The sequence below is a fragment of the Mesoplodon mirus genome (assembly GCF_964341445.2).
Source record: "Mesoplodon mirus genome assembly, chromosome: 5".
Taxonomy (NCBI): Eukaryota; Metazoa; Chordata; class Mammalia; order Artiodactyla; family Ziphiidae; genus Mesoplodon; species Mesoplodon mirus.
This window is the reverse complement of record NC_138980.1, coordinates 22,143,276-22,431,633: the sequence shown is the minus strand read 5'-3', so window position 1 is coordinate 22,431,633 and position 288,358 is coordinate 22,143,276. Positions and strand designations below refer to the sequence as shown.

At 37.7% G+C, this 288,358-nt stretch overlaps 2 protein-coding genes, 1 long non-coding RNA gene and 1 pseudogene across 5 annotated transcripts; all 4 read left to right on the top strand.

Moving 5' to 3' along the window:
• Positions 1-82,997: 82,997 nt before the first annotated feature.
• On the top strand, positions 82,998-89,409 carry LOC309804474 (zinc finger protein 354A-like). Of its 2 annotated transcripts, none has more exons than XM_082621793.1 (4): positions 82,998-83,146; positions 84,201-84,288; positions 88,175-88,301; positions 89,239-89,409. In XM_082621793.1, the coding sequence occupies exons 2-4, from the start codon at positions 84,256-84,258 to the stop codon at positions 89,376-89,378; spliced, it is 300 nt and encodes a 99-aa protein (XP_082477919.1). In that variant the 5' UTR covers positions 82,998-83,146; positions 84,201-84,255; the 3' UTR covers positions 89,379-89,409. The 2 variants fall into 2 exon arrangements, with proteins under 2 accessions (XP_082477919.1, XP_082477920.1); XM_082621794.1 differs by lacking the exon at positions 89,239-89,409 and adding an exon at positions 88,470-88,718.
• A 12,064-nt stretch (positions 89,410-101,473) lies between these two features.
• LOC309805253 (uncharacterized protein) lies at positions 101,474-226,615 on the top strand (the record flags this gene model as incomplete). Its single annotated transcript, XM_082623186.1, has 2 exons — positions 101,474-103,011; positions 226,588-226,615. Exons 1-2 carry the CDS (start codon positions 101,678-101,680, stop codon positions 226,613-226,615), a joined length of 1,362 nt encoding a protein of 453 aa, XP_082479312.1. The 5' UTR covers positions 101,474-101,677.
• On the top strand, positions 159,794-177,856 carry LOC309805101 (dual specificity protein kinase CLK4-like; annotated as a pseudogene). Its single transcript has 14 exons — positions 159,794-159,954; positions 163,313-163,421; positions 164,780-164,866; positions 165,314-165,449; positions 166,500-166,590; positions 166,987-167,053; positions 170,005-170,121; positions 170,214-170,380; positions 170,587-170,681; positions 170,932-171,061; positions 173,835-173,917; positions 176,728-176,807; positions 177,530-177,620; positions 177,706-177,856. The product of its transcript is annotated as a dual specificity protein kinase CLK4-like (transcript).
• Positions 226,616-273,432: 46,817 nt separating the features above from the next.
• Positions 273,433-285,195, top strand: LOC309804620. The gene is made up of 3 exons (XR_014294145.1): positions 273,433-274,736; positions 276,388-276,555; positions 285,030-285,195. It is a non-coding gene; the product is annotated as an uncharacterized lncRNA (long non-coding RNA).
• Positions 285,196-288,358: the final 3,163 nt, after the last annotated feature.

Sequence of the window (288,358 nt, the reverse complement as noted above, 5' to 3'; positions counted from 1 at the left end):
GGGTTAAGATAACGAAGAACCTCCCACCCATCCCGCACAATAAACCTCACATTAAGTAACATGCAATAGTGGCCTCCAGCTGCAGACATGTAGCAGCTTGGAGAAAGAGCCCTCTCGGTGGTGCAGGCGTTCAGGGCCTCAAGCAGAGTGGAACAGAAACACTGAGAAACCCGTCCAGCACACGAAGTCCCACACTAAGCACAGGAGAGCAGCAGCCCACCACCACTGCCTGAAGAAATAGACTGTTTCCCTTCCCTTTACACCCTACCACACACACACTAACAGCCCAGTCGAACAAGTGTGCCCAGCTCCAGGCATCACTGCTACTTACCTCAGTCTCTAGTTATGCTCGGCATTGAAAAAATATGAGAAAAAAATATGAGACTCACAAAAATGTAAGAGAAAACAACACGTTATTGAGATTAAGCAGTTCATGATCAAGACTTTGAAACCATCCAAATGTTGGGTTAGGGACTTTAAAATAACTGTAATTAATATTTGAAGGATCTAAAAGTTGTATGGTATAACACAATACAAATATAATTTAAATCAAGGTTTTAAAAATGAAAAATATATATTTGGATTAATAAATGGATGGATTAATTTGTCAAAAATGGTTCTTTTTAAACTGTCATCCAAATTCCTCTTAGGGAGACAACGTGTTATTTTGGAAATGATTTCATTAAGGTAATTGCAATTGGGTAAAAATGTAATGTCTTGAGTTAACAGGAGCAAAAATATCAAAATATAGGTAAATGGTTCTTTGTTTAAAACAATCAGGCATTTAGGCATGGGAAATACCTAAAAGGAAAGAGAAACAAAGGAATATCCAGAAACGTGGCAGTATCTGCCGAATGAGTGTCTAGTACTTACCTCTAAGGTAAAAATCATTCTGTTACCATGTGATGCTCTCTCCTCAGTCTCCTTGCAAACTTCTAGTATAGTTGACTCAAACACAACAGCTTTGTGTGATGTTGGAATGACATAGAGGAGAAACAAAGAAATAGTAGAAAGAGGCATACTTGATAAAAAGATAAATTTAGCAGAATCAGGAAAAAGTCTTTAGCAATATCCAAGGGAATTCACAGAATTCTGGAGTATGGCTTTGTACAGTCTACAGAGCATGGAATGGAGGTCCAGGTCAGTCTTTTGGATATTAAGTCAGAGAGACCCCTAACTAATGTCTAAGTTGCATGACTTTGCATGGAAAAAATAAATATTCATCCATGAGCAATATATATTTGCATTGTGTTATTTAAAAATATACATTGAAAGAATTTTTACTAATTCCATAATTATCAGTTTTTTACACTCATGGAAAGAAAGAAAGCATTACCACAAAGCGCCACTACGGAGCTGTCCTTGGCACTCCTCTGGCACATGGCTGCTCAGGATGGTATCACGAAGGCTCAGGAAAGAGAGTGAGTGAGTGTGGGAGAGAGTAGTGGTGAGGGGTTCCATGTCTCCATTTTCTGTGCATTTTTAGGGCTGAGGAGAATATAACTTTAGGATGGATTTCACTGGAGAAAAAAACGATAATGTTTTATCCAGAATATATTGTTATAGAAAGAGTACTTTCTTTTAATGGCTTTTACCACATGCTCTCTTTTTGTGAAAGGAATCAAGGGTATTAATCAAGGGTTAATCAAGGGTATGATATGTGTTTATGTTAAGCTCTTACACTACTGGTTATCTTGAGTGAGTATGAAACTTTCCTTTTTTACTTGTGGTTTCCTATTACTTTTATTGTTACAATAAAAAATGTATTACTTTCATATTCAGAAGTCATAGAAAATAATAATTTTTTAAACATCATATTGGAGTGTAAATCCCTTACAATGGTGTGTTAGTTTCTGCTGTATAACAAATTGAATCAGCTGTACATATACATATATCCCAATATCCCCTCCCTCTTGCGTCTCCCTCCCACCCTCCTATCCCACCCCTCTAGGTGGTTACAAAGCACGAGCTGATCTCCCTGTGCTGTGCAGCTGCTTCCCACTAGCTATCTGTCTTACATTTGGTAGTGTTTATATGTGAAATAGACATTTTTAGTCTTATTACAAATTAAGTTTTTGTACTGTTAATGTTTTTATCTTTTCCCAAACAATTCTTATCAGTACTTGATTTTCTTTTATTTAGGTTATAAAATAATTATCATTTTATGACATAAACAATTTTGTATTCTTCTACTTTTCATATGTCTATGCAATATAAGTTTTTCTGTAGGTTGTTACATGCTCTTCATAGATATGATGTTTAGTAACTTCAAAATATTTTGATTAGCAAATGCACTATATATAACTATTCTATTGTTAGGCCATTAAGAGTTTTTTTTTTTTTCCTTCTACTTTTTCTCTGTAATGAACAATGTATTCTTAGTTAATCTATTCTTGTTGTATGGAACAGAAACCAAATTGACTTAGCTTATGCAAAGGGAAAAAGGAAAAAAATAAAAAGGTATGTACCCCTGGCAATTTAAGGAAAAGCTGAACAAAGTTTTCAGTTGAGTCTGAGACTGGGACAGTTAGGAGGGTCACCATAGGAAATGGTTTTTATGTTCTCTCTTCCACTCAGTTACTGACATAAATTCTTCTCCCAACATTCAACCTCCATGTCCTTCAGTTCAAATTTCAAGAGGGGAAAAATCTTGTTGCCTTGATTTGTGCCAGGTGTCTCCCTAACTCTAATCAGCAATATACAAACATGGCAGCCAGCAAAAGATGCCCCCTTGTGAAATTGGGCCAGTAGTTCTAAGAAAAGGACTGTACAGATATCCCAATGACTGTCTCTAAGAATGTGATGAACATTATGGACATAGACCTTTTTTTTGATTTAGGATTATTTCCTTTAAGTAAATTTCCAGATATAGATTTTCTCTGTAAAAGGATATAAATCTTTGATGATTCTTTTAAAGATTGATATCTTTGTTTCCCTTTCTATTGCTCTCTCTCTAAACAACTTCCTCTGCTGATCTCATCTCAGCCAATGCCTTCAACTACCACTTATAAGTAAATAATTTTTCAACCAATATCTAGATCTCCAATCCTACTTGGGAGCTCCAGCCTCATATATCCATCTGTTTACTTAAAATCTTGCAGAGAAAGTCTCATTGCCACTTCCAAACCACCAGAACTTCAATTAAACTCATAATGCTTCAGTCCAAACCTAATTCTTTTTCTCTATTACCTGCATTAAAATGATAATTAAAATCTTCAATGGTTCTCCAGAATGTTAAGATAAATTCTTTCTCCTGCCTAGGTTCAGGTCCCAAAGTCTGTTTTTCTCATAAAATTATATGTTATCCTCCCTCCTACCACCACCACATACATGTGTGTCTTCCTGTGCTCCAGCCATGAAAGGTCAAGCTTTCATTTCTCTTTTGTTCTCTCTACAATGCCATTCTTTATCTCTTTGACTAAACAACTTCAAGTCATCTTAAGTGCTAACCCCTCAAAAATTTTTCCTAACTCATTAGTTTATTGTTCCACTCTCTGCTCCTGTAGTGCCTGTGTATAATATTATCATGGTGTTTGTTGAATGAAACAACAATTGTTGGTATACATGGATCTATTTCCATATAGTGATCTCTACTGGGATAGAGAGTACTTGGTACTATACTGTATATAGTACAAAATCTGCTGCAAGAGACCAGAGTTTGAACCAGAGACTAAGCAATATAGATAATCCAACACTGTTTAACCAGTACAAAGATATTACCCTAGAATTTAAAGAAGAAAGACAGAAACAGGTTATGAGAAATTGGCTGAAACGCCATCCTGCCAGGGTGTAGTGCCAGTGAAAAAGGAAACTTTTACATTGGCATTAATTACAATTATTTGAAATATCAATATAGTTTTTCCCCACTTTGAGAATTTAAGGGAGACTACCTTCACCCCATAAGTAAACTCCGTCTTCTGATATTACTTTACTTATAGTAAAGAGACTGGCCAAATGTATCAGATCTAAACAATTCCCGAGGCAAGTCAATATGGATCCTAACCTAAGCCTCACCATTTTTGTTAAGCTTGTAAATCAATCTGCAGTGTTGGCAGCCAACAATAAAAATGGACTCTGGCTAAACTAAACAAAAGAAATAGGGGAAAAAAGAAGAGAGAATACTTCGGACTCAGAAAAATTGTAGGAGGCAAATGTTCACATTTGAGTATCACTAATATTTCAGGGAGCTCTAGAAGGTTACTAAACAGAAAAAAAGCAGCTACCGAGTACTCTGTTAGATAAGATCCAGATATTCTAGGATAAAAAGATACAAACTATACAATGATTTTCCAGCCCAGCAGAAATCTTAGAAGGTACATCAATGGGAACAGGCAGGATCCCATTTCACCTAAATCGAGTGTGAATTTAGGAAAAAAAAATCCTGTCACTGGTCAACTAGTAAAATCTATACACAATACACGTAGAGTGGAACCAATGAATTTCTTTTAAATTAATAATCGAAGACCCTGTAAGGTTTATAGTTTCTATATTGCTCTGATCATTAAGTGATTGTATATACAACCAGAGAGAGAGAGAGTTTTGTGGTAGCTCAGGGTCATGAAAAATAAGTTACTAATTCTACTTACAAGAGGGAGAAGTCAAAGAAGCCTTCACTTTTAAGGTTGTGGCTTGTGCTTTGAAGAAGGAATCAGACTTTCCAACAAGGTGGGTTTGGGAAAGGCCATTCAGGGCAGTGATAACAGCTCATACAAAAGCATGTGGACACCTAAGCTCCAATCATGCTAAAGACCCTGAAGGTTACATTTTGTCTCCATTGAATAGATTGCATCAGGAAGAACTAGTCCCAGCTCAGGACAGAAAACCAGTAGGGCAGCCTGTGAAAGCTATGAGTGTTAAAGAATTAGACTTGACCCTGTAGGTTGTTGTTAAAAGCTTACAAGGAAATGAGTTAGAAGATCACATTTGCAATTCAGAAAGGTCACTCTGGCATCAATGAAGCCAACGGGGACAAGGAGTGGATAATGGGATGGAGTTGAGATGAGGGTAACTGTCAGCCAAGATATCTTGGAAAAACAACTGAAAATAATTTTAAATGTTGTAATGTAGAAAGTACTAGAATGCAAGCATGACATAAAACATGGAAGCTGAGTGGAATTGTCCTTTTAAAATATTTATTAATCAGCCTGTAAATAATTTCAGGTAGACCTTCTTTTTTTAAATGTCATGTCCTTTACTAAAACATTTTAAAAATTTCAAGCAAACAACTATATGAAGCATTCTTAACTCATGCTTAATTTATGCTTGCTCAGAGTGTATTCATAACATAATAACTCTTAATTTCTTTTTAGAGATTAAACCAATTCTTCTTCTGTATTGGAGTAATAATCTAGATATTATTAATATCATAACAAGCCTAGGGCTAGTCAGTTTTCCATTTAACAGAATACCCAGGGTCAAATTTTAATAAACACAATATTTTAAGGTAATAAAGAACTATAAACATTTCATTTTCTTCAGCAAGTATAAGTTCCCATAATTAATATGTTACACTATAACTCTACAATGTATATTATATCTCAGGAACTGCTGTTTTGGTTCGTATGCTACCTCTTTCATCAGAAAGGCCAACTGTAGGCATTTGATGTGAAAACCTGATATCTAAATGCTGAGTTTGTCTAACATCTATCAAATGCAAGATCATTCCTACAATTGATGCTAATGATGTAACAATGTTAGTGCTTCCAAAATTACAGAATAAGGCTTTACTATTTTTCTCAAATGGACTGCTAAACTGTTATTTGGTCTCATGAAGCCAGTACAACAATTTAATCTTTAATAATTTTGGAAAATCCAAAAACACTTGATTTTTCTCTATCTCTCAACCAGCGCTGGCTGTGTATTTTAACAGTTAAGTCTTCTTTTACATCATATCCTCCTCTTCATTGATACTGAAATAGTACACTGTTTTGTCTTCCTTTTCTTTCTTACATATACAAAAAATACGGTTTTTCCTCACTTATTGAAAAACTGGATATGGTAGTCACAAGGACAGTTACTAGGACTGACAATTGTGCAGCTTCCTCAGTACGACTGTACTCATATTGTGCCTAGAAATATACCATGAAGCTATAATCCCCTCTTCCTGAAGTCCAACAAGAAAGATAAATAAATGTTTTATTGTGATCAACACATCCAATGAAACAGCAACTATGTGTTTACTATCTATTCCAAGTCTAGAACTTATAGTTTGTCCAGAAATCTTTAGTTAAGAGACTACAAAGGCATAATACCTATTCCTGTGGAGGTTACAAAATGGATGAGCAGGGAACACACACACACACACACACACACAAATGTAGCTAAAATTTATAATGAATCTTAAAGTGAGTACAACTATTATAAATACCATAAGAATTTGAAGAAGCCAGATATTATAAACAATGTGGAATAAATTATTCAAAGAATGGCATGTGAATACTCAGAAAAATAATATCAAAATATAACTAGTATAAAATTTAGTATTAATACATTTTAAGTATGAGATACTGGATGAGAATATCAGGCCATGTGGAAGAACTGGCATATGTGGAAATGTAATTTCAGCCCAGTATTTAACTTTTCTTCATTATATACTGGTGGGAAATTTGGGGAGGATGAGGGCATAAATAGACCTAGTACCTAGCTAAACAAAATATCCATAAGATGCTTATGATGATTTAACGGCAACATAGAAGGTTTCTAGTGATTTACCATGGGTATTATTTGACTTGCCTGTGTCACCATTTTTCATTAATGTAATTGATGAATATTCAGAGGGCATTTTCACCAAGTTTGTAACTGACACATATATCAAAGGGATGTCATAACCAGGATTCAAAAACAAATCATAGCAGCCTCTATTTTTTTTACAAGCCCCTAATTTTGTTATTATATTCAACTAACACAAAATTGCATATGAATGAGGCATTATATACATGTCAAATTGTTTTAAAAGGTTTTTAAACACATGTTCTTAATTTTTGTATTTATCTTGTGGTAAATTAGCACATTGTTTTAGGGAATTATATTTCTGTTTATATTTTCTATGAGTAATAAAGCACCCTATGGACCTTAGTAGGTTATTAATTCTTAATTACTGTATGTGGTACCAAGGCCTTGTTTTGTTTGTATTTTTTTCCAGCCTGTATTTTATAAGGTGAAATTGAACAGGAGTGAATCAGTACCCTACAAAGGTAGCCTAAAGTCAATTATACAAGTACATGATGAAAGAAACATCATAGCAGCTTCTGTAAAAATTATGAGGATTGACATTATAATAAGATTAACATGCCATGTGAGTCAGTAAGAAATCAATAATCAAATAGAAGTTTGAAAATTTCCTTGTAAAATTTTCACTGTAGTATTCTGTTTGGTTCTGTGTACTTTAAAGAGAAAGAAACAAAGTCCCATTGAGGGGAAAAAATCTGGACTATTACAGAATTGAAAAGAGTTCCTGAATCTTGTATTGATAGAATAAAATACATGCATGGATCTAGGGTAAAAGTGAGGCTAGAGATTAGAAGCCAGATCGTAGTTGTAAAGTCAGAAGAAGCCAACAAATAATTTAACCTAAAAGAATATCATGATTCATTTTAAATTATTTTAGAACAATTACTCATGCAGCAGTGGGCAGAAAGCTTACAAGTAGTGGAACCAGCCTGCAGTCTGTGGGAGATGATGGAGAAAATGACAATGGGGAAGGACAGGAGGAGACAAATCTGAGTAAGAAAAAAGCAAAGCTTATAGAACTTGAGGACTAATTAGATATCGAGTGAGAGTTACACTGAATTTTCTCTTTCTCCCAGGAAGAAAAACAGAAAAAGATGTTAATGGACAACTCCCTGAGGAGGCAATACAATAGCTATTCATTGAACTTATTTATTATTTTTAACCTGATTCTTATAAATAAGATGTGAAAATTAAAATAAGAGACCAATTTTGTCAGCTATGAGAGTTCAAGTACTGGATTCTGATCAAACCTTAAGTTGCAGGTGAAAGTATAAATCCAAGAAATGGGAAATGTCTGGGCTGATCAACGAACATGACTGCTTTACATTACTTATAAAAGGTATACAACAACACTGATTATATCTACCACCAAAGATTTGTTTAGCACATGTTAAGCTTAACTGCAATGCTGGAGAGCCAGCCTCATCTAGATACAAACTGAATTGAAAGTATAATGTTATTGAACAGGGAAAAAAATAATAATAAATAAATAATACACTGGATCATTTGAAGCATCTGGGGAAAACTTCAAACTTATCTTCTAATGGACTTCAGATGAACAATTTCGGACCTGGGTACATGTTATATTACTCCCGAGGACAGACAGCTTTCAGTGGTAGAGTATCTCTAGCCTCAGATTCAGGAAACTTTTACAGATGCTGACTCTTTGACCCCATTTCCTAAAAATGATAATCATAGATGCCAAGCAGGTGTGGGGAGATGAGCATTCATGTCCATGAAGTATGAAAAATTGGTTACAATGATTAAAATAGAAGAATGATTACAATAAAATACTATGCACCTAAAATGTATACAAAAGCAAATTGCCAGAGTATATATAAATATACATTTATTTTTAAATATTTGAATATAATATATTGAGGTATTAACAATGTTTATCCCTAGGCAGTAGGATTATAGATGTTTCAATTTTTAAATTTTTAAATTTTTCATAACAATAAGAATTCATTCTTTTTATAATTGAGAAAAAAATAACATTTTAAAATTCCAGATGGATCAAGCTTTATTATCTTAGATCATAATTCCCTGTTTAACCAAATAAGTTTACCCTTTCCAATTTTTAAAGTTTGTTTCTGAATAGAGAAGACAGACACAAAAGGATTTGATAAGTTTAGTATTAATTTGTCATTTGTTAATATTGCAGAATCAGCCCACAGTAATAAGTTCCCTCTCTTAGTAACTGCCGTGATGGCTAGTGAAAAAGAGAAAAACCGCTGGAGAAAACTCATCCTGATTTTGTATCATTTGCTGATTTCCATGCTATAAATGCTCCCATTATAGCTGATATCAAACTGACATCAAACTGCCAATATTTTATCATCCATCTTGCAAATTATATGATACTTAACAATTGGCCCTCCCCAGGCAGCACAAGCTCACTCCAACTCTTCATGAACAGATGCCCAGACAAGTTTGTTGAGCTAAATGGGTAAGGTTTTTGTTGCCATCTTTCTGTCAAAATATTTGTTCCTATGGACTTAGTTTTCCTTATGCAAACATTACTATTTTATGTCATTTTCTAAGATTTTTTTCTGTTATGTACCCTCTCTTTCAACCTTTTGGACATATATGTTTATTCTTACCCATTTAAGTTAGATTCTTTAAGGAGATGACACCTCTTTATTTTTCCACAGGTTTATTTATGGATATACTTTCAAAATCAATTTTTAGCCTCCTATCATTCTCTCCTTTTAAAATCATTGGTTTTAAGATTATGCTTAACTATTTTATAATTTAAAAAATCTATTTAGCTAAAATTTAAGATACACTAAAGTACATTCTACCTGTTCCAGTATTGATTTATTACTTTTATTAAAAATTATCTCTTTTATTTGGGGCTATTTTATACTCTATGTTGAGTGGTTACATTCTCCAGGTTACTTCTTTGCCATCAAGTGTTTTTTTTTTTTTTCTTTTTGGTCAGTTTTACACCAGAGGAATATTCCACTTGTCCTTTGAATTTTTCACCTTCATTTTGAATGTTTTCCACTGAATACACTTATCCTTTCTAATCATTTGATGCCTATTACTTTCTTCATGATTATTTAAAAGACTCTGGTTCATTAAGTACACTCATCATTCCTTAGTGCTCATGGAATCAAGTCTTGTAAAGCTGCTTAATATAAATGATTTTTAAAATCTCCCATACCTGCTCCCAAGGAAAAGAACAATTGCATTTTTTACATTTTTTACATTCTTCATTATTTCTCAATTGTTTACATTTCTTTTCTTCATTTTTTTTTCTGTTGAAGTCTGTTGAAAGGAAGGAATTCAATAACTCAAGTGTGTTATAGCACCATTAATTTTATTCCTCTACTTATAGAGGATCTATTTTTCTCTATTCTATTTGCCTTTCATTGTATATATTTGTAAAAACCATTTCATTTTAATTAACTTCTTTAGCTATAATTATCTCATTTATTTATTTTTGGTTGTCATCTTTTCAATCTTCATCCTGTGAGGATTAACTGAAAAATTACTGTTTTTCCTCTTCACTTCAAAACATAATCTTCTTACTATTAGTTTTAAAAGGCAATCACTCCAGCTATATTGAAATTGGCATGTTATAAAAGTAATTATTTTAAAGAATAACCAAGAAGTAATAGCCCATGTTATCTGTGCTCAAAGTTACATGTAAAGTGTTTTTTATTGTCTGTATAAAGGGAACAGAGGATAAAAGTGGGGGAGAGTTGAGCTTGCTTAGAATTTCAGGTTCTTCACTTCTTGTCTTGAGCAGAAATTGCCCTTGAATACTTCTCCCTGCAAGAATATGAGCTTTGAATTTATTTTCAGAAAGATTGCCAATCCTTTAAAATTACAACTTACTCAAATTTACAAAAATAATCTCTACATCCAATGGTTAAAAGTGATATGTCCCTTGAAGAAATCTTCCATTTTCCATGTCACTGGGAGAGAGTTCTCAGTAGGTATCTCCTTTTTCTACATATCTTGCAAACACAAGCACAGATAGCCCTTTGTTCTGGACTGTCTTTTCAAGGCTGTTTATATAAAGAAAAGCTTTATATGCTAGAGATAGTATCTTCTTCTGGAACAAAGGAAGGGAAGGCATACTACTGTCCCTTATAAAATATTTGGGTTCTCCATGATTAATATTTTTCTCCTGTAATGAAACCCACTGCATGTGCCATAATACTGGTCCATCTTTGCATCACAAAAATGCTGTTAATCGTATTACTTCTATTGCAGTGAATATTGAAAGGTCTTGTGTCTCTGACCTAGAAATCTTGTGTTTTTCACCAGCATCCATGAAACTATAACAAATTAACTTTGTAACTCACAAGTAGGGTAAAATACCAGACCCTTTACAATTCGTCACACAAATAGTAAACCGTCATTGGCTTTGGAATCAAAGAGTTATATCAAAAGTTCTAAGCTTCCTAAAATCATCTGATTACTTCCTGATCACCTGTTTCTATTCTGTGAATAACCCAGGTTTTAACTATAAAGAGTAAAGAAAAATATGTATTAAAAACTAACTGCAGTATGCATTGTTGCTAAACAGCAGCAAGGTGATCAGGTAAATGCTGGCCTGAGAACCACAGAAATAAATGATTGAAAAGTCTCAGCTGTGTAACTCTAGGAATTAAAATGGATATGAATAAACCCATAGCAATTCATAAATCAAAAATGAGGTGACTCCTTTTACCTAAGATGCAGAGCTGTTTACAAGGCTAAGAAATATTACTATACATCTATGGATGGGAAGGATACTGTGATAAGAACTGAGACAAGATAGAGCTTTTGTGTGAATTTAAAAAGTGCTGCCCACCTGGGCCCAGGCAGCACACTAGTTTGGAGAGCTGATAATGCCTTTCTGAAGGGCCAGAGCGGTGTTCTAGGGCTCAAGATTTGTGAGCTTTGTGAGTGGAACTTGGTGATTTCAGAATTTAATAAAATCCCCCAGCAGAACATTTTAGGGAAGATCACAAAAACCCATCATCTCAAGCAGCAGCGATGTATTTCATTTTATGTGTACATGTGATTTATTAATAAGAAGAATAGCTACTATTTATTTAATGTATTCTGTGAGCCAGGTAGTGTGCTAAATACTTGAAATGAATTATCTAATGTTATTCTCAAAAGAACTATATGAAACAATTGTTGTTATTAACTTCATATTGCAAATGAAGGAAATAAGCTTTAAAATAATGATTTAGAGTGTAACAAAGACAGGACTCAAAACTCAGGCCTGAGTCCAAAACCATACATTTAACCATTAGAGTCTGTTGCTTTAGTATCTTTATCTTTGTACTTGAAAGAAAAAGATGATATCCAGACTAGCTTTTTCACTTTTCTTTCTTTCCCTATCTCCCACTCATAAGCTTCTCTTCAATTAATTAATACTCATAATGTAGTTCTTCACGTTGCAATGTGATAATTTAGAAATCAAATGTCAAGAGTTTAACTTCCTTGTTAATCCTTTTGTATCATGCTGTTTACTTTGTGATGCCTTTATTCTCCTGGGAAAAGAAACAAAAAACCAAAAAGACAAAAACTTGGCTGTTTCTGAAATGTAACAGGCTTAACATTTTTCATACTTTCATTTGATATGCTATAGCCACCTAGTATTTTGGAAATAAATTTTCTCTACATAAATTCTAATATTCTTAACTTTATGGTGTATTTCATCATTTTTTTTTCTATGTAAAGCATTCCTGACTTTTTATAAGCAAACCAAATTGTCTTAATCAAGTCTTTCGATTTTCTATTCTTCTGTCTGGAGCAACATATCTTTCTGAATTATCTTCCTTCCAGGATTCAGTAAAAGCTCATTAAGTTTTTGGTCTCTCGAATAAAGAATTAATAATAACTTGTAAATTGATTAGGCTCAAATGATTTATATTTTAAAGTTCTGGCACATGTCATGGGTACAACTTGGTTCTCCTAAATCCATTGAGTTTTTCTTTATTCTTTCTATTTACATCCACTTTCTCCTGTGAAAGAGAATGAGGACATCTTTTGAGGGAGTTTGCCCAAAGTAGCTCCTTCTGCAGCTAAGGAGAATTCAGCTTCTGAAGAACAAACCAAGCCTAGATAGATACAAGGGATGAAGCTCTGCCTTGGGAGTCTCAAGGCACGCATCTTTTTATATTTGTCAACAGTCAACCTTGTTCTTTTCTTTGTAAAAAGAATCAGCTTTTCTTTTGGCATTACGTTTTGTCAGCTCCAAAAGAAAAACAATGTGCCTAAATTATTAGGACATTGTGATTAATGAACTTCACTTAAAAATGCATCTGAAAAAACTTTAGAATAATGAGCTCCTGGCTGAAACTTGTGTATCTCTAGTGACTGATTCATATTCCAAATAATACATTTTTCATTCTTCTAATTAATTTTTGGATCATTGCTAATTATGGACTGCGGGAAAATTCAGGAATAAAATTCTATGGGCAAATTTTTAATCAAACAAAAAAAATCAGGCTTCCCTGGTGATGCAGTGGTTGAGAGTCCATCTGCCGATGCAGAGAACACGGGTTCGTGCCCCGGTCTGGGAAGATCCCACATGCCGCGGAGTGGCTGGGCCCGTGAGCCATGGCCACTGAGCCTGCGTGTCCGGAGCCTGTGCTGTGCAAGGGGAGAGGCCACAACAGTGAGAGGCCCACGTACCGCAAAAAGAAAAAAAAAATCACGCACTTATATCTATTGCTGTCATAGCATAAAATGTGATGGTAAAATAAGCCATGATTTTTATTGCATGCATTTACATTCTTGTTATCCTTGAAAGTTTAAGTTTTACTTATAATGATGGCTTTCAATACTGTTTCATCAGATTCTTAGTATGTTCTCATTCAGTGCAACTTGCTATGATATATAAAAATAAGACATTATATAAACACTAGTAAAATATGAAATTCTAATAATAACATTGCAATTAAGTAATCATACTCAAGGTATTTACTATTGCATCAAATTCCATTGCCTAAATATCTTAATAAAATTACCCTGTTTTATGAGAAAGATGTACAGAAAGTGTCTCAAAAGATTTTCATGTGTAAAGGATGCCAAAATTTGATTCACATTTCTTAATTTTAAGAGGCATAATGATCTCTAATGGTACAAGAAACCAAAAATACACATTATTGCCATGGAGTTAAAGAATCTTCCACTTGTGACAGCAACCGACTTAACGAGCCAATTCTAGCAATAATTGAGTTTCTGTGCTTTTCTTTTAATTTCACTACCTGATGATACCTGAGAGTTGTAGGCTTTATTTCAGAATCCCATTAGGAACCATTATGAGATCCTATTTCCTGGGGTTTTAAAATCTAATTGTCAGTCAATGTGTTACAGTAAGCCTAGCTTTCTGTTTGATTCTCATGGCTGTACGTGGTGGGGAAAAAAACAAAAGAAGTATGTTTCATCATCCTGTCAAGGAGGTTTCTTAACAAATTACCTTTCCCCTCAAAAGAAAACACAGAGAGACTTTTTTGCTGCTTTAACAATTCTCATAGTTCATATCTTCTTTTCTAAGCTATTAAAGGGAACAAAAACTGAAAACCCATAGAGCACAGACATCCTGACAACTGATGTCCTTAAGATTTATGAAGAAAGTTAAGTATTTAATAACTATATAAGATTAAGCTGTGTTTCTTAAGGATATTTTAGATCTGTTCATAAACCTCTACCTTGTCTAAGAATAAAAGTACCCCACAGAGATTCCATTTGACCTGCAAGAACATTTGACTTAAAGTTTGAAAATTGATGATTTCCTTTTCCTTTAGCAATTTTGTCATGAAAGATGTTCTCTGCATCAATTATTTTCATAAGATTTCATAACTGTTTTCTAGTTCTAACATATTGCTGGATTTTTTAAAACATTTTTTGAACCTCACATCTTCAACACAGTCAAATTAATGTTGTGTATTCATAAGTCTCACCAGTGTTATAACTCCAGAGTGAACAATCTAAAGCTAGGGGAAGATTAAATTGCATATTAAATTAGCTGAATTTTTGGTAAACCCTGGGGGGATTCACTTAGACTAGAATTACTTCACATCAAAATCATTTTGACAAAAACAAAAATGTATCTACAGCACAGTTCAAGTTGTAGATTTGTTACTGCTTTTCCATTCTATAGAGGAATACTCCTCCAATTGTTTTAAATAAAAGCCCTTCAGAGTTCACAGAAAGAACAAACTGCTGCTTGAACATTAAGACAGCATGATTTCTTATATTTCTTATTGGTCTAAGGAAGAAGACCGAAGGCACATCTGTCTTCCTTCGAAATTGTAAAGATCTTGGTCATTTGCTTCTACCTTGAATTGGGGAAAGTAGTTTACAAATGGTCTCAAGTTGATCTGTAAAAACACCCTGAAGTGGCCCTGTTCCAGATCAAGGACTTAGTGTGCATGTCTGTCCTGCCTTCCATGTATGCAGCAGCCTTGCTGTGATTTTGCAGGTTTCACTAAATGCATTCGATTATGTAAATGTGAGCTCAACATCCAGATCCCCCTTAGTCTGTCACAGACCATCCTGATCTACAGTTCCATTGTTCCCCTCTAGCAGCAGTAGCAGAGCAGCACATAAAAACAAGATAGCATGTGCATTCTGGTCAAGAGCTGGTCGTAACAGAGGACCTTCAGCCCCTCCCTTGCTGCATTTCCCATTTATCTACAGACTTCTAAAACCATTAAACAGTTCGGACCAGTTAAGTTTTTCCTAGCGAAAGTCAAAATAAGTGCAAAAAAAAGTTATGTCATCAATAAAGCAGCCCTTTGGAGAGGGGAAATCTAGAGTGAAAACATTGCCAGAGAAACTGAAAATAAATCTGCAAACTCCAATAACTCTTCGGAATTAGGGATGAGATTTAGTCATTGAAAAAAGTGTTAATTTATAACAATCACATCATTTCTCAACAATGAGTTGTGCTAAACACTGTATTTAGTATTATACATTTTTTCCCATTAACTGTTAATACATAAAATAGTCAAAGAAGAGGACATGAACTTCTCTGATTTACAAATTAAAAGCAACATTGCCAGAGATTTTCAAGGTCACCTAGTTAGTAAGAAACAAAGATAGCTTTTAAACTCAGATCTTCATGACTAAAGTCTACTTGCTATACTCCATAGCCCATTAAAACCCATAGTCTTAAGTCAGTGAGAAACATATAAGTTCTTGAGAAGGAAAATCAGAAGTTTAGGTTACATTATGTGGTTTTCTTCTGATTTTAATGCATCTCTGCTTACAGCTTTTCACTGGCTTCTTTGACTCCAAAGGCATTGATAAATGCTTAACCACAAGTGTTTTATTCTGTATACTTTGCTGAACTCACTCTACTTTGGGCTGATGCCTTTGAAATATAAATAAAGTATAAATAGAATCGAAATATGCCATGAGTTTCTGCTACACAAACAAAGATTTAGAGCATCAGCATATCACATTATAAGAAAAACCAAACATGAATATCAGATCAGATACTGTCCTTTAGAAGGCAGAAGGCAAATAGATGTTTAGCCACCATTTTTCTTCAGTTATTAGGCCAAATAGAAGAACTCACAATAAGATGATACATTTACATTAACACTTGTCAGCTATGTCTGCAAATGTAATCCATTTTGAGGTAATAGTACACACATAACTTTATCCAGGGTTAGTTTTGTCATTCAGCAGTTATTTATTAATATGTTGACCAGGGACTTCCCTAGCAGTTCAGTGGTTAAGGCTCCATGCTTCCACTGCAGGGGGCATGGGTTCAAACACTGGTTGGGGAACTGAGACCTGCATGCTGCATGGTGAAGCCAAAAAAAAAAAAAAAAAAAAAAAAAGTGTTGACCAGATAATTCATTATCCAAGCTGGGATACTTTAAGAATGAGTAGGGCTGTTAATGATATTCTGAATATAAAAGATATAAATGAGAATATGCCAGGAAAATTGTGGTATGTAGTCATTCTGTTTATGAAATGCCTACTTTACATTTAAGATTGTTTCAGACACTATGGAATGACATAATGAAATTAGCAGATAACCTCAAAAGTTAGTAGTATGGTTAGAGAAATAAAATTTACCTATGGTACCTCTAGAAGATAATACAAAATAATATGTCATTAACTGCTAAATATAAGGTACTTGCTAATAGTGCTATAGTAATTTCAGTAAAGGAAAGTTTCTTGTGGGAAGGCTTCAAGCAGAAAAAATGAACTTTACAGAGTTTAGGAATCAGGACTATTATACAAAAAGCTAAAATCTAAATAGCATTGATTACCAACTTTCAACCTCTTTTCTACCTGCATTGCTCTATTAATAATTCCTCTGGTAAACAAAAAGATGATGAATAGATAAAAAAGGTGAAGATTATAGAAGAATCTTGGATTATTATCCACGCATGAAACTACCTTGTACCTAAATTAGAGAACAGGTTAATATCTTTCAACATTATGTCATGACTCTAAATAAATTTATTAAAATGTTTCTTTTTGTATTTAGTAAATTTGCCCTTCTGTAGAAGAATTGCATCAAAAACCTATTGCTACAACATGGTGCTAACAAATTACCCGAAAACTTAGTTCTTGCAACAAGAATAGGCTCCCACTGGCACAAGTCTCTTGGTGGACAATGGTTCAGCTGATCTAGATCTGACTTGGCTGTGCAGCTCTGCTCCAGACTGCATATTGACGAGACTTGGATCCAGGCAGTGGTTCAGTGCACTTTTATTCCATTTTGCTTGTTCTGGAATCCAAGCAAAAGGAGCAGCAGCTGCCATAGGCATATTACTTTTAAAGCAAAGTCTTACAGCACAAGCATAAACAGAACCATGTGGGCATATTTAAGGCCTCTACATGTGTTACATCCACTAAAACTACACTGGCAAAAGCGAGTTGTTTTGTCATGCCCAGCATCACTGGGGTGGGGAAATATGTTCCACCTACAACTTTAAACAGTTTTTATATTTGGAGGAAAATAAAAAAACAATGCATATTATCTTCATTAATTAGAGATCGAAGTCAATATCTGCAGGAACAAATTTATGTTTAAATAAATAGTTATAATTTATTTATTCATTGAAAAATTTTTCTTTGAAGATCTCTTCTATGATAGACATGTTACTAGCCCAGAGTATAAGAACAAAGACATAAAGCTTCCTTTGGAGCAGCCTAGAGTCTATATCAGAGGACAGTGTATGAGCAAATACAAACTTGTGATACAAGTTTAACTTAGCTATAGTGATATTGATAATATTATGCACAACTGCAGAACTACAGAGGGATTACTGGGGGACTTGATGCTTTCTAGAACTAAAGTGAAGCAGTTAATGGTGACTTTGGGTACAGGTTAATATAAAGCAGGCTCCAGGACAATATCTAAAGACGCTCTTTCCTAGTACAGTGTTGGAACCATATGAGAACTGCTTAATTGTTCAACATTGCAATTTGGAGAGTTACTTTTTAAATATGTCTTTATTATTCTGAATAAATAATTTGCCCAGTATCCAACAGTTATTTAGGATAGGAATTATAGATTTCATATAAATACTTTTACATAAAGTGGCTGAGTAATTTAGGACACTGGTTGTCAAAGTTGAGTGTGCTTAAAAATCACCGAGGGTAGCTTGTTAAAGAAAAGTTCCAGGCCTACATTCCAAATATTCTGATAGAGTATTATAGGATGAGGGCTGTGAAATTACACTGTTAAAAATCAGCCTCTCTGTCTCCAATACCCAGGTAATTCTGAGGGGAAAATAATGTGTTTATGATGTGAATACAGTGGGACCTCTGTATCCACAGGTTTCCCATCCACAGATATGGAAGGCTGACTGTACTACAGCATTTTATATAAAGGACTTGATCATCTGCAGATTTTGGTGTATGCAGGGTCCTGGAACCAATCCTGAACAGATACCAAGCGACAGCTGTGCATTACTTTATTCTAAGTTATCAGTGTGGATAACTGCAGTGGATTTACTTGGCAAAATTCTGATTTTTTGTTATCTTAATGATTTACAATCAGATATTCAGTTTTGTTAATAGAGATACAGTTACACAGGGACCAGGAAGTCCCATTAAATGTTAAGTGAAAGGAAAAAAAAAATGGCTAAATGACTTTGCCCAGAGCAGGGAATCACCTTGACTGTTGAGAGTTAAAGAGAAGTCACAGCATATGTGTAACTTCTGCTCATTTTTAAATATATATGAGTAATTAAAAGAAATACAATTAAAATACATAAGCACGAACTAAGAAAATTTGAGAAAATAAATTTTAAATATAAAATATTTAAAAGAGTAAAAGTAGTAAAAGTAGTGTACATTTTATATAAGATAAAATAGTTAAGAATAAGAGACTATGAAACAACAAAAAATAAAACTAGACACCACAAGATAAGTCTTAAATTGGTAAAAATTTTAGGAAGGTAATTAGGTAAAAGTTATATGTAAACCTAAGGCTAAAGAAAGAAAAGACAAAAGAAAGAATATAGTACCTAGAAAAGACATAGTAAATTCAGAAGTTTTAGATATAGTGAAATTGATAAAACAATTATATTTTTAAAAAATAGTCTATTTTGTCTTATATAGGTATTGCTATTCCAGCTTTCCTTTGATTTCCATTTGCATGGAATACCTTTTTCCATCCCCTCACTTTCAGTCTGTATGTGTCTCTAGATCTGAAATGGGTCTCCTGTCAACAGCATCTATACAGGTCTTGTTTTTGTCTTTTGGTTGGAGCTTTTACTCCATTTAAATTTAAGGTGATTATTGATATGTATGTTCTTCTTGCCATTTTGTTAATTTTTTTGGATTTGTTGTTGTAGGTCTTGTTTTCCCTTTCTTCTTTTGTTCTCTTCTCTTGTGATTGATAACTATCTTTAGTGTTATCTTTGGATTCCTTTTTCTTTTTTGTGTGTATATCTATTAAAGATTTTTGGTTCGCAGTTACTGTAAGGTTTGAGTATAGGAGTCTATATATATATATATATATATATATAAATGATTGTTTTATGTTGCTGATCTCTTAACTTCAAAAGAATTTTAAATACGCTATATTTGTACTCTCCTCCCCTCACTAGTTTTGATATCATATTTTATATCTAATTGTTTTACATATCCCTTAACTGTTTATTGTGTATACAGATGATTTTACTACTTTTGTCTTTTAACTTCCCTACACAGTGGAATATTACTCAGCCACAAAAAATAATGAAATAATGCTGTATGCAGCAACATGGATGGACCTAGAGCTTATCATATTAAGTGAAGTCAGAGAAAGACAAATATCATATGATAATGCTATAGGTGTAATCTTAAACATGATAAAATGAACTTATTTACAAAATAGAAATAGATCCACAGACATAGAAAACAAACTCATGGTTACTAAAGGAGAAGTGGGGGGAGGGATAAATTAGGAGTTTGGGATTAAAATATGCACACTATTATATATAAAATAGATAACCAAGAAGGATCTACTGTATAGTACAGGCAAGTATGCTTAATATCTTGTAATAACCTATAATGGAAAATAATCTAAAAAGGAATATATAACTACACGCACACACACACACACTGAATCACATTGCTGTACACCCGAAACTAACACAACATTGTACATCAAATATATTTCAATAAAAATTGAAAAAGAAACAGAATTACAAAGAGATTAAAAGAACATAATGGTAAAAGTAGCTAAAATAATAAAAGAAAATAAGGAAAAAAATGAATGCAAAAGAAAAAAAAAACAGTAAGGGGAAAAAGTAAAAGCTAAAGAGGGTACTAATAATAAGTATGACATAACATTTGTACAAAGCCAAAATTGCCTTATGTACCAGCTGCAGAAGCTTGAAAACTTAGTCAGTTTTAGGACCAATGTTTGGAGTCAGGGTCAGGAGTCAGAAAGAAAAACTCTAGGCTTTTTTCTCTTCTCTCACACTCCTGATAACTAGCCTACTAAATTATCTGTACGGAAAGGTCACAATCAAATACTTAACAGGTCACATTTTTTAACTTCTGCAGCAACACCTCACATGCCCTTCCACCAGTGAGAAGCATGACCATTTAAGAAAGTTGCTTTGCTTTATGTGCAAAACACCTCCACTTGTTGACAAGAGTGGGAGAATAGTCCTTTCCTCTGCTTCAGGGATAACTTACTTATACCTCACTTATTATGTAAGATTTATTTGCATCTAAAAAAAGCCTTTTGGATTATCAGGAAATAGTCATAAAATTTTGGGCAAAACCCCTAAATATTATTGATAATAAAATATTTATCTTTTTATGTGCCTATCGGCCATCTGCGTATCTTCTTTGGGAAAATGCCTACTCTGGCCTTTTGTGGGTCATTTTTTAAGTGGGTCATTTTTTTGATACTGAATTGTATGAGCTGTTTATATATTTTGGATATTAACCCCTTATCAGTAATATCATTTGCAAATATGTTCTCCCATTCAATATGTTGTTTTTTTTCATTTTTTCAGTGGTTTCCTTCACTGTGCAAGAGGTTTTAAGTTAAATTAGATCCCATTTGTTTATTTTTGCTCTGTTTCCTTTGCCTTAAAAGACAGATCAAAAAAAAAAAAAGAAATGTTGCTACAATTTATGTCAAAGAGTGTTCTGCTTATGTTTTCTTCTAGGAGTTATATGGTTTCCAATCTTATATTTAGGTCTTTAATCCATTTTGAATTTATTTTTGCATAAGGTGTTAGACACTGTTCTAATTTCATTTTGTTACATGTATCAATAGCTGTCCAGTTTCTCCAACACCACTTATTGAAGAGACTGTCTTTTCTCATTATGTTTTCTTGTCACCTTTGTCTTAGATTAATTGACCACAGGTGTATGAGTTTATTTCTGGACTCTTTATTCTGTTCGAGTGACCTTTGTGTCTGTTTTTGTGCCAGTACCATGCTGTTTTGATTATTGTAGGTTTGTAGTATAGCCTGAAGTCAGGAGTATGATACCTCCAGTTCTGTTCTTTTTTCTTCAGATTGCTTTGGCTATTTGAGGTCTTTAGTGGTTCCTTATAAATGTTAGGATTATTTCTTCTAGTTCTGTGAAAAATTCCATGGTAGTTTGATAGAGATTGCATTGAATCTGTAGATTGTTTTGGGCAGTATGGACATTTTAACAGTATTAATCCTTCCAAGAACACAGAATATCTTTCTATTTCTTGGTATCATCTTCAGTTTCTGTCATCAGTGTTTTATAGTTTTCTGAGTATAGGTTTTTCTGTTCCTTGGTTAAGTTTATTCCTAGGTATTTTAATTTTTTTGATGTTATGGTTTTTTTGGTTTTTTATTTTATTTATTTATTTTTGCGGTACGTGGGCCTCTCACCGTTGTGGTGTCTCCCGTTGCGAAGTACAGGCTCCAGACACGCAGGCTCAGCTGCCATGGCTCATGGGCCCAGCCGCTCCGTGGCATGTGGGATCTTCCCAGACCGGGGCACGAACACGTGTCCCCTGCATCAGCAGGCGGACTCTCAACCACTGCACCACCAGGGAAGCCCTTGATGTTATTTTAAGCAGGATAGTTTTCTTGTTTTTTCTTTCTGATGGTTCATTATTAGTGTATAGAAAAGCAGTGGATTTCTGTATATTAATATTGTATCCTGCAACTTTAGCAAATTCATTTATTAGTTCTGATAGTTTTTTGGTGGAGACTTTAGGGTTTTCTATATATAGTATCATGTCATCTGCAAATAGTGACAGTTTTATTTCTTTACTTCCAATTTGAATGCATTTTATTTATTTTCCTTGTCTGATAGCTGTGGTTAGAACTTCCAATACTACATTAAATAGAAGTAATGAGAGTGAACATACTTGTCTTATTCCTGGTTTTAGAGGAAAGGCTTTCAGCATTCACCATTGAGTATGATGTTATCTGTGGGTTTGTCATAAATGGCCTTTACTAAATTAACTTCTCTCTAAACCAATTTTGATGAGAGTTTTTATCATGAATGGATGTTGAAATTTGTCAAATGCTTACTTTGCATCTATTGCAATGATCATGTGATTTTTATCCTTCATTTTGTTAATGTGGTGCATCACATTGATTGATTTGCAGATATGAAACCATCCTGGCATCTTTGGAATAAATTCCACTTGATCATGGTGTATGAACTTTTCTTTTTAATATTGTTTAATTCTATTTGCTAGTATATTGTTGAGGATTTTTTGCATCTATATTCATCAGAGATATTGGTCTATAGTTTTCTTTTTTGCCTTGTAATTTTCTTTTTTTTGTAGTGTATTTTTCTGGTTTTGGTATTAGGGTAATGGTGGCCTCCTGGAATAAAGCTGTGAGTGTTTTCTCCTCTTCAACATTTTTTTTTTTTTTTTTTTTTTTTTGCGGTACATGGGCCTCTCACTGCTGTGGCCTCTCCTGCTGTGGAGCACAGGCTCCGGACACACCGGCCCAGTGGCCACGGCCCACGGGCCCAGCTGCATGTGGGGTCCTCCCAGAATGGGGCACGAACCCGTACCCTGTGCACCGGCAGGTGGACTCCCAACCACTGCACCACCAGGACAGCCACCTCTTCAACTTTTTGAAATAGTTTGAGAAGGCTAGGCATTAACTCTTCTTTATATGTTTTGTGGAATACATATAAGTTGTATTCCATAACTTATGAAGTTGTCTGGTCCTGGACTGTTGTTTTCTGGGAATTTTTTAAATTATAAATTCAATTTTACTACTCATGATCATTCTGTTCAGATTGTATATTTCTTCATGATTCAGTCTTGGAAGCTTTTATGTTTCTAGGAATTTGCCCATTTCTTCAGTTCGTCCAATTAGTTGGGCTATAACTGTTAATAATATTCTCTTATATTTCGGTGATTGGTTGTTATTTCTCCTCTTTCATATTTTATTGATTTGGGTCGTCTCTCTTTTTTTCTTGATGAGACTGGGTAAAGCTTCTCAACTTTTTTTAACTTTTTAAAAATCCAGCTCTTGGTTTCATTGATTTATTTATTGTTTCTTTTGTCTCTATTTTATTCATTTCCTTTCTGATCTTTTTATTTTAATTGAAGTATAGCTGATTTACAATATTAGTTTCAGATGTACAGCATAATGATTCAAAAATTTTGTAGATTATACTCCATTTAGAGTTATTAAAAATAATGGCTATATTTCCCTATGCTGTGTAATATATCCTTGTTGTTTATCTATTTTACACATAGTAGTTTGTTAGTCTTAATCCCATACACCTATCTTGTCCCTCCCATCTTCCCTCTTCCTACTGGTAACCACTAATTTGTTTTCTATATCTGTGAAGCTATTTCCATTTTGTTATATATATTTGTTTCATTTTTTTAGATTCCACTTATAAGTGATAGCATATATTATTTGTCTTCTTCTATCTGACTTATTTCATTTAGCATAATGCCCTCTAGTTTCATCTGTATTTTCACAAATGGCAAGATTTCCTACTTTACTATGGCTGAATGATATTCTATTCTATATATATATATATATATATATATATATATATATATATATATATATATATATTTATTTATTTATTTATCCATTCACCCATCCATAAACACTTAATTGCTTCCACATCTTGGCTATTACAAATGATGCTTCAGTGAACATGAGGTTGCATATATCTTTTAAGTTAGTGTTTTCATTTCCTTCAGATAAATATCCAGAAGTGGAATTGCTGGATCATATGTTAGTTCTATTTTTAGTTTTTTGAGGTACCTCCATACTCCTTTCCATAGTGGCTGTACCAATTTACATTGTCACCATCAGTGTACAGGAGTTCTCTTTTTTCTGCATCCCCGTCAACATTTGTTATTTGTAGAGTTTTTGATTTTAACCATTCTGACACTTGTGAGGTGATATCTCATTGTGGCATTGACTTTCATTTGCCTAATGATTAGTCATGTCAAGCTTCTTTTCATGTGCCTGTTAGCCATCCTTAGCCTTCTTTAAAAAATCTCTTTTCTGGTCTTTTGCCCATTGTCTCTGGTCTTTATTATTTCTTTCTTTCTGCTGACTTTGGACATTGTATTTTTCTTTTTATATTTCCTTTAGATAGAAGGTTAGGTTATTTATTGACATTTTTCTTGGTTCTTGAGGTAGGCCTGTATTGCTATATACTTCCCTCTTAGAACTGCTTTGGCTGTGTCCCATAGCTTTTGGAAAATTTTTTTCTTAATTTGCCTTATTTTCTGACTTCCTCTTTGATTTCTTCATTGACCCATTGGTTATTTTAGTAGCATGTTGTTTAGTTGCCACATGTTTGTGTTTTTTCCCATTTTTCTTCTTGTAATTGATTCCTAATTTCATATCATTGTTGTTGGAAAAAATATTTTATATAATTTACATCATCTTAAATTTGTTAGGACTTATTTTGTGGCCTAGCTTGTTATCCTAAAGAACATTCCATGTGTACTTGAAAAGAATGTGTATTCTGCTGTTTGGGGATGGAATGTCCTTTAGGAATCTATCAAGTCCAGCTGGTCTAATGTGCCATTTAAGACCACTGTTTCATTATTGATTTTCTGTCTAGATGATCTATTTTGTTTTCTTTTTTAACTGATTTGTTTTATTTATTTATTTTTGGCTGTGTTGGTTCTTTGTTGCTGTGCATGGACTTTCTCTAGTTGCGGTGAGTAGGGGCTACTCTTCGTTGCAGTGTGCGGGCTTCTCATTGTGCTGGCTTCTCTTGTTGAAGAGCATGGGCTCTAGATGCCCGGGATTCAGGAGTTGTGGCTCACGGGCTCTGGAACGTGGGCTCTGTAGTTGTGGCACACAGGCTTAGTTGCTCTGGGGCATGTGGGATCTTCCCAGGCCAGGTCTTGAACCGGAGTCCCCTGCATTGACAGGTGGATTCTTAACCACTGTTCCACCAGGAAAGCCCTGATCTGTTTATTGATGTACATTGGTTGTTAAATTCCCATACTATTTTTGTATTACTGTCAATTTCTCCCTTTATGTCTGTTAATATTTGCTTTATATATTTAGGTGCTCCTGTATTAGGTAAATATTTGCTAGTGAGTCTTTTATCCTCTCAGGTATTGATCTCTCTATTATTATATAATGCCCTTATTTGTCTTTTGTTATATACTTTGTTTTAGTCTATTGTTTTCTGATATGAGTATTGCTACCTCAGCTTTCTTATAATTTTCATTTGCATGAAATGTTTTTTCCATCCCCTCACTTTCAGTCTGTGTGTATTTTTAGCTATGAAGTGAGTCTCTTGTAAGCAACATATAAATGGGTCTTTTCTAGTGCAATCAGCCACCCTATGTCTTTTTATTGGAACATTTACTTCATTGACAATTTAAAGTGATAGTACGTATTTAGGTATGTATTTAATGCCATTTTGTTATTTGTTTTCTGGTTGTCTTTCTAGTTCTTTTCTGTTCTTTTTTTCTTTTTCAGTTTCTTCCCTTGTGTTTTAATAATTTTCTTTAGTAGTATGTTTGTGTTGTGTTGCTCTAGTTTTTGTGTATCTATTGTGGGTTCTTGATTTGTAGCTACCATAGGGTTTGTATATGTTGATCTATTACTATGTCTATATATTTTGAACTAGTAGTCACTTAAGTTCAAACATATTCTAATATATCTACATTTTGCTTTTTTACTCTCCTCCCTGTTTTGTGTTTTTGATATTACATTTTACATCTTCATGTTTATCCCTTACCTGTTTATTGTAGTTATAATTGATTTTACAATTTTATGTTTTTTAATCTTCCTGCCAGCTTATTTAAGTGATTGATCCACAGTCTTTACTATATATTTGCCTGTCCTAGTGTGCTTTTTAATTCCTGCAGATACTTGCTTCTTTTTTTACATTAAAAATATTTTTATCAAAATTAATGATTCCTATGCAACAATGGTCATCATAGACAAGCAACCTATATGAAGAGAGATTAGAAAAGCTATTTCTTTTTTTTTTAAGCTACTAATGGGTTTTTCTTTGTTTTTTGCTGTTTTTTTTAAACAGCAGGTTCTCATTAGTTATCTATTTTATACATAGTAGTGTATATATGTCAATCCCAATCTCCCAATTCATCCCACCCCCCCTTTCCCGCCTTGGTGTCCATACATTTGTTCCCTACATCTGTGTCTCTATTTCTGCTTTGCAAATAGTTTCATCTGTACCATTTTTCTAGATTTCACATATATGCATTAATATACAATATTTACTTTTCTCTTTCTGACTTACTTCACTCTGTATGACAGTCTTCACTCTGTATGACTTCACTCTGTATGACAGTCCATCTACATCTCTACAAATGACCCAATTTCATTCCTTTTAATGGCTGAGTAATATTCCATTGTATATGTGTATCACATCTTCTTTATCCATTCATCTGTCAATGGACACTTAGGTTGCTTCCATGTCCTGGCTATTGTAAATAGTGCTGCAGTGAACATTTGTGTGCATGTATCTTTTTGAATTATGGTTTTCTCAGGGTATATGCCCAGTAGTTGGATTGCTGGGTCATATGATAGTTCTATTTTTAGTTTTTTAAGGAATCCCCATACTGTTCTCCATAGAGGCTGTATCAATTTACATTCCCACCAACAGTACAAGGGGGTTCCCTTTTCTCCACACCCTCTCCAACATTTATTGTTTATAGATTTTTTGATGGTGGCCATTCTGATGGGTGTGAGGTGATACCTCATTGTAGTTTTGATTTGCATTTCTCTGATAATTAGTGATGTTTACCATCTTTTCATGTGCCTCTTGACCATCTGTATGTCTTTCTTGGAGAAATGTGTATTCAGGTCTTCTGCCCATTTTTCGACTGGGTCTTTTTTTTTTTTTTTTGATATTCAGCTGCATGAGCTGTTTCCACTTAGAGAAGACACTTTAACTTTTATTTTAGGGTCAGCTTAGTATTGATGAACTCTTATTTTTACTTGTCTGAGAAGTTCTTTATCTCTCCTATTCAAAATGACAGTCTTGCTGGGTAGAGTATCCTAGGTTTTAGGTTTTCTCCTTTTAGCATTTTAAGTATATCATGCTACTCCCTTTTGGCCTACAAAGTTTCTGCAGAAAATTCAGCTGATTGTCTTATGGGGGTTCCTTTGTATATAACTATTTTTCTATTGCTGTCTTTAGAATTCTCTCTTTAAATTTTTCCATTTTAATTATGATATATCTTAGGGTGGGTCTCTTCGAGTTCATCTTGTTTAGGACCCTCTTTTTTTCCTGTACGTGGATATCTGTTTCCTTCTTCAAATTCAGGAAGTTTTCACCATAATTTCATCAGATACATTTTTTTTTTACCCCTTTACCCCTTTCTGTCTTTCTTCTCCTTATGGGACCCCAGTATTGTGAATGTTGGTATGCATGTAAATAGTTGCTTGTGAGGTTCCTTAACCCGTTGTCATTTTTTAAATTAGTTTTTCTTTTTGCTGTTCTGATTGGGTGATTTGCATTTTTCTATCTTCCAGACCATGTATACGTTCTTCTGTATCACATAGTCTGCTCTTAATTCCTTCTAGTGTGTTTTTTATTTTACTTATTGTGCTCTTCAGTTCTGATTTTTTTTATATTTTCTAGAACCCTGTTGAAATTCTCACTGTATTCTTCTATTCTTTTCCCTAATTCAGTTAGCATTTTTATTGCTAATTCTCTCAAGTCATTCTGGTAAATTATCTCTGTTTAACTAATTGTTTCTTCAGTGTTTTTTTTTTCTTCTTTCATTTGAAATAACTTCCTCTGTCTTCTCATTTTGCTTAACTTCTGTCTCTGTGAAATTAGGTGAAACAGTTACCTATCCAGGTCTTGATGTTGTGTCATTATGTGGGAGTGTCCTTATGTGAGAGTGTCCCTATACAATCTGTGTCTGCCTAGTGGCTTTGGTGGGAGAGCTGTGTCTGATGTGAGCATGACTCATGTCTTCCCCTAGGATGTGCTGGCAGCTAACGCCTTGGTAGGAAGTGGGGCTGTAGGTGCAGTGGCTACAGCCAGAGCCAGGTGTGAGCCACAGAGCAAGAGGGGCTAGATCAGTGCTCAGCATGGGGTGGGTCATGTGTTGGGTGGTCTCAGCTCCAGAGTTCTGGACTGCTTTTGATCTGCTGTCCCCATGACTGCCAAACATCACTGACCTTACCTTGTTCAGATGCTGTGCTGGGTCTCAGCCAGCTCCTTCCACCACAGCCATGCATTTTCCTCAGCTGTGGCAGCCTTCACCCTAGTGTGGATCTGTGCCATGGAGCAAGTGGGCCTAAGTGGGTAGTCAGCTTGGGCTGGGGAGCACACTGGATCAGTCACAGGGAACTGGCTGGAGTCCCAGGCAGTTTCAATCTGCTCCCTTACTTTTTCTAAAGTAAGTAAGAGTGTGTGTGTTCTTCATGAGTGGAGTCTAGGTTTCTTACAGCTCTGCTGTCAGTCCCATTGGTTTTGAAACCAGCTAAGGGGGCTCATCCTCCCAGTGTCAGACCCCAGACTGGGGCACCCAATATGTGATTTGAACCACCCACCCTTCAGGGAGGATCTCCAGACCCATATGATCCCCTCTTATTCTGTATCCCCTTCCAAAAACACAGGGTCCGACATAATTCTTTTCCCTTCCTACCCAATCCTGTGTGGATGTTTACTATAGTCTTAATTATATGAGTATTTCTACCAGTCTCAAGTTTATTTTCAGTGAGGATTTCTCCACAGGTAGATGTATTTTTGATGTGTTTGTAGGGGGAGGTCATCTCTGTGTTCTCCTATTCCACCATCTTGATCTTGAGCTATCTACTACAGCTTTATAGAGATAAGTGACTTCTCTCTTATTTAATTATCAGTCCTTTGGAAATTTATATATATTTAAAATGTATTATAAATATAAATATATAAAACACGTATATATTATATACTTCTGGACTTTGAATTTTGAGAGTTTAGGTTTGAGTCTTAGTTCTTGGAGTTACTACTAATGAACATTATTGAACTGTTGCAAGATTTAATGAAATCACACTGGTAAAATGCAAATATTAATATAATGCTTGGAAGATGATCAATAAACATAGATAATGATTATCAATGTCATTAGTTATATAAATATGATACAATGTATAAACATATCTCATCAACATAAGAAAGTGAAATATACATAAAGAAAGTGAAATATACCTTATATATTTTGGATGTCATAATAGTCTAGTCCCAAAATTTAAAAAAAAATAAACTCCTGCACATTATGAACCAATTATCCTTTGAATACACATTTGTTTAAATATGTAGATTTCACTTTTTATATCTGAAATATAATTTGAAACATTGACTCAAAGTGCAATAGTTCATTTCATTATAATCCTTCTACTTATTATATTTTTATTTTAATATAATCTCAGTACTATAAAATGCTCTTCTCACAGTCTCCCAAACTAATCAGTGTTCAGAAAGATGCACCCACCATTATTAATCAACAAAAGATTCTGTCAATCTCAGCCCTCAAATGTTAAATTATATTCTCTCCATCAAGACACAAAGCCCTTTTTGGTATTAAAACATCTTTAATCTCATCATGGTCTATTGCACAGTCCACTCCTTTAAGTTAGTAATCTCATTATATAACCTCCCTTCCCAAGTCACTACTTTAAAAGGAGTTCCCTATTGCTATCATTGTAAAGACCAAAGGAAAAGAAGATAGCTCTTTCCAAAGCTCAAAGGGGAAGGAAGTGATCTATTCTTTATTATACTTTATTATGTCCTTTTAAAAATCTTATCATGTATTAGCAGTAATATTCATGACACTGGAGTACACTTACAATAGTCAGCTCTTATGATTATCAAAAAGCTTCACTTTAGCATTTAATCAACTCTAAAAGCCATTTATTGCTTTAGATATTCCCAGCACAATGAACATTATCCATAAGCATTTGTTTTTTCATAGGGAAGCAAGATGGCATAGAAATGGAACATAACTCTGGGAGGGACTTATTTGATTTTTAAAAGGGCATTTTAATTTCCATAATAGCTTCTCCAAAGGAGCCTGCTGAGCAGCCTTTAATCTATCAAGTTTAGGAAAATCTTAAAAGCATTGTCTTGCTTTCTGTTGTTAGGGCTCCTTTCAGGAAATGAGCAGATATCTTGGTGTAGACTCAAGTAAAAAAGCATGTGAAAGGCTGAGTTATGTAGTTGTAGTATAATTTTCTTCCTTGTATGGTGGATATTGGGACACAGAAAGGTCTCCAAAATCTAAAGTATCCCTTTCTGTGGTGATAATACCACTGTTCTTTCTAATGGAATAGCTTCTTAGAAGCATGTTCATTGAACCTGGATTAAGAGATTTGAATTTCTGAAAGAAGAGGAAACCCTTCTTCTACCTCATCCCACAAAACATTATGTCTGAGGGCCTTGAAGAGCGATTAAGCTTTTGCTATCTTCTCATTACTGTTACTATACTATTATTAGCCTGGCATAAGTAGGGGCTCAATCAATGTTTCTGATAAAATAAAACCTATTCGTCAGCCTGGAGCTAATAGCACTGAAGGAAAAAGATTCTCTGCTCTGCTCTCTAAGCAACTCAACCAAAAATCCAAAGGGTATTTTTGTTTTGTTTTGTTTTTTCTTTGCTTTGTTTTTTGTTTTGTTTTTGTATTTGTCATATGTGACAGCTAGGATGCATTTGACACTTGATTAAATCTGTTATCTCTTATTTTCTCTGTTCTCCTACATTTGTGATCACTCATTACCTACTTAGCTTATTATTTTTTGTCCTTCTGAAATCTGTTTTGTGGATGTATCATGCTCAGACCCTCAAAAACAACAACAAATCAAGAAAAATCCTTCTTTTCTTTCTCTATATTCTTCAACTAGTGCTTCTATGACTGAGCTTCAATCTGACATCTTACCATTATTTTGAACTTTATGCTGGAAATTCCTACAAAAGTACCCCATTAGCACTTCACACACAACATTAAACATGCTCATACGCAGCCATATTTTTGTATGTATGTCTCTTTGGTTATATCATATGGTCCTTGAGAGAAGGGACAATATCTCTTATTCCATTTATTCCACTACAGTTGCTCATTATTTTAACATCATAGATGCTGTATCAAGCTGTTGTATAAAGACTTGTGATGAGCTAACTCACTCATATCACTTCTGTGATTTGCTTTTTGTTTTACAGTGATCTCTGTCAATATCTTCTAAGAAGAACTAATGTTGAGAAATATATACATAGCTACCAAATAACCAAACTTCATTACAATATGCTTGGCAGCACGCTAAGTGATTTACATATATTATCTTATTAAGTACCACAACAGGGTGACAGCACAGTCACTCTGGTAATTTTTTATTACCTATATTAGAGCTGAAGAAGCTGAGACTTGGAACGATTAAGCAATTTGTTCAAGGTCACACAGCAAATGAGCAGTAGAGTCAAGGGTCAAATCCAGGTCTGGCTGACTCCAGAATTTTATGTCCCGGCAACTTCTCAAACAGAAAGCAAGGCTTCAGAGGAAAGAGAGTCAGTACCAAGGCCTGGTAAATGCATTGGTATCAGACCTGAAGGGAACATGCCAAATGGGAAAATAATCTTCAGGGAGCATGGACAATGTATTCATGAGAACGGATAAAAGATGAAGAGAGGGTTTTCCCCATATGTCAGCATTGATATGATCCAAGTGTCTTCCCTTCACTGGAAGATAGGTGCATCAGAAATGACCAAGGGTAAATTTCTCCAGCACCGTGGAGAGGATATTCAGAGTCAAAGTTAATATAATTTAGAAGAAATAAAGACATGCATTATTTTTACATATATGGTTAAATTTGGAAGGATGAAGTTTTTATTTTTCCCCCTTATTTATTTAAGCTTCATATTATAAAAAATGTTAATTTCATATAATGTCTAAATTTATAGAAAAGTAATGTAAAATTGTCATTTGTGTTACATTTTTCAATTTAAAATAAAAAAAAATTTACTAACTTTCTTTTTCATGTCTTATCATTTTATTGTTCTGGCACAGAGGGTGACAAGCAAATGTCAGAAGCTGTGATCTACAAAGAAGGTAGACATGCAAGCATTAACCTCATTTAAATTTCTGAGTGATTTGGTGGTTGAATTTCCCAACAGTAAAGTTGCACCTAAAATTGATCAACTTCAGTGTCATCAACAGATGTCCCTAAACCATTAGCAACTAATGGATTGTTTAAAGGACCTTAATAGCTCATTTGTCTAGTCAAAACCCCATCAATTCAACCTTTGAAAACCATATTTTCCTGTCATTAGAAAATTGAGTCCATTGTCCTTTAGTTTTGAAATGACATGTATTTCAAATCAATTAAGGCAAAAAGACCAATTATTTGGTGAATTTGTGACAACCAAAATGTTTTGAATAGCTGATAAAAATGATAGCTGCAGAACTGCAGGCTATGTACTGATGAATCAGGTAGAGGAAATAAAAAGGAGATGTATGTAATCTTAACATAAATATGTTAGCTCCCAAAAGGTTATTAAGTAAGACATGTGTGTCTTCTTACAACAGCTCCCAGTGGTTTTTAATAATGAAATCCTATATTTAAAGGCTTCTATCTTTTCTATACCTCTTGAAAGTGTTCTTGGCTTAAAGTTTCTCTGTTGTATCTTACTGTTAAACACTTTTATTTCTCCTTTTTCTTATCTTCCAATAGTCTTGGTTATAAGCTGCAATTTGTTCTATAATTGAAACATAACAACTTTTATTTATAAAATTTGTTTTTAGAAAAAATGAGAGGCATTTTCCCTTCATGTTTCTATATTATCTATAATGATATATCTGATCCAAATGATGGTTAGATAAATGCACAGAGCTATGCAAAATTTCAGTGTGAAATTTCTCAGAAGGCTACAGTCATGGGATGTTAATGCCTTTTGAATTGTCATACTGTCACTGAAAAGGTAATTATATACAGTCAGTTACTAAGAATGGCTTTACCATCACTCAAAAAGCAGTCACATGAATGCAACTATGTGGTGAGGAAGCATATTTGGACATGTAAAATACTTCAACTACATATTATATTCTTGCAGTTTTTACTCTATAATAAATATTCTTAATTTTATTCATACTGACTTCATTTAACATGTTTTGTTGGGGAAAAATAAAACCCACAAGCTTCTTACTTGGAAATAAATTTCTTTTCATAGAATAGAGGTAAGTGAAAGATGTTCTAGATTTGATTTAATACGGCCAAATTATTGAAATTTTAATTTAATTGCACTATTTTTTAGAGGAGACTAATTTAAATGGGGGTGTGTCTGAGAATGCCTTGTTAAATGAAAGGTTTTTCTCCCCATTAAAAAAAATTAAAGTACAATCTAGACACAGTAAAAGTAACCTTTTTGGTGTGCAGTTATACAAGTTTTGGCAAATGCGTATGGTTATGCAACATCATTAAGATAAAGATAGAGAACACCTTCATTAAATCAGAAATTTTTTTCTGGAGGCACTTTCTAAGTAACCCCTACCTTCATCCTCAGCCCCTAACAACACTGATCTGTTATCTTTGTCTACAGTGTAGCCTTTTTCAGATGGCATTATTAATGGAATTATTCAGTATGTAGCATTTGGAGTTTGACTACTTTGACATTGCATAATGCACTATGGAATCATCCATGTTGTGTATGCCAGCAGTTTTCTCCTCTTTATTGCCGAGTAGAGAATTTCATTTTATAGATATACCATGGGTCATTCAACCATTCCTCAGAAGAGGGACATTTGGGTTTCCAGGTTGGGGCAGTTATGAATAAAGCTGCTCTAAATATTTGCATAAAGATTTTTGTGAGAACATGTTTTAATTTTACTAGGGTAAATACCCACGTGTAGGATTATTGGGTTATGTGGTAAATGTATGTTTAATTTTGTAAGACATGGTTCAACTCTTTCCAAGGTAGTTGTAAAATTTGTCATTTTATACAAGTACTGTTTGAGAGTTCCAGTAGCTTTGCCTCTTTGCCAGCTCTTGGTATTGTCAGATTGGTCTGTTGTGGTATCTAGTTGTAGTTTTAATTTACATTTCTCAAATGGCTAGTGATGTTGGACATCTTTTCATGTGCTGATTTACAGTTTTTTTATGGAATAGTGTTTAAATATTTATCTATTTATTTTTTGGTTGTTAATTTTTGTATTGCATTTTGGAAGTTTTAAAATATATTCTAGATATACATATTTTATGTCATATGTGCTTGAAATTATTTCCTCTCAGTCTGCCACATTTAATTCTCTTAGTAGTGCCTTTCAAGGAGTAAATTCCTTAATTTTGATGAAATTCAATTTATTATTTTTTTTCTTTTATGGTTCAACCTTTTGGTGTTGTGTCTATATAATTTCACCTAACCCAATCTCATAAAGATTTTCTTCCAGATGTTTTGTAGTTTTAGTTACTGCATTTAGGTCTGTGATTGATTCTGAATTAATTTTTTATATGGTATGCAGGAGGAATACAATTCACTTTTTTGCCTATGAACGTTAACTTGTTTCATCATCATTTATTGAAAATACTATTCTTTTTCATTGAATTGTCATTATACCTTTGTCAAACATCAACTGACCATATATGTGTGGACTTATTTCTAAATTCTCAATTCTGTTTCATTGATCTATGTGTCCATCCTTTCTCCAATAACATACTGCCTTGATTTCTGCAGCTTTAAAATGAGTCCTGAATTCACATAGTGTGTATTCTCCAACTTTACTCTTCTTTTTGAGTTATTCTAGCTCCTATGCATTTTCGTAAATATTTTAGAATCAACTTGTTAATTTCTACACACACACACACCACTGCTTGAATTTGGGTTGGAATTTGATTTGGATTGGAATTGAATCTTTAGAAGAGTTTAAAGAGAATTATGTAATTTGAAGCTCTGTTTTTAGGTGCTTAACCATTTAGGATTGTTATCATGTCCTTGTAGAATGACACATTTATAACTATTCAATTTTCCTAAGTATAATTTGCAATATCCCTTATTCTGAAATCTACATTGTCTGATATCAATATAGCTACCCCAGCTATTTTGGAAAGTGTGTGTGTCTTTCTACTTTAAGTGTTTTGTTTTATTTTTTAGACAGCTTAGAGTTGGCTCTTGCCTTATTTTGTTATTCAGTTGAACAATCTGTCCTTTAAAATAAATGTGTGTTTAGACCATTTACATTTACTTTTGCTAATATGATTAAAGTCTATATTTTGATTTTTTCTATTTTTTTCATGTGCTTTTGCTTCTCTTTCACTCTTTTATTGCCATTTTTGGATTAATTATTATTTTTTACAAATCCATCTTATCTTACTTGTGACTCATTATATATACATATTTTTAAAAATGTGGTTGTTATCCTAGACTTCCCAATATGCCTCTCTAATCCCAGTTTATCTTCAAATAATACTGTACCACTTCATGTATAGTGAAACTATCTTACAACAGTTTCTCTCCCTCATCCATTTGCTATTTTATCATATATTTTACTCCTACATATGCTATAAACACATAGTACATTGCTACTATTTTTGTTTAAATCAGTCATTTATCTATTAGAGCAATTACAAGAAGAAAAAATAAAGTATATATTCATCTTTATTATTCCACTCTCAACATTATCAATTTCTTTGTGTAGATAAAGGTTTTTTTATAGAGTTTATTATATTTTTTATGACTGAACAGCTTCCTTTATAATTCATTGTATTTAGGTCTTCAAGTAAAGAGCTCTCTGCTTTTCTGTGTCTGAAGAAAAAAGAAGTCTTTATTGCTCCTTCATTTTTGATAGGTATCTTCCCTGAGTACAGAATTCTGGGTTGACTTTCTTAAGCATAATCAAGATTGCACTTAGTTGTATTCACTGACAAAATTTCGGATGCAAATTTTACCTTTGTTTACCTGTATGAAATATGTTATATTATCTGGCTGCATTCAAAATGTTCTCTTTGTCTTAGATTTTCAACAGATTGAATAACTTATGACTAGTTTGTTTTTGTTTTAATTGTCTTGCTTGATGTTCTCCAAGCTTCTTGAAACTGCCTTTTTAAATTTTTCATTAATTTTAAAAACATCTTATTCACTGTCATCTTTGAATACTTCTGCCCCATTTTTTTCACTTTTCTCCTCTTATAGATCTACTAGCATGTATGTTAGATTTATATTTTCCCACAGTCCTTGGCTTCACTATACTCTGTTCTGTTTTAAATTTAATCTTTTATTTTTTCATCTTTGCATTTCAGTTTGGGCAGTTTCTATTGATCTATCTTCAAGTCACTGATTCTTTCTTTATATGTATCATCTACTGGTGGGACCACTGAAAACATTCTTTACCAGTGTTAATGTGTATTTCATTTTGAGCATTTCCATTATGTTCTTTTTTTTTATATAGTTTACCATACGATCATGCATGTTGTCTGCCATTTCCACTACAGCCTTTGATGTATTAACCAAATTTGTTTTAAACTCCCTGTCTGATTTCCAACAGCTTTCTCATTTCTGAATCTGGTTTTGTTGATTGCTTTGTCTCTTCACCATGTGTTGTTTTTCTTGGTTCCTTGTGTGTCTTGTAATTTGGGGGTGAAATCCAGGTATCTTACATAGAATAGCAGAAAATTAGGTAAATAATATTCATGCTTGGAAATGTATACACCTTCTTTTTTCTGTTCTTAATTTCAAAGTTTGAGTCAGTTTAGTTAAGGGTTTAGCTAGATCTGATTTGTTGCTTGCCTGCCTTCAGTGTACCACAGGTTACAAATGCCTCTGAGTTACCTGTGTTTAGGTTGGGGTTGATCTTCCAGAGAGTTTTCCTATTGTTTGCTCCACCCTTAGTTTTAGGTCTTCCCATTACACCTATCTTTAGAGAAGATTTATCTCTCTTGATATTTCCCCAGGGTTAGACTGCTGTTACTCTTTACATAACCCTTCCTAGGTTCGTGGTGGTTGGTGGAGTGGAGAATCTCTTCTGCTGTGGTCCTATCTCAGTCTTAGGCAAGAGTTATGCCCCTGGTTCTCAGGGATGGGAGACTTCTCAATGATCCTATCTCTCTTCCAGCAGTAGAGGGACTCCTATGGTCTCAGCTCAGAATATATTCCTGCACCTACCTCAGAAGTAGGGACTGCTTTTTGCTGCTGTTCCTCCTCCATTAGCTGTAATGGGTTTTTATTTATGGCCTGAGGGTGACGGTGTTTGTTATGCTTTAGAATTTTGTTCTGTGGGACATATAAGGAAGAAGAATCCCAGTGAGGATTTGTGTCTTTTCCACAGTAACTAGTTTTTCTCATCCTCTAGGCTTGCATCATAAATAAGACTCTTGTCCTCTATCAGTCTTTCTTGAGAACATATAGTGAATCCTGTGGAAAAGAGCCTTTAAGTGGATGTCAGTTCCTCTTGTGTTTTAACATCCCAAGTTTCTATACATGTGAGATATCACACTCAACTTTTAGCCATTTATTTAAAATTTCAGCTGAATGTTTCCTCTAGCTTGTATGGCATTTGGCATCTGTTACAGGAAAGCCAGTAATCTCATTCACTTTTCCCTTGGAGATTCCTGTTTTTCAAAATTTAAGTTACTTGATTGTCAGGAAGTATCATGTACCTGATGTAGTCAATAAAATACAAGATCTTAAAAATAATTAACCAGTTGTTGGTGGTGGTATTCTGGTTAGTGTTATAGTGATAATGCCTAAAACAAAGCCAATAGTGACAATTTAATGAATCTGGTAATTACAAGTAATATCTGAGTTAGAAATATGAATGAAGTAACATAAGTATGTCAAGACAGTTAGAAAGATAGTGTTATTTTATTTGATTCGTTTATTTGGGGTTATGTTTTTAGTGTATATGTTTCTGTGTGCACATGTGAAAGAGTGCATGGGTATCTATGTGTGAAATACTGTGTATAATGTGGAAGTATTTGATGGAGTTATTAAATCAGAAAATGATGATATGCTTCTATTATAAAAGAGAGGCACCCCAATGACTCCCTTTCATCTGACCTAACAAGGTTCCTAGTTTACATACCAGGACAGTAATTTTTTATAGATATAAAAAAATGTGGTTTCAGTATATCAAACATTGAATATTTGTGGCTGGTGGAGTGGGGAATCTCTGCTGTTGTGGTCCTGAGACCATAAGAGTCCTTCTACTTCTAGAGGAGAGATAGATTACTGAGAAGTCTCCCATCCCTGACAACCAGGGGCATAACACCTACCTAAGACTGAGGTAGGTAGTCCATGGGAACATGAACTTATGTGAATTTTAAATAAATATCATTATGAAAATTCGAATCTCAATTTTTATAACACAGTATATATTGATATGTTTATGGTCTCTGTGTTTTGAATATTGTGGGTTTTTCCCCTCCTTCTTTCAAAAGAAAGTCCACTTGCTTGTTCAGAGAAATTCAGTATAAAATTTCTATTAGAGAAATATGCATAACATTTTCTAAGATGGGTCTTTGCTTTAAATATTTAATAATATTTTTAAAGCTTGCAAAATTGAATAAGTTAATGCATTTCTGTCATAAAAGTGAAAGATTATGTATTCTGAGTATGTTGAAAAGAGTGATGACAGGAATAATTTGGGGCACACATGTTGGGCCTGCTTTTTTGCCATGGGTGGTTCTAATAAAAATTACTTAAATCTGAAACTTCTGGTTTTTATTCCAGAAATGGAAATATCAGAATTAAATAGCTTGTACTCTCTCTCTCATGTTATATAATACAAGATGTGTATAATGCGGCACAGCTTGGATTGGAATTTTGTCTATTAATAAAAACAAAACCTTATTATTCAAAGAAAAATATATACAATAGCATAAAAGAGAAATATATTACACAATGAAAATTAGGTACCCCATGATGAAAAAAATAAATAAAACCTCTCCTTTTAAATTTGTAAAATATTTAAAAATTTTTTGTTGAAGTTTAATCCACATCCAAAAATGATCACATATCATGAGCATACAGCTTGATGGAATTTCTAGCTAAATAGCCTTGTCTAATTGCTCTGAGATAAAATCCTAAAACAAAACAAACAAAAAAATAACTCAGATCATTACCAATAATACTACAGAGGCTTCTGTTTCCTTCCAGTCACTATACCTATGGGAGTAGCCTCTACCCTGACTTCTAACAGCATAGATTAGTTTTGTATGTCTTTGTACTATATCTGAATGGCATCTTGGTGTGTATATTTTTCTTCCTGACTTATTTTGCTCAACATTATATGTTTGAAATTTATCCATGTTGTTCTGTGTAGTTGAGAATTATCCATTCTCATTGTAGAAGTATGGCGCTTCATTTTGTGAATATAGCACACTTTATCCAATGACAGAAATCTGGGTACTTGTCAGTTTGGTGGTTTATGATAAGTGCTGCATTGAACATTCTCATACATATCTTTGGCAAACATATGCACATTATATTAGGTAAATCTAGGAGTAAATCTAGAGTAGATTTGTTAAATCTAAGAGTAGATTTAATAAATCTAGGAGTAGAATTGTTAGGTCATCATGTGTGGAAATTTTTAGCTTTGGTAGATTCTGCCATGCAGACTTACAAATTGATTTTACTAATTGCTACTCCTGCCAGCAGGTTATGAGAGTTTCAGGTACCCCAAACACTTGCTAATACTTTATATTTTCCATCATTTTACTTTAATTATTATGGTGTATGTTTTATGGTATCACGTGATTTTAATCTGCATTTTCTGATACACAATCACAAAGCAGATGAATATCTTTACTTATATTTATTGGTAATTTGGATATCCTCTTTTGTGAAATGTCTCCATAAATCTTTTGTCCATCTATTGGATAAGTTCTGTTTTTCTTAATAATTTGTTAGATAACTTGATATGGTCTAGAAACTAGTCCTTTGCCAGTTATATTTATAGTGAAGATCTTCTCTTATTCTGTGACATTTTTCCATGTTCTAAAGGTGACTTCTGATAAACAGAAGTTCTTAAATTTAAGATCAGTTATCATTTTTTTTATTTTATGATTAGCACTTTTTGAGTTTTATTTGAGAATCTGTGCGTATTAGCCTCATAAAAATTTTATTCTGTTGATCTCCTTAAAAGCTTTATTACTCTACTTTTCACATTCAGATCTGCTATTGATCTTTTACTAATTTTTGGTTATGTAAGAGATAGAAATCCAGATACATTTTTCTCATATAATGTACCCAGCACCATTTATTGAAAAGATCATTCATATCTTAAAGCACCAGTGCCACCTTTGTTGCAAATCAGTTGAGCATTTATGTGTGGGTTTATTTTTTAACTCTTTATTCTATTTAAATGGTAAACTTGTCTATTGTTGCATCGGTATCACATTGTCTAAATCACAGTAATTTTATCTTAGATATTGATAAATGGAGTAAGTTTTTCATACTTCTTCAAGATTGCTTTGACTATTTTTAGCCCTTTTCATTTCCATATGGGTATGAGAACCTGGTTGTCCCTTTACACACACATGCATATGCACCCTTGCTGGCATTTTAATTGGAACTACACTAAATCTATAGATTAATTTGGGAAGAATTGACATTTTTATACTTTGAATTTCCAATCCACGTACAAGTATACCTACTCATTTATTTATCTCTTTTAAAAATTTCTCTCATACTGTTTTGGAGTTTTTAGTCTAGAAGTATTGCATATCATTTGTCAGATTTATTTAAGCATTTGACATATTTTGCTGTTACTGTAATTAACTTTATTTTTAAATTTCAATGTTACTTATATTGCTAATATGTAGAAATACAATTTATTTGTCTGTTGACTCTGCATGCGGTCTCCTTGTTAAAGCATTTATTAATTCTAAAATTTTTTTTGTAGATTCTTCTGAATTTTCCATGTAAACAATCATGCCTTCAGATAATACTAGTTTCATTCATTTTATCTAACCACTATACTGTTTCTGTCTCCTTTGTTCCTAGGCTTTATTGTACTGGATAGTTAGATAAAGTATACAATTTTGAATAGAAGTGAGGATACTTGCATCCTTGTCTCGTTCCCAATTCTAGGGAGAAAGTTCACAATAATAATTTGATGATTACATTTGTATTTTCTGTAATCTCCCTTTTTCTTAATATTTTTACTCAATCAGGGCACATTTAAATGTTTAGTGGATTTATTAGTTCAAAGGTGAAAAGAGGGAAGGAAGAGCAAATCAGGAGAAAATTGACAAAGGAATTATAGTGTTTTCTTTCACTAGTTCTTATTCTGCCTGTCTAGATAATAGAAATGTTTAAGGAAAACAAGGAAGCAGAAAAAAGGATTCAAAGATGAGAAGAATTCTGAGGCATCACTGATATCCTCTCAGAACTGTGGTGGTAGGGAGTGTAAAAAAAGACTTGATTCTGTGACTTCCCCACAGCTAAAACACTTTATTTTTGAAATGACATCAATGATTGTTATTAAAAATAACAATGAAGAAGTTTAAGGTACCACAAAGAAATGCCATCCTTTAATTCGTCTGTTATAGGGTGAGATCATTCTCTCAAACCAATATGAGGTTGCTTCAGTACATCATTAAGTTTAGGGAGTAGCAAAAATCCACAGGTGAAGATCAAGCACTAACTTAGGGTAAGATCTAAGAATAATACACGAATTTTGTCCCTGGGCACAGTTGCAAATTGTATTTTAGAGAACTCATCTCATGTAGTAGGAGGTAGTGTGGCAGACCTTACAGGAAAAGTTATATTAGACTTTAAGTAGTTAATACATTCTTGCCCATCTAGTCTTTATGGATTAGATGATATTAAGGATATTTGGGATGTAGAGTTTAGACCAATTTTCCTATTTTCATTATATTGACTTTATTTCATTTATTAATAAAACTCCTTTTGGCAGAATTTGGATACTGACTCTAACCTTTTAAACTGCAACAACTCTAAAGTATAACCTGGCCAAAGATTCTCCTGAAAACAGGTTTATAGTAAGAAATATTTGTGGCATAAGAGGGAAATGTTGAAACAAACAAAAACTACAGCTCTAGGTATACTATGTGTCAAACAGTATTACAGGCTTCAACGAAAACATAGAGAGGAAATCAGTTATGTTTTCTTCCTTCATGTTGTCCTCTGTGTGTGTGTGTATGTGTGTGTGTGTGTGTGTGTGTGTGTGTACACATATGCAATTGTCATAAAGTGCAATGCCAACTAGTGGAAAAATAGAGTAATAATGGAGATCATAACAGGGACAACTAACACAGTCAAGAGCTGGGCTATAGGAAAGAGTTATCTAGTTAATAACTTGATTCATTTTTCTTCTAATATGTATATTGTGGGACTAGTATATGCTAGGTAAAATGAAAAGAGTGGTGAAAAAAATTAAACATGGTTCTTGTGGTCACAAAACCTAGAATCTGGTCTTTTGGGTGAGGGAAAACTAGACAAGCAATCACAAAAATAAATACATACTTTCAAAATGTATAAAATTATAAAGGGAAGGTGGAAGGTGCTTTAGGAAAATGTAATAGGGGACCTTACTTAATCTTTGGGTCAGAAAAGGCTTTCCTAAGAAACTTTAAAGTTGAGATCAGAAGGATTTGTAAGAGTTAACTAAATAAAGAATAGTGGCAGGAGCATCCTCAGCATAGACATAGCAACTGAAGGTCCTAAAGGCAAAGAGGAACATGTTATTCAGAAGGTCACTGTGGTTGGAAGAAAGGAAGAGGGAAGCAGGAGATGAGGCTGCAAACTGGGCAAGGACAAGGTTAAGGTTCTGTAAGACATGTCAATAAACTTGAACTTTACACTACGAACTATGAGAAGGTCTTTAAGGGTTTGGCAAAGAAATAATCAGAATAAAATATTAATATATGTACCAGATTCCCAACATAACCTACTGATAACTGTAGGAAACTAAAGTTTTTCATATTAGTCCATAGCTGAATCTGCTTCATTGGAATTTTGTAGCTTGATCTTAAAGAAAAGCAGTGTACCCAGTTCTTCCATTTAGAATTTTTATGCTACTATTTGTGGTAAGCAAAACAAAACAAAACAAAAAACAGCAAAAATGAGGTATTTACCAGAAGTTCAATTATGTCTTCAAGGCCATATTGTGAGGACATTTTCTATCCTCCTCAATTTTTGTCCCTTGTGCTGGTTTTTCTCTCTCTAAAAGTGCATGACTGAGTAAAATAAGAATTAAGGTTGAAAATTTCATCACAACATTTTTGAGTCAAAATGGAAGTCTTAAGAGGAATTTGAATTTCGAGAAATTTTCTTGGCCCTATTAGGTGCTTCCTGTAAGCAGATGCATTCTGCCAGACAAATGAGGCATACCGTAGCATGAAACGGGAGGAAAGAACCTAAGTCTAATACTGATATTTATTGTTACTCACACTGGTATTGTTTGAATTCTTGAGCTCTATACTTTATAAAGTAGTTATTCATTCATTTGGTTATTCATTCAATATTTATTTAGTGCCTACTGTGTGAAGATGTTTGGGACACATCAGTAAACAAATCAGACAAATATCTCAGTCCTCATGAAATTTACATATAAGAAGAAGGAGATGGGTAATAAACAATAAACTTTATAAGTAAATGCAAGCACATTAAATAATGCTAAATAACATACACTATATAGTATGATGGAAATGGTAAGTGCTATGTAATAAAGAGGAAAAAAAAACAAAGTAAGTTTAACTGAGAGTATTAAGTGAGAGGGGTGGGGAAGGTAGACTAAAATAAGATAAAGTCAAAAGGTAATGAGGATCCAGCTTATGCAGGGCCCTCTAAGCAATTATAAGGACTTTGGGTTTTACTCTCAGTGAAATGAGAAGCCATTGGAGAGATTTTTATACAAAATACTGGCTGCAGTGTTGATAAAACCCTTTAGAAGATTAAGGGTAAAGACAAGGAGAACTCTACAGTCACCCAGGTAAAAGCTGATGATGTACTGCTCTCCCTCCCCCAACTAGCTACTACCACATTTATTTTCTCCTTGTTACAGGAAAACACTATATGATTTTAATACTGTTCCCAGAAACTCTCCTACTGTTATCTCCATCTCCACTTAAGTCTGGCTTTTACCCTGAAGCCGCTCTTGTTAACGTCAATAATGACACAACCTGTTAAATCCAAAGGTTAAATTTCAGTCATTTTCATTTTCCCACCAGCAATAGCTGACATAGTTGGTTACTCAATCCTTCTGAAATAGTTTATTTTAACTTTGATGGAGGAATACTGCACACTGTTGGTTTTCTAACTTCCTCTGTGGTCATTCCTAGAATGCCAACAAAGGAAAAAAAAAACACTGATTGTCTTGGATACCAATTGCAATGTTCAGATGGAACTTTTTTTTTTTTTTTTTTTTTTTTTTTTTTTTTTTTTTTGCGGCACACGGACCTCTCACTGCTGCGGCCTCTCCCGCTGCGGAGCACAGGCTCCAGACGCGCAGGCTCAGCGGCCATGGCTCACAGGTCCAGCCACTCCGCGGCATGCGGGGTCCTCCCGGACCGGGCACAAACCCGTGTCCTCTGCATCGGCAGGCGGACTCTCAACCACTGCGCCACCAGGGAAGCCCCCAAATGGAACTTTTATAAAGGCAGTTTGGAGAGTGTCTTATCTCCTAAAGACATAGGATCAAGCTCAGGGCCTAATCACAACCTAAGTAGAATTAAAGAGCAAATTAATTGTGCAATTCTACCATATCTCTATGCTAAGAAATTGTTATGGTTGAAAAGAGTGGGAGGTTGGGCTTTGGGATGGGCACATTATGGAAGAAAACAGGTAAAGGTGAGAAATTTGAATTCCCCAATACACCTGAAATTTCTTGTTAATAAAAGCAACTGCTGTCTACATAAGCTGGAGCAAGTTGTGTTTCAATGGAATGCCAATTTTCTCAGGCCTAACTCCCAATTCTTTTATGGCCTCCAGGTAGAGGATGATCTAGATGCCAACATAGTTTAAATGGAGAAGTGCAAATACTAATCTAGAAGGAAAGAGCTGTAGAATCCTGGGAATTTGTATCAGTAAAAGTCTGGAGAGCATGAATGGGAGGGACTCTAATGTTGTTAGGCCAAGCAGCATGAAATGCAAAATCAGTATGGGTTGAATTTACTGAAATGAATGCATTCACTCAGCATTTATGATTTGTGTTGATTTAAGCACTGTAAGTGAATATGAGTAGCATTCTAAGATGATGATTTAAAGGCAGGCCTATAGTCAATGAAATTGAGATGCTGGAATTTGTAGATCCTACTGAACAGGAAAGGTGTCCAAAGGTTCAGAGAATGCTGGAATGAATGTGCTATGTGGAATCTACTTAATCGATTCCTAGTTTCTACTCTAGGGCGTCATGGGGGACATACTTTTCCCCAAGTCCTCTTCAAAACTCTGTAAATATCCATTAGGAAGCTGGAGATAATGATGGGAGGTACTGTTATGAAACTGGACTCCCCAGTTTCCATGGCAGTAGTGGAATACTGATATGCCGAAGTAGTAGAGAGGCTTACCTGTTAGCAAAAAGTAGGGACAATTACTATAATAAACTTCAGAGAGAGATCATAATAAGAGCACTGTCCCAAGTAGAAATATAGATGGTTGATCATAGGATCTCTAGGAATAATTTAGGTGGAGAAGCTATTAAGATACATTTTGAAAATTATAAATGGGAAAATTCTAGGTTTAGTGAGCAGAAACCTGATTCAAATTGCTGTAGTGGGTTTATATTCTCTTACTCAAGTTCTAGATCTAAGACATTTCACAGAATCCAAGATATAGGTATCTCCCACTGTCTGAAAGTTTGCATTATACCACTTCATTTTTACAATAGACCTACATTGGAAAAGTAACAGATTTTTTATTAAAAGCAAAAATCTTTGGATTTCTTTCAGTTTGCAAAAAGAGATACTAATGTAGGTCTTTTAAAAAGTGAAGTGGCATCATGCAAACTTTCAGAAAGTGGGAAATACTTTTCCCTTTATGCCGTTTCAGCTCACAAAATGTTTCACAGAAATGCTCTACTTTAGGATAGCTGGGGAAACCAGTTTGTATTTATGGATAAAGCCAGCTCTCTTGGAGGAAACATTCTTCAATGCAGCCACATGGTAATCATCCCCACATTTTCTCCCAGAGAGACATGCAGCAATTCATGAAGGTGACTGTGCACTGGGCAAAGAATAGAACTCTGCCTTTAAGTTTTGTGGACACTGGCACCAGATTGATACTAACCTCTAATAACTTGAAATACACTGGACAGATTTGTGGTTTATAGAGGTCAGAAGACAAACAGAATCTTGGTTGAAGTAAAACTCATTGTGATTATTTTCCTAGTTCCAGAATAAATAGTAAAAATAGCTATATCTAATACATACCAAAATACCCACATTAGTTCCTCTGTTGGTGAAGTGTGCATTATAGTGTTGGAAATAGCACAGTGGAAGCTACTGGAATATCTCACTTCCCCCAAATATACTAAAAGCAATACTACTTTCCTAGGGAAATTTTGGAGATCAGTGACATCATCAGAATTTGAAAAAAACAGGAGTAATTATTCCTAATTCATTCACATCTGTCTCTCCTGTTTGGCTAACACAAAAGTCAGACAGATGGGTCTTGGAGTATGATTGGGTTTTTCAAATTTAAGAAGGAGTCATGCCAAAAGAGCTACAGTTCAGATGTTGTATCCAATCACTGGTGCTAATATACTGCTTTAGGTATAGCTTTTTTTTTTTTTTTCTTATTTTTACCAGCAAATATAATCAGAAGCCATTTACATCTACCTGGCAAGGAAAGCGATATACTTTTACTGTCTAACCTGAGGATTATTTCTGATCTGTTCTCTATCATAATAGACCAGAGAGACCTTGATTTTCTGGCCATCCTACAGACCATTACATTTGGCTATTATATTGAGGATGCTATACTAACTGGACATATCAGATAGGAAGTAGCATGAACCCTAATTACCTTAGTAAAGCATGCAATTGCTAGAGGATGGGAGATAAACTCCAAAAACTATCTGCCAAATCAGGTGTCAATTGTATCTCAGTGAAGCTGGGGAAAACACTAAGGTGCCAATTGACATTCTCAAAAAAAAAAAAAAAAAAAGAAAAGAAAGAAGAGACCTCTGAAAAGTGAGAGATAAGTTGCAGAGCCATTTACAGTCTACAAAGAAAGTGACATATGATGAAACTCTAAGTGTTGGAGATAATACACATCACATCTATTTGTGCAGCTTCAACTTTTTAGCTAAATAATTCAGAAGACAGTTTTAAATTGGGAACAAAGAAATAAAGGTTCTGTACTACCTCAAGGCTGTAGTACGAGCATCCCTGCACTTAGACCTCCTACCCAGCAAACTTAATCGTATAGAACATGTCTGTGGCAGTTGAAAATGCTGAGTGGAACTCCTGGCAAACTCCAATGGGAGATTCTATTATGGCAAAAGTTATTCTCCATTAGAAAAATAGATTTTAGATTTCTGCTAGGCTCTGATAGTGTCTAAACACTTGACCATGGGCAACATATAACTATCTGATTTGAAATCATAACTATTTCAAATCACAACTATATGATTTGAAATTCCCGTTTTGAAATGGTTGCTATTTAATCAAAAGAATCCAAAAAATGGATGTGCACTACAGCATCCTATGCTAAGTCAAGAATGTCTGAATAGTATAATTGCATGACTGACTGCTCAGACTCCCATGAGCCCATGAGCAGTGGGAGTCTATCAAGTGCCACAGCCTTTCTTTGGAGGGATCCTACCTAAAAGCAATGCTGAAGAAAAATTCTTCCCCTTGAGAAGTGACAGAACATTGTTTGTCCATGCCAAACTGAAGGAGACAAGTTCAAGGTACACTGAGTTATGTGCAATGGCTAATGTATTGGCTAGAAAAATGGAAGAATGATGACAAGGAGGTCTGAATCATGGATATGTGAATGAGCCTTTCTGAATGAGTGGAATGTGAAGATATTCTCATGGAAATATCCTCACGGAATGTCTACTGCAAAGCATCTTTGCAGTAATTTGATAGACAATATGGTCCTTCCTCTAGATGCCAGTCAGCTTTCTCCCCTTGCCATCTGGTGGAAGTGTGGAGACTTTCTCTCATGAAGGAGGCAGCCATTTGTCCTTATATAAATAGATATATTTTCACATGTCATACACTTTACCTTAACAGATTTTTTTCAATGCCACCTTATATGGTCTTAGAAAATGATTTTGCTATTGTCATGGTATTTACACATTGGAGATATGGGGATGTACGTATATGTATAGCTGATTCACTTTGTTATGAAGCAGAAACTAACACACCATTGTAAAGCAATTATACTCCAATAAGGATGTTAAAAAAAAAAGTCATTTTGTAGCAAGCTGCAGTACAGCAATGGCTCATGCCCACAAAATTTATGGGTTCTACCACGTGTCTTACTCCATATAGCATTTAGCTATGTAGAATATTGGAATGGCCTGCTGAAGTGTGGGTTAGAGTAGCAGTTGGGAGATAATGCCCTGCAAAGCTAGGGAGCTTTCCTATAGTGTATAGCATACATATGAAACAAGGGGCCAAGAGGTGGTGCCTTCTTTCTCATAGTCAGAATTCACTAGTCTAGGAATCAATGCATAGAGGCAAATGGGACTCATCTTGCTATTATACCTATGAACTATATTAAGGAGTGCTATGTACTGAATTGTGTGCCCCCCTTTCTCTCAAATTCATGTACTGAAATCCAAACCTTCAATATGACTGAATTTAGAGATAGGGCTTTTAGGAGGTAATTAAGGCTAAGTGAAATCATAATGGTGAGGTGCAAATATGATAGGATTGGTGGCCTTGCAAGAAGAGGAAGAAATCTTTCTCCCTCCTCCCTCCCTGTGCATGTACCATGGAAAGGCCATACAAGCACACAGCTAGAAGGCAGCCTTCTGCAAGCCAGGATGAGAACCCTCACTAGAACATGAGTGTGCTGGTAGCTTATGCTATGCAATCTCTGTGCCTATTTATGTTGTATATTCTGAAATTCCCTTCTCTCTTTTTTCTTAAAAAAAGCTTGTCATTCGGAATAGGTTCAAGTATAGCCTTTTCTAGGAAACCTTCCCTGACTCTCTAGGTCACTCTTGCTATTGTTCTTTTGTAGTTTAATTTTATTTGGTATATATCATTGTCATTGTCCTAAATATATTATATTGTAACCACCAGTCTATGAAGCTCTCTCTTTCCTGAGACTGGTGACCAAGTTTTATTCATATTTATATCCTAAGCCACAAACACAGTAGCTGACATTTGGTAGGTTCTCAATAATACTTGGGAAATCAAAGTGTCAATAAGTGAATAGAAGGGAAAGGATGAAGTATGAGTTTAGGAAGTACAGCTGTTGGAAGGCATGGGAAATTGAGACTCCTGGTCTCAAGGACTCTCAGTATATTGGGATGAGAGGTCTCAGAGTACTGATAAGTGCAAAGGCAGCTGTACAAAAAAGATGTTGAAAGCAAACCTCTCAAGTTCTGTTTTGTCTATACATACGTTCTAATGCAAAGGCTTTGCTGCAATGGACGATTCAATATATTCATTAGTAGAAAGTTAGCAGAACTAAGAGAATTGGACTATATCTTTAAGAAATAATATCCTAGAAATGCCAATATAGACTCAACACACGTTTCTCATCTCTACCTGTTCCAGGTATTTCTGAGCCAAAAGCAAAACTGTTTTTCAAGGCCTACTCACAGCTTTATGTGCCCTAGCTAAATGCTGAAGGAAGTTTAAAACTGAGCAATTAAGTACTCAAGAGAAATTCTCATAAACATTTTAAAGACACTTACTGGCTGAGTTGTACCTGTTTCCGTTAAACTCCTGATCTGATCTCTTTCCATGCAAAGTGGAGGGTAACTCTGACAGTTAACTACTTATTTTTTGGAAGGTAGATACAGTGAGTTATCTTGATTTATATTTATGGAACAAGTCAAATTCTGTCCTATAGACTTGTCTTCTGAAAAATTAAGAGAAAGAAATTTATAGGGAAGGTGTTTTTCCTCAAAAATGGTTTGACAATGATGATCTAATTTAAGAAAAACCTAAAATAGAATATAGAAAAAAATCTGAAATAGAACATATGCATTCTAAAAAAAAATGCATATCTTAAAACCTAGCATACAGGTGACATTTAATAAGTATTTGTTGACTGAGTAAATCCTGGATTAAATGAAGTAAAACTGAAAACTAATGGAAATATTGCTATTAACAGAAACCAGAGGCTTTCCTCTTACCCTGCTTTCTCAGCTATCCAGAGCACACATGATAATACTAATGTGCTACAGGTAAAAAGGCTGACAAGTCATTACTGTGATCAGCTATGAAAAGGTCATTTGCATATACCTCCAGTATTTTTATGCACTTCCTCTCTGGGTACTGTATTCAGGCCTGGTGTCTCTTTCAGCTGATGTGCTGAATTGACTTTGTTTTTGGATTGGCATCTTCTCGAGAATTTTTCCTACACTTTGCTTTGAAGTAAACATACTGTTGTGAGAAATACGGTGAGAAATATTCCTTGGCAAGCATTCATTTTCTACTTACCGTATTCCCAAGGATGATGAATCATTATTTGTCTTTAATTTTGGCAACCATCTATAATTGGGTGAGCAAAATTGTACCTGCAGACACCTCAGCTTGCATGTATAACATTTCTTTGAAAACAAACAGACCACCACAACAAAATTCCAGCAGATCAACCAAATTCTTACATTGGAAAAGTAATTGATCTGTTGTCAGCACTATACAGGGGCTATTCCAGCCTTACAGCTATTGGTGAAAGTTGTACAGTATGCAGATGCTTGAGATACCAGTTTACCTCCTTTTTTTCGGTTGGATGTTGGTTGTTTAATCCTCTGGGTTCTTTTCTTTTCTTTTCTTTTTTTCCTTCCTGAGAATTTCTGTTATTACTTCACATTGCAAAATTAAGAACTAGGGTAGTAGATTTTTTTTTGAAAGGTAGTAAAAGCACACTTTGATTTTTATGTTAGACAAAGCTGTTTAAAATACGTAATTGACATATGGGTCAGCAAAAGAAGATGTGCATTTTATTCACATTTTCACTGAATTCTTGAAAATCAGGATGCCAAGTAAAATGTTTTATTTCCATGTAAATAAGGTAGTTGTTACTCCTTTCTAACTTTTCCTCCACCAAAATCAGGCCTCAACAGGTCCGATGATGAAATGGAATGAACCAGCTGACAAGTGAAGTAGAATTTTAAACATGTCCCACATTTGTCTCTTTAACGTTCTCTTCTCTACAGTCTACTTTAGTGCAAATTTCAAAATAGTCATTTGAAACACTTTTTGAACTTTCAATTTCAAAAGTGTTTGTAAAATGCCTTGTAAATAAATATATTTATATACTTTTGTATATGTACAGGGAGCAAAAAGAATACAGAGGAAATAAAAGGAATAAGGAACAATATATTTGCTAACTATATGGAATGTTCAATTTTTGAATAGGAAAATGGCATTTTTTAAAACTTTTGTCAACCAGAAGAGGTGTGGACAATCCCTTAAATGCTCTGATCAAAATGTCATAATTGTTGAGTCTAAAATTATTTTATGTGCTATTAAAAACACTGCCGATTAAACTATGCTTTCTCATAGCTTATAACTTTTATTATTATTATGAAAGAGCTCTTTTAGACTTACATAGACAGAGATTTTTATCTATGTCAAAATAGTGTATACAGATGAAAAAATAAACAAAATAAATTGGTTAAGCTATTCCTAAAATTTCTTCAGATTTAGAATCTGACATTCCCAAATCACTTTTAGGTTCTTAGTCACAAATTTTTGTGTTTCCACATAAGACAGTCTTTTGTGCATTTCTTAAAAAATTTCTCCAGTATTATTAGGATTTTCTCCTAACCTGCTGATGACCATTCTGTAAGTTTTGAGGCACATACAGAAGTAAAGACAGCTACATCATGCCAGTTACCTGCTTTACAGCACTTGTTAGATACATCCTGATTTTACAGATGTTGAAAGGTGAAAAAAAGGAACTCATAATCAACTAGATTATAATAGAAACACAAGAGTATTTGATCTGTCCTGCAATATAAAATAACCAGTCATAGCAAGGTCAACTCAATTATCCCAACCATTCTAGAAATATATTCTCAAAATTTAGAGAAAGAGAAAAGCAATTCAAAGTAGAAAATGAAAGATTATATGACTGAAGGTAATTAATATCTGAAGTGGAAGTTTGGGAAAATAAAGTGAAATACTCAGCTCTTCTTTTAGCAGTCATGGATTAGACTTTTAAGAATTCTTTCCCATTGATTATTTCATGAGCGTTTGCATCCAATTTGTAATTCTATAGATGTCACTCTAAAAATCTCTACTTATCTTAATCAAAACACTAAATTGATCATGTTACAGCTAATTCATTACAGTTGCTTAATTAAATCACAACTCATAAATAATAATGTTTAAGAGAAGGAAAAATTGTATAAAATATTGTCATTGAAAATCTTTATAATAATCTGAAATCATGTTAAAGATCTTTTGTTTTAAATTTTATTTTTTAATCCTAAAACTTGGCTGCAACAGTTTTTCTAATAATCCAAAGCATATTCAATTGGATTTGGTTTTGTCTTACACCAAGAATTGCATATACTCTCATAAAGATAAGACATGACATGAGCATTCATCTTATTAAGTGGTTTGTGAGGATCTGAAAGAATATCTCTCCACAAAAAAGTTCCTATTATCATACTTAATGTTTAATACTTATATCTAAATTATGAGCAAGTATTCACTTTTTCAAATTTAAAAAAATCAATTTAATTGTATTAGAAGACATCCATCATACTGTGACACTATTATGTCTTCATTTGCTTTGTTTCCAAAATGTTTATTTAAAAACACAATCTGTATCACTCTGAATTAAATGACGACAGTTATACCATTGGTTTTCATTTTTCAGAGAAAATGCAAATGTAAAACATTTCTCTTTGCTATAGTCTATATTACATAAAATGTGATTATGCTTCAGACTTTGTTCAGAAAATAGCCTTCAAATGCAGAAAACTAAATAGGCAATAAGAAATTGCACAAAGAAAAGAGAGACATTGTTCACATAGATCTGAAGAAAAAGAGAAAAGGATAGGTAGATTCTGATTGATGTTCTAGAAACACCAGAAAATTTCATGCTTGAAAATTGGTTTTTAAAATGCCATTTGTCTGCCAACAATATGTGAAAACTAATGATACCTCTGCTGAGCATTTCTTGATCAGATATGGGGTTTCAGACTTGAACTTAACTGTGGGCCAAGGTTAGCTACTCTGTCCAAATTCTTAGTTTTTTCTTTAAGGAAGCAGCTTAAAATCTCTTAGATAAAATGAAAATCATGAAAGCATTTAAATTTAGAAATGTAAAAAAATGTCTTTATTGAATTCTATTTCCTTTCAAGAGTAGATTTTATAATGAAAGGATAAACAGTCTATACACAAAATTAATGCTTAGCCATCCTCATTTTCTTATGAAGAAAAACTGTGTTACTAAGGGAAGAAAAAGACTGTAATATTATGGAAAACACTCATCTGACAGCAGATTAACATCACAGTTATGGAGTTTTAAGGTTGTAAATCACTCTGAATTACATTTAGGCAATACACTAAATAGAAAGTTTAAAATTAATTTTTTCCAAAGAGACAACTCTGTCGGTTGTTTAAAGGTAGTTTAAAAAGAACATTTATTCCTTCAGCAACACTCAAATTAAGAATCTCATGGGACATTCAAACACTGGTTTATTCTATGGCTTAAACTATTTTTTATCAGCTTCAGAAAAAACAGAAAACATTTGGTCACCCTTCTCAGTATAAAAGAGGAAGAGTGAAATTCTCATTTGACAGAGTGACTACTATAAACTAAATATGTTTGATAGCAGGATCTCATTTAATCTACTAAGTGATACATGTCACACACACACACATATATACACAGACATATGTGTAGGGAATTAAGGTTGCAGATAGAATCAGGTTGCTAATCAGTAGACCTTAAAATAGGGACATTATTCTGGATTATGTAGCTGGACCCAGTGTAACTCCATGGACCCTTAAACATAGAAGAGGAAAGAAGAGTGGATCAGGGATGAAAGAACAAGGACGATCAAGTCAAAGCATGATAGAAGGACTCAACCCACTATTGCTGACTCTCATTAGAAAGGGAACCATAAGCCCAGAATTGCAGATGGCCTCTAGAAGCCAATTAAGGCCCTCAGCTGTGAGCCAGGAAGGAAAGGGGGATCTCAGTCCTACCATGGCAAAGAACTGAATTTTGCCAACAACTTGAATGACCAAAGAAATGGATCCTCCCCATGGAGACCCTGGAAAGAAACGCTACCCTGCCCATTTGGTAAATTAATATTAACGTATTAATATATGTTAATATCTATAAACATATTTTATACATATTTTATATAATTATATTTAATGCTGTTCTATAGATATTTATTTTAGATGTTTAGAATTAAATTAAGCAAATGTTAAGAAAACCTTAATATGTTACCTTGGTGCTGAAATCAACATTTGAAATGTTTCACAGCAAAGTGAAGGTGGTGGTTGTGGACACTGACACAGATAGCTACTGAGGATGAAGTAAAATCAGTAAATATATAGAAGAAACCTGGAAAATCATCACTATTTAAAAAAATATTAGACTAAACATATTTAAGAACATTTAAATGCATGAGATTTAGTGTGCTGTTTTTGTTCTTCTGAAAAATAACATAGAAGTGACTTTTCTTTAAAAAAGTGTAGTTAAAGTAAACTAGGTATAAATCTAAATATGAGATGAACATATAGCTTATAGGACAAATAGACAAAATGGAATTTATCAAACTGAAGCAAAAATCTGTATGTAGCAATTAGGGTTTTACAATAATATATTTAATCTTTACCAGCTTTATGGCTGTATAATTGACATACGTATAATAGTTTGTACATATACAAGTATACAGTTTGACAAGTTTTGGTGTAAGTACATACTCAGGAAACATTTAGAAAATTAGGATAAGATCCAAAAGTATCCTTGTACCTGTGTAATCCTTTCATTTCACTCTTCTCTCCATCCCACCACACCCCATCCCATCCCATCCCATCCCATCCCATCCCATCCCATCCCATCCCATCCCATCCCATCCCATCCCATTCCCAGGCAGCCACTTGTCTGCTTTCTGCCTCCACAGATTTGTCTGTACTTCCTAAAACTTCATATATATATGGAATCATAAAGTATGTACCCTTTTTGGGGGACTTCTTTCACTCAGTATAATTATAATTATTTTGACTCATCCATGTCCTAGTGTATATCATTCATTCATTTCTTTTTATTGCTGAGAGTACTCCATCACATAAAAATAGCACAATTATATTATAGAGATATCAATAGGAATGACTTCTGTTGATGGAAATTTTGGTTGTTTCCCATCTTTGTCTATTACAAGTAAAGCCATGATCCTTCATGTTTGTTATGTACATACACTTTCATTTCCCTTGGATAATTCCTGGAAGTGAAATGGCTGAATCATCTGATAGATGTAGGTTTACATGTTTAAGAAACTGCCAAACTCTTTTTCAAAGTGATTATACTTTACATTTGTACCAGCTTTCTGAGAGGTATAGTTCTTCCATATCCTCACCAATGTTTGGTATGACCAGTCTTTAATTTTAGTTGTTTGCCATCTGTTTATCTTTAGCGAAGAGTCTGTTCATATCTTTTGGCAATTTATATCTGGTTATTTTCTTGTTGAGCATCAAAAGTTCTTTTTATATTCTGGAGAGGAGTCCAGTGTCAAATACATGATTTGCAAATGTTTTCTCCCAGTCTGTGGCTTTTCTTTTCATTATCTTTAATATTGATTCTTGATAAAGTAATGTTTTCAACTTTGATGAACTCTAATTTATTATCTGTTTTCTTTTGTGAAATGTTCTTTCAATATCATATCTAAGAAATATTTGCCTATGTCTCCTATGATTTCTTTTAGAAGTTTTATGGTATTAAGTTTTGCATATAAGTCTATAATCCATTTTAAGTTTTTCATATGATGCAAGGTAGTGATCAAAATTATTTTCTTTTTTTTAAACTTTAGAACATCTACTTTTGAGAAGATTGTCCTTTCTCTACTGAACTGTCTTTGCATTTGTGTTCAAAATAAGTTTTCTATATATGTGTGGTCTCTTTTGCACACTCCATATATTCCATTGGTCTAACTTAAGCTAATACAATGTTGTTTTTTGTTTTGTTTTGTTTTGTTTTTTACCTTTATAATGAGTCTTGAAATCAGGTTATGTTAGTTTCCTTACTTTGTTCCTCTTTTCAAAGTTGTTTGGAGTTTTCTAGCTCATTTGAATTTACATATGAACTCCAGCATCAGCTTGTCAGGTTTAACAAAACAAAACACAAACTGCTGTGCTTTTCATTGGAATCACATTAAATTAAGTTCAGGAGAATTGACACCTTAATAATAGTGAGTCTTCTGACTCATAAAAACATCACTTATTTAGGCCTTCCTAATTTTTCTCAATAATGTTTGGAAAGTTTCAGATCTTGCACATATTTTGTCACATTTTTGCCTAAATATTTTGCATATTTTTGATGCTAATGCAAATGGTCCTTTTAAAAATTCATTTTGATCATTTCTAACATGTAGAAATACAACTGATTTTTATATGGATCTTGTATGCTGTAGCCCTGATAAACTCATTTATTATTTTTGTTAGCTTTTTGCAGATTCTGTTAAATTTTCTATATACATGAGTATGTTATCTTTTGTTAAGAAAATTTTTACTTCTTTTTCAGTCTGGATGCATTTTATTTTTCTTGCCATATTGCACAGAGTAAAACATCATGAGCGATACTGAATACAGGTGGTGAGACTAGGCATCCTTGTTTTATTCCTGATCATAGAGGGAAAGCATTTTATCTTTCACCATTAAGTATAGTGTTAACTGTAGGTTTTCTGTAGATACTTTTTATCAGGTTTAGGCAATTATCCTATATTCCTAGTTTACTGTGAGTTTTTATCAGGAATATATGTTAGATTTTGTTAGATGCTTTCTCTGCATCTATTGAGATGAACATATTGTTTAGAATTTTAGTTTGTTGGTAGGTGAGTAGTATTGATTTTTTAATGTTAAATGCATCTCGTATACCTGGGATAAATTCTACTTAGTTGTGATGGATTATCCCTTTTATGTGTTGTATTTACTTTGCTAATATTTTGTTTAGAATTTTTCCATTTTTGTTTATGCAATACAGTGTTATAGACTATTTTTTGAGAGGGAGCTGTTAAAATTTATGTCTTCCAAGGAATTTAGCCATTTCATTTAAGTTGTAAAATTTACTGGCATAAATATTTTTAAAATAATATTCTTTTAGTGGCCTTTTACTATCTATGTAATCTGTAGTGATAACATCTCTCTCAATCTAGACATTGGTAACTTGTGTCTTCCTTTTTTATTCTTGGTCAATCTCGTTGAAGATTTTTTTTTCTTTTTTTAATCTTTTTAAAAACCAGTTTGGTTTCATTTAGTTTTCTCTATTATTTTCTGTTTGTTTCTTTGATTTTTCTCTCTGATTTTTCTTTTTAATGTTTTCTTCTGTTTACTTTTATCTTAATTTGCTCTTAATTTCCTAGTTTTTATGATAGTAACTGAGGTAATTGACTTGACACATTTATTCTTTACTAATAGAACTGAATGCTGTAAATCCACTCCCCACAATGTAGTGCTTTATCAGCACCTTTCAAATTCTGATATCCACTATTTTCATTTTAATTCCATTTAAAATATTTTTTAATTTTTCTTTTAAATCCTTCTTTGACCCATGAGTTACATTCATTTATATAGATACACTTTTCTATCTGAGATAATTTTTCTTTTCCCTGAAGGACTTTATTCCATTTTTCTTGTAGTATTAATCTGATGGTGATGAATTACTTCAGTCTTTGTATGTTGAAAAAGTCATTATTTTGTCTTCATTTTTTGAAACATTTTTGCTTTGTATAAATTATAGGTTGAAATATTTTTCTTTTCATATTTTAAAGTTATTTCTGTACTGTTTCATCACATGAATTGTTTCAACAGGAAAAGAAATCTGCTCTCATCCTTATCTTTGTTCTTCTGTAGGTAATATATTCCCTCTCCCTCTCCATTTTTTTAAGATTTTCTCCTTAACACTGGATTTTACCAGTTGGACTACTGTATACCTTAGTGTCATTTTCTTCATGCCCTATGTATGTGTGTGTGTGTGTGTGTGTGTGTGTGTGTGTGTGTGTGTGTGTACTTGAGATTCATTGGGCTTCTTGGATCTGTGGGTTGACAATTTTTAAATCAATTTTGGAATACATTTAACTAGTATTTCTTCATCTTCCTCCTTTCACAGTTTCCAATTACACAAATATTAGGCTATTCAAGATCATTCCATAGCTGCTGACCCTCTTTTCATTTTTTTTAATAATTTATTTTTTCTATGGGTTCCATTTTGCATACTTTCTGTTCTAATATCTTCAAGCTTACTAATCTTTTTCTATGCAATGTTTAATCTGTCATTAGTTTCATCCAGTGTATTTTTCCTTTCAGATATTAAAATTTTTACATATGGAGTTTAATTTAGTACTTTAAAAATATATTCCATTTCTCTCCACTTATTTTCAACCTCTTCAACCTATATCAATGTATGAAATACAGTTAATCCTTGAAAACTATAGGGGTTAATCTGTATATAATTTATAGTCTGACCTCCATATCTACAGTTCCTCCACATCTTCAGATTCAACCAACCACCAACCCTGAGTATTTACTATTAAAAAATATTGACATATAAGTGCACCTGCACAGTTCAAACCTGCATTTTTCAAGGGTCATCTGTGTTTATAATGACTCTGTTCATTTCCTTGTCTACTAATTCTAAAAACTGTGTCTGTTCTGGATTATATTTGATGTTTTTCCCTCATGATAGGAGTGTCATATTTTCCTGCGTTGCATGACTGGTAATATTTCATTGGATCCTAGTCATAGTAAATTGTATCATTTTGGGTTTTGTATATTTTTGAATTTCTATATTCTTGAGTTTTGTTCTAGAATTTAGATAAATTAATTGGAAATTGACCCTTTTGGATCTTGCTACAAAGATTTCTTAGTTGGTATGAAACGTGCATTCCTAGAGCTAATTATGTCCACTACGGAATATTCTGTGCTCACATTACTGGGTACTCTGTACAATTCCCTATGAATTAGGGGGTTTTCCAGTGTGCCTAGTGGGGACAGGTATGACTCTTAATGGCCAGTGTGAGTGCCAGACTCTGCCTGAGGTTTTCCTCCTTGTGCAATGACCTGGAAATTCTCTCAAGGCAATAAACTGGGAAACTGTAGGACTCATTTCATTTTTCCCATTTCTCTGGGATCACTGTCTTGCATTGCCTGATAAACCATAGTTTTATATATTTTTTCTTGATTTGTGTTTCTTTCAGATGGGAGAGTACCTAATATTCTATCTTGACTAGAAAGAGATATCTGAATTTATTTTACAAACTCTACTGTTTGGATGATTTAATTCTACCTCATCATAGAATTCACCTATGTGCTGAATTTTTCACAAGGGAGAGAATTTTCATAGTTTTCACGTTTGTTTATATATAAGTCATCATATTGAAGATGGATTCCTTAAGGACCCATGACTTACTATTTTGGTTTTTTTAATCCCTAGAATCTAGCAAAATGCCTAGCGTATAGTAGATTTTGATTGTTGGGCCTATATGAATAGAGGACCGAATGAAAGAATGTAAAGGAGAAAATAAAGAGTTTCGTATTGAATTTCCATCTCTTCTGGACTGAATTGTTTATGTCCCACCAAAGTTCATATGTTGACGCCCCAAAGCCCTAGTGTGGCTGTATTTGGAGATGGAGTCACTACAGAATTAATGAAGGATAAAGGAGGTCATTTTAGGGTGGTGTACTAATCCAGTAGGATTAGTGTCCTTATAAGAAGAAACACCAGGCAGTTTGCTCTCTCTCCCTCTCCGCATGCACACACAAAAAGGCATGTGACCACACAGTGAGAATGTAGCCATCTACAAGCCAGAAAAAAAGCCTTCACCAGAGAGTGACCATACTAGCTCTTTGATCTCAGACTTCCAGCCTCCAGACTATGAGAAAATAAATTTCTGTTCTTTAAGCCACCCAATCTATGGTATTTTGTTATGGCAGCCTGAGAACACAAATATACCATCTAAACTTGGGAAATATAGAAAAAAATTGAGAAAAAATATGAATGGGAATCACTTAAATGATTGAGAGTCTTCATAAGTCCTCTTTAATGACTATAATTTATGAACACTCAATTCTCCAAAACAGAAGTTTTTTATATGTGCCTCTTTTAATAGTCACCTCTTCTTATTTTAATTAAATCATATTAGAGAAGAATATAGTCTGCTTTTTATTTAAAAGGAACTTTCCAAAAAATGACACAATCAGTCCCAGAATAGTAACTTTTTACATTAAACTCACTTCTAGTTGGCATTCCTGAATTTCTGGAACCATGCATCAGAAATGATGTGAAAGAACCTAATGCTGGATGATAATGAAGAGATGGAAATTTTTGCTGTTTTGACCCCAGGTGAAGATAGTTTGCTGTGTACTTCTGAATTATATTTTACATTTTTTATTTGAACATTAACAAGGACACATATCTTAAGAAAAAAAAGTCAGTTATTAAATTGATAATGTTTGAACCTGACTCTTGTTTTGATGCTTTTTTTTTTTTTAAGACCATCTAGGATCAGTTTTGTTTTAAATAGACCATAAGAAATGTGTGGACTCTCTGCTGGAGTTGCATTAGAGCTGTGGGATTGAAACAAACTTTAAGAAGTCCTCTGGCATATCCTACTATTAATATTTTAAAAATTAACTACTTTAAGAAAGAATTAGTATTAATACTACCCAACACCTTTGTGTGTATACTTCTTTTGAGTTTACAAAGCACTGAGAGTTTATAAAGCTCCATAAAATCAATCTTCACTGTAATTCTCAGATATATATGGCAACTAATGGCCTCATTTTACAAATGAGAGAACCGTAGCTGGAAGAGGATAAATGATCTATCTCTGGCCTCCCCATTAAAAAGTGGTAAGGTCAGGTTATAACTCAGACCGTGCTCAGATTTCTGCTCTGGTCTTAGGCCTATATCATGGACAGCTTAATTAATTAACAATTAATTAACAATTGTTGTACAGTACAGATAGGTTATACAGTAGCAAATCCAGATTCATAGCCTACTCTGAAAGAAACCTATCTACTACTTTCAATCTGACATTAACAACATCACCCAAATTAAATTTGATAATATTTAAAATATTATTTTTGAATCAGAAAGGCAGAATTTTTTTCTTAGAATATTATAACTGTGGTCTCACATCGATAGAGGATTGCCAGGAATAGTTCCTCATGACTGATGTGGTAAAGTTTCAAAAAGCTTTAAAATAACTTTTATAGTAATAAAAATTATAGTATTGTAAAGGAACTTTATTTCAGAAAGTTTTCTAAAAGAAATACCATTAGCAATGGACAAATATAACAAATGGTTAATGATCCAAATGGGAGAAGATGGAAGGAGTAATGAAGTATCCTAGAGGAATCTTCTTTTACTTATTAGTTTAAGGAGGATACAGGCTTCAAATTGGGTTCTTGGCAGGGAGGAAGAGAGTGAAATCCTCTTTAATTCCCATGATGCTATTGTGACACTGGATACTGTTTCTCAATTACAACAAAATGCAATATATCAAAGCAACATAGTATGTGGCTTAAAGTAGATGGAAGAATTGTCTAATTCAGAAATAATCTGCTTAAAAATTCTTGTCACTCTTTTCTCCCCTCCCCCATTATATCTTCACACAGTGAAGGTGCTGAGTTACATTATAATTTCATTTGAGTTCAGATTATCATTCTGGGGCACTAGTTACAAATAGCCATATTTTAGATGGCATGAGAAAAACACAGTGTGGCACCTTATCACTGTCAGCCCAAATGGAAATTTCCCATTTTTCCCTTGATCAGTACTGGTTGGAACACTGTCTGGCACTTGGCTAACACTGAACAACTGGTAGTGATTATTGTTATTACCCAATCTTCCTAAATGAGATTTTGTCAGTTCAGCACTTCACAAAATTTCTTTAACTAATCTGCAGTTCCTTGATTTTGTGAAACCTTCAACTTCATATACCCTGGAAAATACTCTTTTCAGAACTTGATCAAGACACATAGCTACTAGATAAACGTTGTCACTCTAGCAGCTAAGTAGAAAGATTTATAGCACAGTTGACTTGTAAAGCTTAGGGACAATTTACAGAAGACTTGCTAGCCTAGAAATGATTACTGGCCAAATCTTAAAGCTCTGTCCAACATTATTTCTCTGAACACTTTAGAGAGTTTATTTTTCAAACTTATTTACTATTTAGCACACGACTTCATATCACAAAGTTATAAAATATCTGAGACTCTACATTTTCTGACAAAAACATAATATTGTTTAAAATAATTCCTCTAAAAATAAGTTCTCTCTAATTCACGTAGTGTGCATACAGGAAATGAGGTATCTAGGCTCTCAATACATTATGTTTGATGGGATCTTAATTCAGCATTTCCCATATTGGCATGGATAGTATGAAAATGGTGTTCTGTGTTCAAATTAATTTGATAATGGCTTTTAAACAAGAAAAACAAGTTTCTTTACTCCAGAATTTCTTAAAACCTGGGCTGTATGAGTACATATTATAAATCTCCTAGAGGGAGCTAAGGAGTATGCAACATTTGCTGAACACATTTGCCTGTGGAATATACTCTTCAGGCACAATTAGTACCATGTCCTTAAGAAAAAACAGTTGAGGATCTACTGTTTTAGCAAGCAGTCATATTTTTGTGACCTTTCATAAGTGAATCATAGTTCAAATATGGAAACATACAATCTGTGAATCACTGTTAATAAGGATACAACTCAGAGGAAAATACATTTTATTATTTCTCAGTTATTAGATTATATTATTATACCTCAAATGATCTATAAAAACATAAATAGATTTATTAGGTTTTAGTTTTCCATGGAAAAGCCATAAAATTGCAAGTTAATATTTTACATTACCTAGTGTATTTAATAATTTACAAAATATAAACCACATTTTGTTTTTAAAATTATTAAATAAATAGGGTTTGATATATTTAATATATCTTTTAATTTGGGAAGAAAACCTGAATTATGGATGAGGTACAGAATGAAGATGCAGAATAAAGAAACTAAAATGATACATTATGATGGCAGAGTCAACATCCACCATGTTTCTTGCTCACCTGTAAAAGTTCTTAAAATAAACAATGAAGAATTTAATTGTCCAGCAAAAAAGGAAAAATAATATAAAATGAAGGAAGACCTTGTTGACTAATACTGAACTTGTATCAATATGAGCAGGGATTTTTTACATGCAGGGTGAAGTACAATCCTCATCATACGTTTACCACTGGAAAGATTAGAATTCAGGGACTGGCTTTGGGTAGATGTTTCAAAGTCTAAAAAGACATTAAGAGGTTGATGTTGAAGAATTAATAGATTAATTTTTTGAAAATAAGATCTCATAACGAAAGCTTGAGAAGTCAGAGTTAATTAACTTTGGGAAATTTGAATGACGGTAGACATAACTATTTTCAGAATGATTCTGACTCAATCATTCTAAATGATAAGGAACTAAGAATATAACCATCACTAACACTGGAAGAAAAATAAGAATATAGTTTGGGAACATTCTTGGTATTTTAGATAGAAAAGAGGAGCATGAACTATTTAATACAAACCTGTGATGTAGATGGTAATTATTTATTATTGAAATTCTATACTATCCTTTTTTGAAAAAAATGCATAAATATATATACACACATAAACATATGCATATATGCAATACATAAATATTGAATATATATATTCAATAGAAAGTTAAAATCTTCAGATGTTAGTTGCTACCTTAACATTAGTTAGGAGTCTGCACAAGTGAGAATAATTTAATTTATGGACAACTCAATCAACCCAAGGTTTTAATGATCAGTTTAACAGTGGAAAATTAGACAAAGCAGAGAAAGGGAAGAATTATGATAAAGAGTAACAACAGCAGCAATGACCAACTTTAAAGTGTGCTTTGCAGTACAGGGCAGTGAAATTGTATGAGTTTAGAATTAGGTTTGATTCATAATTCTACTTTATTCATTTATTAACTTATTAGTATTCATTTTAAAAGGACTAATAATCTCTATGAATAATTTCATATACAAAATGTGGAGAGTAATACATATATCCTTCATAGGATTATTAGAAGAATTAGATATCCTGTAGATAAAATATCTGGCTAATAATAATATCACTGTTTATTGATAATCTGCTATGTGTTTCAAAATTAATTTTGTGGAGAAGTTAATTGAGACTCAGAAAAATTGAGGTACAAATAACAAGAGAAGTGCCTGAGATCTGAATCCAGCTCTCCTGACTTCTAATTCAGTACCCTGTCTACTACACCAGAGCAACTTCTCTTTATCTTCTATAGTTCATCATAGTTTCACATTTCCTTTGTTGAGAATTTTTCATTTTTTAACCTTATTATATTTTTACGTATTATCTTTATTCATAAATTATAAGCTTTTAAAAGCTCATCCATATTTATCTCTCTCATTTTATTGCAAAGATGATTTAAATATCATAGATGTTCCAAAATGCCTATTGAATGAATAAAATAAGGAATTAGAAAAGAATGGCTACAATAATTAAATTCCCCTTCAATGGATCCAAGAACCCAACTAATTCTGAATTCTTCTTTAGTGAATGTTACACTGATGTGAGCTTGCAGAAATTAAAATCATTATAAATATCTCAACTTTACCTTTTGGCAAACACTACTTAGATATGTACTCATAATGCTAATTTGAACTTTACATTTAATGCTTCTTTATTCCCATTGACACTAGCACTAATTTTCCACAGTACTTGAAAGTTTAGAACTATTGTAATTGCAGAACAAAAATTAACAGAAAAAAAAAATTCAGTCCCACATTTTTAGCAGGCTCTCATGCAGTTAGTTAATAAAATGCTGAAAAATATACCAAGCAACATTTTGGAACAAATATCAAAAAAAAAATTCCTCTATGGACACATATTGCACATTTAAAATCTTAATTGAGATGTGTGAAGTTAATCATTAAATTGCAATAGGAAGACAGAGTCTTCTCTGGTTAACAAATAGATTACCTTTCTAAAGGAGTTATGTGTGTATGTGTATATATATATGAATATCATATATACAAAGGGTATTATAATGTGGTTGGTATTATGCTAGAAAAGATAGATTATAAATTTCAAATAATATTTTAAGAAACAAACATTAAAATCTTGGAGAGCTATTTTAAAGAAAGGAAAGAAAATGAGAAGTTTGCTTCTGATTTTGTCAAAGTTACAAAATCCGAGGAAAGGAATTGGGCTGAATCATTTCTCTAACCTACAATTGAAAGCTGATGGGAAACAGATGAGTGATGATTACTATGAAGAGATGACACCAAATGAAATGGAGACATCTGAAAGTACTCAAGCTCACACCGCTAAATGGTGGCATATGTAAATTCTATTGTAGTCTTTGAAAGCTTATGATTAAGTGCTCAAACAGCACAGTAGCAAATCTTTTCCTCTCCTACAGTCCATGTTGAAACCTTCATGCTAATTAGTATTAGGGGCAAATGTCACATATGGATTTAAGTGGAAATTTCTGAAGGATATAAAATACAGATTCTGTATTTGATTGAAAATTGTTGAAGAGAAGCACAAGGAAAAAAATCACCCTGTATGGAGATTGTTAAGACAAAATCAATAGCCCTTTGGGGGACCCTATTAATTTAATTTTATCCAGGCTCATGTATAACACCTAACATTTTTGTGAAACTGCAGTCCTAACAATACAGAGCCAGTCAGAATACAGAAATGAAATATCACACTAGGAGACCAGGGAATGTTAATATACGGTTATAGCCAATATCTAACTAAGGGAGCCGACCAATGTATAGATAATCAGTTTTTCCTTTAGCTGCCTTCATTATTCTTACATATTCCTATTTTCTTTTAAGTACAGAAAGTGTTTAGTAATTGTTCTGTTTTTAGCTAGTACTTTTGATTTTTGGCAGAAATATCAAGCCATAGGAGCTCATTCAAGGTATTGTCAAAAACCCATGACAATCAGAATAAATGAGATTATTTAATCTATATACAAGTGTTATTGTATATTCAATAAAACACTCTATATTAGGGATTGTGTGGATCTAAAAGAATTATAATATGAGATCTGTTACTGTAAAATGCTTGTAATTTAAGTGGATATATAAGATAAAATGAATCTTCCATCTATCAGCTGTAGCCAATAAGTACATAAGTAATCTTATGTATTCATTCCTCTCATTCAATCACAAAGTCCTCTTGGCATGACCTTTAAAATTTATTTCAAATCTTTCCATATCTTTGCCAGCACTACACTCTAAGTTTCCATTATTCTCTCCAGGAATAATGTCAGAGCTTTCTAAAAGATAACTATGTTGACTGTCCACCTCCCCCCCCCCTTTCTTACTTCCCTCTTCTAGTTAATTCATCCTATAAAAACAGGAAGAGTAACATTTTCAAGATAAATTATTTCCCTACTGGAACTCCATCCCTGATTTTCCACCAAACTTGGAATAAATCCAAACTCATAGCCATGGCCTTTATGGCTTTAAATGAATTCACCTCTCCCTATCTATTCAAACTTACTTCCTACCACTTTTACTTTCTCCCATTGTATGATCCATATAAACCTTCTTTCTGGTTCTGAATAAAGTGTATTTATAATTTCTCTAGGATCTTTACACTAGTTATGTGCTTTAACTAGAATGTCTCAGCTTAAACATTTTCTCCTTTTGTAAGCTGTATTATTTAAATAGTGCTGTATAACAAATTATACCATCAATTAATTACTTAAAACAAACATTTATTATACCACAGTTTCTATGGATCAGAAATGACTTAGAGTGGTTTAATTGAGTTACTCTGGCTTAGGGTCTCTCACAAGTTATGGCCAAGATATCAGCCAGAGCTACAGCTTGACTAGAGGAGGATTCACTTCCATGCTCCCTCCTGTGGCTGTTGGAAGGCCTCAGGTATTCACTTGTTATTGACCAGAGACAGTTTCTCATCAAATGGGTCTCTTCATAGGGCTTTGTAAAACATGGCAGCTAGTATCCCTCAGACTGAGCCAGCAAAAGGGGGAGAGCCCTCTCTTCCAGCTCAAGATGAGAGTCATAGTCTTCTTTTTAGCAAAATCTTGGAGAAATGACATTTTATCACTTTTACTTAATTCTATTTATTAGAATCTACTCAAAACTCTAACCCACACTCAAGGAGAAGGTTTTATGCAAGAGTGTAAACACCAACAAGTAAGGATCATTTGCGACAATCTGTCTACATCAGTCTGTCCTAAGACCCTCAATAATTCATGTTTTTCCCATATGCAAAATACACCACAACCCAAGGTTTCCAAAAGTCTATCACAAGAAGAGCTTAAAATTCAGAATCTCTTTGTTTAAGTCTGGTGTAGATGTGGATGAGGCTCCTCAAAAGTAGCTACTTAAATACAGCTATTTGAGTGTGGTTCCCCTTGATCTGTAGAATTATGAAACTAAAGAGACAATACATGCTCTCCCTCCACACACATTCAAAATACTGTGGTGAGACAGGCAAAGTATAGTTATTACAAACATCCATCTTCAAGAATGAGGCACAAAGAAGTCACTGGTCCATAGCAATTCTGAAATCCATTCAGGTAAATGCTGAAAGTTCCTTAATCAGTTTTCAAATCTTGAAAAATTGTTAGATGCTCAGCTCTACACTCTGAGGTCTTGGTTCTACTCTCTGATTATTCTTTCTTTTTCATGAAAGGCATCGTGTGCTTTCAGATTAGTAGCTTACTCAGCCTACTTCCTGCCAGTAGAATTGTGGGGGTCCAACTACCTCTTTCCTTTTATACTATTACTCTGTCTCCTTCACTCTATGGTAGTAGTACTTCTACTAATATAATTCTTTCAAAAACTTTGTGGGCCACCTATGAATCTCATTGGCATTTACTCAAAAGCTGCATCTACAGAACTCTCCTAGACACCCCTCCTTAACAAAGAGTTCTCCTCAGATGATTGCTGAACAATGCCTGTAAACTTTTTAAAGATCTTATTGCTTAACTGAGAGAATCTGTGAGACACATCTTTGATCTCTCTAGGGACTTTTTGTGTGATTGATTAGTACACTGAGACAAAACCTTTGGGCTTTTGTAGGTCTTAACAAAAGTTTCACAGTCACATCATCAGCTTCTTCTTTAGACCATGTTTTTCAAGCAGTATCCTGGATTTGATGTTTTCTCAGAGACATTTACTTATTTTTATCATCATTTGCTGTGTGGAGAGACTGAGAATCTTCAAAAGCATCAAGCCATGACTAGTTTTGTTTACCAGTCCTCCCTCTATTTAACTCTCTCATCTTGCATTTTACTTTAAGCAACAAAAAGAAACCACATGGCATTTTCAACACTTTGTTTTGAAATCCCCTTAGCTATAACACCTAGTTCTTTGGGAACTTTATCTATCACATTGTCAATTGGCCTTCTAGTAGATGACTTTGTTCTCGGCATTGACCTTTTGTCACTTGAATATTGAAAGCTGGCTATGTCTAACTTATGAACTCTGATTCCAAATGAATCTGGTTTTCTAGATTACCTTTTCATTTGTGAGCCACACAGAGGTACACAATGTATTGCCAAGCCCACCGTCAAAACAGGCCACCTTTTATTCATTCTAAACTTCAGGCATATCCTGTTGCTCGTCAAAAACTACTGGTTCAGGTTCATCATGATTTCTAAATGTGAGATACAACTGATATAAAGGCACAAACTTGCCCCTGTATTGTGGATGGATATATTTGCCAAGAAGGACGTGAGGTTATCTTTGTTGCATGAAAGTAGCTGCAGATGTCCCTTAAGAATTCAGACTTGATGATGCAGATCAAATCCCACAATACAAAGCCATGATTACAACACAAACTCCCTATAGAACCTAAAAAGACCAAAGAACTGCCTAGTGATCCAGTTATTTCAAGAAATTTCTATCGTAAACAAATTCAGCTTATATCCTTAAAAATTGTCAAAATGAAGCCAAAAGTAGTCTCAAGAAATCATATCTAATATAATATTTTGGTAAAGAAATCATTCAAAGCCAAATAGGTAAATAAATTACTCTGACTTTACTACATGAAGTGAGGAGGAGAGGATCAGGAAGGAGGGAACAGGGACATGATATAATATTGATGACATTTATATGGTCAGGCCACTCAAGATAGGGGTTCTCTTACTCTCTGAACATCCCCTGCTCAACCACTGCCTGCTTCACCTATACACTACTCACACGACTGAACTTCCTACATGCTTGCCCCAGGCCCAGGCTACTGATTGTCCTTATCAAAGGGGTAGTATAGGTCCTGGTGACTAATGCACCAAACTGATGTAATTCCCTCTATAACTGGCAATCTACAACCCCTACCATCCATTAAGCCACTGGTGTCTCTGTTGCTGACTCCAGGCTTCTTCTTTGGTCTTAAACTGGGCAAATGTAGGCCTTAGAGGCCTGCTGGGTGCAGCCCAACAGTTGGCAGAGCCAGCCAGGAGATCAAGGAAACTCTTGTGAGCACTGAGATGTTGGGAAACACAGGATGGGGAATGGAATGTTGCAGGGGTTGTCCACTAGCTTGTGGGGCATGAAAGTTGTGGGTTTTATCCCAGAGTGGCCGGCCATTCACACGTGGGGTCCAAAAGTTGAGGGGGTAATCCTGAAAGTTGCAGGGGTAGTACTGCAGTGGATGTCTACTAGTATGTGGGACCCTGTAGTGGCTGTGCATGATGAATGGGGGCTGCCAAGAGATCTGGAGAACAATGGCCCCTCATGGCTCTGCTATTGTATCAAAGTGAGCCTTCTGTAATTGGTTAAGCTAGCTCTCTGGAAGGAATTGGTATTTCTCTTCCTGTACCTTTGAGATGTATATGATCTACCTGGGTTCTCAGGAACTTTAATCTAATCATATGTGATCTCTAAGAGTAAATGAACAAAAAGGAGCAAGGATTTTAAAATTCTTTATGGGAATAATAATGTTTTGGGAATGTCTATCTAAAATAGTCTCTCAAGATTTTTGTAACTTGAAACTAAACTAAATTACATGAAGAGAATTCATTGACTAAGTCATTTCAAAAAAGGTAAAATATTGGAATATTAATTGCTGGGCAGGTCTAAGTTTATCTACTTTTGCCTGCTTAGGAGAATAAGACTAAAGCATTAAGCTTTCCAATCAGGAAATGCACAATTGTTTTTTGGTTTTGGTGAGAGATTGAGGTTTTTAAGGGTTAAGATTATAATCAGTCATAATTCTAGTTACTATAACCAAGTTTCTTTATCACTTACATTGTGATAATATGTTTAACTGTGACTTTTTAAGTCTTTTGTCTTTTGTAGACAGTTATTGTTGTACTCTGATGCTTTTGCAAAAGTGCTTCACCTTCCAGATTCATAGGAACGACCTTTTGACAATGACAGGTCTCTGATAAATTTCAGATTACACTTCAGAACTGGGTAAAAACTTAAATAATCCTAAAGGAAAACCTGATGGCTTCATAAAAAGTTAATGGAAGGATTGGTTACTGAGTGAACTGGTGAATATGGTTATAATATTTATGGGTTTTGTCTGGAAAGTTTTGATCTGTGTTTTCCAGATAGAGGGATGCCCTTCTCCTCAAGTTAGTTGTGACTTACAGCAATTGGGTAAACTACTCCTGAGGGTAGAATTGAAACATTTTTCTTTTCTCTCTACCCAGTCCCTCCAAAAACTGGGACTCTTGGTTTCTGAGCAGCCTTATCAGGTGAATGGGAAAGACTGTCTCCTGGCATGTGCACGAATCTTGATATTTGGGATACCTCTAGAAGACAGAAATCCACTGAGGTGGAGGCTTATGGCAGGCTTTTGTCTTGGCATTCCTGGCCTTGAGAGGCCTTTGGGGAATTCAGTCGGAGACTCCTGAGGACTTCTACCTCAGCCAGCTTGAAGGAGCTGATATGGTCAATTGCAAACAAACTAGTTTTGATTTGCTGTGTTTGGTGGAGATGAGGGTTATTTCAGAGAGAAAAAAGACTATCTTTTAGTGGATGTTAAATTCTAGTTCTGATAGTTAAGGTCTGTATTTATGACAGGTATTGTGTTAACCACGCTTTTTCCCTGATGTTCTGAATGGAAAGAAAATTATCTAGCGAAATTTTCACAGATTATAACTACTCATGAAATGTGACACTGCTTGCTTTAAGTCTGCTGCTAATAGCACATGTGCAATGCTTCTGTGACATTTGAGTGTAAGTGATAAAATGTATAGCCTATAAAGTGTTTCCCCATTAACATATCTCTGAGCCTGTTCATGAGATCAGCGTAGTTTTCCTCCAACGTGAGTGACTAGGTGAAAATAAAGGAGACGTAACAGCGAGGGTCATGATCTGAACCTGAGGTAAGAGCCAGCACCCCAGCATTAAGGGATGGATATTTTGAGCATCATTGCTTTCTAACAAGATTTGCAAACAAAAGGGGAAATGATGGAAAATATGCACATATTCAGGTATGTGGGAAGTCAGAGGGCTTATGCATGTATTAACTTAAATTTTACCACCCATTTATGATAAAAACCCTGCAGAAAGTAGGCATAGAGGGAATTTACCTCAACATAATAAAGGCCATATATGACAAACCCACAGCCAACATCGTCCTCAATGGTGAAAAACGGAAAGCATTTCCACTAAGATCAGGAAAAAGACAAGGTTGCCCACTCTCCCCACTATTATTCAACATAGTTTTGGAAGTTTTAGCCCCAACAATCAGATATGAAAAAGAAATAAAAGGAATCCAAATCGGAAAAGAAGAAGTAAAGCTGTCACTGTTTGCAGATGACATGATACTATACATAGAGAATCCTAAAGATGCTACCAGAAAACTACTAGAGCTAAACAATGAATTTGGTAAAGTAGCAGGATACAAAATTAATGTACAGAAATCTCTGGCATTCCTATACACTAATGATAAAAAATCTGAATGTGAAATTAAGAAAACACTCCCATTTACCATTGCAACAAAAAGAAAAAAAATATCTAGGAAGAAACCTACCTAAAGGAGACAAAAGACCTGTATGCAGAAAATTATAAGACACTGATGAAAGAAATTAAAGATGATACAAATAGATGGAGAGATATACCATGTTGTTGGATTGGAAGACTCAACATTGTGAAAATGACTCTACTACCCAAAGCAATCTACAGATTCAATGCAATCCCTATCAGACTACCACTGGCATTTTTCACAGAACTAGAACAAAAAATTTCACATTTTTTATGGAAACACAAAAGACCCCGAATAGCCAAATCAATCTTGAGAACGAAAAACGGAGTTGGAGGAATCAGGCTCCCTGACCTCATACTATACTACAAAGCTACAGTAATCAAGACAGTATGGTACTGGCCCAAAAACAGAAATATAGATCAACGGAACAGGGTAGAAAGCCCAGAGATAAACCCATGCACATATGGTCACCTTATCTTTGATAAAGGAGGCAGGAATGTACAGTGGAGAAAGGACAGCCTCTTGAATAATTGGTGCTGGGAAAACTGGACAGGTACATGTAAAAGTATGAGATTAGAACACTCCCTACCACCATACACAAAAATAAGCTCAAAATGGATTAAAGACCTAAATGTAAGGCCAGAAACTATCAAACTCTTAGAGGAAAACATAGGCAGAACACTCTAAGACATAAATCACAGCAAGATCCTTTTGGACCCACCTCCTATAGAAATGGAAATAAAAACAAAAATAAACAAATGGGACCTAATGAAACTTCAAAGCTTTGCACAGCAAAGGAAACCATAAAGAAGACCAAAAGACAACCCTCAGAATGGGAGAAAATATTTGCAAATGAAGCAACTTTGTCAGTTGGATTAATCTCCAAAATTTACAAACAAGTCATGCAGCTCAATAACAAAAAAGCCAACAACCAAATCCAAAAATGGGCAGAAGACCTGAATAGACATTTCTCCAGAGAAGACATACAGATTGCCAACAAACACATGAAAGAATGCTCAACATCATTAATCATTAGAGAAATGCAAATCAAAACTACAAAGAGGTATCATCTCACACCGGTCAAAATGTCCATCAGCAAAAAGTCTAGAAACAATAAATGATGGTGAGGGTGTGGAGAAAAGGGAACACTCTTGCACTACTGGTGGGAATGTAAATTGATACAGCCACTATGGAGAACAGTATGTAGGTTCCTTAAAAAACTAAAAATAAACTACCATATGACCCAGCAATCCCACTGCTGGACATATACCCTGAGAAACCCATAATTCAAATAGAGTCATGTACCAAAATGTTCATTGTAGCTCTATTTACAATAGCCAGGAGATGGAAACAACCTAAGTGTCCATCATCGGATGAATGGATAAAGAAGATGTGGCACATATATACAATGTAATATTACTCAGCCATAAAAGGAAACGAAATTGAGCTATTTGTAGTGAGGTGCATGGATCTAGAGTCTGTCATACAGAGTGACGTAAGTCAGAAAGAGAAAGACAAATACCATATGCTAACACATATATATGGAATCTAAGAAAAAAATGTCATGAAGAACGTAGGGGTAAGATGGGAATAAAGACACAGACCTAGTAGAGAATGGACTTGAGGATATGGGGAGGGGGAAGGGTAAGCTGTGACAAAGTGAGAGAGTGGCGTGGACATATATACACTACCAAATGTAAAATAGATAGTGGGAAGCAGCCGCATAGCACAAGGAGATCAGCTCGGTGCTTTGTGACCACCTGGAGGGGTGGGATAGGGAGGGTGGGAGGGAGGGAGATGCAAGAGGGAAGAGATATGGGAGCATATGCATATGTATAATTGATTCACTTTGTTATAAAGCAGAAACTATCACACCATTCTAAAGCAATTATACTCCAATAAAGATGTAAAAAAAAAAAAAACTAAACATAGAATTACCATATGACCCAGCAATCCCACTACTGGGCACATACCCTGAGAAAACCCTAGTGAAAAAGACACATGCACCGCACCCCAATGTTCAATACAGCACTATTTACAATAGCCAGGTCATGGAAGCAACCTAAATGCCCATCAACAGATGAATGGATAAAGAAGATGTGGTACATATATACAATGGAATATTACTCAGCCATAAAAAGGAACGCAATTGGTTCATTTGTTGAGACGTGGATGAATCTAGAGACTGTCATACAGAGTGAAGTAAGTCAGAAAGAGAAAAACAAATATCACATATTAATGCATGTATGTGGAACCTAGAAAAATGGTACAGATGGACTGGTTTGCAGGGCAGAAATTGAGACACAGATGTAGAGAACAGATATATGGACACTAGGGGAAGAAAGTGGTGGTGGGCAGGGGTGATGTGACGAATTGGGAGATTGGGATTGACATGTATACACTGATGTGTATAAAATGGATGACTAATAAGAACCTGCAGTATATAAAAAAAATATCGAGGGAAGCTGTGTATGTGGGTAAGGTAGGAGGTCTATGGGAGCTCTTCTGCTCAGTTTTGCTGTGAAGCTAACACTGATCTAAAAAAGTAAAATCTACTAAAAATGTTGGTAAAACTGGTTTGGGAGAGAAGATGAAACATCCAATTTAAAACATACTAAGTTTGAGATACCTAAAAGAGACACTTGCTGAGAGGGTGAAAGAGATACTGTTAACTCTGTCAAATAACACTGTTTGGTGTGTTAAATACTGTCATACTATTATTTGGTAGAAAATTTCCTATAAAAATACTATGGATACTAAAAAGTTATTTTGATCAAAAAAATCACCTAATTATTTAATAAATAAAGTGGTTGTTAATGGCCCATTTTACAATATAAGTCCTGGTGACCAGGGATATACTAACCTGTCTTCTTTTCTGTATTAAAAAAGCTAACAAGCACATTACTGTACTATAGTTTTGCAAGATGTTGCCACTGGGGAAACGGTAAAGTATACACAGGAGCCCTGTGTGTTATTTCTGACAACTGCATGCGAATCAGTAATGATCTCAAAATACAGTTTAATGAAAAAAAACAATTAACCAAAGAACAAGGGGATGGGTGATAGGTAATAAGATAAGGAAATCCTTTCTCTTTCTCTGTGAAAGAATTTGACCTTGGAATAGCATTTTAGCTCTGTTCCCCTGGTAACCACCCAAGAAAGTATGTCAACTGTGTTTCTGAACAATCTTATTTATGTTTCTGACTGCCTTGGTAACATGCTCAAAAGATTCATCAGCTGCATGATGAGGCAACATTGCTTAAGATAAAAATGACTCCTGATTGGTAAAGTGTATTTACACTGGGCAAGTCCCTTGCAGGAACCTTGGAAACTAAGCTATTCTCATAGGCTGTTACAAGATACATTAGATCTGATAGGGCCTAGGGCTTCAAAGCCATCATGAGTCTTGCTTCCTTGTACCTGAGCTATCATCTGAAACATCTGAGGAGACAGCTGCTGAATAGTTGTATGCACCTCTGAAAAGACCACTCCCACTGAAGGGAAATATCTGACAAAGACCAGCTGTCACACTGCACTCCTTGTATCTATTCAAAACATAAATGAAACAATAAAATGGTGTGAAGCCAGCTGAAATTATGGCTGCTGGGCCAGAAGATACTTCTGGATACTTGGAGGATGTGGAGGATAATGGCCCCAAAGTTACACCTATCTAATCTTAGCTATATATTCTTGGATAGAAGGTATAAGATCTAAATTTTTCTGTATGTTAAGATGCATGGGTACGTTTATTAATCATAATTTTTTACCTTTACCTCTTGGGACAGAAAATGCTCACTTCAACTTAAAGACTATTCTCAGATTTGTCCTTCTGTGTGGGCCATTGTTACCTGGTGTCTGGAGGCCTTGAGAACACACAGAATCACATGCCTTATGAGCATAGTGCTTTAGACACAGGAGGAAATCTGTAAGGGGTATCTTGAAATCTTTACAAAATATATTCTATGCTAGCAAGAGATTAATATGCCACAATTTGCTAAGTCACATTTCTTGGGCTGATGTATTGCTGAGCCAAGAAATGAAAGAAAGTATTAATGTAATGTCATAAATGATGTGAATGAGAATAGAATAAGTGTGGATTACTTGTTAGAACTGGATCAATTTTAAATGTTTCAAAATATGTGCTCCTTAAACCTAGCCAATGATTTGAGTCCTATAGGACAAGATTAGATTTGGGTTTCAATGTTATTAATTGGTATAGGTATAATGGTATGCAGTACTGATTACACATGCATGTTGTTATGTATTAGACAATTCATTAATTAAACCTCTTATGGGAAAAATTGTAAAGATGATGTAAGGACTGGAGCCATGGGGATGACGTGCAGTGTGACCCCTGAAGTCTACTGGTGGTAGAGCAAGCAGTGTGCTTCCAAGTGGGGTCATCTGAAGACACACAGCTGTGCCACAGCTCTGGTACACAGCTGAGCAACGATGAACATAGCATATAGCGAGAATGTAGAGTCTGTGCTCAGGATAAATTTCTTTTTCTTTATTAATTTATTTTATTTTATTTATTTTTGGCTGTGCTGGGTCTTCATTGCTGTGTGCGGGCTTTCTCTAGTTGGAGCGACTGGGGGCTACTCTTCGTGGCAGTGTGCTGGCTTCTCATTGTGGTGGTTTCTCTCATCGTGGAGCACAGGCTCTAGGCATGCGGGCTTCAGTAGTTGTGGCTTGTGGGCTCTAGAGTGCAGGCTCAGTAGTTGTGGCGCACAGATTTAGTTGCTCCGTGGCCTGTGGGATCTTCCCGGACCAGGGCTGGAACCCGTGTCCCTTGCATTGGCAGGCGGATTCTTAACCACTGTGCTAGCAGGGAAGCCCAGGATAAAAGTTCTTAACAGCATGAAATAACTGAACTGAGTTTTATATCAGTTTTGATATGAATTTTATCAATCTGAGTTTGATGAAATTCAGCCAGTCCTTTCAGAGGCATTCCCTATCTACAGAACCATTGTTTGGCACACCTAAATTCACCAAGGAATGTTTAGGAGCAGTTACTGTGGCCAAAAGGCTAAGGGATAGTTTAAAGCATCTAGAGGTTTAGTAAAATTTAATTTATGTTTGGGAGAATAAGAAAAATAGCTCTGATGGAGGACATCCCACATCACTGCAATTCCTGACACCCCTCAGTTCTGCTTGTATCCTTTGGTACCAAGTAAATCATATTTCACAGAGACCTTGAAAACTGTGATAGTGACTTGAAAGAGACTTGAGCTGATACTTCACAAAAGAACATATACAAGTGGCCCATGAGCACCTGAAAAGGGCCTCAAAATCATTAGTCTTCTGGGAAATACGAATTGAAAGTACAATGAGATGCCATTATACACTCAATAAAAGGCTAAAATGAAAGAGATGACAGTACCAAGTGTTAGTGAACATGTGGGAACTCTCCTATATTGCTCCTGGGAGTGTAAAATGATAAAACCAATTTGGAAAGCTATTTAATAGTTTGTTATAAAGTTAAACGTCACCTTCTGTTATGGACTGAATGTTTGTGTTCCTCCCAAAATGCACATGTTGAAGTCCTAACCCCCAGTGGATGGCATTTGAAAATGAGGCTTTTGGGAAGCAATCAGGGCTAGTTGAGGTCATGAGGGTGGGGCCCTCATGATGGGATTAGGGCCCTTATAAGAAGAGACACTAGGGAGCTTGCTCTCTCTCTCTTTCCTGCACTCACAAAGAGATCATGTGAGCACACAGCAAGATGGCAGCTGCCTACAAGCCAAGAGAAGAGGCCTCAGAATAAACCCTACCTTGCTGGTGCCTTAACCTTACACTTCTCAGATCAGACTTCCCAGGACTTTTTAGCCTCAAGAACAGTGAGAAATAAATTTCTGTTGTTTAAACCACCCAGTCTGTGTATTTTGTTATGGCAGCCCAAGCAGAGTAATACACCTACCCCACAACCAGTTGTTCTAGCCTTAGGTATTTATTCAAGAGAAATAAATCGATGCCCACCAAAAGACTTGTGCACCAATGTTCATGGCAGCTTTCTTCATAATAACTTAGAAACAATCCAAGCGTGCATCAACAGGTGAATGCATAAATACTGTGGTACATTTGTGCAATGAAATACTACACAGTGGGACTTCCCTGGTGGTCTAGTGGTTAAGAATCCACCTTACAATGCGGGAGATGTGGGTTTGATCCCTGGATGGAGAACTAAGATTCCACATTCAGCAGGGCAACTAAGCCCGTGCAGTGCAACTACTGAGCCTGCACGCCACAACTAAGAGAGCCTGCACACAGCAACTAGAGAGGAGCCCACATACCGCAATGAAGAGCCCACATGCCACAACTAAGACCCGATGAAGCAAAAAATAAAATTAATGAAATAAATATTTTTAAAAGAATGTAAATTCTATTGATATTGGGTATTTTTTAAAAAAGAAAAAATACTACACAGTAATGAAAAGAAGTATCGATACACAGACCATAATAAATTAATCTCATAAATAATATGTTGAGGGAGAGAAGTGAGACACAAAAAAGTACATACTATAAGATTCCATTTATATGAAGTTTTAGAACTGGCAAAACTAATATACAGCAAAAGGTATCAGAAGAGTGGTTGCTTCTGGGTGGGTGGTTTTGAGTGGGAAGTAGTTTGAGGGAACTTTCTGGGATAATGAGAATGTTCCATGTTTTATTTGGGGTCAAACAAATTTATCAAATTTGACGAAAATGTACACTTACAAATCTGCATTTAAAAAAGAGAATAAATGAAAAGACAAGAAGCTTCATTAACATGACTGTTTCAAGTTGTTGTTTTGGCCAGTTTGTGATATTGTGATTTATAATAAGAAATATATATATGATCTTCAACCAGTTTCTGGCACAGAGCTCCCAAAACCCTTGGGATTTCCTAAGTGGTAAGAGAGATAAATGTGTCTTTTGATATTCATAACAAGCTCTTGTCAACCACACCAGACCTTATGTTAATGAACTAATTTTTGGAAAACACCTAAAGATGGGGGCAGGTTGCCAGGGAACAACCCATGTTATTAGAGGGTTGAAGTAGCCCCATTTTACAGTGAACGCCCATATACCATCACCTAGATTCTACCAATAACATATTACTAAATTTGTTTTATCACGGTTCCTAAAAGATAAAACTTGGAGACAACACAAATGTCCATTGACAGTATAATAATTAAAGCTACCTGCAATAATGGGGATAAATCTGACAAAATGTTTGGAGAACAAAGCACACAAAAAATATGACTATATGACTCTATTTTATAAAGTTAAAAACAAGTAAAACTATTACGTAAGGATGTATGAGTAGGTAGTAAAACCATAAAGAAAAGCACAAAAAGGTCTATCTCAAAAGTCATGATAGTAGCTGATTAGTGATTAGGAAGAAGGTACTGAGTGTTAGTAAGGGGCTACCTCTCAAGTTGGATAGATGTTTACAGGGGTGATCTCTTTATAATCATGTGTTACACTGGATTATATGTTCTAATTGCCTTTCTGTATGTATATTTCACATTTTTAAAAGTAGGAGAAATATGATTCTATTTTTGTTTCATACTCACAAATGTGTATATGCACATACAACAGCATATATGAATAGCATATAAACATGTAACCAATGTTTCTGTTGGATTTATTTCTTTATTACATGTTTCTTCATTCCATATACTGTGTGTAAATTTTTTTAACAATGAATGCATTATTTTCATAGACAGGATAAACAACCAAGCACTTTTCTCTTTAAAAAATTGTGCATATACAGTATTTCAAAATGATACCAAAAGTTTTAACATTTCAATAGGAAATGGGCAAAGTACATATACAGGCAATTAATATATCTGAATGGTTCAATAAATATTATATTTAATTTCAAATTAAATATAAAAATTTTGCTCTATTAAATAAAAAAAGAACATTTTTTAAATCGTTAAAAAGAAAAAACCCAGAGTGGGCATGGGTGTCAGAAACTGCTTATGGAAATATAAATTGTAAAATCTTCCTGGAAGGCAACTAGTCAGTGTACTTAGAATTCTACCAGTCCTTGATCCAGCAATTCAACTTCAGGGAATTTAAACTAAAAAGTAATTTTCGGGCTTCCCTGGTGGCGCAGTGGTTGAGAGTCCGCCTGCTGATGCAGGGGACACGGGTTCATGCCCCGGTCTGGGAAGATCCCACATGCTGCAGAGTGGCTAGGCCCGTGAGCCATGGCCACTGAGCCTGCGCGTCCAGAGCCTGTGCTCCGCAACGGGAGAGGCCACAATAGTGAGAGGTCCGTGTACCGCAAAAAAAAAAAAAAAAGAAAAGAAAAGAATTTTCGAGCTTCCCTGGTGGAGCAGTAGTTGAGAATCTGCCTGCCAACGCAGGGGACACGGGTTCGAGCCCTGGTCTGGGAGGTTCCCACATGCCACGGAGTGACAGGGACCTTGAGCCACAACTACTGAGCCTGTGCGTCTGGAGCCTGTGCTCTGCAACAAGAGAGGCCGAGATAGTGAGAGGCCCGCGCACCGCAATGAAGAGTGGTCCCCACTCACCGCAAGTAGAGAAAGCCCTCGCACAGAAACAAAGACCCAACACAGCCAAAAATAAATAAATAAATAAATAAATAAATAAATAAATAAATAAATAATAATTTTAAAAGATATAGCTACAAGGATATTAATGGAGCAAAAAACTAGAAAAAATATAACTAACAGTAGGGGTAAAATATTAGGTAAATACATTTAAATAAATAAGTTTAAATATGTTTAACAAAAGAATTTATTTAAATGCAATGGTTTGTACTGAAGTCACTGAAAACACTACTGATGGATAATATTTATTGGCAAGTTCAAATATTCAAGGCATATTCTTAAGTGGGGAAAAAACCCACACATAAATGTAACCAACATAGGTTACAATTGCTATCTGCAATATTCCATTTTGTTAAAAACAGATTGGTGTTACTATCAGAGAGATTAATATGGAGTTCAAAGGGCTGCTAAAAGATGTTCACCAAAATGTTAACCATTTCTTTTTGTGTGGTGGCATCAAGTGCATCTTTCTTTATTTTATTTATCAAACCTTCTAAATGGGCCATGTGTTTCTTTACCCAAAAAAAAATTTGTTGGTTTCTCGGTGCCTGAAATGGCCCTCCTCTCCTGCACTGCCTCTGACTCTTCCCTCCATTCTCACTCTCTCAGTGAGGCCTGCGAGGAGCCACCCTACTCACTTTCCCAAATGAGCCCCAAATCCCCACCACACTGCTCTTCTTTCACTTTTTCCCATAACACTTATCTCCTAAAATGTTATATAATGATATTCATGGCTTATTGTCTGCTCTCTACCTCCTTCCCCCACCCCCACCTCCCAAAACTGTTCTCCAGAGCAACGATCTCTCTTTTGCCCACTGAGGTATTTCAAATCCTTTACAATGGGGCTTGGCACATAGCAGGTGATCCATACATTTTTTTCGAATATAAATTTCTTTCTTTATTTTTGGCTGCGTTGGGTCTTCGTTGCTGCTCACAGGCTTTCTCTAGTTGTGGTGTGAGGGGGGCTACTCTTCGTTGAGGTTCGTGGGCTTCTCATTGAGGTGGCTTCTCTTTCTTGCCGAGCATGGGCTCTAGGTGCACAGGCTTCAGTAGTTGTGGCACATGGGCTCAGTAGCTGTGGCTCACCGGCTCTAAAGCACAGGCTCAGTAGTTCTGGCACACAGGTTTAGTTGCTCCAAGGCATGTGGGGTCTTCTGGGACCAGGACTCGAACCCGTGCTCCTTGCATTGGCAGGCGGATTCTCAACCACTTAGTCACCAGGGAAGTCCTCCATACACTCTTGTTGAAAGACTTACGGGGAAATAGGTTTGTTCTTGGCGGTTGTCTACTTGCCTTGCTCTCATTTACGCACATGCAGAGCTACAAGTCACTGCCCTGTAGGAACCTCGGTTTCCTCCTGGAAGAACCGGGAACCCAGGAGCCAGCAACCCAAGGAGCTCGACCACGAACCCAGAATGGGGTCTGGACAAGTGATAGGCTCAGCCAGGGCTCTCCTCGCAGACAAGCTCGAAGAACTACATTTCCCAGAATCTTTTGTTCTCGCATGGACTACATTTCCCAGAGGGGCTCGCGACTGTCCCTGCCCCGCCCCTCCCGGAGCTACGTGGGGCGTCGGGCGTCGGGCGTTTGCCGTTGGCTTGAGCTAATTACTCGCCAGAGGTCCGCCAGGGCGGCACCGCGTGGAGTCCCCAGCGGAAGCTTCTGTCCGGCCGTGGCAGTTCCGGAGCCTCCAGCCTGCGGCCCGCGGAACCCCCGATGCCTGGGCGAGGTGAGCGGCGGGGGGTAGGCAGGATGCGGGAGGGAGCACCGGGCTTCGGGAGGATCCGTCGCCGGGGCATGGGGCACAGGCCCAAGAGACGCGAGCCGGGTCTTTGTGGGCGCCGGCGGGCCGAGAGCCGGGCACCCCTGGCTCTGTTCGCCTTCCGCCCCCAGCCATCCCACTGACGTGCCCCTGAACGAGACAGGTCGGACACATCGTCCCCATCGGCTGGACCCAGCCACCCTCCTGCTTCTTCCCGACCAGTTCCCAGCGCGCTACCTGCTCAGTGCCTGCCGGCATTTGAGTTTGTTTCAGGCTGGCAGTGAACGTGAGAAAATTATTTCCTCCCCTTACCATCACCCCTGCACTCCCGAGTGACAGGCTTGTTTTACGCGAGAAGTGAGTCGCCAGCTTCCCCCAGTGGCAGAGCCAGGACTGGACCCAGGTCTTTGGTTTAATGGGCCCTTTCCTCAAGACAGCAGCCCCTCCCCGCCATAGGAGAGCTGATGTTTTCCCTTTTCAAAGCAGCTTTCTCTAGAAATCTGGAAATTGTTTCCTTGACAGGAGGGGGAGGAATTGGGTGGGAATGCTTGAGGTGGAGAAAAGTTGTCACATGCACGCAGGGAGGTTAGAGCAGGTGCTCTGGAGCCCGCGGTGCCTGGAACCCTGGTGCCACCCTCCCTGGCTGTGTGGACTGGGACAAGTTGCTCCCACTCTGCCCTCAGTTTCCTGATCTATAAAATGGGGTGCTGACAATGCCAACTGTGCTGTGGGACTCGATGATGTATTGATAGGTAGTGCCTGGCACGTGGTGAGGCTCAGGGAGTTGCTGCTACTGCTGATAGAGTCCTAGGACTTTTCCTCTGAGCCAGGGAAAGAGCTGGGCCTGGACCAGGATGACCCAGCCCTTCTCTCTGGTCCTGTCTAACCCTCGTTCCTTCTGACTTCCTTCTCTGGGGGCACTTGGCATCATTTTCAAGTGGTATAAAGGTTTCAGAGCTGCTGATTCTGAGGGGTGGAAAGCAGAAGGGGCTTCCTCCTGGTTCCCTTTTTCTTCTCTCAGATCTGGCTTCTGGAGACTTCTCCCATCCTAAGGTGAAACTGCCCAGAAAGAGGACATGGCTACTGAACAGAGGGAAGCAAGGTCTCAGGTGAGTTCATTGCCATCTCAGGTCTTAGAGATAGATGGGTGTTTTTTTTTTTGTTATTTTACCCTCAAACTGAAGTTTTCTCCCCAATACAGTCTTCACCAGGATTTGGAGCCCATGTCCTTCTGCCTTGGAAGAGTTGGTCCACCCTGGTGGATGGTGGATTGCATAGGGAATGCTTGCCTCCAACCCCCCAATCCATGGCCTGTGTTTCTCTTTTTTTTTCTAATAGACACTCTTTTATTCATTAATCTCAATTCACTGTATGATTACTGAATTGATAGGTAAGATGCCACATGTCTTATACCACTTGGGGTCAGAACAAACAAACATGCACACTTGGCAGAGTTCCTTTCTGGCCTGTCTCCTTTGCTCAGTCGTGTCCCCCTCCCTACCCTTGGCCAGAATGCTTTTCTTTTTCTTTCCGCCCTGAGAAATCCTCGTGATACCTTCGCCAGGCTTTTCCCAGTCCATAGTTTTTAGTTTTTCTCCATCTTAACTTTCTGGATCATGTGCCTTGCTTCTGTCACTCTCTTGAAAACTGATGTTGACCTGCCATTTTCATCTTTATGTTGTGAGAATGAGGGTGGGACCCCATCCAGGTGAGCCACTGTGTGAACAAAGGATAGCCATGCTGGTGGGGACATAGATGGAGAGCTCTCTTGACTCCAAGAGCAGAGAGAAGACTCCTCAGGAAGCAGCAGTGAGAGTTTCATGGGATATTGGTAGTGGAGAGGCAGTGTATACAGTGATTCCTCAGTGGGGCTTTTGAGCCAGATGGCCAGGTTTGTGCCCATCTCCTCTGTTGCTGTTAATGGGTCTTGGGCAAAAAACTCCACCTCTCTGTGCCTCAGTTTCTTTCCTCTCTGTGCCTCAGTTTCTTCACCTGTAAAGTGAATACAACAACTGGGCCTACCTCAAAGGGTAGATGAGAGGATCCTGGGAGTTAGTGCATGGAAAGCATTCTTATCAGGGCCGGGCACATAGTAGATGTTCAATATGTGGTGGTTGTGGTAGCTAAACGATATTATTCTAGTTCATGATGTCTATCTATCCACTGTTGGTAGATAGAAATGACTATACAGTGTCCTTCCTTTACTCATCCTCATCTAATAGTAGTTAACGTTGCTGGGGAATATCCTGAGGGCTTCACCTTTGTTCTCACTCTCATAGCAAAGCAGAAGTTATCACCCCCATTTTACACTTGAAACTGAGGCTCAACGAAGTCAGGCAACCTGAAATCAAACCCAGGTATGTCTGGCCTCTAAGTTCATGTTAGTTATCATCCAGCCTTTCCTCTAGTACATCTTTCAGAACACAGGGCAGGCCTGGCTCCCAAATGACCAGAGTTCTCTGCAATGTGATGTTGTGTATCTTTTGGACCCATGAAATGTGGTAGTGGTTGATCTTCTGAGACTGTGGCTAGGACCTGCCTCTGCATATTTGGGCTACTTTTTTCTAAGCCCTTCCCATTCCATTCCAACAGAGCCAGGCTGCTCTCTTACCCAGAATCTTCTCCATCCCTGCTTGTGAGTCCTATGTGACATTTCTCCCTAACCTCACCTGCTGCCGATACATCAGTACTATGTGGAATTGTGTGTAAAACTCAGTGACAGGACGTTTAAGACCAGAGAGAGAATATACCCACCAAGTGCTGGGTTAAAAGAAAACTTCAGTTATCGTCTTGTCTCTGCCATTGGTAAAGTATGTGACCTGGTGTCTTAACTGCCCTGGACCTGGTGTTTCTCATCTCTAAAATGAGGATTGAACGAGGAAATAGTATATGGTCCTGTCCAGCGACACTTTTCTTGTTCAAATTGTTTCATGCGTTTTTCTTGTCTGCCAGTTGGATTGTAAATTCTTTTGAGGGCAAAGATCATTTCTTGTATTCCCTGCCATGTGCCAATAAATTATCTTATTATACATGCACTGCATGTTAATGTTAAAAATCTCAGAGAATAAAAACGTAAAATCACTCTTACCCCAACATGTTGAGATAATCATGGTCATACCTTTGGTATGCAGCCCTCAGAATAATTGTCTGTGTACCTTTCTTTATTTATTATTTATTGATGTACATGTGTACATATGTATGTATGTATATTTTTATTTTCTCATTTTAGCTTTTTATTTTGATAAAATACACATAAGATTAAACTCACCACTTTAATCATTTTTGAGTATATTGGCATTAAGTGCATTCACAGTGTTTTGCTACCATCACTGCTCTTTACCTCCATTGTATGGATTATCATTTATTACTTAAGCCTATGAGATAGGCGTTGAGAGGCAGTTCCTTGGATTGGAATTCTACCTCTACCACTGACCAGTGATATTGTGATTTATAATACGAAATATATATTTGGTCTTTGTCCCTGTTCCTGGCACATAATTTCCAAAACCCTTGTGATTTCCTAAGTGGTTAGTAATATATGCTTTTTATCCCTGAAATTACTTCAGAGCAATGAAGGCACAATGGGTGTGTTTTGTATCCACACCAGAGTTTATGTTAATGAGGTTACTTTTGTATCCCACCGAAGGATGCGGGCGAATTGCCAGGGGAACCAACCTTGATTAAAGTGTTGGAATTTTCAGTCCTGCCCCCCAATAACCCCTCTTATCCATCTGTCACCACCCTAGGAGATGAAAGTTGCATCAGTCGCCAATGGTCAGTGATTTAATCAATCGTGCCTATGTAATGAACCTCCATAAAAACCCAGAAGGGTTCAGAGTTCTTCCAGGTTGGTGAACATGTAGAGAGTCAGAGAGAATGGTGAATCCCGAGAGAGCATGGAAGCTGTGCACCCCTTCCCTGTGCCGCTCTTTCACCTGCCAGTTCCTATGTCTTCTTTTATAATAAACCAGTAATCTAGTAAGTAAATGTTTTCCTGAGTTCTGTGAGCCACTCTGGCAAATTAATCAAACCTGAGGAGAGGGTTGTAGAAACCTCCAATTTATAGCCAGTCAGTCAGCAGCACAGGTAACAACCTGGACTTGTGATTGACATTGAAAGGGGGCCAGTCTTGTGGGAATCTGACACTATCTTCAGGTGTCAGAATTGAGTTTAATTGTAGGACACCCAGCTGGTGTCCCACAATTGCTTGGTGTGTGGAAAACCCCCCACATCTGGTGTCAGAAGTGAAGTAGTGTTGTATTAAGAGTAGCGGAGACATGCAGGAGGAGTGAGTTTTCCCTTCATACCAGCTGTGTGACTTGGATAAATTTCTCTTTGTTTTCTCTTGTGTAAAATGGACACAATAATAGTACCTTCTTCATAGGGTTGTTGTGAAGATAAAATAAAGATATACACTAAAGGTTAATATAAAGCTCTAAGAATAGTACTTAGCCTGAAAAAAGCATTCAATAAATTATAGCTATTTTAATTTCCATTATTACTGTCCTCAAGCTTTAGGGAGCACAGAGTGCCTTCAGTTATTTAACCTAGTCTCTGTCGGTGATTATTGAGGTTGTTTCCATTTCTTTGCTGTTACTAACACCATGATAAATGTCCTTGCATGTGCATTTTTGTTCAGTGTTCATTATCAAACAAATATAGTAATTGGAGAGTTAAAGAGTATGCACATTTTAAAGCTTCTAATGTATGTTATCAAATTGCCAACAGGAAGATTATTCTAATTAACACTCCCACTAATGGCCTTAATACCTCCACCCATCTCTTGTAGCAGTTAACTCGGAGCCTGGTTCATACTTCCTGCTACTCAGTATCTATTTGTCATTGGTCAGTTGTTCATTAAGCAAATGACCTGGAACCTTCAGAACCTAGAATAATACAGAAGCATTTCATGGTAGCCCGTCTACTCCCCACTGCCGCCTTTTTCACCCTGTGTGATGGGTGGTCCTGGGTGAGCTGAGATGCTTGTCTCTACAGGTGTCAGTGACGTTTGAAGATGTGGCTGTGTTCTTTACACGGGATGAGTGGAGAAAGCTGGCTCCTTCTGAGAGAAACTTGTACCAAGATGTGATGCTGGAGAACTATAGTAACCTTGTCTCATTGGGTAAGGAAATTTTCCCTGTAGATACAGAGTTCAGAAATTGGGATACCTCAGCATCTGATTTCCTGGGTAAAAGCCCTGGGTCATTAAAAACTTTAGCTGAGTTTTGCCTTAGCACTGTGCAAACTGGATCTCCATAAATAAACCTGAAAACCTTTTTCTCCCTCGTAGGTATGGAATTGCCCCATGGATGGGACAGTCTACAGAGCTGCACATTAGAAATTCCCTCACTGCAGGCAACATTTTCCCACTATGACTGAACTATGATGTGTTTGCTCATCTCTTAACAGAGAGCATCCCTCAACCTTTTTCTTTGACCCAACACTGGCTTTTTTCAATTCTCTTTTACAGGGGTCAGCAAACTTTTTCTGTAAAGGGCCAGGGAGTAAATACTTTCAGCTTTGTGGGCCACATATAGTCTCTGTAACGTATTCCTTTTCTTGTTTTTTTTGAACCATTCTTTGCTCAAGGGCCATGCATAAACAGACAGTGGCCTAGATTTGGCCTATGACCCATAGTTTGCTGACTGCTGCCATCTTCCAAAGGGAGTCAGATAGTGTTTTCTCATTTTAAACAAGCTACTTGGTACATAATCCTTTCCACAGATACCTGTTACAAATATTAATTGAATCTGTACATTTAACATACATTTAACAGTATATACATATTCCCTCTTGTATAGAAAGCTATTAGCACCCTGTTAATCAAGTCTGCATGTTTATCATACTTCACTAACATACAACTAAATGTTACATTGCCCCTTGCTTTTACTCTAACACACCCCTCACATTGTGGGGGCACAACTGGAGCATCCCACAGAAGTTCTCTGTATCATCCTTTGAGTTTTCCGCTCAGATCTCAGATACCTCTTTGTGTCAAGGCAAAATCAAGTCTTTTTTTTTCTTTTTCTTTTTTTTTCTTCTTTTTGGTCTATGAGCAGGACTCCCATTTTCCAAACCTGAGGTGATCTCCCTGTTGCAGCAAGGAGAAGATCCCTGGAAGGTAGAGAAAGAAAGCCCTGGAGGCTCCTCTCTAGGTGAGTGGGTGCGGAATGTCTGCAGGCAGCAGTCTGGTAAGTGAGTGCATGTGCAACTCGGAGATGTTGGTCGGGGAATTTTCTGCAGGTTCTCAATCCTGAAGAAGTTTTGGAGAAGGGATGCTAAGGCCCCTAGTCACAAGCTTCCTCTTCTTCTCTGATAATTACTGCACAAGTGAATCTCTCAGGATCTTTTCTCTTGTGATTTCCTGTTGTTTCAGAGGAGGGCTACATTGTCATGCATTCATTCAGCAAACTTAGTGCATTTAAGGAACTGCAGATAATTCATTCAGACTGAAGCTCAGGGTATATGGGAAAAGAAAGAGATGAGGAAGGAAATGAGATTAGAGAGCCAGGTGGGGGCCACACTATGAAGTGCTTTGGTACAGTTCTTAGGGATGGGAACTGTCCATGGATGACTGGAAATAATTGAAGAGTTTCAAGCAGAAGAGTTGTATGGTTGTTGATATTTTAGAAAAAATAGTCTGAGTCTGAGATACTTTAAACGTCCTTCAGTAAAGGCTAAAGAAGCTGAGGTGGGTCCCTACACTGGCACACAGCACCACAGTCAGAAAGCAGCAGCCCTGGTGTGGGCAGAGCTCCAAGCTACGTGAAGGACTAAAGCAAGTTACGGTGCATTATTATGACATATCGCCATTTATGTGTAAAGAAAATTACGTGGGTGTTTGTCTATATGCATTATGTGCGTGTAAGTGCCAAGAGAAAGGTCGGGGGACACCTAAGCTGGTAACTAGTTACATTTGGATTGGGACTGAGAATGGGCATTGATGAAAGGGGACTTTAGTTACATGCAATGTTATTAAAATTTTCACAGAGAATATATTCATGAGTCCTTATTACACAGTTTCAATTAACTAAGAATGGTTACTTTGGAAACACTGTTGGTCCTAGATTTGAAGTGAGGAAAAACTAGAGGTGGGAACCTTCTGGAGATTATTGCCTAATGTAGGCAAGACATTACCTGGAGGAAGGCATGTGCAGTGAGTTCAGGAAAGAGGAGAGGTCCCTTTATTAAGGGTATAGGACAGGTTCGGTGTGGGATGGGTTTCATTTGAAATGTTAGTGAAATATGGGTAGAGGTCACCAGTGGACAGCTGTAGAAGGTAAACAGGGTCAGAACTCAACAGGGAGGTCAGGGAGCCATGAGTGCAAAGGTGGCATTTGAAGCCTTGAGCTGAGCAGATGAGGGACCGGAGGAGAGGACAGAGTCCCAGGAAACCTCAGTTTTATGAGGTGGGTTAAGAAGGAAGAATCTGTGGCTGAGCCTGAGAAGAAGTCACCAGAGGAGAAAACTGGCAGATTGGGCTGTCATGGAAGTTGAGGACTGAGAGCTGTTGACTTGGGGAGGCCAGGGCTCTGGGGGAGCCAGGTTCTAAGCCTCGCTCACTGCTTCCCTGTCCCGTGATAAACAGCAGTGCAACCTTGGACAGAAGGATGCAGGTCCTGCCCTGGCGGAGCTCAGTGGAGGTGGAGGCTAATCGCACACAGGGCTGTGGAATGACAGCCTCCGGTGAGGACCTCGGGGGAAGAGCCGCAGGTGCTGTGAGAACGGGGAACAGGAGGAGTGCTGTGGGCAAGGCTTCCCGAGGAAGGGCCGGATCCCACATTGTGAGAAGCGTTCAGGCACAGGAAGAGCACGTCCGAGAGTCCAGACAAAGGAAGCCGGTGTGTGGAGACGGGAGCAGGGAGAGGGGGCCGGGACCTGAGAGCCAGGCACAGCCTCTGAGGAGTTGAAGTACCCTGGCCACTGGCCCAGGTTTATATTGTGCAAGGATCAGCCTGCAACCAATGTGGAGCCACCTGCCATAGACGTAGTAGGACTTGTCTGAGGTTGCTGTCGGGTCCAGACGAGTCAGTGATGACCCCTCACAATGCGGGCCCAGCAGAAGGGCTGTGGGACAGGCTGTCTCGATCCCTAAAGCACCCACACCTTTAGTAGAGCTCGTTCTTCCCCGTATAATGTGAGATCTTTTGAGGTGGGAACCACACGTATCTCTCCTTTTATCTTTTAACTGTCACTTGGGAGAAATATTCTAATTTTGTGGGAACTGCTAGAGACCACCACAAAGTAAACAGAGAACACAGGCAGCAGGAAACCAGTGGAGAGTTTAGGAGGGGCGTCAGGTGTGGACTGAGTATGGCGTGGAAGATCAAAGGAAGAGATGGAAGAATTGTTCCCTTTCCATTTGCCTCGGGAGCCTCTGATCCATGAGGAGTCCCCCTTCCTGAGTGAAATGTTAGTTGGATTAAACTGAATAGAAAGTATGACTGGAGTCGAAAGCTGTCCAGAGAGACCCTGAAGACACCTAGTGGTGATGTCAAGTCCTTCTCAGAGTTGGGAAACTGTCCCCAAAGGAAAACTCTGAGTGGGTGTCTGGAGGAAGTAAGGCCATCAGAGCCAAGCAGTGTGTGCATTTCTCTTGATGGGATGAACCTCCTCTCTTTGGTCAAAGGAGACAGTGAGATGGGGCGTCCTGGGTGTGCTGGCGTGTGGTTGTGTCTCTCCTGCACCCCTGGCGAGTCTCCCATTTGCCTGGACTAAAGTGCCCTTGGAACAGTTTCCCTTCCAAGGGGAGCTCACTTCCCTGTGAGCTTAGGTGAGGGACCTGGATGTTCTTGGAAGTACCTTGATCATTAACGGTAGGCCAAAACCAAAAACCAACCCTTTGAACAACCGGTGACAGAAAAGCTTATGCTTCCAGGGTAGGACTCCTAGAACCTCTAATTGCCTCCAAGTGTGTTTTTAAAATATAATTTTCACTTCAAGACTCCTCACAAATAGGAAAAACAAGACAAAAAGGGAAAACAAACTGTCATCCCTGGATCTGTATGTTTCATGTTGAGAGATGGGAGGAAATGGCTCAAAGGGTACACGTCTCATCTGAGTCTCTTACTTAAGAAATGAGTCCAAAGTCTAATCACTATTCTGGCATATTACGTATATAAGTTATATATATATATATAAAATAAGCATAATGTGATTCAATCAACTTGAACGTCTCATGAGTTTGATTTACACCTAACATGAAAATATTCTTTTATTCAAAAAGTTTAAAATCCAGGGATGATCTAGGTAAACAGTTACCTCCAATGAAAAGGTGTTTTTCTTTCTTTGTCTTTTTCTCTTCCTTTGTTATATTTATGCAAGAATTCAGGGCAGACTGAACCTGGAAGGGTGGTCAGCTAAGGGGTTGCTTGTGGACTGCCTTCGACTCACTGAGACTTGCTGGGGCTTCATCTGCACAGAGAATAGGGGTCTTTTTCTAATTTGCAGAAAGGTGCTGTAGGGGTTATAGCGGCAACCTAATGAAATATCATGCAGTGATTTTAAGGAGTGAATTTCTTACAAGGTGAAAGTTGAGCCCAAATGCTCTGTAGCCCTGTTTACTATGTTTGATTTAGTCTTGTTCTCATCCCCTGCGCTCCTCTTCTGCCACCAACATCTACTGTCCTTGTAGCTGCCAGAATGGTCTATTTAAAAGATAGATCAGGTCATCTCACTCGCATGCTCAAAACCTCTAGTGGCTTCTATCACATAGAACACAATCCAAAGCCCGCAGCGTGGCCCTCAGAGGCCTTTGTGGTCTGGCCCCAGCTACCTCTTCGCCTTCACCTCCTTCCTCTCTGCCCTTCATTGGAGAACTCTAATCACCCTGGCCTCCTTGTAGTTCATCAGGAAGGCCAAGCAGGCTCCCACCTCAGGGCCTCTGCAGTTGCTTTTTCCTCTCCTGGACCATTCTTCCTGATGGCCAGGAGCCCACTTGACTCACTTCCTCACACTATACAGGTTTCTGCTCAGATGGCACTTTGTCAGTTAGACACAGCTCATCCTTTGTTCTTTGTCCTCCACAGGACACAGGTCCTTTGTCCTCCACATTCTTTATCCCCTCACCATGCTTCATTTTCTCTCAGAGTACTTATTACTGCCAAATAGTACATATTTATTTATTATCAGCTCTTCCTCTGGATTGTAAATTCCCTCATGCTGGGTTGTCTGTTTCATTTGTTCCCATGTCCCCAGTACCTAAAATAGTGTCTGGTCAGAGTCAGCTTCCAGTTAGTGAATGTATGAATGACTTGGTTAGGTAGTCGTGATGGAGACCGAAAAAAGGGAACCAGTTGCAGAGATATTTGGCAGATAAAAGCAACAGGACTTGGAGATGGTTTAGATATGGAAGATAGAGGAGATGGAGTTGTCAAGGATGCGTGCTTGGTTTGTGGTTTGTTCTGGGATGGACAGTGATATCCTTCACTGAGATAGTGGTGCTAGGAGATCAGATTTGGGGGATGGTATAAATATGGTTTTGGATGACTTAAATTGTCTTTGGTTGACCCAGTTATTCAAGTGGAGATGTCAAATAGCCTGTTTGATTTGGAGTTCCACCCCTTATAATATACCCTGGGCATTAAATGTAAATTTGGGAGACCCTGTCACTAAAGATAATTGAAAGAGTGGTTGAGTTTGAGTTAGCCTGTGGAGTGGATTCAGAGTACAGCAAGAGCAAGAAAGAGCCTAGGACTCAATCTTGAGGAACTCTGGCATTTCATGGCTAGGCAGAGAGAAATGAACCCATAGGGAAGACAAGGGTAAGGTGTACTATAGAAGGAAACACGGGAGTCTAGTGTCATTGAAGTCAAGTCTCATAAAGGATGGTATCAGTAGAGGTAGGGAAAAGTAGATGAACTTGAGACATATTTAGATGGCAGAATAAACAAGTCTTGGTAATTGATTAGCAGAGGGAGAGGTGTGAAGGATGCCTTTTAAAGTTTTGATTCAGAACTGGTGCCAATTACAGAGACAAAAAGGTTATACAGGTTGGGGGAGGAAATAATCATAAATTCAGTTGAGCTGTCTTTGAGACACTCAAGTTGCTGTTTTGAGCTGGGTTTTGTATAATTAGGTATGGAGAGTAGAGAAGTCTTGCCTAGAGTATGTTTATAGATGAAGCTGGCCTGTGGAAAGGGTACAGAGTGAAAAGAATCAGGGGCCTAGCACTCAAACCTACGGAACTCAGGTAGAGGAAAATGAGCACACAAAGGAGATTGAAGCTGGTGGAACATGAGAAGAATTTGAGGCAAGTTCAGGGTCACTGTAGCTTAGGTAGTGAGCATCTGAAGGAAAATGAGGGGTCACTATCAGATGCTGCTGAGAGGTAAGTTAGGTGGGGACTGAAGAGAGCATCTTGCCTTTGTCACATGAAGGTCATGGTTGCCTTAGAGTAGTGGTAAGGACAGAAGCCAGAATGGAGCCCATGAGGGGTGAGTGAGCAGGAGGAGATAAATATGTGTGGGATACGACAAGGTGAGATGTGACAAGGAGGCAGTAGCTGGAGAGCTCTTCTATGCAAATATAAACAAATATTTCTTGTTTTTCTCTGTCCACTCCAATTATATTATACAGCACACATTATTCTGCCCCTTTCTCTTGATATATATTGAAACTCTTTCCATGTCAGTACATAAAGAGCTTCCTCATTCTAAGGAGTAGTTCTACGGCCTTCAGCTAGCTCTCTTCTTGGCTGGCAGAAGAGGTGATTTTGGTTGTATGTGGCTTTGGATAATGTTAGCCCATTGGGTCCAGTTTGGGCTAGAATTTTATAAATGCTGTGGTTTCTAATTAGCAATATGGATATTGGTTTAAAGCTGTACCTTTATCGTGTACCCATATGATGTCCTGGTGTATTACAGTTAGAGTTAATCCAACTGTCCATCAAAGGAATCTGGTTGAATAAGCTGAGGGACATTCTCATGGTGGAATTCTCACTGTAAATAAGAATGAGGAAGAATTCTGTAAATTCCACTGTGGGGTGATAATATTACTAAGTAGGGGAAAGTGCAGAACAGAACAGTGAGAATAGGAGTTTTATCAAAGGAAGGAGGAGATACCAAAAAAGACAAAGTGTATATTTGCTTATATTAAAAAAAAATAGAGAAGCCAAAAAAAAAAAGGATAAAAGCAGATCTATAAAAATGGTTACCTATAAGGTGAAGGAAGAAAAAGAAAAAGGATTGAGAGAACAAGGATAGAATGTAGAATTTTTTTAAGGTACCTTGTTTTTATAATGTTGACTTTGGAACCATAAAAATGTTTATAGGGCTTCCCTGGCGGCGCAGTGGTTGAGAGTCCGCCTGCCGATGCAGGGGTTCGTGCCCCGGTCCGGGAAGATAACCACATGCCACAGAACGACTGGGCCGTGAGCCATGGCCACTGAGCCTGTGTGTCCAGAGCCTGTGCTCCACAGCGGGAGAGGCCAAAACAGTGAGAGGCCCAAGTACCGCAAAAAAAAAAAAAAAAAAAATTTAAATTATAAAACAAGATTAAACAAAAATGAAAAAGTGTTCCATAAATATTGAAAGCAAAATGAAACAAATGACCCTAATTGTGTTTCAGGTTGTTGGCTTAGTCACAGAGAAAAATTATCTCAAATGCTTTTAAATCACAGCAGCTTGAATAAAGATCCTTAGTGATTTTTATAAACATTGTGGTTTATAATAAGTAATATATATTTGGTACAGAGCTCCTAAAACCCTGGGAATTCCTAGGTGATGAGAGCCACAAAGGTGTCTTTGTTATGTTAATGAGGTTTCTTTTGGACCCTATCTTAAGATGGGGCCTGGTTGCCATAACCAATCATGTGATTAGAGGTTTGAAAGTTGACCTCCAGGGAGGGGAGGGGGACTGGAGGTTGAATTAGTTGCCAGTGGCCAATGATTTAATCAATCATGCCTGTATAATGGCGCCTCCATAAAAACCCAAAAGGACAGATTCAGAAAGCTTCTGGGTTGGTGAATATGTGGAGATCTGGGGAGTGTGGTGTACTTAGAGAGGGCTTAGAAATTCCATTCCCTTTCCCCATACATTGACCTGTGCATCTCTTCCATCTGGCTGTTCCCAAGTTATATCCTCTTACAATTAACTGGTGATCTAGTAAGCAGAATGTTTCTCTGAGTTCCATGAGCCACTGTAGCAAATTAACCAAACGTAAGAAGGGGGTCGTGGGAACCTCTGATTTATAGCCAGTTGGTCAGAAGTACAGATGATAACCTGGGTTTGTAACTGGTGTCTGAGGGAGGCAGGGGGCAGTCTTGTAGGACTGAACCCTTAACCTGTGGGATATGATGCTATCTCCAGGTAGATAATGTCAGAGTTGAGCTGAATTGAGGACACCCAGTTGGTATCCAAGTATTGCTTATTATTGATGTGGAAACCGCCCCCCCCCCACCACATTGGAATTGGGTGAAGAACATGTAATTAATACCTTACAGGCAAAAATAAGTTCAAACAATAATGTTGATTTTGGTGGTTATAATAAAAATATGTGTTTATGTTTACAAATAGAGTTCTTATCTTTGAGAAATGTGTTCTGAAGTATTATTGATGAAATGATATAATACAGAATTAGCGTACTTTAGCATATGCTAATGAAAGAGACGTAAGGGAGTTGTATTAATTTTCTCAGCCTGCTCCAACAAAGTGCCACAAACTGTGTGGCTTTAAACAACAGAAATTTATTGTCTCACAGTTTTGTGGGGCGATTCTCCCTCTGAAACTCCAGGTAGAATCCTTCCTTGCCTCTCCCTACCTTCTGGATGTGGCCAGTGGTCCTTGTTCCTTGGCTTGCAGCTGCATCACTCCAGTCTCTGCTTCTCTTGTCACTTGGTGTTCCCCTGGGGTATCTTGACATGGTCTTTCTGTGCTTGCCTGTGTCCAAATTTCCCTTTTATAAAGACACCAGTCATATTAGAACCTACCCTAATCACCTCATCTCAACTTGATTGAATCTGCAAAGTTACTTAACCTTACCAAATAAGGTTATATTCTGAGTTATTGGAAATTAGGACTTCAACATATCTTTTTTGGGTGATGCAATTCAACCCATAATAAGGTAATAGATGAAACAGCATTAGTGATTGTTGATGCTGGCTTGGCAATTCATTGTACAATTCACTCCACTTTTGTACATGCTGAACATCTTCCATAATAAAAAGCTGTAAAAATCAGAATTACCAACAACAGAATTTCTAAAACAGCATTTCTCTTTTTCACCAACACAGGCATTCTGGAATACATTTACAGATGTGTAGTTCTGCCCCCATCGTGGCGTTGTGTGTAATTCTCAGCATATAGCTCCCTCAATTCTCTGGCTCTAGAAAACCTTACGAGACTGCAAATGCATGTGACATTTTTATAGGAATAATTTTGAATCTGACCACCTGTAGGATAAGGTGGGAAGGATATAGGTCTGGAAAGTTGGCTTGGGTTCAAAGATTTTGATGCTGCCTTTAGCCCTCACACTATCCCTCCATCTAATCTATGGCTAATCCTTTAAAATCCCATTTTAGACATTTCTTCCCCCAAATTCTGGCCACCACTAGTACGCCTTCCCAGCTTGTACTTGGTACTATCTGAGGGTAGTTTGGATGTTGTTGTAAGCTCACATTTTCATCCATTTCTGTCTTGTGTTTTTGTTGTATAAATTACCACACTTCTCCTTTTTTGTCTCTAATGCCAAACTGGGAGCTCCTTAAAGAAGTTAACTGTTTCTTTTCATTACCAGATCTGGAATGTCTTGTGGATCACATGCCTAAGATAGAGCCTGACATGTTGTAGGTGCTTTTTAAGTATTTGATGAATGAATAAAATAAGGAGCAGTCAGTGCTTTTTGAAATAATAAGAGGAGTTCTATATAGTAAGAAGGTTAAGTTCAGTGGGAAGTAATACTAGAAAGGTGAGAAACAGGTCAGGGGATCACCTTGAAGGTCAATAGCAATAGTCACTATTGAGTAAGGAGATCCTGAACTTGGATGTATTAATGATGGTTGTTAGAGACATCTTAGTGAAGAGATTCAAGGGAATTTGATGACTGACTAGACTTGGAATGCAGGGGAGAGAAGCTTCTGAGATGAAACTAAGAATTGATGGCAAAGGAGCTGAAGAAGTTATGATATAATTCAGAACTTGGAAACACAAAAAGAGTTTGAAAGGAATGCACTGGATTCGGATTTGGACAAGCTGAATTTGAAGAAAAATCCTCAAATGAAGAGTCTAGCAGGCAGCTGGAAATACCTCTGTAAAGTGTTTTGAGGCTCAGGATAGTCATTCAGATAGGAGGTGTGGGAGTGGATGAAATCATCTAGGGAGAGAAGGTTGAAGAGAGACTCACAGAGTTTCATAAGCACCAAGGGAGGAGAAACTAGACCTAATGACAGGAACTAGTCAGGGTGGTGGTCATTGGCGAAATCACCTGTTCTCTAAACTTCTGACCTAAGTCATAACCTTGTTCATGAGTTAGCTCAGGCCCAGGCTTGATTCTGGGAGAGAGCAAAAGTTGAACTGCACTTCAGGAGACATATCTTAGACCTACAGAAAACTTTAAGCAGACCATAAAGAACAGTTAGGATGTCCATAATCCAGGACTGATGTCCCCTTCCTTGGGAAACATGACTGTTTTAAGTTATTAGTCCCATTCTGGACTAAGGCATTGGCACTTGAAGTAGAGTTGAGGTGAGTTTCCCAGTATTGGTATGGACCCTTGTAGCTATAATTACTTGCATTAAAAAATAAAAACTCCCCATGTCCTGTTTCTCTATTCTCCCTTAAACAGAACTTTTCAAAAGCATTTCTATACTTGATGTCTCCATGTTCTCACCTCCCATTGTTTCTTCTGTGCACTCCAGTAGGGCTTTCTTCCTTACTAGTCCATGAAAAGCAGTTATTAAATCCCAGACAGTCTCCATCTTGGCACAATCAGGGTTAAGTTTTTAATTCTTAAATTGTTTAACAAAGTTGATCATTGCCTCCTCACTGGAGTACTTTCTTCCTTTGGCTTCTGGACCACCATACTCTTCTGCTTTTCTTCCTTTTCTTGCCCTCTAGTATTACAATGCCTAAGTGATTTTTTCAGTTCTTCAGCTTCTTTTTCTTTTTTGGCTGTGTTGGGTCTTCATTGCTGCGCACGGGCTTTCTCTAGTTGCAGCAAGCGGGGGTTCTTTGTTGCGGTGCACGGACTTCTCATTGTGATGTCTTCCCTTGTTGCGGAGCACGGGCTCCAGGTGCACAGGCTCAGCAGTTGTGGATCATTACCTGGTCCATAGTACGCAGTTAATAAATATTTGTGAATGGAAAGGATGTCTCCAGCATATGCAAATATAACAAAATAAGAAAAAAAACATGTAGTGCTCCAGAAACTGCATGTAGTTCAGTATACATGGCAAGAAACCAGGGGAGGGAGATGAGTACCGAGGTGAATAAAGGTCAGATCATGAAACACCTTGTTGACCATGTTAAGTACTCTGGACCGTACTTATATACAAATCATTGAAGATAATTTGGAGGATCTTACAGAAGTTTGCAACATGGTAAGATGTGGATTTTAGAAAGATTACTGTGGCTACAGTGTGGAGACTGAATTGACAGCACGATTTGAGGTGGGGAGACTAGTTAGGAGTCTATGGTGGAAGAGTAAAGCATGAGAAACAGAGTACCATTTAGGTACCCGAGCCCAGTGCTCAGGGCTCTAGTAAAGTTGTTGGTTGTAAAACTGCAGTCCTTACATTCAGACCTAAGGCAGGGTCTCTAACTTTGCCTTATAAACTACAATCCAAAATTTTGGAATCTTGCTATTTTCTTGCCAGCTCGTGTAGTAACCTAGAACCAATGACTGATGTTCACAGGGAAAGTACTCCATTTTTACCACTGCCTCCCACACTTGTGCCCAAATAATGTTATTGAAATTTGGATCACTTAAGCAAGACTTAGATGGATAAGGAAATTGAAAGGTGTTGAACAGAAAATAAAAAAAAAAACTCCTCTTTCTGTTACAACAAATAGTAAAGATTAGAGAGCAGATAGGTTTTGTGATTGGCTAAGTGAAAAAGAGCTATTACCCAAAATGCACATTATGGTCTCTTCCAGAAGATGTGGTTCCTAATTTAATGAGTGATTTATTGATACTTACCTATATATGTATTTTAAAATGAGTGTTATTCTCACTTGCTCGGCTTGGCAAATATCAGTGCCTTAAAAAAATAGTAAAGATGGGTGCATTTAAAATTAGTCAGAGAGGGTGTGTAGAATGGGGGAAAAAATCCCAAACCCTAGGGAAAGCAGTTTTAAAGTGGAAATAGAAAGTTACCCATGAAGGAAACTGAGAAGTTAACACTGGTAGAAGAAAAGAGAAAAGCAGAATATATTATGTTCACCAAGCAGAGAGAATCTGTAAACAGGTGAGAAAGTGAATGTCAGATAGGAATCTCAAAATACAGTGAGTTGCAAAGGAGCCCTTTAAATGGTTACTCTAGCCCAGGAGAAAATGCCAAAATATATGTATACCTATTCCCCACCAGAATTTAATATTCAATGAATTGTGTCCTTACCCAACTTTAAAATTTATTGAATTTAATTCTGTTTTTTACCACCTTATCATGTTAGCCCTTTTTACCATTTTGTTTATTCCTGTCTTATTGATCTTTGACTCTTTTCTATGCTGCTTGCATAGCATCTCCTGCTTGATAAATGAGCAAGGCTGCTTTCTTATCTTGCAACTTTTGGCTTCATGCCTACCTGTTGGCACCTCTGTAGATTAATTCAGTAATTACTTCCTGTTTGAACTGGCTCTGAAACCCTCCCACTGCTTGTATAATGTACTGTCCTGGAAGGCAACTTCTCATGCAAGTCTTGAATCCTGTGTGTGTGTGTGTGTGTGTGTGTGTGTGTGTATGAAATTAATATATAAATAACTGAGATTATTTGACATTGTTCCAATTAGGTATATATAAGTTATTAAGGAAGGTTAACAAAACAAACATTTTGTGTATAATTCAGATGCCATTAGGAGGATCTGTAGGTGAATAGGGCATGCTAATCTGCTTGCAGAGAACATTAGGGTAGAAAAGGAAAGTGAAAATATTTAGATATAGATAAATATAATTACATATATAGAATATATAGATATATATTTTTAACACTGTGGTGAGTGCCTATAATAACAGGAATGCTCTGTGGAAACTCACAGTCAAGAAGGGACTCAGAGTTAACCTTTGGACTGAGTCTGAAGGATACAAAGGAATTTGGCATGAGGGAAAAGGGATGAAGACTTTCCAGATTAGGAATGATTGCACAAAGAAGAAAAATGTCATGAAGATAATTTAGGATTCTATCATAGGCTTTGGACTCTGATCCCAGGCTGCCTTTTCCAATTCATGGCTCCCCTTTGAATCCCTCTTCTCCATTTTCCATTAGCCAATTCTTCTGATCACTCTTACACTCACTCTCTTTAAATGGGTTTGTTTAATCTTTTCTCCACCCTGTTGTTCTCAACTCATGTTGATTGATTCTCTGTACTGCTTAAATCTCCTAAGTTTTTCTTCTTACTGTTTTTGGCCATATACCAAGACCTTATTTAAATACCATCAATATTCAGTCTATACATTTAGTCTCAGTAGCCAAATGCTGTATCACATGGAACATCTTCAGTTTTTTCTTTCCCTTCCAGGATGGAAGAACAGTTATAAAACCACAAAGTCAACTCAAACACAAGGTTCTTCATTTCAGGAGCTGATAATGAAAAGATCCAAAAGGAATGGACCCTGGGACTTCAAATTAGAAAACCCCTGCAAATATGAAGACAGATTAGAGAAAAAGCAGAAGAAAAAAGAAAGTGTTCAGGTAGTTTCAGTCGCTCACAAAAAAATCCTCACTGTAGAAAGAAAACATAAAAATACTGAATTTGGCCAAAACTTCAGCCCAAAGTCAGTCCTTGTTAGGCAACAGATGGTTCCCAGAGAAAACACCCCACCAAAATGTGAAATACAAGGAAACAGCTTCAAACAGAATTCCAATTTATTTAATCAACAAAAAATCAACACAGCCGGGAAACGTTATAAATGTAGTATGTGTGAGAAAACCTTCATTAATACTTCATCCCTTCATAAACATGAGATAAACCATAGTGGAGAGAAATTGTTTAAATGTAAAGACTGTTCGAAAGCCTTTAACGAAAGTTCAGCTCTTATTCAACATCAAATAACTCATACTGGAGAGAAACCGTATATATGTAAAGAATGTGGGAAAGCCTTCACTCTCAGTACATCCCTTTATAAACCCCTAAGAACACACACTGTGGAGAAATCCTATAGATGTAAAGAATGTGGTAAATCCTTCAGCAGAAGGTCAGGCCTTTTTATACATCAAAAAATCCATGCTGGAGAAAACCTCTATAAATATAATCCAGGTAGGAAGGCATCTAGTTGCAACACATCCCTTCCTGGATGTCAGAGAATGAATTCCAGAAAGAAGTCCTATTTATGTAATGAATGTGGCAATACCTTTAAGTCTAGTTCATCCCTTCGTTATCATCAGAGGATACACACAGGAGAGAAACCTTTTAAATGTAGTGAATGTGGGAGAGCCTTCAGTCAGAGTGCATCTCTTATTCAACATGAAAGAATTCACACTGGAGAAAAGCCTTATAGATGTAATGGATGTGGAAAAGGTTTCATTTCTATTTCACGACTTAACAGACACCGAATAATTCATACTGGTGAGAAGTTTTATAATTGTAATGAATGTGGTAAAGCCTTAAGTTCCCACTCAACACTTATTATTCATGAAAGAATTCATACTGGAGAGAAACCAAGTAAATGTAAAGTGTGTGGGTAAGCCTTCAGACAAAGTTCAGCTCTCATTCAACATCAGAGAATGCATACTGGAGAAAGACCCTATAAATGTAATGAGTGTGGAAAACATCCAGGTGTAACTCATCCCTTAGTAATCATCAGAGAATTCACACAGGAGAGAAACCATATCGATGTGAAGAATGTGGGATATCTTTTGGCCAAAGATCAGCTCTTATTCAACATCGAAGGATTCATACAGGAGAGAAACCCTTCAAATGTAATACATGTGGGAAAACTTTTAGACAAAGCTCATCACGTATTGCCCATCAGAGAATTCATACTGGAGAGAAACCCTATGAATGTAATACATGTGGGAAACTTTTCAATCACAGGTCATCTCTTACTAATCATCATAAAATTCATATTGAAGACAACCCCTAGAAAGTAGGTTTGCATGTGTGACATTCTGAAACCAAAGCTCATCAGAATACATGAAAGTGATGTAATAAATGTAATGGATATGAAAAGCCATTCTATGATTTAGTCATCAAATAATAAATTCCAAGGATAAACCTATGTAATAGATAATGAGAAAAGTGGAAATTGTTCAGTCCTATCAGACACTTTATAATAACCTAAAATGAAGAATTCTGGACTGGAGACATTGACTTTGGGCATTTGTAAAGTAATTGTTTTCTCTACAGCATCGCATGCTGCATATCATATGTTATTGTTGTAAACATCTGGGTGATGATGGGAAGTGTGCACTGGATTTCCTGTTAAACTGTAAACAATACTTTTTTAAAAATAACTGACATTGTAATAGTATATAAAAGATGTGGTCAAAGAAATTATACATTTTTAGAGAAAAGGACCAAATGAAAGTTAAAAATGAATTGTAAACTACCTCTGACTTTCTGGGGTTTGTCCTTTTCCTGACTTGATGTCAAACTTTGTGCCTGGATTTCATTTAAAAGTAGAAATAAAAGTCTGTTCTCTTCCTTTGTTCTTCTAGTAATTGCTGTGAATTGGAAATTTTCTACACAATTTTTAATTCTGTTCTCAGAAGTATTTTTTTTTCCTCTGAAGTCATTTATTATGAAATTATACATGCTATATACTGTGAGCTGTCATCTTAAGTATATTAAATGGAAAAATAAGCAATTTTCAAGTTTAAAGCTATTATATTTAATATATATTATACATATATATTTAATAACATATATTCTAAATTCACAGCAGAAGGGGCTGTCAAAAGTAGTTTAATGAATCTAGCATATGTGCCAAAATATTGGAAGGTACATCAATCACTTCATGAAATAAAGAGTATGTTTTTCCTACTTGGTGTTCTCTAGTGTCAAACAATTTTAAGAAAACAAAAGGAGTAATTTATAAGCAACTCAGTAGTTTGGTTGGTTGGTTGTTTGAGTCCCAGCTTTGGGACATGTACTATGCTGCACACTGGGAATTTTAAGAAAAAAGTCACAGGCCTTCAAGAAGCCATGAATGGAGGAAAGGGGATGGAGGACTATCAGATGAGTAAAGCAAATTATTATGTCACTGTATGTAAGTGTGGTTGTTTTAACAGGCAGATAGATAGGTTGTGACAATATGTTGCAGTGCAAGAAAGTTGTAGAGATGTGGACGTGATGAAGGAGAGATTGAATGTAACCAAGGAAACCTGGTGACATCAGAGAAAGCTTTCCAGAGGCAATGATGCCTGAGCCAGGTTTTGAAAGAATAATAAGAACTCTCCAGAGGATGAGATAAGCATTCCAAATAGGAGAGGTAGAGGTGAGTAATACCATGACACCTTTATGGAAACTCAAGTATAGAACTAATGAGCAGGAGAATGGCAGATGTTAAAGTCTGAGTAGAAGGCAGAGGCCAGAACACAAAGGGCCTATTTGCCATGAAAAGAAGTTTGCATTTTATCCTGAAATTGATGGAGTCAGTTAAAAATGTTAAGTAAGGAACATTGTTCTGGCAATGATGTATAGAGGGTGTGTTTCGTATGTATTAAAGCTGTATAGACTGATGCCTAGAAATCTGGGCTATGGTAATTCAAGTGATAGGTGAACGAGAGTCCAAACTCAAGCAGGGATAGCATATATGGAGAACAGGAGACAAGATAATGGATTAGAAACAAGACATGGTGTTCACAAGCAAACAGATGAGGTTGGTGAATGAGAAGGCTAAGCTGACTCGAAGGTAGGGTTGCCAGGTATCCTGTGTATACTGGATATGTCTCGTATTGAATGACTTCGAACTGCATCCTCTGTTGATTTTGTCAGGTCACCCTTATTGTAATAAGTTGTGCTTTTTCCCAGTAATGAAAATTGAGCAGTTGAAACTATTTTTCTGCTTCAGTAATTGGCACTTAAATGACTTAGGTGGCAATGCTAGCTGAAAATTGTATCTCCACAAAGACCGAAACAATCCCTTATAGTCTCTTTCGTATTTTTGGCGGAGGAAAGACCAAAGTTGGGGGGGGGCGGGGGGGGGTGTAGGAGAAGGTAAATAAGAATTGAGAGTCTTCTTTTCCATATTAAAGAAAGGAAAAGACTTCTTTTTGTCAAAGTCTCAAGTTTTAAGCAAGTAATCACCATTAATTAGAGATTACTTTGGATCAGTATACATGCTCTGAAAATCAACAGTGGCCATGCTTCTGACAGTTAGCAAGTTAAAGAGACTGCAGCTTCTGAAAGTCAGCCAATTTGTTACTATCCCATGCCTGTAGACAAGTCAGTCAGCAGATACCTCAGTCTAGTGACCATACTTCTGAAAGTTTGCCAGTCAATAACAGCCTTATTTCAGTGATCACACTAACATAATTGAAAGTCTGTCAATCAATACACACCCCTGCTTCTGAAAATCCACCAATCCTTGAACGAAGCTTCCCAAAACCTTGTATGAGATGAGCTGTGGCTTTCTTTGGGAAGGTTCTTCCTTGCGAATACAGCTCTCGCTTGCAGCCATACATGATGTCCACCTTTTCCGCATCACATATCAAAGTTCAATTTATTGTTAGTTGGTAACAACTTCTACAGTTCAACCCCAATTTACTGTTATAACTTTAGCCTCATGAGTGACAAACATAATCATGATGCCATGAGACTATCAAATTCAATATTTTCAATTTCTGTGGTGTTTGCTATCATCTAGTATTTGAATCCCAAATGCAAATGTAAATTCATGATTAATTTTCAGAACATTGGTTATGTATTAAATGAGGGAAAAAATCCTTTTGAAACCTTTTCCACAGCATGAAACTGTTCATTCAATATGAAAAAGTGATAGAAAGTCATTTATAAACCAGTATCTATTAACAGCTAAACCTAAGAGATATAGGATTATCTCAGCTATAAACAGATAAAATACATTTTCTAATTAAAACAAATTCGGATGAAAATAAAATAATCACAGCAGAAGTTGTAATGACTGTCCACCTTGTGTATCATCATTATCAATCTTTTCAGCACAAATGACTGATCAAACATACCAGGAGTATTTTCTGATTCTAAAATTGCAAAAAAATTTTAAGTGCCAGGATAAAATGCTGTAACAATAAAACAATGTAATAGCTCTATTTACTATTACAGAGATTATTAAAGATCTAAAATGCCTTGTCTTTTTACAACACAGCCCAAGTTGCAAGTAATCACAATACTGAAAAATAAATCCCTTTGCTTGTATGTTTTTCTCGTGAAAAAGGCTTGCTTAGAAGGCTGCTGCTCACTTATTGAGTTCATGAGAAGTGTACTGCTTTCCATAGAGATAATACAAATGCAAATTATGGTGGATGTGCAAAAGTGCAAACAATTTATTCAAAGTTGAATCAAAGTGCAATGGATTCTATGCAGGGTGTTGGCTATCTTGCCCATACTCAACATTTCTGCATAATTCTGCACAGACAACACCTGATATTCTTTCTGTTGACACTGGAGTACTTATTGTGAAGCTGTTGCATTACTTCAGCATTTAAACATTTGAGCAGTTAAAGAATTTTTGTGATTTTGTTTGCATTTCATAATCTTCAACTTTCTAGCATTCCAAAACTTGTTTGGAATTCCTGTTTCAGCTATGACATGTAAACAGCTTGCAAGTGATCGCTTGTATCCTTACAAGAAGAAAAATTTGGGCAGGCTGAAAATCAGTGACTTTTCTTTTATCTTCCTGAGAACTGAGGTTGGTGGGCACATTGCAACACTGAAATCTGGAGAGACAGGCATATCCAGAAAGATACATCCAAGATCTGCTTACCTGGAACAGAAATTACTGAAGCCATAAACTGGTAGAAAGATTTAAATGCTCATTTTGATAAATTGCTGAAGGTTGTGTGGACTGTCTTGAGAGTGAGAAACTCCTGGGGGGCCACAATCTTAAGAGTCCCCCACATTTCCATTGTCATTAGATCCAGAAACCCGGTTGGGTTTGCATGGTGGCAACCTGAGAAATATTCCCTCAGGGCTCTAGTGGAAGAAGAGTAACCATTGTAAAATACACCCAGAGTCTTCTCCACCAAAAATGCCTACTCTCCTGGGGAAAAGAGTTTCTAGAGTCTTATGGTAGCTGAGGTAAGGACACTCCTCCCACTTTAGCCCCCTTTAACCTTCCTGTCTCACTAAGGAGGAGAAAACAGTCAAATAGATGGGGTTGGGGGGGGGATTCAAGGAAAAAGATTGGGAATGCTCCAACTAGAGGAGGGAGTATAGGGCAAGGAACTTGGGAAAAAGCTATACCACCCGATAAACATTTGCCCTAGACATAGGCCTACTAAGACTGAGATTTAATTGGAAGATTATATAGAATCCTCCTCCCCCATCCCTACTCCCACCCTTACCCCACAGCTTGCCAACATACCAACAACACTGGATTACAGCAGAAAGAGAGATACAGACTCTCCTTGAGGAGGAGTGTTTAGGGAGTGTTTAGTGTTTTGTCAATAGTGGAGACAAAAACAAGGATACTAGAGGAATTTGAAGTCTCTGGCACGTATGGCTGCCTTACTCCTAGCCAAATTAACATAAATCTAGCGGGATAAAGCACCATGACCATGTGCGCTTTATCCCAGAAATTGAAGATGTGTACAGCATAAAAAAAGCAATCAATATAATACATTGCATTAGTAGAATGAGAGCAAAACACACACACACACACACACACACACACACAACCATCTTGATGCAGGAAAAACATTTCACAAAATGCAAAATCCAGTCATGTAAAATTACTGAACAATTCAGGAATAGAAGGGAATTTCCTTAACATGATAAAGTACAGTGAGGAAAAATCCACAGCTAACATCATGTTGAATAGTGAAACACTGACAGCTTTCCCCCTAAGATTAGGAGCAAGAGAAGGGTGCCTGATTTTGCCACTTCTATTCAACACTGTACTGGAAGTTGTAGTCCGAGCAGTTAGGCAAGGAAAAGAAATAAAAGGCATCCCAATTAGAAAGGAAGAATTTCTCAATTTGCAAATGACATGACTTTATATATAGAAAAGCTGAACAACTACCAAAATTCAATTAGAATTCATAAATGAGTTTAGCAGTATTTCAGGATATAAGGTCAACATGTAAAAATCAGTTTTATTTCTATATGCTAATAATAGAAAATTTAAAAGGAAATTAAAGCAATTTCATGTATAATAGCATCAAAAATGATAACATACTTAAGGAGAAATTTAACCAATTAGGTCCAAGACTTGCACACTGAAAACTACAAAGCACTGTTGAAATATATTAAAGAAGACCTAGACCTAGACCTAAATAAATGGAAAGATATTTGATATTCATGGATTGGAAGACATAGTTAAAATGACACTACTACCAAAATGATTTACAAATTCAATGCAAATCACTATCAAAATTCCAAAAGCGTTTTTGCAGAAGTGGAAAAGCAGATCCTAAAATTCATATGCAATTGCAAGGGATCCCACATAGTGGAAATAATTTAGAAGAAGAACACATTTGGAAGAAGAACACTTCCCAAGTTCAAAACTTACTACAAAGCTACACGAATCAAAACAATGTGGTATTGGCATATAGAAAAACGTATAGCTCAGTGAAATCAAGTTGAGAGCCTACGTATCTATGGTCAATTGATTTTTGACAAGACTAAAAAGACCATTCAATGGGGGAAAATATAGTCTCTTCAATGACTCGTGCTGAGACTACTGGATATCCACATGCAAAAGAATGAATCTGACCCATACCTCACAACACATACAAAAATTAACTCCAAATGAATCAAAACCTAAATGTAAGTGCTAAAACTATTTTAAAAACTATAAAATTCTTAGAAGGAAACATAGGTGAAACTCTGCATGACCTTGAATAGGGCAACATTTTCATAGATATGACACAAAACAGAAGCAAACAAATTCAATCAAAATTAAAACTTAAAAAGAAAAATTAAAATTTTGTGTATCAAAAGACACTATCAACAGAATTAAAAGACAACTCACAGAATGGAAAAAGATATTTGCAAATATTTTCTAAAAGCCTCATGTCTGAAATATTTTTTAACTCATAATTTGACACAATCCAAGTAAAAAACACAATCCAATTAAAAAGGGGCAAAGTAATTGAATAGACATTTTCCTAAGGAAGATATACAAATAGCTAATAACCAAATGAAAAGATGTCTGACATCATTAGTCATAATGCAAGAAATGCAAATCAAAACCACAACGAGATATCATATCACACCCATTAGGATGGCTATTTTTTTAATAACAAATATTGGTAAGGATGTGGAGAAATTGAACCCTTCGGCATTAATGGTGGGAATGTTAAATGGTGCAGCTGCTGTGGGAAACAGTTTGGTGGTGTTAAATACAGAATTACCATAGACCAAGAAATTCAACTCCTAGGTATATATCCAAGAGAATTGAAAACATTTGTTCCCATAAAAACCTGTTCACTACTGTTCATAGAAGCACTATTCACAATAGCCAAAGGATGGAAATAATGCAGTATCCATCACTCAATGAATGGATAAACAAAAGGTAGTATATCCATACAATGAAATATTATTCAGCAAGAAAAAGGAATAAAATGCTGATACATGCCACAACATGGATGAATCTTGTAAACATTATGCTAAGTGAAGGAAGCCAGACACAAGACCACGTATGATTCCATTTATGTGAAATATCCAGAATAGGCAAACCCAAGAGACAGTAGATTAATGGTTTCCAGTGCTGGGGAACAGATGAATGAGGAGTGATTGCTTCATTGGTACAGGGTTTTCTTTGGGGGATGATGAAAATGTTCTGGGGCTACATAGCGGTGAGGGTTGTGCAAAAGTGATTGTACTAAATGTCACCAAATTGTGTTGACTGAAAACAAATAGACTGCCAGATATTTCTCCAGAAAAAAAATAGGTTTATTCAGCAGAGAATTACAGTTCAGAGTCTGCAACCGTGGCAAGTCACATGCAAGTTCCCCAAATAGTGAGAGAAGTAGAACTCAGACATCATCTGCTTCAATTCTGGGAAATCTTTACTTTCAGGTCACCAGATGATGTACAGGTCCAGTCAGGGTGGGAATTTTAGAGTCTTCAGTAAGAGTGGGTTGTTATTTGGTCCAAACCAGAGCATTCTCTTGTTATCAAAAAAAAAATATTGAATTTCCAGTCTTGTTTTTCCTTTTTTCAGGCCAATTGTTGAAATTCTCTGGTCCAGTTTTCCTCAGTTATCATTTGGGGAACTATCCCTTTGGACCATGACAGAGGTTTGGCTGGTTTTGGTCCCTTTAATAGCAGCATTCCTTGTGGAAATGTCAGTAAGATAAATTTCCCTTAGCTTCTAGAGAGTCAAGTTTAGAATGTCCTGAAATCTTAATGGCTAAAGTGGCAGGTAAAAGTGTTGCATCCAATAACACCTAAACATAGGGGCCATTTTCAATTTTATTTCAGCTGGAAGTAAGGCAACCATGTTGCTTCTACCACATTCCAAAAGCATGAGCTACACCAAAAGCATATCTACTATCAGTGTAAGTATTGGCAGTTTTGCCCTTGGCTAAAGTACAGGCCTGGGTAAGAGCTCAAGCCTGTGTAGGCCTATTAGGCTGAATTACCCATAAGTAAAGATGCTGCCTCAACCACCTCAAAGGAAGTTGCAGTAGAATACCCAGCACGATATTTGCCACTGTCACCTTTTAAATAAGAACCATGGGTGAACCATGAGAAACCACTGTTACCCAAAGGAATTTCCTGCAAATCAAGTGAAGTCAAGAGGAGGTTCTTCAGGGCTTCCCTGGTGGTGCAGTAGTTAAGAGGCTGCCTGCCAATGCAGGCAACATGGGTTCGAGCCCTGGTCCAGGAAGATCCCACATGCCACAGAGCAGCTAAGCCTGTGTGCCACAACTACTGAGCCTGTGCTTTAGAGCCAGCGAGCCACAACTACTGAGCCCGTGTGCCACAACTACTGAAGCCCATGCTCCTAGAGCCTGTGCTTCACAAGACAAGCCAGCACAATGATAAGCCCGTGCACCGCATCAAAGAATAGCCCCCGCTCGCCGCAACTAGAGAAAGCCCTTTCACAACAACGAAGACCCAATGCAGCCAAAAATAAATAAATAAATAAAATAAATTTCTAAAACAAGAGAAAGAGGAGATCCTTCAGCGTTAAGCAGTTGTGAGGGACTTCATTGGTGATGGACGGGAAAAGAGTAGTAGTGCTAAGGTTATTACAACATAAAAGAGTTATATGAGGAGCAGTTAACAAAAGGACTTCATAGGAGGTGAGGTGGCTAACTGAGAAATGTTGAGTGTGATGAGAATTCAGGAGGGTTTCTACTGCATGAGGTACAAGGATGATTAAAGGGAATCCCACAATGATTTTCTTGGCGGCCTCAACCAAAAGGGCAGTGGCTGTAATGGCTCTAAGGTGTGCCACAGGGTCCACCTGCTGGCTATAATACCCTATGGGTCAGTGGTATCCCAAGGGCATTCCCTTCCTTTTCATATACAAAAAAGGAAAAGAGGATCTGATAACTGGGATTCCCAAGGGCAGGTGGGTTTCTCAAGCTCTCATTTAAGGCCTGAAAGTTTGTTTATGCTGTTTGGCTCTTCCCATAAAACTGGGTCAGAGTTGTTGTTGTTGAGTAAGACACACAGAGGTTTGGCTTTAAGAGAGAAATTTGACTACTAAGAACCTGCTGTATAAAATAAAGAATTTAATTTAATTTAAAAAATAGAGAAATTTGGAATAGACTTTCAGCAATAACTGACTAGCCTGAGAAAACCTTGCAGTTAATGCTTAGATTGGGGTTTTGGGAAACTCAGGACACCATGAAAGCTATCTGGAACTAGGTATAGCTTTTGTTCTGATATCAGATGCCCTAAATCTCAAACCTGGGTTTGGGCAAATGGCAATATTTCCTTGGCAACCTTGTGTCCCTTTAAGACTAAAAGCTTTAGGAAGTGGGTGCTGTCTTCCTGTGAAGCGGTCTGAGGAGAGCAAAGAAGCAAATCATCCACATGTTGCAACAAAATAGAACTTCTGGGAACTTTACATTATCCAGATCAGCCTTGAGAATTTTTGAGAAATAAGAGCTCAGTAAAACCCTGAGTCATTACTGTCACGGTGAATTGTTTTTCTTCCAAGTGAAGGCAAAAACGATAGACAATAGTCCATCTACATCAACTGGAATACTAAAGAATGTACTTCATAAATCAAATGACAATAAAAAATTTACATCCAGTGGGAATGGATGTTAGTGAAATATGAGGATTAGGAGCAACAGGGTGTGGAGGGATGACAATGTTGTTTATTGCTCTGAAGTCCTGAACAAACCTCCACCCTCGGCCCTTGGGTTTCTTCATTAGTAAAATAAGGGTATTGCAGGAACTCTTACAAGAAATAGAGTCTTTGAGACTTGTAATGTCCTATTATGGGTTTTATGCCATGAAAGGCTTCTTTACTTATAGCATGTTGATTAATTCTGGGAGAGGTTTTGAGGGATCTATTTGAATTGATGCACTGTGAATTTTGCCAATATCAGTTGGAGATTTTGCCTATAAGGGAGGTGGTTGTGGATTCAATAGGGACAAAGGATCAGTGTTCCCAGAATCAGCTCAGAGACAGAGCTGATAAAAGATGTCAGAGTCATTTAATTCATCTGGTTGGCTGCTTTGATAACTACTATCAAATTCCAAAATTATTTTCCCCTTTCAGGGGAGAGAAATTTTAGCATGATGCTTCGGTAAGAAGTCTCAGCCTAATATAAATGGATAGCGGCAGAGGAACTAAGGAGAAAAGAGTGTGCGTTTCTCAAAGGGCCTAAACGAAAGGGAATCAGTTCACAGGCAGGAACCTCTTGAGGTTCATTAAAGATGTAAATTCCTCAGCAAATCTGTGAGGATCTTTGGTTACTTTGGGACACTCTTTAACTATGGCTCACAGTTCAGTTTTAGCCCAAGGAATATTTAAAGTTAAGGGTTTAACCTCTGGATCCTCAGAAAGCTAAATTCTAAAGGGACAGGTTCTGATAGATTCAGAGGAAAATGGGGTGAGGAGATTTTCAGTGGGAAAGGGAAGTTCAGCGAGGGAGTTAGTGTGGAGGAACTGAGGGTACAGAGGAGGAATAGGCAGTATAAAGGGGAAGGAAAAAGATGGCCCTGAAGGCAGGGCCTGAGCACAAGGTCCCAGAGGAGGGAAACAAGATGGCGCTAAAGGCAGAGCCTGAGACAAAGAGGCTGCAGAAGAAGAACGTGAGGCTTCAGAAGCTATTTTTTCCTTCTTTAATCATTTGTTTGCCTCAATTAACCTTAAAATCTTATTTTGCAGAGAGGCAATTTTAGGCTCCTGCTAACATTTGGAAGCCTCAAAATACCAATAAAAATAAGTGTTTTGTTCAGTTTTAGAAGTTTTATAGGTAAGGTTGTTCAGTTGGGTTTTAAGAAAGGTAAGTTTGGGGATTTCAAAGGTTTCCCGTAATTGCCTTTGGTTAGGTTAGTCTAATTTCAGAGTGCAGTGAGCAGCAGCTGGAAGCAAGACCATGATTGAACCCTGATTGCAGCAGTGAGAGTGCCAGATCTTAAGCACTAGATCAGGAGGGCCAGCGGATAACTTCTGAGCCCCATTTCTTGTCTGCCTTGAAAAAAATTTTGACAAGGAGACAGAAGGTAGAGAGGAAAGTAGGCATATATTAGAAAAGCAGAGTACATGCCAACACAGGCAAGGTTGAGTTCAGAGAAAAGTCACGCCTCTGGGAAGTTTAAATCATTTGTAAGGGGGCAGTCTTCCAGGTCTTTGTTTTTCTCTAGCCAATCATCTTGCTTTGTCCTTTGACTCAGGGCCCACCCCTATGTGCACCCCTATGTGCACACGCATACTTTAGCCAAGATGGATTTTAGCACAAGGACCTTTGGGAAGTTAGTAAAACTTAGTATAGTCTGGTGTCCCCTCCCTTTTTTTTTTTTTTTTAAAACATCTTTTTAAATTAATTAATTATTATTATTATTATTTTTTTTGCTGTGTTGGGTCTTCGTTTCTGTGCGAGGGCTTTCTCTCGTTATGGCAAGTGGGGACCACTCTTCATCGCGGTGCACAGGCCTCTCACTGTCGCGGCCTCTCTTGTTGCGGAGCACAGGCTCCAGACGTGCAGGCTCAGCAGTTGTGGCTCACGGGCCCAGCTACTCCACGGCATGTGGGATCTTCCCAGACCAGGGCTCGAACCCGTGTCCCCTGCATTGGCAGGCAGATTCTCAACCACTGCGCCACCAGGGAAGCCCTCCGCTCCCTTTTTGACCCCCGAGGATCCTATCTGCGCATGTGCAGTCAAGATCTCCCTGACCCCAAGGATGAGAAATATGTGACCTCTTGATCTTTTGCCCAGGCAGTGCTTAGCCTATTCCTGTTGTTATTTCTATCTTGAAGTATAAACAGGAGGCTGGCTGTAAATGTCTAATCTGGAGCCCATCTCTACCCTGCCTCAAGAAATATGTACAGAAGGCTAGTTGTAAATGTGTGGCCTGGGGCCCATCTATCTCCTGCCTCAGGTCCACATAGAAATGCACATGAGGAAGGACCACAGATTTTAAACATAAAATCAGCCAGGGCCCCTGTGGTTGAGGGGTGGGGGGGAATGCTCCTTCAAAATGTTTAGATAACTGGGATCCTATTTCCCAGAGGTCTTTCTCTAGAATAGAAGGATAAATTACAAAAAACCCTAACAGCTCAAACAGCCTGTAGGCCTAACACCAGCCAGTTCCAAGGGCACGGCCTAGCTCTGAAAGACTCAGGCCAACTGCTTAACAGCACAGATCCAACAGAAGAGCCCCTGTTCCAATGGGAATCAGGCTGAAGGCAAGGGAATTCCAGTTGGAGCAGCCTGATTGCAAAAGAGCCGGGTCAATGTGCCAAATAAACAAGGCTTTAATCAGAGAGGACAAAGCCTTAATATAGATCCTGAATAAAACCTGGAGATCCTCAAAGTAAAGAGGGCAGAAGCTCAGATCCAGGAGAAAGACCTACCCTCAAACCCCAGGGTCCCAGCAGGCATCAATGAGGTTAGTGTTGGTATCACACTTGTTTGCTTGCCCACCTTCCAGTTGTCGGGGGTCTTCTCTGGGTCCCTGTGTGGGCCAAAATTGTTGACCTAAAATAGACTGCAAGTTATTTCTCCAGCAAAAATGGGTTTACTCATGATCATCAAAGAACTGCAATTTGGCGTCTGCAACCATGGCAAGTCACATGCAAGTCTTTCACATAAGGAAAGAGGGGGAAAGGAAGTTGGGAGGGTTTTAGTAAACAAAGAGTTCCTTAGAGGAATTGAGAATTCAGAGTCTAGTGGCTTCTCATTTACTGAATTGTGACAATCGTTCGTTGGCTGAGCTCTTGCCAGACAAGAGGAGGAAGTCTTCTTCCTTTGGGGTTCCACTATGGTTGTAGAGTGTGAGAGCTTCCCCTTCTGGCCTCCTGGCTCTATTTTAGTTGAGGTTTCTGTTTATTAATTTTTTTAAGATTTGTTTATTTTTGGCTACGTTGGGCCTTAGTTGCGGCACGTGGGATCTTTGCTTGGGGCACGCGGGATCTTTCGATGTGGTGTACGGGCTCTTCGTTGTGGTGCGCGGGTTTCTCTCTAGTTGTGGGGTGCGGGTTTTCTCTCTCTAGTTGGGCTCCAGGGAATGTGGGCTCTGTAGTTTGCAGCATGCTGGCTCTAGTTGAGGTGCACGAGCTCAGTAGTTGTGGCATGCGGGCTTAGTTGCCACGCAGTGTCTGGGATCCCAGTTCCTCAAGCAGGGATCAAACCTGTGTCCCCTTCATTGCAAGGGGGATTCTTTACCACTGGACCATTAGGGAATTCCCCTGTTTATTAATTTTTACAGGCATCATCATCCTTTGATTGAGCATTACTGGGCGTCCTGTCCCTCCTGGCAAAGTTGCAGCAGGTGCTTCTTCCTTCAGTTTCTTTGACCATCATAACATAGATATATGTTATTATCTCTGTGTCTCCTTCATTGCTTTCTGCACATGTCCTAGGAGATATTTGTCAAAAACAAAACACTTCTCCTCTGTGTCGATCCCACTTTCACAAGTCTTCCTCTTAAACAACTTTTACTGTCATTCACACACACACACACATGCACACACACAAACATGTCACTTGATTTTCACTTTCCTAACAATAAAGAATATAAGGCAAAAAATATATGAGAATTGTATCACTGGTCCAATATTGCTTTTCAGGGGGAGATTATGAGCTTTGTGAGAACTTCACTTGAATGTGTGGCCAACTATAGGGCTCCATTCACTAGTCCTGAAGGTGAAAAATCCTTCGAGGAGGTCGAGACTTTGGGCTTGTTTGGGAAATCCCAGGTGATTGCTGGGGCTCTGCCAGGTCCCTTGGGTGTGTACCAAGGACACGTTGATAGGCCACTTAGGAAGGTGTAGTCACTGGCATACCAGGATGTGGTTGTAGCACTCCAACCTGGGCTCAGTGGCCCTTCCCCATGGGACTAACTCTTGGTGCTGAAGGGAGCCATTGTGCCCTGAGGAAGATTCCCAAGAGCTCCAGATCCCCCAAGGATGCCAAGACCTTCAGTGGCTCTCCTCCAGAGAGCAGACAGAAGAAGCAGACCCAGGCTCACCAAGGGCTCTGGGGGCTGCCACTGGGGTTTTCATCTATGGGCAGGGAGCTTCCTGGGACGGAATGACCCTAACCCTCATCCCCCCTCTCCCTGTTCCCCATCTGCCACAGGATGCTAGCAACCACTTCACACTGTTTGAGGGCATGGAAGTCTCCAGGAGTCTCAGTGGAATACCATGATGCCCTGTTGGCATGATGACCCAGAAGCCAAGGGCACCTCTTACCCCACATTCCCCCAGAAACCAGTCAGGGGAGTCAAGATGCCCTAGATTCTAGGATGTGTCTCAGGAGCACCTGACTTATGCTCATAATTTCCTCTATCTTGTACAAAGGAAATAGTATATTTATAACTGATATATAAGGCTCTTGTCTAATTTGGTCATCAGTGTCTTCTCTGGATATGCTTCTATTGATTAATTTATTCTTGTTATTGTTGGAACTGAAGGATTTTATTTTTGAACTGGGACAAATGCTGTCGATTTTAATTATTTTTTAAAAATTCATGTATAATAGCTCAGAGGAAGAAGGTTGTCATCATGAACCTTTATATATGGTGAGCCCCCAAAACAACCATTGAACTTGGGGAAATAATTTATTTGTCCATCTTTTAACAGAATTCAGGGAAAAAATAAGACATAACTCTAATTTTTTTAAATCCTCATTGCCCTTTGCCTCTAGGTTTCTTTCTATACATTGAACAGATCATCTTCCTACCACTTCAGGACCTAGGCATCACCTGTCCTTGGAATGTTCTCCAACAAGAAACTTTTTTTTGTCAATTTGTTTGTTTTTTTTTAATTTTTTATTGGCGTATAGTTGATGTAAAATGTTGTGTTACTTTCTGCTGTACAGCAAAGTGAATCAGTTACACATATATCTGCTCTTTTTTAGATTCTTTTCCCATATAGGTCATAACAGAGTACTGAGTAGAGTTCTCTGTGCTATATAGTAGGCCCTTATTAGTTATCTATTTTATATATAGTACTATGTATGTGTCAATCCCAATTTCCCAATTTGTCCCCTCCCCCATTTCCCCCTGGTAACCATAAGTTTGTTTTCTACATCTGTGACTCTATTTCTGTTTTGTAAATGAGTTCCTTTGTACCATTTTTTAGATCCACATATAAGCACTATCATATGATATTTGTCTTTCTCTCTCTGACTTACTTCACTCAGTATGACAATCTCGAAGTCCATCCATGTTGCTGCAAAAGACATTATTTCATTCTTTTTCATGGCTGAGTAATATTCCATTGTGTATATATATATATATATATATATATATATATATATATATATATATATATATATATATATACCCTATCTTCTTATGCACTCCTCTGTCGATGGACATTTAGATTGCTTCCATGTCTTGGCTATTGTAAATAGTGCTACAATGAATATTGGGGTGCATGTAACATTTCAAATTATGGTTTTCTCCAGATATATGCCCAGGGGTGGGATTTCTGGATCATATGGTAGTTCTATATTTAGTTTTTTAAAGAACCTCCATACTGTTCTCCATAATGGTTGTACCACTTTACATTCCCACCAACAGTGTAGGAGGGTGCCCTTTTCTCCACAACCTTTCCAGCATTTGTTGTTTGTAGACTTTTTGATGATGGCCATTCTGACTGGTGTGAGAGGACACCCCATTGTAGCTTTCTTTTTCAATTGGGGTATAGTTGTTTTACAATGTTGTGTTAGTTTCTACTGTACACGGTAGAAGTGTAGAGTTCCCTGTGCTTTACTGCAGGTGCTCATTAGTTCCTCATTGTAGTTTTGACTTGCATTTCTCTTAGAATTAGTGACGTTGAACATCTTTTCATGTGGTTTTTGGCCACCTGTATGTCTTCTTTGGAGAAATGTCTATTTACGTCTTCTGCCTATTTTGTGATTGGGTTGTTTGTTTTTTTGACATAGACCTGCATGAGCTGTTTGTATATTTTGGAGATTAATCCCTTGACAGTCACTTCATTAGCAAATATTTTCTCCCATTCTGTGGGTTATCTTTTCATTTTGTTTATGGTTTCCTTTGCTGTGCTAAAGCTTTTCAGTTTAATTAGGTCCCCTTTGTTTATTTTTGTTTTTATTTTCACTACTCTAGGAGGTGGATCAAGAAAGATATTGCTGCAATTTATGTCAGAGAGTGTTCTGCCTATGTTTTCCTCTAAGAGTTTTATAGCCTTGAATTTAGGTCTCTAATCCATTTTGAGTTTATTTTTGTGTATGGTGTGAGAAAATGTTCTAATTCCATTCTTTTACATGTAGCTGTCCAGTTTCCTCAGCACCACTTATTGAAGAGGAGTCTTTTCTCCATTGTATATTGTTGACTCCTTTATCAAAGATAAGGTGACCATATGTGTGTGAGTTTATCTCTGGGCTTTCTATCCTGTTCCATTGATCTATATTTCTGTTTTTGTGCCAGTACCATACTGTCTTGATTACTGTAGCTTTGTAGTATAGTCTGAAGTCAGGGAGCCTGATTCCTCCAGCTCCGTTTTTCTTTCTCAAGATTGCTTTGGCTATTCAGGGTCTTTTGTGTTTCCATTAAAAATTGTAAAAGTTTTTGTTCTAATTCTGTAAAAAATGCCATTGATAATTTGATAGGTATTGCATTGAATCTGTAGATTGCGTTGGGTAGTGTAGTCATTTTCACAATGTTGATTCTTCCGACCCAAAAACATGGTATATCTCTCCATCTGTTTGTGTCATCTTTGATTCCTTTCATCTTATAGTTTTCTGAGTGCAGGTCATTTGCCTCCTGAGGTAAGTTTATTCCTAGGTATTTTATTCTTTTTGATGCAATGGTAAATAGGATTGTTTCTTTAATTTCTCTTTGTGATCTTTCATTGTTAGTGCATAAGAATGCAAGAGATTTCTGTATGTTAATTTTGTATCCTGCAACTTTACCGAATTCATTGATGAGCTCTAGTAGTTTTCTGCTGCCTTCTTTAGGATTTTCTATGTTTAGTATCATGTCATCTGCAAACAGTGACAGTTTGTCTTCTTCCTTTCCAGTTTGTATTCCTTTTATTTCTTTTTCTTCTCTGATTGCTGTGGCTAGGACTTCCAAAACTATGTTGAATAAAGCGGTGAGAGTGGACATCCTTGTCTTATTCCTGACCTTAGAGGAAATGCTTTCAGTTTTTCACCCTTGAGTAGTATGTTATATAATACATAATTTTTAAGTATGGCCTTTATTATGTTGAATTATATTCCCTCTATACCCACTTTGTGGGGAGTTTTTATAATACACAGATTTTGAATTTTGTCAAAAGCTATACCTGCATCTATTGAGATGATCATGAGTTCTTTATTCTTCAGCTTGTTAATGTGGTACATCACATTGATTTGTGGATGTTAAAAATCCTTGTATCCCTGGGATAAATCCCACTTGATTATGGTGTATGATCCATCTGATGTATTGTTGGATTTAGCTTGCTAATATTTTTTGAGTATTTTTGCATCTATGTTTATCAGTGATACTGGCCTCTAATTTTCTTTTTTTGTGTGTGATACCTTTTTCTGTTTTGGTATCAGGGTGATGCTGGCCTCATAGAATAGGTTTGGAAGAATTCCTTTCTCTGCAGGTTTTTGGAATAGTTTGAGAAGGATGGGTGCTAACTCTTCTCTAAATAGTTCATAGAATTCACCTGTGAAGCCGTCTGGTCCTAGAATTTGTTTGTCGGAAGTTTTTTTTAAAAAATAAATGTATTTATTTATTTATTTATTTATTTATTTATTTATTCTTAGTTGTGTTGGGTCTTCGTTGGTTCACGCGGGCTTTCTCTAGTTGTGACGAGCACGAGCTACTCTTCATTGCAGTGCATGGGCTTCTCATTGCAGTGGCTTCTCTTGTTGCAGAGCATGGGCTCTAGGCACGTGGGCTTCAGTAGTTGTGGTACGTGGGCTCAGTAGTTGTGGTTCCCAGGCTCTAGAGCATAAGCTCAGTAGTTGTGGCACACAGGTTTAGTTGCCCTGCGGCATGTGGGATCTTCCTGGACAAGGGCTCAAACCTGTGTCCCCTGCAATGGCAGGTGGATTCTTAACCACTGCACCACCAGGGAAGTCCCTGTTGGGAGTTTTTTTAATTTTTCTTTATTTTTTCAATTTCATTAATAGTAATTTGTCTGTTCACATTTTCTATTTCTTTCTGTTTCACATTGTACATTTTGGTAATTTGTCCCTTTCTTCTAGGTTTTCCGTTTTATTGGCATATAGTTTTTCATAGCAGTTAATTATGATCCTTCGTATTTCTGTGGTTTCAGTTTTAACTTCTTTTCTATTTCTGATTTTATTAATTTGAATCCTCTCTCTTTTTTTCTTGATGAGTCTGGCTAAAGGTTTATCAGTTTTGCTTATCTTTTTGAAGAACCAGCTCTCATTTCATTGATTTTTTGTTTTGTTTTGTTCTGGTTTTTTAGTCTCTATTTCATTTATTTCTGCTCTGATCTTTATAATATCTTTGTCTCTGATTACAGTCTTTGTTCTAAATTCTATTTTTATTATATAAGTATTGCTACAACAGCTTTCTTTTCATTTCCATTTGCAAGGAATACTCTTTTCCATCCTCTCACTTTTAGTCTATGTGTGACTTTAGATCTGAAGTGAATGTCTTGTAGGAAGCATATTTATGGGTCTTGTTTTTTATCCATTCAAGCCACTCTATGTCTTTTGATTGGAGCAAAAATTCATTTACATTTAAAGTAATTATTGATAGGTATATACTCATTGCCATTTTAATTGTTTGGGGGTTGTTTTGTAGTCCTTTTTCATTTATTTCTTCTTTCCCTCACTTCCCTTGTGATTTGATGACTATCTTTGGTGTTATGTTTGGATTCCTTTCTCTTTTGTGTGTGTGTATCTATTATAGATTCTTGGTTTGTGGTTACCATGAGGTTTATATGTAACAACCTATATACATATATATATATACATATATATATATATATATATATATATATATATATGATTATTTTAAGCTTAAAATCTCTTAAATTCTAACACATTTAACAATGCTGAATTTTTACTCCCCACATCCATATGTACTGTTTTCTGCATCATATTTTACATCATTTTGTTTTGTGTATCCCTTAACTACTTATTATAGGTATAGATGATTTTACTACTTTTGTCTTTTAACCTTTCTACTAGCTTTATAAGTGGTTGATCTACACCTTTACTGTATATTGCCTTTACCAATGAGGTTTTTCCTTTTATAATTTTAATATTTCTAGTTGTGATCTTTACTTTTCCACTTAGAGAAATCCCTTTAATAATTGTTATCAATCAGTTTAGTGGTGCTGAATTCTTTGAGCTTTTGCTCATCTGTAATATGCTTTATCTTTCCTTCAAATCTAAATGATAGCCTTGCCAAGTAGAGTATTCTTGGTTACAGGCTTTTTCCTTTCATCACCTTAAATATATCATGCCACTCCTTTCTGCCCTGCAAACTTTCTGCTGAAAAGTCAGCTTGTGGTCTTACAGGAGTTCCCTTGTAGCTATCTAGTTGCTTTTCTTGATTCTCTCTTCATCTCTAATTTTTGCCATGTTAATTACAGTGTCTTGGTGTGGCTCTCTTTGGGTTCATCTTGTTTGCAACTCTGTGCTTCCTGGACCTGGATGTCTGTTGTCTTTCCAAGGTTAGGGAAGTTTTCAACTATTTTGTCTTCAAATATGTTATCAGTCCCTTTCTCTCTCTCTTCTCCTTCTACGACCCCTATGATGTGAATGTTAGTATATGTGACATTGTTTCAGAGGTCTCTTAAACTATCCTTATTTCTTTTAATTCTTTTTTTCTGTTCAGCTTGGGTGATTTCCACTATTCTGACTTCCATTCACTGCTTCATTCTTCTGTATCATCTAATCTATTGTTGCTTCCTTCTAGTGTATTTTTTATTGATTGTTGTATTATTCAGCTCCATTTGGTTCTTTATATTTTCTAACTCTTTGTTAAATTCTCACTGTGTTCTTCCATTCTTCTCCCAAGTTCGTTGAGCATCTTTAGGATTATTTCCTTGAACTCTTTATTGGGTAGACGGCTTATCTCCACCTCACTTAGTTCTTCTTCTGCAGTTTAGCCTTGTTCCTTTGTTGACAACACATTCCTCTATCTCCTCATTTTGCTGAATTCTCTGTGTTTATTTCTGTGTATTAGGCAGTTCAGTTACGTTTCCCAATCTTGAAGAAGTGGCCTTATGTAGGAGATGTCCTATGGGGTCCAGCAGCACCCTCCCCTCTGGACATCAGCTCTGTATGCTCTAGGGGTGCCCCCTATGTGGGCTGCATGGGCCCTTCTATTGTAATGGGGCTGACAACTGTGGGCATGCTGGTAGGCAGGGCTAGCCCCTGGACTTACTTAGCTATTAGGCCCTGCTTTGTGTGTAGGTGCCAGCTTGCTGATGGGTGGCATCAGTTCACAGTGTGCCTGGCTGCATGGCCTAGGGGACCTAGAGTTGTGGTGACCCACTGGTGGAAGGGGCTGGGTCCCAGCAGCTGGCTGTGAGCCTTGGGGGACAAGGCCCAGGACTGGTGCTGGCCCACTGGTGAGCAGGGCTGTGTCCCTTATGGCTGAATTCTGAGCCTGGGGAGTCCTGGGACTGGTGCCAACCAGTTGGTGGACAGGTAAGCTCCCAGCACTATTAGGCCTGAGGGAGGACTCCAAATGGGGTTTGCCTGCACCAGTGTCCTCATGGTAGAACGAACTTCCATAAATGGCTCTCACCTGTGTCTGTGTCCCCCGAGGGAGTCCCAGTTGCCTCTTGCCTCTCCAGGAGGCTCTCAAAGATCAACAAGTGGATTTAACCCAATCTCCTTTCAAATTACTGCCTCCACACTTAGTCTTGAAGCATGTGAGATTTTTCATGCGCTGTATAAGAACAGAGTCTCTGTTTCCTACAGCTCTCCAACTCTTCCATACACAAGCCCCACTGGCCTTCCATGTCAGGCATTCTAGGGGCTCATCATCCTGGTGTAGGACCCCTAGGCTAAAGAGCCTAATGTGGGGCTTGGACCCCTCACTCCTTTGAGAGACCCTCTGCAATTATGATTATCCTCCAGTTTGTTGGTTGTGGATCTTGACCATACCTTGTCTCCACCCCTCCTACCCATCACATCATGGTTCCTTCTTTATATATTTTGTTATGGAATATCATTTTTGGCTAGTCTTTAGGTCATTCTCATCAATAGATTCTCTGTAAATAGTTGTAATTTGGCCTTTCTGGCAGAATATCTGTCTGGCAGAACATCTTCTGTCCATCTGTCCAAACATCCAGTCATGTGTCAGAACAGCCATCTGTTAGTATGTCTGTCCACCGTTTGGAACATTAATCTGCCTCAACATAGGTCTCTGTGTCTGAATACAAGCATACTGTGGAGATATTGTAGGTTCAGTTCCAGGCCACCACAATAAAGCAGACAATGCAGGAGAGTCACATGAAGTTTTTGGTTTTCCTGTGCATATAAAATGACATTCACATTGTACTGTAGTATATTAAATGTGTAATAGAATTATGTCTAAAAAATAATGTATATACCTTAATTTAAATGTACTTTCTTGCTAAAAATTGCTAACCATCATCTGAGCCTTCAGCAAGTTAGTTGTAATCTTTGTGCTGGTGGAGGGTCTTGCCTCACTGTTGATGGCTGCTGACTGATCAGCATGGTGGTTGCTGAAGGTGACTGGGGTGGCTGTGGCAATTTCTTAAAATAAGATAATAATGAAGTTTGTGGCATCGATTGACTTCCTTTCACGAATGATTTCTCTGTAACATACAATGCTCTTCGGTAGCATTTTACCAAGAGTAGAACTTCTTTCAAAATTGTAGTCAATCCTCTAAACCCTGCCACTGCTTTATCAACTAAGTTTATGAAATATTCTTAATCCTTTGTTTTCATGTCAACAATCTTCATAGCATCTTTACTAGGAGTAGATTCTATCTCAAGAAACCACTTTTCTTGCTCATCTGTATGAAACAACTCCTCGACTAAGTTTTATCATGAGATTGCAGCGATTCAATCACATTTTCAGGCTCCACTTCTAGTGCTAGTTTTCTTGCTATTTCCACCACATCCGCAGTTACTTCTTCCACTGAGGTCTTGAACCTCTCAAAAAGTCGTCCACGAGGGTTAGAATCAGCTTCTTCCAAATTCCTGTTAATGTTTATATTTTGACCTCTTCCCATGAATCACGAATGTCCTTAAATTTACTTTGCCAAGATCCATCAGAGGAATCACTACCAATGGCATCTATAGCCTAACAAAATGTGTTTCTTTCTTTCCTTTTTTTTTTTTTTTTTGCTGTGCTGCATGGCTTGTGGGATTTTAGTTCCCCAAAAAGGGACTGAACCCAGGCCCTTGGCAATGAGAGCATGGAGTCCTAACCACTGACCACCAGGGAATTCCCAAAATGTATTTCTTAAATAAGAAGACTTGAAAGTCAAAATTACTCCTTGGCCCAGAATGGATGCAGCCATGAAAACATTAATCTTGTTGTACATCTCCATCAGAGCTCTTGGGTAATCAGGTGCATTGTCAGTGAGCAGTAATATTTTGAAAGGAGTCTTTTTTTCTGAGTGAAAGATCTGAACAGTGGGCTTAGAATATTCAGTAAACCATTTGAAAACAGATGCGCTGTCATCCAGGCTTTGTTGTTTCATTTATAGAACACAGGCAGAGTAGATATAGCATAATTCCTAAGATCCCTAGGATTTTCAGAATCGTAAATAAGCATTGGCTTCAACTTCAAATCACCAGCTGCATTAACCCCTAATAAGAGAGTCAGCCTGTCATTTGAAGACTTAAAGCCAAGCATTGACTTCTTTCTAGTCCTAGATGACATCATCTTCCAGTATGAGGCTATATTAAAAATCTGTTGTTTGATATAGCCACCTTCATTAATTATCTTAGCTAGATGTCCTAGATTACTTGCTGTATCTTCTACATCAGCCCCTGCACTTTGATGTTGTAGAGACAGCTACTTTCCGTAAACTCATGAATCAACCTATGCTAGCTTCAAACTTTTCTTCTGTAGCTTCCTCACTACTCAAAGCCCTCATAGAATTGAAGAGAGTTAGGACCTTGCTCTGGACTAGGCTTTGGCTTAAGGCAAAGTTGTGGCTGGCTTAATCTTCTATCCAGACCACTAACACTCTTTTCATATCAGCAATAAGTTTGTTTCACTTTCTTATCATTCATGTGTTCAAAGGAGTAGCACTTTTACTTTCCTTCAAGAACGTTTCTTTGCATTCACTACTTGGCTAATTGTTTGGCATAAGAGGCCTAGATTTTGGCCTATTTGGGCTTTTGATATCCCTTCCTCCCTAAGTTTAATCATTTCTAGCTTTTGATTTAAAGTGAGACACATGTGATTCTTCCTTTCACTCGAATATTTAGAGGTCATTGTAGACCTCTAGATTGACCTAATTTAAATATTGTTGTGTCTTAAGGTAGAGAAAGGCCCAAGGAGAGGGAAAGAGATGGGGGAGCAGCCTGTCAGTGAATCAGTCAGAACACACACATTTATTAATTAAGTTCACCATCTTGTATGGGTGCCATTCTTGGCACCCCAAAACAATTACAATAGTAATATCAAAGATCACTGATGACAGATCACCATAACAAATTAAATGATAATGAAAAAGTTTGAAATATTGCAAGAATTAGCAAAATGTGATACAGAGACACCGAGTGAGCAACTGGTATTGGACAAAATGGCATAGATAGACTCACTTCATGCAGGGTTGCCACAAAACATCTGTCAGCACACCTGTCTGCTGAAATGTCTGTCAGAAGAATTGTTTGTCTGAACTTCCCTCTCTGTGAATAACTGTTCATCTGCCTAACTGTCCATTAGTGGGGACATCCATCCATCTGAACACTGGTCTGTCTGAACACCCATCTGTCCACATGCCCATCTGTCAGAAAGTCTGTCTGCCAGAAAGGTTCTCTGTCAGAATGTGTGTCCATGTGTTTGAATGTCCATCTGTAAAAATGTCTTTCTGAATATTAATCTGTCTAAATATGAATCTATCAGAATATCCATTTTTCAGAAAGTCCATCTCAGAACGTCTGTGTGTCAGAACACCCATCTCTTAGAATGCCCATCTGCCTGAATGTGTATCAATCTGTTCCAATGTCCATCTGTTTGTATGTCCATCTTTCTTAACTTATGTCCATCTGTCTGAACACCCACTGTCCGAACCTCAGTCTGTCTGTGCGAACATCCATCTGTCTGCATGCTTATCTGCAAAAATGGCTCTCTGTCTGAACATCTGTCCATCTGTCCAACCAACCATCTGTCTGAACATCTGTTCACTTTTCTGAATGTGAGTCTGTTTAAACGTCAGTCTGAACCCCTGTCCATGTGTCTGATAATCGTGTTTCTGAATGTCCGTGTGTCCAAAACTTGTGTGTCGGAACATCTGTCAATCTGTTGAAATCAGTCTGAACATCTGTCTGTCTGTTATACCAAGCAGGACTCTTTAGGACCCTCTCAGGTATACAAGCCCACCACCCCGTGCTCCGGCTCTCTTAAGTAAAAGGCTTTGCTTCAGGCTCCCCTGAGTCTCAAAAGCTGGCTCAAGAGTTAATGATTAGGAAAATGTGAACATGTAGAAACAAAGAATAGCTGTCAGGCAGGGAAACTGGTAAAAATTTAAACAATAGATCAGCCATATAGCAGAGCCACCAGACCTTCCATTTCTCACTGAAAGACATAGATAATAATGTCTGACGCACATTCCTAAGTTGTTTTTACAGAAACCAGATTCCCACCAGATGGAAACTGCTGACCACAAGTACACAGACTCTGAACTCATTGGGACCAGAGGTTGATGATTCAGATTCTTGAAACTTCACCCTGTTACCTCACCACCAACCAGTCAGAAGAGTGTCCATGAGCTGATCAGACACCCTGAAACCCACAACCCTAATGTTGCCTTTAAAAACACTTCCCTGAATGCCATTAGGGAGTTCTGGTCTTTTGAGCAAGAACTGTCCTTTGTCTTTGCTTGGTGCCTTGCAATAAGCACTTTACTTTCCTTCACTACAACCAGTGTCAGTAGATTGTCTTTGCTACATGAAGGGCATGTAGATCCAAGATTGCCAGTAACATCTGGACATCTGTGTGCCTGAACACCCATCTGTTGGCACACCCACCTGCCAGAAAGTCTGCCAAGGGAGGCATGCCTCATTGGAAGGCCATCTTTGGAGAAGAGCCTCCACACACCTTTATTAACCATTCTGGAGGCAGAATTGTGTGGTCTGCCATTTATTTGGGGCTGTGGACAACTTTCCTATTCTCATACATCAGGCCGCTCCAGGTTTTCAGTTTTTGCCTTAATTTGTAGTATGTGGCCTCATGGCCAAGAGATGGTACTCAAGTACCCTTTAGATTTAAGGTTGGTTTTACATTTCATGAATCATTACCGTTCTGATTTAAGGTTCTGTTTTACTGGATTCCTTATGCCACTTACAGAGGCTGGCCACTGACAAACAGTTCTGGTTGACAAATCAGCTGAAATATGTCATTACCAGAATTCAAAGCCATGCCTAATGCTGGTCTCTGTGGGCTAAAGTACAGAGATTAGTGCATGGGGAAGCCAACTTTGCTCAGAACCAAGGGTCCAGTTAAAATGCTCATGTGCTGTTCTCCTCAGATTTTTGCCAGCAGACACATAAGAGATTAGGAAAAACAGAAAAATATAGAAGACAACACAAGCAAAACATTCTCTGACATAAATCATAGCAATGTTTTCTTAGATCAGTCTCTCAAGACAATAAAAATAAAAGCAAAAATAAACAAAAGGAACCTGATCAAACTGAAAGCTTTTGCACAGCAAAGGAAACCATAAAACTGGGAGAAAATATTTGCCAGTGATGGGACCAACAAGGGTTTAATTTTCAAAATAGACAAACAGCTCATACAACTCAATAACAAAAAACCAAACAACCCAATCAAAAAATGGGCCTAAATAGACCTAAATAGACATTTCTCCAAAGAAGACATCCAGATGGCTAACAGGCACACAAAAAGATGCTCAATGTTGCTAATTATTAGAGAAATGCAAATCAAAGCATCAGTGAGGTATAACCTCACACCAGTCAGAATGGCCATTATTAAAAAGTCTACAAATAATAAATACTGGAGAGGACTTCCCTGGTGGTGCAGTGGTTAAGAATCTGCCTGCAAATGCATGGGACACAGGTTCAAGCCCTGGTCTGGGAAGATCCCACATGCCACAGAGCAATTAAGCCCACATGCCACAACTACTGAGCCTGTGCTCTAGAGCATGCGAGACACAACTACTGAGCCCACGTGCCACAACTACTGAATCCCGTGCACCTAGAACCCATGCTCTGCAACAAGAGAGGCCACTACAATGAGAAGCCTGTGCACCAAAACAAAGAGTAGCACCCACTCACCACAGCTCGAGAAAGCCCGCATGCAGCAACAAAGAACCAACGCAGCCAAAAGGTAAATAAATAAAACAATAAAATAAATCAAAAAAAATAATTAATTCTTTAAATAAACAAATAAATAAATACTAGAGAAGGTGTAGAGAAAAGCAAACCCTCCTACACTGTTGTTGGGAATGTAGATTGGTACAGCCACTATGGTAAACAGTATGGATGTTCCTTTAAAAACTAAAAATAGAGTTACCATATAGAGTTACCAGCTATCCCAGTCCTGGGCATATATCTGGAGAAAACTATAATTCAAAAAGATACATGCATCCCAATGTTCATAGCAGCACTATTTACAATAGCCAAGACAAAGAAGTAACCTAAATGTCCACCAACAGATGAATGGATAAAGAAGAAAAGAATATGTGATATATATATATATATATATATATATATATATATATATATATATATATATATATATATATATATATATATATATATATAATGTGGACTATTACTCAGCCATTAAAAAGAATGAAATATTGCCATTTGCAACAACATGGACGGACCTAGAGATGATCATACTAAGTGAAGTAAGTCAGTCAGAGAAAGACATATATCATATGATATCACTTATATGTGGAATCCAAAATATGATACAAAATGAACTTATTTACAAAACAGAAACAGAATCACAAACATAGAAAGCAAACTTGTGGTTACCAAAGGGGAAAGGGGAGGTGGGGGATAAATTAGGAGTCTGGGTTTAGCAGATACAAACTACTGTACATAAATTAGGTAAACAACAAGGTCCTACTGTATTGCACAGGGAATTATATTCAATATCTTATAATAAACCATAATGGAAAAGAATATATATATATATATACACACACACACACACACACACACACACACACACACACACACACACATATACAACTGAATCACTTTGCTCTACACCAGAAACTAACACAACATTATAAAGCAACTATACTTCAATTTTTTCAATTAAATTTTTAAAAAAGAAAAGAAAAAGAGTAGACTGGAAATGTAAGGCATTTTTGACTCTAAATTAGGGGATGTTCAAGGATTTATTGTATTTCTTATTGGTGCATATTTGAAGAAAGTTTGTTTTGCTTTTCTCCTAAACATTACTCCTATAATGACATAAAATTAGTATATATGTAAAGGTTTTCATCAAAACACTAAATGCTGCGGTACAGAGGCCCTTACAGTCAGCTCTTACTTTAATAGTATTAATGTTGATGATTTATGCACTTTCAGCTAATTCTTCTCTGTGTAAAGCTCACATTTTTGTATCAGTTGTTCCCCCAGGTTCATCACTGTTAGCAAACACGTTGATGTATTGTCATGAAAACAACCGTGCCAACGATAATAATACATACATAAGTGTAGGGTCCTGCGAATAAGAGCAGAGGATTTAGGAGACTGGAAAGTGATGAGACTTATGGCACATGTCAACAGACACAGAGAAGATGAACTTCATTTAGGAGATGAAAACCAAAGGAGACATTTACAGACAGCAGGAATTACATGTTCTGATGTCTCTAAAAGAGCTCTCATGAGTAACAGAGATTGGATGAAGCCAAGCAAGGGAGTGGGAATTCCGCCAGGCACAAGAAGCTTCCTTCATCTCTCATAAGGTTTTGATCTCCTTTCCCTAGCATCTCTCCTCCACACACAGACATTCATAACTGTTCTCAAGAATGACTATGTGTGTTCACCCTCTCAACAGATATAAGGAAATGGCACACTACTAAAACACCAGTTAATAAACAAAAGTTTGAACATATCCTGTCTTTAAGAAGAAAGGTACCATTGAGGGTGCCTGGGAGGGGATATATTGTCAAGCAACTGTGAGGACACATATACATATGCATATGTTTGTATGCATACATACAAGTCTGTTGCATGTGCATGTGTGCATTATTCCAGAGAAATAAATTTTTGTCAGAAATTTCATTACCAGAGTTGAGGAATACCCTCTAGAACCTTGCTATATACAGTGTGGTCCTTGAGCAAGCACCATCATCACCTGGGAGCCTTTTAGAAACTCTCAGGCTCTAACTCAGACCCACTGAATCAGAATCTGCATTAACAAGATCCCTTATGATTCATGTACAGATTAAATGTTGAAAATGCTGATCTACAATACTTTTTTCAAAGAGCCTAATAATCACTCATGAAATCAGTTTAGGCTGTTGGACCCAGCCCTTGAAAGAAAAATCAGGACAGGGGGATGGAAGAAGAGATGGCAGGAGACGGAAAGAGAAATGGAGAGAAAGCGAATGAAAACAAATAGGAGATATGAGAGCATATTGCAGTTAATATGGATAAGTATTATTTCATGAGCATGTGGTTTCCAAGGTCACCATAGCAGAGGAGCAGATATGGAGGCTGCACACTGGCTTTATACAGCCTAAACCAGAAATCTATGAATGCCCACAGTCCATTGGCCAGATTTAGTCACATGGTTCCAACCTCACTGCAAGGAATGCTGGGAAAAAGAGAGGAGCACATGAATATTCAGTGAACACTGTCTCCTCCACAACCCATGCACTGTTTTACCCCACAAACTTGAATGTGACTTCTATGAGAGATTTATCTGTTAGGCCTCCCTGCTGGATCCCCAGCCATGAGCTCTGTACCTGGCACAGAGTATGCCCTTGTTAAATGTGTAGAGAATGAATAAATGTGCCTTTACCATTAAGTTAACTAGATACTGAGATTACAAAAATAAATCTGATGCCGTTCCTCTTTTCAATGAGCTCCCAGGATTCTTCTCTCACATTTTGGAAAAAAAAAACAGGTTTCAGAAAGTTCACCTTGCCATCTCTATATCTCCTAAGAACTTCCTTTGGCCTTAACTACATCAATCATCACTTCTCTCCCTTGGTCACTACTCTTACTCTACACATACAGGATTCTCCTGCTGCTCTCCAAGTGGCCTCACATCGTCCCAAACCTAAAATAACCTTCTCTCAAAACTGCTTCCCCTACATGGCTCCACACCTCCCATTCACATGCCACAGTCTTCTATCCTCACCTATTTATACTCTATTTAAAATGCTTCCTCAAAAGCTATTGGTGACATCCTAATTTTTAAAGAAGATTTATTGATATATAGTTCACATACCATACAATTCACCAACTTAAAGCTCAAAATTCAGTCATTTTTAGCATATTCACAGATATGTGCACTCATCACCACTCAATTTTAGAGCATTTTCATCACCTCAAAAAGAAACCCCATACCCTTTAGCAATCACTCCACATCTTCCCACCATCCCCTACCAGCCCTGAGCCATCATTAATATACTTTCTGTCACTCTCTTTTCTTTCATATGAATGGAATCTTATAATATATGGCCTTTTGTGACTGGCTACTTTCCTTAGCATAATGTTTTCAAGGTTCACCCATGTTGCAGTGTGTATCAGTACTTCATTGCTTTGTTTTTTTTTTTTTGGTGTACATGGCCCTCTCACTGTTGTGGCCTCTCCCGTTGTGGAGCACAGGCTCTGGACCCGCAGGCTCAGCGGCCATGGCTCACGGGCCTAGCCGCTCCGCGGCATGTGGGATCTTCCCGGACCGGGGCACGAACCCATGTCCCCTGCATCGGCAGGCGGAGTCACAACCACTGTGCCACCAGGGATGCCCCCTTCAATGCTTTTTATTGCCAGATAATATTCCATTGTATGGATATGCCACATTTTGTTCATTATTCATCAGCTGATGGACATCTGGATTATTTCCACCTTCTGGGTATTATGAATAACACTGGTGAGAACATTCATGAACAAGTTCTTATGTGAACATGTGTTCATTTCTCTTGGATATATACCTAGAAGTAGAATTACTAGGTCATATGGTCATGTGGTAACTCCATATTTAACATTTAGATGCTATCAGACTGTACCATTTTAATTCTCTCAGCAGTGGACAAGGGTTCCAGTTTGTACATGTCTCACTAGACTAGTTATTCTCTAACTTTTTGATTTTAGCCATCCTAGGGGCTGTGATATCATACCTTATTATGGTTTTAATTTGCATTTCCTTGAAAATGAAAGACTTCCTAACTTTTTAATTCATTTTTTCCCCTCATTCTTTATCCAATGTGTCCTTTCTTTAGCTTTTAACACAATTCTTGACACAACTCAGTTCTCTCCCCTTATATGGTACCTGAGATCTGCTGCTCACCCCAGGTTCTGTTCCTGAATCTCTGGCCTCTTTTTCTCAGTCTCCTTCACTGTCTCTTACACCCACCCCATACACTCTGCTGCCCCCCAGGAATCCATCCTCACCCATGCCCATGTCCCTCCATTGTCCGTCCACTGACCCTGTCCCTGCCTGTGCCTCCAACCATCACCCAGATGGAACTTTGGAATGTATATACTTCCCAGGTCTTAATACCAAATTTACTTTTAAAGTAGTTTTAATAAGAAACCCAATTAAAAGTTCAATCAAATATTAATAAAACGTTCATGGCTAAGATGCACAGAAAATATTATAAACTATAATTAGTGATATGATCCCTTCATCAAGCTATCAGTTAAAAATAGGTACATAGATAACATTATATATTAAAAGAAATCCCCAGATAAAAGAACATTAAGTTGTATCGTACTGTTTTCTCAGTGTCTTTGTGGTCCAAGAAGGCAATTCATGCTCTAGCCCAGGAGTCAGTAAACTTTGCTTAAAGAGCCAGATATTCGATATTTTAGGCTTTGCTGGCTATATGGTCTCTGTCATAACTTATCACTCCATCTTTGTAATACAAAAGCAGTTATACACAATATGTAAGTAAATAAGCAAGGCTGATTTCCAATAAAACCTTGTTTCTAGAACAGCCAGCCAGCCCACGGGTTGTGGATTCCTGCTCTAGCGGATGTGATGACATCTGCATCACAGCCAGCAGGAGGAGGAAGGAGAATAGAAATGTATACCTTCAACATTTAGGAACATTTCTACTTACTTATCATTGCCTGAAATTTGTTCACAAGGCCTTAGCAATCTGCAACAGAGTTGGCAAAATAGAGTCTTTAGTCTGACTATCAGCTGCTAAATATTGGGGAGGAGAACTATTACTGAGGAAGTAGGAAAGAGTAGATTTAGGGACAATTAGCATTCCCTGCATCAGTAAGCTATTTTTATGGGAGAAAGACACGTACTATATGATCTCACATGTAGAATGTTGAAAAAAAAAACAACAGAGTTCATCGATACAGAGAACAGATTGGAGGTTGCCAGAGGTGAAGGCGGGGTGAGAGGTGGGGAGGGGGAAACACAGTGTGGGGGGAAGGCCAACATAGGTGAAGAAGTCAAAAGGCACAAACTTCCAATTATAAAATAGATAGGTCATGGAGATGTAACATACAGCATGGTGACTCTAGTTATTAATACTGTATTGCATATTTGAAAGTTGCTAAGAAAATAGATCTTAAAAGTTTTATGACACAAACACAAATGTGTAACAACATATGGTGATGGATGTTAACTAGACTTCTTGTGATCATTTTGCAATATATACAAATATCAAATCATTACATTGTGCACCTGAAACTAATATAATATTATATGTCAATTATACCTCAATAACTTAAAAAAATGAATATCAGGTAAAAGGGAAAATGAACCCCTACCATCAGAACATTCCACTATAGCTCCTGAAAATTAATATAATATTACTATTCCTAGGTTCATTTTACATTGGAATAAAATGAGAACATGTATCTTTAATAAAAAAAATATTATTCTTATGTTGATCTAATATTTCTGAAAAGTCTCTCTGGTAAACTTTCCCCAGCTTGGGATTGGCTTAAGAAAACAGAAGTTATGGAAACATATGGTCACTGAAGACAACTAATCCCAATCTACATGGCACATGAAGACATGAACAAAAGAATCAGCATTAACAGAATTCTTGGCCAAAAGCAGCCACATTTCTTATTTAAGAAAAATAATATGAAAGTGACATAATGCAACTTCACATTAAGGATGTTAACCAAGAATGGGACCCATCCCTTCACTAGATGCAGATATGGCTCCTAATATTCTAGTTGGGAAGCCTACACCTCATTCTTGCGGTTATATTTTGCAGTTCTGTCATCTATTTTTCTCCACAAAATACTCTCTACCCTATAAGAAAGAGAACAAAAATAAGGAAAAGTGAGCTGTTGGCTCAAAAAGGTAGCTTCAACCTGATTGAGACCAAGAAGACCTAAAGTTGTCACCAGCCAGCTCAAAAGCTTCTCTCAGGAGCTTCCATTCACTGAATTCCTTAACTCCCCGTCGGAAATATCCTATCCCTAAATCTCTCAGAATGCCACCGCTTCCATAGGTACCTAAGAGCCTGAGTTCCCTGTGATTCAGCTCAAAATATGACACTACCCTCACCCTCCTTCTCAGCTGTTTAAAAAGGCAATACTTATAACAAAGCAGGGAAGGGGGAAGAGGAGCAGGGAGAAAAAAAGAATATAGATCTACCACAGCAAAAAGGATGCAAAAAAAGGCCAGTTTTCCCATCACCCTTGTAAAATATCTTCATGCATTACCATGACATATCCCTCCCCCTTCATTAAACACACACACACACACACACACACACACACACACACACGGAGGAGGGGGCTGTAGCTACCACCTCTTTATCGTTCCCCAAAGAATCCACCCCTGTATTAGACACATAACCAGAATTGTGTGTTAGTGAATATGTTCATGCACAAACCTATTCAATCTTCTCATGTCTAGGTAAAGATCTCCAGTGACCCATCTGCTCTTTTACATGCCTACACTCCCATGTTAAAAAGGTATTATGCCCCCGAATGGTAAACACATATCACCTTTCCCTTGAACAAGTCACCTCTGGTAACTCTCCCCAGTGTTGCCCTATTCCCAAGGTCATGTCTCAGATACAGAAAAGAACTTTTCAGATCACTTTTGATGGCCCTCAGACAGCTATCTTGTGGTGCTCCTTGGACTGATGAATTAGCCTGCAACAATGTGAAAGGGGGTAAGACAGTGAGACAAGATTTATGAGTTCCAGGTTTCTCTAGTATAACTCAAGTAATTCCCAAGACCAAATTATAGGCTATTGTGTGATGTCTCCACCATGAAAGGCATTTGTAAATATTTAGGATGGTTTTATACAACAAAGAATTATTAACATGAAAGCATAATAATGGCATGTAATATATACATTCTCAGATTATGTAGATAACGGAAAGGTTTTTTTTTTCATTTTAAATTGTGAGATATAATGCATGCACAGAAAAGAATATATTGAAAAGTAGAAGCAAGGTTTTTGAAATATTTGGGGTTTTTAAGTTGTAACAGATATGTTCATTTTAAAGCAAGGTATATTTTTTTGCCTATTGACTTGGAAAACATAAAAAAATATCATCTTGTGATATAAAGTTTTTGGGCTATGTATCAGAAAGTCTTAAAAAATGTGTACACACTTCTACTGGAATTCCACTTCCAGGAAGTTATCCCAAGGAAATAATCTGACCAATGTATAATTATTTAGTTACAGGGATTATTGCTATGTTTTTAAAAAATCATATTCCCAAATTGGAAAAAAAATGTATCACAGAATCAATGAAATAAGTATAAAAGCAAATGTAAGATCTGGGAAGGAAAAAGAAAGAAATGTATAAGCAGGGTTGACAAACTTTTTCAGTATAGGGCTAGATAGTAACTATTTTAGTCTTTGTGGATCATTCAGCCTGTCACAGCTTTTCAACTCTGCTGTTATAGGGCAAAAGCCACTCTAGAAAATATGTAAGTGAACAAGCATGGCACTGTTCCAATAATACTTTATTTACAAAAAACAGGCTGGATTTGGCCACGCTGGCCATAGTTTGCCCATACCCAGGGTAAAGAAAACTCACAAGGCAAATACATAAGCAATCACTAAGTCCAGAAAGAGTGCATAGCCAACATTCACAGGACTTAATTATAAGAGTAGTAGAAATTCAGAGGTTGACTTCTCAACCCCAGTAAGTCTTCTATGCCGTGGTCAGGACCCTATATGGGAAGGGGTAGGACCTGACACTTGGAATAAGGCTATCTGAGTTGATGCACTCAAGTATCTTGAATTCTTAGAATGCTCTGAGCCTTCTGGGCATGCAGAAGTAGCCTACTCTTCCCTGTAAAAGGCCAGTGCTGCCCCCCATGCTTGAAGATACTGAGACTTCTGCTGCACAAGTCAGCATGCGCCTTACTCAGGGTCCTCCCACACCTCCCCTCAGGTGACCAACAACTAAGCTGGCCAGGGAAGTCCTAGGCCTGTTAAGTGAAGAAAGGGACTGTGGGAAAAATAAGCTCCAGGGCCTTGCCAACAAATACTGGTGAGAGCTGAAAGAGTATATATGGACCTGGATCCTCCAGGTACTAGATAAAGAGGCCAGGGTGAGCAGGTCGGTGAAACAGAAGCTTGGAAGCGGGAGAGTTTATCAATATGGGAGAACTCACCTGTGACACAGGATTTTAATATCCTGGCAAGGACCCTGAGAGACAAATCTAGTATGCTTCTAGAATTGCTCTTAGAAGCTTAGGAAAAGTGCCATTCACACTATGTAAAGTACAAATGCTGGAAATGCTGTGGAAAATGGTAGAGGAAGGAATCAAAAGACCCAGAAGTGGGCATGCTAGAGGGAACATATTCTATAAGACCAGAAAACTCATCAGCTGACTACGTGTTGTAGGAGGGCCTGGAGGATGCTGCATTTCCTAAAGCGATAAGAGAAGTGCTATTGAGAGGGTCACCAGCATCACCAAGAAGCTCAGTGGTGAATATCCTCCAGTGACAGCACTGCCATAGAAGAAGTTATTCAGAAATGGAGCTCAGAGCAGGAAATGGCTATGTAGTAGGTCTAGGCTTCGGTGTACACAGCCCTGCCACTTGGGCTATACAAGCTGGCTGACCTATTGGTATTAGAGGTATCTGTGGTGGGGAAAAATATGCTATGAGGGGAATTTGTGCTCTATTTCCCCACAACTCTATGCTCCGTTGTTCCAGAGGTCTTCATTCTCAGAGGGAGAGTGCTCCCACATGGACACAGAAAGAGTCCCATAAAACTTTAAGCTACGACTGCTGCCCATTCCCTTTGTGCTGCTTGTGCCAAGAGGGAAAGGAGTGAGTCAGAATACTGACCCCGACCATTAGGAGGAGGCAGGATTGCTGTTACACGATGGAGACAGGACGAACATGTTAGACACTGAGATGATCCACTTGGTGCTCCTGGGACTCTATTTTCCAGTCTTGACAGTAAATGGACAAGTATAGCAGCAATGACCTGAGAAGGACACAGTGACTAGGGGCTCAGACCACACAGGGTTGCAGGTCTGACTTACTTCACCAGGTGAGTCACCAAGATCAGTAAAGGAGCTAGCCAAAGATGAAGAGAATCTTTCTTTTCCCCTTGGTGAAATCTCTATTTTCCTACCTGGTATGTGAACAATGTGAACATGAGTCATAAAAGTCAGCTGCACTGAAACACTTCAGCCAGTTGTGGAAGAAGGAGAACATGGTTACCAGCTGTGACCTGGGAACCAGCTGTAGTGGAAGGTGCTATATATACTTCATCCCACTAGCCTACCTCTATTCCTCAGGAGAAGAGAACAACCAGAATCCTGGAAGAGTTGTTCTGGATGGAGTGGATTTATATGAAGGAGGTGGATCTGAGTAGTAGAAGAGGATAGAGTGCTACCCAGATCCCACCTCAGGACCAAGGCACTCGTTCCTCCAGCTGCTAGAAAGTCTGGGCTTTGCTGGCTTATAACTCATTCACTCTCCAGAAAACGCCTTCAGCCAAAAGAAGCTTCTTATCTGAAGTAACATGCTTTCCCTGGTGTCAGCCTACTTCTAATGGCTAGTCAATGTGTGAACATAAATATCTGGACTCAACTGGGACAACTGTGAAAGGTGACTTCAGAACTAGATTTCCTAAGAGGATCAGCTGGAGATCACCTCCACCCAACCCTGCTTCTCTTACATTTTTAGAGGTGTTATGCCCCAAAACATTCCTTAATAAACTTCTTGCCACAAATCTCAGAGTCTCAGGGTCTGTTTCCTGGGGGACCCAACGTATAGATTTCTGTTTCTGGGCTCTCTATTCTGTTCCATTGGTTTACCTACCTTTGTGCTAATACCATACTCTGTTAATGACTATAGACTTACTATAATATTAGAACATGTCCCGTACCTTATTCTTCTTCAAGTCACTTGGCTATTTGGGCCCTTTGTAGTTTCATAGATCTTTTAGAATCAGCTTGTCAGTGTACAAAAAAAGTCTCATTCTGATTTTGCTTGTGACTGCTTTGAACCTAATGGGTCAATGTTTAAAGAACTGGCAGTTTTTTAAAAAATATATTGAGTCCTACACCCAGTGAATTTGGTATATCTTTATTTAGGTCTTTCAAAGGTATCTTAGTAAAGTTTTTATCATTTTTGCCATAGAGGTTTTATGCATATTGTGTTAAGTTTACTCTCAGCTATCTGACTTTTTAAAAATATTTACTTATTTTATTTATTTAGGCTGCACCGGGTCTTGGTTGCGGCATGCAGGATCTTTAGTTGTGGCATTCAGACTTCTTAGTTGTGGCAGCATGCGACTCGTAGTTGCAGCATGCGGACTCAGTTGCGGCAGGCATGTGTAATCTAGTTCCCCAACCAGGGATCAAACCCGGGCCCCCTGCATTGGGAGCACGGGGTCTTACCCACTGGACCACCAGGAAGTCCCTCAGCTACCTGATTTTTTATGTTAATGAAAATGGCATCCTTCAAATTTAACTTTCCAACAATTTGTTACTTGCATATAGAAATATTTGATTTTTTTACATGATTTTACATCCATCAGACTTGTTCATAATTTATAGGTTATGTTGCATTTTCTACCTATATACACTAACATCCACAATTATGATAGTTTGTTTCTTCCTTTGAAATTCATTTATTTCTTTTTCTTGCTTTGATGTGCTAGGATCTCCAGAAAAATACTGAGTAGTGTTGAAAAAAGCTTAAGGCAATGGAGAATAGCATAAGATGCAGCCAGATTTTGTAAAGCCTTATAGGTCCTAGTAATGAATTTGGATTTGTTTTTAATTAAAATTTAAAATTATTGATAGCCTTATATAGAGTAATCAGTTTAATATTTTTCAAAGATTACTAGAACTTCTGTGTGGATAATGAATTAAAGGAGAGTAGAGAGAGACCCAATTTATTTCATGGACACAGATACAAAAATCCTTTTAAAAAAAGTTTGCAAACCACAACAATGACCAAAATGTATAGATATGAAAGTTTTATCAGAAATGCAAAGGTAGCTTAAGTTAGAGAATATCTAAATATAATTTTTATATTACTATAAAAAGCATATGACCATGTCAGAAGAAGCATAAAGAGCAAATTAAATGCCTACCAAGAATGTGTGTGTGTGTTTGTAAATTAAGCAAATTAGAAATAGAAGGCAACCACCTTAATCTAGTGAAAAGTTGCTACCAAAAACCTGTTATACATATCTATCTTAATGGCAAAATCTTAGAAATAGTTCCTGTAAAATCAGACAGGACAGTGTTGCCCACTATTACTGCTTCTATTTATAACTGTCTTAGACATCACAGGAACAGAAGAAAAATAAGTGGTGTAATGGTTGGAACAGGTGAAACAAGTCCATTATTATTTGCAGATGATATGGTCTTATATAGAGAAACTCTAAAAGAATCCAAAGACAGAAAATTAGACATAACAAGAGAGTTTAACAAAGTGACCAGACATAAGATTGATATTAAAAATCAATTGCTTTTCTCTACTCTAACAAATGTTAGAGCTGCATGCTCAGTATAGTAGCCCCTAGCCAATATGCTAAATTGTGACTAATCCAAATTAAGATGAGCTGTAAGTGTAAAATATATATCAGATTGCAAAGACAGTATTTTAAAAAATGTAATGTATTTTATTAATAATATTTATATAACCAAGTCAACATACAAAAACCAGTTGCATTTCTATACACTAGCAATAAACTAGCTAAAAATAATCAAATAAAACACTCCCATTTACAATAGCATCAAAAACAATAAAATATTGGGAATTCCCTGGTGGTCCAGTGGTTAGCACTCTGTGCTTTCACTGCCGAGGGTGCGAGTTCAATCCCTGGTTTGGGAGCTAAGATCCCACAAGCCACGAGGCACAGCCAAAATAAATAAATAAGTAAATAAGTAAATACTTAGAAATAAATTTAACCAAGGAGGTGAAAGATCTCTACACTGAAAACTATAAGACAGTGATGAAAGAAATTGAAGAGAACACAAATAAATGTAAGAATATCCCATGTTCATGGATCAGAAGAATTAATATTGTTAAAATGTCCATACTACCTAAAGCCATATAGATTTGATGCAATTTCTATCAAAATTTCAATAGCATTTTTCACAGAAATAGATAAAAACAATCCTAAAATTCATAGGGAACCACAAAAGACCCCAAATAGCGAAAGCAATCCTGAGAAAGAAGAACAAAGCTGGAGACATCACACTTCCTGATTTCAAACTATACTAATAAAGCTATAGTAATTATGACAGTATGGCACTGGCACAAAAACAGACACAGAGACTCATGGGAACAGAATCAAGAGCCCAGAAATAAACCCACATGTATATGATCAACTAATATTTGACAAGAGAGCCAAGAACACTCATGGGGAAAGGATAGTCTTCTCAATATATGGTGTTGTGAAAACTGGATATTCACATGCAAAAGAATAAAATCGGACCCCCCTCTTACACTTCTCACAAAAGTTAACACAGAATGAATTAGAGACTTAAGTGTAAGATCTGAAATCATAGGACTTCTAAACGAAATTACAGGAAAAATCTTCCTGGCATGGCTTGGCAATGAGTTTTTGTATTGGACACCAAAGCACCAAGCAACAGAAGCAAAAATAAACCCATAAGACTATATCAAGCTAAAAAGCTTCTGCACCAGACACACAAAAATTAACAAAATAAAAAGGCAACCTACTGAATGGTAGAAAATGTTTGAAGCCATATATCTGATGAGGGGTTAATGTCCAAAATGCATAAGAAGTCATACAATGCAATAGCAAAAAAAACCAAAAACAAATAATCCACTTTAAAAATTGGAAAAGGGCCTGAATAGACATTTTTTTTCCAAAGAAGATATACATGGTCAACAGGTACACGAAAAGGTACTCAACATCACTAATCATGGAAGTGCAAATCAAAACTACAATGAGATATCACCTTACACTTGTTAGAATGGTTGTTATCAAAACAAGAGAGAGTGAGAGAGATAAGTGTTGGCAAGGATATAGAGAAAAGGGAATCCTTGTGCCCTGTTGGTGGGAATGTAAGTTGGTGCAGCCACTATGGAAAACACTATGGATGTTCCTCAAAAAATTAAACACAGAATTACCATATAATCCAGAAATCCAACTTCTGTGTATACATCTGGAGAAAATGAATTCACTGTCTCAAAGAGATATCTGCACCTCCATGTTCATTGCAGCATTATTCAAAATAGCCAAGACATAGAAACAACCTAAGTGTCCTTCAAAATTTAAATGAATAAGGAAAATTTGATATATGTACAGTGGAATATTATTTGGCTGTAATAAAGGAGAAAATCCTGCCATTTACAACATGGATGAATCTTAAGGGCATTAACTAAGTAAAATAAGTCAGACAGAGAAAAACAAACACTATATGATCTCACTTATATGGACTGTACAAAAGCCAAATTCACAGAAAAACAAAAAGGTAGCTTGGTGGTTGCCAGGGGCTGGGAAGTAGGGGAAATGGGGAGATGTTTGTCAAATGGTACAAGCTTCTAGTTATAAGGTACATAAGTTCTCTGGACCTAATGTACAGCATGGTGACTGTAGTTAACAATACCATATTGTATACATGAAAGTTGCTAAGAGAGTAGATCTTAGATGTCCTCACTGCACAAAAAAATAATGGTAACTATATGAGGTGATGAAAGTGTTAACTAACTTTATTGTGGCAATCATTTCACAATATATACTTGTAGCAATCATCCCATTGTACAACGTAAACTTACATGATGTTATATGTCAATTATATCTCAATAAAGCTGGAAAAACTATATAAGTTACATGTTTAAATGATAATTTGATATATTGGATTAAATAAAACAATTTAATATTAATTTTACCTGTTCTTTTTATGTTTTAAACATAAATATTAGAAAAATTTTAATTATACTCATGAAGAGTTTCCAGAAGAACAGATAGAAGACCTTGACACATCTTTTCTCCAAAAGAAGCAACTAAAAAACTGATGAATTACTAGAAACAACCATTTCAGAACTCTGGAAATGAACTAAAGGTATACAAGTTGAGAAACATTTATTCAAGAAAAACTACTGAGCCTCGGTTAGAACAATAGGGTCTGTGACATTTTAACTTGGAACTTGTTCCATCCTCACTTTCCCCGACTCAGCAACATGGTATTATAGACCTTGCTGGTGCCAGAAGGGATTGATATGATTTGGAGTTCCAAGGAAAAGCCCCATGTCCACAGCTCTGTTAAAAACAATAGTGCTTGGTAGCAAACAGTCAAAGGCCAACACGGACGCTGCCTAAGGCTATAATAACAATAGGGGCAAGCAAGAGACCAGCCAAAAGTTTAAAATGAAGGGAATAAGACAGTTCAAACAAGGATATGAAAACTCTGACTTTTTCCTGCTGATTTGGAATGCTGTGCACACGGGTAGGCCTACATTCACACACAGGAAACACCAGAGAGGACCCCAGTCTACTGTTCATATCTGACTGACATTTAGACACTGTGCAAGCAAGAAGTGAAAGCCCAGTCAGACTTGTTAACTCCCTGAATTTTGAATGCATTCCCTAACCCATACATAGATCACCTTTGCACTGAATGGAAGCCTAACCAACTCAAAGTGATAGAGTAGGGTAATTAAATGGTTAATTTGAATATCCCACTGGAGGATTGAAGACAGAGAGAGAATTTTAAGGGAGTCTGCAAGACTGTTGTAAGCTAATGACCATGCAAGAAAAGAATCCAGTAACCTAGCAACAATCTACACTACTTGAAGGAAGACCAGGCACATTCAAGCACCAGGCACACTCAAGCCACAAGTCCTGATAATTAAAACGCAAGACAGTAGATATGGGTTCTGAATCTTGTTACATGAATTCAGGGAGTTAATGGTTCTTGAAGAGTAGCATTTCTGCATGTGGCCAAGGCAGGAATATAGGTGAAAGGGGAAAAAAAACTAGGTGAAAGGGGACATTATACTGAAACCTGATATGAAGTACCATATTTTAGTATATGTTACCACCCCTCTGCTAATATACGTATGTTTAACTAGTACCATGACAGTCCCATTTAGACCATATAGGGCCAAAGGAGGAACTAATGATGTAAGCCTTGATATCCACCACAAAATGAGGAAGAAGGTGGTCTTCTCCCCTCCCCACTTTTTCTTTGATTATAAAAACATAGCCTGCTTTGTTCTTGGGGCTGCTGTGCTCCCTTGCCTGCCCATTTGTATCTCTCACAAGCATCCTATGCTAATAAGCTCACTCTTTGCCAATCACTTTGCCTCACACTGAATTCTTTCTGCATTGAGAAAAAAGAACCTGAGCTTCAATAAGTCCTGACACCAGGTGAGCAGTTTCAATTAAAAGACAGTGGGTGTGAGTCGTCTCCTAAGTCAGGGATCATGGGTTCAAGTCCCAATCTGAGTTTTGGCTGAGTTCGAGTCACATTCAAGAAGGAGTGCGGTTTCAGCAGCATTCAATCTGACTGACTACTAAACTATGCTGACCCAAGGTAATCCCTAGGAAGCCAGAAATGACAACAACCCCAGGAGGTGGTATCAGAACAATATATTATCTAAAATGTCCAGTTTTCAACAACAACAAAAATAAGACGTGCAGATAAACTGGAAAGTGTGGCTATACACAGGATAAAAAGGCAGTCAATAGAAACTGTCCCTAAGGAAGCCCAGATATTGGGTGCAATTCATAGAGACATCAAATAGGTATTAGAAATATGTTTAAAGAACTAAGTGAACTAAGTGAAACCATATTTAAAGAGTTAAATGAAAGCTTGACAAAAATTCACACACACACACACACACACACAACCAAATAGAAATTCTGGAGTTGAGAAGTAAAATAACTGAAATGAAAATTTTACTAGAGGGTCTCAGCAGCACAATTGAGGCTGCAGAAGAAAGGATCAGCTGAATTTGGTGTAGATCAATGTAGATTATTCAGTCTAAAGAACAGAAAGTTAAGGGATGAAAAAAAAATAATGAATGGAGTCTCAGAGACTTGTAGGATACCATTCAGCATATCAACCAACGTGTAATGAAAGTCCCAGAGGAGAAGCAAGAGAAAAAAGGGCAGAAAAAATATTTGAAGAAATAATGGTTGAAATTTCTCAATCTGATGAAAAACATGAATCTACACACCCAAGAAGTCAATGAAATTCAAATAGGATATAATCAATGTTACAACACTTTGACACATCACAGTCAGACTGCCAAAGGACAAAGAGAGAATCTTGAAAGTATGTGGAGTATCTTTTGATGTGCTTCTCAGTCATTTGTATATCTTCCTCGGAAAAAATGTCTATTCAGATCCTTCACCCATTTTTAAATTGGGTTCTGTGCCTTTTTATTATTGAGTTGTAAGAGTTCTTTACATATTCTATATACAATGCCCTTATCAGATATATGATCTACCAATATTTTCTTCCATTCTGAGATTGCCTTTTCACTTGCTTGATAGTGTCCTTTGAAGCACAAATGCTTTTAGTTTTGAGGAAGCCCAATTTATTTTCTTTTATTGCTTATTCTTTTGATGTCATGTCTAAGGATATATTGCCAAATCTGAGATCCTGAAGCTATACCCCCATGTTTTCTTTTAAGAGTGTTATAGATTTAGCTCTTAGCGTTTAGGTCTTTGATACATTTTGTGTTAATTTTTGTATAAGTTATGAGGTAAAGGTCCAATTTTATTCTTTTACATGTGGTAATCTAGTTGTTCCAACATCACTTATTGAAAAAATTACTCTTTCTCTATTGAATGGCCTTGATGCCCTTGTCAAAAATCAGTTGAGTATGGACCTATGAGTGTCTGAATGCTCAGTTCTATTCTACTGTTTTAGATATCTACCTGTATGCCTTTACCCTTCCGCCATCTTCATTACCATTGCTTTGTAGTAAGCTTTTATATGGAGAAATATGGATCCTCCAACTTTTTTTTCAGGCTTGTTTTGACTATTCAAGGTCCCTTGCAATTCTACATGAATTATAGGATCAGCCTGTCAGTTTCTACAAAGAAGCCAGCTGGGATTTGGATGCGGATTCCATTGCATCATTAGATTAATTTGGAGAGTACTGTCATCTTAACAATACTGTTCATCTTCTGATGAACATGGGATATTTTTCCATTTATTTAGACCCTCTAATTTCTTTCAATGATATTTTGTTATTTTCAGCATAGAAGTCTTCCAATGTTTTTGTGAAAATTGCACCTAAGAATTTGATTCCTTTCAATGTTATCATAAATTGAATTGTTTTCTTATTTTCATTGTTAGATTATTCATTTAAAGTGCATAGAAATACAATTGATTTTTATGTATTGATCTTGTATCCTATGACCTTGCTGGACTCATTTATTAGTTTTAATAATGCTTTATTGGATTCCTTGAGATTTTCTGTACATAATTTCATGTCATCTGTGAATGGATATAGTCCTACTTCTTCTTATTCAATACAGATGCCTTTTATAACTTTTCCCTGTCTAAATTGCCCTGACTAGAACATTCAGTACAATGTTGAAGGAAAATGATGTGCACAGACATCCTTGTCTTGTTCCTGACATTAGGTAGAAATCATCCAGTCACTTACCATTCAGGACCATGTTAAACATGAATTTTCATAGGTTCTCTTTATCAGGCTGAGGATGCTTCCCTGTATTCATAGTTTCCTTCTATTTATTTATTTATTTATTTATTTATTTATTTATTTATTTATTTATTTATGGCTGCATTTGTTCTTCATTGCTGCTCACGGGCTTTCTCTAGTTGTGGCGAGTGGGGGCTACTCTTCATTGTGGTGTGCAGTCTTCGCATTGCGGTGGCTTCTCTTGTTGTGGAGCATGGGCTCTAGGCACATGACCTTCAGTAGTTGTGGCTCACGGGCTCTAGAGCGCTGGCTCAATAGTTACGGTGCATGGGCTTAGTTGCTCCACAGCATGTGGGATCTTCCTGGACCAGGACTGGAACCCATGTCTCCTGCATTGGCAGGCAGATTTTTAACCACTGCACCACAATGGAAGCCGTATTCATAGATTCTTGAGTGCTTTATCACATTGAATTTTGTCAAATGCCTGTGTCTACTGAAATGATTAAGTGGTTTTTATCCTTTATTCTATTGATATGATGCATACCCTTTTCTCCTCAAATAATTTTAAAAACAACTGCATAAAACAATAATTATAGTGCTCACTTCAGCAGCACGTATCCTGAAACAATTATAAAACATTGTTGGTCTCATAATGTTAAAGATATACTTTACAGTAAAATAGCACAAAGGAGGGGGTAGGAAGAGAAACATATTTGAACAGTTTCTGTGTAATATTGGAATTAAGTTAACATTAATCTGAAATTGTTTTTTAACTTAAAATGCATATTTTATTCCTCACTTGAAAATATCTGTTTAACACAAAAGAAGAAAGTAAAAGAGGATAGAGGCACCAAAAAAGATATGAGATATATCCAAAACAAATACCAGGAACACCCCACCCCCACCCCAGTCAAAGCCTCCGCCAAGCAGCACAGGTCCTGGTGGCCTGCGTGCTGCCCTCAACAAAGCCTCCTTTGGCCATGCAGGCCCCAGTGGGCTGTGCGCCATCCCCCTCCAAAGCCTCCTTTGGCCATGCAGGTCCCAGTGGTTTGTGCCATGCCCATGGAAGCCTGCACCCCAGATGGCTTACACTAGCACACATGCTCCAGGCCAGCTTCAGGAGCAGAAGCAGGTGAGAGGAACACACGCAGAGGTGGGTCCGACAAAGCAGGTCCAGAGACCTACCTAGAGGTCTTGCAGGGCCTCCTGGGGAGTCAGGGGTTGACTGTAGCTCTCTGTGGGTGCAAGGACAATAGCGGAGGCACCAGGGAAATTTTTACTTTTTAAATTTTTTTATCTTTTAATTTTATTTTTTACTTTTATTTTTAAAATATATTTATTTCTACTTTTTTGAACATAATCATATAATGCTTTTAATAAAGGCAAATAATATAACACAACAGGAGCAAGATAATTCAAAGTAACATCCAGGAACAAGCTTCACAATGTCCTTATTTGCCTGAAGACATGATTCATCATCTCTGAATGAAACTGCTGTTATTTGTGCTGATGTACATGCGCTGAAACTTGGTTTCAGGAGAGCTCAGGCAGAAGTTTCCTGTAGAGTCTAGTCACCTAGTGAAGATAGGATATCTAACTGATTACCTCAAGTGAAAATTATCAATAAACAAATTAGTCATACGTTCGACTAAGGAATTCTTTTTTTTTTACAACTTTATTGGAGTATAATTGCTTCACAATGGTGCATTAGTTTCTGCTTTATAACAAAGTGAATCCGTTATACATATACACATGTTCCCATATCGCTTCCCTCTTGCATCTACGTCCCTCACACCCTCCCTATCCCACCCCTCCAGGCGGTCACAAAGCACAGAGCTGATCTCCCTGTGCTATGTGGCTGCTTCCCACTATCTATCTACCTTACGTTTGGTAGTGTATATATGTCCATGCCACTCTCTCGCTTTGTCCCAGCTTACACTTCCCCCTCCCCATATCCTCAAGTCCATTCTCAAGTAGGTCTGTGTCTTTATTCCTGTCTTACCCCTAGGTTCTTCATGACATTTTTTTCCTTAAATTCCATATATGTGTGTTAGCATACGGTATTTGTCTTTCTCTTTCTGACTTACTTCACTCTGTATGACAGACTCTAGGTCTATCCACCTCATTACAAATAGCTCAATTTCGTTTCTTTTTATGGCTGAGTAATATTCCATTGTATATATGTGCCTCCTCTTCTTTATCCATTCATTGGATGATGGACACTTAGGTTGTTTCCATCTCTGGGCTACTGTAAATAGAGCTGCAATGAACATTTTGGTGCATGACTCTTTTTGAATTATGGTTTTCTCAGGGTATATGCCCAGTAGTGGGATTGCTGGGTCATATGGTAGTTCTATTTGTAGTTTTTTAAGGAACCTCCATACTGTTCTCCATAGTGGCTGTACCAATTCACATTCCCACCAGCAGTGCAAGAGTGTTCCCTCTTCTCCACACCCTCTCCAGCATTTATTGTTTCTAGATGTTTTGATGATGGCCATTCTGACTGGTGTGAGATGATATCTCATTGTAGTTTTGACTTGCATTTCTCTAATGATTAATGATGTTGAGCATTCTTTCATGTGTTTGTTGGCAATCTGTATATCTTCTTTGGAGAAATGTCTATTTAGGTCTTCTGCCCATTTTTGGATTGGGTTGTTTGTTTTTCTGTTATTGAGCTGCATGAGCTGCTTATAAATTTTGGAGATTAATCCTTTGTCAGTTGCTTCATTTGCAAATATTTTCTCCCTTTCTGAGGGTTGTCTTTTGGTCTAGTTTATGGTTTCCTTTGCTGTGCAAAAGCTTTGAAGTTCCATTAGGTCCCATTTGTTTATTTTTGTTTTTATTTCCATTTCTCTAGGAGGTGGGTCAAAAAGGATCTTGCTGTGATTTATGTCTTAGAGTGTTCTGCCTATGTTTTCCTCTAAGAGTTTGATAGTTTCTGGCCTTACATTTAGATCTTTAATCCATTTTGAGCTTACTTTTGTGTATGGTGTTAGAGAGTTAAGTGTCAAGACACTTTTTAAGAGGGACCTCATTAAAATGGAAAAGAATTTCTCATTTGACGTAGGTAATTTTTATGAAATTGCCAGGACTATCTTTTGAAATGGATTTTATTACTTGAAAAACTTTATTTTTTTTTACCTAGAGTTTGATGAAGAGATGCTAAGTAATACTGAAGAATGGAAAGATAGTATTATGCACTTCAACAAATCAAATTGGAAGGTCAATTCTCAGTTACCAATTTTATGCCAACACATGTTCAGTAGAGTGGGTCATAATGCTGATTATGAGAGTCTTTTTTCACTAAAGAATAGTAGTGGACAAAAGAATGAAATAAGGGACTTCCCTGGCCGTCCAGTGGTTAAGACTTCCCCTTGCAATTCAGGGGATGAAAGTTCAATCCTTGGTTGGGGAGCTATGATCCCACATGCCTTGCAGCCAAAAAAAACAAAAACAGAAGCAGTATTGTAACAAATTCAATAAAGACTTAAAAAATAGTCCACATTAAAAAAACTTAAAAAAAATGAAAATTTATCTACAGTTTAAATAGAACACAGATTATAACTGCATTAAATGTCTAAACAAATTCTACAAAACAAGGAACTGTTGAGATCCAAACCATCAAGGAAATATAATTAAAGAGATGTAATTTAGATATGTAGAGTTTGTTTCAGATAAATAATAAATTATTTTGTAGTAGAAGTATGTCCCATGTAATGTTTCTTTTATTTTAATATATGTAGTTGATTCTCGTTATTTGCAGGAATTAGGTTTTATAACGTTGCTGAAAACACTGAATTGGTGACTAGATACTCATCACTCCTAGGAGAAATAAGGTTGGGTTTCTGTGAGCCTCTGGTTCACAATACTTTCATCATCCAATCAGCCCATAATTTTTGAAATGTGGTTTTCTGTTTACAAATACCTCATCTAGGGCTTCCCTGGTGGCGCAGTGGTTGAGAGTCTGCCTGCCGATGATGGGGACACGGGTTCATGCCCTGGTCCAGGAGGATCCCACATGCTGCGGAGTGGCTTGACCCGTGAGCCGTGGCCGCTGGGTCTGCGCGTCCGGAGCCTGTGCTCCTCAACGGGAGAGGCCACAACAGTGAGAGGCTGGCGTACCGCAAAAACAAACAAACAAACAAACCTTACCTAATAAACCTTGTTGATTCATTAACATTCACCTCATGACCAAAAGCACTATTACTCATGTCTGAATGAAGCTTATCTAACATTCATATTTTCTCCATAAGGTGCATGATAACTTTCTTGCTTTTAGAAACACTACATAGCACTTCAGCACTACACTTAGGGGCCATTTTAAACAGGGAAGTCACCAAGAAAAAGCACAAAAATGTACTATTAAATAGACTGCGAAAAAGGCACTTCTTTTCAGTATGAGAACTGGAAAAGAAGGCCGAGCATTGCCTTGCTTGACTTCAGCTGGGAATGTACACATTGAGAAATGTTTTGCTGCTCTGCTCATGCCCATGAATAAGCATGAAGGCACTATGAGTATTGATTTGGGGGGTTACAGATAAATTTTAATGAGTAGCTGAATCCACCAATAATGAGGATTGGTTATATATAAGTATTAATTGGTATGGACCTATTTCCACAATACATTGAGAAGAAAAGTTACAACATGAAACTTAACTAAAACTTTAGAAGCATTCCCTTTACAAAGAGGAATAAGGCAAGGATGTCCCTTATTGTTGCTTCTAAGAGAGAAGGTGGTGAAACAGAATAAAGAACATAGCCCTTTGGGTCCAGGAAAAAACTCTCACTGGTGGTGAACTGGGATGAGGTTCAGATGGAGGTGAAACATCAGCTTATGCAATAGCTGGAGGCACTTGAATAGTATGGGGACAATTGCAGTTGTAAGAGTTATTGAGTTGTCTGCCTTTGGTCAGTTGTTTTAAAAGCTCTGAAAATGGAAACTGAGAAGATCAGGTCAGCCAGCTGTCAACTTAAGGCACACTATTGACTCAGCTGTCTCCTGTAGCCACAGGGAAGACTGTGTTGAAAATTAGACCCAGGGCAACAAAGCTACAAAGTAAACTGAGTGCATAGCCTAAATGGTCTCTAGGCTAAAGTTCAGAACTCTGAGAAGCACATCTCTAGTGTATTTAATATATTGTCTTTCCAATTCACTCTCTAACCTTTATTTAAATATATACGTATCCTCGAAAACATGTGGTATAGTTGCAGTTTTTAAATATCTGCCTAAATGATATTGTTTTATAAATCACATTTTCTTCTTCATTCAGCATTAACTTTTTAGGTCTATTTATATTGCTATATGTCAATTTAGCATAAATTTAGCAAAATTGTTCATTGCTTTTAACTAATGTGTAGTATATATCCATTTTACTTATATCCATTCCCCTAGTTGAGTCCTAAGGAGATGAAAGCCAGTAAGAAATTATGTGTGATAAGAAATGATTGGGACCTTCAGAATTGTGAATTCTGATACAAAATTTCAGTTCTTTTTGTTTCTGTGCTGTACCCACCCTCTGGTATTCTCAAAATTTTAAGCCTATTCCTCATAAAAGGTACCTAGTCTTTGGAGAATCAAGGAGAAGTCTGTGTCAATACTTGGTACAAAATGTTCTGAAGCAAAGACAGCAACTGCAGATGAGATGGTATAAGGGAATTGAGGGATAGAGCCAGGAATGGGAATTTAGAGTGAGAGGTGACAGGAAGCCACCAGAGAAGTTAACACCTCTATAGAAATCATCAGAATACTCTGAAGGATACTGTACTTCCTACAATTACATGAAATAGGAACTTGATATTTATACATTAAAATAAAAGGTAACCCCAGAAGATTTGGAGACAAATATATATTACATGTTTTCATATGCTTATGTAGGATTCTACAATATTCATAGGAAATTCAGAACTTAGGAATTTACTTAGGCAAATATATTTTCCCTTCAGTGGTTTCACTGGATGGTTGATAGTTGAGACTATTGGTAGCAGGTGTTGAGAAACTAATTGATTAACCTAGTTCCAAAGCCCTTTCATTAGAGGTAGTGAAAATTGACGAGGAGATTGGAAAGATCAGCTTATCCTATTCCCAAAAGAACCTCTGAATTAAATCACTCCTGGCACCCCTCCACTCCCCACCTTTGATACACTGCAAAGTGCACTGTGTATCAGGGAATGTTTCTGGCACTGTTTGATGATTGGATCCTGCTTCATGGTGTGCTGTATGAATCTCCTCACAACCAGTCTCAGGAACTATTGGAGAAACCTGGGATGTTATCCATCTTAGGCAGCATGGGATGCACGGGAGACCCTTTGTGACTTGCTGTTGAACAGTGAATAAGGCACCCTGGGACCTTTGATGACCTTGATGTGCTGGAGATAAACTGAGTCATTGTTTCATCATGAGGAGCCCTTGATGATATATCACCTTGAAAAGTGCTTTTTTTAAGACGAACTCCTTTGATCTTGCTGAAAGATGAACTCAGCCTGGTTTCCCTAATGACTAAGTAAAGTAAGTTGCTTTGTACTTTGCTGTATGAGTTGAAGCAGCCAGTAGAACGGGTTAAACACAAGAGCTTTGGAGCAAGTAAGTCCTGAGATTGAATCTCGGTTCTGGTACTTGATAACTTGACTGCAAGCAAGTAACCAATGATCACTTTACAGTGTTGTTTAGATTATTAAATGAGATCATGTATACAAAGTAGTTAGCACATAATGAGTATTTAATTGATAGCTAAAAACACAAAAAAATCTAATTAAATACAGATTGGTAATTATCAGTAATAGCAACATAGAAATTATAAACTCATAAAGGTTTATAGCTTTGTAAAGATTTCTCCATATAGCTGAAAATCTTCTGTTAAACGTAATTTACACAACAATTTAGACTTTTACTCTGGAACTCTGCTTTCAGAGATGACTGTTTCCTATATCTGAAGTTAAACTTGTAGAATGTCTGTGCTAGAATATATGATAAGAATATTCCTCTGGTTGCTCTTCAAAGCTAAGATTTTCTTTATATATGGTTTAACTTAAGGATTTCTTAGACATACTTGTTCTTGTGTTGAGACAAAGTTACCAGATTGGACAGATTTTCTGGTGTTAGTAGTAGATTCTGAGAAATTAGACAGACTTTTTATTAAGTCCTCTGACACAAGGTATTCATTTTCCAGGTAACTGACTTAATAGAAAGGGTTAAGGTGCCAGGTAAGATTATTAAGCCAACTGGCCCAGGGATTCTGGGAGTAAATTTCAACCTTTGATTTAATCCAACTTAACCCAACTGAGCAAAACAACCAAAAGCAGCTTCCATAAACAACCTACAAATATGTACTGGGTTGTAGCCACTGAGATACCAAAGATAATATAAATCAGGTCCTTGTCTCCAGTCAAAGCACATAAGCCACAGAGAGTAAATAGGAGCACCATACATGTCGACCTCCTCCTGATCATGACACACTTTCAAATATTAGACCTTAATATTTAAGTGGCAGACAAACTTGAATATTCAAAATGACACTAAAATAAGATAGCAGCAACTACAAAGCAGACTCCACTACTGGGTAACGTTGTTTTGTGATGTCTATAAATCCCTCTGTAGGGGGCCTTTCCACTTGGCTGTCTTTTAACTTTCTATTGTTGTTTGAGCAAAACTGTGCACTGTCCTGACCACATTCTCTTTTAGCCTCACAAGACAAAGATCCTTCATGTGCCAGGAAAAAAGGGGAACTTTTCTTTGCTGCCAGCTTAATTTATGCCTCTATATGCCTCAAGCTGAGTCCCACTTTACCTCGCAAGATGGCCCAGTCTACTCAGATAAACATTCCAACTGATAGATGTCCCTGAAATAGTAGGTGTAATCAATTGTAGAACCAATACATTTCACACTATGGGCAAAATTGGTCATCATATTTTGGTGGTTCCAGGCACACCAGTGTGCCTTGGCCAACTGATTAAGGACCTCATCTCTAACCAGAGTAGTCAAGAGCAGGGAGATGGGTGGGAACTCATGTAGTCAGAGATAGCATGTTAGAGATAGACCTCAAAGGATGGGTAAGATTTACAATTGTAGATGCATAAATGGTGGCTATTCCAGGTGAGGAGAATAACGTCTGTTTCGTTCTACAGCATAAAGAATTTTCACTTCCAATTTTCCAAGTATCTTTTCAACTTCACTTCTTCACTTCTTAACATGGGGTACAATCTCCATAACAATTCAATTTATCCAAAGTACGTGGCACACATTTTCTACACTATTAGATCATGAAATGACAGGGCCCTCCTTTCACCTAACAAGGTACAAGGTACAAACCCACATGTTATTGGATTTATGCCTGCAAGAGTCCAACCGTGCCCTCCCAAATCTGATTTCTGACTTTCTCTTTTATCCATCGAATGTTTGTCAGAGCACAAAATCCCCTTGACACTTTTCAGGACCAACCCTACCTGACTCCTTCCCAGCATTTGTCACTGTCAGCCTTTCCCTCATTTAAACCCTTCTCTCACTTACTCTGACACCAAACTCTTGGTTCTCCTCTCCTGCTGATCATTCCTTCTCAGGCTCTTTTCCTCTGTCCCTTAAGTGCTCTCCAGGGCTCAGATTTTGGCCCTCTTCTCTCTTCTCACTCTACACGCTCACAACAGGAAACTGTCTGGGGATCTTTAGAACTGCGAAATACCTTATTTGAGGTAAGCAAGCCCCTTAACGGGGCTCACTAGCTCTCAGACATTACTCTGCATTGGTTAACTAAAACTGACTCACAGGAATAAATAATGGGGAAAAGTTTGTTAGGGGAACTTCCAGCTACCGAATCTGCCCAGGAGGCAGGGATCACAACAGGAAAAATTTTGTAAGGAGTCTCAACTGAAACTTATTTTTTTTGTTCTTATCAGGAACACAGGCCTTAAAAAGATAAGCACCTCTGAGCTTGTTTCCTAAGACATCTTATTTATCAGAATCCATTTTTAGACAGGACGTTCCAAGCGGGCTGGACTACACAATCGCGTTCACTGAGCTAACCCCAGCACCAGCCTGGGCCTAGCACCGAGACGGTTTGGGGTTTGTCTATTGCACGGTGGCTCTGCCTGACAGTTCAGCCGTGCTGCGGCCCACTGGGGTGGGAGAGCAGGAAACGGAGCCAAGGTTGGCTCGGCTAAGAGGTGCTGCATTCAGCATAACTCCTCGAGTAGCAGCAGACACGTGCCACAGGCTTAAGTCGTCTCCTCCTGACTTCAGCCAGGTTCTCCCGCAATGAAAACAATCTAAGGAGTCGCCTCAACCACTGCACATCTCAGGGCCGGGACTGCTCCGGCCACGCAGCAGCGTGGTGGAGGGCCGGGCGCGGCCCTGACGTCACACTGGGCCCCGCCCCTTAGGGGCGGGGCGGGAGCGCGGGAGCTCTGTTACGCAGGCGCCTTCGTCCTATATAAGTGGCGCTAGAGGCCGACGGTGGGGTTTTGGGGAGATGGTTTTGCTGTCATTTTGTCGGGTGTTTGTCGCAGCGACAGGGATTGAAGACGGCGGTTTGGTGACAGTTATTGGCCAAAGGGCCTTTTGCTTTTGAGGAGGTAAGGTTTCGGATAGGGTGTTCTGGGCTGGGCGGTTTCCCAGTGTTTTAGCTCTCGAAAGCCAGGTGTCAGAAAAACGACGGGATTCGGGGCCTCGGCGACCGGGGTTGCTTCGGGACACAGCTCTGCTCGTGGCATTTGAAACCTAAAGTTGCCCCGGTGTCATGGTAGATTTAAAATCCTAGGGCGGAAAGGCCTCGGCTCTGCCGCTGACTCGTCTCAGAGAGGCCAGGCCACTCATATCACGGCTCCTTAGGCCCGTGACCCGTCCCGCCGATCAGAGTGAGACCCTGCGAGAGCCTCCTGGGGCAAGTGTTGTCCTAGATCAAGGCTTACTCTGGGTCCCTGGCCTCGGCCGTTTGTAGCATTCTGGGATTTTCCGAGGTCAGACTTCTGCCTCTGAGTGCGCCAAAGGCCCTGGCCAGGTGCCCTGGCGGAGAGGCGAGGGGTGGGGACTGGGCGTCCGAGGAACTGCTCGTTTGCGAGTCCAGGTGGTGGAATTTAGCTCGTGCTTGTGAGAGGTAAATACGGAGAGGCTCATCCTTTGTGCGAACTGTTTTTTTCCTAAAGTGGAGCATAGTATTGTTGCATCAGATGTGCATTTCTGATACTTTTGGATCACCCTGTCCTTGATTACTTAAGTAACCATGAAACGCTTATACTATTCTTAGGAAACAGCGCTCCAAACTGACCACGTCAACCACCTGGTCTTATTTTAGAGCTATCTTTGTATGATTGTGCTCCATACATACACCCACAGGCTTCTTGTTATCCATTCCATACAGTCCTCTTGGAGCCATCTAATCATAACTTTAACCTACATAGATATTTTTATATAGATAACATCAAATTGTCGGGTAATATAGGGTGTTAAAGGGCAGTAGAGAATCAGGTTTCTAAGATGGATATAAACATCTGATGTTTGTTGTATCTGATGTTTTTATTGAAGGATGTCCGATGATTCTAACATGTAGGATTCTTTGTTAATAAGAAATAGTGTGATAATTCTAGCTAGTTTTTCTCTTTTTTTGTATGCGAAGGAACCTAATCTGTATAACCTGGATCTGGGATTCTTCTCTTGGCCTCCTGAGAAAATATTTCTGAACAGTAGTGGTGGGGGGGGGACGGCTTCCTATCAGCTGAATTAAATTTAAAGTAATGAACTTGGCTAGAGAAATAAAAACCTTTGGCTCTCCCAAGATGCTTATTTTAATATTTGCATATTGATAACTGTGGTTATTTAAGAATTCTGCCTTGGTGAGCTAGTTATGGCCTACTGATAGTAGAAGGAAAAAACCAAAACTGAAGCAGACACACGTGTTTTGCAAAAAATGCATTATAATAATCATAGTAATAAACCTCAGTCATCAGATGTTGTAATTTTGCTTGCTATGATTTAAGAATGCTTAACTAAACAATTTTAAAGAGTTCCTATGTGGTTAAAATATAATTTGGGTAATTGAAGGGTTAGAAGAATTCCACTAGAAATATAATTTTTTTGATGGCTTTTCTGATGGTCTTTTGGCTCAGGTTAATTTGTAATGTCATTTATTTCCGTTTCCCATATTCAAATGACTATGTAAATCAGAATGCTCACTTATCAATTTCCAGTGAGAACCCTGACTCGAGTTTTAGGATTTTTGTTGGACCTAAGAATCAACAAGAGAAGTGAGTTAAAAGATCTAAATATTTGGTGGCTTCGGTCCCTGATGGCATGATACCTACATTTTCTTAGGGAATACCTCCCAGGAGATGCCTCATTTTAAAGTCTTTTAATTCATTTGAAATCTTTTAAATTTTTTACTTGAATTTGTCTGCTTGTTACTGAGTCATTTGGGCTAACTGAAGGAGGTTAACTAAGTTGGTTTTGCTCCATTTTACCTGTTTTCAGCTCCTTGCTGAGTTGTGAACCTCACCCTCTTCAACAGTTTGGACATCACTGTTAAAAACTTAACTGCTTTGTGAAAGAATTAAGATGGGAAGAGGCAGATAGGGATGGCATTGTTAGAACACAGATCGTGATCCTGAATGGAACCTGTGAGGATGTAGATGGAGTCAAGGAATTGTCACAATTATCTGATTTCAGTGTGACCCTATTCATCCTTATAGGTTCATTTCTTTAGTCACCCCAGATCTATAACAAATATGTTTAATTTTAAGAATGGTTGCAGGATGATCTGAAAATAAACAGTCATCTCCTATATTCTATCCCTAAGTGTTTCTCTGACTTCAGTTATTTGTATCACAGTATTTCAACAAAGCTGCATGACACGTGTGATATTTGTTTTAAATTAGTTCACATTTAAAGTTAACATCAATAACTTAATAATTTGATTATATCAATAACTTAAGAGATTAGTAATAGTTTACCATAGAAAGAAGGTAATGATAAAAATAAAACCAAAAAAGTTATTAATTTCTAGCTAGATATTGTTGTCTACTGAAGGCTGTAAGCCTGAATCCTGACTCCTTTTTAAAAAATGGCAGTTAGCAAGTGTTAGTTGAAGATATGCACCAAGCTGAGAATTTATCCAGAAGAATGGAAAGAAAATGCATTCAGGTCTCACAGTGTTATCGTTTAGTGCTAGGTGTGTATGCCACTTAGAATCATCTGACATACCAGTGGGACAGTGCCTCCATGCCTTGGGAACCATTACCTACGAAGATTTTAGAACCTGTAGGACCCCATGTGCTGGGTTTTTCTATTTAATTAATAGTAATGTGGAATATTTTATTTACTAAATATAACCATCTGTAAATTCCACAACTCACTTTTCATTTCCATTAACAGATGAGTCATTCCAACAGAACTCACTGCCCTGACTGGGATAACAGAGAAAGCCTGGGACATGAAAGCTACAGTGGAAGGTACAAACGGAAGAGGAGATCCCACAGTAGTACACAAGAGAACAGACATTGTAAACCACATCACCAGCTTAAAGAATCTTATTGGTAAATTACGCTTGAACTAGTACCATTTTAACACTAATAGTTGTAATGACTTGTCATTAGCTTATATAACTTTCATCTGTCAGATTGTTTTATAAATCAGTCAACAAATACTCATTCAGAAAATATTTACTGAGTGCCTATTATATGCTAGCCACTGCTGTGAATAGAACAGAGTTCCTGCTCTCACATATCTGTGTCCATTTGGGAGCTGTAGGAGACAGTTGATGGAGTCCCAGCTGCCAGTAATATAGTTGTGGGAAATGAGACACACGAAAGTTAAGTAAGTGATTAAAGGACCAGTGAGTGCCTTTAACTTGTATGTAGTAGGGAGAGCTGTACATTGGGGCACTTATTTAGGGTTCCACAAATGAGAGCTAATGAAGGGTGGGGAAGAGTTCATCCAGATGAGAAAAATAGCATGTGGTGTGTGAGAATGTTACAGTGTGTTGGGGATTAGTAGCCTATACTGTATTCTACAGGTTATATTTGTAGATAAGGCCAGTGGATATGTTTGGGATTTTTAGAAGCTTGGCTGTTGTAAGAAGGGCCTCAATAAAAATTTCCAATGGCATGTGTCCTGTTCTGTTGTATTCTTACCCGTGTAAAATTTGTAGGTACTACGTTTATATAGAATTGAAGGAATTTTTCAAGTTCCTAAATGATTAAACAAAGCCTAGGTGAATAGAGTTTCTTTCATTCTGTCCTCCATTAATTTCCCTTTCTCATTTGTTTTTGTTGGTTCTATGTTTTCTCCTTGTTTTGTGCAGATGTTCCACTGAGACTGTTTGCCAGGTTGCTTTCTAAATTAGCCAACTGGGGTTACTTTAAAAAACAGTATGCAATTTTTTTCCTTCTCCATGCCAAAACAGACTTGTTCTGTAGAACAGTGTGCTTGTTGTTAATCAGTGCAGACTAATCATTCTTCACACACTATCATATGGAGGGAAGAGGGAGAATCTATGCCAGGATTTCAATGACCTGAGCTAATTAATGTATTATACAAGAATATCTGTACCCTATATTAAGATAACTACAAAATACTCTGTAAGGCTTAACAAATAGTACTAACCATTCATGGATTTATTATGCATTGTATGTGTCGAAAGGAAGTGATATGAATGATGAACAGTTATTCATATTCATAATTAACCACAGAAAGATGATACTGAGTCAGTGCAATAACCACTAGGCCAATAGTTTCTTCTTTGATATTGGCACCAGAGATGTCTGGTGGTAATTGCTCTCCGTAATCTGGAGTAATCTAATAGTCATTTTCAAGATTCAAAACTTTATAAGAGTGTTTTTGTGTAAAATTATAGGAAAAAACTGAAAAATACAGAAGCATATAAAGAAGGTACTCTTGGTAGGATGCTAGTCCCCCATTTGGATGTAAAGTTATTTCTTCTGAAAACTATCTTTGTATACAAATCTTTGCCTCTGAATATTTCCTGAAAATAGGTTCTAAGAAGGGACAGTTTCAAGTGAAAGGGTGTGAACTCTTATAAGGCTCTTGCTACATATTCACATATTTTTCCACATATTTTTCTAGAAAGTTTGTACCAAGTTACACTCCCTACGACATGCTGTCACCAGTCTTGTCTATTTTGAAATGCCAAGAATAGTGTTTTCTTTTCATTTGAATGTTTAAATTTCTGCTGAATTTGTCCTCTGTCATGTGCTTATTGAACACTTGAATATTTTTTTAATTGAAGTCTAGTTGATTGTGAACATTATTTTTGTATTCTTAGCCTATTTTTTCTATTAAAGCATATTTTTCTTATGATTTATCAGCGCTTTTATTGTAGATGAATTATCTTACCTTTTTTCCTATATATTTCAGAGTGTCTTTTCTTTCTGATTTGTAAGTAGCCTGTGAATTGCTCCCTTCCTACAAGCTTAATCAATTAATTCTACACAGGAAGACTGATGTGGCTGTGAACACATTTTATATCCTTAAATGTCTTGTTGTAACATAGAGTATCAAGCCTTAAACCAGTGATTCTCAAACTTTAGTGTGAATAGAATCACTTTGGAGGTATGTTTAAAATGCATAGTACCAGATTATTCAGTGAGTCTGACCTGGGGTCCAGGGATCTTCATTTTTAAAAATTCAGTATTTCGATATTGTTAATAAACAGACCACCCTTTGAGAAACACTGTTTTAAGCCCTTTAGCCTGGCATGCAAGATTTTGGATGATCTGTTCCCAGCTTATTTATTTGCCTATGTTCCCCTATGTGAAAATTGCTCTTGCTGAAATTGTCTACTTACTAGTTCCTAAGTAACATGTAGACAAACTCATCTCTAAACCATTCTGGCTAAAAGTACTCTATAAATGTAAGATGGTAATATGCCATTTTTCTTTCCTGGCACTTCTTCTACTTCCTACTTTATCCAAATCCTGATGTCCCTATAAGATGCAACTCTTCCCTTCTTTTTCACGAAATCTTCCCTGACCATTTTAAGCATTATGAGTTTTTTCTCCTAAGCACTCATATCCAGGCTTTTGGCATTTCCTGCATGGTTGAGTTTTGTTTGATTTTTGTGTGAGTAATCTCAAATTGAACAGTTATTTGTTGGCAGGGATTTTGCCTCATATATTTTTTATCTTCCACAGGACCTGTGTGGAAATAAAAATGAATGCCCATAGCCTCATTAGTCTTGGCTGTTTTAAAGAACTACAGTGAAATATTCACTGGACATTCAGTGACTCTTTTTAGAAATTCAGTCAGTCTGTTCATCCTGTTCACTCTGTCCATATAGCCTTTATAATTCTGTAGACTTTGTTTATCTAATCTCTAAGGCTCGGTTGTTGTAGGCTGAAGAGGTCCTCATCTTTTTAGTTTATCCTCATAGTATTACTTCACTCCATGTTTGTTATTCTATAGATTATTTATGGATTATCAGCAGCTCTAATTTCATGCACTAGTCCAGCTAAGGATTATTAGTGTTAGAGTTTTCCGATACATTTTAGACTTTTATGGGAAGGATGCCTTACAGAATTAAACAGATGCCCTTTAGAGTATGGTAATTTCTAGTTTGACGTATTGTAGATCTCTCCCTTAACGGTTCCAAGCAACTGATCAGATCCCTGACTTAGACCCAGATTTAGACCCTAATATCCTGAGTTGTTTCTCCAATGGCTAGAACCTAAGGCTGACACTGGGGAAAGGGGGCTTCTGCATCTCCCCAGCCTGGATTTGATGCCAGCCCTGTTGAGTAGCAGTTTTAGAGATGCTTCTCCTTTATTTTTGCATAAACCAGCCTCCTGAGCAAAAAGAATGACAACATATTCTGGGAAAAAGAACGAGGTTAGTGAGGGCAGTCTAGTTAACATCTGTCACTCCATTGCTTGTCAGGATTATTTTAGCTGGTGTGTCTGACTGGGCAGGTGTCCCCTCTCTCCCTCAGTGCTCCACGTGCATCCCTCTTGAAGCTTCACACTGTTGAAAAGGATACTCATCCCAGGTAGAGAGGGGGACGGGAAACTGGGTCAGTTGGCTCTGTCTTTTTCTTTCCATCAAATCAAGGCTGCTTAACTGGAATCCATTGACTTCCTGAGGTCCATGATCTCTGAAATTCCTTGCCAAGATTTGTTTACGCATTTGTGCGTTTCTTAGGGGAGAGGGCCCATACCTCTCAATTAGATTTTCAAAGGGATCTGTAGATTCAGCAGTCAAGCACTATGGGGCTTACCTGGTGGTGCAGTGGTTGACAGTCCGCCTGCTGATGCAGGGGACACAGGTTCGTGTCCCGGTCCGGGAGGATCCCACATGCCACGGAGCGGCTAGGCCCATGAGCCATGGATGCTGGGCCTGCGCATCTGGAGCCTGTGCTCCACAACGGGAGAGGCCACAACAGTGAGAGGCCTGCGTACCGCAAAAAAAATAAAAAAATAAAAAAAGAAGGTAAGCACTATGGCACCAGATGATGCTGTTTTCCCTGAATTCTTGTTTATTTCACAAGCAGGAGTGACAGGAAATTCAAAATGCAAAGGCAAGTAGGGGGTTGGGAAATCCTAAGCAAGCAATTACAAGAACCTTTTCTCATTTGAGGGGCATATATTTTGGATATTTTTGGCACATGAAGCAGCGTTCAAAAACTGTGTTGACTATTTCTCAGAAAGATACAGGAAGCTCGAAATAGAGGAGAGGAGATGGAATAGGTGGTGTGTATAATAATACTGGCACATACAATAGGATTTAGAATGTGCTCTACAACCATGGCAAATCGTTTTCCTTCTAGGGATCTCAGTGTAGTCATCTGTAAAATGAAAGGCCTGAAATATATTTAAGATTCCTTTTAGCTCTAATACACCCTTCGTGCAAGAACTCTGTGTGCCAGAGATACCTAACTTACATTAAGAAGGAAAGGAATCCTGTTTTGCCTGCCTCATGTTGTGTGTGGCTCTGCAAAAAGGAAGAGAGCTTAGTTACAGATGCATATATCATAAGATTGATGAATTTCAGAAGAGCAGTTTTGTGATTTTTTGGTCTTAACTTTCACCAGAAGGTAAAGGGACACTTAATCAAGTAAACACTGAATATGTTGAATGATTTGACCCAAGGTTTGTTCCTTCATAGCAGTATATATTAATAGAGATATATGTACCCATTTGCTTGTTGGTTAAAGTAAAATTATTTAAGTTTTGTGAGTTAAGTATAAGTTCTAATTCATCAATTTGTATTTTTTTCTTTTATTGAGTTAGCTGTTGAAACCAGGAATTCTTGAGAGAATGTTTTATTTTAACCACGTTAAAATGTGGTTAAACGTTAAAGCGTTCTAGAATGAAGAGAGTAATTTTAAATCCTTTAATGTGTTTGCAGTCATTATTTAGAAGCAAGGTTCTTGAATGAGAGATATTATCAGTACCGGAGATACATTGCTGAATACAGAAATGACTACTGCAAAAGATATGTTCTTAACATTGATGAATACAGAAATGACTACGGCAAAAGATACGTTCCTAACATTGATGAATACAGAAATGACTACTGCAAAAGATATGTTCCTAACATTGAATACAGAAATGACTACTGCAAAAGATACGTTCCTAACATTGATGAATACAGAAATGACTACTGCAAAATATATGTTCTTAACATTGATGAATACAGAAATGACTACTGCAAAATATATGTACCTAACATTGATGAATACAGAAATGACTACTGCAAAATATACGTTCCTAACATTGATGAATACAGAAATGACTACTGCAAAAGATATGTTCCTAACATTGATGAATACAGAAATGACTACTGCAAAATATATGTTCCTAACATTGATGAATACAGAAATGACTACTGCAAAATATATGTTCCTAACATTGATGAATACAGAAATGATTACTGCAAAAGATGTGTTCCTAGACGTTATCACAGAGACGTTGAAAGCAGTTATCGAATCCACTGCAGTAAATCTTCAGTCCGAAGCTGGAGAAGCAGTCCTAAAAGGAAGCGTAATAGACAATGTTCAAGTAATCAGTCACGTTCGGTATGATTGATTTTGTTTTTATTTTGGGTGGATACTTATTTGTGTGTAAAAGCTCTTACTGAGCCAATAAGTTTGAAAAAGTTTATAATACTATATGAATATAATTGTGTTTATAGTACTTGAATCCTTAAAGGAAACTTCCAAATTCTTACAACTAATCTGCATTTATTAGTTAGTCCTCATTTGCCCACATTTACTCATTTTCTGCAGACCAGATCATGAGGTTCTTGATTTTAATGTTAAAAATATTTTTATCTTTTATAACATAATCATACGAAAAGATGAAGCACCCATCTTTTCTTTCATCTTAAACATTTTTTACTTTAAAAGAAACCCCTTTCCCAGTACTTGGAGACAAATGTAGAAAGTTGCACTGGTGGATACTTACCCTGTGTATCGCACAATCTGCAATTAGTTCCATTGGAGTTCTGAAAGTGGGTGCTGAAGGGGAAATTATTGTCCAGAAAGCCTGCCTTTTTTTTTACACTCATGAATCTTCACTTGTTTGCAGTAAACTATGAATTATTATTTTCCTCCCCAAGTTTTCTTCAGTAGAACTATCATTGATTAGATCAAATATTGACATTAGCCTTTATTTTCCCCTTTTATTTTAATAAGTATGTTTAAAAATATTGCTAAGTATCAATTTGAGCTAATCTTGACGTTTTAAAACATTTTCCTGACAAACTAGACATCTCAACTCACAGCATAGGCTATTTTATAACGAGATTAATAGATCATGACGTTGCATTCTTTAAATTTCAGACTTCAATTAAGTCAGTGTTTTAGAGACAATTGTGTTGTTTTTTCTATTGCCACTTTAAGTAACTTATCTGAAAATCTTGCCATGTTTTTCTTCTGTAACATAAACTGTGTCCTGTGAATCTCTGGGGACTGAATTTGAACTTGCTCCTGCCAACTCTTCGTGGCCTGGTTCTTATCTGAATGCCTGAATATCTCCCCGCTGAATGAATTGCGTATTCTGCCCTGAATTCACTCTGCTGTATTGATTGGCTGGACGATCTTGGTGCTGCCCACTTGCCGTTCCAGAAGAGCCACCAAAGGAAAAGATCCAGGAGTATAGAAGATGATGAAGAGGGTCACCTTATCTGTCAAAGTGGAGACGTTCTAAAAGCAAGATGTATAGAATATTTTTCAACACTTTTTAAACTTTGCAGACAGAATAATCTTTTTAAGAATAGTTTGTCAGCGGGGGGCTAAAGAACTCTTCATTGCTTTTTTGTTTTGTTTTTTGTGGGTTTGTTTGTTGTTCTTTTGTATTTCTTCTTTTCTATAGAGTTTAAATATTTCTACTCTAAAGTTCCAAAATAATCAGTGGAATTTGAGATTAGAGCAAGAAAGATAGCTATCTACATTATTTTTGTAGCATCTGAAAATCAAATAATTTGAGGGCTGGAACGTTAATTATGCTTTAATAGAGAGCATTTGAAAAAATTCCACACTTAAGCATTCATTATTTGAATAACTGATAATTTGTACTCAGGTACTTACACTTCTTTCTCCCCCCTCACTTTAGATGAAATCGTGAACACTTTGGGAGAAGGGACCTTTGGCAGAGTTGTAGAGTGCCTTGATCATGGCATGTAAGTTTGTTGTTTTTCTTTTTTGAACATTCTGATATTTTTGGTGGAGAAGGATCCATAATTTAGATGAAATGGAATTTAAGTGGTAGCTATGTGTTTTCCTGGGAGGTATAAGTATTCAGAAGTTCTTGAACTGTGTACGATTTATTTACCATAAGTATGGATTTTGACCAAGAATGCTGAAAATGTTTATCAGATGGAGTTCATGGAAATTAATGTCAGTGTTCAAGTGAAGACTTTCCCAGAACTTAGGTCCTTAGCTTTCTATAAGAGATTTGGAGTGCTTTACCCTACTTTTGAATTGCAGAGACAATAAATTAGCATGTCTAATCTTCTTGGTTCAAAAACTTTTATTTCCAAAGGATAATATTTGCACGTTAGGGTTAGCTTCTCAAACTATAAATAAATTATATTACTTGAAGCCTACAGAATAAAGTCCAGATTCTTTAATGAGTTATACTAAACTTTTTGTTCTTTGACCCTCTCTGCTTCGTTTTCATGTTTTCCTCTAGGATCTCTATTCTGCGGTTGCAAATTTTTTTGTAAGTGAACGTCTTACAACAGTTTATTGGAAACTGCACATTTCTAAATTGACATCTATACTTTTCATCATAAAATAGTTGAGGATGTAATTTCCAGCTTATTGTAAATGGTGATTTTTTAAAAAAAAACATATCTCTCTTTCTAAATATGTTTGGGGGAATCTAAATACAACAGCTTGATACCTCCTGTCATCCATGAACAAACTTTTCTTGAATACTTAGAAATGCTTTATCTTGAACTTAACTTTTACTTCACTTTTCATAAAGAATATTATCCTAAGTGTCTTTTATTATCACCCTTTCCTCTCTATGACAAAAATGTGAACATAAAGTAAAATTTTAAGATATTTTGAAATACTTTGACTTAGGAAAGTTGCTAAGAATTCCCATCTATTCTTCACCCAGATTCCACAAATGTTAACATTTTACAGTGTTTAGTCATTCTCTATATTTACATGTTATATGTATTTTCAAGTTTTGCCAGCTTATCTACAACCTGATTCACATTTCACTAGTTGTCCCATTGAGGTCTTTTAAAAATTTCTTGAGGTTCCAAGACTTGAGTATTTGAGATATTCCAATGAAGAGTATTCAATTGATCAAGTACAAATCTGTTACAAATTTTGATACTTATTAGACCTAAAACATACAATGTAATTGTAAATATATCTTTTATCGAGATGGTTGGGGCCTTTAAAAAAATGAGTTCATGTGTCCATAGATAAATCTTACTGTTTTAACATTAAGTTTCCATTTTTCTTTTTTTTTTAATTGACAAGTAATATGAAAGCTTATAAGTTTAAGGTGTATAACGTTGGTTTGAACATTTATATACTGCAATATGATTACTATAGTAGCATTAGCTAACACCATTATCCATTTTTCATTTTTATAGCTATTAGCACTGTTCATTTTTATAGCTTATTAGCAGTTAGAAAACTTGTCCATATGATGAAATAGATGAGACTAGAAGAAGTTTTGTCACAGCAGTTTTATAGTAATTCTTTTAAGTCTTGAGATATATGCTATACATCATAGGGAGATAAATCATTAAAAATTTAGTTTGATGATTATATATCAGCCCACAACTTCATTGGGACCTTGTCAAAAGAAATGAGTTCGGAATAGGTTTGCTATTCAGCCACTAGAAAAATTTTTGCCTCAAAGAATTTTTTTTTCTTTTTTATAAACAGCCTGGGGCACAAACCTTGCCATATTAATTTCACGTGCATGGGGTTCTCTTTTGTAATGTGGGAAGGCCATAGTGAAAAATGCAGGGTTGACTGCTGGCTTGTATTCAAGAAGATCAGGTTTAGAAAAGAGGACAGAAGGAAGCTGAAGATTTGGAAATCCTTTTCCTCAAAATCATTTATGGCTTTTTTTTTTTTTTTTGGCCGCACCACATGGCTTGCGGGATCTCAGCTCCTCGACCAGGGATTGAACCTGGGCCCACGGCAGTGAAAGCTCATGTCTTAAGCCACTGGACCACCAGGGAATTCCCTCTGTACTTTTTAGGAAGTACTACAGATGCCCCGGTCTAAAACACGCTGCCCTACATTGTTGCTATTTATACCTCTTCGCATCCGTGAATGCACTAAACATTTTTTTGGCTTGATGACTTATTGCTGGTGTCTCCTTTGCCAGAATTATCTAACAAACTGATAGTTGTCTTTCTTCTCTGAAGAAGTCTGAGCTCCCCTAACTCTGATGGTTAGGTTCTTTCTTCTCTCTATTCCTTATACCAGGCACTTCTAACCTAATGATAAGTTGTTCAAGTGTCTGTCTTTTCCATTAGACTGTGAGGTACATGGGACAAGCTCTTTTTAACAGTGATTCCAATGCAACATCTGGCACATTCGGTCTAGCCTGGCGAATGAGTGAATGTTTTCAGCAGTAGTATCTTCAAGGTTTATATTTTTATCCTTTTTAAAAAAAAAAACTACTTATAAAATCTAGGTCAATTTAAACTTTTGGAAACAAACATTAACGTTCTTAAGTATTAAGAGAAATCATCACTCTGTATAATGTATATTTTGTCAAAATGTTTTGAAAAAATGTTTATAGATCTGCTATAATATACCCTGAAAGATTATTTTAGGAAAATAGCATAGAGTGATTGGTACTTAACAAGATGATGCTTTAGAGCAGGGGTCCCCAACCCCTGGGCCGTGGACTGGTAGGAACTGGGCCTAACAGCAGGAGGTGAGCAGTGGGCAAGCGAGTGAAACTTCATCTGCTGCTCACCATAGCTTGCATTACCACCTGAACCATCACACCCTCCCCTCAACCATGGAAAACTTGTCTTCCATGAAACCGGTCCCTGGTGCCAAAAAGGTTGGTGACAGCTGCTTTAGAGGATACGTCTTCAACGCCCTTCTGTACATTTACCATTTTCATTTTGTTTTTAAGGGGTGGCATACATGTAGCAGTGAAAATCACAAAAAATGTGGGACCATATCGTGAAGCAGCTCATTCAGAAATCAAAGTATTGGAGCATTTAAATAGTACTGATCCCAATAATGTCTTGTAAGTAAGAAACTTGGAACTGTGATCCATTATGTTACATGAAATAATCAGAATTCTGTGAACTGAATTATTTTTATTCTGATCTGTTTCAGCCGATGTGTCCAGATGCTAGAATGGTTTGATCATCATGGTCATATTTGTATTGTGTTCGAACTCCTGGGACTTAGTACCTATGATTTCATGAAAGAAAATAGCTTTCTGCCATTTCAAATTGACCATATCAGGCAAATGGCATATCAGATCTGTCAGTCAGTAAATTGTAAGTATACTTGTTAAATTTTTAAATACCAGTCAATTAAAGGTTTTATTGGACAAGCAACATATCAAACCATTGTCACTAAAAATGCACGTTGCAAGTAAAGATGAAACCACTTTTGATCCCTACCTCTACTACTAATTCTCCTTTCCCCCGGTACAGATTACATTTGTAAGTGAAACTAATAATGTCTTTTTGTTCTTTTGTAGTTTTGCATCATAATAAATTAACCCATACAGATCTGAAGCCTGAAAATATTTTATTTGTGGAGTCTGACTATGTAGTCAAGTATAATTCAAAAATGGTAAGTTACACTTGTTTTAATTTTGGTAGTTGTCTTTAAAATGAATTTAGCTTGGTGATCCTTGGATGAGGAATTTTACCTTTGAGGCTTATTATATCCTGACGTTTAACCCCAAAAGGGTAATCCTTTGCCTTTCTCATGGGGTTATTTTGAAAATCAAAAAGAGAATTCATGTGCAAGCCTTTTGGATAGTGCTATAAAATATTTCATATCTTTATTGATCTTTGTGTTTACTTAACTGTATCTCTAGAAACGTGATGAACGCACACTGAAAAACACAGATGTCAAAATTGTTGACTTAGGAAGTGCAACATACGATGATGAACATCATAGCACTGTGGTATCTACACGGCATTACAGAGCTCCAGAGGTCATTTTGGGTTAGTAGATACCAGACTTCCTGATATTTTAATTGAAAAAGAGATTTTTTGTTCTCTATAGCTTTTATTGGGGGGCAGGTAGTTGGGGGATAGCTGTAATTTTCTTAGCAGTGTACAGAAAATGTTTTCTGTTTTCATAAAAGCTGTCTGGACATTGCTATAAATAATTTTCCTGAGTGGGAAAAATGTGATATCATCTGTAAAGATATTCCAGGTGGTGGTTCTTTTTGAACAAGTCAGTCTTACAAGATCATAAGAGAACAAGCTGTATTGGCTAAGTCCATGACAGCAGTGTGATTTTGAAGCGATGTGGGCACCTCTTTTCGTCTCATCACAAAGCATGGTGCTGGGGAAAATGCTAAAGATTTGGCTGGCAGACGTCTAGATGTAGGGTGGATGGAGGTTAAGAGGAGAAGAAAGAGGGGCTAGTCTAAGAGGAGAGCTTCTTTGATCATCTTTGACATGGGAAAGCATGGAAAGGAAAATTAGTTAAGGTGCAGGGTTTTTCAATATTAATAAAAGGGAACTCAGTGAGGGAGAGCACATCTTAGGCCTCAAAATTTAAAAGTTCGAGACCGAGTCATGTTGATAGAGCAAGGAAGTCAGGGATGGATTTGGGGGCTTGGAGACAGTGGGAAAAATTCAGATCAGGTGATATTGGGAGATAGTTAAATGGTATAAGCATATTACTTTGCCAAAAGTAAGTTTCAACCGAGGTTGGATAGTAAAACATCTTTGTGGAATCAGTCTTTTCCACTTTTTACCTTTTGTCGAAGAGGACTTGGTAGTTGAGAATATGAGTGTGAAAGCAAACTAATGATGTTTACCTAGAGTAAAGAATTAGTAAAAGGGACAGGAAATTAAGAATAGTTTGTAGTGCTGGCTAGTAGAACTTTCCATGATGATAGAAATGTTGTATATCTGCACTATCCAACATGGTAGCCATTAGTAGCCACACGTAGACTACTGTGTACTTTCAGTATAGCCAGTGTGACTGAGGAACTGAATTTTAAATTAATTAAACTTTTAGATTTAAATAACCACATGTGGCTAGTGGCTACCACATAGGATAGCACAGGTTTGGAGCTCATCTTTGAGATTGATGTTACTAGGATTTCTGCTTAGTATGGTCTGAAAGAAGCTGCTATGTTGCAGTAGTTTAGAAAGTGTATTCATGGTTGAGGACTGAAGCCTGCAATGAAGGTAAAAGAAAAGAGTGTGGGAGGAGATTGTGGACAGAGAGGTATTTTCAGAGCTTAAAAAGAGATAACTTGCTGTGTTTTATCAATTTTAAGAAGAAGATTTTTCTCCACATTTTAACATGTGAGGAAACATAAGACAAAACAGCATTTTTTCTTGGTTATTGGTTCATAAAACAGTGGTGTATCTTACAGTTAGTTAATGGCCTCCTCCTAGATTGCGTAAGATACAGTGATTCTTAGTAATAATACAGTCCCATGTGTGGCCAGGCTGGGGATAGTTGATATAAATCTGAAATTGGGGTTATTGGTGTTTAGGAAAAGAAATGAACAGATGGGAAGATTAGAAGGGTTCTTTGTGTGTTTGTGAAGTGTTACTCCTGAGGATTAAGGCAGAATTAGGTTGAAGAGGAAGATGTTGTCAGGTGCCACCACTGAGGAGGGCAGTTAGTCTCATGTCTTGGGTGTTGGTAGTAAACAGAAGTTGGTCAAAGTGAATGATGTGAAATTCCAAAGAGTATGAGAGCTGAGCCATAAGAGAATGAGGTAGTTTACAGTTACTTGGGAGAAAGCTGGACTGGGAGACAGGAGTGGCTGGAAAAGAAAACTTTCATCTTAGATCCAAGCTCTATCATTTGCAGATTTTGTATGTGTTACTGTAAGTAGAAACCATGCTCCATTATCCTTTTGTTCAAGTGATAAGTACCATGAGGGTTAACAAAAATGGCTAAATCATAGTCAAGTTCCTTGAATATATTGTTTCTTCCTTTGTCTTTAAATTCAGTAATGTTACTGAAAGTAATTGAAATGTCTTTTAAAGTAGGTTTTATTTGTACATTATTTTTTTATTAAAAACTTAATCTTTAAAAGGTTAAAACATCTGTATGGTTTAGGTTTACTCTTTTCCTTTCTAAATAGATAGAGACTTAAGGCTAGGTGTTTTTTTCTTTTCTGAATAATGTTACTATTGAGAATTCTGAAGGAGAAAATATATGATCATGTCTAGACAACCTGAAAGTACATATATAGATACCTCTCTATGTGAACTTTAAATATCTGTATAATTCTGCTTATGGGTGACACTGCTTATAATATCCATTATAATTCTTACATAATTTATGTGACACTACTATTTCTTTTCATGGAAGAAATAAACTCAGATATCAAGCTGATGGTAATTGATAAGGGGTTAGTAATTACACTCAGGATAATTATTGACCTATGTTTGCACTAATAAAATGTAAAATTTCATAGAACAACCGTTAAGTGGGTATAACAGTGCTCCTCATTGCACAAGCAATTCAGAGACTATGGACTATTTGCTCACCCCTCTTACTTTCCATAAAATGCCTCCTCCCCCAGGTTAAAATACTGTAAGTTGATACAAGGATATGGAGGACTCTGAAAGCATACTGAATCATGTTTGGTATAAAACTAAAAATGTAAACCCTGAATTTACTATCATATTCTCCTAAATGGGCTATATAAAGAGAGCACCCACATAGGAAAAGATATTGTGTATTGGCAATTAAAAATTGTTGCCTAATAAAATGTTTGGTTTTGTTTTTAAATAGCTTTAGGTTGGTCTCAGCCATGTGATGTTTGGAGCATAGGTTGCATTCTTATTGAATATTACCTTGGTTTCACAGTCTTTCAGGTATGTATTTAGTAAATGTTACTTACTGATTCATAATGAGCTTTAATGTTAAAGGCATGTTAAAGTTTTGGTTTCCATATTGGAAAGTTGCCATAGTGTCATTATTCTTAAGATGTAAACTTCCATGTGCAAAATAGTCATCCTTCTCTAAAACCACAGTTGAATGAACTACTCTCAGTGAATGGTCATAATTCATTCTGCATGTGGAGCTTTTAAACACATGGTTCATATTGACTTCATATGATCCATTTTATTGTGATGCTCCTTCATAAATTTACATTAGTGTTACTATGGTCAGTTTTAATTCAGCGCTGGTTATGTTGCACTTTTATTAAAAGAATTCAGAAACAGTAAGTTGTATTAAGCATGTATGACACCCTAGGCACATTTCTAAGCACTGTGTGTATAAAAATGAAAAGACAGCATCTCTCTCCTCAAGGAAGACATACACAGGATAGACATGGGAAAACGTACAGTACAATATGATACTTGCTATAATGGAACAATGTAGAAGGGAACCCAGAAAAGGTGAACAGTTAAGTTTCCTTCGAGAAGGCATCACTGAGGAATAGGGAGTTTAATCCAAGCTATAAGGAAGAGTAAGAGTTTGTCAGAAAACTAGAGTGTGTGATGGCCATATCAGGAAGAAATGGTATTCATAAATGCAAGAGGCATAAAGGAAGCTACTCTAGTTGAGGAAGGATGAATAGTGCTGCCGGAGTGTCTTGGATAAATAGGAAAATGGTGTCAGTAGGCAAGTACTGATTCATAGTGGACTTGTTTGCCATAGAAAGGTATTTGTTTTATCCTAGGAGTCAGTGGTTTCCAAATGTAGACCGGTCTAAAATGAAAATGATTTTGTAGGGTTGCCGTTCTGGCTTTCATTTAGAAATTATCTCTCCTGTTTTTTTTGGTATTAAAATGTTCTTTCTATGCAATGATAATAGTTATCATTTACTTGGCAGAACAAAAAGGAGAAAATGTTATTTAGGTCTCTACTTGTTTTCCTCATAATTTTGCTTATGTCGGAAAACTAAAAGTCTTGAAAGCTTCAAGTGGTGTAACCATTGGAGAACTTTAAGAGGGTTGTGATTTGATCAAGGTGTGTTGTTGGATGGGGTGAGGGTGGTTAGGAAGTTCCTGGCTAATACTGTCAAGGTTGCTTTGAGGTTATGGCAATGCAGGATGAGGAGGGAGGAAGCTGTGATGAATTATAAGTCACTTAGGTGGCTGTTGCAGAATATATGTGTTCGCCGCTATGGGGCGCCTCACCAAACTTCTGTCTACTCCGTAGAGATCTGTTAAAAGTACTCTGAGTTTGTAGACAAGTTTGATATCTAGAACATAGCTGTCGGACATTTCTAGGGGGTGGTGTCTGGTTTTGTGGTAGTAAGCTATAGGGTCAAGGAAAAAGTTGAGCACAGTGCATGCTTTCTTCATTCTGACACATATAAAATCCTTCAGATGGTTTTATGATTGTAAATTATTCTGAGACCTTAAGCGTCGATTATTAACTTTGGTTTGAGATGTGGTTTATATTTTAATTCCACCCTCCAAAATAGTCTTCAACTAAGGAACTTTTTGAAGATAATGGAGCTTGTATTATTTATTCCTGTCATGACTTAAGAACATTTTGAAAGCAGTGTGCTAGGCACAGTAGTTAATGGATTTAAAAAGCATTGCACATAGACTCTGCTCTTCAGAGCAAGGATTGGCAAACTATATCCTATCTGATGCCTGCTTTAAAAAATGAAAAAGAATATGTGGTGGAGACCATCTGTGACCATCCAAGCCTAAAATATTTACTATCTGGTCCTTTATAGAAGAAGCTTTCCAGCCTCTGCTTAGGAGTGTACCATTTAGTTTAACAATTTATTCGACTTTAGCCAAAGCTCTGTTACTGTGTAATTTAAGAATATGAGTTTTGACTTGGGTTCACAGCTCAGGTTTCCTCATTGATGAGCTATATGAGCTTGAGCTAGTATCTTAACCTCTTTGAAAGTTATGTTCCCACATTCCTAGCTCAAGGTTGTTGTAAGAATTATTGGGACTGTATTTTTATTGTCTAGGATTAGTGTTACAAAGTTGCTATCCATTGGGTAATGGAGGTTAGTTAAGCAACCGATAAAATGAGTAGCCAGGTTATTGGTAATCTTCCCAGTCATCCCTCAGTTAAACAGTGCAAGTAATACAAATAAGGAAAACTGTTCTGTTTTACATTAAACAAATTATTCGAACATTGTAAATCAACTGTACTTCAGTAAAATATACTTAAAAAGTTGTTTCTCAATCAGCTCTACAAACCTTACCAATTCATTTCAGAAATCAGACAATCAGTGTAGCTCATTCAGTTTTATTCCATCTTTGAAGTAGAGTGTAATATAAATTGTATAGCTGTCTAATCTAGTCCTTTTATGGAAACACTATTTTCTTTTTTTTTCTTAACATTTATTTATTTACTTTTTTGGGGGGGTTTCATTGGGTCTTCATTCCAGCACGTGGGCTTCTCTCTTGCTGCGGTACGTGGGTTTTCTCTCTCCACTTGTAGTGTGCGGGTTCCAGAGTGTGTGGGCTCTGTAGTTTGTGGCTCGCGGGCTCTCTTGTTGTGGTGGGCAGGCTTAGTTGCCCCGCAGCGTGTGGGATCTTAGTTCCCCGACCAGGGAGCGAACCCACGTCCCCCGCATTGGAAGGTGTATTCTCTACCACTGGACCACCAGGGAAGTCCCGGACACACTGTTTTCTTGTGTTATCCTTTTATGTGCGTGTAGGGAAATGGAAAGTGCTAAGTTTCTTTTTCCTATTTTTTTTAGACTAATGATAATAAAGAACACCTGGCAATGATGGAACGTATATTAGGACCCATACCAACACACATGATTCAGAAAACAAGGTATGCTTTTTAAGATTAAAGTCCTTATTGGGTACATGCAGTGGCCTATATTCAAACTATAGAAAACCCATCTTTGTTGTTATTGCTTATTCCAAAGACTGTAGATTTTGAATTCTTTTTCATGAAGTCAAGTTTTTGAAAAGTAATGCAATATTTACTTTGTGATCCAGTAAATAAAGTGGTGTTTTTATACTCAGGTTAACCTTTGCATAAATGTTTTCCTAGGTTGATTTAAAAATAATACATAGAGTAGTAAAAAGAGCTTGATTTTGGAGTCCTATCTAAATTTGAATTCCAGACTGTTGCAAACCACATGTACGTCTTTGGACAAGAATACTATAAGTGGTTTCAAAACATAGCTTCACCGCAGAAGTCATCCAGGGAATTGTTAACGATTTCTAGCCCCATTCCAGATCTAGTGAAATCAGAATTTACAGGAATGGATCTAGGAACCTCTGTTTTTGAAGCTGGCATTGTTTCACATATGGTACAACTTAGGTGGGATACTAAAACTTCAGAGGGTACAAGATTAGGAAAAATACCATATAAGGTATCCGATATAATTATTGCTGAGATTTTTAGAAATTGTATGTTTATGTATATATAGAGAGATGTCTATGGTTCCATCTTTTCCCCCAATCCCCTGTTTGGGGCAGGGTAAGAATGTGGGTTTGGGGTTTCTTTTTTTCTTAAAATTTAATCCAGACTTCTCTTTCCTATAGGAAACAGATGTATTTTCATCATAATCAGCTAGATTGGGAGGAACGTAGTTCTGCTGGTAGATATGTTACGGGACACTGCAAACCATTAAAGGTAAAACAAAAAAAAAAAACAAAAAAAAAACCTGTTTTAACTATTTTTTATTGTCTTTCTTAAACAAAGTCATTTTTCCCCTCAGGAATTTATGCTCTGTCATGATGAAGAACATGAGAAACTGTTTGACCTGATTCAAAGAATGTTAGAATATGATCCAGTGAAAAGAATTACCTTGGATGAAGCATTGCAGCATCCTTTCTTTGACTTATTAAAAAAGAAATAAAATGGAAATCAGTGGTCTTACTATACTTCTCTAGAAGAGATGATTTAAGACTGTGTCAGTCAACTCTAAACATTCTAATATTTTTATAAACCTTAAATTATTTTGTACAGTTAAGTGTAAATGCTGTATGTTTTGTATCAATCGCATAATTATCTTGTTAAGCAAATATGGTCTTGATAATGAATGAAATATAAAAGCTAAAATTAATTTTCCTTTTTTGAGATTAATTACCATTTTTAAAGACCTTTGGAATATCCTTTGTGTCCAGTGATTGATCTTGCCTTTTTGTACATGGAGGTTGACTCTTGGAAGTGATTTTTGTGTTTGGTTTTTTGTTTTTTTTTGAGTAAAAGGAAATCTTGACTATTTCATTCTTAAATGAATATTCTTTATTTACCTCAAACTTTCCTTAACTTTAAACGATTTTTCTGTAATTGTTGAACAGGTAATAAGTATTATTAACTTTAGGTAGGCAGGTATTAGAAACCAAAACCCATAGGAACTGTTTGCTGTTGGAATTTCATTAAATTGTAAGTATTGTGTTCTGTTTCATTGGTTGATGTCAGTGGTGGTAAGTAGCATTCATGGAAAGACATCCAACTTGTGCATTGAGGTAGATTAATAAAACCACATACACACTTCGTTTAAGATTAAAGTCTAACTGGAAAGTTAGCTTGGAAAGTCCTGTTTTCCAGTGGTTATTTATGTAGTTAGTCACAAACGTAGAAATAGGAATTCTGATGACTGAGGTTTTTGTTTTTAATGCCAAATCTTCAGGAGTCTAGAAATTGTCCAATATCTGTCTCCTTACCATATGAAGTATAAATACTTAAACCTCAGCCTATGAGACTTTATGGTTATTATTAAACAATTTGTATTTATGTTACTGTTTACTGGAAAACAAAAAAAAAGATGATTTGATCGGAGAACACTTGGGAAGAAAACTGCAGAAGTTTCCAGACCCTGATTGGTTAACATAATGAACTTTTTGTTTGTCTGTAGGTATTCTTTTCTGCTTACCTGTTTACACATGAAAAACTAAGTGGTAGGGGCTTCCCTAGTGGCACAGTGGTTGAGAGTCCGCCTGCCGATGCAGGGGACACGGGTTCGTGCGCCGGTCCAGGAAGATCCCACATGCCGCGGAGCGCCTAGGCCTGTGAGCCATGACCTCTGAGCCTGCGCGTCTGAAACCTGTGCTCCGCAACGGGAGAGGCCACAACAGTGAGAGGCCTGTGTACCACAAAAAAACAAAAAACAAACAAACAAAACAAATTTACATGGTAAATGTTAATTTAGTAAAAAAAACCCCAAAACTATTGATCAGTCTGCCAGGTAAAAATATTTTTTGTTGTAGAATTCATGATTGCTTATCCAGATAAAGATTTTTGTTAAAAGTATTCCCATTTCTGAAGTGCATTACCAAAGATTTGAGTTTCATCTGTATTCTGAACATAAGATGCATGTAATTTTTTGGTATGACAAATGGTGATACCAAGTGGGTTTCTCTACACGATCCGCTGGTAGCATTTGCACATAGAGTAAAGCTGTGTTCCTGACGTTGACTAGGAATTTAAGAGAGCTGAAAGAAGTTTTGCCATAGAATCACTGCCTAAGTTATTCTTAGGCCTCTGATGCAGTCCACATATAGTTCAACTATGTTATATGTTATAAGGTTTTTTTAAAGGAGCATTTGATGTAAAGAAAAGGTTTTTCCTTAACACAGCAATCTCGTTATAGAGATTCAGAAGTCAGCCATCCTTTATTTTCCTCTCCATTTCCATACTGCTAGAGCCACTGCACTACCGAAGCCTCCTGACCTTTCCCTACAAGTGCTCCAGGTTCCCAAATTAATGTTTACTTTCTCCCCCATCAGAAACTCATTCCTTTGGAGTAGCTGATCTCAGGATATAGGAGGAAAGAAAACTATCCACACTCTTTCTTACTAAGAAGGTAATGATTGCTAACCCCTTTCCCTGCTGAAAAGTATTTACATTCTTCACTAAGGGTATTTGCTAGTTCCCAGGCCTAATTCATGGAAGTTTAGGAATTAAAGTGAAACTTCAGTGAATTAGGTAGGATAGAAGAAAAGTTTAGTGGTGAGGATGGTACCTCTGGTATCATATGAGTGTCTCCTGCTAACCTTCCTTCCCATCTTCTGTGAACTCTCAGGTTCCTACTCTTACTTGCCTTTTTCCTTGTACTTCTGGACTCAATTTCTGAAAGCACCAGGTTTTTATTTGACAGTGTTGGGAGCTTCAGCACTAACAGGAAAGGTTTAGAATGGCCAGTGTATAAATATGGATCGTTTGTAACTGGGTATTTTCCCTCATGATTTGATGTCTCCTAGTTTACTATTTCTAGAAATTCCATTGACGTCAAACCTAGTTTTAAAAGTGCAGCTAAATAGGTTATTTCCAGTGTTTTCTGCTACTGCTTATTTGCTCAGGTGTTCTCATCCATGCATTCATCAAAATTTTTGGAGTAGACGAATAAAATTGACTTATGCAGTTGACAGTAGAAAAATACCCAGTGGAGTTTTGTAGTTCGTACAGCTGAAAACTATTCCTCTGAATAATCTTGAAGGGCTTGATGCTAGAGAAATTAGAAATGACTCAGCCACGACTCCTAATAATTGCGGCTGAATTGTGACTTAAACTCAGGTATCCTAGATTCTAGCATTGTGCCTTCTTGTGATAATACACCTTACTGAGTTAAAAACTTCAGTTTGATTCTTGTTCATGGTTCTGTGAAATGGGATGAAATGAATGTAATGGCTAAGAGTTTAATTACTTGGATTCCATTTTTCTCACGTTTTTCTTTAGTAGTTGATACATAGCTTCAACCATCAAAATGGTTAAAATGGTATGATAATTTGAAAATATACTCTGTTTTAAGTAGATAGGCAGATAACCTATATTTAAACTATCTTGACATCCTGGAATGAAGAAACACTTTGTCAGTTAGTGGCCTGGCTTTTTAACTCATTTCCAGTTTGAAATTTCTGATTCCCACAAAATTTGGTGCAAGTAAGGTATTTTAAATTTAAACATCCAGGGACTTCCAGGGTGGTGCAGTGGTTAAGAATCCACCTGCCAATGCAGATGACGCAGGTTTGAGCCCCGGTCCGCGAAGATCCCACATGGCGGAAGCACCTAACTTGGTGTGCCACAACTGCTGAGCCTGAGCTCTAGAGCCCGAGAGCCACAACTACTGAGCCCATGTGCTGCAAGTACTGAAGACCGCATGCCTAGAGCCTGTGCTCCTCAAGAGAAGCCACCGCAATGAGAAGCCTGCGCACCGCAACGAAGAGTAGCCCCCACTCACTGCAACTAGAGCAAGCCCACACACAGCAATGAAGACCCAACACAGACAAAAAGAAATAAGTTTTAAAAAATTTGTAAATTTGAACATCTAGTACTTCGTTTAACAAGCTGCATTTTCTGGGAATTCCCTAGTGGTCCAGTGGTTAGGACTCTGCTTCCACTGCAGGGGGCACTGGTTCAATCACTGGTCAGGGAACTAAGATCCCACATGCCAAGCAGCCAACAACAAAAAAAGGCAACCTTTTCAAATAGAACAGAAGAATTCATGAGTCATTAACAGTATTAATAGCGTCAGTAATTGTTGGCTTAGTAGATTGCACGTTTGCAAATAAATAGGTAGAAACAATTTTAATTCTTAAAAGAGTTGATCCAATTAGTTGGTTAATTGGTTTTATTTTTTCCATATTTTCATAGAGGGAAGGTAAAGTTTTAAGTCAGGTTGGCTTTACAACTCCTTGGCCAGTCTAGCTTTTGCGGACAGTTTTATGTTAGTGATTTTTTAAAATAACATGCAAAAGTTGAATAATGAACCTCTAAATATATATAGCCCAGCTTAAAAAATCAAAAGCATTTTGCAAATTTTGTTTCATCAGTTCCCCAACTTATTTTCCTGTTGCATTTAAGTACAAATGTCAGATACCATTTCATCCATATTTCTGTACTGTATATCTTTTACCATGAGTTTCTAATGCGAGTATCACACCTAACAAAATAATTCCTTATCTGGTAGGGTCTATAAAGTTTCCTGATTGTCTAAAGAGTTATTTTAAGTTAGTTTGAATCAGTACCGAGTCAGGGTCCACACATAGCTAATTTGTCTCAGATCTCTTAATCACTATGTGCCTTTTTCTCCTCTTTTTATTTCTTTGCTAATTGAAACTTGGTCATTTGTCTTTAGAGAGTTTCCCATATTCAATATTTCATTGGAGTGGTGTCCTTTCCTCTAGTCCCCACTTATCCTGTAAACTGAGAGTTAGTGAAGTTTTTTTTATAGTATTCCTTCTGATAAATACAGAAGGGATGTTAGAAATACACTGTGTTGCTACTCTTTATGAAATACTATATTTGGGCACCAATCATCAGTGGATGCTAAAACCATGAGGGGAAAACTGATGGAGAACTTTAAAATGAAGGGATCAGGCTGAACCTCAGGTTGGCAACCAGATAGATGTGTTGATATGCATCTGAGGTGATGCAATAGGAAATACACAGCACCTGTGGGGTATCACTGCCTTTAAAACAAAAACATTGAATTTGGATCTAATCAAGCCTGTAGATTGAAATTGAAATATAAAGAAGCATCCCGACCCTTTTTGTTCATTTCTTACCTGTCTGTTAATTCTTTGGGGTAGCAGTTCAATGAATTAAAAGAGCTCAGACTTCTTACTAGCATGGTTTCACCTTTAGTCCTAGGTCTTCTCTGTGTTTGGAGGAGTAAGTTACTTTAAAGTAACTGTACTTCCTTACTTGGAATTACTGAGGGATAATATCTGTTATCTAATAGCCAATGCAGGGGACACAGTTTCAATCCCTGGTCCGGGAATATCCCACATGCCACGGAGCAACTAAGCCCGTGCGCCACAACTACTAAGCCTAACTACACTGCAAATACTGAAGCCCATGCACCTAGAGCCCGTGCTCTGCAACAAGAGAAGCCACAACAGTGAGAAGACCGTGCACCACAACTAGAGAAAGCCCGCACTCAGCAACAAAGACCCAACACAGCCAAAAATTTATTTTTTTTTAATCTAGCAGATTACCTGGCTTTTAGTTGACCCACTAGTAAATAGCAGTTACTTTGTTTTCTATAAATGCTTTAACCCCTAGTAAATAGCAGTTACTTTGCTTTCTATAAATGCTTTAACCCAGGTGACTTCATGTTTTTTAAATTTTCCCAGTAATGTTGGTTGTTCCTCTTTAGGGCACCAGGAATTACAAAACTATCAAGAATTCTACTTTTTTTTTTTTTTTTTTTTTTTTTTTTGCGGTACGTGGGACTCTCACTGTTGTGGCCTTTCCCGTTGCAGAGCACAGGCTCCGGACGCACAGGCTCAGTGGCCATGGCTCACGGGACTAGCTGCTCCACGGCATGTGGCATCTTCCCGGACTGGGGCACAAACCCGCGTCCCGTGCATCGACAGGCAGACTCTCAACTACTGCACCACCAGGGAAGCCCAAGAATTCTAGTTTTGACTCCCTATCATAGCAGTTTTTATTGTGACATTTCACTGAAACTGGAAGGGGGAATAGAATTTTCAAAGAATTTTCAAAGAATTTTTCCTTTTTTAACCAATCAAGAATGGTCAACTATTCAGATATATTTTCTTATATTCACTCCTTTCCTGGTTTTAGTTTGTTTTTAAACGTTGCAATTCTGGGGAGAAGTTATATATAATTAAAAGACTTTAGCATAGATTTAATTGTAAAGGGACAATTTGTGGTCCCTTTGGGATATTTAATCCTAAATCCTAAATATCCCAAAGGAGCAGACACCTCATAGGTCTAGTTCTTTAGATACTATCAACAGCAGTTACATGTAATGAGATTAAAGATTAATTGTAGATTTGGAGGAGTTCCCATGCACCCCCTCCTCCCAGTGACTTAAAATGTTTCCCATTACAAATATAAATGAAAATTAAGGTTTTTTTAACTTAAAAAAAAAAACAGTGCTCCTTTTTTTTATCATGAGCTTTGAATTTTATTTTTATTGAAGTATTAGTTTCAGGTATACAGCAAAGTGATTCAGTAATATATATACATATATATGTGTGTATATATATATATATATTCCTTTTCAGATTCTTTTCCATTATAGGTTACTACAAGATATTGAATATAGTTCGCAGTGCTATACAGTAGGTCTTTGTCATTTATTTTATATATAGTAGTGTGTATCTGTTAATCCCAAACTCCTAATTTATCCCTACCCCACTTCCCCTTTGGTAACCATTTATTTTCTATGTCTGTGAGTCTATTTCTGTTTTGTACATAAGTTCATTTGTATCATCTTTTTAGATTCCACATATAAGTGATATCAAGATATTTTTCTTTGACTTATTCACTGAGTATGATAACCTCTAGGTCCATCCATGTTGCTGCAAATGCCATTTTTCATTCCTTTTTCATGGCTGAGTAATATTCTAGTGTGTGTGTGTGTGTGTGTGTGTGTGTGTATCCACTCATCTGTCGATGGACACTTTGGTTGCTTCCATGTCTTGGCTATTGTAAATAGTGATGCTATGAACATTGGGGTGCATGTATCCTTTCCAATTAGAATTCCTTTTCATCTTTTCTGGGTATATGCCCAGGAGTGGGATTGCTGGATCATATGGTAGTTCTAGTTTAGTTTTTTGAGAAACCTCCATGCTGATTTCCATAGTGGTTGCACCAAATTATGTTCCCACCAACAGTGTAGAAGGGTTCCCTTTTCTCCACACCCTCTCCAGCATTTATTTTTTGTAAACTTTTTGATGATGGCAATTCTGACTGGTGGAGGTGATACCTCAGTAGTTTTGATTTGCGTTTCTCTAATAATTAGCAATGCTGAGCATCTTTTTGTGTGCCTGTTGGCCATCTGGATGTCTTCTTTGGAGAAATGTCTATGTAGGTCCATTTTTTGATTGGGTAGTTGGGTTTTTTGTTATTGAGTTGTACGAGCTGTTTGTATATTTTGAAAATTAAGCCCTTGTTGGTCACATCATTTGCAAATATTTTCTCCTAGTCCATAGGTTGTAGTTTTGTTTTGTTTATGGTTTCCTTTGCTGTGCAAAAGCTTATAAGTTTGATTAGGTCCCATTTGTTTATTTTTGCTTTTATTTCTTTTGCCTTGGGAGGCTGTCCTAAGAAAACATTGCTATGATTTATGTCAGAGAATGTTTTGCCTATGTTCTCTTGTAGGAGTTTTATGGTGTCATGTCTTATATTTAAGTCTTTAAGCTATTTTGAGTTTATTTTTTTGTATAGTGTGAGGGAGTGTTCTAACTTCATTGATTTACATGCAGCTGACTGTCTAGCTTTCCCAACACCACTTGCTGAAGAGACTGCCTTTTCTCCATTGTATATTCTTGCCTCCTTTGTCGAAGATTAATTGACCATAAGTGGGTGGGTTTATTTCTGGGCTCTGTATTCTGTTCCATTGATCCATGTCTTTTTTTGTGCCCATACCACACTGTTTGGATTACTGTAGCTTTTGTAGTATTGTCTGAATTCTGGGAGGGTTATGCCTCCAGCTTTGTTCTTTTTCCTCAGGATTGCTTTGGCAAATCTGGGTCTTCTGTGGTTCTGTATATATTGTAGGATTATTTATTCTAATTCTGTGAAAAATGTCATGGGTAATTTGACAGGGCTCGCATTAAATCTGTAGATTGGTTTGGGTAGTATGGACATTTGAACAATATTAATTCTTCCACTTTGAGAACATGGGATAGCTTTCCATTTCGTTGAGTCATCTTCAGTTTCTTTTATCAATGTTTCACAGTTCTCAGCAAATACGTTTTTCACCTCCTTGGTCAGGTTTATTCCTAGGTTTTTTGTTTTTTGTTTTTGATGTGATTATAAAATGAATTGGTTTTTTACTTACTCTTTCTGATATGTCATTATTACTGTAAAGAATTGCAACAGGTTTCTGTATGTTAATCTTATATCCTGCTACCTTGCTGAATTCATTTATCAGTTCTAATAGCATTTGTGTGGAGTCTTTATGGTTTTCTATATAGAGTATCATTGTCATCTGCATATAATGACAGTTTTCCCTCTTCCCTTCCAATTTAGATACCTTTTTAAAAAGAACCCAGTGCTTTTAAACACTGCTGGATTTACTCTTAACTAAAGGCAACATGGGTAGGTACAGTTTTGAGAATGATTGATAATAACCAGCCTAAATGATTAGAGCATGTCATTAATAGAGGAGTTTAATTTTTAAAGATCTTGCTATTATTTTTTTAATATTTTCCCATTATTTTTAGGAACATTTAAGTTATGTTGTGTGTCCTCACAATAATTGCACACGTGAGAACAATATGACTTGTGTGACAATGCTTGCCTGCAGAGTCAGATTGAATTTAGACCCTGGGATTCCCTGTATAGGTAGACAAATTAGGTATTCTCTGTAGTCTCATCTATGAGTTGAAATACTAATACCTAACTTCCCAAGAGTGGTTGTGAGGATTAAATAAGGGAATTTATATAAAGTAGCTGTTATTTTCACCATTTCTTGATGTATACCCTATATTCTTGATTTATACAGTATTCTATAGTCTATAAATGATTTTCCTATCCTTTTGGTTTTAGTCCTGTAGGAACCATATGAAATGAGCACAAATAGATACTATTTCCATTTGTATGTTACCATGGTACATCTTTTTTCCATCCATTTATTTATTTATTTATCTATGAAGTGTTTTATGTAGGAAGTATATATTTGGGTCTTGCATTTTTATCTAATCTGACAATCTTTTTTTAAAAACATCTTTATTGGAGTAGAATTGCTTTACAATGGTGTGTTAGTTTCTGCTGTATAACAAAGTGAATCAGTTATACATATACATACATCCCCATATCTCTTCCCTCTTGCGTCTCCCTCCCTCCCATCCTCCCTATCCCACCCCTCTAGGTGGTCACAAAGCACTGATCTGATCTCCCTGTGCTATGTGGCTGCTTCCCACTAGCTATCTATTTTACATTTTGTAGTGTATATATGTCCATGCCACTCTCTCACTCTGTCCCAGCTTACCCTTCCCCCTCCCCATATCCTCAAGTCCATTCTCTAGTAGGTCTGCATCTTTATTCCCATCTTGCCCATAGGTTCTTCATGACCATTTTTTATTTTTTTTAGATTCCATATATATGTGTTAGCATATGGTATTTGTTTTCTCCTTCTGACTTACTTCACTCTGTATGACAGACTCTAGGTCCATCCACCTCACTACAAATAACTCAATGTCATTTCTTTTTATGGCTAAGTAATATTCCATTGTATATATGTGCCACAATCTTTGCCTGTTAGTTGTGTTTAGACCATTTATATTTAATGGGATTTTTGATATTTGGGGGTTTAGATTACCATCTTCCTATTTTTTTTATTTTTCGATTTCTTCCCATTTTCCTTTTTCTGCTTTATTTTGAACTGAGTATTTTTCATAATTCTACTTTATTAGCTGGTTTATTAGCTAAACCGTGTGTATGTGTGTGTGTGTGTGTGTGTGTGTGTGTGTGTGTGTGTGTGTTTAGCATGTGCTTTAGAGTTTGTAGTATACATCCTTATCACAGTATGCTTGTAATTGACATTATACTATGTCACATACAGTAAAAGAATCTTGTAACAGTACACTACCATTTTCCCCTCCTGGGCTTTATACCATTTTGCCATACATTTTACTTAGCCATATGTTAAAACCCTGCAATACATTGTTATTTTTGCCTTAAGCCATCTATTATCTTTTAAAGAGATAATACATGTTCTTTTTTTTCTTTATTTTCAAGCTTTTTCCTTCTGTTTCATTTTAGATAGTTTCTACTGCTATATTTTCCTTTTTAAAAATATATATATTTATTTATTTGGCAGTGTTGGATCTCCATTGCTGTGCACGGGCTTTCTCCATTTGCCATGAGCGGGGGTTACTCTTCGTTGCAGTGTGCGGGCTTCTCATTGCGGTGGCTTCTCTTGTTGCAGAGCATGGGCTCTAGGTGCACGGGCTTCAGTAGTTGTGGCTCATGGGCTCTAGAGCGCAGGCTCAGGAGTTGTGATGCATGGGTTTAGTTGCTCCATGGCATGTGGGATCTTCCCGGACTAGGGCTTGAACCTGTGTCCCCCGCATTGGCAGGTGGATTCTTAGTCACTGAGCCACCAGGGAAGTCCCATCTACTGCAACTATGTTAATCTCCTGCCGTGTCTAACCTACCTTTAATCCCATAGAGTTTAATTTTCATCTCAACATTGTCATTTTAGCCTCTAGATTAGACTTTTAACAAAAATCTTTTGTCTCTGCTTAACATGTTCAGTCTCTCCTCTTAGTTCCTTGAACATATAGAATACAGGTATAACCTTTAATATCCTTATCTGCTAATGCTATCATCTGTTTCATTTCTGAGGTGGTTTTGATTAATTGCTTTTTCTCCTATCATGGGTCATATTTTCTTGCTGTTTTGTGTGCCTGGTAATTTTGGCTTTTTGTTTTACCTTGTTGGTTATTGGGTATTTTTATATTCACTTGAGCTTTATTATGGAACATGATTAAGTTACTTGAATCATTTTGATCTTTTCAGGTTTGGGGTTTAAGCTTTATTAGGCAGGACGAGAGCAGCATTTAGTCTAGGGCTAGTTTATGCCCACTGTTGATGCAAATCTTTTGAGTACTCTACCCAATGCCCTCTGAATTAGAAGGTTTTCCATGCTGGCTGGTGGGAAGAAGAGCTCTCCCTGGCCTGTGGGCTGTGGGGATTGCTTCCTCTCTAATTAGAGTCTCATCCTTTTGAGTGGTTCTGTCCTGGCCCCAGTAGTTTCCTCACAAATGTGATGATCTCAGGCGGAGAGTTCTCTTTCTGTGTGCAGCTCTGCTCTCCAGTCCTCTACCCTGCAAATTCTAACTGCCTCAGCTTCTTTGGACTTGCAGCTCCTTCACCTTAGGGTGGCTCTGCCTGGGTCCCCCTTCCTGCACTGTGGCCTGAAAACATCTCTCCATAGAGTAAGGTGGGACAATCCTTGGGCTCACTTCATTTTTCCACCATCTCCCAAGGGTCACTGTCCCTCGTTGCCTGATGTCCAGTATCTTGAAAACTGCCGTTTCCTATAGTTTGTTTAGTTTTCTAGTTTCAGATTGAGTAAGTCTAGTCCCTGTTGGTATATCCATTTTGCAAACTAGAAAACTGGGGGTCTGAAATAGTAAGTAGCTGTGAGCTATTAGTGGAACCACAACTGGAATCTAGGCATTATACATCAATACCTGATGCTTTTTCCACAGTATCATACTGCCTTTTCTAAGTAACAATTTCCTCATGGAATTGAAACTTATCCTTTTAAGACTTAAAGCTTAATTTGAACCATTTTTGTTGGAAATTTTTAAAAAATGTTTAAGTATGCCTGCCTTCTTAAACAGAGCATTTTGAATATATCTGAACCTCTTCATTATCAACATTATTTATAATCTTATACAGTGGTTATCAACCCTATCTGACCCAAGTAATCCCTTTTGAATAAGATATTTTATAATGCCCTTTTATTCTGAAGAGTCTGAGCCCTTGAGAAACATCAGGCTGGGTTTCTGCACTTGCTATTTACAGTTAGGATGGGCAAAGGAGTGCCAGACGGTGCCTGGCATATTCCTCCCTGTCCCCACTGTATAAAAGCAGCCTCCTCTCCCTACTGTTGAGGGTCAGGTACTCCTGCCAAAATGGTGACTCTTAGACTTCAGGTCCCTGGACACAGAGTTCAAAGTGCCCTGGGGGGCAGCCATAGCTTGTAGTTGAATGGATCCCTGCTGTGTGCCCTTGCAAGTGTAACATTCTTGAGAAGTAGGACCTCCAATCCTGCAGGGCCCAGCTTTGTGAGGACAGCAAGCACAAAATCCCCCAGTGAGTCATGGGACGTGATGGTGAGTGGAGCTACTCTTGCTTCTACCCGTTGGTTCCTGGACCCATGCATTATTGGAAGAAAAGGGTCATGTAGAGATCCCTCTTTTTTTCTTTTTTTTTTGTGGTACGCGGGTCTCTCACTGCTTTGGCCTCTCCCATTGCGGAGCACAGGCTCCGGATGTGCAGGCTCAGCAGCCGTTGCTCAGGGGCCCAGCCACTCTGCGGCATGTGGGATCTTCCCAGAGCGGGGCACGAACCCATGTCCCCTGCATCGGCAGGCAGACTCTCAACCACTGCACCACGAGGGAAGCCCGAGGTCCCTCATTTCATGCGTATTCCACATCCTGAAAGATGGCACTGCAGTCTTTTAGCATATTGTCTCTGAATACTCTGAGTTGGTGCTTCACCTGTGCCTTCAAAAGGCAGTTCTAGTGTTCTGTGAGGCTGGCTGCTTCTGGCTGGTGCAGGATGTAATACAACCAGTGGATTCCATGGTCATGGGCTCACTCCCCCTCTTCCTCTGCTGTAAAGTGGGTTCCCTGGTCAGATGCTCTGTTATATAGGACTCCACACCTGTGGAATGGGGAATCTGTATGGATAGTGGTGCTGCCTGAGGCTCTGCAAACAGGGAAGACAAGCCCATACCTAGTATAGCTATCCACCCCTGTGAGGGACAAATTGCTGGCCCTCCTGGGATGAAGGGAGTCCAAAGTAGTTGATTTGCCACCAAGTAGCCAGTTGGTCTCCCTGAGGACTAGTGCCTATCGCTAACAGGTTAGCCATTTCAGAGGCAGCAGTAGCTAGATTGACCTTGGTAATCTATATACATGTTAGGGAATGCAGTGGATTCCTGCCCAGCCCCCAGATCTGCTCTCCACCACTCTGACTCAGCTCTCTGCCCTTAGGAGGCTGACCTCTTTGCATTGCATCATCTGGGCTCCCTTGCCCTGTAGGTTTGGTCAGTGGGAGGCCCAGCAGATCAGAGAGTAAGAGGAGAGAGAGATTATCCCCCAGCTCCTTACCTTCCAAGCCATGGTTTTGCAGAGGTGGTATCCCTTGACCAAAGGCCACAGCTCCTGTTGAGCTGACCTTTGTTGAGCTCCGAGCATTCACAGGGTTCCCACACAGTTCCTTCTTCTCCCCCCTGTAGCTAGAGATGGTAATGGCCTCCCACTCTTTATACTCCAGAGTGCTTCTTCAACATCCCCTGTTGGCTTCCCTTTATCTGCCCCACCAGGTAGACAGTCTCTGCAATCAGACTGTCTTCAGTCTGAGGATGCCATCTATTCCTTCCAGGACCCCAGCTTACAAAATAGAGTATTTTCTGCCTTGTCTTTTAAATTAAGCTGTAGACAGTAAACATATTTTCGCCTTTCCTTAATTCACTTGACAAATATTTGCCAGATCCTGTACTGCTCTTTGAGAAAACAGGGGTGAACAAGACAAATGGATAACTTTGTCTTGTTAATAAAAAGGTAACTTCAAACAGTGATAAATGATCTTCCTGAGTAATCCTTCTGAGGACTGCGAGTGAAGCCTCCTCAGATTGGACAGTCTGGGTAGGTCTTTTGGAGATAGTGAGGTTTAAGGACCTGAGGACCTTGACCTGAAGGAGGATCTTGCTCAAAGATCTGAGAGCAGGATATTCCAGATAGTGAGGCTGTAGGCAAGGGCAGAGGCCAAAGAGACCAAGGAGCTTGGCTTGTTTAATACACAGAAGCTTCTGGAATATGGTGAACAATACTTTACAGGTGATGGGCAATTTAACTATGTGTTTGTAGCAAGAATGATGTGCCCACTTGTAACATGGTGTTGGCCTCTTTTCAAAGAAGACAATCCAGTTTGCTGAGCAAGTACTTTTCAGACAATTTATTGGGCATACGCTAGATCTTAGCAAGACCTATCTCTGTATAACCGCTTAACTGTGACCCCAAGTTACCTAAGGTCACAGCTACAAAGTTGCAGGGGTGAGATGCCAACCATTTGTTTTATTCCAATCTTGGAGGTAACTTTCCCCTCCAAATTCAGGAGTTAAGGAGGAATATGTCAGCTGAAGGTCCTCAACCGCGTTCAGAGATAAGTAATCTATCCAAAGACGCTAATAAATCCAAAGATACCCAGAGAGTGGGAAGATATAACAGGTCTTGTTTTCAAAAACGGCTGTGGATTTGCCCAAATTACAAAGGTCCAAGCAAGTCTGTTGTTTTTATTTGATTATTACTGGAGTTAGTGGGAGAGTTATGTGGGACCCATTTTAGGATACAATATGCCTAGTAGGAATCTGAGCCAGCAGAGAATGTGCTTGACTTCCAGCCTTGCCCCCCTTTCTTGAAAAAGACTGTTCCGGCCATTTGATTCTCATTCAGGCTTTCCTACTTTACCCCTGGGGTGTACATTTGCATCAGAATCGCAGTATAGGTTAAATGTGGTGCATACTAGATGATTATTTTTGGCCAAGTTGTGTTTCCACTACAGAATTAAGCCATCCGCTCATCAAAAGTTGGAGTTCTTTTCCCCTATCTTTTGCATTTGTTAAAGCCTACATTTTCTCAAATGAAAGACTTCTCTAGGTCAGGAACAAGGTCTTTCAATTTGTTTCCAGCACCGCATGTCTGGCACATAATAAATGGTGAGAGTATTAAATATTCTAAGAGGCATCCTTCCACTGGGCTCAATCCCGACCCTGACTGCGTCTGTAAGGATGAATGCACAAGAGGTCGCTTTCCACCACCAAGCGGCGCTAGGGCACCATCTAGAAAGGATTCACTAAGTTTTCCACAGGGTTTGAAGTTTCGTACTTCAAAACTTGTGACACTTCAAAGTGTCAGGTTAATTCACAAGTCGAGGGGAATTTTCCCAACAAATGAATGATGCCGCAGCCAGGGGTAGGCTGCAGAAGGCGCTCTGAGTCTCTGGGTGCACCACAGACCTCTTGGGATCGCAGCTGGAACTCGGGCTGCGGAGTCGCAGAGGTGCATGCGCGGGAGTGGGTGCAGCCCGGCGTCCAGGTGAGGGCGGAGGTGCGTGCTGCGCGCGGGGTCAGCCAGGTACGCGCTGTGGGGCTCCGAGGAGCCAGCTCCGTTTCCGCCCCCGCCCCCTCGCCACGCAGTTCTGGCCTGGCCGCTCCTCGCCTGGGTGGGTCCCGGCCCCTCTTCTGGCAGGGTCTATTTGCATAGAGGAAACTGCCCAAAGTGGCCGCTGTGGAGGAGCTGGCGGCAGGGAAGGGGGCGTGCGCCGCGGTCCGCTGCTGCCTGGAGGCCAAGCCCCGTGCCGGGCCGAACTCGTTCCTCGGGCTCTCCAGCACGCTCAGCCAGCGACCCCGGCTCTGTGCACCGTCCTCTCTGAGAGTCCACCCGCGATGAGCTCACCATGAGTCCAGGCCAGGGCGCCGGTGGCGTCGCGCGCAAGGGCTGCCGGACGGGCGGCGGCGGTGCGCAGCTCCCCGCGACAGCAGCCGGGGCCTGGGCGGTGAGCGCGTTGTGCTTGCCGCTCTCCGCCGGCTCAGCGGTCGCCTGCCTGCTGCTGGGCGTCCAGGCCGCCACGCTGCAGGGCCGGGTGGCGGCGCTCGAGGAAGAGCGGGAGCTGCTGTGGCGCGTGGGGTCGCCGGACACCCTGGTCGCCTGGGCCGAGCCGCAACTGGAGCACCTGCTGCGCGAGGTAAGTCGCTGAGCATGGGGCTGGGATTGTCCGTGCACCGGGAGCCGTCGCGGTGCGGAGCGGCCGCCGGCCAGCCGTGAGCGCCTGAGTCCGTCCGAGCAGCCTGCGCGGGGTCGGGGGTGGGGTGGGGTGGGGAGGGAGGCTGGGGTGCTGGCGGCCGAGGGGTCCTGCTGTCCCTGCTCCAGCCTCAGGGTCGGCCTACGTGAAAAACAACCTAGAAGGGCTGTTTCGGGGACGAGCAGGGGGAGGAAGAGGAAAGACTGCGGGCTTTGAAATAACAGATCTGGGGGCGAGTCTCCACGGGTGTGTGCACTCGGACCGGAGGCTTCCCGCCAGCATTAAGGGCCTGCCTTCCTACCTGTGCCGGGATAATGAAGAAGCTCTTGCGGGAAGTGTGTGGTGACTTCTGTCACTGGTAGCAGGTATAGTTCCCAACGCTGATATACCTGCAGAGGTGTGGGGCCCCCAGCAGACCGGAGGTTTCCTGGTGGCAGGAAACCTCAGTCAGAACCTGGCCGGGGCCCTTGGAGGCACATGGTCAATCCAACCTGCCCTGTCCACCCTACGGCCCCTCAGGAAATTGTTTCAGAACAGCTCCATCTTGGAGATGCTGTGCTGTGCCTGGGGTTGCTTGGGCTCAGCGCTCACCCAGGGCAACCCAGACCTGAGGGGGTGCCAACATCAGCTTGGCAGGGTGAGGGGAATCAAAAACAGTCCGGGCCAAAAAATACAGACTCTGGATTCGGTCGACGCCACCTAGGCGATGCCACCTGGGCATTGTGGACCCAGCAGATGCTGAGTTTCCTTGCTGGAAGCATCATATGAGACTCTCGGACACTTCTGTTAAGGTTGCTGCTATGTGTCTTCAAAGCAGGAGCCACATTTGGGACTTCAAATCTCTCACCCATCATGCTGATCAAAACCTCCAGCAGGGCACCTCCCCATAGAACAGTGGTGGTAGACTGGCCAGAGTGCCCCTGTTTGTGCTGGCCTCCCTTGCCTGAGCCATCCTCTTCTTCCTAGGAAAGGCAGCTACCCCAAGGTGGCAAGCATACTCCCCAAAGGGGCATCCTCAACTGTAGTATGAATAGCACCACAGCGTTTCAAGGTAGAGGAGAGGATGGGCAGGGCTGTTACTACCATTTCCCCTGAGCTGTGCCCAGCTGTGATCTTTATTACTGTAGCTGTGTATCCATTTTTGAGTTAATTTGGATTCTTTAAGGTGAATGGGAGAAGACTGTACCATGCCTTTGTGTTCACCATACCTATTTCTTAGTCACTTTAATTGAAGCCAGTATCACATCTCTTCTAATTTGGTTTTGGGCAAAATTGCTGCTTCATGAAATGATTTCCTATGTTCCTCTTGAAAGTGCCTGCAGACTTTAGAAATCTCTCTGGAGCCCTGCTGGCAACTCCTGGTGATGTTTTCATAATTGCAGCCCATTACCTTTAGGCAAGTCCTTAGAGACAAGGATGTTGAATTGATTTATGGAGGGCCAGTAAATTTTCTCCCTGTTAGTGATATAACTGAGGCTGTTCTTTCGAATGCGGGGCCCCTTTTACTTAATAAAAAATAAACTGCAAGCTTTGATTGAGTAAATCAGAAATCCCAGTAAAACCTTTTAGAAGGAACTTGCAAATTGTGTCCATTAATAGGGAGGGGAGTCCTGGGAAAGCAGCCACTGCTGAGATTTTCAAGTCCTGAACTATGCAGATCATAGGAGGCTTCATCCTGCTTCCAAGGAGTTATTGGGCAGAGTATTGCCCCTCTCCCTCTCTGTTTCTCTCTCTCTCTCTCTCTCTCTCTCTCTCCAAACCACTCTCCCCCCGCACCCCCCACACTTCTTTCCTCTTCATTAGTAAGGGGAAGGGAAAATTTGAAATCCTGGGATTTCCACTTGAAATTCGCTATACCATTCTGCAGGCTGTACCATTAGCATAGGACACATCTTAACACTGCGTGCTACTAGCTAACCAAAGTTGGTGTGGAGGAGTCTCTACTTGGAGCATCTGAGATGCCACACTATGAATGCAGTTGGGGTTCAGCTTCTGGCTGTTTGAGTGTCCCTCTGAAAAGGCATCTCTTTCCCAGGGCACCAATCTGTTCCTGCTCCTAGCCATTCTTCTTACAAATGTCACTGGATGGGAAATGTGCATGGCCTGGCCAGTGATCCTGAGAGTCCCTGGCTGAGATGAGGGGACTCATGGGAGGTGCATAGTGGGAGTTGGTAATTGGGTTTAAATAGATGTGAAGATAATTTAGGAAAACTCTTCGATATGAAGGACAAATAAATAATGAACTGAAAATCTCTTAAAGAAAGAACCTTTGTACTTGAACATGTTTTTCAGTTCTAATTTGTTCTCAGTGAAGCATCCTTTCAGCCTGTGCTGAAGTAGTTGTGTATGTGAGGATGCCTGCAGCTTGTCCTTTTACCAACAAGCTTGTTTTCAGAGAATAGAAATCCTTACCAACCATACACAACTTTAATGTCAGAAAAAAATAAGGAAACAATAAGCCAACAGAAGCCACTGTTACTATGGGACCCACTGTCTTTGTTCCCTTGGGAACAGAACTGTGAAATAACTTCTTTGGGACTGGCTGATGTGCCTGATAATGTAGATATAGAAGCTACAAAAAAGGGATATTCATGATAACTCATCATTATTAAAGACCCTTCCCATGGTACAAAATAAAGAAATGGTTTTCAGAAAATAAAAGCAAGATTTTTGAGCAAGAGTCATTAACAATAGTATCTTCAGTACGACCCAAAAATATAAATGCAAAACAAGCATATGATATTATGCTTTTAAAGTGCTTTCAAGAGCTTGCCTCGGTCATCAACCCCCCCATTAGTTATACCTATAGTTACAGTATTACAAAAGCTTAAATTTTAGAGTAAATAAAATAGCTGCTATACTACAGCAAAAATTTTAATGCAAGAATTAAAGAACTATTTAGTTGTATTCAGAGGAAACTATTTTCAGCTTACGAGTGATTTATTGTTGGCTGTTGGTCTTCCATTCTCCAGACCAATCAGTTTGAAAACAAGAAAAACCCAGAGACTCAGGGTAAAATTCAAGTCCTTTCCTTCCCTACCATCAACTATATATATTGGTTAAGTTACCATAAAACCCAGAATCAAATGTAGCTTTTTTTGGCCTCTGTGGCAGCTTTTCACTTATCAGGACTGCTCTAAGGTGTATGCTTTAATAAAAATGCCAATTTTTGAATCCCATGGCACAACTGGAGATGGAGTATAAATCAGAGCTACATTTGTTTCCTTGACATTTCCTGGCTCCCAAACCAAAGAAGTTTATAGTTACTTCCTGGCATGCTCACTTTATCTCTCCACTCTTTTATTTTTTCTTGTTTTATTTTGCAGAAGTTTAGGAGAGCTTTATAATAATAGCAGCATGTTTCGAATGAGCCAACTGTGGGGACATTCCTTTCACAGATATATTTTGGAATTGTTGAATTGGACTTTTACACATTAGCTTTGAAGATTTGCAACATCGCTCCTGAAGTTCGGGGATCTGAAAGCTGAATGAATTTATACCAGCAGGCAGAGAGGGGTAGATGATAAATGGGGTTTCAGTCCCACTATTTACTAGTCCTGGCATCTAACCTCTTCAACTTCCTGAGCTCCTGCTTCCTCTTCCCTAATACGATGGTCACAACTACCTGTGTACTGATGAGCAAATAAGATAATGTAGAGGAAAGTGGTGGTCAGTAAGTCTTTGAAGGTCAGTACCAAAATCCCCAAGTGTGAGTCCTTAAACAGTACAGTCATTGAATTATCTTGCATAACCTGAGAATCCTGGAAGTCAGCCTGCAGATGCTGGGTTAGTTCAATGACTTGGCCATAACTGGGTGCCAGGTCATTCTCTGCCATTCTCTCTTTTTTTTTTTTTTTTTTGGTTTTGTTTTGTTTACCCTGTCACTTTATTTTTATTTTTTTTGTTTTTTTTTCCTCTCACAACTTTACATTTATTTTCTTTTTTCTTAACATCTTTATTGGAGTATAATTGCTTTACAATGGTGCGCTAGTTTCTGCTTTATAACAAAGTGAATCAGTTATACATATACATATGTTCCCATATCTCCTCCCTCTTGCATCTCCCTCCCGATCCCACCCATCCAGGTGGTCACAAAGCACCGAGCTGATCTCTCTGTGCCATGCAGCTGCTTCCCACTAGCTATCTATTTTACATTTGGTAGTGCATATATGTCCATGCCACTCTCTCATTTTGTTACAGCTTACCCTTCCCCCTCCCCATATCCTCAAGTCCATTCTCTAGTAGGTCTGTGTCTTTATTCCCCTCTTACCCCTAGGTACTTCATGACATGTTTTTTCTTATATTCCATTATATATGTGTTAGCATATGGTATTTGTCTTTCTCTTTCTGACTTACTTCACTCTGTAGGACAGACTCTAGGTCCATCCACCTCACAACAAATAACTCAATTTCACTTCTTTTTATGGCTGAGTAATATTCCACTGTATATATGTGCCACATCTTCTTTATCCATTCATCCGATGATGGACACTTAGGTTGCTTCCATCTCCGGGCTATTGTAAATAGAGCTTCCGTGAACATTTTGGTACATGACTCTTTTTGAATTATGGTTTTCTCAGGGTATATGCCCAGTAGTGGGATTGCTGGGTCATATGGTAGTTCTATTTGTAGTTTTTAAAGGAAACTCCATACTGTTCTCCATAGTGGCTGTACCAAATTACATTCCCACCAGCTGTGCAAGAGTGTTCCCTTTTCTGCACACCCTCTCCAGCATTTATTGTTTCTAGATGTTTTGATGATGGCCATTCTGACTGGTGTGAGATGATATCTCATTGTAGTTTTGATTTGCATTTCTCTAATGATTAATGATGTTGAGCATTCTTTCATGTGTTTGTTGGCAGTCTGTATATCTTCTTTGGAGAAATGTCTATTTAGGTCTTCTGCCCATTTTTGGATTGTGTTGCATGAGCTGCTTGTAAATTTTGGAGATTAATCCCTTGTCAGTTGCTTCATTTGCAAATATTTTCTCCCATTCTGAGGGTTATGTGTTGGTCTTGTTTATGGTTTCCTTTGCTGTGCAAAAGCTTTGAAGTTTCATTCAGTCCCATTTGTTTATTTTTGGTTTTATTTCCATTTCTCTAGGAGGTGGGTCCAAAAGGATCTTGCTGTGATTTATGTCATAGAGTGTTCTGCCTATGTTTTCCTCTAAGAGTTTGATAGTTTCTGGCCTTACATTTAGGTCTTTAATCCATTTTGAGCTTATTTTTGTGTATGGTGTTAGGCAGTGATCTAATCTCATACTTTGACATGTACCTGTCCAGTTTTCCCAGCACCAATTATTGAAGAGGCTGTCCTTTCTCCACTGTACATTCCTGCCTCCTTTATCAAAGATAAGGTGACCATATGTGCGTGGGGTTATCTCTGGGCTTTCTATCCTGTTTCATTGATCTAGATTTCTGTTTTTGTGCCAGTACCATATTGTCTTGGTTACTGTAGCTTTGTAGTATAGTCTGAAGTCAGGGAGCCTTATTCCTCCAGTTCCTTTTTCTTTCTCAAGATTGCTTTGGCTATTCGGGGTCTTTTGTGTTTCCATACAAATTGTGAAATTTTTTGTTCTAGTTCTGTGAAAAATGCCAGTGGTAGTTTGATAGGGATTGCATTGAATCTGTAGATTGCTTTGGGTGGAAGAGTCATTTTCACAATGTTGATTCTTCCAATCCAACAACATGGTATATCTCTCCATCTATTTGTATCATCTTTAATTTCTTTCATCAGTGTCTTATAATTTTCCGCTTACAGGTCTTTTGTCTCCTTAGGTAGGTTTATTCCTAGATATTTTATTCTTTTTGTTGTAGTGGTAAATGGGAGTGTTTTCTTGATTTCACTTTCAGATTTTTCATCATTAGTGTACAGGAATGCCAGAGATTTCTGTGCATTAATTTTGTATCCTGCTACTTTACCAAATTGATTGATTAGCTCTAGTCGTTTTCTGGTAGCACCTTTAGGATTCTCTATGTATAGTATCATGTCATCTGCAAACAGTGACAGCTTTACTTCTTCTTTTCTGATTTGGATTCCTTTTATTTCCTTTTCTTCTCTGATTGCTGTGGCTAAAACTTCCAAAACCATGTTGAATAAGAGCGGTGAGTGTGGGCAACCTCGTCTTGTTCTTGATCTTAGTAGAAATGCTTTCAGTTTTTCACCATTGACGACGATGTTGGCTGTGGATTTGTCATATATGCCCTTTATTATATTGAGGAAAGTTCCCTCTATGCCTACTTTCTGCAGGGTTTTTATCATAAATAGGTGTTGAGTTTTGTCGAATGTTTTCTCTGCATCTATTGAGATGATCATATGGTTTTTCTCCTTCAATTTGTAAATATGGTTTATCATGTTGATTGATTTGCATATATTGAAGAATCCTTGCATTCCTGGAATAAACCCCACTTGATCATGGTGTATGATCCTTTTAATGTGCTGTTGGATTCTGTTTGCTAGTATTTTGTTGAGGACTTTTGCATCTCTGTTCATCAGTGATATTGGCCTATAGTTTTCTTTCTTTGTGACATCCTTGTCTGGTTTTGGTATCAGGGTGATTGTGGCCTCATAGAATGAGTTTGGGAGTGTTCCTCCCTCTTCTATATTTTGAAAGAGTTTGAGAAGGATCATTGTTAGCTCTTCTCTAAATGTTTGATAGAATTCGCCTGTGAAGCCATCTGGTCCTGGGGTTTTGTTTGTTGGAAGATTTTAATGACAGTTTGAATTTCTGTGCTTGTGATTGGTCTGTTCATATTTTCTATTTCTTCCTGATTCAGTCTTGGCAGGTTGTGCATTTCTAAGAACTTGTTATTTCTTCCAGGTTGTCCATTTTATTAGCATAGAGTTGCTTGTAGTAATCTCTCATGATCTTTTGTATTTCTGCACTGTCAGTCCTTACTTCTCCTTTTCATTTCTAATTCTATTGATTTGAGTCCTCTCACTTTTTTTCTTCATGAGTCTGGCTAATGCTTTATCAATTTTGTTTATCTTCTCAAAGAACCAGCTTTTAGTTTTATTGATCTTTGCTCTCGTTTCCTTCATTTCTTTTTCATTTATTTCTGATCTGATTTTTATGATTTCTTTCCTTCTGCTAACTTTGGGGGTTTTTTGTTCTTCTTTCTCTAATTGCTTTAGGTGCAGGGTCAGGTTGTTTATTTGAGATATTTCCTGTTTCTTAAGGTAGGATTGTGTTGCTATAAACTTCCCTCTTAGAGCTGCTTTTGCTGCATCCCATAGGTTTTGGCTCGTTGTGTCTCCATTGTCAGTTGTTTCTAGGTATTTTTTGATTTCCTCTTTGACTTCTTCAGTGATCACTTCGTTATTAAGTAGTGTATTGTTTAGCCTCCATGTGTTTGTATTTTTTTTATTTTTTATTTTTTGCGGTACGGGGGCCTCTCACTGTTGTGTCCTCTCCCATTGCGGAGCACAGGCTCCGGACACAAAGGCTCAGCGGCCATGGCTCACGGGCCCAGCCGCTCCGCGGCATGTGGGATCTTCCCAGACCGGGGAAGGAACCCGTATCCCCTGCATCGGCAGGCGGACTCTCAACCACTGCACCACCAGGGAAGCCCAGTGTGTGTTTGTATTTTTTACAGAGCTTTTCCTGTAATTGATATCTAGTCTTATAGCATTGTGGTCGGAAAAGATACTTGATACAATTTCAATTTTCTTAAATTTACCAAGGCTTGATTTGTGACCCAAGATATGATCTATCCTGGAGAATGTTCCATGAGCACTTGAGAAAAATGTATATTCTGTTGTTTTTGGATGGAATGTCCTATAAATATCAATTAAGTCCATCTTGTTTAATGTATCATTTAAAGCTTGTGTTTCCTTATTTATTTTCAGTTTGGATGACCTGTCCATTGGTGAAAGTGTGGTGTTAAAGTCCCCTACTATGAATGTGTTACTGTTGACTTCCCCTTTTATGGCTGTTAGTATTTGCCTTATGTATTGAGGTGCTTCTATGTTGGGTGCATAAATATTTACAATTCTTATATCTTCTTCTTGGATTGATCCCTTGATCATTATGTAGTGTCCTTCTTCGTCTCTTCTAATAGTCTTTATTTTAAAGTCTATTGTGTCTGATATGAGAATTGCTACTCCAGCTTTCTTTTGGTTTCCATTTGCATGGAATATCTTTTTTCCATTCTCTCACTTTCAGTCTGTATGTGTCTCTGGGTCTGAAGTGGGTCTCTTGTAGACAGCATATATATGGGTCTTGTTTTTGTATCCATTCAGCCAGTCTGTGTCTTTTGGTGGGAGCATTTAATCCATTTACATTTAAGGTAATTATCGATATGTATGTTCCTATTCCCATTTTCTTAATTGTTTGGGGTTTGTTATTATAGGTCTTTTCCTTCTCTTGTGTTTCTTGCCTAGAGAAGATCCTTTAGCATTTGTTGTGAAGCTGGTTTGGTGGTGCTGAACTCTCTCAGCTTTTGCTTGTCTGTAAAGGTTTTAATTTCTCCATCAAATCTGAATGAGATCCTTGCTGGGTAGAGTAATCTTGGTTGCACTTTTTTCTCCTTCATCACTTTAAATATGTCCTGCCAGTCCCTTCTGGCTTGCAGAGTTTCTGCTGAAAGATCAGCTGTTAACTTAATGGGGATTCCCTTGTGTGTTATTTGTTTTCCCCTTGCTGCTTTTAATATGTTTTCTTTGTATGTAATTTTTGACAGTTTGATTAATATATGTCTCGGCAGGTTTCTCCTTGGATTTATCCTGTATGGGACTCTCTGTGCTTCCTGGACTTGATTAACTATTTCCTTCCCCATATTAGGGAAGTTTTCAACTATAATCTCTTCAAATATTTTCTCAGTCCCTTTCTTTTTCTCTTCTTCTTCTGGAACCCCTAAAATTCGGATGTTGGTGCCTTTAGTGTTGTCCCAGAGGTCTCTGACACTGTCCTCAGTTCTTTTCATTGTGTTTTTCTTTATTCTGCTCTGAAGTAGTTATTTCCACTCTTTTATCTTCCAGCTCACTTATCCGTTCTTCTGTCTCAGTTATTCTGCTATTGATCCCATCTAGAGTATTTTCATTTCATTTATTTTGTTGTTCATCATTGCTTGTTTCATGTTTAGTTCTTCTAGGTCCTTGTTAAATGCTTCTTGCATTTTCTCTATTCTGTTACCAAGATTTGGGATCTTATATACTATCATTATTCTGAATTCTTTTTCAGGTAGACTGCCTATTTCCTCTTCCTTTGTTAGGTCTGGTGGGTTTTTATCTTGCTCCTTCATCTGCTGTGGTTTTTCTGTCTTCTCATTTTGCTTATCTTACTGTGTTTGGGGTCTCCTTTTTGCAGGCTGCAGGTTCGTATTTCCCGTTGGTTTTGGGTTCTGTCCCCAGTGGCTAAAGTTGGTTCAGCAGGTTGTGTAAGCTTCCTGGTGGAGGGGACTAGTGCCTTTGTTCTGGTGGATGAAGCTGGATCTTGTCTTTGTGGTGTTCAGGTCCAGTCTGGTGGTGTGTTTTGGGGTGTCTGTGGACTTATTATGATTTTAGCCAGCCTGTCTGCTAATGGGGGGGTTGTGTTCCTGTCTTTCTAGTTGTTTGGCATTGGGTGTCCAGCACTGTAGTTTGCTGGTCGTAGTTTTAGCCTCATGAGAGTCTGAGCAGAGAACCAAGTTCATCTGTGTCTAGACTTCTGATCACAAATACTGTAAGATAGTAAATTTGTGTTGTTTTAAACTGCTGATTTGGTGGAAATCTGTTATGCAACAATGGAAAATGAATATAATTACTATTAACTAAAAAGAACCAGGTCAAATTCATGAGTAACAATAACCCACTATTCATCTAGCAAGATTTCAATAAAGGTTAACGTGAAAAAAAGAAGACTAGTGTGAAGACGAGCATGAAGCCATGGGCACTCCCGTCACCTCCAGTTCTCAAGATGATTTTCACACTCTCATATTGTGTGTCAGTTGGAGGTGGTTAGAATTCTGATCAAGAATGGATCTATTTTATGAGAAAATATTTGCAAATCATATATCTGATGAGGATGTAGTATCCAGATATATAAAGAACTCTTAGAGCTCATCAACAAATAGACAAACAATCCAATTTAACAATAGACAAGGGGCTTGAACAGACATTTCTTCAAACAAGATATACAGATGGTCAACAAGTACATGAAAATGTGCTCAGCATCATTCGTCATTAGAGAAATGCAAGTCAAACCCATAATGAGATACAGCTTCCCATCCAATAGGATCTGTTGGTGAGGATGGAGAGAAATTGGAACCCTCATCCACTGCTGGTGGGGATGTCAAATGGTTCAGCCACTGTGGAAAATTTTGGTGGGTCTTCAAAATGTTCAATATGGAATTATCATATGACCCAACAATTCCACTCCTAGGTATATACCCAAAAGAATTGAAAACAGGTATTAAAACAATGCATGCACGTCCACTTATGTTCATAGCAGCACTATTCACAATAGCCAGAAGGTGGAAACAGCCCACATGTTCATCAAGGAATATATGGATACACAAATTGTGGTATGTACATACAATGTAGTACTATTAAGCCGTAAAAAAGAATGAAATACTGATACATGATACAAAGTGAATGAATCTCAAAAACATTTTGCTAAGTGAAGGAAACCAGACACAAAAGGTCACATACTGTGTGATTCTATTTATATGAAATATCCAAAATAGGTTAATCCATAGAGACAGAAAGCAGATTGGTGGCTGGGCGGAGGGAGGAAAGGGAAGCTATTGCTTGATGGGTACAGGATTTCCTCTTGGAGTAAAGGTAATGTGTTGGAACTAGATAGAGGGAACTACATAAAAGGGGTGGTTGCCCAACATTATGAATCCCCTAAAGGCCACTGAATTGTTCACTTTAAAATGGTTAATTTTATGCTACGTGAGTTTGACCTTAATTTTTTTAAAAAAGAAGAATCTGTTATACAAAAGAATAAAGTTATATCTTAATCAGTGGTAAATGACTTTGTAATTCTGCTATCCATTTTTAATGTGAACTACAGACTTTATTTAGATCTTCTCACCAGTTTTTCTTCTAATGTCCTTTTCCTATTCCAGGATCCCACCCAGGAGACCACATTGTATTTAGTGGTCATGTCTCCTCCTCAGTCTTTCCTTGTGTTTTATGACTGACAATTTTAAGACATATTGGTCAGGTATTTTGTAGAATGTTGCTGAATTTGGGCTAGTCTGATGTTTCTCATGATTAGACTGGGTTACTAGTGTTTGGGAAGAATACCACTGAGGTGGATTGACACTATCATGACATCATGTCAGTGGTCTATGATGTCAACATGACCTATCACTGGTGACATTAACCTTGAGCACTTGATTAAAGTGGTATCTGCTAGATTTCTCCATTATAAAGTTACTGTTTTCCTTTCCCTCCTCTACATTTTGGAAGTAGGTCACTAAGTCCAGGCCATACTCAAGGAGAGGGGAATTTAGCTCCACCTCCTGGAGAGGGAAGTATCTACATATATTACTTGGAATTCTTCTGTAAGGAAGATTTGTCTCTTTTCCCTATGTATTTATTTATTTATCTAATCATTTATATCAGTATGCACTCATGGATATTTAATTTATTCTTTGGATTATAATTCAATACTACATCATTTATTTTGTTGCCTAAGTTGCTCCAGCTTTGACCATTCTGAATTCTTTTGCTTTGGTTTTGTTCCTTTGATGTACCACCCCCCCTTTTTTAAAGCACTTCCTTATTTTCTGGCACTGCAAGATACTCTAGGCTTATCTTGTATTTTTCCTGCCCTGGGTCTAGAATCAGTCATTTCTCCAAGGAGTCATGGTTCTTTTTATTGGAGAATGATATTTAGAAACCAAGATCTAGGTGCTGAATGTGCTTGTTGCTACGAGGGTGTCACTGGCTGTAGGTCTTCTCTGCAGGCAGCTAGGGTTATTATTCACTCTCTATTCACATAACTGTAATTATTTCTTTTTTTATTTTTAGTTTTTTATTAGTTTCTGCTTTATAACAAAGTGAATCAGTCATACATATACATCTGTTCCCACATCGCTTCCCTCATGCATCTCCCTCCCTCTCACCCTCCCCATCCCACCCCTCCAGGCGGTCACAAAGCACCGAGCTGATCTCCCTGTGCTCTGCGGCTGCTTCCCACTAGCTATCTACCTTACGTTTGGTAGTGTATATATGTCCATTCCTCTCTTTCGCTTTGTCACAGCTTACCCTTCCCCCTCCCCATATCCTCAAGTCCATTCTCAAGTAGGTCTGTGTCTTTATTCCCGTTTTACCCCTAGGTTCTTCATGACATTTTTTTTTAATTCCATATATATGTGTTAGCATACGGTATTTGTCTTTCTCTTTCTGACTTACTTCACTCTGTATGACAGACTCTATGTCTATCCACCTCATTACAAATAGCTCAATTTCATTTCTTTTTACGGCAGAGTAATATTCCATTGTATATATGTGCCACATCTTCTTTATCCATTCCTCCGATGATGGACACTTAGGTTGTTTCCAGCTCCGGGCTATTGTGAATAGAGCTGCAATGAACATTTGGGTACATGTCTCTTTTTGAATTGTGGTTTTCTCAGGGTATATGCCTAGTAGTGGGTTTGCTGGGTCATATGGTAGTTCTATTGGTAGTTTTTTAAGGAACCTCCATACTGTTCTCCATAGTGGCTGTACCAATTCACATTCCCACCAGCAGTGCAAGAGTGTTCCCTCTTCTCCACACCCTCTCCAGCATTTATTGTTTCTAGATTTCTTGATGATGGCCATTCTGACTGGTGTAAGATGATATCTCATTGTAGTTTAGATTTGCATTTCTCTAATGATTAATGATGTTGAGCATTCTTTCATGTGTTTGTTGGCAGTCTGTATATCTTCTTTGGAGAAATGCCTATTTAAGTCTTCTGCCCATTTTTGGATTGGGTTGTTTGTTTTTTTGCTATTGAGCTGCATGAGCTGTTTATACATTTTGGAGATTAATCCTTTGTCAGTTGCTTCATTTGCAATATTTTCTCCCATTCTGAGGGTTGTCTTTTGGTCTTGTTTATGGTTTCCTTTGCTGTGCAAAAGCTTTGAAGTTTCATTAGGTCCCATTTGTTTATCTTTGTTTTTATTTCCATTTCTCTAGGAGGTGGGTCCAAAAGGATCTTCCTGTGATTTATGTCATAGAGTGTTCTGCCTATGTTTTCCTCTACGAGTTTGATAGTTTCTGGCCTTACATTTAGGTCTTTCATCCATTTTGAGCTTATTTTTGTGTATGGGGTTAGGGAATGATCTAATCTCATACTTTTACATGTCCCTGTCCAGTCTTCCCAGCGCCACTTATTGAAGAGGCTGTCCTTTCTCCACTGTACATTCCTGCCTCCTTTATCAAAGATAAGTTGACCATATGTGCGTGGGTTTATCTCTGGGCTTTCTATCCTGTTCCATTGATCTACCTTTCTGTTTTTATGCCAGTACCACACTGTCTTGATTACTGTAGCTTTGTAGTATAGTCTGAAGTCAGGGAGCCTGATTCCTCCAGCTCCATTTTTCGTTCTCAAGATTGCTTTGTCTATTCGGGGTCTTTTGTTTTTCCAAACAAATTTTGAAATTTTTTGTTCTAGTTCTGTGAAAAATGCCAGTGGTAGTTTGATAGGGATTGCATTGAACCTGTAGATTGCTTTGGGTAGTAGAGCCATTTTCACAATATTGATTCGTCCAATCCAGGAGCATGGTATATCTCTCCATCTATTTGTATCATCTTTAATTTCTTTCATCAGTGTCTTATAATTTTCTGCATACAGGTCTTTTGTCTCCTTAGGTATGTTTATTCCTAGATATTTTATTCTTTTTGTTGCAATGGTAAATTGGAGTGTTTTCTTGATTTCCTTGTCAGATTTTTCATCAATGGTGTACAGGAATGCAAGAGATTTCTGTGCATTAATCTTGTATCCTGCTACTTTACCAAATTGATTGATTAGCTCTAGTAGTTTTCTGGTAGCATCTTTAGGATTCTCTATGTATAGTATCATGTCATCTGCAAACAGTGACAGCTTTACTTCTCCTTTTCCAATTTGGATTCCTTTTATTTCCTTTTCTTCTCTGATTGCTGTGGCTAAAACTTCCAAAACTAAGTTGAATAAGAGTGGTGAGAGTGGGCAGCCTTGTCTTGTTCCTGATCTTAGTGGAAATGGTTTCAGTTTTTCACCATTGAGGACAACGTTGGCTATGGGTTTGTCATTTATGGCCTTTATTATGTTGAGGAAAGTTCCCTCTATGCCTACTTTCTGCAGGGTTTTTATCATAAATGGGTGTTGAATTTTGTTGAAAGCTTTCTCTGCATCTATTGAGATGATCATATGGTTTTTCTCCTTCAACTTGTTAATATGGTGTATCACATTGATTGATTTGCGTATATTGAAGAATCCTTGCTTTCCTGGAATAAACCCCACTTGGTCACGGTGTATGATTCTTTTAATGTGCTGTTGGATTCTGTTTGCTAGTATTTTGTTGAGGATTTTTGCATCTTTGTTCATCAGTGATATTGGCCTGTAGTTTTCTTTCTTTGTGACATCTTTGCCTGGTTTTGGTATCAAGATGATGGTGGCCTCGTAGAATGAGTTTGGGAGTGTTCCTTCCTCTGATATTGTTTGGAAGAGTTTGAGAAGGATGGGTGTTAGCTCTTCTCTAAACGTTTGATAGAATTCGCCTGTGAAGCCATCTGGTCCTGGGCTTTTGTTTGTTGGAAGATTTTTAATCACAGTTTCAATTTCAGTGCTTGTGTTTGGTCTATTCATATTTTCTATTTCTTCCTGATTCAGTCTTGGCAGGTTGTGCATTTCTAAGAATTTGTCCATTTCTTCCAGGTTGTCCATTTTATTGGCATAGAGTTGCTTGTAGTAATCTCTCATGATCCTTTGTATTTCTACAGTGTCAGTTGTTACTTCTCCTTTTTCATTTCTAATCCTATTGATTTGAGTCTTCTCCCTTCTTTTCTTGATGAGTCTGGCTAATGGTTTGTCAATTTTGTTTATCTTCTCAAAGAACCAGCTTTTAGTTTTATTGATCTTTGCTATCGTTTCCTTCATTTCTTTTTCATTTATTTCCGATCTGATTTTTATGATTTCTTTCCTTCTGCTAACTTTGGGGGTTTTTTGTTCTTCTTTCTCTAATTGCTTTAGGTGCAGGGTCAGGTTGTTTACTCGAGATGATTCCTGTTTCTTAAGGTGGGATTGTATTGCTATAAACTTCCCCCTTAGAACTGCTTTTGCTGCGTCCCATAGGTTTTGGCTCGTCGTGTCTCCATTGTCATTTGTTTCTAGGTATTTTTTAATTTCCTCTTTGATTTCTTCAGTGATCACTTCGTTATTGAGTAGTGTATTGTTTAGCCTCCATGTGTTTGTATTTTTTAAAGATCTTTTCCTGTAATTGATATCTAGTCTCATAGCATTGTGGTTGGAAAAGATACTTGATACAATTTCAATTTTCTTAAATTTACCAAGGCTTGATTTGTGACCCAAGATATGATCTATCCTGGAGAATGTTCCATGAGCACTTGAGAAAAATGTGTATTCTGTTGTTTTTGGATGGAATGTCCTATTAATATCAACTAAGTCCATCTTGTTTAATGTATTATTTAAAGCTTGTGTTTCCTTATTTATTTTCATTTTGGATGATCTGTCCATTGGTGAAAGTGGGGTGTTAAAGTCCCCTACTATGATTGTGTTACTGCCGATTTCCCCTTTTATGGCTGTTAGTATTTGCCTTATGTATTGAGGTGCTCCTATGTTGGGTGCATAAATATTTACAATTCTTATATCTTCTTCTTGGATCGATCCCTTTATCGTTATGTAGTGTCCTTCTGTGTCTCTTCTAATAGTCTTTATTTTAAAGTCTATTTTGTCTGATATAAGAATTGCTACTCCAGCTTTCTTTTGATTTCTATTTGCATGGAATATCTTTTTCCATCCCCTTACTTTCAGTCTGTATGTGTCTCTAGGTCTGAAGTGGGTCTCTTGTAGACAGCATATATATGGGTCTTGTTTTTGTATCCATTCAGCCAGTCTGTGTCTTTTGGTGGGAGCATTTAGTCCATTTACATTTAAGGTAATTATTGATATGTATGTTCCTATTCCCATTTCCTTAATTGCTTTGGGTTCGTTATTGTAGGTATATTCCTTCTGTTGTGTTTCTTGCCTAGAGAAGTTCCTTTAGCATTTGTTGTAAAGCTGGTTTGGTGGTGCTGAACTCTCTCAGCTTTTGCTCGTCTGTAAAGGTTTTAATTTCTCCATCAAATCTGAATGAGATCCTTGCTGGGTAGAGTAATCTTGGTTGCACTTTTTTCTCCTTCATCACTTTAAATATGTCCTGCCACTCCCTTCTGGCTTGTAGAGTTTCTGCTGAGAGATCAGCTGTTAACCTGATGGGGATTCCCTTGTGTGTTATTTGTTGTTTTTCCCTTGCTGCTTTTAATATGATTTCTTTGTGTTTAATTTTTGACAGTTTGATTAATATGTGTCTTGGCGTATTTCTCCTTGGATTTATTCTGTATGGGACTCTCTGTGCCTCCTGGACTTGATTAATTATTTCCTTTCCCATATTAGGGAAGTTTTCAACTATAATCTCTTCAAATATTTTCTCAGTCCCTTTCTTTTTCTCTTCTTCTTCTGGAACCCCTATAATTCGAATGTTGGTGCATTTAATGTTGTCCCAGAGGTCTCTGAGACTGTCCTCTGTTCTTTTCATTCTTTTTTCTTTATTCTGCTCTGCAGTAGTTATTTCCACTATTTTATCTTCCACCTCACTTATCCATTCTTCTGCCTCAGTTATTCTGCTATTGATCCCATCTAGAGTATTTTTCATTTCATTTATTGTATTTTTAATCGATGCTTGATTCATCTTTAGTTCTTCTAGGTCCTTGTTAACTGTTTCTTGAATTTTGTCTATTCTATTTCCAAGATTTTGGATCTTGGAAATAGAATCTTGGATCATCTTTACTATCATTATTCTGAATTCTTTTTCAGGTAGACTGCCTATTACCTCTTCATTTGTTAGGTCTGGTAGGTTTTTATCTTGCTCCTTCACCTGCTGTGTGTTTTTCTGTCTTCTCATTTTGCTTATGTTACTGTGTTTGGGTCTCCTTTTTGCAGGCTGCAGATTCGTAGTTCCCGTTGTTTTTGGTGTCTGTCCCCAGTGGCTAAGGTTGTTTCAGTAGGTTGTGTTGGCTTCCTGGTGGGGGGGACTAATGCCTGTGTTCTGGTGGTTGAGGCTCGATCTTGTGTTTCTGGTGGACAGGTCCACGTCTGGTGGTGTGTTTTGGGGTGCCTGTGGCCTTATTATGTTTTTAGGCAGCCTCTCTGCTAATGGGTGGGTTTGTGTTCCTGCCTTGCTAGTTGCTTGGCATAGGGTGACCAGCACTGTAGCTTGCTGGTCGTTGACTGAAGCTGGGTGCTGGTGCTGAGATGGAGATCTCTGGGAGATTTTCACTGCTTGATATTATGTGGAGCTGGAAGGTCTCTTGTGGACCCGTGTCCTGAAGTTGGCTCTCCCACTTCAGAGGCACAGCACTGACTCCTGGCTGCAGCACCAAGAGCCTTTCATCCACCCGGCTCAGAATAACAGGGGGAAAAAGTAGAAAGAAAGAATTAGTAGAAGAAAGAAAGAGAGAGGGAAAGAAAGGAAGAAGGGAAGAAAGGAAGGAAGGAAGTAAGGAAGAAAGAAAGAAAGGAGGGAGGGAGGGAGGAAGGTTGGAAAGAAAGAAAGAAAGAGAGGAGGGAGGGAGGGAGGAAAGAAAGCAAAAGGAAGAGTGAATGGAAGAAGGGAGGGAGGGAGGGAGGGAGGAAAGAAAGAAAGAAAGACAGGAGGGAGGGAGGGAGGGAGGAAAGAAAAAGGAAGTGGAAAGAAGAAAGGTGGGAGGGAGGGAGGGAGGAAAGAAAAAGAAGGAAAGGAGGAGCAGAGGAAGGAAGGGAAGGTATGAAAAAAAAAGAAACAGCAGGTAAAGTAAAATAGAATAAAGTATGAAATATAGTAGGGTTATTAAAATTAAAAAGTAATTATTGAAAAAAAACGGACAGATAGAACCCTGGGACATATGGTGGAAACAAAACTATACAGAGAGACTCTTGCACAGAAGATTACACATACACATTCACAAAAAGAGCAGGGGGAAAAATCAAAAATCTTGCTCTCCAAGTCCACCTCCTCAATTTGGGATAATTTGTTGTAAAAAGAGGAAAAGGGCGAGAAGTCTGAAATCTTGCTCTCTAAGTCCACCTCCTTAATTTGGGATAATTCGTTGTAAAAAGAGGAAAAGGGGGGAAAGTCTTAAATCTTAACCTCAAAGTCCACTTCCTCAATTTGGGATGATTCGCTGTCCATTTATGCACTCCACAGATGCAGGGCACATCAAATGGGCCATGGAGCTTTAATCCGCTGCCTCCGAGGCTGCACAGAGAGATTTCCCTGTCTCTGCTCTCACAGCTCCCAGGTCTCAGCCTTGGACCTGGCCCCGCCTCTGCACGTAGGTCGCTGGAGGGCGTCCGTTCTTCGCTCAGGCAGGACGGGTTTAAAGGAGCCGCTGATTCGGGAGCTCTGGCTCACTCAGGCACAGGGGAGGGAGGGGCGCGCAGTGTGGGGCGGGCCTGCGGCGGCAGCGGCCAGCGTGATGTTGCAGCAGTCCGAGGCACTCCGTGCGCTTTCCCTGGAAAGCCGTCCCCAGGTCCCGGGACCCCGGCAGTGGCGGGGTGCACAGGCCCCCCAGAAGGCAGGGCAGACAGTGACCCGCGCTCACACACAGGCCCCGCAGCAGGGGCGGCAGCAGCAGCCCCAGCGTCCCACGCCCGTCTCCGAGGTCCGCGCCTTTAGCCGTGGCTCGCGCCTGTCTCCAGCGCTTCCCCAAGCAGCCCTCTTAATGCCCTCTCCTCGCGCACCAGGAAACAAAAGGGAAAAAAGTCTCTTGCCACTTCGGCAGCTCCAGACCCTTTCCCCAGACTCCCTCCGGGCTAGCCATGGTGCACTAACCCCTTCAGGCTCTCTTCCTGCCGACAGCCCCAGTCCTCTCCCTGCGCTCCGACTGAAAGCTGATACCCGAGCCTCAGCTCCCAGCCCCGCCCGCCCCGGAGGCCGAGCATACAAGCCTCTCGGGCTGGTGTGTGCCTGACGGCACCTATCCTCTGTGCCGGAATCTCTCCGCTTTGCCCTCCACACCCCTGTTGCTGTGCTCTCCTCCGCTACTCTGAAGCTTTCCCCCTCCGCCACCTGCAGTCTCCGCCCGCGAAGGGGCTTGTAGTGTGTGGAAACCTTTCCTCCTTCACGGCTCCCTCCCACTGGTGCAGGTCCCGTCCCTATCCTATTGTCTCTGTTTATTCTTTGTTTCTTTTGCCCTACCCAGGTATGTGGGGAGTTTCTTGCCTTTTGGGGGGTCTGAGGTCTTCTGTCAGCGTTCAGTAGGTGTTCTGTAGGAGTTGCTCCACGTGTAGATGAATTTCTGATGTATCTGTGGGGAGGAAGGTGATCTCCGTGTCTTACTCTTCTGCCATCTTCCTCCGGGTCCTGTAATTATTTCTGTATGCATCTGTCTGTGTACATAACATAAACATGACCTCATAGTAATGTCTCTGACTAATCCAGCTTCCCCCTTTGCTTATTTATAACTTCTTTCTTGGACAGTGAGAAACCAGGCTCTCATTACCCATAGTTTATTTACTCACTTGTTCAACCCCAATATATATGTATAGTAATTTCAAAATTGCTACCCTGTACCCCTGTGTGAAACAACTATACCTACCAGAGTACAGCATTTATGGACAGTTCCTTTGGTCTTCAGCCTTACAGGTCTCAGTTGAAACAGTATTTTGCAAAGTGACTTAGGTCAGTTACATGTTTTTCCCCACTACCTTCAGTGAGGTTATGTCATGTAATCTTAATATAGTTATATTCATTTGTTTCAGCCTGCATTCCACCCTGGGATTTTCCAGCATCCTGGATATTTTTTAAAATTTGTATCCATTAAAGTTTCCTCATTGTGATGTATGGTCCAATAGTTTTGACAAATGCTTGGAGTATATCCATCACCCCAGTACCATGCAGAACAGTTCCATCACCTCACAGCTCCTCCATGAGTCTCCTTGTGTTTCATTCCTCCTACTCCCTCAACCTTTGGCAACCACTGACCTAATTTCCGTCCCTACAGTTTTGTATGGCCTGGATTTTTTTATAGCAACTCTTTTTATTAGACATTAAAATTGCTGGTAAGCAGAGGTTCTTTTACTTTGTGTTTGAAGTTAGTTGATACCAGGATTCAAGTCCAGTCCTGACACTTACATTGCCCTGAATCTCAATTTTCTCATCTGTAAATGAGTATAAAAACAATATTCCTAGCCTCATGGGGGTTCTATGGAGGACTCAAGAAGATAACAGTTGTTGGCACAGTGCCTGGCACATAGTAAGTAATCAATAAACTTGATGATAATAATACTTTATATTTGCTATCCTCATCATCACCATGGTGGGATATGAAAAAAGAATATTAAAGAGGCCAGGAAATGCTGCCGTCTTGTGTTGCTAGTGGCCATAAGAATGTACACATGGGCCCTTCCCTACAGAGGATGGAAAGAAGGCAGAGAGGATGTGCCTGCAGCAGGGCAGGATTGATCCTCCGCAAGTCCTCCTCTGGTGTTTGTGGTGCCTGTGTGTATTATCCGGGTTGATCCTGGAGTTAGTTATGACTTCCTGAGGAGACAGAATCATCTGTCTGTCATTCAAAAATTGCCCTAGGCAGGGAGATTTTAGGGCTTCATTTTGGCTTTTCTCCTCACCAGGATTTTTTTTTTTTCACTGAGATGATATTACAAAATAGAAAGAACTTTAAAGAAGTAAATCACTGTAATCCCTGCACCCAAGTGGGTTGATGTTTTGGTAATTGCTGCCATCCCACTCCTGAACATTTACACATATGTAAACATTATTTATTGTATCATAAACATTTTTCCTTGTTGCTACATAGTCTTCATAAAGATTTTTGATGAAGATATGACAGTTTCATGAAGGGGATTCACCATCCTTCACTAGAGTACTCCCACTGTTTTGCGGCACAACTTCATGAATATCATTTTTTTGCTCCTGATGATTTATTTCCTTGGGATATACTCCCTAGAGTAGGAATTTTCTGTCAAAGGATAGGAATGTCTTTGTGGCTTTATCTGTAGCATTTTGCAGAAATAAAACGTTACATCCTTTTTTATATATTAATCTATATTTCATCAAAATACAGCTGTTCAGGGATGTGATCAAATATCTGGTGAAGAGTTTGAGATTAATGCTTCAACAGATCATTGATAAATTTATCATCTGACCATGTAATGCTTTTTTGGAAACCATGATTTTCTCTGATTAGATTTCTCTCAGCTCTTGTCCCCCCAACTCCAAGTTCTCCTTCTTACTACTTCTGGAGGCAACACTCCCAGAGTCTCCCGTCATTTCTCGGAAACTCCTTCTTTATTTCCTTTTGGAGTCAGGACTTGTTTGCATTTGTAAAACCAGGACCATATTGTTTGCAGATGCTAGGGGTGCTGCCAGATAATTGAATGTAGAAAGTTGAGGCTTTTGGATCATTTTTACAAACCAGGACACAGAAGAATATTTTCTTAGAATTAAAAAAAATAATAAAGAAATAAAGATCACGGGACTGGGTTTCTAATACAGACATTTCACTTTGTGTTCCTAGTAGGGGCGTTCCAACTCCAGAGTTGGGGGTGGGGGTGGGGGGTGGGGGGGAGGATAGAGGACTAAGATAAAGCTTTGCAGATTCACTATCTAATCCAGAAAAAACAAATGCATGAAAGGAGTTAGAATAAATAACGAAACAAAAACTCAGTCAGTTATTTATGATCCCATCTACTAGCATTAACAATACGTTTTTTCCTTTCTTGAATAGTTTTCTGTTTAGTTTTTGTTTGAAGATAAGAGTAGCTTAAAAGTAATTGTATTTCCTATCAGTAATTGATAAAGCCCCCTTCCCCTTAGGGGAGCCGCCCAGATGTGAGAGTAATTGTTGAAAGCGAATTGTTTTTTAGCATTAAATGCTTTTGTTATTTTTTTTTAAAAAGAAATTAGCGTAGCTTCTAGTCTTTCTAGAAATGATAAAAACAGCTGAGAGCTTCTCATACAAATTGACTGGCTTAAACTAGAAGGCTGGATTCTTTTTCCAAGTGAATTTTGAAATCTGTAATTGTACCTGCCAGTATAATGGGGGAAAGTGAGTTCCGAGGTCCTGCTCACACCTGCCTTGCAGGCACCTACTGCAGCATTCCAGTACAGTGAGGATGGGCAAGGCTTGGATGCTCCAGACTCCAGTGCACATGGCCTGGGGTTGGGTGGGGGTGGGGGTGGTATCTGCTGCTGCTGTGTCTCACCCGCCTGGTAGGAACCTGTGGCAGCTGTGGGGGACACCTATGGAGGCTCAGGGCCAGCACGGACTGCTTGCAGGGTGGCTCTGGTCCCGGTGGGCAGTTCTAGGGAAGAGTGCCCCAGGCTTAAGCAGGAGTGAGTGGCAGGTGTGGGTCTGGACAGGAGCTTAGAGCCCAGGGCCAAGAGGCCTAGCCAGGTTCTGATTTCTGGGACAAACCAAGGCCTTGGGGGGGTTTAAGAGGTATGGGGTGGATAGAAAAGTTCTGTTGTGGTACTGCTTTCACAAACACCTCCACCACAAGGTTCCAAATCGTACATCCTCCAGTTCTCTAAATCCTTGGCCTTAACTCCATCTCTTGTCAGTATCAGCCTCTGTGGCCCATCTGGAAATTGAGGGCAAGGCTGGCAGATTAGAGTGGCGGTGGAACTTGGAAGTACTTTGCAGGGGCCAGAGCCTCCCCTGGTTACATTTTTTATTTCAGGCTCCTGGTCCTGGGCTGTTCAGCCCATTCTTATGTATTTATTTATTTTCTTATTTATTTATTTATTCATTTATTTATTCATTCATGGCCATGCCGCACGGCTTCTGCGATCCTAGTTCCCTGCCCAGTGACTGAACCCAGGCCCTCGGCGTGGAGTCCGTTATAACCACTGGATCTCCAGGGAATTCCCTGTTGAGCCCCTTCTTATGTGAAAATTCCAGGCTTGGTGATCAAGGGCTCAAGACTGGGAGTGCCTTCTCACCTCCTCTAAAACAGTGATTCGAAAATTACATTTCTGTTTGTTTGTTGTGCTATTTTCCAGGTGTTTGTATTTGCATTTTTACTATGTTTTTTATTGAGAAAAATTACATTTTTAGGTTTGAACCTTAAGTAACCCTTTTAGTGGTAGTATGCATTTTTAACTCAAGTTAACACATTTGGGATTTGCTTTGTTTTGCTTTTAGGAATATTTTTTGTTTTTTGTTTTTCTTTTGTTTTTCCCTAGGGAAAGGTTAATACTTTGTATATTCTTGTCAGGACTCAAGTCTTGGCTAGTTTGGGGATTATGGGCCAATTGCTTCACTCCCTTAAACCTAGATTTGGGATTGCGGATTAATTTCTTATTTTTTCCAAGTTTGTATCCCCTGTCTGTGAGGCAGGGACAATAATTCATGCCCCAGAGGTTACCCGAGTGTCACATAAGGTGATGATTATGCCAGGGCTGTACTGTGAGTTGTCATAATAGCAGAGCTGTGACTTTTGACTACATTTCTGTGGTAGTTCTTTTCCCTTCACCAAAATCTAGCACAGGGCTGGGCATGTGTAGAGATTCTTGTTAAATTCTACTGATCTAAATTTTCTAGGCCAAGGATCCCCACTGGTAAGAAGAAAGGAAAATGTCATCAGGGTGGATTAGCCCTGGACCATTGGGTCTGAAGCCAGTGGGCTGGGAGAGGCTGCAGCCAAGGGGCCTCTGGGGCTTCCTGGGGTTGGATAGGGGTGGTCTCCGGAGCAGGGAAAGATGTTCAAGAGCGAGTTTTGATTGGCCCTACATGGCCTCTCTCTGCTCTGCCCTCCTATCTTCATGCCAGGGACTACCGGATCCCTTTGTCATTCCTGGATTTGTATTTGAAAATGTTGTTAACAAAGCTGAAACCTGTCATCTTCTATTCAGGGACTCCCAAGTAATTGCTTAATGTTTATTTCTGTTTCTCCTCCCATTCTAAAACTGCCTGTAGAATTTAATGACCTTTACAAAACTGTTCTTGAAAGCACCAACACCACCACTGTAGATCTTTCAAATATGTTGTTTTTTGCTGTTTTTCCACTTCTACCCTCTCCACTCCAAAACTCATCCATATTTTTCACCCCTTTTCTTCCTGGTTCAGAAGATGGAGGGACCAGTGAAGCTCCGGACAGTTCGAGAAGCACCGACGGACTGTGTCTGTCCCCCAGGTAAGTGGATGTTCGATCGTTGCTGGCTCCTGACTTCCATAGGCCTGGTCTTCGCTCTCCTGGCTACCCGAAACTGCCAAGGCCATGGTCAAGAGAATCACCATGGGTTTCAGGCTGTCTGTGGTACCTTTTGGACTGTCCTGGAGCCTTTCTTCCTACATCATCTTCCCTGGTAGGTATGTTGTTAAAGATTCTGGCAAAATTAACTGACTTGGTTTGATGAGGCTGATGGTATTGGTGGAGGACCTAAGAAATTCTTTGGGATGACTTACAATAAATTCTTAGATGCTAGGAAAGTAGCAGCCATCCCCTTTTAAAGATGGAGAAACAGACATGAACCAACCAAACAGTGTTAACATTGTGACCCTAGCTCTGTTTCAAATGTGAGGGGTGGTGGGTAGAGGAATAATCTGGCAAATATAGTTTTTTTTGGTTTTCATTTCTTTGGTGGAGGTAGAGGAAAGGAGCAGGAAACATGGTCTGGTTTGTTCAAATAATCATGTGTCTTGGGTTTTGATGGTGTAGACCAGGACAGCTGTGACTAGAATTGAGGATTTGTTGGTTTCTAACCCATGTGGCTCAAATCCTGGTTCATATTGGTCTTCCAGTTGTCCTCATTGGAACTTTGCACATATTATGACTGAGAATTTAGGGGTGTAGTCTCATCCCCAGTGTTTTCAGGGTTAGAATTATCCTCTCATAGAACAGTATGTAATACCAGTGAATGAGTGGAAAATTGTAACAATTCCCAGATGACCCACCATGCCGGACGAGGTGAGAGAACATGGGAGCTGGACCCAGGGGCCCTGTTCCTTGCTGTCATGCCTTCCATTAGCCAAGTTGTCTGGCATTTCTGAAACCACTTCACCTGGTCCAGAAACCAAGCTTACTGATGGTTAACATCTCGAGATTGGGAGATGCCCTGAGATTTGTGCAAAGATGGACCCATGGTGTGAACATTCAGTCTCTGGGGACCCAGTGGAAGAGGATTTTACAGTCGAGCTTGAGTTAGCCTTTCATAGGAACTCTGAGGTTTTAATAGGAGGGAAAAGGACATGATAAGTAATGACATCATGAGCAGATCAGGAAGTCAGAAATTGCAATTCAATGGGGGAAAAATATTCAGTTCCACCAATGAAGTTTTGGCTGATCTGCAAAATGTATAAAACAATTCTTCTTGCTTCTCCCCTGTTCTTTCTTTCTCAGTATTGAATGGTTGTAAATTCATATGAGTTATGTAGATGAGGGTTTGTAAACCTGGGAGTCACTGGGAACTCCCTGGCAGTCCAGTGGTTAGGACTCTACACTTTCACTGCCAAGGCCCTGGGTTCAATCCCTGGTTGGGGAACTAAGATCCCACAAGCCGAGCGGTGCGGCCAAAGAAACAAACAAACCGGGGAGTCACAACACCTTTATGAGACATGAAATCAGTTATGTGGGTTGCAGCCAGCATTCTGAAATTTTGAACTAGCAGAGACTACAATAAAAAATATTGGAGTGAAGTTTTTGTATCAGCCATTTATATTTGTAAATGGCAGTGTGAAATGGGTTCCTTGCTATGGGTTGCTGACTGAAAGTTTGAAAACCACCAATACAGATGATAGATGGAGAGGGAGGAGGTGGCAGTGAGGGGACATGGAGCTCCTGAATAAACCCAGACCAGGTCCAAATCTTGGTCAGGCACTTACTGTTTGTGTTAATAAATGGTACCAATACTGGAGTGGGCTCTCTAGGCTTTTTGATGTCGTGGAGGAAACACAAAGCCCAGGACCTGGAGATAGTCTTGTGTCTGTCTTCCCTCGAGGTCTCTTGAGCCACCAGGAGAGGTGTCAAGAAGGCCTCTGGGATGACCATGGAAGCCAAAATCCTGGTCAGAACCCTCAGTTCCACTGAGAGGAGGGAAGGTGACCTGCCGTCCTCTCTGGGGGTGCCCAGCAGTCAGTGCTGTGCTGTCGTTGTCCGAGGGTCTTGTGGCTGTGATCAGGCTGTCCTGGCAGGTATGGTCAGTGTGGCCCAGGGGGTGTAGCAGCCTCTGCCAGGCCCCAGTGCACACCCATGTCCACATCTTCTCTTCCTCTGCTGTCACCTTGAGCTGGAGAACTCACTTGAGCACTTTAGACTAGAGCCCTTCATCAGTGCAAAACCCCATAGGCTGGCACATTCTCCTCTGCCATAAAAAGCACAGAGGGCTTTTTCTCCAACACCAGAAGGCTTAACTCATTCCCTTTCTCCCTGGCTCTGATCTGCCCTGCAGACTTTTGGAGTCTGGACATGCAGACCACCCTCTTTTGAGATACCCCATCTCATCTGAGATACCCGCAGATCCCCCTAGCCCAGTTCCTTCCCACGGCCCAGAGGACAGTGTAATCTTTTGTCAGATCCTAAGATGCGGCAAGACAGATAAGCGAGGCCAAAGAAGGGGGCGGCTCTTCTGTATGTGTTACCCATTGTGAAGTGGGTGCGGGGAGCTCTGAGGCTGAAGGGAGGGGCAGGCTTCGGGCTGGAAGGTCAAGATTCTTCTCTTGCTGGAGTCAGTGGTGGGAGGACTGGCAGAGCTGTGCTCTGAACTAGCCCTGTGACCTCAGGCAAGTGAGAGGCCCTTGAACCTTGAACTCCTTGTCTATAAAACGGTATAGTGAGTTGAATTGTGTCCCCCACCCCCCAAAAGATATGTCCCAGTCCTAACCCCTGGTATTTGTAAATGTGGCCTTATGTGGAAATAGGGTCTTTGCAGACATAATTTTTTTTTTTTTTTTTTTTTTTGCTGTACGTGGGCCTCTCACTGTTGTGGCCTCTCCCGTTGCGGAGCACAGGCTCCAGACGTGCAGGCTCAGTGGCCATGACTCACAGGTCCAGCCGCTCCACGCGGCATGTTGGATCTTCCCGGACCAGCGCACGAACCTGCGTCCACTGCATCGGAAGGCGGACTCTCAACCACTGCGCCACCAGGGAAGCCCTGCAGACATAATTAATTTAAGGATATTGGGATGAGATCATCCAGGGTTTAGGGTAGGCCCTAAATCCAAAGATGAGTGTCCTTATAAGAGTCAGAGGTAAGAGATGTGAGACACAGAAACACCCAGAGGAGAAGGCCATGGGAAGAAAGAGGCAGAGGCCAGAGTGATGCATCTACAAACCTAAGAACACCCAGGATTGCCGGCAGCCACCGAAGCTGAAGAGGGGCATGGAAGGGATTCTCCTTAAGAGCTTTCAGAAGGAACGAGCCCTGCCAACATCTTGGTTTTGGACTTCTGGCCTCCAGAATTGTGAGACAATAGGTTTCTGTCATGTTAAGTCACCTAGTTTGTGGTCATTTGTTGTGGCAGCCTTAGGAAACTAAAATAAATGGGACCATTAATCACCCTAATTTTAAGGTTGCTGTGATAATCAAAATTTGGGGGACATAGGAACTTCCTACACCACCAGGTCTGAATCACGTGTGTGGGGCTGCCACCTGGGAGACCCTCATGCTGCTGTTCCTCATACACCTGCCTCAAAGGAGACTTCTCTTCCTTCAGTGGAGAACTCAGGGCTGTAGATTCATGTGGCTTACCCATGTCCCTGGGGATTCCAACATCTTCTTTTCTTATTACTTATGTACTTACTTTTTTAAAATGTGTTTAAAGTTTTAAAATGTTTATTTTTGAATAGGAAATAATATGTGATGAAAGATTCAAGTACTACAGAAGATTACATGTGAAAACTAATTCCCCTCCCCTCCTCTTCTCCGGTTCTCCTGCTCCTCTTTCCAGGGGCCCTTTACCCTTCTGCTGATGTCCTTCTGAGGAGTCCTTTCCAATGGAACTTTCTGTGATGATGGAAATATTCTATCTCTCTGCTAATCGAGCAGCCACTACTAGCCATGTGGGGCTACCAAGCCTCTGAAACATGGCTAGTGCAACTGACAAACTGAATTTAAAATTTTTGTTTAATTTAGAATGGATTAACAGCAAGGTCCTAATGTGTAGCACAGGGAACTATATTCAATATCCTGTGATAGACCATAATGGAAAAGAATATAAAAAAAGAGTGTATGCTGTATAACTGAGTCACTCTGCTCTACAGCAGAGATTGGCACAACTTAGTAAATCAACTACACTTCAATAAAAAAAATTTGTTTAATCTTAATTTAAATTGCCAAGTGTGGCTGGTGGCTATGGTGTAGGACAGTTTTTTGAGATTTTTGAGGTCATTTAATTACATTTCATCGAGAAGCTCCCTTCCTAGTTTTACACAAATGGTATATGTTGTTGTCCCGGTGTTGCTCTCTCGGTTTGCAGTTTCCCTCTGAGATGGTCTGAATCATTCCATGTATCAGAGAGCAGGTGTTACCTTGTTTTGGGTTAAAAGACAAAATCCTGTTGGGCTGTCCTGTGAGGTACCTGGCCAGTCCCCACCCCAAGGCCGTTTGAATTGTTTCCCATCCTGTGTTCTTACAGACTGTCCTTCAGGGAACTGTTGGAGGGAAGGAGAACTGTTGTCTTGCCCCGTTCCCTGCCTTCCTCATGCTCTGTACTGAAGCCCATCATGAAGCAGGCACTGCTGCAGGGCTTTGGGTCACTGGGCTGAAAGGATAGGAGCCCTCAGTCTGGGGCACCACACCAGAGCAACAATTCTAGAATGTTGCAGGGGGTGTCCCCGAAGTCTGCTCTGTGGGAGACTCGGGCACGACCCAGTCCCCACTGTGCTGTGAACATGTGAGCATCCCAAGGGACGGGTCGGGGCCAGCACCCTGGAGCCTGAGAGGTTTGGATTTGACTCTGCTGCTTAAACAGCTGCCGAGTGGGCACATCCTGCACATCCTGGAGATAAGGGCCATTCTGGTGTAAAAGCTCCTTATGTTAACTAAGTCTTTTAATTACGTTAATAAAATAAAGAAACGAAAAGGAAACTTATTAGCTTACACAACTGGAATAGAGAGGTCAGAGGTACAGCCAGTTTCAGGTATGTCTGGGCTCAGGGGTCTCTGTCTGCCTCTCAGCTCTTCCCTGAGTCATTTTCAGACACTGTCTCCTTGGGGTGGGAAAGTGGCCACCAACAGCCCCAGCAGTATATCAGACCTTCCCAGCAACCCGAGCAGATAGAGCACTCCCCTTTCTCAAAGGTGTCAGCATTAGGGAATGGGGAGTGTTATGGGCTGAATTGTATCCCCCTCCAAATTCATATGTTGAAGTCTTAACCCCCACCTAGTACCTCAGAATGTGACTGTATTTGAGACAGGGTCTTTAAAGAGGTAAATAAGGTAAAGTGAGGCCATTAGGGTGGGCCCTCATCCACTATGACTGGTGTCCTTATAAGAAGAGATTAGGACACAGACACACACAGAGGGAAGATGACATGAAGCCAGGGAGAGAGGCCTCAGGAGAAACCAACCCTGCTGACACCTTGATCTCTGACTTATAACCTCCAGAATTGTGAGAAAATCGATTTCTGTTGTTTAAGCCACCCAAACTATGGTACTTAGTTTTGGCAGGCCAAGCAGACGAATACAGAGAGTTATTGTTGCTGGGTACAGAGTTTCTGTTTGGAAAGATGGAAAAGTTCTGGAAAATGGATAGTGGCGATGGTTATACAACATTGTGAAGGTACTAAATGCCATGAAATTCTGCACTTTTAAATGGTTAAAATGGTATTTAAATTTTGTCTGTATTTTACTGTGATTGAAGAAAGAAGTCCCAGCATTGACCCTGATTTGCCTGTCTTGGGGCAGATGCCTGTCCCTGTACAAATTGCTGTTCCTGGAGGATGGGACACATTGATTGGCCAGGTGTGGGTCATGTGAATGATCTTGGACACGGAGGGAGGCCGTTGTGGGGGAGGGTTGACACTACCAGAATCATGTAGGCTGAGAGTGGTGGAGGGTGGTTACCTCAAAAAAAGTAGGGTGCTATTCCCAGAAAAAGAGAAAAGGGATGCAGCTGGGCAGACATAAATAATAGATGACCACTTCAGTCCGGCTCCGGGGGCAGCTGTCCAGACATGTCCAGGTGATCCTAAGCGGGGACTACGGACAGACCCTGAGGTTGACCAGAGGCTTGCCTCCTCTTCAAGCACATAAGTCTCTTCCCTCTGTTGAGCTGGTCCAACAGACAGTGCAGCTCAGTGATTAAGCACTTGAATTTTGGATCCAGACTGCCTGATTCAAATTCTTTGTCCCAGATTTCCTTGGTGGCACAGTGGTTGGGAATCTGCTTGCCAATACAGGGGACACAGGCTCGATCCCTGGCCCAGGAAGATCCCACATGCCACGGAGCAACTAAGCCCATGCACCACAACTCCTGAGCCTGTGCTCTAGAGCCCACGAGCCACAACTACTGAGCCCGTGTGCCACAGCTACTCAAGCCTGTGTGCCTAGAGCCTATGCTCTGCAACAAGAGAAACCACTTCAATGAGAAGCCTGCACACCTGAACGAAAAGTAGCCCCCGCTCGCTGCAACTAGAGAAAGCCCACATGCAGCAATGAAGACCTGATGCAGCCAAAAATAAATGAAATAAATAAATTAAAAAACAAAAAAACAAATTCTTTGTCCCTTACCAACTCCATGACCTCGAACTTATCCTCCCTGTGCCTCAGTTTTTCATCTGTGAAGCGGGATTTCTAATAGTTCCCACCTCATAGAATCGTGCGAGGATTGAATGAGCTTGTAGAGAGTTTGTAACAGGGCCTGGCACTGCTTCCTGAAAGTGAGTTAGTGGTTACCAGGAACCCAGATCCCTTGCCCCCAGGCCAGTCCAGACTCACTGCGTGCAGCCTCTTACCTTCCTGATTGTTGCCAGGGCTGCCAGAGAGGTAGGGACAAGGCGATTCAGAGTTGGCGGTTGGCTGGGAATATCCTGGAGGGAACGAGCAAAGGCCTGACAGACTTCCATGGCACGTTCTTCTGGGATGTGGGTGAGAACATGCTGGTGACAGAGCCCAGAAGTGAGGGAACCGGAAAGGAAAAGAAAACGTGTGGCCTGTGAACTCTCGTCATCCACTAACAGCATCCGGAAGGCCTCATCATGCAAAGCCTGCGGCTCTGCCCTTTTGCACAGTTTGCACTGGTTTCTAACTGGGCTCAACCTGCCCTGGAGAGTATGAAGAACTTTTCAGAAAAACAGTAATACTTTTCATTTCCTTTCTGTGCCTTTTTGTGTTCTTGCATAATATCCCAGAGGCATGGCGTGTGGTTTCCAAATGATAGGGACTGTGCTTGCAGTGTAGGGTGACTTTCCAGAAATTAATAAACAGATTTATCAGAGTTAGAAGTTCGCTGCTCTGTGAAAATGTTTGGAAGTTTGAGCAGAGGAGTGAAACTCTGCAGTAGGAGGACATGAAGTACAATGTGGAAATGATACAGAACCTGATACATTTCAGTGACAGTTTATGGCAAATGTCGCAGAGTGGAACAGAAATGGTCAGTTACTCTATTCAGCCTGTTTACTGTATTTGTAGGTTTAGGAATTTGCTTAGGGCAGCAGGGTGGGGGTTGGGGTACTTTCTTACTACGTTGAAGCAAAAAATGGTTATCCTACTTTGAGTTATTTCTTATTTGTGGATTTTTTTAATGATACTTTTTTGAATGTGTTAAATGCTAGTTGACTTGCGTTCATGGTAAAACTAAGTAGCTTAATGGCAGTTTATCCCATTATGTCAGACTGTACAAAGTTGAAGAAGATAATTTGTGTGTCTGACTTTTTTTGACCAGAATTCTCTGGAGAATTCATTCATTCATTCATACATTCATCTCTCTCTACCCTATTTTGTGCTTGTCCTGTGGGTGGCATTGACTAAGATTGTTAGAGGAATTGCGTACCCAGTTGTTAGAGCATGATGGCACACATACAGGAGCCATGATATATAGAGAATGGGAAGAATACTAAAAAAAAAAGTCCCACAGAAATTGAAAGGAGGGAGAGATCACCTCAGATCAAGGAGGCCTGGGTGGGGGAAGATGACAGTTGGGCAGGGTTTTGAAGACTGGTTGGCATCTTAGCCAGCTGGGATGGGGGACACATTCCACAAGAACTGGCATACTGAACAGAGGCAGAGGGGAGCTCTGGGAGTGTCAGGGAGCTCTGTTTCGTTGGAAGGTGATAATGAGAGGTGAGGGTGGGTCTTGATTATGGAGGGATGTGAGCTTCATTCCATGGGACACAGTTGAAAGGTATGTGAGTAGAGTTCAGCTTTAAGAGGAGGACTCTAGAAACAGCATGGAGGATGGACTGGATCACAAGTTTGCTTCAACAGAGAAGCCCACTGAGAGGGTGCTCTGCATGCGGACAATCTTGTCTTGTTCCCCGATGCGTCCCCTGAGCCTAGAACAGTGCTGGGCATGTGGAGAAGGGCTGATAAATATTTGCTGAATGCCTGCCCTGGAGGAGAGGTCATGAGAACTTGAATGAGGGCCATGAGAATTGATGGCAGGGAACAGCTGTGAGAGGCACTGGGCCATGTGGTGGACAAAACTCACAAACAGGATGGATGGGCACGGGAGGGGACAGAGGTGCCCGAAGCTGGAAGCCCGGGGGAGGGTGATATCCTGAACAGAAACAGGAAATCCCCAAAGAGGGATTTAGAAGGGAAGATGATAAGCATAGTTTTGGACAGTGGCCTTATGAACCAATTTGTAGACCAACTGATGAATGGAAGAAAATAATTAGAAGTCTTCTCTTAAGGCATCATCTAGCCACTCTGAACCTATTCATTGTAAAATGTACTGTGTCCTGTAAATAAACGTCTTGGGGGCACTCAAGACGTTTTGGGTTTTTTTTTTTGTTTTTTTGTTTCAATACAGAATATTTATTAAGAAGACATATTGACATGCTTAGATACACAAATTAAGCCACTTATACACATGCCATTCTCAGTGAACTTTAAGGAAAAAAACATGAAGAACAAAATTAGTTGCTTTCAGATAAGTTTTTGTGTTTTATAGCTATCATATGTCCATTTGCATATTAGGAAGTTATTAGCACTGATATATAAACTTTATTCCCAATCTTACATGTAAACTTTTGGCAAAGGGAAGTTCACAAAAATTTGCATTGAAGTCTGAATGTAAATTACATACTTACAAGAGGTTATGTATTGAGTTTTGGGAATTGGAGATTTTCTTGTGACCACTAGAGGGAGCCCACTATATTCATTAAATTCATTAAATTCTGTAGAAATCTAATGGGATTTTTAAAAATGATAATTAATATTTAAAATATTTATTAGAAAGTACACAAAAGTTCAAACCAAGGGCAATGAAATACAAAGTTAGCCTTTCACTCTGTTGTTTTTTTCTACTAAAACAGATCACTGAGAATTTTCCAGATGACTCCAGAATAGAGTGGTGTGTTGTTTGTTTCAGAAGGTGGTGTTGATTATGCAAAGGGTAAAATAGCAACTAGCAAACACATTCCCACTCACCCAAAATTTAATGAGCACATCTGGTTTAGACCCAGTAGAGACTCCCCAAAGCTGTGGGAAGATCCCATCTTGGCCAACTCTATGCCAGCCGTTGGATGACAGGTGCAACTCTTCACCCCGTGAGGTGTCACGTAACTTTGTACATTGGGATTATTAAATGTCTCGCATATCAAGAGCTACTCACATGGTGGGACCGCCTCTTCCCAGGGGTAAGTTCAATGCCGTCATAATATTTTGTTTCTTAGCTCTCTTCTTATGCCAAAGTATATTCCACATAGGTTGAAGATTTAAATGTGAAAAATAAAACCATGGAAGGCAAGACAAAAATACAACAGGTCACTTTTTAAAATTATAGGTAGAAATAGACTTTATAAGCTTGGTACTGAAGTCAGAAACCATAACACAGCAGTTCTCAACCAGGGATGATTTTGCCTCGTGGGGACTTGGACAATGTTTGGAGACATTTTTGATTTGTCTCAACTTGAGGGGTGGGGTGCTACTGGCATCTGGTGGGTAGAGGCCAGGGATGCTGCTAAACATTCTACAATGTACTGGAGAGCCCCCAAAATATAACTGTCAATGGGGCCAATGTTGAAAAACTCTGCTATAGAATAAATGTTTTCTTAAATGATTTAAGCTTAAAAGCTTAAATTTTCTGTCTAGAAAGAAAATTCCACCTTAAAGTTTAAAGATTAATGGCAAACTGAAAACTTAGCCTATATAACAAGCACATGGTTAATATTCATGAGATATAAAGTGCTTTTGCAAAAGAATAAGGAAAAGTCAAATACTTTAGTGGAAGAACGGGCAAAGGAGATGAATAGGGAGTTCACAGAAACGAAATGCATGCTGAGGAAGGAGGCTGGGAAAGGACAGGATGCGGGGCAGTTGCAGGAATCTAGGCAGCAGGAACGGAGGGTCAGTCCCCCGGGGAGTTAGAGGTCTCTTGGATGTGTCTGCACCAACTGTTTTTCGGTGTGTCATTCTGCCTGAGGTGCAGGGTCTCAGGAGAGAGAGCCCTACAGGGCAGGTCTGACCCCTGTGCCCATTCCTCTGCCGGTGGCTTCCAGGGCAGGGCTGAGAGGGAAGAACACCTCCCCCACAGGTGCCAGGATGCTGCACAGTGTAGGGGAGGGGAGTCTGGGTTTAATACAGGTGGACTTGGCAGTGAATGCCAACTGTGGCCGCCCACTGGCTCTGTGAGCTTGGGCAAGTGACCTGATTCTTTCAACTCTCCATCTCCTTGTGTGTAAAATGGGAAAACATTATGTACCTCGGGGGTTTGTTTTGAGGATACGCTGAGACAAGTGGAAGTGCTTGGCACACCCTAGGCATCTTGTAATGTCTGTTCATTTATCCCTAAGGAAAGTGGTCTGTGGTCCTCAGGAGGTGAGAGTCAGACACAGATCTTTATTATGGGGGTGGGGAGAGGGTACTTAGTAAGCAAGCCCAGCCCTTTCCTTTTGGTGCCTCCTCTGCAGAAAAGAATGTCATTTCTGCTTAGTCTCTTGGTTCATTTAGTGCCAGGATCCCCCGGCGAACCTTCTGCTCAAAGATGGAGAAAGAGCAACTCCTGGCTCCTCAGGGAGCCCTTGAACTTGGGATTCCCTCTGCTGCCTTGTAGATTGTCAGCAGGCAGCATAGTAAAGCCCTTTTCTCTTGGGTGGCCCTGGGGTTTCCTTCCTGATCCACCAAAGCCTTATTCTGGCCTGATCCACTGTTATTTTACATTTTTGTTTAGTCCTGCCTTTAGAAGTAGGATGAATGCAGCCAAGCTGCCTTCCCTATGAGGTCATGATTTTCATGACATATTAGGCTGGAGGTGGCCTGTTGTCTGGTAATTTCCTTAGAAGTAGCCTGTGTGGCCCACTCACAGGCTAGCACAGGAAGAAATTCAAAGCACCAGAGGCTAAGGCTCTGAGGGGAAGGAGGGTCTAAGGAAAAGTCCAGAAAGCAAAGGATGGTGTGGAGAATGGGCCAGCTCCCCCATTAGAAGCACACATGCATTCGTGGTGCATTGTGAAGAATGTACTTTTAAAATGCAGAGATGATTCCCAGGAGAACATGCGAACATTTAAAGAGTAGCTGTGCAGTGTGGAAAGGGCAGCCATTTAGAGTATTATTGGACACTGGCTCTGTGCTAAGCCTAATCCCTGGGGATGCTAAGTATAACTGTGCTCAGAATGTGAGCTCATGGAGTCCGGGGAACATGGAGTTTTGACCCAAGTTGATGTCACAATGGGTCCAGTGGGGCTTCCCTGGTGCATTTTTGTCAGTTGTTAGGTAACACGTGTAAGTGATATCATAGGATATACGACTTTTGCTTTCCAACTTACCTCATGTTCTGTGATTACCTCTAGGCTCATCTGTGGTACCTCAAAGAGCAGTGTTCTGTTGTTTCCCATGGCTGATATTCCTTTGTGTATGTGGACCACATCTTTTTATCCATTCATCTGTTGATGGGCATTTAGGTTGCTTCCATGTCTTGGCTATTGTGAATAAGGCTGCAGTGCAGCTTTGGCAGCGTCTGTCTTCTGGATTCTGGTCTTCTCAGGTGAGAGGCACAGCGGTGGGCCTGCTGCATTGAACGGTAGGTCAATTTTTACTTTTAAACGCAGCTCCTTCCTGCTCTCATTATTGGCTGTTACCGCTTTACATCTCACCAGCAGCTAGAGGGTACACAGTTCTCAACAACCACTTCAGCATTCTTTATTTGTAGGCTTTTTGTTGATGGTCAGTCGACCTGTGTGAGTTGAAACCTTTTTGCAGATTAGATTTGCCTGAGTCTAATAATTCCTGAGGTTGAGCTTTTACCCATTTTCCTGTATTGCTTTTTTTAAAGAGAGTCAGTCAAACTTACCTCTTCATAGTATCTTCTTGAAAATTTGGCCAGATTTGAATTTTCTTGTCCATTCCCTACCTCAGCTCAATTGTTTAGGGCAGGTGTCCTTTACAGCCCTGAGTCCTTGGGAATGTTAAGAGACCATTAGCTGTGGGCTTAAAGCCGCTCTTGCGGGAAACGGCCACAAGGCGGCAGCATTTCTACATTTCCAACTGCGTTTTTGGGCAGCAGAGCCTTCCTGGAAATCGTGTTAGTAGGCTGCAAATTAGAGTGGAAAGTGCCAGGGCACATCCCCAAGAGCTTATATCTCCTTAATTCTTGTTTGTTTTTTAAATTTAATTTTTATTAATTATCAGAGCAAATTTGATAAAACTATTCTGTTTCTCCTAGGTGTACAGAATCGGGTTCATTATATCAATGTATCTGCCTATTTATCTTTGGATCCTTTACCGTGTAGGTTATTAAAGAGCGTTGAGTAGACCTGTCTTGGTATTCCATAGGTATTTTGTGATTATATATTTCATATGTATTAGTACATGTCTGTTAACCCCCATATCGTAATTCATACATTCCTTACACTTTTCCATTTGGTTAAATGTAAATTTTTTCTCTTAATCCATGCTTTTACTTCTCTTGGAAATAAGTTCATGAGTATCAATTTTTAGGTAACACCTATAAGTGATGGCATAGGATATCTGTCTTTCACTTTCTTTCTTACTTCAAGTTGGGTGATTATCTATAGGTCCTTATATGGTGGTGCAAACGGCACTGTTTCACTGTTTTCCATGGCTAGTATTCCATTGTTTACATGGACCACTTGCTCTTTGTGCATTTTCTGTTGATGGACATTTTGGTTTCTTCCAAGTCTTGGCTATGTTAAATGTTCCTGCAGGGCTTCCCTGGTGGTGCAGTGGTTAAGAGTCCGCCTGCCGATGCAGGGGACACGGGTTCGTGCCCCGGTCCGGGAAGATCCCACATGCCGCCGAGCGGCTACATGCATGAGCCATGGCCGTTGAGCCTGTGCGTCCCGAGACAGTGCTCCGCAACGGGAGAGCCCACAACAGTGAGAGGCCCACTTACCGCAAAAAAAAAAGTTCCTGCAGTGCAGGATTGCCAGCCCGTGTCTTCTCCATTCTGCTCTGCTCAGCTGATAGGCGCATCCAAGGACCTACCAGATCACATAGTAGCTCAAATTTACCCTTAAACACACCTCCATTATGTTCTCACTACTGGCTGTTACCAGTTTACATCCCCCAGCAGCTAGAGGGTACACAGTTCTCTGAAACCCCTTCAGCATTTATTCTTTGTAGACTTTTTGCTGAAGAACATTCTGACGGCTGTGAGGTGAACGTTTCTGTAATTGGATTTGCACGGCTTAATTAATTGCTGATGTTGCACATTTTTCTATTCCCTTTTATTTGAAAGGAAAAATAAAAGAAAAGACAAAATGTGCATAAGATATGCCTCTTGAAATGGTCTTCTTGAAATGTTGACGTCTTTTGAATTTTCGGGTCGATTTACCACCCCAGGATTTTTTATTTTTTGATGGCAGGTGTCATTTACAGGCCTGCCATTATTTTGAATATTAAGTGACCATTACCGCTGTTGTGTGAAACGACCAGAAGGCGGCAGCACTTCTCCTTACCAAATCTGCTTACTAGGGCCACAGAGCCATAATGGAAGTTGTGTTGTAGGTTGTAAATTAGAACGGAATGTGCCAAGAAAAGCCCCTTAAGATTATGTCTCATTACTTCTTGTTTGTGTTTTAAATTTAATTTTTATTCTTTATCACAGCAAATTAGAGTAAAATGTTTTGTTTGTTGTAGGCGTGCAAGATGTGGTTCTTTTACACATATACATATATCTATTCTTCTTCAGATCCTTTTCCCATGTAGGTTAGGACACGACGTTGTGCAGTCTTCCCTTGGTATGCCGTAGGTTTTTGCTGATTATATATTTCACATGTGTTTGTATATCTCTGAAAACCCCAATATCGTGATGTAGCCAATCCTCACAGCTTTCCATTTGGTGAACCATAAGTTGGTTTAATGAATCTGTGATTGCCTTTCTCTCTGGAAATATCTTCATTGGTATCAAGTTTTAGGTAACACCCATAAGTGATATGATAGGATATGTGTCTTTTGCTTTCTCACTTACTACAAGTTGCAATGATTACCTCTAGACTCCTCTATGGTCCTGCAAATGGCATTGTTTCATTTTTTGCCTTGGCTAATATTCCATCTGTACACGTACCAGTTCTTCAGTGTCCACTCATCTCTTGATGGACGTTTCGGTTGCTTCCATGTGTTGGCTATTGTAATACATCTACAGTGAAGATTTGCCTTCCTGTGTCTTTCCAATTCTGTCTTCTTAGGATTTAGCCCGGTAAGTGGGCCTCCTGGATCATATAGTAGCTCAAGGTTTACAACATATGAATTTTGGGGTACACAAACATTAAGTCCATAACAAAGATAACATTAATATTCGTATTTTATAAATGGGTAAAATGAGACAGAGAGAATGGTTGCATAGTCAAAAATCTGTGTAAAATACAGTTAGAATTTGAACTTGACTTCACATAACACTATAAGCACAATCAACCTCTATAGAGTACACCATCTATCTATCTATCTATTTATCTATCTATCATCTATCTAATATTTTTGTCAATATTTTTCAAGAATATTTCTTTGCATCTAATGGGAAAACATATAAACAGAAAATCACCATGTGATTAATAATTGCTACATTAATAACTTGAAGTATAAGTTGTTATACTTCTCATATGAAAGATGTATCCAGGAAGGAACATTGACAATTACATGGATGAAAAATAAACTTCAATCTTTTAAAAGTAATTGCCAAATCAGATCTTCTATATAAAGATACTCTCCTATCTCATCTATTCAAGTACATAGGTTTAGCAATCCTTCTCTCTCTATCAACAAGTTTTCACTCTCGCTCAAATTTACCCATCATTATACAAACATAAGGTTATTCCTACTATCTTAAAAAAAAAAAAAAAACTTTTCATGACCTTCCTTCCTCCTCCAACTGTCATTTCTCTGCTGTTCTTCATAGATAAACTCCTTGTTATCTCTATTCCATGTCTTCATTCCAGTCAGGATTCTCCTACCACTCCACCATAACTGTTCTCGCCAAGGGTGCCAATGACTGCCATGTTGCTAAATCCATGAGTCAATTCATGCTTCTGCTTGAGGACATTTGCTTTTGACTTTTCTTCCAACTTTGAACTGCCCCCTCACTAGATATTAATACAGCTCACCACTTACTCCTTTTAGTCTTTCCTCCAATGTCACTTTCCCCATGAAGATTTCCTTAACTTCCTTATTTAGTCTTCAACCAACAACAAACTCTATTCTCGCTCACTGTCTTACTTTTCTCTACAGCATTTATTACCATCTATTGCTTAGTTTACATATTTATTTTATTACTTAACCCAATCCTTAACAAAAAAAATAAGCTTCATGAGAACAAGCATTTTATCTATCATGTTCACTGTTGTATCCCTAAGCCCCAGAACACTGCCTGCCATATACTAGTTGCTGAATGATTGAATAGAAAAGCAGATAATTACTAAGAATAGGTTAGGTGTTGTTCACTTTGATAGGTGCTGCGATTACAAAGTCAACAAGATAGATGGGGTCTTCCTCTTCAAAATACCAATAATCTAGATTGGAAGAGAGACATTAATTTACTCAATTTCTATACCACATGAAAAACGCTCTTAGAGATGTATAATGGGAACATGCAGGAGAAATACTGATCCAAAATTTGAGGCATCAAGGAAGGCAGTGATATCAAACCAAGGAAGAGAGTGATATCAATTTTGGGACCTTAAAGACAAATAGAAGTTATCCCTTAGAAGTGAGTGGGGGGAAGGGTATAATTCAGGCAAAAAATGGGTTCAAGTGAGAATGGTATGTTGGAAGAACTTTAAAATTGAACCTCTCTGCACTGTTGGTGGATATGTAAATTGATACAACCACTAAGGAAAACAGTATGGAGATTCCTTAAAAAATTAAAAATAGAACTATCATATGACCCAGTAATCCCACTACTAGGCATATACCCTAAGGAAACCATAATTTAAAAAAACACATGTACTACAATGTTCACTGCAGCATTATCTACAATAACCAGGACATGGAACCAACCTAAATGTCCATCGACAGATGAATGGATAAAGAAGACGTGGCACATATATACAATGGAATATTACTCAGCCATAAAAAGAAACAAAACTGAGTTATTTGTAGTGAGGTGGATGGACCTAGAGTCTGTCATACAGAGTGAAATAAGTCAGAAAGAGAAAAACAAATACCAGTATGCTAACGCATATATATGGAACCTAAAAAAAAAAAAAAAAAAAAGTACTGATGAACCTAGTTGCAGAGCAAGAATAAAGAGGTAGGCATAGAGAATGGACTTGAGGACATGGGGTAGGAAGTCGAATCCGGGGCGAAGTGAGAGTAGCATCGACATATATACACTACCACATATAAACTAGTTGCCTGGTGGGAAGCAACAGCATAGCACAGGGGGATCCGCTCCATGCTTTGCGATGACCTAGAGGGGTGGGATAGGGAGGATGGCAGGAAGGCTCAAGAGGGAGGGGATATGGGGACACGTGTATGTATATAGCTGATTCACTTTGTTGTGCAACAGAAACTAACACAGTATTGTGAAGCAATTATACTCCAATACAGATCTATTAAAAAATAAAATTCAATTAAATCAAAGGAAAAAAATAGTTCAGTATCCATTGGAGTACAGAGTATGAAATAAAAGCGATGAGAGATGAGTTGGAGTTATACAGTCATTAAGATTGGCGTCTCAAAAGACAGACTGCTTGAACTTGAAGGTGTACTGTGTCACTTATTCCTTATTACACTGAGGCAAGTTATTTAATCTCTCTGGGCTTCAGTTTACTTATCTGTGAAAGGGAGAAATGGTCTCTCAATCGGTGTTTTGAGCATTCGATGAGGTATGAATCTAAGGAATTTAGCATAGAACCTAAATTGTTTATTGATAAACAATAAGTCATCAATAAATGCTAGTTGCTGCTGTCGTTGTTACTGTTGCTGTTCCACTTGTGAAATAAGCTGGGAAGAGCCCACTGTGATTCTTGCAGGGCAACTAGATACCCCATCCACTTCCTAAAACCTTTGAGACGTTATGTATTGCCACTGTAATCATTTTATGGTTTTTTTATCATTATTATTACAAGTGAATACTTTTCCTGTTTCTCAGAATTGTTTCTATGACATTGAATAGAAAACTGATGTGCTAGCTTTGTGTCAATTTAAGTAGAATTAAGGCAGGGGGTGAGGAATTTTTCACTCTCCTAATTAAAGCGCTTGCTGAAAACACAATTCATTTGATCTACAGAGACATATTTTTGGAGTATGTTTGTAATAAAAACTACAACAAAACTCAGTAAATCACAGCTAATTAAAACAATATAAGCAATGAATATAATCGTAAATAAACATATTTTATTCTTATATTTGAACATAATATTTTATTGAAATATGTATACTTTAAGTGGTCATCTGATGTTTGTTAAAATGAAGTTTTGGAACAGTGTTACAATGGACCTCCCACGCTTCCCCACCTACTGGCCTTACCTGTTCTAGAAAAGAGACGATCTAAGTTTCAGTACATTTGAGAGCCTGAATCATTGGAATAATTACCTTAATTCTCTAGTAAAAGAAAAATACCGTAAAAGAGATCTTCTTTGATTGACGTATGTCTGCATTTTTTGAAAGATATTCAAAAGAGATATTTAGTGTAACTATTGACTTTCACTGCATGACACAATATGGAGTGTTAAAGGCCCAAATCCTGGAGATGTAGGAACCTTATTGCACACTCTTTTCTGGTCACCTAGAAGGCAATCCTCACTTACTATTAATTAAATGTCAACTGTGTAAGTAATCAGCAATGAAAGTAAGCATCTATTTCTAAGAGGGTGAGAAGGGTTATTTTTAAGCTTCATTAAATCCATTGTGCTTTCTCTTGTTCGTTTGTTGCATTGTCTGCTTTAGGCACAAAATTGTCAACAGGTGTAATAAAGTTTAAATGGATGCATAATGCCAACTGCTTCTAACTCTGGTATGAGAAAGGACCTCCTGTAAGAAGAGCTGCCTCCTGAAGCATTTTGTTAGCTCTCATTGGCTGGAACTCATGTCTAGTATAAGAGGCTAGCCAACTTATGAGTAGGCAACCTGCCATCTAAACAGATGGGTATGGGTTTGGCAGTCAAGAGGCCAAGTATATACAACAACTATAGGTATCAAGGCTTCATTTCCAACTGATATTGCTAAGAAGTCTGTTAGTCCTGATCTCATATAAGCTGTTGCGATGGGTTTAATCAGTTATTTAAGGCATAAATGACCTTACTTATTCTAACAAGCATTTCAATACTTTTGATTTGATTGATCATTAAGACCTTATTAAGAAAAATGGAGAATTAAACAGGGCAAAAAACATTTTAAATAGGAACTGAATCTAAAAAATTATGTTCATATATGTTCATATGATGAAGGTAAAAGTTTTATGACATCTTTATATTGTCCCTTTGGAGCACAAATATTCTGAGGTCAAGAAGAATTTTGAAGGTATTTTTATGATGAAACATACAACAAAACTCAGTATATTATTGGCGATTAAAACAATAGAAATATTGCATAGTACTCTCTAAATAAAACTCTATGAGTTAAGGGGCCTTGAAATTCTTACTCTTGTTACTTTTCTCTGTGCTTAGTAAGTGTTCAGTAAATGCTTGTGGAATGAATGTGTAGTCAGTTTAATTCTTTAGTAAAGTAACATTTGCTTATTTTGTTTCAAGTAAGTTCAATGTAATACAATACTTAAAACATTAGACAAGAGTGAACTTGATTATAACTCTGACTACTCTGAGAGTGCTTTTAAAAAACTCACAGTCTAAATGTGTGGATATTTGAATGAAATCTGTGCTGACTTAATAGTTGCGTTTGGAAATTTTGTCAGTCTCAAAGATATCAGATTGACCTCATGTTGAGTTCAAATATATGCAGATAGATACAGATATAATTATATCCATAGGTGAGTATACACATATATATTTTTTCTAGCTCTGTCCCCTGAGGTATACCCTAAGCAGTGACACCTACTAGTAATAAGCACAACGAAAGCCCAAATCTTGGTTTCTAAGTACCATTTTCCAATAAAAAGAGATAGTGTTCCTTGGAGAAGTGACTTAGTCTAGGGCTGGGGAAGGAAATAAATATGAGCCTGGAGTAGTAAAGAAGAGCTTAAGGGAAAAAAAAGAATGGGATTATGTCAAAAAGGATATTAGAGCCAATGTAAAAGAGACTCCAATGGCCAAAGCTGCAACATTTTGAACAATAAAATGAATAATGATAATATTGAGTTATAAAATGAGGATAAAATTATATACTCATGGATTCATACTGATATAAATAAATGATTAATAAGTAAATAGAAAGTGGGAAAAGACTATCTCTTTTTCACAGAATTTCAAGTAATAAATGTATAAGGAATGAGGGAAATAGAAAATCACAATTTGAATACCAAACCTACTGATGAATGCTAAAATTAGTGGGTAAAACTTTAAGGAGAAAGAGGACATTTGCATAGACGCAAAGTATCTGCCCCAAATACTTATTAATTATTACAAATTGTTGATACTCCTTCCTTCAGAGGCCATGTGTGTATGTGTGTTTGTGGGAGGGGCTTAATTCCCCAGCCTTTGAGTATAGGCTGGACTTAGTAACTTGCTTCCAAAGAATAGAGTATGGAAAGGCAAAAATAACAGAAAAACCTGGCAGACACCATCTTAACCAAGTGACAAAGATTAACATCACCAGGAATAAGTCATGTTCATATGTATATCCTGATACAGTGTGATGAAAAGGCCACTTCACATCTGTGATGCTCTCTTCCAAATCCATAAGCTCAGTTTAATCATGGGAAAACATCAGACAAACCAAAATAGAAAGATATTCTACAAGATTCCTGATCAGCACACTTTAGAAGTATCAAACTAATGAAAAACAACAAAGGACTGAGAATTATCACTGATTTGGGGTTCCTTAGGAGGCATGATAACAAAATACAGCATGGAATTTTGAACACACCAGGACATTAGTGGAAAAACTGGTGAAGCCTGAATAAAGTTTCTGGCTCTGATAAACATATTCTACTACTGTTAATTTCGTAGCTTCCAAAAGTGTCCCATGGTTATGTTAAGGTGTGAACATTAGTGGAAGGTGGGTAAAGGGTATACAGGGACTTTACTATCTTTACACCTTTTTTGTAAATCTAAATTTATTTTAAAATCAAAAGTTTAAAATGTTAGATTTTTTTTTTTTTTTTTTTTTTTTTTTTTGCGGTATGTGGGCCTCTCACTGTTGTGGCCTCTCCCGTCATGGAGCACAGGCTCTGGACGCGCAGGCTCAGTGGCCATGGCTCACGGGCCCAGCCGCTCCGTGGCATGTGGGATCTTCCCTGACCAGGGCATGAACCCGTGTCCCCTCCATCGGCAGGCGGATTCTCAACCACTGCACCACCAGGGAAGCCCCCTAAAATGTTAGATTTTTTAAAATTAATAACAATTTACTCATTATTTGAGTAATCTGTTTCTTGGATTTAGAAACAGAATTAAATATAATTACAAATTTGTTTATATGATTTGTTGTTTTAAAACAAGAATTTTCTGTATTGTTAATTACATCATGGAATAAATTTAAAGCACCTTGTTCTTGAATTCAAGTATTTATTTAAAGACATTATAATTAGGATTATCATATTCAGATCAAACCATAATAATAGAAATATGGTTGCTATATACTTTTTCATTCTTCAAGAATAACCAATTTTGCAGGCTTTGGTTTTACCCACAAATGGTTGCAAATGGTTATGTAAGGGTCCCTGTTTACTTCCCTGAGTATAAATCCACAAAACCTGAAATGGATATCAAAAACTACTCTTGTAAAGTACTTACAAAATTAACCACAGAATACCTAACTAAAGTGGCATATCTTTTTACAGCTAATGAAAATTGCCTGATTAAAATATATATATATATATATATATATATATATATATATATATATATATATATATATATATATATATATATATATATATTTAAAATAGCATTCATGGTAAAATCATAAAATCCTCTCCAGGTCCCATCTGTGAGCTTACCTGGAACAGAACATCTAAAGAATGAGACATTGCTACAGATCACTTAAGAACTCACCTCTGACAAACCACTTCAGAAAACTCAAGTTTCTTATATTCATTTAGAAGTGAAAATTTATACTAGGTTTCTTGAATAGAGTGGGTTTGGCAATGATCACAAAAAATCTAGGTATGCTCTTAGTTCTAGTTTCTTTATTGCTAAGCATCTTGGAAATTACAGAAAATGCTCAACAAAATTCCCCAATTCAAACTGCATTCAGAAAAAGCAAAACCACAAAAAGATTTGCTATAAGCTTTTAAACTAAGTTTTCTCCATTTCACTGCACTTCACCAAACTGGAAATATGGGGCAAGTGGGAGATTCAGCATACATTTGAATTCTGGGAATTGGATTGACTGAGAGAGGAAGATCTAGAAGAAGGAAATTTCAGTGATCTGATTTCAAACTTCTTAGCCTAATATTTGGAGTCTTTCTTGTCCCACACAAGTTTAGCTTTTAAGTCATTCAGGTCAGAAAGTATTTGATTGCAAGGAAAGCAGGACTGCTCAAACTAGCTCAAGCAAGGTTTTTTTTTGAGAGGTGAATTAATTTTAAGAACATAAGGTCTCATGTGTGGGAAATATAGGCAGGACTGGAAAATAATGATTTAATAATAATAATAGTTGGCATTGCTTACCATGTTCCTGGTACTGTTCTAAGAACTTTCTGTGTATTATCTCATTTAATTCTCATAATAGCCCAAGGTAATTACTGTTTCTATTGCATCCTACTTTACAGGAAGTTTTAGTAACTTTCCCAATATCAACATGCCTTTTAAAGGAAAAGCTGGGATTGACTCCTGGTGGTCTAATCCCAGAAATCACATATTTAGACATTCTACCATGTATTTCTCTATGTGTTTGGCTCCATTTGGACCTCTTCTGCTACCCCATAATAACTACAGCTTGTATTTGTCTTCAATTTGCCACAGAACTTATTCTGCTTTCATGATCTTGCTGTTTTTCTTCCTGGAGCTAAGTGACTCAGGTTCACAATGTTTCTGTTCCAAATTTCTGGAGGAGATAATCTGGTTCATCCAGCCTGCATCAGGTATCTAACGCTGACCCAATTAGGTGAAGGAGGGAGAGGAAAGAATGGAAAAGGGCATGTTTGGTTGACCTTATGCAAACACGCTAGACCTATCCTTTTAGATTCTAGATTCTTAGAAGAGGTACAAGAATTTAGATGCGATGGTAGCATCTTCCTCCACCTACCTTCTTATCCTTTCTTTTTATACCTGTTCTACAAATCCTTTGCAGTAATCAACCGGTTACATTCATTAGTCTCTAAACACATTTAAGGCATTCTTCTATCAGTGCTTTTACTTGTCCTATATTTCTGGCCTGGAATTTAATCTGTCCTTCTGATTCAACTCCTCTGATTATTATCAGTGCTTCAAGGTAAAAACCATGTAGTACTTCCCACCTCTGAACTCCTACAACCTTAGTCTTATCACATACTTGGAGCTTTATCAGATTCTCTCTTACATTGTTATTTATGCTTTTATTAGTATATCTTTTCTCCCCAGCTATATCAGTTAATCAAGACATGTTTCTTTTTTTTCTTTTTTTTTATTAGTTTCTGCTTTATAACAAAGTGAATCAGTCATACATATACATCTGTTCCCATATCCCTTCCCTCTTGCATCTCCCTCCCTCCCACCCTCCCTATCCCACCCCTCCATGCGGTCACAAAGCACCAAGCTGATCTCCCTGTGCTATGCGGCTGCTTCCCACTATCTATCTACCTTACGTTTGGTACTGTATATATGTCCATGCCTCTTTTTCGCTTTGTCACAGCTTGCCCTTCCCCCTCCCAAGACATGTTTCTTGATATCACAATCTATGTATTTAAATTTGTATTATAACCACAACTGTAGCAATGTCATACACTGACTGATGTATCTACTGATGAAAGAAAGAAAGAAAGAAAGAAAGAAAGAAAGAAAGAAAGAAAGATTTTAAAAGAACGATTGAAACAGAAATTGAAAGCTGTTGGACTGAGAGGAATATGGAGATATTTAAATGTTGAGTTTTCATTTCATTTTACAAGATTTTTATAATTCCTTATAAGAATTAGAATATAATTTAAATTCCTGATGAATAAAGGTTTTTTTCCCTTTATTTCTCAAGCCTCATCTAGTTTCAGGTAAATGTTGGCTGTTGGTTAATATTTCAATGTCTGACCAACTCATGAATAAACTTAAATATTAATTTATTTTAAATGTTCCAATGCCAATTATAAACCTAGAAAAATTTTAATTTTAACTTGAAATTATAATTTAAAACACAAGATACATCAATGATACATTTAAACTGGAATTAGGTTCTAAACTATGACTCTATTAGGTCAAAATTTCTTTAAAATTATAAACATTTAAAATATCATATTAACTTCATTATTTCCATTTTTGTTTGATATACTTCATTACTTCACTGGGTTAGAATACACTTATTGACTAATTAAAAAAAAAAAAACATTTCAAATAATTTGGATTTTTTTCCCTAATTCAATTTCTGGAAATTATTCTCTGTTCGTGACTATCACCTGTCCCTGTATTATATTTGCAGTAACTGTAGAGGTTTTAGGCAAAATATAGTTTTTCAGAGGTACAGCCATTCTGTTATTCAACAAAGATAAAAGCGCCTGGTTTGTCTCATCCTTCCAGGTTTGGACCAGAACAAAACTGTCAAGTAAATGGTGTTTGACATTGCCAATCTTTGCACTTCTCTCTTTGCTATGAATCCACTCCTCAGATCTCCAGTGTTGTGTCCCGATGGCCTTAACTCCGCAATACAGCACCTTCCCTCAACCATCTCTCCTTAAGAAGTACTCTGGAGTTATTCTTCTTGGTCAGGCAACATATTTATTTCTTTCACAAGAAATTTCCAAAGATGTAATACCTTATCCTAGTAAGGGTTTTCAGACTCTACACACCTCTACAAAGAGGAAGAAATGTATTTTACTTGGTGACCTAATAAGTATATGTGTATATCTGAAATGAATGTTTTATGCAACAATTCTTACCCCTAAAACTGAAACAAAAATCACAGCTAATATTGAATATGATTTTATTAACAATGAAGGACAACATTATATTCTATTTCATTTTCTTAAACCACCAGTCAGAATCTACTAAACTTATCCTAAGACCTACTAAAAGGTCACAAATAGGAGTGACTTTATTGGAGGTTGTTTCTGGTACAAAAGTGGCTTTTATGTATTCTTCAAAGGATTTAAAGTAGGGGCCTGTGGCTCCATGACATTCACCCACATTTCCTAGCATTTCTACTTTGTTGCAAGAGAAGGTCTTCTGAGTATAACAGAGTTTGGACAAAAGCGAAGGGGTCAGATGAGGGAAACATACAACCTTAAGGAGTCCTTTCATTCTTTTTCTATCAGTTATACTCCACAGGATTCTTGGGGAATGCTTCACTGAGAAAGTCATCTGTATATCCAAATTTGGAAAAGTGATGAATATGCAGTTTTGCCTCCAGATACAGCTCTAGTCTCCCCCTTCTTCCAGTCAGATGAATATATGCTTACTGAGTGTCTCCCACCGGGTTTTCAAGTTAAGTAGGAATCATGACATTAAAGTTATTTTTTTCCATGCTCAAGAGGGTTGTATAACATCTAATGTGATCAGACTCCTTACTGAGTAATGAATATGGAAATTAGATAATCGAACTACGGTAAAAGGTTAAAATGAACTCCAAGAATTTAAATAAATGAGGCTGAAGGATGTGGATACATTTGTGTGCCTGTGAGTGAGAGTATGTGGTAATACTTGTTGCAGGTGACACATTTTCTTTTTTTTGATCGAATAATTCTTAGAACAATTGTTTTGGCTGCTTGTAATTGAATACCTCTATGAATAGCTTCTCACATAATCACCTGATAAGTACTCTGGATTTGATGAAAAACATTTCTGCATTTCACTTAAAAATCTTAAGTAGTTATATTCCTAATTTGGGGGAGAGGTTTGAGGGAATGTTTATTAAAACCAGGGAATAAAACAGGGGGCCCACGGAGGTACTACATGCTCTATGATTAGGTTCTTTCTGTCTCAAATTCACTGAACCAAAAAACCAGGTTTAGCCAAGTAGAAAGTGAACAACATTTATTACCCCGCTGTGGGAACTTATCTCATCCTCTCCTTCTATTCTTTAATTTTCAAGGCTTCTTGATTCCTTCTTATTTTGATTTTGTGCATATGGTCACCTCGGGTTATGGTTACATAAGTGAGAGACAGCTAGGTCAATATATAATATACTTGTCTCTTTTCATTACACAGTAACTTTCTTAAGGAGAAGAATTAAATCTTCTACTTCCTTCACAGTGATCTACAGTCCCTAGGGTTCTGTTCATAAATATGCTCAATAAATGCTGTTTATGTGTTGATCTTCTGCTCATAAATGGAATATTTTACAGATTCTCCCAAGAATAAGGGATCGAGGAGGTCAAAACTGAATTAACCTTTCTATAAAACCATCCTAATAAACCTAACCTTGAACTCCAATTCAAATCAGATAATCAGGAGTGGAAGTCTCCTTGAAGTCATTATGCAAGACAACTAATCAAAGGTACTGTACTTAGATATCAAATATTTAATTCAGTATTTGTATCTAGTTGATAAGTTCAGAAAACTTATATAATATTGATACATCACATTTAGGGACAGATTCAGAATTATTTCCAAGTTGGCAGAAGGTATGGCATAGAAATTTCCATGCTCTGTATGTGCATGTGTAAAGATTCTCTCTCTCTCTCTCTCTCTCTCTCTCACACACACACACACACACACACACACACACACACACACGAGATGAGAGAGAGAGAGTGAGAGAGGAAGGGAGAGAGACCAGATTAATAGAATAGTTAAAAAAAAAACTAAGCTATGCTTAGGGACGCATTTTAACAGACTACTAGATCATAGGACCTAAGCTCAATTTCTTATTTCTAATGGAATAAAAATAAAATTTTCTCTCTCTCTGTCTCTAATATATTCTTCTCATGAGGAATATAAACATTGTTAAATAAAAACTGAGACTTATTCTTTGGCATCCTCTTAATAACTAGGCTAAGTTATCTTCTTCTTCTTTTTTTTCTTTTATTTTTCTTCTTTTCATAACTGGGTAGCTATAAGACAGACAGCCTTGCTAAGTTTAAAAGAAATAAAGAAAAGAAAAAAAGGAAGCATGCTACATTTTTTTAATCTGAAAATACAGTAGACCCTCCCAGTATCTTCCCTGGTGGGCAGTCATGCTTTACGGGCCTGGGCTAGAGGAATAGGAAGAGAACTCTGTCAGTGCTTCCTGAGGACAAAGGAGAAAGTCTCTAAGAAAAAGGCTTGGCTGCTCTCTTTATGTGAGTTCACTAGGGAAAGGGTGTCTCATTCTTTCAGTAAAAAATGAGAGAAATAGTTATTCAGTTTACTCGACAAAACAATACAAATTTAAATAAAAATAATTGAATTAGAATACAAGCATGAGAATGGTGCTGATTTTCTTTATACTAATTCTGACTACCCATGGATTCGAGCCTGGAAATTGATCCTTTTACCCATGTTTTTCTCTGTAGTTATGGTACATTACTAAGCTCTGCTTATTTTACCTTCAAAATGAATGTCTAATCTATAGCTTTTCTTTCCATTTCTACTGCCACTATCCCTCCTAAGCTAAGCCATCACTATTCCTCATTTGAAATATAGCTGAATTGTATATCTTTCTACTTCCATTCTTGCTCTCTTTTAATCTATTATTAACATTAACAACCAGAGTGACCTTTGAAGAACCTCCACCAAATTGTGTCACATTCTTATTTACTCTTGCATTTGGAAGCAAGCAAATTAAAGGTCACACAAGTCTTAATAAGACCCTTCATGATCTAGCTCCTATTCTCAAATTCATCTCATTCCACCTGTTTTCTTCCAGCCACACCCATTATTTTCAATTCCCTGAATTCACCATGTCCTTAGTCCTTGCATGGGCTGGGCTAACAGCATGCATTTCTTTCCTCTCCCCACAACTTTTCACTTGACTGAATCTTTATTTTTCAGATTTCAGCCTAATTTTTCCCTTCACCGATAAATCTTCTACATTACCCAGTCTAAACTAGGTCTTCCTTATTATTCTCTCCCACTGGGTTTTAGTCTTTTCTTCCTTCCACTTACAGAATTTGCAATTACACATGTTTAATTGTTTGCTTGCCTGCTTTATCAAACTGAATTCCAAGAGCGCCCAGATCTTGTCCCAGCATTATATCCAACAACCAGCTCAGGGTCTGAAGCCCAGTAGATACTTATACAATATCTGTTGAGTGAATTAACTAATTAGTTGCTATATTAATAAGCAACTTAATTAATTCATTGAGTCATAAATTATAGCATGTGGTCCGGATATAAATTTTTAAATCTCTTCAATTAAGAAATGTGAATAGGACCTTAACCACTTTTATGAGATTGTTTAGATTATTTTCCTTCCAAGTATTAAAAATTGTCTTGTGGTCTTACTTATTAACCCTAAAATGATTTTTTGTCTTTCAAATACCAGTGCTCTGTCTTGCTTGATCTACAATGATCAGCAGTCTCCCCTTTATCATAATTGCAGGGAGGGTATTTTAAACTGCTTTTGAAGGGAAATCTCTTTCTGAAGAGACTAAAGAGAAAAGCCATCCATTGGTGAGAAAGATGACCAGGCAACTTCCAATACAAAAATATTAAACATAATTCCTTCAGCCTCAGCAACTTAGAATTTGGAGAATAATCCAGTTTAACTCTACCATTCTCAGGATCCTACCTGGCTAGACCTTGATAGAAGCAATTGTTTGGGCAATTTATTCATATTCTGTCCAATTAGTGAGGCCTAGTATAACATGTTAAATTCAAACTGACTGAATGATTCCTGAACCAGCATCTTTTCAATCTATGTAGCGGGAATCACTTAACAGCCAATTGGCTTATTAAGTTCCATCTCTGGTTCTTGGAACAATCTTCTTCCCAGAGAGAAGAAACTTATGTTCTTTAGTCTAGTGGCATGGAAGGGAGCCAAAGGCAGTTTGCTGCTAGTCCATCTTGGATACTGGATCTGTTTTCTGGATTCTGTCTTCATCCTTATGACCAAATCTCCTGAATTCATATCCATTCCACAGGAATGTGGGAATTGCTTTCTCCCTTGGAATCCTGACTGGAAAAACGTTTCCTTTATCAGGGGCTGTTTTTCTGACACATAGTATTTCAAAGCTTGGGCTCTGGGGTCAGTCAATTTGAGTGTGAATTCTCAGTGCATTAATGCTGTGATTTTTTTCACAAATTATGTAATATCTCTAAATCTTAATTTTCTCATCTGTAGAGAGATTATAATAACAACGGTTTCTTCATAGGAATATTGTAAGAATTAATTGTGATTGGATGGAATGTGCTTAAGGCTACTTTGAAAGTAGTGAAACTTTTATCCCTAGAAGTTATCAAGCAGTAACTAGGGTTCATGCCTATATCATGTTTAGATTGCAAAGGCCATTCTGTGTCAGGAGGCAGAACTGTTGATTTTCCCATCTTTCTGAACCTATCCTTCCCCATTGTTTTGTCAGTTAATGGGACTTTCATTTACCAAATTGCTCAGGTCTAAATCTCTGGAGCTGTTTGTGATTCCTCTCTTTCTCTCATGCCTTACACACAATCCATCAGCAAGCACTTTGGGCTCAATATCAAAGCATTTCCTGAACTACACTACTTCTGATTTTTACTCTTAAACACTCAAATTCAAGTTACTATCATCTTTTATATGGACTATTGTAGTAGTTTTCTGACCTCCCTTTTAGTCTCATTTCCCTAAGGTCCATTTCCACAGAGCAACAAATGGATATTTAAAATATATAAACCCTACCATAGCACGCCTTTGCTTAAAACCATACAAAGACTTTCGATTCTTTGTTAGAAGAAAATCCAATCTTCTTACCATAGTCTTCAAGGCCCTCCTAATCTGGTCTCCAACTAGCTCTTTGGTATCATTTCTTCCATGTATTGCACTTGCTCAATTTTCTTACAATCTCTCTTTTCCTCACACATGACAATTTTTTAGTACATCTAAGCCTGTGCACCTGTGGTTCCCTACATCAGGAACACATTTTTCCTAGACCTTTGCCTTCTAACTCATTCTCATTATTCAGATGTCAGACAATATTATCTCTTCAGGGTTGCCTTCCCTACTACCCTTTCTTAAGGATTCCCCCCCTACCCAGTCACTTTCAAGCCCAATCTCACAGTCTATTTTCTCTATGACAATGGTCACTATCTGAAATAATTTTATTTTCTATCTCACCACCCCATTCCCACTCAAATAGACACTAAACAATCTCAAGAATCTTCATTCCCCATTGTATCCCCAATCTGTAGAACAATGAAGGCACATGGTGGAACCTTAAATATTTGTTACAGCTTACCCAATGAATGAGATTTGTGAGTTTGTACTTCTTTGCTCTGTTAACTGGGGCTGGAAAATATGTTAAAAAGGAAAGAATGAAAAGAAGAGTTCATTCTTCAAATGATTCTTTCTACCTTTTCAACAATTAGAACCACAAAAATGACAGGTCTTATAGACCTGACTTTTTTTTTTTGGTGGTACGCGGGCCTCTCGCTGTTGTGGCCTCTCCCGTTGCAGAGCACAGGCTCCGAACGTGCAGGCTCAGTGGCCATGGCTCACGGGCCCAGCCGCTCCATGGCATGTGGGATCTTCCTGGACCGGGGCACGAACCCATGTCCCCTGCATCGGCAGGCAGACTCCCAACCACTGTGCCACCAGGGAAGCCCAGACCTGAACTTTTTAAGGTTCACCTACAGCTAAAAGGGCATATTTCATTTTGTTTCTACCACATCTACATACTTAAACAACAGTTGGTAACAGAGCAGAACTTCAAAAACAAAAGACAAGAATAGTTCCTTTTACATTTATTAACTACTTTTAGAATTGTTGATGATCTGTGTTTCTTTTCTTTGGAGAACAAATTCTTAAAAAGGATTTAATAATTAAAAAAACATGCAGATAGATGCTAGTACTAAATACAATCACAGATTCTTTTCTACTCTCTGTTCTCTCTCTTTAAGGTTTATATTTCAAATTAATTACATATATGCTCAATGAAGGAAGATTGTTTGGTTTTTCTAGTTTAGATATATGCCCCTCCTCCAACCCCATCACCCCAGGAAAGGAACCAGTTCACACAACTGTTCTATGTTACTATAACTAAATAGTTTGTATTCACCATAAAGAAGGAAGGCACTTTGGTCAGTAAAGGAACTGTGAACAATGGTATATAATTAAGCCTCACATCAAGATATGCTGTCCCCAAGGTTCTGAAAAGTTCATTTTTGAATGTTAAGGAGCAAGGACACTATTGATCACAAACAAGACTGAAGAGTGCATACAAATATAACAGTTAACTTTCGTAAATATAAGAGATTAGGCTTGGGTAGACAAAACAGAGCAGAAAATTGATACTGACTAATAAATGCAGACAATATGGACATTGCAGTTTTTCTTAGAATATTTGATTTCTTCAAAATCAAAGTTTTCAAACTTCTTTGCCTAAGTTTTTGTCTTTGTGTCCAGAAAAGCATAACAATAATAGAATAATAAAAATAATTTTATTATCTGTTTGGAAGATAGTATATTTTCACATACTTTTACTACCTTGGAGTAACAAAGAAAAGATACCTGAAAAGATGTATAGAACAAAACTTAAAATCCCCCAAAGGAGAAAAATTGAGGTGGATGATAGATTCATTTATTAAAATTGACTTCTATTTTTTTAAGATTCCACACATAAGTGACATCATGCAGTATTTGTTTTCTGTCTGGATTATGCACTTATCATAGTGCCCTCTGGGTTTGTTCATGTTATCATAAATGGCACAACTTCTGGAATTTTATTTGTCATTTATACTGAAATAAAGCTGAAAAAATTTTTTTAAACATGGAAATAGACCTTACATTGCATTTTAAGGAAAAGGCTTTTAGTTAATAAGTAAACTCATGCTCACAAATCTGTCTTTTTATACATATCTGTTAATGTGTGTGTTTTTGCATATGAATCACAATATGCACATAGATAGATGGTCCTCACTGTAGAGCAACACAAAAGTTGAAAGCACAAATTACCGACCAGTACTCACTTCCCAACCAAATGACTAAAAGGCAGTGGAATGGTGAAGAGAAGCTTGTGAATTTTAGGTAACATTTTTGATATTGTTTAGGCCCTTGGTATGTGCTGATTTTCCTAGCTACCTAAATATCTTTAACGAATTCCACATGCTCTAGACCCACTCCTGTGTAGAAAGCACATGGGATAGTTTCCAAGATGGTGAGGTGCAGCATCATTGAGGACACAAGTGAGTGATTCCTGAAATCTGATCTATGGTTGAATGGAGACTGAGAAAGGAAGAATATTTCAAAAGAATAAAAGAGTTTTAAAGTATCTTTGTGGAGTCATTGAAGGAACAGCATTTGGAAGCACCCACATTCCAAGGCTTATGGCTTCTTCCACATAGCAACAAGCAGTGCTGCCCCTCTGACCCTGCTGTGCTGGCCACACATCCCTCCACCAGGGCCCCTGAGACCACCCAGGACTTCCTCCCTGTCTCAGGCCCTCCACAGTCTGCTGCCAGTGCAACTCTTCTAAAATAGAATCTTACATGGAATCCCAGATACATGAAATGAATTCAGGATTCACACTGTGGTCGTGCATGTGTGGTGAGTGTTCCTCACAACAGTCACTAGCAGCCCAAGGTGATGACCCTTCTGTTCAGCTCAGGGTCTGAGTACAAATCCCTGACACTGAAGTTTGCTGAGGCATCTAATTCAAAGACATCAATTCGAATAAACACACTGTAGCTGTGGACATGCTACTGGCATCAGCCATGTGGCTGAAAGAGTCTTGGTGCTCTGGTCAGGTGTCAGGCCTGAGCTTCTGAGGTGAGAGAGCTGAGTTGAAGACATTGTTCCATCAGAGACCTCCTGGCTCCACATAATATCATATGGCAAAAGCTCTCCTAGAGATCTCCATCTCAACGCTAAGACCCAGCTCTACACAATGACCAGCAAGCTCCAGTGCTGGACGCCCCATGCCAGACAATGAGAAAGACAGGAACACAAACCCACCCATTAGCAGAGAGGCTGACTAAAATCATAATAAGTTCACAGATACACCAAAACACACCACCTGATGCAGTCCTGCCCACCAGAAAGACAAGATCCAGCCTCACCCACCAGAAGACAGGCACCAGTCCCCTGCACCAAGAAGCCTACACACCTCACTGAACCAACCTTACCCACTAGGAGCAGACACCAAAAACAACGGGAACTATTAACCTGTAGCCTGCAAAAGGAGAAAACAAACACAGTAAGTTATGCAAAATGAGAAGACAGAGAAATACACAGCAGATGAAGGAGCAAGGTAAAAACCCACCAGATCAAACAAATGAAGAAGAAATAGGCAGTCTACCTGAAAAAACTTCAGATTAGTGATAGCAAAAATGATCCAAAATCTTGGAAATAGAATGGAGAAAATTCAAGAAACATTTAAAAAGGACCTAGAAGAACTAAAGAGCAAATAAACAATAATGAACAACACAATAAATGAAATTAAAAATTCTCTAGAAGGAATCAATAACAGATAACTGAGACAGAAGAACGGATAAGTGACCTGGAAGATAAAATAGTCGAAATAACTGCCACAGAGCAGAATAAAGAAACAAGAGTGAAAAGAATTGAGGACAATCTCAGAGACCTCTGGGACAACATTACATGAACCAACATTAGAATTATAGGGGTCCCAGAAGAAGAAGAGAAAAAGAAAGGGACTGAGAAAATATTTGAAGGGATTATAGTTGAAAACTTCCTTAATATGGGAAAGGAAACAGTCAGTCAATTCCAGGAAGCACAGAGAGTCCCATACAGGATAAATCCAAGGAGACAAGACAAATATTAAACAAACTATCAAAAATTAAATACAAAGAAAAAATATTAAAAGCAACAAGCGAAAAGCAACAAATAACATAGAAGGGAAACATCATAAAGTTACCAGCTGATCCTTCAGCAGAAACTCTGCAAGCCAGAAGGGAGTGGCAGGACATATTTAAAGTGATGAAAGGGAAAAACCTACAACCAAGATCACTCTACCCAGCAAAGATCTCATTCAGATTCGATGGAGAAATTAAAACCTTTACAGACAAGCAAAAGCTAAGAGAATTCAGCACAACTAAACCAGCTTTACAACAAATGCTAAAGGAACTTCTCTAGGCAGGAAACACAAGAGAAGGAAAAAACCTACAATAACAAAACCAAAATAATTAAGAAAATGGTAGTAGGAACATACATATCAATAACTACCTTAGGAATGTGTTTGCTTAGATTGATCTTTTATATTTATGAATTATTTTAAACAGCTTCTAAAATCTTTAAAAATGTGTTTAATTTTTTCTTTGATCTAAACTCTTTGCACCTGGTTGGACATTCTGATTGCTCTTAACATGTGATAGAGTATACTTTTGCAGGTTTTCAACATAAATCACTTTATTGTTCTGATGTATTAATCCATATTTGTCATAATTTTAGATGTAATTTCTCTTCTGATACTTCTATGTCTTAAGCTTTTAGAGAAACTGAGTTAATTTGTTTTTACAACTTCAAAATAAGAAATATGTTTGACCATATTTTTAATGATTTACACAGAAAATTGTGTATATTTCAAAATAGTTTCTACATACTTATGACAATTGAATGCATTATATTTTCTTATATAATGGATTTGAGATAGCCATGTAGTAGCAGAGTTCTAAAATGGACCTCAGGATTTACCGCTTCCTGGTGAACATGCCCTGAATAAACTCCATGGTTTTTGCATAGAAAAATAAATAAATAAATAACTACCTTAAATGTAAATGATTAAATGCTCCAACCAAAAGGTATAGACTGGCTGAAGGGAAACAAAAACAAGACCTGTACATATGCTGTCTACAAGAGACCCACTTCAGAGCTAGGGTCACATACAGACTGAAAGTGAAGGGATGGAAAAAGATATTCCATGCAAATGGAAATCAAAAGAAAGCTGGAGTAGCAATTCTCATATCAGACAAAATACACTTTAAAATAAAGACTATTCCAAGAGACAAAGAAGGACACTGTATAATGATCAAGGGATCAATCCAAGAAGATATAACAATTGTAAATATTTATGCACCCAACATAAGAACACCTCAATACATAAGGCAAATGCTCACAGCCATAAAAGGGGAAATTGACAGTAACACAATCATAGTAGGGGACTTGGACACCTCACTTTCACCAATGGACAGATCAACCAACATGAAAATAAATCAGGAAATACAAGCTAAAATGACACATTAAACAAGATGGACTTAATTGATACTCATAGGACCTTCCACCCCAAAACAACAGAATACACTTTTTTCTCAAGTGCGCATGGAACATTCTCCAAGTAAGATCATATCTTGGGTCACAAATCAAGCCTTGGTAAATTTAAGAAATTGACATAATATCAAGTATCTTTCCCAAACACAATGCTATGAGAACAGATATCAATTACAGGAAAAACATCTGTAAAAAATACAAACACATGGAGGATAAACAATACACTATAAAATAACCAAGAGATTATTGAAGAAATCAAGGAGGAAATCAAAAAATACCTAGAAACAAATGACAATGAAAACACGATGACCAAAATCTATGAGATGCAGCAAAAGCAGTTCTAAAAAGGAAGTTTATAGCACTACAATCCTACCTCAAGAAACAAGAAAATTCTCAATTAAACAACCTAACCTTATACCTAAACCAATTAGAGGAAGAAGAACAAAGAAATCCCAAAGTTAGCTGAAGGAAAGACATCATAAAGATCAGATCAGAACTAAATGAAAAAGAAATGAAGGAAATGATAGCAAAGACCAATAAAACTAAAATGTGGTTTTTTGAGAAGATAAATAAAATTGATAAACTATTAGCCAGACTTATCAAGAAAAAAAAGGAGAAGACTCAAATCACCAGAATTAGAAAAAAAAAAAAAAGAAGTAACAACTGACACTGCAGAAATACAAAGGATCATGAGAGATTACTACAACTCTATGCAAATAAAATGGACAACCTGGAAGAGATGAACAAATTCTTAGAAAAGGACAACTTTCTGAGACTGAACCAGGAAGAAATAGAAAATATAAACAGACAAATCATAAGCACTGAAATTGACACTGTGATTAAAAATCTTCCAACAAACAAAAGCCCAGGACAAGATGGCTTCACAGGTGAATTCTATCAAACATTTAGAGAAGAGCTAACACTCATCCTTCTCAAACTCTTCCAAAATATAGCAGAGGGAGAAACACTCCCAAACTCATTCTATGAGGCCACCATCACCCTGATACCAAAAGCAGACAAAGATATTACAAGAAAAGAAAACTACAGGCCAATATCACTGATGAACATAGGTGCAAAAATCCTCAACAAAATACTAGCAAACAGAATCCAACAGCACAGTAAAAGGATCAGACACCATGATCAAGTGGGGTTTATCCCAGGAATGCAAGGATTCTTCAATATAAGCAAATTAATCAATGTGATACACCATATTAAGAAATTGAAGGATAAAAACCCTATGATCATCTTAATAGAAGCAGAAAAAGCTTTTGACAAAATTCAACACCAATTTATGATAAAAATCCTCCAGAAAGTAGGCATAGAGGGAACTTACCTCAACATAATAAAGGCCATATATGACAAACCCACATCCAACATCATTCTCAATGGTGAAAAACTGAAACCTTTTCCAGTACGATCAGGAACAAGACAAGGCTGCACTTTCTCACCAATATTATTCAACGTAGCTTTGGAAGTTTTAGCCACAGCAATCACAGAAGAAAAAGAAATAAAAGGAATCTAAATTGTAAAAGAAGAAGTAAAAGTGTCACTCTTTGCAGATGACATGATACTATACATAGAGAATCCTAAAGATGTTATCAGAAAACTACTAGAGCTAATCAATGAATTTGGTAAAGTAGCAGCATACAGAATTAATGCACAGAAATCTCTTGCATTCCTATACACTAATGATGAAAAATCTGATAGAGAAATTATGAAAACACTCCCGTTTACCATTGCAACAAAAAGAATAAAATACCTAGGAATAAACCTACCTAAGGAGACAGAAGACATGTATCCAGAAAAGTATAGGACAATGATGACAGAATTAACGGTGATACAAGCAGATGGAGAGATATACCATATTCTTGGATTGGAAGAATAAACATAATGAAAGTGACTATATTACCCAAAGGAATCTACAGATTCAGTGTTATCCTTATCAAGCTACCAATGACAGTTTTCACAGAACTAGAACATAAAATATCACAATTTGTATGGAAACACAAAAGATCCTGAATAGCCAAAGCAATCCTGAGAAAGAAAAGCAGAACTGGAGGAATCAGCCTCCCTGACTCAGACTATACTACAAAGCTACAGTAATTAAGACAGCATGGTACTGGCACAAAAATAGAAATATAGATCAAAGAAACAGGACAGAAAGCCCAGAGATAAACCCACGCACATTTGTCACCTTATCTTTGACAAATGAGGCAAGAATATACAATGGAGAAAAGTCAGCCTCTTCAATAAATGGTGAATGGATAAGAAGATGTGGCACATATATATAATGGAATATTACTCAACTATAAAAAGAAATCAAATTGAATTATTTGTAGAAGGGTGGATAGAGATAGTGTCTGTCATATAGAGTGTAGTAGGTCAGAAAGAGAAAAACAAATATGGTATGCTAACTCATATATATGGAATCTATTAAAAATATGGTTTTGTAGAACCTAGGGACAGGAGAGGAATAAAGACACAGATGTAGAGAATGGACTTGAGGACACGGGGAGGGGGAAAGGAAAGCTGGGTCCAAGTGAGAGAGTAGCACTGACATATATACACTACAAAATGTATAATAGATAGCTAGTAGGAAGCAGCTGCATCGCATGGGGAGATCAGCTCAGTACTTTGTGACCACCTAGAGGGGTGGGATATGGAGTGTAGGAGGGAGATGCAAGAAGGAGGGGATATGGGGATATATGTATACATATAGCTGATTCACTTTGTTTTAAATGTTTTAAAGCAGAAACTAACACACCATTGTAAAGTAATTATATTCCAATAAAGTTGTTAAAAAATGATGTAGCATTGTGAAGACTGATGATGATAACCAAATATATTAAATAATAAATGTATTAGAATATGACCATAAAAGCATAGTTGTTGAGAAGACACTCGATCTGTAATCTGGATGCTGAGAGAATAACAGTCAAACTGAAACATCTTTAAATCTCCAAATTGAAGTGTCTGGACTCTATAGCTTGTTTGTCTACTGTAATAAAAGTCCCGTAAGTACTGACATAGGAATTATGAAATCTTTTAAAAAAACATATAATGTGAATAACTTTTGCTATTTAGTTCTCATTTAATATAATATTTTAGAATATTAAAACTGATCCCTGTAGAAAGAGATTAGAGGTAAATTCAATGGCCTGTGTAGTATGTGACTTAGGCATTAAGGGGAAAATCACAAAGTTCTAAAATATATACCAAAGAACTCAAGATCAAAATAGTATTTTGGACCCCTTTAATATATGATCACTCAGCCTGATATATTTCCTTACAAATAAATATAAGCATCTTTTAAAACACCAGCTCTATTCCACACATTTTAAGTTCCTTGAGGCAAGGACTGAGTCTTCACAATTATATACCCAGTGGGAGGACAGTAGCTGGCACATAAAAGGAGGCTAATAAAAGTTGTGCTATTGAATGACTGAGTGTCTCTGAAACTCTAGTGAGAATATATTTTCTTTATCTGTATGTCTTTTGAGATAACATTTGATTCCCTTATACCTGGAAGACTTCAATGGATGCCTTTATGTTGATCATAGTCATTAGTAATGACATGTATTGCTAATAAGATATAACATGGCCAATTCTCTAAACAGTAGGTTCTAAAAGAGGAACACTGTGTGACCTTGGACAATTCATTTAACCTCCCAGTGACACCGATTCTCCATCTGTGAAATGAGAATAATAGTACCTATCTTCTCCCTACTTCACAGGGATATTAAGTTCACACCTGAGATAATGGCTATACATCATTTGGAGCTCACTGGAGAAAAGCACTGTTTAATTACAATTGTTATTATTTCCTAGAGAGTGTTAATGATGATGGGGGAAGAAGAGATGTTATCCAAATTATATTCAAATGCATCTAGATAGGGGCAAAAGGAAAAAAGAAAGAAAAAGGAAGCATAACTAAAATTCTTGCCAAGTAAAGCCAACTGAATTATTTCTGTTTCGGATTACAAAAATTATAACATTTTCTTCTGAAAAGGTAAAAAAAAGCTAACATAAGACGGTGAGACTAAGAAATAGTTTTTTATGTGATTTTTATCTGAACAGGATAAAGAATTAAAAAAACAGAAAAAAAATAGCAAAAAGAAAAGTGTTAAGGTTTCTAATTCACTTTTTAGAGACAAGTGCCTCTTGGTTTTATGTTTGTGGCTTATCCACTTTCTGTACTATCTAGGTTAAATCTGCACCCCTGGGCAGACTTCTCCCTTGTCGGCATCTTTCTGGGTCAAGTCCCTCTTTCTGTGCCCTCTCCCCGAGGCAGTTTTTATGTCAAGGAATGCAAACCAATTTTAATATTAGCCTAAGGTAAACATAATTAGAAGGGTAAATTTTCTGCCAAAAGGGGGGAAGTCTACAATGTATTTCAAACTCAAATGTAATTAAAAAAAAAAAAACTTATGTCTTACACTTCTCCAGAATATCATATCAAAGAAGCCCAGTGTTAGATATCATCCCTAAATGATTACCACTTGTCCAATGAGGAGAGTATCTTTGAAAACAATATTTTAAAAGTGACTAAACCTGCATTTTCTTGCAAAATAGTCAACAAATCCCCTCCAACTTATCAACAAATTGCAACACCACAGATAAACATATAGAACTCCATAAATATTTAATATCAATAAAATGCATTCCAGGTAAATGAAAAAAATAAAGTAAAATAAAGATATATGGGGAAAAGGTAAATAGGGAGAATAGCAGTGGGGTAGTTTAATGAATAGGAATAGAAAATTGGGCACTGAGAGTATAGTTGTGAGCTACTTGGGGCCAGGAACTGATTGCCTTTTTCATCATTATATTCCTCCAGCAAATAGAGGAAAGCCTCAGTAAATCACTGGAGAATGAAGGGTAGAATAGGATAGGCAAGGAACAGAGCAAGCCTGAAATCCAGATATTAAAAAAAAAAAGTAAAAAGCTGGCAGAAAGTAAAAGGTTTATGAGTAATGAAAACAAATTTCATTTTTGTAAAAATGGTTTCTTTTTGTTTGTTTGTTTGTTTTTAGTCCTATAGATAAACTTCAGGTCATTGTTATTTTTATGGTTATTTTCTAGGTTTTTTCTATTTTCTAGTGTTTTCTAGTCAAATTAATTCTATCTGTTATGCTCCTCTGCAATTCACATACTTGTATATGTTTTCAGTCTTGAAGTTTATGCCTAGGAGGGATGAACAATTTTCTAATTAGCAACAAAAGGATCACCAATCCAGATGGCAATTGGGTTCCTAATAAGTGTCCTGCCAAAAAAGGGCAACTGGAGTCTTTACTTCCAGGCTGAATTGCCCTCCTCTGCCCACAGCCTTTCTGTGCCAGTGGATGCTAGACTGGCGGGTCACGAGAAGATGGGTATTCCCAAACAGAAAACCCACTGGACAACAAGAGCGGACAAACACCACACACATCTTAAAATGTTTCCATCCCATATTTTCTCCCATTGGTGTTGGTTTTCTCTTGTATGTAGTTTTCAAACATGGATCCTACTTACACCACTGGTTAATCTTAAAATATTTATAGTACAGATTTGACTTATTTCCCTTCATCCAAATTTGAGGAGTTCTCCTCTCACTTTCTCTACTGGCTTAGTGCCAAAGAACTTTCTAAGGCAACCTGAGAACAAAGAGAATACTAAGGAATAGTTTTATATTTTACTTTCAGAGCTCACAATTCACCTGTTTTCTAGACAAACTTGAGTGATTTAGAAATAATTTGGCCTAGTGCTCTTTTAAATCAACAGTTTTGATTAAAAAAAAAAAAATCTACCCGTTTAAGAGAAGGGCTCAGGTATTTCAGTGACTTGAAGTAGTGAAGCTGGGATCTACCGTATCTCATGTTACAACTTTCTGAGAAATGAGCCTCCATGGGAAGCAGCACAGCTGCACTGCAGCTCTGGATCTCTGGGTGCTTCTTTGGGGGCAGAGAGTAAATTGCATAAGCAATTTCTTGGGGGAACAAATGATCTCCACAACAAAAAAGTTAAAAATCCCAGCAACTAAAAATAGGCATAGTCTCCAGTGTGAGAATTCAGTACTGGACCCTTTGACCTTCCTCCTCTTACACAAATGGATCTGTGATTTTAATGCGGGTTTTATGGATGTTAGTCATGGAAAAGAAACCAAGCTACACAGTGAATTCAGGGAATAAGTTGCATATTTCTGTGAGCTTTGAAGACGAGAAAAGTTTGTCAGCAGGCAGATCTTGCCCATCTATGATTGTTAATGGCTTTCAAGGTTTCAGAGGTTGACAGTATATTGTCCCCAACACTTTATATTATTCTGTCTTTGTTTATATCTCCCAGGTAGACACACACTCCACTTTAAGTGAGGAGCTCTTTCTAAGAAACAGCTGTAAAGGATTCTATTTATGCACACAGACTTGAAGTAAGACATATCCTAACCTTTAATTATGAATTACTACGTAAGTTTCAAGGTGTGTGAAAAGGGGTGGAAAAGCAAGGAGAAAATCAGGCAGATTTTTTTTTAAGATGACAAAATCGAGGTTGATTTAATAGGGACTCTTTGACTTTAAAAGTCGTATGCTGAAAGCTCTTGTAAAAAAAGATCGCACAGGTCACCCTGCCAAGGATAAACAATCATTCTTAAGTCCTTTGTTTCAGGCCACACTGAAACTTAATCCCCGAGGTGTTCCTGTTTGTCCATGCATGCATGTGGTCTCACCATTCCTCTAGTCCTGGTGCTTGCTTTCAAGCACAGAGCTCCTGACTGCAAAGCATTTGATTTCTGATAATTAATCAGCTCATCATACACACTGTGTTTCTCCCCCAGGCCCAGCTCAAGTGAGTGATCCAAATCTGGCTTCAGGAAAAAAGAAAGCATTTATGCTCTGAGTGCACAGAATGAAACACTGATAAACAGTTCTTGGTAAAACATTGAATTCTGATGGCATTATTTTTCCTTTCAAGACATAAGTCGTCTCTAAAAAATACACATAGAAAAAACCAAAACAAAAAACTAAAAATAAAAGTCAAACAAAAACATGTTGGATGCCCTTTAATCAGAAAGCATTTTTGCCTGATAAAAAGAGCTATCAAGATTTGGTGGTGTTTGTGAGCTTGGTGCTGCAGCATTTTAAAGTGTTAGCTTAGAATATTAACATGCATTTTTTAAAACACCTCGCCGTTTGAATCTTTATCCAGAGCACTTTATCTCAGAATTTCTTGTTTGGCTTGTCTCTATAATAACCTAGTTACTACTAATTTTATCAGTTGTTGTGAACAATCTGAACTTGTATTAATAATTCTTCATGCCTAGAGATTTGGCAACTTACATTCTTTTCAGTTACTTACTTATCTGCCTCAACATCCATTTGTAAAGAAAGGTTTTGTTATTAGAACCGGGAATACCCTCATATATTTGTCTTGCAGGTAATTTTGAGCCCTCTTCTTTCTATAAATAAAGTAGTCCTGTAATGGGTTCCCTTTTCTTGCCAATTATTCTGCTTAAAACTGAGATTAATCAATCAATCAGTTGTCAAAAGCATTTCTGAATTGTCTGTATTTGATTTATAGAAGCTACACATGAACGTTAAGCAAGGAAACATGGTGTATCAAAACTATAATAAAATTTAATGATTTTGAAGGCACTTTCATAAAGATTTTATTAATTTCAAGTAAAGCCAACCTACATAAGTTACTCCAAGTCTGATAGTGTTACTCGTTGCCATGATGTAATAATCTTATTTTAAGGAATTATTTCTTCTAGATATCATTACAATGATAGGTTTCATTACAGATTCTCAGGATTTTGTTTCCCAGGCAACTTGGCAAGTCTGAAGACATTTTTGATTGTCACAACTGGGGAGGGGAAATACTACTGGCATCTAATAGGTAGAGGCCAGAAATACTTGTAAATATTCTACAATGCACAGAACAACACCCTAGAACAACACTGTAGAACAAAGAATTATGAGGTCCAATATGTCAGTAGTGCTAAGATGAAGAAATTCTGGGTTACCTATATATGTACATATTTATTTTTAATTTAAGTACAGGCATACAGAAAGTGTACACATCATAAACACACAACTTAAACACATTTCACAAATTGAATACAACCATTTAAGTAACAGCAAGATCAAGTAAAACAAAATGATCAACACCCAGAAGCCCCCTCATGCTCCCTTCCAGCCCGTAACCCCTCCAAAGGGGTTATCCTGATTTCAAAAGACATCCAAATGGAATCACAGAGTAAGTTACATATATATGTTACATAAACTCTATAGACACACTTCTCTCTTTCTAGTTGATCCTAAGGGCCATTGAATCCTACAAATTGGAGATAGGATTTATTCTGACTCAGGGAAAAATTGAGTTTACAATGCATTTATTGCGGGTTGCTATTTATTATAACTTAAGTAATGAAAGTGAAAGTAGTTACTTCCAATGTGTATCTGTTTACACACCTTCACCCTATCTCATTTAATATTTGTTGGAATGATGGAAAGACCTACTCTCTGATCAGAGTCAGAACCTTTACCATGATGGAAAAGGGAGACGGAGATTCATAAAAGAAAGCACACAAGGGCTGGTAAATAAAATAAAATGAATAAATGTTCTTTGAGCTTTTGTTTTGTTTTACTTCAAACAAACTTACCTACAAAGACAACCCTTGAAGCCACTAGTAAATGATGCAGACCCTTAGCCCAATGGGAAAGTGCCTTCTACCTCATGTCTTGTGCCCTTGGGCTGTTTCCAATTTTTCCTGCTTCTTAGTTCTAAGCATACCATCCATATAAGTGAAATAACCACACTGGGCTAGAGCTTAAGTTAAATATCAAAATCACTGCATGCTGACCGTGAAAACTTACTCTTGCTGAACATTTGTGGGTTATCAGGATCAAAGAAGACCTCAATATTTGTCAAAAAATTTAGCCCACCACAGTTTAGCCTTCATTAACCTGGTATGTATTTGAAGAATTCAATAGAGTTAATGCAGGCCAAGCCTGAACTGAAAGTTTTTTAACTTAGGAAAACACTTATGCTCTTAAGGGGATAGGTATCAGTTTTTAAATATTGAGAAAGGGCAGAATAACATAAGGTTCACACATGCTATTTGGTTGTCTGAATGCAATGAATTCTCGACAGGATGGAGTTATGCTTTGTACATGAAGAGACACAAGAACAAATCTGTCTTTTATACAATGCTTCTAATAATGATTTGAGGTACTATGGGAAATCATACTGAGTCTAGACAACACAATTTTTCTGGTGTAGACACAAAAAAATTTTAAATGAGGACAAGCTCATGAGCTGCTATAGATATCAGGATAAGCAGAGAGACTCCTCCAATAAATTTCATGTACAAATATGTTTCCTGCAGAAAAATCTGGATGATAGGGTAGTCTCTCCTCAGTTAGAGATAAAGAGAAGTTTATCTTAAAAGAAAAGACCTACCCTTTTATAGCATCATTGCCTTGTTGCAGGCAAAGTGGTTAGAAAGTCCATCATTTTATTTAAAAATTTCAATATTATGATCACTGGTGTGTTTATTGCCACTTACCATTTCAATGTATTTCTTACTTGGAAGCAAGGATATTTCATTCATTGTACCTGTTGGGGGACAGTGCTATTGGCTTTAGGGGGAAAGTGGAGAAAGATCAAAAAGAAAAACAAATACTGTTTGCATCAAAATGCTAAAGAGATTTTCCTGATGATTTCCTGGTTTAAGGAAAGTGCTCTGAATCAGAAAAGGACAGACAGAGACAGAGGAAGAAACTCACAAATTTAAATCAAGAATCTAAAACTTTCCAGGGAAATAATTAGCATAGCACCTGTTATTACATGATTTTACATATGCCATCTTACTTAACATAGAGATAAAACGTAATAAATTTTTTTTAAGAAAGCGTGCTTAGGAAAAATTCATTTGTTTTTGCAGACTTCATGTCTTTTATTAAATGTCCTTTATTTAGACAATAAAAATAGAGATTTGTCATTTTCCCCTTAGATATAGTTATAATTCAGTGCTGCATTGCTTTCAAGGTCAGTTTTCTCCTCTCTGCCTCTAAGAAACCCTGCTTTGGTAATACAGTTGCCCATGCATAATAAGTATGCAATGTTATAATTATTTGAAAATATCATAATTTCTGTAACTATAGAATCAAAGATCAAGGCACAATTTTAATGTCTTCATACAAGTTACTCCTGTGTCTTTTCTATTGTGCAAGGCATTCCTTGCAAACTAAGGTATACATAGCTGCAAACATTCACAGGAATCCACTGGTGAGAGTTTACATTTGTCTTAAAACAATGTTACTCTAAATGTGGTCTGGGGATCACCTGCTTCAAAGTCCTTAGGAAGCAACGGCTGTTTGTCAAGACACAGATCCATGGCCCCCACTGTAATTCTATTAAATCAGAATATCTGAGGGTTGTGCCTAGCTAGATGCATTTGAATATATCTGTGAGTAATTCTTAGGTAAAACTTGAGCCTCACTGCTCTAGAAAATGCTGATATGCTTATATCATCTTCAAAATTACAGTTTATCCCAGGAAATGAGAAGCATTAAAAAAAATCTACTTGGAAGGCATTCAGAGAGAAACAAATAGCTTTGGTGTAAAATATCTAGGTGTGAAATCACTTCAGATGTAAAATTTTGATGTTTTTTATATTGCTGAAATTTTACTCTTAATGCATAAACAGATACCTGGATTTCAAAAAATAACTTTTTGTGCATATAGCTAACCTGTCTATATCCATATAGTTAAGATAACCTTGAAGTAGGGACTATCATTATCCATTTTACATTTGAGGAAACCTAGGCTCAGAGATGTTGTGACTTAGTCAAGCTTACACAGATACTAAATTGTGGAGCTGTCATTTACTCTAGTCAGTTTGATGCTATTTATATAGTGTCTCATGTATTTTTAAAATTTAAATATTATAGGATATTAAATCTGATTTTTACGTCAAAGTCAAAGCTGAAAAGGAAAGATGCTAGATAACTTGTCATTTCAACTCAGCCAGCATTACCAAAGTCTGATTGGCAAGAGTACTGGCATTTGAATTTCCTTTGAGTCTGGAACCATGGAAGGTAAACTGAGCTAAAGCATCATTGCTGGTATCTCACTTAAGATAGGTCACTTGCATATTGGATGTGGAGAGCCCATATACTCTTGTTTAGGAGCTGAAGAGTTGAACTTGAGCCTGAATCCGAGCCCAGTATTGAGGAAACTCCATGGGCTGCCCAAAGAGCACATTTGCTGCCCACGAAGGTCCACATTCAGGCAGTGATGATACAGAAGGCACAATGCTAGCCAAAGAAAAAACAACACTCTCTGCCCTGTTGCAAAACAAGATGTTTGCCCTCTTCCCCTCATCTTTCTCCCCTAACCCAACATCCAAAATGGAAGTGGAAGGGAGGTGTGTAAAATAAAATGAATGCTTCTAGCTCCACTCACATTCCTCATGCCTGGAAGCTCAGCCTCTCTGGGGAGAGGAAGAGTTCTACAAAACTCTACAAAGATACATGAATGAAGTTTTAAACTAACTTGAACCGTGTTTTAATTGTCAAAAACATCCAGAGATTCGAGGACTGTCCTACTCTCATTAGGGGTTGAGGCATTGCAATTTAATACAGCATGACTAATAGCACTGATTGAGAAAAAATCATATTTATATCCATTAAGACCTCTCAATAAGCTGTTTATATAAACTACATATTGCAAGTAGAATTTCTTCATCACAGTCCTCAAATTTATACTGAGAGTTCATGGTAAGGTCTAGTAAGGACCTCCAGATATTTCCTAAGGGCTAGCATACAGGAATGAGAACTTGAGTGTATATATGAGCATCTTTAGGAACTCACAGTGGTGTGTAGAACCTGAAGACAGTACTTTGGTTTTAAAACTGGAACAAATATTTACAGATTTTCTAAAAATTAGACCATTTTTATGCCAGTCATCTTCTATCACATACACGTAGGCTTGCAAATAATTATTTACCTCAGAAGATGGGTCCTGGAACCAAAGCCCCTCTCTGGCAGAATTATTTCTTTTAGTCCAGCAATAAACTCTTTATTCCAAACCAAGGGGTCAAGATTATAATCCATTTTGTGTTGTACAGCTAATAATCTTTATTCACTGGTAAGGTTAATGCAGAATTGACCACACAGAAGAGAAACCTGGCACCAATAGTTTGATTAATAACCAGAAATGAAGGCATCATAGCTTCAGAACCATCTGTTCTGCATGCTTCTCACATAACTCCTCTGTACTTCTGTCTATACCTGCTTGGCTCTCTAGAAGCTTTCTCCAAAAGCATAGGGTTGTTACAGTAAGAACATGAAGATGGGTGTACAAGTGGTGCCACATGAAATGGCAAACATAAAAAGAATACAGTGAATCATTTAGGCTTGGAGTTGTGAACACAGTACAGTTTATCTGTGTATTAATTCTGCTGCTTAATTCAGCTGCTAGTGAGAAAGTTTGTAACATACATGATGGTAGCCAACTAAAGTTTTAATACTCTAGGGAAAAAAGATGGACTACTCTATAACTCTGTGGAAGGTGCAGAAAATAGAATGCTTGGTATAAAACCCATTTAAGAGGCTCTGCTTTATGTCACAATAAATACTTTATATACATGTATGGCTAAACTGCAGTTTACATTGTATTCACAGCACAGAGTAGAGCTCCGGTATGAAGAATCAGCAGTCCACCTGTCTTTATTGAAAATGACACATTGGAATGTATCTGCAGTTGTTTGAATTGGGAGAGTGAGCCAAATTATTTTACCAGAAATTCTCTCTTGGGGATGGAATGTTTGCACGTGTATATTGTTACAGCACTCAGGGATTGATAGAACACTTCCCTATTGTTGGGGACCTGTCTCATCATTCAAGGAGTGTGTCTGGCCAGCCATCCGGGACATCTCATCACTTCATGGAGGACTTATTCCAAAATGAAACAACAGATCTGAGCAAGATCTTTACTCACCTCGTTTCTTGCTATCTTAGTTTTCTTTGGTATTTTTCATCTAAGAAGTCAGTAGACAGAGTTGTTTACTGGTAAGCTTTGATGGGAACAAAGTTTTGACCTGAAGGCTGTTGGTCATCCACAATGTACTATCAAGATGCAAGTGCCAGGAGATAGAACACAAGTGAGTCGTGTACCGTCAAGAGACTCAAAATCATTCATCTATTATTCGGAGAGAAATGGAAATATTAATGGAGGTTTTTGTGAGGTTATCCTATAATTAAATACTGTGCACTTATTAAATATGAAGGCATAGGTCAAAAACAGTTGCATAGCATTACATCATTATTTATGTATTCAGTAAAGTTGGCAAGAGGAAGTGATGACATTTGTAGACATTTTGGTGTGGCATATTTTTCTGAATATTTTCTGAGGCAAGATGCAAAATTTGACTTCATTATAAAATGCATTTGATATTCTGTCTTTTTTCAAAATACTTCCTTCTACCAAGGGATCTACTAGGCTAGATTTTCATGGGCATATCCATTTAAAAGCAGTTATTCAACATAATCATAGAAGGTCACATGTGTCATACTCTGTAAAACAAGTTAATCATCTAGCCAGTCTATGATTTGGTCTCTGATGCTCATCAAGGTATATTTGAGGCTCTTAGAGATGCTTGGCACAATTCACACTCCAAAAAGAATGCCAAGCATTCCTCATTTGCTTAAAATGCTCTTTTATAATTTAGTTACACCACGAATATATTTAAAATGGTTTTGAACTCGTTTATTTATAGACTCTTTATCTTTTAAAGGTGATGAAATTTTCCATGTCGGGAAGCCTGAAGTTTTCTACAGAACCTCCACAGAGCCCATCTCATACTGGACTCTTCTTTCTTGCTGCAAGCTGGCAAGATTCCTCTCAGTCCATTTTCCTGTCTTTTCAATACTGCTGTCGCCACTCTATCTTCTGGGGTTTTGTTATCTACCAAGAAGGAAGGCAGAAGCTTGTGAAGTCTGGCCAGTTTTGACCCTTTATTTACTTACCTTTTACAGAATCACACAGACTTCTTTTGTTTTAAGGATTTTACTGCTAATTCCTCTGGTAAAAATATTGAAGAGATAAAAATAACAAATGTGGGAATGTGATGAAGGTTACCAGACATTTACAACGTTCTTACAGACTTATTCCCTTGCTGGTGGCTTCTTGACTCTCTTCTGAAGACAGAAATTGGAAACTTCCCTTTGAATCCAGTCCTGTAATTTTATTTATAAGAGTGGGGTTAATCCAAATGTCACTTCTTCTCTACCCATCTATGGAGCAGGTGTTGTGCAATCGTTTCTCCTTGAGGGCTCCTGGTTCACCATGGGAAAGACTTGAGGCAGATGCAAACTTTCAGGCGTTCCCCAATTAATCTGGCCTTTATTCACACAGGAGTTACACCTTTCAGACATTTTCTCACAATATGTTACACTTCACTGTCTAAAGTCTTGATTCCTACCCATGCCACATAATGCAAGTTTGTTTTTTTCAAACTTCCAGGTATGTTTCCTTGTTCTAGTGTTTCATATTTCAATCACAGTGTCTCTCAGTCTTAACTATTTTCATTTTTTCACATATAACTAAATCTATCTTCTTAATTTTTATTCTTCTTAGAGGCTTTCTTGGAGTGAGGCTTCTAGAAATACAAAATGATTTAGTTTTAGTACAAGGTCAGATTTTTACATTTAGCAAACCTGTACTTATCAGTCAATAAGTGCCAGGGACTCTTGTAGGCATTGGGGACACAGCTGTGAAAAAAACAAAAGAACTTTGCCCTCATGAAGGTTACATTCTAGTGGGTGCAGACAGACAAAGTAATATAGCATATAGTGTGTTTAATGGGGACAAAAGCTATAGAGAATTTAAAGCATGGAACAAGTAGAACTCGCTGACTTGTAGGGGAGTGTTTACAATTTTAAGTGGATGGCAGGGGAAACTTCACAGAAAAGAGATATTTGAATAAAGGTTTAAAAAACGTCAGGGAGACGATTATGTGAATATCCAGAGGAACAAAAATTAAGAGCATCAGCAGTCCAGCTGTCTAACAGATAGAAGGAAGAGTCACTGCAAAAATCCAGGAGCGGGAACATGCCTGGCATATTGAGGAAGACCAAGAGGTTTAGTGAAGGTGGGTAGAGCAAGTGAGGAGGAGGAAAGATGAATAGAATTAGAGAAATAATTCTCCCCTCACTCTGCTTACTGTTCTTCCTCATATACCCAGTGTTTTGTAGGATATTTTGACAATAGCAGATATAGTGCCATATTTTTAACTATATCTTCAAAGACATCTGTCTAGAGACTTCTTATTATTCAGTCTCTAGCTATCAAAAATGTTATTTCTGGTTGAACCACTACAACAAGTTATAAAAATACTTAGACATTTGTCCAGTTCTTGAATTCTTTCTGGGCAGTCATACCATAAAACAACAACATAATAAAACAAACACAATAAAACAAAGTAAAACAAAGAAAAAAAAACCCCCGCCTAAACCAAAAATGTTGGCAAATCAGCTAAGTAACAGACCTTTTGTGGAGAAGTAGCTGTGTAGCAATAAGCTCCAGGGAGCTTAAAATATATGGCACAGACACCTGGTACTAACAGCAACTCACCATGCTAGTGCATTCTCATGGCTATAAAAGACAAAAACTTTAGATCACATTCACTTTAGGAAGTTATAGCGATCAGAAATCTATTATTTCTAAGTAATAAAATCCAAATTCAACTGGCTTAAATAATAAAAAGGAATTTATTGGTTCACATACAGCTGAAAGGACTGGTGGATGGATTTCCAGGGGTGGTTTAATACAGAAATTCATTGATAGCATCAAGTATTTTTCTTGTTATAACTTTTTTTCCATCTGAACACTCAATACACTGGCATGTATTGGGATGGTTTCATTCTAAGGTGAACTGTCCTCAAGATAGAATTTATTTTTCTGGAAGCGTTGAGGACTTCATATTCACATGATACCACCTAGTGTAAGAGAAACAATGTCTTTGTCCCAAAACTCTTAGCAAACTCCTGAGAATCAGTTTGATTGGTAGGATTAATTTATCTACCAATCTCTAAACAGTCATTGTAGCCAGAGGGATGCCATGTGAAGGAAGCCAGGAAATGATACCAAGTTGTCCTGAAGCTCATAAGCTAACAGTAAGGAGTAGGACATAGTTTTCCCAAACTAAACTGAGGGAATCATGCCCCAAGGAAAATGAAGATCCCAGGAAGTAAGAAATACAAATGTCCCCATAGTGATGAAATACAAATAAAGTGTGTTCTCGGGGCTTTGTACTGTCTGGTAAATGGTAAGTGCTTATGTTGATTCATCTAGTGAAAAAAAATGTTTACTGAATGAATAAACATTGTTGATTAAGAATATAAATGACAAAAAAGGCATAATAATCCTTGCCTTTGTAAATTTTGTGGAAAAACAATGCTAAAATATGTATATTTCAGCTATACTATTTCCAACGATTGAACTTACCTCTCATTTTACCTTTAAAACTCTTAATAGAATAACCTGGAAAATAAAACATGAAACTGATTTGGAACAGAATTAAAGTACTCTAAGAAGGAAGAACAATTTCACCTCCAGAGAAATGTAGTAAAGTTTAGGTAAATGTTCTTTGCATCTTAAAAAAAATAGAACAACTTTTTATTGTTTTTTCCTCTAAGTCATAAGTCCAGTTAGTTACACTTTCAAGTAAAGTTTTCTCTTTTTATGCTTTGCACATTTCTAGATAGCTTATGTACGTTATATCATTTATTCTCACAAAAGTCTCACAAAGCAGTGTAGGGTAGAGGTTAAGAACCCAGATGTTGGAATCAGACTGCCTGGGTTCAAGTCCTTGCCTCTTCACTTGCTAGCTTTGTGACCTGGGGCAGGCTATTTAATCCTCTGTGTCTAAATGTCATCATCTGTACAATGGGGAGATAATGTTTACTTCTCAAATTTATTATAAGGAGTAGCTGAGTTAAAATATGCACAGTACTAAAGAGCATGCCTGGAACATGGGAAGCATTCAATAAGCATTATCTCTTGTCATAATGCTGCTGCTTCTTTTCATATGTGGGAAATTGAGGCTGTAACTCTTCTGCAATCCCAAAGTTTGAATATCCTAAAGCCAGATTCGAATGCGGTTGTGTTTGATTTTGACTTCACAGCCTTTTGTATTACACCCTGATCCCCCTAACACTTGTGTTTTTACTGGCATGTACATACAACTCTATTAATATTAAATTCTCATCTAGGTAAAATCAGGACTTTGAGAAGTACCACAGGATCTTTGCACAGGGTTTAACACCCTAGAAATACTGCTAATGTGTTCAGGAATATCCTGCAGGGAACCTTTTTCCTGATTGGCTTTAGAGAAGCCACCAGCACTGGAAGGCCTCCTTGAAAATGCACATCTTCACCTTAGGAGGACCAGGCACATTAGGCTTCCTCATAAATAACATGAGGCACATAGCTTTTCAATAAATAGCATGCCACGGAGCAGTTTATCAGATTAATTGCTCATTAAGGTAGGCACATTGGAGGAGCATAGAGAATCAGATTAACAGGGCTTAAATAATAAAAGGAAATTTATTTTATTGGTTCACATATGACTAATAGGACTGGAGAATTCAGGTTTTAGAGGTAGCTTAATACCGCAATTCAATGACGGCATCAAGGATAGTTTTTGTTGTAATTTTTTTTTTTTTCCAACTGAACACTTAACAGGGCAAGACTAGAAAAGGTATGACATTGTATGTGACCAGAGACCATAATGGTCACCAGTTCTGGTTAAAGATGGTTCAGAGATAAGGGACAGTTTACATACAGGGCACCAAAACTTCTGCTGGGAGACCTTGGGCTTCCTGTACAAGTGGGGATTCTTGCTCTTCTATCTATTGTGTGCACATAATAGTTGCAGATAAGGTGATAAAGAAAACTGTTCGTTTTAGAATGCAACGGCTGGAAGAAAACACGCCAAAAAATGTCAACAGTGATGGGGTGGAATATTAGCTATTTTAATTTTTTCCCTCTTTTCCATATTTTCTTTTGTAGTATAATTATTGAAACAAATTTGTGTTTAAGAAATACAGTAATGTTGAACTTTCTACCCAACTTGAATTAGCTAGAATAAGTTTTAAAAATTTCAGTTTAAGAATTCATGTGCATCTTTGTCTATGCTAAGTTGATTGTTTCTGGGGAGTTACATTGGCATGAAACTGCCTGAAAAATGATGATATACATAAGTAGAAACAGTTAAGAAACATAAGATGTATATTCAGTGGGGAGAGAGAACACACACACCAAAGCACCAAACACATCACAAACATAAAAAACAAAAATTCAACAACTCAGATATCTATGCATTTGCCAAAGCAACTAATTATGTCAATATACTGTGTCTATTATATAGAAAAAATTTTAGGGCAAGTTGAGTCATCTAACAGATATAATGTAGCATATTAAAAACATTATTATACTTTCAGTCATTTTTTTAAACATCTTTATTGGAGTATAATTGCTTTACAATGGTGTGTCAGTTTCTGCTTTATAACAAAGTGAATCAGTTATACATATACATATGTTCCCATATCTCTTCCCTCTTGCATCTCCCTCCCTCCCACCCTCCCTATCCCACCCCTCTAGGTGGTCACAAACCACCGAGCTTATCTCCCTGTGCTATGGGGCTGCTTCCCACTAGCTACCTATTTTATGTTTGGTAGTGTATATATGTCCATGCCACTCTCTCACTTTGTCACAGCTTACCCTTCCCCCTCCCCATATCCTCAAGCCCATTCTCTAGTAGGTCTGTGTCTTTATTCCTGTCTTACCCCTAGGTTCTTCATGACCTTTTTTTTTTTTTCTTAGATTCCATATATATGTGTTAGCATATGGTATTTGTTTCTCTCTTTCTGACTTACTTCACTCTGTATGACAGACTCTAAGTCCATCCACTTCACTACAAATAACTAAATTTCATTTCTTTTTATGGCTGAGTAATATTCCATTGTATATATGTGCCACATCTTCTTTATCCATTCATCTGTTGATGGACACTTAGGTTGCTTCCATGTCCTGGCTATTGTAAATAGAGCTGCAATGAACATTTTGGTACATGATTCTTTTTGAATGATGGTTTTCTCAGGGTATATGCCCAGTAGTGGGATTGCTGGTCTTAAGAGGGTTTTTTCTTTTGTTTTTTGTTTTTTTCTTTTACCAGGAGAAAAGGTTATTCTCTGTGTGTGTGTGTATACACCTGTGTTATCCAAAGCATATTTAACAACATGCCAGGAAACTGAGAGCTAATTATGTCATAGAGAACAATAGATTTCCCAATACATGTGTTTTCACTCTCTAATATTTATAAGGAAGTTTAAAGACAAAGACATGTTAAAAGATGCTTCTTGTGTGTACAGTTGTCAGAGGAATTCTGCAATTTGTAGGATCTAGAACATTTTGCGGTAAATGTCCAAAAGGTGAAAAACATATTAGCCCGATCTCTCACTGTGCTAAGCATGATAAAATTAAGCTGCATAACTAACCCAAAATAGCTAACCAGGGAGATGAGCAACAGGGTAAAAAGTCAGAAATGAATAAAGAATTTTCAGGAGAAAAAAACATGACCTTTTATCTTTGGAAGTAGGGCTCCTGCCAAAAAGGAGACTGCTTTTGAGTAGAATCTCATTCAGAGCACTGAGCCCCCTAAAATCCTTTTGTCAGCACTTTAGAGCTTTATACATTTTGTCTATAAACAAAGGGAGGATGGAACATCTGAATGCTTTTTCAACACTATTCCAATATGTAAGAATTATTTTTACTTATTTTTATTTCAGAAATAGTTAACATACTGGATAAAAATCATTTAAAAAATGCTAAAGCAGATCACAATTTGTTTTAAACCTATTTTCCTTTGTCTTCGGCATTCAAAGATTTACAATAATTCTATTTTTCATCCTCAGGAACTTTGGTCCTTGGTGCATTACTCTTGTACTTCTCATGCTCTAATGTCTCTTCAGTTTGTATAAATTTTTCTCTAATTCAACTGAAATCAATGAAATTTAATGAGATTTATAAATGCTGAGTACTTAGCCAGAGGATATGAAAAACAACAGAGGTTTATAAGAGGAGAAGTCTCACAGGTGCAGCTATGTATCCCGGGCCTTCTTATGGCCATTAGCACAAAATCTCAGGAGCTACTCTGGTTCTTTAGTTGCTGGTGCTCTCAGGAAATGGGGATCTCAGAACTTGCACAGAAGAAATGGGTTCCAGTCTGTGTCAACTCTAGCTCAGGTCTTACACTGGAGAATTTTGGAAAACACAACTATAGATCTTACTTTGAGCCAAATTCCACTTTCTGTTTTTTTCTTCAGGTTAAATCAGAAGCATGAAGCACCTTGAAATGGACTCTGTAAAACCTGAGCCACCTAAGCTGCCTTGGAACTGTACCAAACTGTGAATGTTTTCTGCCACAGAGTAATATGAAAAAAACTCAGGTCTGAACTAGAGCCTTACAAGCTGTAAAACTGGTTTGGAATTTAGAGATATGGCACCCATTTTGTCTTGTATGTATTGAAATGGTCTAGAAACTCTCCTTTGTCTTTTGCCCTGAGCCTGGGTTGTCATCATCACTCAACAAGGGTTGCTAGAATGACATGGGGGCTAAATGCACTAAAATACACTAAAATGATAATAATATTCATTTAAAAATTTTGTTTTGTTTTCAGCCTGGTTAAAACTATGAAGCAAACAAGTAAGATAGGCAGATACACTTACTGTGAACTTGAGTCCTGAATCAATATTCAAAGCTTGCAACTCTCCTATCTATTCAATTCTCAGCTTTTTGTCTCTCCTTTGCATTGTTATAGCTTTATTTATTTAGTTACTTGTTTACAGCTACTTTATCTTCAGATTTTTCTTATTCAAGACAAACTGTATTTAAATGTACTCAGCTAATCACTAAATGCACTTCATAGAAAAGAAAGCCCAGGCAGGCACATCTGAAGTACCGACAGCAGAACAATCCAACCATTTATTGAAATAAATTGACCTAAATGTTTTTATGCATTAAAAAGTTCAATAAGTTATAAATCTCAGAAGTTAGCTTGTGTTTATCGGAATTTTAAAAACCTTTTATCCCCGGCAAAATATTTGTATCTAAATCATGGTCATGACATTTCATTTAAAATAAAAGTAAGTCTCTGAAAAATCCCCACAATTTCCCCATTTGTAATCAGGAATACTGATTAACACAAGTTCAGTTTTCCATTACAGAGTAATACAGTGATAAGATAGAACTTCAATTTCAAGGTTGAAATAATACTGCTTAATTCTACTGTGTTTTCACCTTGAATTTTTGTTTTTAACTGGAGTAGTTATGTTCCAAGTAATTAAGATGCCGCAAGTCTCTTTGAAGCCCAGAGAAATCTAATCACTTGTACAAAAAAAGGTTTTATTCCCATAAGTTAGCTGCTGGCAATTGCAGATGTTTTTGAACAACCTTATACTCCAGAGTTCCCCCAGACCTCTTGACTAAAGAACAGGATGAACTTTGCTTTTTAGTGTCATCCACAATTTTGTAAAAGAAAATTGATTCACTTTTAATTTCACCTAGATTTTAGCCCCTTTCACCAAAGCAGTACACAATACAGTGATTTTTATTGATTTTTCCATAGAAAGGCAAAGCTTTCTAAACATCAAGTTCCATTTCCTTTGCAAGAAAACAATCAACATTTATAGTCATCGCCACTTAGGCCTGTTGGCGTAGCTAATTCTCCATTTACATTTTTCTTTCAAATCCTTCAAAAGACAAGTTGCAAAGCAGAGGTCCATGAGCAATTTTTCTTCTAACATTCTGCAGTGCCTACTTAATTTTTTTATTCAAGAATTAGGCTTCTTTCTTTATTTTGGGCATAAAGCCAATATTTTGACCTTCTTGAATTTATACAATGGAAGGATTTTCATCTGTGATAAATTGATTGTACCAGTTACAAACCAAAAAGAGCAGAGAATGATCAGAAAGCAGTTTTACAGTTGGCACCTGAGGTGAGTTGAAACCAAGATGAAAAATTTTACAATATCTATGAGTATTTCTCACACCTTCCAGAAATAACTGAGGGATACTTTGAGGTAGATCTTGAGGATTGTCTTTTATTGCAGGAGATAATTGCCAGAGTCAACAGATTGTGAAACATAATCTTCTTATATCAAAACAGATATTCTTATGTGCATTATTTACATTGTATTTATGGTCATGCTGTGACATTTGTCCTCTGGCCATGGCTTGATGCTAGAGAGTTTGAAGAAGTTTTGCTACTACCATTCAAAAACATGTACTAGTACATAGATTTGTATTTGACAGCTCAAGCAAATGGGAGGAGATCTGAAACCAAAGTATCTACTTTGTGTGTATGAATATTTAATGTGCTATTGCAATGAATACATGACAAAATACTATCAGTAATTTAAAGATCTGAAAAAACACTGATGAGCTCAAAAGTGAAATAGTTTGTTTTTTGTGGTGTTTACCTACAATAACCCTCCGATGTGTCATTACAGTGACAAGCAAAAAGAAAAAAAAAAGACAGTCAAGTTAAATTAAAAGCAGTTCTTTGATAGAAATAAAATTTAGGACTTCTAAGCCCATGAAAATTATAAAATTTTAAAAAATTGCAATATTTTTTATAGGTTAACTCTGATTATCTAAAATCTAAAGTAGCAGACAAAAGAAAAAAATATAAGCTTGTCATGAAAATTCAGTCTCCTTTTGGAATGAAAGAATCTTCTGTTATCAGAATAGATCAATATGTAATGTATTTGTTGGATGCAAATATATGTGTTGATTGAATGCATGAGTGACTGAATGAATTAGATAACTTACTCATATTCCTATGAACATAATCTACACTATTCAAGCAAGGACGATTTTATTATTCTCAAATGGAAAATCAGAACAATGTTGTCCTAAATCTCCAAGTGGCTAGTCCCCTATGAAATGACTACTTATATAATATTGTGTTTATTCAACTTGATGGAACCTTACAGAAGCCTGTGGAAGCTTTCCTGATTTCTACATAAGGAATGTTGAAAGATTAAATTTGATGACTATTCTTTACTACTTCTATAACAATGACCAAGGTGAAAATAAACCCCAGAATTCACCAACCCTAGAATCTGCTACATTTGACTATCCTTTGGCCTTCATTCTTACATGGATGGTACAATTGGCTGCAGATTGAGTTCAGTTCACAGGGCAGAAGGCAGAAGGGTCAACAACTGGCTGTTTGAACACTGTCTTGGAGACTTTCAATAAATATTATCTTACAAAAGCAAAAGTGGAGGAAGTAGAATCCCAGCAAGAAAATAGAGGAGATGGTTGAAATTTACTTTAAAATTCTTAGTTCTTCTGATACCACAACAAAACTAAATCCACATTTTATCAGAAGAGTTTTGAGAATAACACTGAGAAAAAAAAATTTATTTTCAACTCTGATCTGTGCAAATGTTTGAAAACAATATTTCAAAATATATTAGAACTATTAATTACTCACCACACTATTGATCATTGGCTCTATAATTTGGGATTTGTTGGAAGGACAGATGAGCTGGCTATTTTGGATATGAGTCTGCTTTAGAGAACGACCTTCATGAGAAGAGGAAGTGTACAGACTGCTTCTGTTTTTTTCTCCATGAATAGCTTTGCTTTGACACTGGGAGGATGAAGAACAATCCTCAGACTACTGTTCTTCTGTATAATTAGAAATATCTTCCAGACTTTGACCATCATGACCATTAAGTTGTTGAGAGCAGCCGATTTACAAAATACCTCCTGAGTTGGCAAGGAAAGACTCACCCTGAGGTGAAGGTAAGTTAAGCATAAATATGTAGACTTTAAAATTTTGAACTGATTCCCTTCCAGGCTCAAGGTACATTATAGACATTGTGTCATTAACCCTAATATACCCCCAAATACAGCTCCAGTCAAAAAGAAACAGGGAAAAACTTCTTTCCTTCATTTATTGTGTTCAAATTCTAAATCTCTGTCAGCTGGCCTACATAATTTTGATAATAGGTGCCAGAGAATAATTAAATGGATAGATGGAAAATAGATTAAGTTAAGGTTCACCAAGTTCCATGTCTATTATTGTTGAGGATTCCTTAACCACCAGTTTTCTACTTAAGCATTTTCATTGTGTTAAAAGCCTCCATGCTTTTTTAGTGAATAGCTCTCATCTTCCTGGCCCGAGACATCACTATTTCAACCAGAAGAGAGTAAAACATTTCTGAACCAAAGAAACAGTGGAGACTCCCATGTAATGGATCCCTATTTATTTTTAAAGTAATCAATAGTTGTTTGCAAGTAATTGCACAGTATATTCTGTAAGTAAGGTAAGACTGAAAACACACGTCTGAGTTAAGAGATGGTCTAATCTGTTCAAATTAGGGGACAACTTACAGATGATCCCTAGACGTCTAGTTTTGGTAAATCATCAATGGGACCCTTATACGGCTGGCTTTGTACTATATATTTCAAAGGAAGTGTAAACTTCCTTGAACTACTGAATTACAATACTGATTGAAGTTAAGTACTGCATTTCTATAGAAATCAAAGAAGCTAATCACACAAGTATAGTTAGTTCAGTGTTTCCCATTCAGCAATCTTGAAAATACTTGAATATCATAATTGACCTGCAGCTGAGCACATTTTGGTTTTCAGATCTAAGGGGGATGAAGTATCCTTCTCAATTCACCAGGCACATGTGAATAATGAAAGATTTAAACCACAGAGTGTTGTTGTTTTTATTAAAGAGACTACTCTTGAAATGGTTGCAGAGGGCTAAATTCTCTTCTTCCTACTCTTTCTAAAACGAATAATACTGAGCACTACAAACATGCTAAGTATTTCCAAGCAAACAGTGCATGAAAAACTAAAGCCTTATCTTTTACAGAAAAAGAAATGTCTTTTATCAGTAAAAGGAATTTGGGAATAATAAGTAATGGTTTCAGAGGACATGATAGGTCAAGACGTAATGCTAAACACTTAACCCAGCGTGTTCTCTGAAAGTAATAGTTGTCTTATGAAGAAGGTATTATTGTTGTCTCTGTTTTACAGGTGAGAAAACTGAGATTTAAGCCACCTATCTAACTATACAGTCAGGGATGTCTGGATCCTATAAACTTGAGTTTAGATATGTAATGCCTGCTCTAACCTAGCCAAACTGAATTACCAGTTTGGTAAGTGTTTTGTTTATAGGAGGGCAGGAAAGGTATATCTTTTCTGCAGCACTGCTTATGTGCAAAGCGTGGGCATAAAGTGTGGTGGGCAAAGCAGGAAACATTGATTTTAGTCAGCACCCAGGTCTGATTTATGCCTCAAATTACAGTGGTCCCACTAATGTGAGCAAATCTCCTAAACTTCTTTCCTGTCTTTGTTTTTAATCTACAAATTCAAGATGATATCTACCTTCTATGTATGCTATAAGCATATTAAAAATATTTTATTTGCATTTAAAGAACATAATGACCAATTGCTTTGACTATATTGAAACCGTTGCTTCTCAAATGGAGTCCAATGCTTCTCCCTGGGACAGTCAGCAATGATGTCATCAGGATGTCTGTAGTCATAAAAAGTGGTCATTCACACATGTTTTGAGAGAAGAAAAAGAAGGGACAATGAGGTACTTCTTACAGAATGCAGTATAAGCCTCCTGATTCCAAGTAGCTCAAAGCAATTTTCCAATTATAGCTGCAAAAGGTGGATTACTTGGGAGTCCTACTACACCATGAGCAAAATCAGTTCTGCCTGCTGTCTGTCCACTTAGGGAGAGAAAAGCTCTGCCTTAGGATCCTGGGCTTTCTGTCCACAACTGAAGTTCAACGAGGGCATTTTTCACAGCTTGTGAAGACTGCCACAAGCGAGTAACTTGTGTTATTTTTTGTATAATAAGTGCACATAGTTACAAACACAAGAAGTGTCTGCTCTAATATGCTTTTGTCAATTTCTATTATCTCTACAAATCAACTCCTTCCTGACTTGTCTAATTCCTGTTGTGGCATTTCTACCTTCCATTCACCAAAACTCAGTAAATTAATTTATTTCTCAACAAATATTTATTGAATGTCATCATTGTTTCTTCCTTCTCGCTTGTCCCACATATACAATCGGTTGCCAAGTCAGCAATCTCCAATCCTTTCTGCAATGAAATTAGGTATAAATAAATTACAAAACCAAATAGACAACATCAAATCACCAAATCTTGTTGAATCATCCTCTCCAATATTCTGAAGACGCTGTTTTTTTTCTATTCCTATGCTATCACTCTATGTACTGTATAAATGTGGGAATTATAAAGAAATTATTACAGTTCTCAGAAAACTCTTCCTTACAAATTCTCAAATTCTCAGTAGATTCTTCTTCTCATCCCATTTGTAATATACCTCTGTTGACCACTTTCCATCTCCATGAACCCAATACAATTGAACATGTGAGTTTTCTTTAAGACATCACTGTTTCCATGAAGCTTTCCTCAATTTCCCCAACTGAGGTAGTTCTTCCTTCCTCTGAGTGTCAATATCTCTACTTATGTCATGGTGGTTTTGTCTTCCTACTTGTAATAAACTATGCAATTTAACTTACTATTGGCTTTTAAGATTCTTTTTTTTTTTTAATTTTATTTTTTGCTGTGTTTGGTCTTTGTTGCTGTGCGCAGGCTTTTCTCTGGTTGTGGCGAGCGGGGGCTACTCATTGCGGTGGCCTCTCTTGTTGCAGAGCACGGGCTCTAGGCGTCTGGGCTTCAGTAGCTGTTGCACGTGGGCTCAGTAGTTGTGGCTCACAGGCTCCAGAGCGCAGGCTCAGTAGTTTTGGCGCACGGGCCTAGTCGCTCCACGGCATGTGGGATCTTCCCAGACCAGGGCCCGAACCCGTGTCCCCTGCTTTGGCAGGAGGACTCCCAACCACTGCACCACCAGGGAAGCCCGGCTTTTAAGATTCTTACAGGAAGTTTCTATGGAGTCCCAGAGAATATAGTCTACAGACTCATAGGAATTTAATGAATATTTTTAAATTATTTCCATTTAACAATGCTCTATTAAAATTGAAAAGAAAGTAAAATTTCACTAATATATAAATGATTTAAAAAATGGTAGTCTTTACAGGAGTGCTTGCATTTTAAAGGAAAACTACAGTGGACATTTCTTGTTTGGCTTTGAAGTACATGTTTTTCTCTCTTGTGGTCATGGCATCCAAATTTCCTTGGGGAAATCCCAATTTTCATTGACTATTCCTTTTGAGTGGAGCTCATTCCTATTGTTTCGGTCCCAAGGGTAGTGAATAATGCACAAATATGGTAACTGTGACTTTTTAAAAAAAAATTCCTTTTGTCCTAATGATTAGATCAGAGATGAGCATGTGAACAAACCAAAGCCAATAGCACCCACTGAAACTTTTACTGTGGTTACTAAAGTGGCAGATGGTCTTTAACCACTGGACTCAAATCTGGGAAGATGAGAAGCTGGGTTGTAACAGCCATCTTCCACCACACTTGAGAATTCAGCCAAGATATAAAATGGCAAAGCAGAGAGCTGCACTGTGTTATGTTGACATCGATGTGCTCCTGGATCTATCCTGTCTAAGGTCATACTTATGCCTGGGTGTTTTGGTTACATCATCCAAGTTCTCTTTACAGCTCAGTGTAGCATAAGCCAATATATCGATTAAGGTTCATTGCAGGAAGTGGAAACCACAAGATATTTTAAGCAGAAAAAAATTTAAATAGTGAATTAAATGCTTATAAAATGATTGGAAATCCCAGAGGATTGAGCCTCTAGGAAAAAGACTTTCAGAGCACAGAAGAATTGTCCTGACAGGGAATCTATAACCTAGGCTATATCCAGGGTTGGAATTGAGGAGGGTTTCATTCACTTGTAGCCAAAAGATTCTTGATTAATATAGAAGACTCTGGTTAACTTAGGTGAATTTCTAAATGATGGAATTTCAAAGAGTATAACCCAGTGCAAACAATTCTGCAAAACAGAAAAAAAAACATTCAGGAATTATCTGGCATTAGTATCCTAAAATACTGTACCAGACACATCATAAGTCCTTGAATAAATATTTGTTGAGATTGTTCATTGAAAGAGGATGTTTTTATTTCTGTCTATGACATTTTCTTTTTCTCCAGTTATAAATTGAGATATTTCAAAGTTCTGAGTTTTTTTTTTTTTTTACCAATTCTCCTAAGGCAAGAAATGTGATAGGTAGGTTAAACATTTAGTGTCATTTTTAAAGGTGTTTATTGGTCTATATCATTTTTGTCATACTTTCCCCAATATAACACCTTTTACACCTTAAAAAATTATAATTAGTATTGTTAAAATGTTCATGCTACCCAAGGAAATCTATGGATTTAATGTAATCCTTCTCAAAGTACCCATGACATATTTCACAGAGCTAGAATGAATAGTCCTAAAAGTTATATACAACCATGAAAGACCCTGAATAGCCAAAGCAATGCTGAGAAAAAAGAACAAAGCTGGAGATATCATGCTCCCTGACTTAAGACTATACCACCAAGGTACTGTAAGCAAAACATTGTGGTATTGGCACAAAAATAGACACATAGATGAATGGAACAGAGTAGAGAGCTCAGAAATAAACCCTCACACCTATGGTCAATTAATCTATGACAAAAGAGGAAAGAATATACAATGGAAAAAAAGGCAGTCTCTTCAATAAGTGGGAAAAATGACAGTCTCTTCAATAAGTGGGAAAACTGGACAGCTACATGTAAAAGAATGAAATTAATACATTTTCTTACATTTACAAAAATAAACTCAAAATGGACTAAAGACCTAAGTTTAAGACCAGAAACCATAAAACTCCTAAAAGAAAACATAGGCAGGACACTCTTTGACATAAATTGTAGCTATATATATGATCTATCTCCTAAGGCAAAGGAAACAAAAGCAAAAATAAACAGATGGGACCTCATAAAACTTAAAAGCTTTTGCAGAGCAAAGGAAACCATCAACAAAACAAAAGACAAATTAACCTACTGAATGGAAGAAAATATTTGCAAATGATATGATGGATAAGGGGTTAATATCCAAAATATATAAACAGCTCATACAACACAATATCAAAAAGCAAACAACTTGATTAAAACATGAGCAGAATACCTGAATAGACATTTTTCCAAAGGAGATGTAGACATCAGTGGGTCAGCAGAGAAATGCAAATCAAAACCACAGTGAGACATCACCTCACACCTGTCAGATGGCTAGCATCCAAAAGTCTACAAATAACAAATGTTGGTGAGGATGTGGAGAAAAGAATCCTAGTACACTGTTGGTGGGAAAGTAAACTGGTGCAGCCACTATGGATAACAGTAGGGAGGTTCCTCAAGAAACTAAAAATATAATTACCATATGATCCAGCAACTTCACTGCTGGGTATACAACCCAAGAAAATGAAAACACTAATTCAAAAAGATACATGCACACGAATAGTCATAGCAGCATTAGTTACAATAGCCAAGATATGGAAGCTACCTGAGTGTCCATCAACAAATGAATGGATAAAAAAGTTTAAAAAATAAAGACGGTTTTATTACACACACACACACACACACACACACACACACATAGATATAGATATAGATATAGATATAGATATAGATATAGATGACTATTACTCAGCTATAAGAAAGAATGAAATTCTGCCATTTGCAAAAACATAGATGGACCTAGAGGGTATTATGCTTAGTGAAATATGTCAGACAGAGAAAGACAAATACAGTATGTTATCCTTTATATGTGGAATCTGAAAAATAAAACAAACAAATGAATATAACAAAACAGAAACAGACTCACAGATATAAGGAATAAACTTGTGGTTACCAGTGAGGAGAAGTAAAGGGGGAGAGGCAAGATAGATGTAGGGGATTAAGAGACACCAAATACTATGTATAAAATAAATAAGCTACAAGGATATATTGTACAACACAGGGAATATAGCCAAAATTTTATAATAACTTAAAATGAAGTATAATCTATAAAAATATTGAATCACTATGTTGTATATCTGAAACTAATATAAATCGACTATATCTCAATTTTAAAAATTTAGATGCCCATAGGATTGCTGTACTTTTAGTAACATTAGATCGAGAATGTACTATAATAAATACAAAGATGAGTGCAATAACCTTTTTATTGAAGTTTATAAAAATATGACACAACCAAAAAAAAAAATAAAACACAATAGATGATGTATACATTTTGTATGTAGAAACATACATAGAGAGAAAGAGTGTGAGCAAGAGAGATGTTTGAGGCATTTTATTTAGTACAAAGCCATCGTCTGGTACACACACAGCATGAAGGATATAAATCATTAATATATACTAGAGTAGCATACTGATTACTGTAAAGGTGTCTCTACAATATCTTACTTAACTGGATGAGTTAATAAAGTTTCTGAGGGTGTTGAGAAAATTTGGATGGAATCTAAATATTTGGTTCTTGGTTCATGGAATTTCACAAAATGTAAGACAATACCCAATATATTTTGAGTAATTCTATATGCTTTACATTTACAAATATTTCACCAGTTGCATTACCTGCTTTAGATTTAAGAAAAAAATAATTTATATATGAGATATTAATGGATATCTGTAAAAATGTTGAACTAACAACCCTCACGAGTGAAAAATATTTTAGTTGAATGTAAAAGACTAAAGAAATGAGTAATAATGTGCCATTTATGGCTGGCTCGTGCTTTTCCAGATAAAATAAACTGAAAAGTAACAGAAATACAGAAACCAGCTAGGAAAATGTAAACTGCCAAATAAAAGTTGATACCCTGGGATATTTCCTTAGTGAAATCTTAGAACTGTAATTAGATAGCAATGAGGAACTATTTTCCCCACTCTCCTTGAAAATAGATCTTAATATGACTGTAATTTGTTTAACCTCTTATTTTTTATACTATTATAATGTTATAAAATGAAAATACAAACCACTTCTGTCACTTATAATCATGTTTGATTAGTGAATAGACACAATCTGATATGATACTTCAACTTAAAGTTGCTTTTCACTGTGTTAATGTTTTACTTAATAGAGTGGAAACAACATTTTATTCATTAGAGACTTATTTTCAATGGAAAGTAGAGTAAGTGGAGCCATGAAACATGCATAAATATGAAAGTCACACTAGATAAATAGCATGCTAGAATCTGTGGAAATGAAATTTATGAGCAAGAGATTGCCTGAAGAATCTGAAGATTCCAGTAAGGTGCCACTTAAGTGACTAAGTCTTATACTTCCTCTCTCCTACAAATTATTTGAGTACCACCACAGTGATGTTCATTGGTGGGGGAGATCATATTTCCCCTTGGTATCACAACAGATTGAAAAGGTTTATTTATTTATTTATTTTTCATAATCATAGTGGACATCTTCCATGTGCAGACTCTTATATACACCCAAGATTCTTTGAGATACACGATTCAGTGTTACAGGCATGGTAATTATGATGGGAAATATATTTTTGTTTATGTCATAGTGCAAACATAATTAAATTCGAAAAATGTATGGGGTTTCAAGCATCTGTTAATAAGACTAATTGTTCCAACCTCAATTCTAAACCAATTGAAAAAAAAATAAGACAAAAGCGGAAGGAAAGTGGAAAACAAAAATATCTGCTTTATTATTAATATTACTTTTATTGACCATTGTGGCTTCTAACGGGATATAGACCAGCTTCCTCATATTAAAACTCAAAGCTCGGTAGAATTTCGAGCAGTCAAAAACTTCCACCATGAAAACAGGATCTTCATGGCTAAGTTGACTATTTGATCACAGCAATTGAGAACCCGTACTCTTTGTGGGTAGGTCTGCTCTTGAAAGAGAAGGAACAGGACTTGGTTTAGCAGAACCAGTTTTCATTCCAAATGTTTCCATCTGATTAAGAACTCACATATGAGGAGGAATAAAAGATAAAGTGGAGAGGCAAGGAATTTGCATAAGTAGGACTTGTTTCACATAAAACAAACAAACAAACAAAAACCACAGGCACACACAGAAAAACATTAGGATGGGGGGGATGTTTCCTCTTAACAAAGGATACTAAAAAAAGTGTCTACTAAAAACCTAAATAATCGTTTAATCTTCAAATAAATAGGGTAAAAGTAGATGTATTTCCAGGGTTGAATCTCACTTGAAAACAAACAAAAACTTAAACCATTAATTCATGCAGTTAATACACTTTTATTGAGTGATAACTATGTGTTAGGCACTGGTGATACAAAAGCGAAATTCATGTTTTCTGCTTTCAAGGAATTTATAATCCAGTAGGAAGACAGACTTTCGAGCAAACCATGGAGTATAATGTTTTCAAAGTCAAAATGTGTACAATATGAAGTTGAGACTTCAGAGGGGTAGTTCTTTAGCCTGAATTGCAAAGTCATGGAAGACTTATAGAAAGCAGCCCTGAGTTGAGACCTGAAAGGTAAGAAGAAATTTGCCAGTTGGATAAGTTAAGTAAAAGTATTTTACACATAAGAATCTGATGTTCAAAGCATAAATGCATGGGAGAGTCTCTTTGGGGGAGCGTGGGTAACTGCAAGTAGTTGGATTGTAAACTAAAGTTAATTAATATGAATAGCAATAATATGAACCTTACTTTTGCTGGATAGTTTGCTAAGTGTTTTGTGTGGATCATTTCATTTTTCTCTATCACAACTCTAGGAATTAGTTAATATTTACTATCCTTATTTCACTGAGGAGGAACTTGAGGCTTAAAGAAATTAGGTGTCCAAGGTTGGTGGTGGACCTGGGATTCATTCCCAAGTAGCTTGCCTCCAGAGCTGGGAAAGAAGCTACTGGGTTATTCTGCCTGTGAAATGGGGAATTATAAGAGGTGAGAGAAGACATGTAGATGGAGACTATACCCTAGAACTTTTAGCTCATGATTAGGGATTTAGACTTTATCCTGTAATTAACCTAGATATATTTGCTGTTATAATGGGCAAAATCTTTACAGAAGATAGAAGTTTATCCTATGCAGATATTTTTCTCTTACTAAACATTTATTTGTAAATTAAAACACAATAGAAACTTGCTCAAGTTAAAAAAGAAAAATGAACTGCAATCCTTACATGCCTATTCGACTCAAAGTGCATTAATTGAACCTCTTAATGCAAATGACACCATCCAAGGATTCATTTAAAGATAATGCTCTAATTTTAGGCATTGCCTACATTCTTATTCTACATAAACAAATACAAATTTTAATAGTTTTTAGTTAAAAAAACTCCCAAGTCACTTGGTCAACCACATATTATGCTAAATAATTAATTAATTATTAGTATTTATTGGGTAGCTAATATGTTTCAGACTCTGCTCTCGACAAGAACTCTTTGTGGAGCTTACATTCTAGTGGAGCAATACAATACAATACAATACATAAAACATGTAAGATGCCAAATGTTAAGTGATATGGAGAAAGTAAAGTGAATGGGGTAGATTGAGAAGGCTGGAGGGTTATCATTTTAAATATGGTGGTCAGAGAATTCCTCATCAAGAAGGTATGATTTGAGCAAAGATCTGAAAGAGATGAGGGAGTGAACAATGTGAGGAACATTCTAGGCAAAAGGAACAGTCAGTGTGAAGGTCATATGGAAGATATGAGGAAGAGGAGCTGGGGTAATTGGTGTCAAGGAGTTCATAAAATTAATGCATGTTAATAATTAATTCCATGGTAGCATAAGAGGAAGTAAAATGTAGTAATCAAAGCAGGCTCTCGTGTCCAGTTACCTTGGTTTGAATCCCAGTTCTTCTTCTTATCCATTGTTTTAGCTTGGACAAATCATTTAACCTTTCTGCTTTATTATCTATAAAATATGAATAATAATAGTACCAACCATGGTGTTGTTATGGGTTAGGAAGAACAGTGCCTGGCATATTATAAGTAGCCAGGAAATGCTAGTAGTTTAGAAGATAATTGCCATCATACGTTATAGTCAAAGAGGACTTTATTATGTCCAAAATACTTTTTCAGACATGTTTTTATAGGATTTTGAAACTGAGTTATTGAAAGCAGTTAGTAAGCCCATTGTATGAATGAAGAAAATGAGGACCAGAGGGTTTAGGGACTCATTCGAGGTCATGTTATTGCTATGTCTTGGGCCTGGAACTAAAACCCAGTCCTTCATCCTAGTTTCCTAGATTTCTCTGTTTTCCGCTCAAGCACACTCTCCCCAGTGGACTCCACTATCCTCAAGAGCTATGCGGATGTGGAAGAATTCTTTCAGAGCAAGTGGAATTTGGAAAGAATTAAGGCAGATAGAGAGGAAAGAGGAGGTCATTTCAAGCAAGGAGAAAGAAATTTGTATTCAAATAACTCATGAGATTTTTACTGGGGGTTGTGGAAATAGGGTGATGAGCTAACAGTGATTAGACCACTTTGAAGCCGAATTATATATAGATGTACAGGGAACCAGGCAAAAACCATAGGCAAGTTGAAACCAGATGGTAGAGAACTTTAAATGTCAAGCTAAGGCATTTGAACTTTATTTTTGGCATCGAGAAAACCATTGATGGTTTTTGAAGTAGAAGAGTGGTATGGAAAAATGTGCATTTTTAGGAAGAAATCTGATAGAATAGGTAGGAGATAAGAAAGAAATAGAGAAATGGAGATCAATTCAGAGAATATTAGGAGTAGTCCACAGGAAAGATAAAATATTCGGAAAGTGCCATATAAGAATAAATTAATACAGCTAAAATTAAATTCATTTCAAAACAGAAGCTTCCTATTCTGTTAAAGCAAAGCTACACTGTGTTTGGAAGTTTAGTTATTTCCAGGGGCCCCAGGTGGGATGCAAGCATGCACTAGACTCTTACTGGAACATTTTGCCTATGTGCTGTTCTGTGTTTCAGATGGTGACAGTTTGAGTGTGATATGCTGCACATGCTGCTTTGGAAACATATGAAGAAACATCAAATGCACGTGTCATGCACTGTGTAGCTTAGAAGACGACTTTTTTCCTTCTGCTTAGCAGCTGCAGTTAACACTGTGGAGTTTGAAATGCCCCCGGTATCTCTACCGTTTGCTGTAGTAGCAGCCGCAGGAAAACACCATAGCAGCTGTTGTGTAATTCCCAAGGTGCATCTAAGGAATGTAAAGTTAGTTGATGGAAAGGGGGAAATGGTCCATTGGGAAGCAACGCATAGGTTAAGAGAGAACCAATAACAGAAGGCAATAATACCTGTGACATCCAAGACTTACCCATATCCCTCTCTCCCTCTGTTTTTTTTTTTTTAGTTTGCTAATAGTTTAGAACAAAACAAACAAACAAGCAAACAAAAAACAAAAGAATTACATATTTATGGCCAAGTTAGTAGACTCACCAGCTATTCCTGATAATTTTTTGGTACATGTGTCCTACTACCAAATAATCAAATGAGGCATTGTTTATAATGGCAACCAGAGAAATAAATTATTACTGGACTCATTTAAAAAATACCTGTTAATTAGCTTGAAAAAATGTATTTTTCAAACCTGGAGCTATTCCTTGTCACGTTGGAATCTCATTAGTTCTCCTGAGCTAAGTGGGGTCTGACCTCCCAGAGCAGCCCGGGAGAACTCAGAGGCTTCTTCACGGTGT

What these genes read in the sequence shown, in the direction of transcription:
- LOC309804474 (XM_082621793.1), top strand. Translation starts at nt 84,256, where the DNA reads ATGGCTACTGAACAGAGGGAAGCAAGGTCTCAG. An exon ending in AGAGGGAAGCAAGGTCTCAG is followed by an intron (nt 84,289 to 88,174) that starts GTGAGTTCATTG and finishes TTGTCTCTACAG; the next exon opens with GTGTCAGTGACGTTTGAAGA. An exon ending in TAGTAACCTTGTCTCATTGG is followed by an intron (nt 88,302 to 89,238) that starts GTAAGGAAATTT and finishes GTCTATGAGCAG; the next exon opens with GACTCCCATTTTCCAAACCT.